This window comes from Lepisma saccharinum, chromosome 5 (assembly GCF_977018435.1).
Source record: "Lepisma saccharinum chromosome 5, izLepSacc3.1, whole genome shotgun sequence".
In the NCBI taxonomy this organism is placed as follows: domain Eukaryota; kingdom Metazoa; phylum Arthropoda; class Insecta; order Zygentoma; family Lepismatidae; genus Lepisma; species Lepisma saccharinum.
In genome coordinates, this window is record NC_139233.1 from 33,873,426 (window position 1) to 34,161,783 (window position 288,358).

The window sequence follows — 288,358 nt, forward strand, 5'->3', positions numbered from 1 at the left end:
TTGATGTTATTGCCAGAGATGGAGTAAGATGACTTTAACAGTTTCTTCTTGAGAGGGATAGTGAGAGTGGTAGGTAGACTTTTCAGGATGTAATGTAAGGTCCCATTTCAGACACCAGGAGGTATATGTTGTTACGTCATTCTGTAGTAAATGAGTATCGTCGAAAGTGAAGATTTCTCTAAAAAATTTACAATCATCTCCGAAAAGAAGGTAATTACTAGAGGATCAACAAGGTCGTCGACGAATAATATGAATAAGAGAGTTCCTAGAACACTACCCTCTGGAACTCAAAGACTCAAAGAACTTACAAGAACCATTGAGGACCTCTCCAAGGATATAGTGCTAATCTTGTATCGCCTTGTAATCAAGGGGTCCGGGTTCAATACCAAGTGGAGGCACATAGTGGTTCGAATCACATTCTAAACTGTAGGTCCAGCCTCGACTGGCTTATCTGTGCATAAAGTGGACTTTACAAATCTCCATAAAGAACCATTGCCACTGGCATTCACACATATAAATAGCAACAAAAACGTTTGATGTCCAATTTATGCTAATCGTAAGTGAACCTACAATTCAAAGTGGAATTCGAATTTATGAAAGTGAATAGAACATGATGGATAGCAACTGGCTAAGAAACGTTCAATTTGCATAGAAAACAAGACTTTGCCATTGGAATCGTAATGCTTGCAAGCAATCGTAATTATCGGACACTTCCGTAAAGTTTCTTATATTAATATCAACGCACAACTTCTATTAGAAAATTGCAGGAGACCAGCCTTGTAATCGCAAAGTTTCTTCCTGGTATGTGAGATTTTCTTCAGGAATTCAGACGACAAGACCAAGGTAGGACGTTGTGGGGAGTTAGGAAGGAAAGGAGGATGCATCTCGTGCATCTGTTTTCTCGCTTTCCCGGCAACCACCGAGCACAGCGACAGCGATTAAACAGAGCATCACCGCCAAATCAGCTGCACAGATGGCTGAAACAGTGATTCCAACGGCAAGAAGAATAAGTTACTTGTGGTACAATAGGTAGCTTTCTGCAGCACTTTTCAGCTAGGTAAATGAGACGTAGATTGCTAACGGATAATTACAAACATCCAATCTAATTATGTTCAATTAAATCCAATCCAAACATTATTCAAATTATTCAATATTATATATCCTTTGGTTCCTGAGCTGACTGATATGGGTCTACAAGAGAAGCAAGACAAATGGTCAAAATATTGCATTTCATGGGCTGGACTTTGTCGACATTGTCTTGGAGTTCCCTATACCTGCTTCACCCAACGGTAAACGGTAGGCTAATCGCGACGATTTGAGAAAAAAAAGGGAACAGAGGAACGACGTGAAGCCATCCCAGTGGTAAGTGCCAAATAGATTCTATCGGATTATCGATCGAGTTAATCTTCAAAAAGGTTTCCAAGTTGGGAAACCTTGCAAGAACTCAGATAGTGGATAACACCATGGTCTTCATGGGTAAAATTTTGCTGACAGGTGCACGCATCAACTCTAGCAGGAAATTCCTAATCTTGAGAGACACGAGAGCAGTTGCCATTTGTCCACCCACCCGTGAAGATGCAGGCGCCTACAGGAGCGTGTAAATCTTCCCGAAGGAAGAGGGCACGCCCCCAAGGACGTTTCGGAAGCTGGCTCCGAAAGCAGAACTCTTCGAAGCACGCCGTAGTTTATAAGCAAAGAGGGCAAATGCCGAGGTGACAGTAGCGCTCTAATATGTCTTGGTGTCATCGTCACCCGCGGTGTTAAGTGCGAACAGTATCCTTCCATCATGGATATGAAGATTCTGGTAGGTTCCTCTGCAGTGGAAGTTGTGGAACATTCTGTGTTGTGAGTCCATCAAGCTGTGCGTCATTAGAAGGAAGTGTCTACGGTTTCTAAGTGTAATTCAACTGTTGGTTCTATTTACTTTGACTGACCCACCTACGCTGATGTGTTGGCGGGTTTAAAGTAGCATCAGTGGCGAAGCGATGTCAGAAATCGAACCCAGAAACTAATAACGACGATTTTCGCTAATACGCTGACTTTATTCTTTCTGTTTTGCTTCTCCCACGTCGCTTTTCTACACATTAGGTTAATCTCGACTGTCAGGATCAATGCTGAACTGATGAAATAGATAGAGGATGGGGGTCCCGGGTTCGATACCTGGTGGAGGCACAAGGGGTTCGGATCCCACTTTAAACTGTAGGTCCAGTCCGGTTAGCCTTACTGTGCATAAAGTGGACTTAAAACACCAAATCAATCAAAGATAGAGGATGGGAACACACACAATACCTTAACCAGGAATTCAAACCTGTGATCTCTGTTTTCGTAGTGAATGAATGAATGAATTAAAATTTTTTGGTGCGTCGGCACTTTGGGTCATTTTGTAACCTCCAATGTATATGGGGAAATATCCCTTTATCTAAAATTCTTACTTCAAAATTTTAAACAAAAGGTGTTAAAAAACCTTTGGAAAAAAAATTAAAGTGCAAAGGTTGTAAAGGTTGTAACAAATATTTAGGAGAATTAAAAGTCTGCCTGAGGAAAGCATATTCGATACATTCGAGAAAAATATGCCGAATACTTAAAATAACGTTCCAAACACGAGTATGTTGCGCTACGAAGGCTAACACACCAAACTTATTGGATGAACATGAGAAAACTTACATGATTTCGCCTACAAGAAACATGAATTGTGATTGCAAGATTCATTTCATTGCTCTACCGCGCTGGTAATGATGTCACATTTCTTTCATAGAGTGGCGGGTTACCCCCTGGAGAGTTATATTGTACAACCGTGGGAATTTTACTGTAAACTAAAGGTTCAGTCTCGATAAGTCTATCTGAGCATGAAATGAACTTAAACGTCGACATTTAGGAACCACTTCAATATCTTCTGAACAGGAATAAAAATCGAGTCTCCGTGAAAGACGTTTTTAGCGCCAAGCCTTTTCCTTTTAGTAGAATCAATTTATGCCAATCAATTCATGGGGTGTGTAAAATCGGAGATCTTAGTAGCACAGTTTGAGTTTCTAAGTCCACTTTATGCGCAGATGGGCATACAGTTTAAAATGGCATCCGAATCACTATGCTCCTCCTCCGGGTATTGAACCTGCCACCCCTTGATTACAAGGCGAGAACGTTACCATGGGAAAGGCCCTCACAGTTTGATACATGGGCTCCTCATGTGTGACACTCATTGAACATACTTACCTGCCCCTGATGCCCACTTCCCCGCCGCCATAAATTTCAGCAACTTGATCCTTAACCCATAACTCATTTTTTTTAAATATTGTCTCTATTGGGTACAGCTACCGTGTAAAGAAGCCTTCTATAGCATTTTCAAGTAAAAGTTTTGACAAATTTTATGTTATGCATTTAAAGTACATATAAGCTCATCAGAACTATTCTTCCTGTTTAGACCTGGACTGCAGACTTCAAACTTAATCAAACAATATTAACCTATTTTGTTCTTTTTTATTATTATATCGATACTTTGAAATTAAGACATTTGCTCTTCCATCTAGTGAGAGCTTTTGAAATTAGTTGAAATGTGATTGGGTGAAAATATCAACAGCGACGTACCCACCTTTCGGTAAGGGACGGTTGCCCAAGCCACCGAGACAAAGAAGGCCTTGAACGAACAAAAGAGGAAAAATTGGATAACGTCACATCTCATGAAAATATTGGCACATTATTAAATTAACATTTCAGTCAGTTTGCAATTAAATAGAAATACAACAGTTTTTGTAAGTCATGTTAAGTTTAATCTTATTGCTCAAAATGTGCCCAAGTGTATTTTTTTAATCCAGTAACATTAGTGTGCATAAATTGCACGTTATTACTATACTGAAAGCTCAAAATGCACAGAGAAATGCATCAAAGGGCACTTTTGCCCACTGCCATAAAAATGCATCAATTTAGAAGATGAGACACAATCATTATGTCAATTAATGCACATCAATCTTGATTTGATGCACTGCAAGTTCTGTATGCAGTTAGGTGATTCCATGTCAAATGCTAGACGGAGCTATTTTCAATATATGTTTTAAAAAGAACTTGCTTTGCAAAGATACAAAATACCAGTATGTGCATGCACATTTGGAAAGGGGTAACATTATCGTATGGGTGAAACGGATTCCTTCAAATTTCCTTCAAATTTACAGGAGAAAGTACTTACGGAAATCATTTTCTTGAGCGTTTTGGAAGTTCCTGAATGTAGATTTGATCCATTTTAATGTGAATGCGTGTTGTTTTCTGCGAAAATCTCTGTCCGACACGCTGTTTCTGCTCCCGCCATTTGCTTTTTGCATGAGAGTGCAATGTTCCGTGTGTTAAGACGATGCAACCCCGTAGCCAGTGTTTCAGCCTCGCCGTGTTTTCACTAGAACCACCTGTCGAGTTCGGAACAAGCCATTTTTCCCGAATGGGTGTCACTTATCGCACAATATTGTAGCAACATTGTGTTCCGACGTCACAGGAGAGAGCTGTTTTTACAATTTTTCTTTGTATTTATGCTAATGGAACCTAACCTAACAGGCCTAACCTAACCACGTAGGCATTCCTCATCTGACGTCAATATTCAAGGTTGCAAGATTGTTGTGCGTAAAGGAAGAGAATTAACGAATTACGAAAGAAAGATGGTTCCGACCCGAATGGGTGTCACTTATCGCACAACACTGTAGTAACATTGTGTTCTGACGTCACAGGAAAGATCTTTTTCATGTTAGGCAATACAAGCTAACGCGTCTCTTAGCGAAAATAATAATTTTTCTTTGTATCTATGCTAATGGAACCTAACCCAACAGGCCTAACCTAACCACGTAGGCATTCCTCGTCTGACGTCAATATTCAAGGTTCGCCGTGTTTTCACTAGCACGAGAGCACATAACCAATTTCGAAAGAAAGATGGTTCCGACCCGAATGGGTGTCACTTATCGCACAACACTCTAGCAACATTGTGTTCTGACGTCACAGGAGAGACCTTTTTCATGTTAGGCAATACAAAGGTAACGCGTCTCTTAGCGAAAATATTATTTTTTCTTTGTATTTATGCTAATGGAACCTAACCTAACAGGCCTAACCTAACCACGTAGGCATTCCTCGTCTGACGTCAATATTCAAGGTTGCAAGAGTGTTGTGCGTAAAGGAAGAGCATTAACGAATTGCGAAAGAAAGATGGTTCCGAATTGCTGTGTATGGACAATGAACGTGGTAAATCGCAAGGTTATTTTACAAGTTCTACACGTAAATGCGACGTATTAGCATAATTTCAAATAGGGGCACGAAAGTAGATATTTTCCGGTGAACGAGGTTGCACCACTGCATAAATCGACAAAACACTCTCAGAACGCCCCCTAAACCAGTATGCTATCACGGCCATAATGTGTTACAGATTCGAAACAACAAGTAACAGTAAGTACTCGTAAATAGAGAAAATAAACATTATCTTAGTTAGAAATGCATTATTTCGCCTTAATAAATGTTCCGCAACACGTTAGCAATGTAAAGAAGTCCGAAATATATGATTCGTAGGTGTTTCACCCATACGATAATAGTACCTTGGAAAGGTAATTATATGTAGTAATAAAGTGGAGGAATGTTGATATTCTCTAGTGAGAAAATAGCCCGATACAATTCTATCTAAATTGTTACTCATAGTTATTGAAGAAATATACTACTTCATAAACCGATTCTTGATTTCTAATAATATCCTCCCTTCTTTACCAGGTGATCTGCATCGCTGTGACTGCAGTTTCATTCTCAGCAGACGCTAGATTTCCTAACCCGTAAGTATTTTCACCATAACCATGCACTTTGTCTACATTTATACTATATTACATTCTATGTCATGCAGATACATATCAGTGTTGCCACAAGCAGAGGGTAAGATTTCCCTCTTGAAAGTTCAGGATTTCCCCTTTTCGTCCAAATTTTCCATTTTCCTAAGAAAAACGAAATCGCAATTACAAAAAACATTGTCATCTATTATTATTATTATTTGCAGTATTTTCATAGAATTATAGTAATATTAGGATTTGGGGTATAATTCCCTGCAATTTCTATATTTTTCATGAAATTTCTCATGTTCCTTTTCACTTAAAAGTCCGCCTCAATTTCTCTGCGCTGAGAGAGATTTTTATCCTCATGTGGCAATACTGCTATCTACATTGTACTAATGTTTAATCAGTCGATGGTGTCCATAGTGTGTCCCCCAATAATATCCTAACATATTCACGTGTTTATACTTCCATTCTGTTTTCATACCAATTATACATATATTATCCTCTTGTTTATCTTTTCTTCCTCTAATGTTTTTTGTACTACCATATGTGGGTCATCAAGCTAATTGAGGACTAAAGATGGTAAACGTTGTAAGTGCCAAAAGCGAAAGTGTTGGGAAATCGCATCGTTCAGCACATCAGTCCGTAAGAACGTTCACACTAGTGCCTTTTTACACGCCCTTTGAACTACTTAGAGGGCTACCAGCCACTTTTCACGTTTAACCCATTATCAAGCGTGGCACATTTCACAGTTTAACGTGGAAAATGGTGTTTGAATTCTTGTGGCACTTACAGCGTTTATCAATTTTAGTCTTTAATTTTTATACAGATTGGTAAGAAGTGGGCATACTCCCTCTTATTTTCGACATTCCGATGGTTAAGGTTAAATTATTGATATGGGCACATACCTGGTGGTTAAGATTCCGAAACATCGGTATGGAGATAGTCATTTTCGTAAAACAGCTGAGTTCTGTGCCATGTTTTGGCACACTTTGTTTTGCAAGTGTGCAAGTGTTCCATTATCTGAATAAGACCTTCCCCGGGAGGTGATTGGAAGAGGTTCTGAAGATTACCCATCTCCCTTTTACTGACCTCCAAGAAGTCCCGACCTCATCTCTGGAGGCTCTTCAAATGCCAGAGTCAGAATTAAAGGGTATCGCACAACGCAAGAGTTACGGGCAGCTGTGGTAGATGCCTTCACGCACGTGACCCCGGATTATCTTCGCTAAACTTCTCCAAGAACATGGCGCAGAATTCGGGTGTGCTACGAAAATGACAGTATCCATACCTATGTTCTGGACTCTTACACAACTAGATATGTTTGCATATCAAGCATTCAATCATAACCACCGTAGCGTAGAAAATAAAGGGGTGTGCACCCACTTTGTGACCACTCTGTATTTACTTATGATTGAAGATTTGGTTTATCTTATTTCGCCTTTCTGCCACGTTTGGCTAATCGCGAAGACGAAGATGAGTGATGATATGATGAAATTGATGAACATCCTTGTCCAGGTCGGGATTCGAACCCGGCACCCTTGGAGTCGTAGCACGCTTTGCTATTCACTGTCATGGAAGCGGGCTTTGTACTTCTTTAAAAATGAATATTGGATGGCTGAACGACCACCCTATTAAGATTGATTAATTGAGTTGGTGATTTAAGTTCACTTTATGTACAGTAAGGCTAATCGGGACTGTATCTGCAATTCAAAGTGGGATCCAAATCACCATATGCCTCCACCTGGTATCGAACCCGGGATCCTTTGATTACTAGGCTACGACGCTAAACCCTATATAATAATAACTTACTTTCTATGCATATTTTGACTCAAAATGCTGCAATTATTTACACTCGATTCAGATAAATATTTAAGATAAAGAGATAAATATTTAATGAGCAATTTGTGGTGTTCAATATGCAACTCTAGAAATTTCTTTTCTCAATTTCAAAGAACGGATAATACGAAATTTGTCTCTCGAATAACTCAGAGATCTATCTCGTTTCAACTAATAATAACTAACTTTTTTTAAATGTAAATATTGCTTCACAAAATTGCTTAATGCGACAGGAATTAAAACATGTCCTTTATTTTTTCAGAGATCCTAACAAATTAGTCATCCACGTACCGTACAAAGTTCACTACGTCCATCACGATGTAGATGAACCACCGAAGGTGATGCATCGACCTAGGCCTCTCTTCCACGGCTTTCCAAGAGGAAGAGGAAGACTGCCTTTTCTGCGCGGTGGAGGCATCCTACACAAGAAACCTAGACTGCCAATGGGCCTCCTGGGAGTAAACACACACGTAAAGCCAGCTGCTCAGTTGACACTTCACACGCAATCCTTGCCAGCGGATCTAGACTTCAGCGATTCGCCAACTAATGTAGAAGGTCAAGGGTACATGGTATCGGCCCCTCAAGCTCAGCCACTTACGATGCCCTCTTCAGCGGTTCACCTTAATTCAGTGAACTCTGGCTTTACAACAGGAGGAGACGGACGTTACTCTCAGGTCAGCAATGTTGTCGTCACAGGTCAACCGTATGGTGCACTGGCTCCTAGTCTGCACGGCATAACAAGTGTTCCAACTGGTTACTTCTCTCCAGGAAGTACCATCAATATCAACGCGCATCACAACACCAACGACCTCTTCGTCACTCCTAGTGTAGGTCAAGGACACTCATCCTTGCAGCAAAATTTCTTCACTCATAATCAGCAAGAGCTTCATCCCCATCTGACTCACGGGTCGCCTCCTGGTCTCCACTACGAAGTCAAAGAGTTGCCAGTTGCACATTCCTCTTCGCCAACTGAAGACCAGAATTCTAACAATGGATTCTTCAAAATTCCGGATATTGACAACGTCATTTTGAAATTCAATACCGAACACAGCACATCCGTAATTAACACTGAACAACATGATCCAACACCTGAAACTATCTCGTCTGGTTTCAAAGAATCTCCACACTTCTCAAGCGAAGAAATATCTAACATATATATCGATAACAGCAATACCCAGAAGAAACCACAAGAGGAGTTACGTATCATCATTGAAGATGAGCCTAAGACAAGTTTACCATCATCTGTGACTACCCATCGCGTCAAGCCAGACATTTCTGATAATAAATACCCCAGTAGCTACAGGACAGAAATTCCACACAGAAGTCGGGAAAGGAAACCGCCATCCAGACCACGGACCAGACCGTCAAAGCCAGATGCATTCCCAGAGGATCCAGGAAAGCCGATAATAGTTCACGACTCGATTAAGAAACCTGAATTTGTCCCGGTAATTTCCGGTTACCGACTAAAATCGAATACTCACCTTGGTTATAGTAAACTGAATCATGTTCAAACAAGCCAACAACAGAAACACAGACAAAGACAGAAAGAGGTAACACATGATGAGTATACGGGTTTCGTGCCAAACAATCAATTGCCTAACATTAAGTACAGTACACATCAACAAAACTCACTTCATCTGCCTGACACTCAAGTGAATCCACTACCGTCGGTTAAATTTGTACCACAGGAACAGCGCACACTTCAGGAACTGAATGAAATTCCGTCAATACAATTACCCACTGTAAATTATGGTTCCCAACAAAACCAAAACTTCAATCATTTGGCGAATGGATATCAAAAACCACAAAGAGTACGTGGAGGTTCTGTGCAGTTTGGTTCAGGTCATTCCCTTACAAGATTTCCAAGTCCTGGGGCTGAAATAGTAGACATTGATGGTCACATTTCCAATATCATGCAAGACCATCTAAGCATCCAAGAGCATGCAAGTGGCTACGGTCAAAAACTGCATCAAAAGCCTGGACAAAATAATTATAACGTAGGAGTTCCACAGGATGTCCTAGAACATACATTCCACCCAACTTCGCTCCCAAGCGACATAAATTACGGACTTCCATCAAACCCAGCCGTGCAACACCAATCACAGTATCCAACCAGTGAAAACACTCAACAAATTTACCATCATGGCGAGCCACATCAGGTACAAGAACAAATAAACATTCACCAGAGTACGAACAACAATGAATTTGTCCATTTAGTGCCACCATTGGTCGAGCAAGAATCGCGCAACAAAGCAGTACCGAGTGGACATCAAGTGAGAAGACCAGATTCGCACAGAAACACAGAATCAACAATACACCAAAGTCCTTCAGGAGGTAGACGCCAACCACACTACATACATGAAAACAGGAGTCCAAACGTTTATACGCCAAGCAAAAGATATCCTCAAGAACATTCAAGTACTAATGAACATCATCCAGGCACGTTTTACGAGAGACCAAATGACGCTGATTATAGGGATACTATACCAATAAAACTACCTGGAAGTGATTACAGGGACGAGAGACGACAATCCTTGCCCGAAATACATAACGAACGGCATAGTCCGGTGAGTTACTCTGAAAGACCGAGGAGAACAGAAAATACCAATGACCATGTAAACACTCAACTTCCACATACAAGAAACAATCACGAAATCAATTCTAACACACAAGGGGGAAGAAATAGGAAGCAACCACAAGAGCGTAGACGGCGTCCTCAAGGAACGAACCAAGGTCAAAGACACATACATTCTAAAGAAATACATCCAAACCACGAAAATGATCAAAGAACATACCGGAACGAGATAAGACACAAACATTTTGAACATTCTGATGACGAGGTGCAAAGACCAAGTAATGTATTGAGAAGACCTAACGAAGAGTTCCCAAGCCGTAACAAGGACCGACTTAGGAATAGTGAAGATTACCATGACACCAACGCAAATTTGAGAAGACCAAAAGAGGAATTGAAGAAATCTAATGTGAGAATACGAAGACCAAGTGGTCAAAGACATAATTTACATATTTTAAAAGGAGGCCTGTTTGAACCACATGAACCTAGTGAGTCAGTACCTAGTCATGAGACAAGAAGTTTCAATCACACAAGCAACAATTATCGTTCATCCGAGAGAAGGAAAAATCGTATCAGAATCAACAGTTCCGAAATAGGTACTCATGAAGCTGACAGCTTTGAACATCAAGAAACTGTAGCCAACGTACCACCACATGCGAGAGAAAGTAACGGAAGACATAGATACAGTGATGAAGATAAGAGAAACAAAGAACCTCACATCATCTACGACGATGATGAACTATTCCCATTGCATCCTCGGAATCAGGCCCTCCTACCCCCTCAACTGAAAGGCAATTCACGGAGATTCCCTTTGCCTTTGGAGCAAAATTCAGCCAATCGAATTCCTCATCATTCGCACAATGGAGAGACGGAAGATGAACCACCAACCAGCCAGAGGACGAGTTCATCAACCAGACCATACAATCGGGCACCTCAGGTAGAAATTCTCTTGGATATAAGGAACAATTTAAAGCAAAGGCGTGACAGTGACGAAGATACGAGCTCACTTCATTTCCATAATTCTTCGTTGGAAGAAAATCCTTTCTTAAGGCGACATGTTGAATCTCAAAAGCGACCGCGTTTAATTCACAAACTCTCAGTGAACGTTAAGAAGGGTATGAAGGGAGACGGCGTGAAGCATAAGCAACCAATAGCTTCAGTGGATCGTGTATTTGACGAGCGACAATCCTCACTGAAGGCAACTGACGACTTCGAACATTCATTGCCATCTCATGTCGAAGAGTGGAGGGATTCTCTAATGCTTGATGACTCTCTTTTTGACGACGAACATGGTTTCGACACCAATCGTGTAAGCACTGAGTTTCGTCCGATTACCCCATCGCCACTAGTCAGTCCTAGGCCAGAAGATGATTACTTGCATAAGCCAGTTTCAAAAATGAGATTGCATAACGACGACGGTTACCAAGTTCGAGAGAGTTACGAAGACTACGACTCATCCGACGAAGAATTCGCAAAACCGAAGCCCGTGCCTAAAATTGCTCAGTCGAGTACTAACTTGCATGTTGCAAGGGACTCAAAACAAAGAAGTAGCGATTTGAGGAGACAAGATGAACAGAGAAGCACGAAGGTCTCAACGAGTTCAATTGGACCAAAGCACGAATTTCTTCCAAGTCCATTAGCCTTATATCAGTCAGACCCTTCACTTGTACACACCATCAGTCCATCAGCATCTAGTAAACACAGCAACCAACACACACAAAAACATAAACCAAAATACAACCAAGGAAATGGCGGGATCCCACCCGAAGAACGATTTGTCACCTTCTACCAGCACGCCAGCGTTGTTGGCGACGAGGATGATGAAGGATCGTCTTCAGGGTACAGAGATTCCGGTAAAGTGCGTCGAAAGCCCAATCACCTCTTTCGATTCGAAGGAGACAAGAAGGGGGAAGTGAAAGTAACGAGCATTTTTCGCCATTCAAAGGACGATAAGTAAAGATCTATGTACTGAACAGGGTTCTAGAAATTTGTGTGGTTTTGGATAATTTTGCGCGAGGTTCCTTCCAATATTCCAGTTGTACGTAATTGCGAATATTTAAGAAGGTAAGTTATGTACATTTTGTAAATTATATGTCATAATACGTAATTGTGTGTACTGTTCTTGCACACACATTTTACAATAATAAAATTAAATCCATGCATTACATTTAAAGAAGCACCATATGGGCAGGGTTTCATCTTGCCATGGTGGTATGTAATCCGGTGCTTAGGTTTTCCAAAAGTACTTTCCACATATAAATTCACTATAGGAACAAGTGTTCTCCGGTTACCAGCCAGATTAAGTCGACTTAACATGGCTACTAACCCGAGAACACTTCTTAAAAGACTGCTGAGAAGTACAAACTTTATTTCACTGAAATATCTCTGTTCATTACAAAGTTATAGTGAATTTATATATAGGAGGGACTTTTGGAAAACCATGTAAAGATGCCTTTTACGCATACAATCATTCTTATCAAAAATTATACTAATAGCATGTGATTGGAGTGCAAAAATAAATCTTGAACCAACATTTTAAAAATGTGAACACAGGTATGTTGTTTTTTCTACTCCTTTTGGTCTGCTGATTCAAACGGAAAGTTTGTCAAACATCACCTGGTAAAATGATGAATGTGCAGTATATAAATATGTTGTTAATAGCAATGTAATGTTAAATAAGATCATTATATTCCTTTGACTGTATTCTAAAATGATGTACTGAATGCTATGTAGCATTTGTAAGAATGGAGTAGACTAACTGACTTGGTCCTCTCACAAATATACTTGCTAAATGCAAGTGAGTGTCAGCTGATGAATTTATCAATATGTACTTTAATAAGCATGACGTCATTCATTTTTTTTCAGCCGGATATAATTTTGCGAAGGTTGCTTTTCCACCTGTGATACCGAAACCTCACATCATCTGTTTAACTTGTAAATATAAAGCAATAAATTATTTATTTGTATCCGTTAAGTTTTATTTTATTACATCGGTGTGCGAGTATAGAGCTTGCACTCTACTACTGTCAGCTAAGTGTTCCTTATGAATAGGGTTAGGATTTTTATGACTTAGCATATTTTTTTTTGGTAAGGGTGATGTGTTCCCTAAATATATAGAAATTCATATTGTGAAGAAAGTAATTGAATTAAGGTGTTTTTAAGGGCATATTTTGGCATATTTGGCCATTTCTACATGATAAAGCAAATTTTGTTGAATTTTCGGTCATATTCAGCATATTTTCGCTTTGTCAAGAAATATACAGTCATTTTCCAAGTGGATTCGTTCTTACTGTCATGTTCACTCGAGGTTTTTTTTTTGTTTGTTTCTTTTTGGACTGCAAAATTTTTTTTCAATTTTTAATTGAAAATTTACAGATAGTATTCATTGTGCATTTGAACTCATCAGGCCCCATAAAGTGAACTAAAAATGGTACGTATATGAAAATATTTCAGCATAAGTTAGATATTAATGTTTGAAACAGTCTATTTATAAGGGCATATTTTTCAAATTATAGTGCATATTTTGTAAAGTTTTAGGTTATAAGAGCATATTTTATTTTGCATATTTTGGTGATTTTTAAGTCATAAAAATCCTAGCCTTACTTATGAATAACAAATTACCTTCCAAATTGAGATGTCGACAGTGTGGAGGTTTGAAATTTATTTTGTCAGAAAGAAAGAAAATGAATTGAAAGCATAGCAAACCATTTCTTAACAATGTAACAAACACAATTGAAAAATCATTGTGGTCCGTTGATGGTTCCAGTCATCAAAGATTTCCCTGCCGAAAAGTAGCAGCTTGTGGAATAAAGGACACCATTCAGCAACTGACCAACCGTAAAGACAACAGTAGGCTGTGTTCCACTAAGTTTTCAACGCATAGTGCTGATATTTTACATGTTACAGTGTTCCCAAGAAACTTTTACGTAGGTTAGATGAACATTAAGCTTGAACATGGCAATAGAAATTAGGTCAAATTTTCGGTGTTATTACATCGATAGCTCCTTTTGTGTATTAGTTTGTGTAATCTGAGACAAGTGAAAGTACACTATAATAGAAGCAAAAAAGTCTCAGTAAACATGGGTCTGCAAACGAGCCGTTTTCGAGATAATCGCCAATGTGTGATTACAAGCCGCCACTGACTTCATTGTTTGTAAACGTCGTCTTAGTTCGTAAAATGCTAATAATATGTGCGATTGTGTGGTTAGAAGCCGTCATTGATTGCATTTTGTAAACACCGAGTGCTTTACTCCTTCCGCGGTCCGAGGTTTGCTCTTTGTTTACAAAACAGAACATTTCCGAGAGGTGGCGTCGTAATCAAACAGATCATTTCGGAGAAATGGCGTTGCAATCAAAACAGAACATTTTAGAGAAGATGAACTGGAACAGAGAACTGTACAGGCTTGTGACACAATTCCGAAATGAACCGGGGGTGTTCGAAAGAATTCAAATGCGCAATCGCGTATAGTATTGCATCCAGATGGAAGAACGACACTTTGAACACCTCCTTTAACAGGTACGAGTATACAGTAATTGTAACGTAGAACATACTAGTAAAGTAGTGATGTATTCCATGATAAAGTAAGTTTTCCTGTTTTTTCGTACTGGTATTTTACCAACTAGGACGACGCTTACAAACACTGATGTCAGTGACGGCTTGTACACACACATTCGCACACTTTATTAGCATTTTACCAACTAGGACGACGTTCACAAGCAATGAAGTCAGTGGCGGCTTGTAATCACATATTCGCGATTATCTCGAAAACGGCTCATTTGCGGACCAATGTTTACAGAGACTTTTTTGCTTCTATTATCGTGTACTTTCACCTGTGTCAGTTTGCGCTATTACTTTTGAGACACCCTGTATACAAATTTGGTAACCTAAAAAGAATCTTCCCAAAATTATATAAGAAATATGCCACTGATTGGGCATCCATCACCCCCACTCGGGCGTAAGTCCAATTTAGACCAAAATGAGTTTTGTCAATTTTTTTTATCACCGAAGTGGCTCGCATAACTGATAAGTAGGATATATATTAAATCTCATCTCTAACCTAATCAAGCTCAAGTGTTTTTCCTTCTCCTGTAAAATATATATATATTATATATTCCAGACCATTAAAGATTTAACACAAACCCACATATTTGAATATTATATATATTTAGCCCAAACAGTACAGATTTGAGACTTTCAAATTTAAGTTTGAATATTTTATCTTGTATAATGTAAGATCATGTTTATAAATTACAGTTGTGTGCACCAATGAAGCCATAAATACATTCTTTCTAAAAAGCTGAATAATAAAAATTACGTTAAGATCAACTATGTAAGAGTTGTTAATATTTTAAAACAGTCATGGAAATATTTTACTGTAGTTGTATGGTAGGGAAACTTGGCGTTTAGAATGTCATTTCTAACCCAACTTTTACAGTGCGTACCGACCCACGAACATAATTCCACATCAACAACATGTGAATCCCGCCTTTCTTACACACGATGAACCACATATATTTTATGTTCTATCGTGCATATTGAGTGGTATATAGTCATTCTTGTTTTTTCCTCCATACATAGATTCTTACTTTTAACAGCAGTCCATACAGCAGTCCATACAATGGACTTGACTTTTGCTTCTTACTTCGTGATATGCTTGTTTGAGTTGAATCCATTGCACTGTAACGAAGTCAAATGCCAAATTTTAAATCCACTTTATGCACAGACAGGCTAATCGAGTCTGGACCTACTGTTCAAACTGGGATCCGAACTACTGTGGAATATGCTTCCACTGCGATTCCAACCCGACACTCTTTAAATGCATGGCAACAGCGTTACCATCGGGTAGATCCTCACCACTACGAATAAGTGGTAATATAAAACCGAGGAATTATTGATGAATAACTACTTAAATACAAAGGAATTGTGGAATGTGTAAAGACTGATCAGTTGATAGGCAACTTGGAGTGCTGTGTGTGTGGAGAAGGGGGAGGTTGAAACATACATAGCGAACAAAAGAGCAGAAACGGCTGCTAGAGTGAAAAGGGGTTAGAATCGAAGCAAACCATTTTAGAACTCAGTTCCCAGAGCTTCCTGGCTGCCGTGTCGTCCCTTGCAGCCGACGAGCAGCGGGACCTTTTGCAGTTTCTGAAAAGAAGATATTGAAATTGTAAAGCTACGGTTTCGAAAAAGAGTGACTACTTTGGATCTTTATTTTCGTTTATGTAATCTACTTATATTTGTTCCATTTCACGTTCCTAAGTCAATTGAGCTGAATGACAAAAGTTATGGAGTAGAGCAGAAAACACACTATGAAATAAATATGTCCCGCCAAAAGGTTCGAACCAGGAACCCATAGCTTCGCAGCGTATTTCAACAGACCACCGAAACTGGTTCGAAGCTTAGTTGAAAAGCGCTCTTGTGAAGAGTAGCAACTGTTTTAATAAATGACTACAAGATATATGCCGATTGTACATCGACATTTCATGTTTCAAGATTTGGTTTCACTTCAATTTATTAGTGTGTGGAGTTCCAAGTAAAGGAGTTTCAAAACCGATAAAGATTGTTCATAAAAACACATTCTAAAACTTCTAACAGTCTCAAGCACATTGTAGGCTAGTAGATTCCACTAGAGTTTAGACCAAACAATAGACCCTTTAATTGACATTAATGGCTTTTTTATTCATTTTCGAGGGTGAAGCTATTGTTATTTAATCTAGCGCCACGTGTCGTGGGTGGAGGAGGAGATGAGTCATCGATGACTCATGCACACGTGTGAGTTTGAAATTAATGGTTTTCCATTAGTGCACAAAAGACACTATTATGTATTCCGTTTTCGGCCTAAGCTAACCTTTTGTTGTATTTTATTAATGCGTTTCTGCCGGATATGAGTCACAGATGATTTATACTGACGTTGGAGTTTGGAATTAATGGTTTCTCCATTAAGGTACAAAAGACACTATTATGGAGTTCGTTTTCGGACTATTCTAACACTATTGTTGTATTTTATTAATGCGTTTCTGCCGGATATGAGTCATGGGTGCTTTAGGCACACGTGGGAACTTGGAATTAATGGTTTTTCCATTAATGTACAAAAGACATTTTCGGCCATTTTGGCGTCGGTGGTGAGTTATATTTGGTATAATTAAGGATCCGGATTTACCCGTATTCAACTGGTGCCGACGCGTTCGATCGGAGGTAGAAGGTATTATAACACATGTTCGCTTTAAAGGCGAAGAAATTGAACGATGTATCCTATATGAAAACGAAGTATGCGAGCAGAATCCATGTTATTAATATTAACCTGTTACGGAAGAACCTGTTATGTGGTTGCATTCATCGGCACCCCCAAACCGCGCGCGTTCATGGACACGTGAGGGGAAAAAAGGTTCTCTATTGTTACGGCCCCCATCGCTTGGTCTTCTTCCGAAGTTGAATGGAAGTCAAGTGTCGCCAAATTTTTACACACGAGTATTGATTTTCTTTTAGGTTCCAATTTTATTTGGTGGAAGTAATCTACGCGGTATTTCTGCCGTTTTTTGTAACATTGCAAAGACTATTTAACCTAAGGCGTAACGAATTTGGCTGAACTAGGAACATTCAGTTCCAGTATCTACAGGTTAAAGTGGATGCGATCCACTATTTGCTCTTATTTCTGGGTTGCGAACCACGGCCCATTTGATTATTGGGTTATAAACATCAGGATTCATGTAAAATTGACCAGATGTGTTTACTGTTAGAGACAATATTTCGCATTTTTTGTGTATTTTTACTCTAATATCACAATTTCTTCTATTCAGGCAACATTTTTTATTAAATTTTGGACTCACAAAGACATTTTTCAACTTTTAACTTGTTATTTTAAAAGTTTATTTCCATTTTTTACTCTAATATCACAATTTCATCTATTCTGGCAGGAGTGTTTATTGCAATTTTGACTTGCAAAGATAATTTTTTCAACTTCTTTTATTAATTTTTCTATTTGTTGCCTTTTGTATCTTATATTTTTTAATTCTTAACTTTGAGTTTTGTTTTTTATTTAAAAAATTTCTCTATCACTAAGGAAGAAGTACTTTTAAGTAAAACTGTACCCACAAAGTTTATTATTACTATTATTATTAGTATTATTATTATTATTATTGTTGTTGTTTTTGTTTTGATGTAGTTGTTGAATCTTGTTGTTGTTGTTAGGGTTTATTGACTTCCACTACGCTATTTTTGGTTTGCTTCGTAGGAAAGTTTGTTTATTTTAGAGTTTCCTCGGTATTTTCTTACTGTTAGGGTAGGTAAAGTTTCCTAAATATATGAGTAGGGTTCCATATATTCTTGTTCTTGCATGTTTTTCATATGATGTGATCACAACAACTCTCCAAGTGCTTTTACTGCATGTTTCCATTTTTATTGAGGCTTAGTGATTCCTAGAGCCACTTTATGCATGAGAGAAAGCTTGAAAATTTCGATCTCAGATAGCCGTCAACCTTATGGCAGAGTATTTTCGAGTATATTTTAGTCTTATTATGGGGCAGTAGAATATCATGGCTTGCTTATTTTTTAAGTATGTTGCGCAGTTATTGTATTTTTGCTTTTGCTTTCTAGATAAACTGTATGAAATGTTTAATATTTGTACTTTTTTTTGCACTTATAAGAGGCCAAACTTTTACTGTAACTAAAATTATTATCTCTCTAAGCACTGAAACCCCTTTACCAAGAGTACTATAACTGAATGTTTATTAATATTGTTTCTTTCATCCCTTAAATATAACTACTTAACAATATAATGACAAATCACAGGACAAGACGATGTTAGCAGATGACTACGTGGCTCTTAAGTCCACCTGCCAAACTTTTCTTACCATGCTATTTACCCTTATAGTCTTTTATTCGGGGTACGTTTCAAGTACTACTTGACTTTTTGAGTGTTTGATTAACACCAGGGGTTATTTGTATCTGTTATGCTGTATTATTTGAGGCTTCTTTTTTTTATTCTACAATCACTATATGTCCCTGAGAACTAAATTTCCACTGACTGAAGCTTAAAGCTTAGGCTCTACAGCATGTTGAATGGTTAAGCACTGGTCAATATGAATTTTACAGAGGCTAGTAGGAGGCATAGGAACACACGCCAGAGCCTTATTAGCGTGCAAGAAGCATTTTCAGGGAGTACTACGAGGAAACGAAGTTGATTTTTTTGAGGGCTTTACCAGTTACACAGCCAATATTTGCTATTTCAAGTAACTACATGTACCAAAACATTTTACAGCCCAACACTAACTAGACTTCAATTTATATTTTATTAGGTGCTAAATGTAGCAAGAACACTGATTGTACATACTTTTGAGAATCCAACTATTTCAGGATTTTTTCTATGTACGCATATTTTTATTGATTACTAACTTTAACAGACCAATCAGGAAGACGCCAAAATTCACTAAACTTAGTACTATAGTGTATGTGATTGCATGAAAAGTAGAAATTATAACAACCACAAGATTTCGCTTTTTTTGCTTTTGGGACTAATCGTGACGCTGAGGATGAATGGATGGCCAAAAATCTTAAGGACTGGATGTATTTTACCATTACAGACGCCTATGTAGAAACACTAGAGTACTGTTAGCTTTCAAAATTGAGGTTATACTGTACTGTTTTTTAAATATTTCGTATTTGGCACGCTTAACAAGTTACATTTATATCCATTTCAGGACAAATATTGCTAAAACTCTCAAATTAATGTGTACAACTTTATATTTCTGCTATCAAAGGAATTAACAATCCTATTTTACAAACAAAGGGTATTGTTTACACTTTATTTACTTCAATCTGAGACTAATATTTTACAGTAATTGAATCATTCAGCCCTAGTCAATATTTTACTGCATCAGAAAGTTTGTTATTAATCTAATAAGTATCCTATTTTGTGCTATTCTAACGCAAACGTTGTTTAATTCACTGGTTATAATGCAAACTTTTGCACAAATTCGATATATTCACTACCTTCAAACCAAACAATTGTACTTATTTAGCGCATTTCATTTATATTTCTTGTAATTAACTTATGTTTCTTATAATTAACAAACTAAACTAATTACTTTGGCATGTTAAAAACCTTATTTTTTACTATTTCCTATTCTATCAGGTTCTATATTGCTGTTTTTATCAATTATGTAAGACCACACTCTGGTAAATGCACATATATTCTCTTTTATACACACGCACGTCACACACACACACACACACACACACACACACACATTTACACACTTATACGAACATACATCTGACGTTTTTCAATATTTTGCTATGAAGTTTGCATCCACGCTATTCAAACAAGGGCAGGCAATGTAGTATTTATGAGTATTAGTAATCCCAAAGTGGTGTTTTTGGTGTCCAAGTTCAGATGAGAGGCTGCTATGTGCCTTTTGCAGGGGATTGCATGTGAAGTGTATGCATATTGAGCATTATTGAGTGTGTAGGCTTCCAAGTTTTGCTGTTATTTTCCTATAATTCTGTGAGACTGTAGAGAGTTCTCCCTTTTCAACCAGTTTTCTTTCATTGATTGGATACTTTTTGGGAACTTAGCAGTTTTTTATGTTATGAAGCAGATTGTTGTAGAATATTTTGCATGGTCTTTTGTGATATTGAGTGCCTGCTGTAACGGAAGTAAGTATCTTTCCTTCTTGTGTTGATGTTCTCGTGTAGGTTTCCTATTTTCGGTCAAGTTGCAGTAGGGAACTTGGCAGTTTTTATGTTATGAAGCAGATTGTTGTAGAATATTTTGCATGGTCTTTTGTGATATTGAGTGGGTGCTGTAATGGTAGTAAGTATCTTTCCTTTTTGTGTTGATGTTCTTGTGTAGGTTTCCTATTTTCTGTCAAGTTGCAGTACTTAGAATAATCGCTACTGTCTTATTGATCTACGAAGCTCCTTTGAATAATCATTTGCATGTGACCCTATACTCCACGTTGTACTTTGTTCTGGGAGCTATCTTTTGAAGCCTTGGCATTCTGCTAGTACAGTATTATTATCGTAGAGGTAAATTAGTTCGTGAAAATATGTATTTTTCTGATTAACTATAGTCGCTTAGTTGTTCTAGCAGGTATAAGTAGTTACTGCTGATGTTGTTAATTTTCTATTCGCAGGGGCTATGTATGATGTAGCGTATTTGTGTTGGCTGTCCCTTTTATTCCTATGTTGTTGAGTTTCTCCATAAGCATGTCCTGTTTTACTCTATTCTATGCCTTGTTGCTGCTAGATATCTGAGGTATGTTGCTGGTTCATATCTGAGGTAGCTTGTTTGACTATCTATTATTTTTGCTATGGCTGTGGCTATTGATGTCCCTTTCTGAATTCCATGTTGGTTTCTGTTTATCCTTGTTGCTGCTTGTTATCTGTGTTAGGTTGTTTGACTTCAGGACTATCCTTTTTTAACTTTATTGTTGATTGCTGTTTTGTTTATTTCCTTATTTGTTTTTATTTGTTTACTGAATCTATTTGTTTTGTGTCTTGTAATATTATTTACTATAGTAACAAAATTATTTTCCTTCCATCCCACATTTATTATTCTGAGCAACAGAACTTCTCCTTCTTTCCTATATATTTGATTATTTCTGGTGTAAAGTACATTTTTTTCAAAGTGAATGTTTTAAAAGTACAATTTTTACAAAGTTAATGTTTTAATAGTACAATTTTTACAAAGTTAATGTTTTAAAAGTACAATTTTTACAAAGTTAATGTTTTAAAAATACTATTTTTTCAAAGTTAATGTTTTAAAAGTACTATTCTTTCAAAGTTAATAATTTAAGAGTACAATTCTTCTGCTATTTGAACTTTTGTACAATTTTGTTATTATTGTTAAAATAAATATGTTAGTTGATATAAAGTTACAGTAAATTTTCAGGAATTTATATATTAAATTTCAAAATAGTGTTACTTGCTAAAGATAGCGGACAAAATAAATTAAAGTTTGACAAATACTGAACAAGAAATATACAAGTATGTTGATAAATATCAATTTTTAAAAATAATTTTGTTACTATAGTAAATAATATTACAAGACACAAAACAAATAGATTCAGTAAACAAATAAAAACAAATAAGGAAATAAACAAAACAGCAATCAACAATAAAGTTAAAAAAGGATAGTCCTGAAGTCAAACAACCTAACACAGATAACAAGCAGCAACAAGGATAAACAGAAACCAACATGGAATTCAGAAAGGGACATCAATAGCCACAGCCATAGCAAAAATAATAGATAGTCAAACAAGCTACCTCAGATATGAACCAGCAACATACCTCAGATATCTAGCAGCAACAAGGCATAGAATAGAGTAAAACAGGACATGCTTATGGAGAAACTCAACAACATAGGAATAAAAGGGACAGCCAACACAAATACGCTACATCATACATAGCCCCTGCGAATAGAAAATTAACAACATCAGCAGTAACTACTTATACCTGCTAGAACAACTAAGCGACTATAGTTAATCAGAAAAATACATATTTTCACGAACTAATTTACCTCTACGATAATAATACTGTACTAGCAGAATGCCAAGGCTTCAAAAGATAGCTCCCAGAACAAAGTACAACGTGGAGTATAGGGTCACATGCAAATGATTATTCAAAGGAGCTTCGTAGATCAATAAGACAGTAGCGATTATTCTAAGTACTGCAACTTGACAGAAAATAGGAAACCTACACAAGAACATCAACACAAAAAGGAAAGATACTTACTACCATTACAGCACCCACTCAATATCACAAAAGACCATGCAAAATATTCTACAACAATCTGCTTCATAACATAAAAACTGCTAAGTTCACTACTGCAACTTGACCGAAAATAGGAAACCTACACGAGAACATCAACACAAGAAGGAAAGATACTTACTTCCGTTACAGCAGGCACTCAATATCACAAAAGACCATGCAAAATATTCTACAACAATCTGCTTCATAACATAAAAAACTGCTAAGTTCCCAAAAAGTATCCAATCAATGAAAGAAAACTGGTTGAAAAGGGAGAACTCTCTACAGTCTCACAGAATTATAGGAAAATAACAGCAAAACTTGGAAGCCTACACACTCAATAATGCTCAATATGCATACACTTCACATGCAATCCCCTGCAAAAGGCACATAGCAGCCTCTCATCTGAACTTGGACACCAAAAACACCACTTTGGGATTACTAATACTCATAAATACTACATTGCCTGCCCTTGTTTGAATAGCGTGGATGCAAACTTCATAGCAAAATATTGAAAAACGTCAGATGTATGTTCGTATAAGTGTGTAAATGTGTGTGTGTGTGTGTGTGTGTGTGTGTGTGTGTGACGTGCGTGTGTATAAAAGAGAATATATGTGCATTTACCAGAGTGTGGTCTTACATAATTGATAAAAACAGCAATATAGAACCTGATAGAATAGGAAATAGTAAAAAATAAGGTTTTTAACATGCCAAAGTAATTAGTTTAGTTTGTTAATTATAAGAAACATAAGTTAATTACAAGAAATATAAATGAAATGCGCTAAATAAGTACAATTGTTTGGTTTGAAGGTAGTGAATATATCGAATTTGTGCAAAAGTTTGCATTATAACCAGTGAATTAAACAACGTTTGCGTTAGAATAGCACAAAATAGGATACTTATTAGATTAATAACAAACTTTCTGATGCAGTAAAATATTGACTAGGGCTGAATGATTCAATTACTGTAAAATATTAGTCTCAGATTGAAGTAAATAAAGTGTAAACAATACCCTTTGTTTGTAAAATAGGATTGTTAATTCCTTTGATAGCAGAAATATAAAGTTGTACACATTAATTTGAGAGTTTTAGCAATATTTGTCCTGAAATGGATATAAATGTAACTTGTTAAGCGTGCCAAATACGAAATATTTAAAAAACAGTACAGTATAACCTCAATTTTGAAAGCTAACAGTACTCTAGTGTTTCTACATAGGCGTCTGTAATGGTAAAATACACCCAGTCCTTAAGATTTTTGGCCATCCATTCATCCTCAGCGTCACGATTAGTCCCAAAAGCAAAAAAAGCGAAATCTTGTGGTTGTTATAATTTCTACTTTTCATGCAATCACATACACTATAGTACTAAGTTTAGTGAATTTTGGCGTCTTCCTGATTGGTCTGTTAAAGTTAGTAATCAATAAAAATATGCGTACATAGAAAAAATCCTGAAATAGTTGGATTCTCAAAAGTATGTACAATCAGTGTTCTTGCTACATTTAGCACCTAATAAAATATAAATTGAAGTCTAGTTAGTGTTGGGCTGTAAAATGTTTTGGTACATGTAGTTACTTGAAATAGCAAATATTGGCTGTGTAACTGGTAAAGCCCTCAAAAAAATCAACTTCGTTTCCTCGTAGTACTCCCTGAAAATGCTTCTTGCACGCTAATAAGGCTCTGGCGTGTGTTCCTATGCCTCCTACTAGCCTCTGTAAAATTCATATTGACCAGTGCTTAACCATTCAACATGCTGTAGAGCCTAAGCTTTAAGCTTCAGTCAGTGGAAATTTAGTTCTCAGGGACATATAGTGATTGTAGAATAAAAAAAAGAAGCCTCAAATAATACAGCATAACAGATACAAATAACCCCTGGTGTTAATCAAACACTCAAAAAGTCAAGTAGTACTTGAAACGTACCCCGAATAAAAGACTATAAGGGTAAATAGCATGGTAAGAAAAGTTTGGCAGGTGGACTTAAGAGCCACGTAGTCATCTGCTAACATCGTCTTGTCCTGTGATTTGTCATTATATTGTTAAGTAGTTATATTTAAGGGATGAAAGAAACAATATTAATAAACATTCAGTTATAGTACTCTTGGTAAAGGGGTTTCAGTGCTTAGAGAGATAATAATTTTAGTTACAGTAAAAGTTTGGCCTCTTATAAGTGCAAAAAAAAGTACAAATATTAAACATTTCATACAGTTTATCTAGAAAGCAAAAGCAAAAATACAATAACTGCGCAACATACTTAAAAAATAAGCAAGCCATGATATTCTACTGCCCCATAATAAGACTAAAATATACTCGAAAATACTCTGCCATAAGGTTGACGGCTATCTGAGATCGAAATTTTCAAGCTTTCTCTCATGCATAAAGTGGCTCTAGGAATCACTAAGCCTCAATAAAAATGGAAACATGCAGTAAAAGCACTTGGAGAGTTGTTGTGATCACATCATATGAAAAACATGCAAGAACAAGAATATATGGAACCCTACTCATATATTTAGGAAACTTTACCTACCCTAACAGTAAGAAAATACCGAGGAAACTCTAAAATAAACAAACTTTCCTACGAAGCAAACCAAAAATAGCGTAGTGGAAGTCAATAAACCCTAACAACAACAACAAGATTCAACAACTACATCAAAACAAAAACAACAACAATAATAATAATAATAATACTAATAATAATAGTAATAATAAACTTTGTGGGTACAGTTTTACTTAAAAGTACTTCTTCCTTAGTGATAGAGAAATTTTTTAAATAAAAAACAAAACTCAAAGTTAAGAATTAAAAAATATAAGATACAAAAGGCAACAAATAGAAAAATTAATAAAAGAAGTTGAAAAAATTATCTTTGCAAGTCAAAATTGCAATAAACACTCCTGCCAGAATAGATGAAATTGTGATATTAGAGTAAAAAATGGAAATAAACTTTTAAAATAACAAGTTAAAAGTTGAAAAATGTCTTTGTGAGTCCAAAATTTAATAAAAAATGTTGCCTGAATAGAAGAAATTGTGATATTAGAGTAAAAATACACAAAAAATGCGAAATATTGTCTCTAACAGTAAACACATCTGGTCAATTTTACATGAATCCTGATGTTTATAACCCAATAATCAAATGGGCCGTGGTTCGCAACCCAGAAATAAGAGCAAATAGTGGATCGCATCCACTTTAACCTGTAGATACTGGAACTGAATGTTCCTAGTTCAGCCAAATTCGTTACGCCTTAGGTTAAATAGTCTTTGCAATGTTACAAAAAACGGCAGAAATACCGCGTAGATTACTTCCACCAAATAAAATTGGAACCTAAAAGAAAATCAATACTCGTGTGTAAAAATTTGGCGACACTTGACTTCCATTCAACTTCGGAAGAAGACCAAGCGATGGGGGCCGTAACAATAGAGAACCTTTTTTCCCCTCACGTGTCCATGAACGCGCGCGGTTTGGGGGTGCCGATGAATGCAACCACATAACAGGTTCTTCCGTAACAGGTTAATATTAATAACATGGATTCTGCTCGCATACTTCGTTTTCATATAGGATACATCGTTCAATTTCTTCGCCTTTAAAGCGAACATGTGTTATAATACCTTCTACCTCCGATCGAACGCGTCGGCACCAGTTGAATACGGGTAAATCCGGATCCTTAATTATACCAAATATAACTCACCACCGACGCCAAAATGGCCGAAAATGTCTTTTGTACATTAATGGAAAAACCATTAATTCCAAGTTCCCACGTGTGCCTAAAGCACCCATGACTCATATCCGGCAGAAACGCATTAATAAAATACAACAATAGTGTTAGAATAGTCCGAAAACGAACTCCATAATAGTGTCTTTTGTACCTTAATGGAGAAACCATTAATTCCAAACTCCAACGTCAGTATAAATCATCTGTGACTCATATCCGGCAGAAACGCATTAATAAAATACAACAAAAGGTTAGCTTAGGCCGAAAACGGAATACATAATAGTGTCTTTTGTGCACTAATGGAAAACCATTAATTTCAAACTCACACGTGTGCATGAGTCATCGATGACTCATCTCGTCCTCCACCCACGACACGTGGCGCTAGATTAAATAACAATAGCTTCACCCTCGAAAATGAATAAAAAAGCCATTAATGTCAATTAAAGGGTCTATTGTTTGGTCTAAACTCTAGTGGAATCTACTTAGGCTATCTCTAGGGAGTCCATCCTCCGGAAAATACACCACAAGGATGAGTTGATGTTATATATACCTCCACACTTGCTGCTGGTTGAACATTTTTTCGTTTTACAAGGTACTAAAGTCAATGTAGTCTAACCTACGTTCTGGATTGTTGGATCACTTGTGTAATTTCAAACACTATTCTCATCATTATTTCATATATCACAATGTTCGTATTGAAACGTACAGTCGGGAGAAAATTGCCATTGCTATGGAATATTTAAAGCATAGACAAAAATGCTTATAATTTATGTTATTTTGTGGTGTAAATTGACTGTACAATAACTAAGTATGCACCTTCACCATTTTCCCACATACCTGTAGTAGAGTCCCGTCTCCTTCCGGACGTCTTCATCCACCGCACAATAGATGGACGTCAATGCGCCTTCCTCGGGGGATTTCGCCAGGTACTTCCCCAATTTACCAGCTAACCATGTGGTGCCAGGAATAAGGGTTTGGCTCCAGTGACGGAATATTCCTGTATCCACCACACCGGGATGAACTGCATATGTCGTCACTCCGGTTCCTGAAACAGTAACACCATGATCACCCTGTAAAAATCCATTTCCGTCAGTACATTATAATGAGAGTTGGAACGAAAGCATTACTCTCACAGTACGAATGATCGCATATTTTGAGAGGAGTTCTTGTCACCGTAAGGATTGACAAAACTATTGATCTTGGTTGTACATACTCTCGGAGCCATAGCTAGAGATTTCTGCATCCAGGTCGACAATTGATTTTGGTGCCTCTGAACCGAATTCAGCACCTCTTCTCCACCGCTTGATGGTCATATTTTTCAGTCATTTTTAACATGGACCTTGATCACTTTTGCACCAGGTGGGAGAGTTCTACAAGAAACCACTTTCGTCTCTAATACTGTAAAAACGATACTTCCACTATTAGTGACAGAGGTTCTTTAGATTGTTGTGCCTATTCTAGACTTACGTTTCGAGGGAGCCTCGTCTTAAATTGAAAGAACCTTTTTGAGCCGATAGTAGGAATCGAACTCCTGCAGACCTGTGATTCTTCAACATATTGGGTGCTCTGATCAACTACTCCATGGTTGTAAAATCTCAGGTCTGTCGTAGGTTCCATTCCTACCGCCAGCAAAGGAAATTATTCACGTGAAGATTAGGAAAGAAGCGCTGTTCTATACGTGATTTACAATATGTAATTAATTGTTGAGAACAATTATTTTGTCATACACATCATATATAACAGTACTTCTAATAGAACAACATTGTAAAAATGTTTCATGTGCTTTAATTATACACAACATAATTCCATGACGAAGTATAATTTATGTGGTATTATTAATAATAATAAGAATATTTTTAAATCTCTTAATTCAGGCATCGTATATACATTCAGAATAACTTAACCAAGAGGACCTATTTTTACCATTTTCGAATTTTTGAATTTCAGAATGCACTTGCACGTGTACAATAGCCATTACTCAGTACCGTGTGTATGACACCATATCGAACTATACAAAAACAGTTCTTAGGCAATGGATATAAATGTGAACGATTGAATTCTGAGCAAAACGAGATAGAAAAATCTTTACACAAATTTCTTTGCAAACTGACAATAATATTAATTTAATATGGATATATGGCACCAATAATTTCACAGGCCCCCGTGAAATTTAATCTTTCCATGCATAACTGTTTCTTCTTGCCGGTCTGCTTATAATTCAAAACAACAAAATATCGTGTGTTACTTAAAAGTATAGTGCTTACGTAAGCAACATATGCGATTTTATTGTTTTGAATTATCTTCTCTTGTGTGGAGTAAAATGCGCATGGAAGAACCTTCCCCTACAATGGAAAACATTGTAAGTGAAATGTTTGTGACAAGGTCTCATTGTTGATATGTTGTGCTAGTTCCTCATTTCTGCTGTCTACGACACACATGTAGAGCTCTTGTTGCAGCCCACTGGCTGTGAAGTGCAGTGTCCAATGCATATCGCAAGCGCTACTGGCCATTGTGTGCAATGGACATCGAACACTCCGGAAAGAACGCATTCTAAATTCAGGAAGAGTAAACAAAAGGGATTTGCATGAAATTTTCCAGTTTGCTTCCAAACAAACATTAAATAACTTCCAGGAAAAGTTGCTTCCTCTTGAAGTTGCATAGAGAATTATGCAGCAAAGGCAATTTCTCTATTGTATTTCCGCTTCTTTTAAACTGCTTTACGATACGAGACAACGGGTAGAATTGTTTCAATAAAATATTTGCTTACCTTCCAACCGCCTTACGAGCTCCCTGGTGAACAGAATGTTGGCCAATTTGCTTTGCGCGTATGCCGCTAGAGGGGAGTACGACTTGTCTCTGTTGATATCCTGGAATTCAATTTTTCCAACTGAAAGAAGAAAGTTTGCAGTACAAGCAACAAGTAAAAATATAATATTAGTATTTTTGTATCATTTATTATTTATTTATTTATTATTTATTTATTAATGCCTTGTTTTAAATGGCGGAGTTAAGGCCGTACAAACCCTTTTCTTCCACTCAACCATACATTTAAAATTATACATTATTATATTATACACAAAGTACACTAAGTCATTTCACATAGGTCCACACACACACATTATACTCATACACACAAGTCTTAAAGCCCTGAATATAACACACAAAATACAAAATATATAATACACAAAAAACTAAATATGGAATGAAAGAATGCAAAATTTAAAATTGTATTTAAGTAACTGCAAGGTATTTTAAGAATTCGTTCACTTGCACATGCTTTTTAGTCTGCTTGACAGGGGAAGATCTAACGACTACTCTGAAGAGAGTGGCGAACACGTCTGCTAGAGGAACCGACGGAGCTTACTGCTCTAGTGCTTTCTGGCAGCTGATTCCATAGTCTTACAGCCGATACGGAGAAAGAGTTGGAGAAGAAGTTTGATCTGTGGACGGGGATAGAGAGAACTGAGGAGCTGCGTGATCTGGTGTCGCGATCGTGAAATTCGTGAAGAAATTGGAAGCGAGAGAGGAGATAGGAAGGTGACTTGAGGTTGAGAACTTTGTAAAGTAAAATCAGTGTGTGCAGCGTTCGTCTTTCTTGCATACGTAGCCACCCCAATTTGAGAAAATAAGGTGATAGGTGGTCCCAATATTTTAAATTAAAAATGTATCGTACGCAGGCATTTTGAACACTCTGCAGACGTCTAGCTGACTCACCTGTTAAGCCGGAATACGCTACGTCACAATAATCTAAATGGCATAAAACTAGGGACTGACATAGTTTGGCCTTGATAGAGGTGGGGAGGAACTTGCCCATGCGTCTTATAGAATACAGAGATGCGAAAGCTTTTCTACACGCCGAACTTGTGTGATGTGACCATGATAAATTTCCGTCTAATACAATTCCCAAATCTTTAACAGTTTGGTTAAATGGAATGTGAGTCGAATCTACAAGAATGGAAGGCAGAATGTTAAGATCTACGTAACGTTTCAGTTTATCGGAAGCAATCAAAATTGCTTGTGTTTTATTAGGGTTAATATACATGCCATTGTCTAGCGATCAGTTAACAATCCTCTCTATATCTTCATTAACCTTGGAAATACCATCGTTTAACATTACTGGGGGTGCAGAATAGTACAACTGGAGGTCATCGGCATACAGGTGATAACGGCAGTGTTTCAAGATATTTGGTAGGTCATTAATGTATAAAGAAAATAATAAAGGGCCGAGTACACTTCCTTGCGGAACGCCACAAGTAATCTCAGATAGCGCCGAGCACTTGCCATCATAAACCACCCTTTGTTTACGTCCAGTTAAGTAGGATTTGACCCAGTCGGTTGCAGAGGTGGTGAAATTAAAAAATGATTTTAGCTTGGAAACGAGAATATCATGGTCGAGTGACTGGAAAGCTTTCGTGTAGTCCAATAAAACTAAAACTGTCGCCTGTCTGCAGTCCATAGCTTGTCTGACGTCGTCGGTTATGTTAGTCATGGCGGTGCTAGTGCCGTGATTAGGTCTAAATCCCGACCGAAACGGAGCCAGAACTTCATTTGTATGTCGGCTGATTTGGTCGTGAGCAATGTATTCTAATGCTTTCGATAGCGCGGGAAGAATACTGATAGGTCGGAAATTGTCAATGGAAGTGGCGGGGTCAGTCTTGGCGAGAGGAAGAACGTGTGCTATTTTCCACTTATCTGGAAAAATACCAGAGCGCAGAGAAAGATTAAAAATGTCAGTGATGTATGGCAATACATGAGGTAAAATCAGCTTTATTAGTCGCAATGGGAGGTTGTCGGCTCCTTCAGAACCAGATTTGATCCGACCGATTGCAGTTGCAACTTGTAACTCATAGACTGGGTTAAAATGGAACTCTATCATTTCTGTTTTGTGGTTTGCTATAGCTCTAATAGTAACATTTTTAGCATCGTTATTCATTGAATTAGAGAGAGAGAGAAATGTGAATTTAATTCATCAAGGGACGAAACACGAGTAGGATCTACGTTACGTTTCTCTCCTAGCCCTAGATTTCTTAAGTTATTCCACAACATTCAGGGGTTGCCTTGCATATTTAATAATTCGTAAGAGAGCCTTCTCTTTGCGTTGCGCACGGCCTGATTACATCGATTTCTCAACACGCGGTAGTTATTAAAATTGTTTAAAGTATTTGGAGATTTGAGGCGCTTGTCAGATTTAAACCTGCGGTGAGCCGAATCGCGCTCCGCCATAAGTGCGAGAATGCTGTAGGTCATCCAGGGGGAAGCAGGCCGCGTGACGCGTTTTTTCTTGAGTGGAGCATGTTTGTCGAAAAGGTGTAAGATTAGACTATTTAATTCATTAAGCTTATCGTTAATATCAGTGAAGCTGTTTATTGAATTCCATGGGGTTCTTGTAGCATCTTCGTTTAGTGAAGCGGGGTTAATTTTCTTTAAATCGCGGTATTCAATTATGTTTGGTTTGGATTTCGGAACATTGAGCGAGTAAGCAATAGTGATGGGTTCAAGCCGTTCATTTGTGCGAGTCGACTCATGAGCGCTCGCTCACTGAGAAGAGTCGTTCAAATGAGTCGTTCAAAAGAGTCGCCAAGCTTCTTTTTCTCGAAACACATGCCTGAAGAGGGGGAAGGGGGTAGGAGGTGTTGAAGCAGATGATTGTATTTAAGTAAACGAACACAACGTACGTCCTTCAAGATTAATAAATTGTATTGCATTTTTGTGTATATGTGTGTGCGTGTAGCCGACTAGATGGCCAAGATTCTGAAGTAATCGACATTTGATCTTGCCACAGAAGTTCCCGGGTTCTAGTCCCGGTCTGGTCAAGGATATTCTTTACGAGTGTCCCTTCATCTATATCATCACGCATCATCCTCATCGTCGCGATTACTTAAAATTTGAAGAAAAGCGGCATAAAATAAGAAAAATACAAATACGATTCTGTATGTGTATGGATATACATATATGTGTAAACAGTAAACACACACACACACAAACAAAATTTATTGCACATACTTGTTTTCATTACTCTGCCTCATGAGTGAGATTTTCTATATTTGTATCTTGTTTCAGTTTACATTTCATGCTGCGGATAATGCAAATTATGCAGTACGATAGCATACACAGAAATGCTATATAATTATATCAACCTTTTATTAGTAATAACGTGCATTTACATATTCTTCCTTTTTTTCATTCGATCACTGGTTTTAATATCGCAACAAATGTGAGAAAGCGAGTCAACAAAATGCACTCCAGATCTGCGCTGCGACACATCATCGCTCGTTCACGACTCTTGAAACAGCACGAAGAGTCACAGCACAGTCCCACGACTCTTTCCCCATCATTCGTTCACGACTCTCGAGACGGCACGAAGAGTCATTAAGCACCTTAACGACTCGCTCGCCTTAGCGACTCTTCTGCTCACTCATCGTTCACGACTCTCGAGACGGCACGAAGAGTCGTGGAGCACCTTAACGACTCGCTCGCCTTAGCGACTCTTCTGCTCACTCATCGTTCGCTCGCGAGTCGCGAGCTCTCTTACACAAGGCGCGGCGGCGGCAGTCTCGCCAGCAGACTGGATCTACAGTTTAAAGTAGGATCCACACGCTCGCTCTCCGCGGATGGCTAACAGCTGTGTTTAAGAAATATATATCGCTCTTGAACATTATCCATGTCCATCCCATATCCATAGCTTTTTGTTGTTCTACAGTCATTCAATATAAGTTTCTGCCAATATCATAATGTATGATCGAATTTCTATAAAGCGGGCCAAATTATACGTATGTATTTTTTTTAATGTTGCTTTCTACTAGTAAAACACCTTAACACGTAGGCTCACCGCAGATGGCCAACAGCTGTTTATATCACTCGTGAACATGACCCATGTCCATCTTACGTAGTTGTTCCTAATTCTGCAGTCATTCAATAAAAGCTTTTTTGCAGTATCATGTACGATGAGATTTATGATTAAACTTCTATATTTATTCTTTAATGCTGTTTTCATTAGTAAAATATTTACACGTTAATGTTAATGAAATATTTCACGTCATATGAAAACGATTTTGTCAGACAATGTTTAAAGTCCACTTTTATGCTCCAATAGGCTAATCGGGTCTCCCCGATGGCGTAGTGATAACGTCGCCGGTAATCAAGGGGTACCGTGTTCAATACAAAGTGGAGGTTCGGATCCTCCTTTAAACTGTAGGTCCAGTCCCGACTATCCTATCTGCACATAAAGGCTAATCGGAATATTGTAATCAAGAGGTCTGTGCCTAACACCTTCTCAAAATGTTTACAAGACTCCCCTAATATTTTTTACTAACATTTAATTTCTTGTAATTTTAGCGCTAATGGTTTGGCCGAACTTGAAACTACAGGACAAATTTGTTGGCTGTTCTTCGCTGCCCGTCATGGGCTGAGGTTGCGCGCTCTCTCTCTGCAAACAACACTCGCGAGTCGACTCTTTCCTTCGTTCAAAGAGTCGCTAAGGTGTGCCACGACTCTTTGAACGAAGGAAAGAGTCGACTCGCGAGCATGCTCCTTCCCCTCTCATCGTACACGGCACGTTTCAGCCAGCTTTACGGGAAAAGGAACAGAGAGGACCCCCCCCTCCCTCTCCTCTCCAGTCCCCATTTGCTGCCCGCAGAATCGACTTGCTTTCTTTCAAAAATTCCGGCCGCCAGGCGAGTATACACTTGCGCATGCGCCTTCCTCGCAAAATTCGTGGAAAGGAGAGGGAATAATGGAATAATAGTTGCTTGGCGGGCGGAGGAGTCGTGGCACACATACGACTCTTTGAACGTGTCGTTCAATTCTGGTGAACGAGTCGTTCACCGCTCACAAGAGAGAGTCGTTACTTTTGAACGACTCGTTCACGAACGACCCATCACTAGTAAGCAACGTAAATAAGATCGTGGAACGAGAGACCGCAGGCGCTCGTTTGTCCATGTTTGGTGATTCGAGAGCAGTCTCCTGTTAAGATGACATCTAGCCAAGAATACGATGTAGCCGTGTGGAAGGTAGGATCGAGCTTCAAGATATTTAGATTGTAAGAAGAGATAGCAGCGCGGAATTTATTTACTTCGGGTTTGTCAGTTTCTAAATGAAAGTTCAGATCGCCCAGTAATAATACATGCGAGTACATGGGAATGAGTTTAGCCAATTCCTCCTCACAACTTACAAAGCACGTTCCAGGTGGACGGTACGCAACAGCCAGCAGTAGCTTCTGTTTGTTGATGGTAAGTTCCAGGAAAAGATATTCTGTCATTCGTGCGTAGTTACCGTCAGATTTAGCCACAACCACCGCGGTAATATCTTCCCTTATCAGTGCCATCACCCCGCCACCTCGTTTCCCCAACCTGTCGTTTCGGAAGACGTTGTAGCCTCTCAAGGAGACCATGCTGGAGGGTGTGAGGGGATTAAGCCACGTCTCCGATACAAGAATGCAGTGGAGATTCAGGGGGGAGAAAATAGCTTTGAAGCTATCGAGGTGCGCTTCGATGCTCTGTGCATTCACGTGTGACACCAACAGTGAGTTCGGACAAGTCTTCAGCTCGTTTCCGAGAATTTCGGCTGTGCTGACCGCGGGGGGCGGAGTGCCAGGGCAATTAGCAGAGCGACGACCCTCTTCAGAATTTCGTCCACTGTCACCGAGATGCGTTGTTGCCAGATTAGCCATTTTTAGAATTGAGGTTTAACGAACAGAAACAAGATGGGAGAAGAAACATTAGCATACCAAAATTAAATTTAGAATTATTACTTACCCTGTCAAGCAGAATAGCATGGAGGAAAGCATCAGGGAATGACACACACACACTCACATTAAAAAACGATAACAAAAGAATTTTCACTTTAGCTGATATGCTGTGTTTGTATACAGTATCCTGGACCTTAGTTATCATAAGTTAGGAACATGAATAAAACTTTAAACTAAAATTACTTAGTTTTAATACTGTTAGTGGTAGTCAATCGGTTTTTATAGACTATGTTCATGTTTATTCACATGCTCTTTTGTATGCATTTTTCAATGCTGGATGGATATTGAAAACTGAATGTAAATTATACACGTATGTGTTATTTACAGGAAATGTCTGTCAAATTGTATTTATTAAACAAATGTAATGCATTCAGAAATTAACGTAAATGAACTATGATTCTAATTATTTCCTACTAATAGGAAAATGTTGCTAGACGTAAGCTTAGAAACCTTGTCTTTCGTTCCCATGCTATTATGGCGTTTGTCGTTCTTTAAATTAATTTAAGAAAAATATGATTGGGTAAGTTACTAATTGGGAAAATTCGAAAGAATTAAATGTCGCGTTTACACATCAAATGAAATTAATGGCATATAAGAATAACTCATTGTGTGGTATTCATTTTGTACAATGTTCTCATCAAGATATTTAAAAAGGTAAGCTGTTCGTTTCATTTCGGTTGAATCTTATCATATTGTTATAAAAATAGGGTAGGGGAAGGCCTTTTCGAAACACACTCTTCCACATAGTACACCCTGGAAAAGGTAAACTTTCAATCCAACAAGTCTGCTGCCTGGAATGAAAACAGTAAGAAAATCTGTGAGGTTCTGTTGTGCTGTGTTTGACCTTATGTGTGATGGGTGCTCCTAAATAGCCTCATATTATATCGTAGATGTAGGGATTTTAGTCGCCAGATACTTTCATTGCCTTTGGCAGTGGTGTCGATTGGGTTCCAAAACCGAAGGGGGCAAGGTGGCAAAACTGGGGTGGGACTGGGGGGGGGCAAAGAGTATATTTTCCTTTGTATATAAGATTTAGCATAGCGTGGGGGCAAAAGTGGCGAGAAGTGGGGGCATCTGCCTCCCCTCGCCCCCCTAATCACCGCCACTGGCTTTTGGTTTTTATAATGAATTTTAGTATGTGGTTCCTTATCGTCAGCCCTGCCGTAGAGTCTAAAAATATGCAACTGAGTTGCCACCCGAATTGATGTAACACAACATCTACTCGAATGTTAAAACACCTCCGTTAAACTTCATGTTGTATGACAGCCGATGGTGTAATGAGACACCCAAGATAGTTCTGAACACGTCACACAACAAAAGAAGAGATGTGTAACACCCAGTCTGAGTTATTTGTAAGAATATTCGCTGATTTGGTATCATATGGCGCATTTGACATTTGCACTAAGTCTGGGGCGGCGTACAGTGTGGTGCATGACCACTTGGATCATGTTAACCAATCAATGAATGTTGAAAGCAACAGGTAGGCATTTGTTTAACATCGCTATTCTTGCATACATGATCTACTTGGTTCGACACAATTTCCTTGCCCCAGTCTGACACTTGGATGCACCTGCACCACACCCATCAAAAAGTACGGTGAACTAGAAAGGGCCAATAAGTTTGATGTGTATATTTAGTAGTTGATAGAATACGCCTACTTATCAACGCATTACATGACAAGCGTTAATACGCTTAATTGTTGTCTCTATTGGATCACTTTTCACGTTACTTGTTCTAAAACTCTGTCGTAGAAATTTTCATCATTGGCATAGTTACATATAGGGCGAGATGAGAATGTGAGGCCCCCATCTGTTCTTTGGTTCAACGCATCATTCTTGGCTTCTGGTGTTATTTATTTTAACATTAAAATATTCTATTCTGAATTCAACATAACATTAAAGTATTCCATATTTTATAATTCTTAATAGATCTTCAGCATTTATTAAAGGCTAAATAGCATTTCCATAGTGAAACATTTCTTTTCTGCGAGCAATGCCAATTTTATTGTGATCATAATATTTTGACCCAAATCAGTTTACCCAATCGCTCTCCTGAAAAATAGGTTAAGCCTATTTATAAAAATATTGTTATTATTAACGTATTGTTATATATTAAAGTATGGATCACATAAATTATACATCACAAACAATAAATTAAATATGATATCCCGTTGGAAAAAGGTATTGATTACTGTAATGTTGGTATAGTGTTTCTGCTCCCTTCTGTTCAACCTTTCATGTTAGTCCTAAGCTGAAGTTTAAGAATGCCAGAAGAATTATCAAAAGAACCTATCTCTTTGAGAGGAGCTTTATTCTTCACCAATTGTTAATTAAACCCCAACTCTATCTAAAGTCCACTCGCACCAACAAGATAGGTTTCATTGTTGAGACGAATGTTGTTGTTGCACTTCATTGTTGAACGGAATCGAGCAGACGATGGAGAAAAAACGCTCAACGGGGATGGATGCACCAGACAAGCATATCACTATTTCCACTTATTTATATCACTTTCAGAAGGACGTCATAATTTATCATACTTTATGTGGTCCACTTCTAACTTACCAAAAACCTGTACCCTTTTATCCGACACACAAACATTTCTTTCCAGTTTTTTTGGAGTTGTGAATTTTTTTGCACATTGCCACTGATCGAAAAGTTGTTTTTTTTTAAGTAGAAAATTTATTAGCATGTACCGTGTAAATCTATAGTAAGGCCTCACTGAGGCCTCACCTTTTACAATAAAAAAACAAACAAAAACCGATATTGAATTGGAAACACTGCAGCGGCCGAAACTCTATCCAAGATAATGATGAGCTGCACACATCTGTCAGTCGTGAACAACACACAGGAGAGCAATGTTAACCATGAGTCATCAAGGAATTAGCACAGCGTTTCTTTCTGTGGTCATTCGGCCTCGGAAGAAATATTTGTTGTCGATTTTGAGCTCTCAAGAAATCAGGTTCTGAGCTGCCGAATTATTTCCTTCATGAATGAAATAGGTTGTTCATTTTTAAGTTTCTTTTCTCTCTCTTGTCATTAGCTCTAAAACAAATATGAAAAGAAAACGAGCAAAGAAGGTCGTTTCTTTCGGAAGGAACAGGCATGGACGTCTGCAGGATTTTTTCCAGGGAGGGGCAAGGAAAATATTTTTTTCCAGGGGATGCAACATGGCATATTTTCCCCAATAATAGTGTTAATCCCTCAAAAAACATTGCTTAAATTTGAATTTATCATGTTCGTGCAATAATTAGCACACATTATTGTGGCTGAAATTAAATTATATGTGTGAAATACGTCATTATTAGTTGACTTTCGGTTTCCAGGGAAGGGCCACGGTCCCCTTGCCCCCCTTCCGGACGCCCATGGTAACAGGCATGTGGTAACTTTGCTATATGTACGACCATATTATATCACTCTTGCTTACTTTCACCATAAGGACGAATGTTGGAGTGACCAGAAAAAATGCACGAACACAATTAGCTCTTAAATATTACCCAAGCTTCGAAAATAGATGCCGGCCCCAGTGGCAGAGTGGTTATCACATAGCGATACGACGCCAGGGGTCCCGTCTTCGAATCCTGGCCTGGGCATGGATTTGTGAGTGTCCATTCATCAATTTCATCATATCGTCACTCATCCCCATATTTGATTGAGTTTGATTGATTGAGTTTGTGTTTGAAGTCCACTTTATGCACAGTAAGGCTAATCCGGACTGGACCTACAGTTTAAACTAGGATCCGAATCACTATGTGCCTCCACCGGGTATCGAACCTGGGAACCCTTGATCGCAAGGCGACGATGCTACCATTGCGCCATCGGGGAGTTCTCCCCCATATTTGCAAATTAGCCAAAAGTGGCACAAGAAGCGAAGTAAAATAAAGCAAATCAATCAATCGAACATAGGGTCTCCGGTTTCATAGAGCAGTATGCAAAGCACTCGGTCATGAAGACCCTCAAAATTGAAATAATAAGTGGAACAAAAAACCTGATATTAGAGTATTTTAAGAGTTTAGGCAGATTAACAATTCACGTCAACCTACAACAATTTCACCTGTATTGTGTGATATATGGTTCTGCCCTAATATAATTGAACGTGCTCTTGCGATAATAGTTACACATTTCCGTCTTGCAACACACAACCTCGACTCGGCACGTATGTGCATTTCCTTGCCCCTTTTCTGTATTTTTTTTTCTATTTAGGATATATTACGTTGCCTTTTTGCCTATTGGTTAATCCGTGGCGATGACAATGATTGACCAATTGATAACATGGATGTGATGGAGCAAACATGCTTTAATCATGGTTCGAACTTAAGACCTCTGTCTTCACAGCACGTTACAATCTGCCACGTGTATCTTTTCATCTCCAGTCACCATTAATTTCAAGAGGTAGAAAACGACGTTACTCAAACAAATTGTATAAATAATTTCCATGACTATAAACATTTGTTGCACTTGTTGAGAGAAATCCATACCTTCGTACCGTTATAAGTAAACGTCGACCTAGTTGATGTCCCAGGAACCCTTCCTTGTGTCCACAGGATTTATGACTGAACGCTTACTAAAGTAATAGAAATGTGCATCCCCATTTCCAGTAATCGTTCGCTCTTCGTATATTTTGAAGTCAGCTAATTTGAACATACGACCCTAAGACAGCTACACACTGCCAAAAAAAACTGCAGTGTCAACAAAGTAATTACTGTATTTTATATATTTTATTTTCTGTAATGGAATATTTTTCCCTTCAGCTTCTTATTTATGTTTGATTTGGTTTATTTTACTTCGCTTTTCTGCCACTTTTGGCTAAACGCGAAGATGAGGATGAGCGATGAAATGATGAAATTGATGAAGGGACAGTCACGATGAACACCGAACAAACACAATGCCAAGGCGGTGTTTAAGCAAGCTCTGTTAACCACTCTACCACTGAGGCCGGAATCCTGTTTAGTTAGGAGAAATCGTTGCTTGACAGCGAACTAAGAACAGTTAATATGCGTCACGTAAGAGTTATAATATTTTAAATTTCTAACAATCAATTGGGATTTACTCTTAACCATTTTTTGCCTACATATAATCTTCCACACAATAAAGATTGTTTACACTAAGGACAACAACGTTGAAGTCTATGCTTTAAGGAATGATTAAGCACACTATATTGACGGAAAATAATAATTCACATGACTATAGTGGTGCATTACATCGGTGAAACATTAATTTCCGATCAGGAAGAAATATTGAAAAACGCAAGGACACAATGACTAATTGATTTATTTATTTTATTTCGTTTTTCTTCCACTTCTGAGTAATCACATAGATAAGGATGAAGGGTGTGTTAAGACGAAATTTGTGAAAGGCAATCACAAACGTAGGACACAGCCCAAACTCCACAGACCATTATACTGGCCTTGTGTCTAGACGCCAGATCCTCGATAGCCTGCAAAATACACTCCATGGCCACAATGACGTAAGCATTCGTAGAATAAATTTATATATCATCCTCCCCCTCCTCTCCCCAAGAAACGTGACCTAAACTATTGCTCATTCTGTGATATGGTCATTACTTCTCAGGAACCACTCGCGGCCTTCAACTAGTTTATCCTGAAAAAAACTGCGGGTTAGGATGTTAACAGATACTTCAGGGACAATATCCAAAGAATACTGTCACATACGCAGAAAGCAAAACATTTCTATTTTCTCATTTCTACTACAACCCTGGCGAAAAAAGGCGGCTGGAGCGTGGTGCTGATCGTATCACCTCCAAAATGGCCGAGCTCGAGAATATGCGGTGCCCTACTACCACATCCCCTAAATGTGCCTTCATGGCACGTTGCTATACGCACGAGGAACTTTACCTAATCTTTACTACTACTAACTATTTTTTTTAACTTTTTTATTTTATTTGCCTATTGCCAATTTCCCAGCCATAACAGCAATTAGTCGATGTAATAAAAATACGCCAAACCTAAAAAATAAACAGGTGTCGGCGTGCGCGCGTGCACACACACACACACAAGGGGAGGATAGGAACACAAAATTTTTCCACAAACTGCCCAGATCATGCCTGACAAGACTCCAACAGAAAGCTTTCCGGAAACAAGTTTACGTGCGCATAGGGTAGTAATGGCCTTGTCTGCAACTGCCTTCCCCACTTTCTTATCCAATGCAGGAGTAATAAAGTGTTTCCAACTACCTTCCAATCTAACTAAGAGGACGGAGACCTTTTTAAAACGTTCGGCAGTGTACTAATTTAAATGCTGTTTTGAATATCAGACCAACTGGATGCATTCTCTAGCAGGTACTAAACAACAGCCCTCGACTGGAGACAACTTAGTAAACTGTTGTCTGCTCGAACGTTCTCGAAGACAATGGCATATGTTGATTGTTATGAAGTGCTTGAAATGCAGTCCAGCTAAGCCGCGCGTCAGGCTAAGTTTGCAGCAGGTTTTATGTATCAATCAGCGAGAGAACTGAGCTCAGAATCTTCCGTGCCAGTCTTGCCTCAACCGCCGAGCTGCTTACATCGCAGACACTGAGAACATCCACAGTATTGCCAACCGCACAACACATCAAAACCCGCATGCATGTCAAGCGGAATATATTTGTGTTTCTTTTTGTATCCTGAAACATAACATTTTAGAAGTACTTTGGGCGCATAAATTATTTAAAAAATGTGTCATTACTTAAAATAAATACGAAATATCTTCGAAACATGAGAGCATGTGCATGGACGTCCGCAGGATTTTTTCCAGGAAGGGGCAAGGAAGGTATTTTTTCCCAGGGGGGCAAACAAGTCACATTTCCCCCCAAAAGAGTGTAGTTCCCTAAAAAAACATTGCTTAAATTTGAATTTATGGTGTTAATGCAATAATTAACACATATTATTGTGGCTAAAATGAAATTACATGTGTGAAATACATAATTTTTGGATGACTTTCATTTTCTAGGGGGACACGGCCCCCTTGTCCCCCCCTTCCGGACGCCCAAGAGCATGTGTGTATATTTCGAGCACGCAAAAATAAAAATAAACAAAGATATAATTAAACAACGACAGGCCCTCTTGAATTTAATGACAAATTATTGTTTTTGGTTTATAAAAAAATACATTTATGAAAGAAAACCTTTGTTACTGTAAGACACACGCACTTTAAGTTATACCAGCAAAAAAAAAAAGCATGATTTGTTATTGTGGATATATACAATCAGGTGCATTGTATGCTGCTATTACTCTGGTTTCAATTTATGAATCACTTCTTGGTCTGTCCATTTCTTGCTAATCATCCGTTCCTTTCTTTGCACGGAACAGTAAATATACACCTTCAACAAAGACGTGATTGCCGCCAGTGGGTGAAACAATAAGCCTCCCCCTTCCCCTCTCCCTTTCTCGTTGGTTTCTTCAGCCCTGGCTGTGGTTTTGCTCGGTGTTATATAAAAAAATCAATGTACGCCCCCGCTCCGCCCCTCTCCTCACCGAGTTAAAGCACGTCTGGTCCAAATAATAAGCATGTTTCTTCTCACGGGGATATCTTTTAATACCGGGGACATTATTTTGTCTTCAAACAACAAACAATCGTTTCCTCTTCCTAAACTCAAACCGCAAATCATTCAACACCCGGGATACAGTTCGTGCGCACATTGACGGCAAATCACCTCGCGCTCTGTTTTACTTTGCTCTTGTTTCCGTAAGGAGGATTATGCATTTTAAACAACTTGCTTGATTTGAAGAGTTTTTCCCTTCGGATGAAGCCCACAATAACACTCGCTGAACAGGAGACCTTGATTCAGCCATTCTCGCCGCTGTATAGCACCATTATTAATCAATCACAATAAACATAGGGTTAAAATAGTGAGATGTGCAACACTGGTATCACCGATTCCACGCGCGCTGCAACGTATTCAGTCTTGCTCGACTTGCTCTTGATCTTCAGCGATTCTTCAGCGCAATACACACTCCAGTTGGCGAATCTGCGGATCCAAGTTCGTCTGCACAGTGATTGCACCCGATCAAGTCCACATTTGCTAATGGATGTATTATTTTGTCTGTATTTTACAAATTAAATAACTGTTTTCTTGCAAGTATGCAGTTGTGTCGGAATAGAACCCGTCTCAGTGGAACTATATTCTGCGCGCACGTTTGGATCTACATATGCGAAAACCTGCTGCAAGGTTAACCTGACGCTTGGCTTAGTTTGCCAGTGCTGCCACGGGGCTAGTTAAAAAAAATTAAAAATCATGAAATCTCTCAAATTTAGACTTCGTTTTGCAAGCCTACTCCTAGACTTTTATAAAGCGGGACAAATAGTGTTTTTTTTAATAACACCACCGGGACGACCGTGACACCCCTCTGAAACGGGACTGTCCCGGTCAAAATTGGACGTATGATCACTCTATGTCAATTGAATATCATAGTTCCTTTTTCTTGCACATACTCAAATCCAGCTGAATTGTGTCATTCCATCTCAGGGGCGTAACTAGGCTGGGGCAGCCGGGGCGGTGCCCCAGGACACCGAGGCAAAGGCCCCGAAAGGCCAAAAGATTGTAATGAAATTTTCTGACTTATCTTTTTGTTAGACTGGCACTGCAATCAGATTATAGTATCGTGTGAGGCCCACGGCTAATAGTTTTGTACAAATGCACGTCTATAATAATTATGCCAGATTTATTACTGTGCTAAGCAAAGAATGATAGCTGGGTAATAAAAGTATGAAAGTTTGACACAGTTAAGATAGGATTGCAACACTGGTCGAAAAATTGGTAAACGTACAAAAAAGTACCCATTATTAGCTTATTACGTACATTGTGCTAGTTATAATTTAAATTTCCTTCTTAAAGATGCAGTGGAAGGTATCCAAGACATTGTATATATCTGTTATTAAAAATAAAAAAGTTTGGATAGTATAATTTTTTGGTATGCGATAGCAATAGTTAAACTAAGCCAAACCCAAAACATGGGCAGGAAGATAAGAAGATTTGTATGTTCTCAAAGAGATATTTGAGATGTTTTGAAACTTTAACTTACATAATATTAACAAGCAGAAAGCTAAATGAACGAAGTGAGACTAGTGGTTTTAAGGGAAAAATTGAATATTTCAGTTTAAGTGTTCATTGTAAAGTCTTATAGCAGATAAATATCACTTCCAAGTCGTTGCAGTTATGGCTGCATGTGATCTCTTTGAAATGACTGAGCTTTGGGGACCATTTGAATCACTTGTTGAAATGATGAAAATATATGGTAAGCAGTGACGGATTATGGTGGGTGCTATTGATGCTGCAGCATTAGGCCCATTCCTGAAATAGGTGCAGATGAAAACAGACGAGAATTTTCCGAAAGCTGAACAGTTTTCTTTTGCTATATTAACCTGAAAATAAATCTTAGAATGAAATTTGGAGCCCCAATTTCGGATGCCTAGACAAGCATTACTTATTATACAGTTACTATACAGAATCAGGCCCAATTTCGTTTTAATCCGGCCCTGACGGTAGGTGTTAAATTTTAAGCGAATTTTATGACAAGATAGTCAAAAAGATAAAGAAGCACTTTGTCGAACTCTGACAGAATTAAAGACCAACCGAGAGAGCTGGTTCAAAGTGTCGAAATGTTTTCCTATTGTAGACACAATTTGCTCACAACTTGATAATCGTTTTAAAACAACTGGAAGCAGTTGTAGACCCATAGAAAGATATTTGATTTGGCTAATCTTGAGGAGAAGGATAAGTTATGATATATGAAAGTTAGTAAGGGACACTCGCAAAAAACATCCATGCCCACTCCTGTCGCTGTAGTGCACTGTGATAGATAAGCAACTCCTTCACGGAGGTCGTCGCATAGAATGTGATACAAACTAGACACTGAGCTTCGCAAAGAACCTGAAATAAATTGCAAAAACATTTCCAAACCTCTATTTCAGTCACAAATATTAGAAATTCTTTCAGTCACAAGATAAAAGACACGAATGAATTGAAGGAGCTTGTTGATACAACATAGTTCATTGACTTGCAGTTTTTCTGGTGTGTGCACGGCTTGTTTCATGTTCCTTATTGACCCAGTCACAGTAGCAAAGGGAGGTAGTTTTCTAAATTGAAAATTAAAATAACCAATTTACGCAGTACTAGGAATACTTTAGTGGACTGGCTTTAATTTCGATTGAAAATGACGGGGCCAAAGAAATCAATTTTAACAGTCATCGATGCTTTTGCACATAAAAAAGAGAAATAACATTTTAATCAAGAGGATTATATTTGTTTACCAACCTAAATCCTAATATGACGCATTTTTTGTATTCGCAGAGATCCGGCCACTATAATAGCAGTAAATTGGAGCCACAGTTGAGTAGTCTGCCCCAGGGCCCCCATGGGTCTCGGTACGCCCCTGTTCAATCCAAGCGCAGAATTCCTGAAGACAAGCTTAGGTATTATGCAAATAAAATTCAGCACTTTGCGAAAGCTTACTCAATGAGAATTTATTTTATTCATAGCAACTTATCTTGTAAAATCAGACGACAAAACAGAATGTTGTAGTTTTATTTCTCACATAATTTGGTACTTTCCATCTATTTTCCCTACTTCTATTTATTAGTTTTTGTAAGCCCCATGGGATTCGAAGCCCCGGGCGGTCGCCCACTGCTACATTTATGTCTATAAGAATTCTTACTGAAATGGAGATCCGAGGCGACATTGACGACCCTTGCTGATCCAGCCCGAAGCCTCGGCACCAGAAGGCATGTGAGGAGGAAGTGACCGAGGTGATTCACTCCGAAGTGCGTTTCAAATCCTTCCTTCGTCGTGGACTTTGGACAGGCCATCACCCCTAACAGAAAGAAGAAACAGTGAGAACGCCAGGATAACAAAAATGATGATGAAATGTTTTGCTGTATTTGTATTTTACGACGCTTTCCTACCTGGTGATGTGTTTTGTTTTAATCTTACATCTACGTTATTCCAAGATATGCTAATCGGGACTGGACCTACAGTTTAAAGAGGGAGCCGCCTACCACTAAATGACTTTCTCCGGGAACCATTGATTACAAGGTGACGATGCCACTACACCATCCAGGAGGCTCTACCTGGTGCTCAGAACCTTCGATAGTGAAGCCAAATCAAGCCCCGTCTAAAGTGAGAATCATAGAACTTAAGACCTTCTGTAAACAAAAGCACGTATGCGCTAACAGTGTTGCAAACTTATGAAAAATAATAATCCACATAGCCTACAAGGTGTAAAAACATTCAATTTGTCAACAGATGTGAAATAAGCAGTGTATCATTGATGACCTCTTGAAAGTTATTGAATGTATGTAAAAAAAAATAATTAAAAATGAACATCTTGCCTGGTGGCCGACTTTCAGACTCATCACCGAAGTTTCCTGGCTCGAATCAAGGCATGGGTGTTATTTGTGAGTATCCCTTCATCAATTTCATCTCACGATCACTCATTCTCATCGTCGGGATTAGCCAAAAGTTGAAGAAAAGGAACGTTAAATTAAAAAAAATCCAATACAAAATTTACATCTTATCCCCCAGGAGTAAGACTGTTCCGTACCAAAGGATTAAATTTTCTCTCATATTTTACTAAAAAAAAACCTTGCTAGAAGAATGTGACACATTGAGATAAATTACGTTTTGAAACCGGGGTTTCTTCATTAAATTTATTTGATGTTTGAAAGTGAGTAGTGTTATTTGACCTATTATAAACCCGAGAAAGTATAAGCCCCCCTCAGGCAGATTTGGCTACACTTAAAACTAGCTCAAGATGTGCATATTAGCTTATTGCTCAAGTGTGGTACTCTGTCTAACCCAAGATGTTTGTAAAAATGCCCTCGGGAATTTCCCGTGAAAGTATGAGCCCCCTCAGATTGATTTGCCTACATTTACAAAAGCCACATCTGTGAGATTGTTGTCCATAAGCTTGTCAAAAATATGCCCCTCTTGATATTTTTTTTGGCCACACTTAAAACTAAGCCAAGATGCTCATAAGAGCCACATACACCCACATACACCCACACCCACCCACACATATTTACTTCCGGCCCACTTCCGGTTTAAGTTCAATTGGGCACCAGGCTCAACTTGCATATCTAATACTAAGACAATGTAATATGCAGAGGCCTTCTAGAATTGCTCTGTGACTCTCTCATTTCTTACATCCTAAACATATGATTTTTCACCTATAAGAATAACACTACATATGGTGTCATCAGGAAGTGTATCATGGAATTCACAGATAATTTTAATGTTTGTCCTGTCATTAACCACAACTTGTTTCCTTTTTGAGGTGTTGATGACAAACATGGGTCTCTGTGCTTTGAATTCATCTGGTGTGTAATACATGTCAGTATTGCCAGTAGTAACCCTTTTGTATGCTGTAAATGCCTCATATAATTTAAGAAAATCATCCTTGGACATGTCTAAATTATAATTTTCTCTAGGAAACACCTCATTTCTGCCATTTTTAAGATATATGTTCTTGATGTTGTAGTTATCAAATTTACTTGAATTTTTTTCCTGATTATTGTGTCTTCCAGTCTGAAACAATACCACCACAAAATCTGGCATGTCATATTGTATACTGGAGAATGAATTTGTAGCATCAAACTCATAATAGCTACCAGTGGCAGGCTTCTGCACACATTGATATGTATAAAATTGTAAAGGCACCTGTGGATTTTTTAGTATATCTGCTTTGTATTTAAGAGCATAACTGGCCTCATATTCAACAACCGGGATTCTTAGCTCCATAGTCTGAATAAGGCACTTACCTTCATCAGGTAGGGTATTAGGCAGAGCTTCCCCTGTAGAGTTTAATGTACTGTACCTCATCAAAGCATTATTATCATTTGCAGCTCTTCTAAATGTGATTCTTAAACCACCCTTCCACATAATATCTTTGTAATCTGAGAAGAATCCTGGCAACAGGCGCATGGGAAACAGCACTGTGTGGCTCTTGGATAATATTTTATCACCAGCCTCAAATCCACCTATTTTGTAGTATGAAGCCTCGGTTTTGGATTATTTTAGTGTGGCCAAAGCTGTAGAGGTAATGCCGGGGTAATCCACTCTGTTTATAACAACACCATGTTTTCTGATCTCAATTTCAGAGAACAGATGTGGCACAAAATTGTCTGATTTTTTCAAAAACATGTATAACAGCCAGGATAGTTCATATCTCAAACCCCCGTGCTTGTCACATGCATCATTTTTGAGTTATTCAAGCACATAGGTAGAATTACAAGTATTTTGAAAAAATTATAGAGGCACAAAACATAGAGAATTGTATATGCATAACATCTGAAAAGATTCCAGGTCTCCATCACTTATAGTTTCTGAGATAATCAAATTCAAAAAATTATCGATTTTTTCAAAAAACATGTATAACAGCCAGGAGAGTTCAAATCTCAAACCCCCGTGCTTGTTACATGCATCATTTTTGAGTTATTCAAGCACATAGCAATTGCATGCACCACATGGCATATGAAAACATTACAGGTCCACATCACTTATAGTTTCTGAGATAATCAGAATTCAACAAATTTTGAGTATGTTGTTCAGTAGGGTACCACAAGTTTATATCTCCCTGCTGGAGTGGCACAGAATGCATAATTCTCAAAATACTGTTAATACTGCACTTTTCATAAAATTATATTTATAGAACAGACATAAATTGGACATTTGCAGCTTAAATATTGCATCTATCAAAAAAATTATAGAGACCTAAAACATAGAGAATCATGCACAGAATTCACCTGAACAAATTCCAGGTCTCTAGCCCCTACAATTTTTGAGAAATCACAAAATCAAAAAATTATCGATTTTTTCAAAAAACTTCTGAACAGCATCCAGAGTTGAAATACACAACTCCTGAGACTGTATCTTGAAAAATAGGCAAGTTATTCATGATCTAGAGAACAACAAGATATTTTGAAAAAATTGTAGAGACCAAAAAGTTGCATTTTAACATGCCCATGAGAAATCACCAAGTCCCATGTCTCTAGCATCAATAGTTTCAGAGATATAAGAGAAACAAAATTATTGATTTTTTTGAAAATTTGAGTATGTTGTTCAGTACCCTATTCTGAATCACCCCCAGTAATATAAGCCACATGTGCTATCACACAAGCAAAACTGTAGGCCCGCACTCAGAATATCCTGTTTCAGGATTAACATAAACAGTGGTGTAAACAGATAGACTTGAATTACACGGCAGGCAGGTTATGTTACTCTGTGGGCCATGTAGGGTTAAGCAACCTGTGCCATAACACAAGCAAAATTGTAAGAAGAATATCCTGTTTCGGGATTGAGATGAACAGTGGTGTAAACAGATAGACTTGAATTACACGGCAGGCAGGTTATGTTACTCTGTGGGTCATGTCAGATCGCACCCATCACACAGGCATAGTCTTAAATTACACAGTGGGCAGGTTATATTTTCAAAGCTCTGCTATAATACATGTTGCCTGATCAATCAATCTAAAAGCCACTCGGATGTATTGGGATGTAATTAATCTACACACACATTAGATTAAAAGCATGCACTTAACCTAAAAGCATATAGAATCAATTAATTGATTCTTCCGAGCTTTCAGATTCTTGTGATCTAAAACAACATGTAGAAAAATTATAAGCAATTTTGCCTGTACAATTGCACGTTTTGCATGTACAATTGTAAGCAGTTTCAACAATACTATGCCTGTACAATTGCAAACAGTTTTGCCTGTACAATTGTAAGCAATGAGCATCACGGCAACACAACACAATAGATTATCAACACTGCTCTGTATGACTGCCTGTACAATTGTAAGCAGTTATGTTTGTACAGGGCAGGGCACTGCCCTATAAACAGTTCTGCTTGTACAGAACAATCTTAGTTGCTTAGTGGGTTTTAACATGCATAGTTCTCAAAAACTGTTAATACTACATTTTCAATAAAATTCTATTTATAGAACAGACATAAATTAAACATTTACAGCCTAAATATTACATGTATGAAAAAAATTATAGAGACCTAAAACATAGAGAATCATGCACAGAATCCACCTGAACAAATTCCAGGTCTCTAGCCCCTACAATTTTTGAGAAATGTCAAAATCAAAAAATTATCGATTTTTTCAAAAAACTTCTAAACAGCATCTAGAGTTGAAATAAACAACTCCCATGCCTCTATCTTGAAAAATAGGCAAGTTATTCAGGATCTAGAGAACAACAAGATATTTTGAAAAACTTGTAGAGACCGAAAAGTTGCTACTTGAGATGCACATGAGAAATCACCAAGTCCCATGTCTCTAGCATCAATAGTTTCAGAGATATCAGAGAAACAAAATTATTGATTTTTTTTTCAAAATTTGAGTATGTTGTTCTGTGAGCCATGCCGGGTCATCCCATCGGCCCAGAATGAAATTATTTGTATATGGGCACCTGTGTTAATTCTGAAATTAAAACTGTAGGCCCTAACTGAGTCTCTGGATTGAACATATGTCAAATTACACAGCAGGCAGGTTATAATATTTTAAGACAGAACTGAGAGTAGAGTATCATGTTTCTGGATTGAACATGTCTCAACATTATTACACAGCAGGCAGGTTATAATATTTTAAGACAGAACTGAGAGTATCGTGTCTCTGGATTGAACATGTCTCAACATTATTACACAGCAGGCAGGTTATAATATTTTAAGACAGAACTGAGAGTATCATGTCTCTGGATTGAACATGTCTCAACATTATTACACAGCAGGCAGGTTATAATATTAGAGAGTATCATGTCTCTGGATTGAACATGGATAAACATTATTACACAGCAGGCAGGTTATAATATTAAAACTATAGGCCCGGACCGAGAGTATCATGTCTCTGGATTGAACATGGATAAACATTATTACACAGCAGACAGGTTATAATATTAAAATTATAGGCCCGGACCGAGAGTATCATGTTTCTGGATTGAACATGTGTAAACATTATGACACAGCAGGCAGGTTATAATATTTTAGAACAAAACTGTTTCTGGATTGAACATGCATCAACATTATTACACAGCAGGCAGGTTATAATATTAAAACTATAGGCCCTAACCGAGAGTATCATGTTTCTGGATTGAACATGTCTCAATATTATTACACAGCAGGCAGGTTATAATATTTTAAGACAGAACTGTTTCTGGATTGAACATGCATCAACATTATTACTCAGCAGGCAGGTTATAATATTTTAAGACAGAACTGTTTCTGGATTGAACGTGCATCAACATTATTACTCAGCAGGCAGGTTATAATATTTTAAAACAAAGCTGAGAGTATCATGTCTCTGGATTGAACATGTCTCTGGACTGAACATGCATCAATATTATTACTCAGCAGGCAGGTTATAATATTTTAAGACAGAGCTGAGAGTATCATGTCTCTGGATTGAACAGGGGTAAACATTATTACACATCAGGCAGGTTATAATATTTTAAGACAGAGCTGAGAGTATCATGTCTCAGGATTGAACATGTCTCTGGACTGAACATGCATCAATATTATTACTCAGCAGGCAGGTTATAATATTTTAAGACAGAGCTGAGAGTATCATGTCTCTGGATTGAACAGGGGTAAACATTATTACACATCAGGCAGGTTATAATATTTTAAACAGAGCTGAGAGTATCATGTTTCTGGATTGAACATGCATCAACATTATTACACAGCAGGCAGGTTATAATATTTTAAGACATTGAACATGCATCAGTATTATTACTCAGCAGGCAGGTTATAAAAACAAAGCTGAGAGTATCACGTCTCTGGATTGACATTATTACTCAGCAGGCAGGTTATAAAAACAAAGCTGAGAGTATCATGTCTCTGGATTGAACATGTCTCAACATTATTACTCAGCAGGCAGGTTATAATATTTTAAGACAGAGCTGAGAGTATCATGTCTCTGGATTGAACATGGGTAAACATTATTACACAGCAGGCAGGTTATAATATTTTAAGACAGAGCTGAGACATGTCTCTGGATTGAACATGTCTCAACATTATTACTCAGCAGGCAGGTTATAATATTTTAAGACAGAGCTGAGAGTATCATGTCTCTGGATTAAACATGTCTCAGCATTATTACTCAGCAAGCATGTTGTTATAATATTTTAAGACAGAGCTGAGAGTATCATGTCTCTGGATTGAACATGGGTAAACATTATTACACAGCAGGCAGGTTATAATATTTTAGGCCCGAGTATTAGGGATTCACACAGCAGGCAGGTTATAATATTTTAGAACAGAACTGAGAATATTATGTTAGGATTTAACAGGTATAAATATTATTACACAGCAGGCAGGTTATAATTATAATATTTTCGAGTATTAGGGATTTACACATCAGGCAGGTTATAATATTTTAGAACAGAACTGAGAATATCATGTTGGGGGATTGAACATGTTACACAGCTGGTAGGTTATAGTACAACAGGCAGGTTAAGAACTGTAGGGCAGCATTGTTTTAGGATGAGCAGTGTTGCATGGCCATGCTTATTACACAGCAGGCAGTTATGCCCGAACATGTGTAAAATTACACAGCAGGCAGGTTATGTTAAGAAGTGGCAGTGGTGTACAGCAAGCAGGTTGTGGGACAGCACTGTTTCAGTGCAGTCAGTTTATATTGTCTTGCATGGCCATGCTTATTACACAGCAGGCAGGTTATATTATTTAGATCTTAAATCAATCTGAGCAGTTTCAAATTGTACAGGCAAAACTGCTTACAGTTGTAAGTACTCAATATTATAAATTTAAGAAATATCAGTATTATAACTATTAGATAATATATCTCTGTAAGTTTTCAATCAAGTAATTCTGCCTGTATATTGCCTGTACAATTGTACAGGCAGAGATGCTTACAATTGTAAGTACTCAATATTATAAATTTAAGAAATATCAGTATTATAACTATTAGATATTATATATAGAGAGAGATATATAATATCTAATAGTTATAATACTGATATTTCTTAAATTTATAATATTGAGTACTTACAATTGTAAGCATCTCTGCCTGTACAATTGTACAGGCAATATACAGGCAGAATTACTTGATTGAAAACTTACAGAGATATATAATATCTAATAGTTATAATACTGATATTTCTTAAATTTATAATATTGAGTACTTACAACTGTAAGCAGTTTTGCCTGTACAATTTGAAACTGCTCAGATTGATTTAAGATCTAAATAATATAACCTGCCTGCTGTGTAATAAGCATGGCCATGCAAAACAATATAAACTGACTGCCCTGAAACAGTGCTGTCCCACAACCTGCTTGCTGTACACCACTGCCACTTCTTAACATAAACTGCCTGCTGTGTAATTTTACACATGTTCGGGCATAACTGCCTGCTGTGTAATAAGCATGGCCATGCAACACTGCCCATCCTAAAACAATGCTGCCCTACAGTTCTTAACCTGCCTGTTGTACTATAACCTACCTGCTGTGTAACATGTTCAATCCCCCAACATGATATTCTCAGTTCTGTTCTAAAATATTATAACCTGCCTGATGTGTAAATCCCTAATACTCGAAAATATTATAATTATAATCTGCCTGCTGTGTAATAATATTTAAACCTGTTAAATCCTAACATAATATTCTCAGTTCTGTTCTAAAATATTATAACCTGCCTGCTGTGTAAATTCTTAATACTCGGGCCTAAAATATTATAACCTGCCTGCTGTGTAATAATGTTTACCCATGTTCAATCCAGAGACATGATACTATCAGCTCTGTCTTAAAATATTATAACAACATGCCTGCTGAGTAATAATGCTGAGACATGTTTAATCCAGAGACATGATACTCTCAGCTCTGTCTTAAAATATTATAACCTGCCTGCTGAGTAATAATGTTGAGACATGTTCAATCCAGAGACATGTCTCAGCTCTGTCTTAAAATATTATAACCTCCCTGCTGTGTAATAATGTTTACCCATGTTCAATCCTGAGACATGATACTCTCAGCTCTGTCTTAAAATATTATAACCTGCCTGATGTGTAATAATGTTTACCCCTGTTCAATCCAGAGACATGATACTCTCAGCTCTGTCTTAAAATATTATAACCTGCCTGCTGAGTAATAATATTGATGCATGTTCAGTCCAGAGACATGTTCAATCCAGAGACATGATACTCTCAGCTTTGTTTTAAAATATTATAACCTGCCTGCTGAGTAATAATGTTGATGCATGTTCAATCCAGAAACAGTTCTGTCTTAAAATATTATAACCTGCCTGCTGAGTAATAATGTTGATGCATGTTCAATCCAGAAACAGTTCTGTCTTAAAATATTATAACCTGCCTGCTGTGTAATAATATTGAGACATGTTCAATCCAGAAACATGATACTCTCGGTTAGGGCCTATAGTTTTAATATTATAACCTGCCTGCTGTGTAATAATGTTGATGCATGTTCAATCCAGAAACAGTTTTGTTCTAAAATATTATAACCTGCCTGCTGTGTCATAATGTTTACACATGTTCAATCCAGAAACATGATACTCTCGGTCCGGGCCTATAATTTTAATATTATAACCTGTCTGCTGTGTAATAATGTTTATCCATGTTCAATCCAGAGACATGATACTCTCGGTCCGGGCCTATAGTTTTAATATTATAACCTGCCTGCTGTGTAATAATGTTTATCCATGTTCAATCCAGAGACATGATACTCTCTAATATTATAACCTGCCTGCTGTGTAATAATGTTGAGACATGTTCAATCCAGAGACATGATACTCTCAGTTCTGTCTTAAAATATTATAACCTGCCTGCTGTGTAATTTGACACATGTTCAATCCAGAGACTCAGTTAGGGCCTACAGTTTTAATTTCAGAATTAACACAGGTGCCCATATACAAATAATTGCATTCTGGGCCGATGGGATGACCCGGCATGGCTCACAGAACAACATACTCAAATTTTGAAAAAAAATCAATAATTTTGTTTCTCTGATATCTCTGAAACTATTGATGCTAGAGACATGGGACTTGGTGATTTCTCATGTGCATCTCAAGATGCAACTTTTCGGTCTCTACAATTTTTTCAAAATATCTTGTTGTTCTCTAGATCCTGAATAACTTGCCTATTTTTCAAGATAGAGGCATGGGAGTTGTTTATTTCAACTCTAGATGCTGTTTAGAAGTTTTTTGAAAAAAATCGATAATTTTTTGATTTTGACATTTCTCAAAAAGTGTAGGGGCTAGAGACCTGGAATTTGTTCAGGTGGATTCTGTGCATTATTCTCTATGTTTTAGGTCTCTATAATTTTTTTCATACATGTAATATTTAGGCTGTAAATGTTTAATTTATATCTGTTCTATAAATAGAATTTTATAGAAAATGTAGTATTAACAGTTTTTGAGAACTATGCATGTTAAAACCCACTAAGCAACTAAGATTGTTCTGTACAAGCAGAACTGTTTATAGGGCAGTGCCCTGCCCTGTACAAACATAACTGCTTACAATTGTACAGGCAGTCATACAGAGCAGTGTTGATAATCTATTGTGTTGTGTTGCCGTGATGCTCATTGCTTACAATTGTACAGGCAAAACTGTTTGCAATTGTACAGGCATAGTATTGTTGAAACTGCTTACAATTGTACATGCAAAACGTGCAATTGTACAGGCAAAATTGCTTATAATTTTTCTACATGTTGTTTTAGATCACAAGAATCTGAAAGCTCGGAAGAATCAATTAATTGATTCTATATGCTTTTAGGTTAAGTGCATGCTTTTAATCTAATGTGTGTGTAGATTAATTACATCCCAATACATCCGAGTGGCTTTTAGATTGATTGATCAGGCAACATGTATTATAGCAGAGCTTTGAAAATATAACCTGCCCACTGTGTAATTTAAGACTATGCCTGTGTGATGGGTGCGATCTGACATGACCCACAGAGTAACATAACCTGCCTGCCGTGTAATTCAAGTCTATCTGTTTACACCACTGTTCATCTCAATCCCGAAACAGGATATTCTTCTTACAATTTTGCTTGTGTTATGGCACAGGTTGCTTAACCCTACATGGCCCACAGAGTAACATAACCTGCCTGCCGTGTAATTCAAGTCTATCTGTTTACACCACTGTTTATGTTAATCCTGAAACAGGATATTCTGAGTGCGGGCCTACAGTTTTGCTTGTGTGCTAGCACATGTGGCTTATATTACTGGGGGTGATTCAGAATAGGGTACTGAACAACATACTCAAATTTTCAAAAAAATCAATAATTTTGTTTCTCTTATATCTCTGAAACTATTGATGCTAGAGACATGGGACTTGGTGATTTCTCATGGGCATGTTAAAATGCAACTTTTTGGTCTCTACAATTTTTTCAAAATATCTTGTTGTTCTCTAGATCATGAATAACTTGCCTATTTTTCAAGATACAGTCTCAGGAGTTGTGTATTTCAACTCTGGATGCTGTTCAGAAGTTTTTTGAAAAAATCGATAATTTTTTGATTTTGTGATTTCTCAAAAATTGTAGGGGCTAGAGACCTGGAATTTGTTCAGGTGAATTCTGTGCATGATTCTCTATGTTTTAGGTCTCTATAATTTTTTTGATAGATGCAATATTTAAGCTGCAAATGTCCAATTTATGTCTGTTCTATAAATATAATTTTATGAAAAGTGCAGTATTAACAGTATTTTGAGAATTATGCATTCTGTGCCACTCCAGCAGGGAGATATAAACTTGTGGTACCCTACTGAACAACATACTCAAAATTTGTTGAATTCTGATTATCTCAGAAACTATAAGTGATGTGGACCTGTAATGTTTTCATATGCCATGTGGTGCATGCAATTGCTATGTGCTTGAATAACTCAAAAATGATGCATGTAACAAGCACGGGGGTTTGAGATTTGAACTCTCCTGGCTGTTATACATGTTTTTTGAAAAAATCGATAATTTTTTGAATTTGATTATCTCAGAAACTAAAAGTGATGGAGACCTGGAATCTTTTCAGATGTTATGCATATACAATTCTCTATGTTTTGTGCCTCTATAATTTTTTCAAAATACTTGTAATTCTACCTATGTGCTTGAATAACTCAAAAATGATGCATGTGACAAGCACGGGGGTTTGAGATATGAACTATCCTGGCTGTTATACATGTTTTTGAAAAAATCAGACAATTTTGTGCCACATCTGTTCTCTGAAATTGAGATCAGAAAACATGGTGTTGTTATAAACAGAGTGGATTACCCCGGCATTACCTCTACAGCTTTGGCCACACTAAAATAATCCAAAACCGAGGCTTCATACTACAAAATAGGTGGATTTGAGGCTGGTGATAAAATATTATCCAAGAGCCACACAGTGCTGTTTCCCATGCGCCTGTTGCCAGGATTCTTCTCAGATTACAAAGATATTATGTGGAAGGGTGGTTTAAGAATCACATTTAGAAGAGCTGCAAATGATAATAATGCTTTGATGAGGTACAGTACATTAAACTCTACAGGGGAAGCTCTGCCTAATACCCTACCTGATGAAGGTAAGTGCCTTATTCAGACTATGGAGCTAAGAATCCCGGTTGTTGAATATGAGGCCAGTTATGCTCTTAAATACAAAGCAGATATACTAAAAAATCCACAGGTGCCTTTACAATTTTATACATATCAATGTGTGCAGAAGCCTGCCACTGGTAGCTATTATGAGTTTGATGCTACAAATTCATTCTCCAGTATACAATATGACATGCCAGATTTTGTGGTGGTATTGTTTCAGACTGGAAGACACAATAATCAGGAAAAAAATTCAAGTAAATTTGATAACTACAACATCAAGAACATATATCTTAAAAATGGCAGAAATGAGGTGTTTCCTAGAGAAAATTATAATTTAGACATGTCCAAGGATGATTTTCTTAAATTATATGAGGCATTTACAGCATACAAAAGGATCACTACTGGCAATACTGACATGCATTACACACCAGATGAATTCAAAGCACAGAGACCCATGTTTGTCATCAACACCTCAAAAAGGAAACAAGTTGTGGTTAATGACAGGACAAACATTAAAATTATCTGTGAATTCCATGATACACTTCCTGATGACACCATATGTAGTGTTATTCTTATAGGTGAAAAATCATATGTTTAGGATGTAAGAAATGAGAGAGTCACAGAGCAATTCTAGAAGGCCTCTGCATATTACATTGTCTTAGTATTAGATATGCAAGTTGAGCCTGGTGCCCAATTGAACTTAAACCGGAAGTGGGCCGGAAGTAAATATGTGTGGGTGGGTGTGGGTGTATGTGGGTGTATGTGGCTCTTATGAGCATCTTGGCTTAGTTTTAAGTGTGGCCAAAAAAAAATATCAAGAGGGATATATTTTTGACAAGCTTATGGACAACAATCTAACAGATGTGGCTTTTGGAAGTGTAGGCAAATCAATCTGAGGGGGCTCATACTTTCACGGGAAATTCCCGAGGGCATTTTTACAAAAATCTTGGGTTAGACAGAGTACCACACTTGAGCAATAAGCTAATATGCACATCTTGAGCTAGTTTTAAGTGTAGCCAAATCTGCCTGAGGGGGGCTCATACTTTCTCGGGTTTATAATAGGTCAAATAACACTACTAAAGTGTTATGATTTATTATTATAGATAATGAATGTAATCTAATACATATGATTTGATTGACTAAATTAATAATTATTAACTAGATAAAAATAATGGAAATAACTCATTTGGTTTGATTGATTTGCTTTATTTTACTTCCCCCTCTTGTGCTACTTATGTCTAATTTGCAAAGATGGGGATGAATGATGATGATATGATGAAATCGATGAATGGATAATTCATAAACATCCATGCCCAGTCCACGATTCGAACCCGGGACCCCTGTCGTCGAAGCGCGATGTGCTAACCACTCCCTCACGGGGGCGGCTAACTAATTTGGAATTCAAATATCACCTATCCCTCATCGTCACGTAACTAATGACAAATGTGCGTGTCACAACGTGGTCGATCTACACCTCAATGTCACGATGTCACGGTATCTTGTGACATGTGAAACGCAGTTCGATATAAATTATTTTTTGTTTATTGATTCATTTTATGCACAAACATGAAAGTGTGAGGTTTGATTTATTTTGCGAATAAACTTGTATCCGAGCCAGACGTCGGGAGTTGGGGACGAGTCTTTCCTGAGTGACAACCGCCGCTTGGAACATGACATATTTGCACCAACGCGAAGATAAGGAAAGATTATTTTCGCCGCTACCGGGCTTGAGTCGCAGCAGGCGTTCGAACCCATGTTCACGGATGACCAGAGATATCAGCTGGACCCCACGCCTGCAAGTATCGAAGACGCCTCGGTGACCGAGTTTCAAGACAATGGACACAGGTCATTCGCATCTCCTCCAAAAGCGAAGCCAAGCTACCTGAGCGTGGGTTTCAACGGACGAATTTGATTCTCTTATAAATATACGGTGCTACCATCCCAGAGACAGTTTTTACCCGGATTTCACCGAGAGAGCATCTCCGCGCTACACTCTCGCGTGATCATTGTTTTGTGTCCGTGAACTTTGTTTCCTTACGTACTGTGAGCCACTTGCAGATAGGGAGTTACCAGTGTGCGCCTTATTTTGGTGAAGATTACGCGGTGATTTGTTTTTGCCAAGCGTGGACTACATAAGGATGGAGGGCTAAAGAAGATTGAGAAGGGAGGCCGTCGCTCCTCCTGACGCCCGCAACGATGCAGAGGCCAGCCAGACGACGCCAAAACCAAACACTGCCCAAAGCCCGAAGGACGCTTTCAGATCGACGTCCCAACCAAAGCCCGAAGGACGTTTCCAGATCGACGTTCCAACCGAAGCTAGTTACCAGAGAAAGAGAGGGAAGGATGATACCAGAACGACGCCCAAACGAAGCCCGGCACCAGAGAGAGATGATTGCAGATCGACGTCCAATTGATGCCCGACACTAGAGATATTCCGAACCGGCGCGTGACCACGTACACCCGACGCTAGTGACAAGAGGAACGCCCGAAGTACTGAGGAGGTGCAAGTACACCATGTCGTCGCAATTATTCCTCGTCGCGATCGACCTCGGAGGACAATTTCGCCACAAAGGAACCGTGTGCAAGTCCCGCGTCCAGGAGAGATGAATAACCACGCCATGTAGCAGAGTCTGGTACAGTATACTTCAGAGGGTCTCATGTACATGTAAACGTGCGTCGTTAGTATCAACACCGTACAGTTAACGCCGAAGTCTCACTTATTCGCAAAGTTACTCAGGAAACCCCGAACCTAATCCCCGCATCTGATAATTTTTGGTATTGTTATAAAAAAGGGTTATTTCATGTTCAGACGTTCTAATTTAATTGCCTGCATTCACCGTTAGAAGCTCCATTTCATTTATTTAATATTTAGTGTAGATTGTCAAAGTGTGCTCCATTTTTTGTGTAACCGACCGCCCCGTCGCGCCATTTAATTTGTCAATAGTTGACTGATGAGTCCTTTTTAATTGTGGAAAGCGTAGTTGTTTTTATTGCAAGGTCGTGTGCGTGAAATAGTATTATTTGTTGCATAGTGGTTTTTAAGGTAATTTTTGCTCGCGCCGACGATTGATTAGTGTATTCCGGCAGCTGGAGCCAATTAAGTTTTTGCATCACTATGTAATTGAGTAGTTGTTCTCATTGGACGAGAGAGGCTTGTGTGTAATACCCCCGTCCGAGAAACTTGTATAAAGTTGTGCTTACGACTCGATGCACACGTTCATTCGAACGAAAGATTTAACCACGCCGACCCAATTGTCTTAGTTAACCGCTTTCCGAGGGCTGGCACTTAAGTTAATTTAAAAGAGCACAGGAGCTGGCAGACAAATAACCTAAATTCACATAAAGGTTTAAAAATTAAAAGGAATGATATGTTAATGAGATCCATGATTTGTATCCATACTTCACCTGTAAAAATACCTCATGTGTGTGAAAGAGAGATAGAGTGAATGTTGTGAGAGTGAGGAGGCTTTGTAAACAGTTGTTGATTGCAATATTTTTTGTTGTTACAATATATATTCACTTTTTACCGTTCGTCAGTGTTGTTATTTGACGTTTTTCAGGTACCGGATATTATACCATTAGTGTTTTATGATTGTTCGAATCTACATACCAAAGGTAAACCAAAACAGTGTAATATTTCAAGGTATCTACCCCCGCCTCGCAATAGTATGACAATAAACGACCGTCTCAGTACCGAACTTGAAAACCTGGACCGTGAGTCACGACCGGTCTCCCGTACACATAACGACGTTTGGCCCCGTGCCGGGGTATGATTGACACGTCATTTCGGGGACCGTGAGTGCATTCGTTACAACACATTCCAGTATCCTCCAGAGTGTACTTCAACATCTCTAAAGTTACTTCATCCAAAAACACACTCGTATGTCCTTTTCATTCCGTTCAAAAATGCTCGATTATGCATCTAAGACACCAAGGGAAACTAAAACGCCAACTTAGAGAAGCATAAAAGTGGGGAAAGAAGACTGTAGAATACAGAAATATTTTGAGGCAGTCACATTTTATTGTACGCTACATATAAAATAATTGGGGGTGAATTTTTAAATATTATCACATTTTTCTTCTCTCTTGTTGAGAGGTGTTCATTTTAAATCAACCTCCCTCACCCTACGGCCTGCCCTCCTTCACCTCCAAAAGTATTCCGGAGTGTGAGGATGTCACCATCCGGATGGTGAACACCTCTGGATTATAGATCGACTCCTGCGTCCCACCCCCTCCCCCATCCCCGGAGGATCGTCACTGACAATGTGAAATCACACTATCATATGCCGACATTCGACATACCACTTCCGTTTCTGTACTTGACTTAGAGAGAAGTATTGAGGTTGGCAACAGCCTAATAACAGATTTCTTCCGCATCATGTAGTCTCTTCTATGAAAGTACGCTAATGGAAGAAAAACATGTAAATTAAATTGGATTATACATTTTAAAGTATCTTTTCATTAATAATTTAATAATAATAATAATAATAATAATAATAATACGTGATTACTGTATAAATTACAATCGATCACGTGAACAGCAAGAAAATAGCGCTAGTTTCGAACATGGCGACTTGCATGCGTGCAGGAAGGTCTCCCGTGTTTTCAGAGTAGTCTTTCGGAAATACAGCCGTTTGAAAAGTGGCAAGAAGCAGGTTGTTCTTAACGTTTATGTGACGTTGTGTCGGTGCTATCCTGAGCAAGCAGTGAGGTTGGTGTCCAAGTGCAATTGTGTGTCTCCGTCTTTGTATTTTCGGTGTGGTGAAAGAAAGGGAAACGACCGGTCAAGTTGTGAGTCCCGCGAAAAAAAACACGTTGTTGCTCGTATAAACAAGTACACCGATTTTGAGATAAGCGCAATACAACGCGAGGTGCTTTCGTATTCTTTCAATCAAAGAGCCGTCCTGTCCACTGTGGGGAAGATGTTGATAGCGATGATTGATGACGATTTCCCGAATTTTAGCAGTCGACGTTAAATCGCCTCTTGTGCCACGTTGAGTTCCTTTTTGGGAAGCAAATTTGACAGACCGTACTCTGACAGGATGATGTCTAGCGCCGAAAATGCCTCAAGTTCAAAAAGGAACTGCTGAATCAAGGTAAGAAAATACATTACTTGCATGAGACGTGCGTAAATAATGTGCTTATTATAGTCTTCTTGTTTTCTAGTGCAGGAGAAACCGAGAGAAATATAAACAATCTCTTTTTATTCCCCGGCTTATCTTTGTTTAGCTTCTGCCAAAACTGGCGGTATATTTGTTGCACAAAGGAGAAAACAATACTCTACATGTCAACAATGTTGGGCAATAATTTGGTGGAAGAGGAAGCAATAAAACCAAAAAGCCTTGAATTTACTGTAATGAATCTCTCACTCTCTTGTATAACTTTGGCACTGTCATACTGAGAGAGGAGGTGGGAAGGGGGATCTGTTAACCCAGTGTTAGATAAATTGAACTTTTGGCGTAGAAAAATATGTTCATTCTTGAACAAGAACACGTATTTAATCACTTGTAGAAAATTTATTATACTTCAATGTGTAGATTATTAGTTAAAATAAGAATACGAGTAGTGGTGTTGACTGTACTACCAGCGCCAGAAAGGAAGAGCTCCCCTCCAGCAGATTTGCTACACTTAAAACAAGCTCAACATGCCTATATGAGCTTTTTGCTCTAGTGTGGTACCCCGTTTAATCCAAGATTTTTGTAAAAATGCCCTCGGGAATTTTTCAGAAAAGAAGAGCTCCCTCAGATTGATTTGTACATACTTACAAAAGTTGCATCAGCCAGATTTTTGTCCATAAATTTGCCAAAAATTGGCCATACCAGAAATTAAGCAAAAACCCATACATACACATACATATTTACTTCTGGTTTAAGTTTAATTGATAAACAAGGGGTTCTGGGTTCGAGTCCTGATAGATTGAAATATGTGTGGCATTCCATACGTGAGATTTTGAATAATTACTGCTAGTTGATAGCTCCCAGATCTGAAAACCTGGTAAAAGTGTTATATAACAGAGCCTAGTTAATAGCTGTTGTCTGGGTATAAAATCATATTAACTGCTGTTATATTTCTATGAGGCAAAACTCCCTGATCAATACAACGGAATAGAGGTCAAGTTTGCATGTTCTTCTAATCTTTTAATCAATCCTATGTTTTGGCCGACAATAAATTATGCTTGCCCGGGAAAATAACATATTATTCATCATCAAAAAGTAATTGCCTTCTTTCTGTATGCCAGCAGATATAATCTATACTGCGTTTTTTCAGAGAGTTATTCATCATCAAAGAGCAATTGCCTTCTTTCTGTATGCCTGGGAGATTTTATCTGTTGGCTTAACCTGCACTATGTTTTTTCAAAGGGAAATTACATGTCATTTATCATGGGACTCAAAGAGAAATTATTATCTATACTGTGCACCCTTTCAGGGAACCATCCATCATATTGAGGAAATTCCTGGATATTGGCTTCATGGATATTCGTCATGCAAACTGAATTGTAGCTTTGGTCTTGTTGCAATAATATAGGCTCAAGTTTTTAACTTACAAAATATTGTATATTTCTGTATTTCAGCTTTTGGCAGATGTGTTGTGTTTTGGGTAGGTATAAAAGCTTTTCTGCCACGAGCAGGGGTACTATAAAATTTGGGTAAGTAATATATTTCCTGACAGCAAAGTGTTGGTATTATTGCTTTGTAATCAAGGGGCCTCTGTGTTTGAATCGGACCTCTAGAATTGCTCCGTGACTCTCTCATTTCTTACATCATAAACATATGATTTTTCCCCTATGAGAATAACACTACATATGGTGTCATCAGGTAATGCCTCGTGGAATTCACAGATAATTTTAATGTTTGTCCTGTCATTCACCACAACTTGTTTTCTTTTTGAAGTGTTGATGACAAACATGGGTCTCCGTGCTTTGAATTCATCTGGTGTGTAATACATGTCAGTATTGCCTGTAGTGACCCTCTTGAAAGCCGAAAATGCCTCATATAATTTGAGGAAATCATCCTTGGAAATGTCTAAATTATAATTTTCTCTAGGGAATACCTCATTTCTGCCATTTTTAAGATATATGTTCTTGATGTTGCAGTTATCAAATCTACTTGAATTTTTTTCCTGATTATTGTGTCTTCCAGTCTGAAACAATACCACCACAAAATCAGGCATGTCGTATTGTATGCTGGAGAATGAATTTGTAGCATCAAACTCATAATAAGAACCAGATGCGGGCTTCTGTACAGATTGATATGTATAAAATTGCAGAGGAACCTGTGGATTTTTTAGGATATCTGCTTTGTATTTAAGAGCATAACTGGCCTCATATTCAACAACTGGGATTCTTAGCTCCATAGTCTGAATAATGCATTTACCTGCATCTGGTAGGGTATTAGGCAGAGCTTCCCCTGTAGAGTTTAATGTGCTGTACCTCATCAAAGCATTATTATCATTGGCAGCTCTTCTAAATGTAATTCTTAACCCACCTTTCCACATGATATCTTTGTAATCTGAGAAGAATCCTGGCAACAGGCGCATAGGGAACAGCACAGTGTGGTTCTTAGATAATATCTTATCACCAGCTTCAAATCCGCCTATTTTGTAGTATGAAGCCTCGGTTTTGGATAATTTTAATGTAGCCAAAGCTGTGGAGGTAATGCCGGGATAATCCACTCTGTTTATAACAACACCATGCTTTCTGATCTCAATTTCAGAGAACAGATGCGGCACAAAATTGTCTACCAATCTTATATTTGAATTTGCCGGATAATCTGTTCCATCGAGTTTTACAACATCAAATTTGATGTATAGATCTGCTCTGTGGGGGTGTATAAAGCCATCCCCTACAACAAGATCAACCTCAATCTCTGTGTTGGGTTGATTTAAATTTGCAAATGTCCTCCTGTTTGGGGGGAATGATTGTAGCTCATAACTCTCAATATTTTCCATTGTATGTATTTTTATTTAAATGTTAATCTCTATGATAGCAGTTGTTGTGGCTCCAGCAAAATCAACTAATTCTTCTTTTTCATTAGTGACCATCAATTCAATATAATCTATTCTATTATGGCACACAGGAAAATATAATGTTGGGGATGGATTGTAGATGATTGGCTCCATAAATTCGGAATTAGGTTTGAATGTTGCAATGATGCCAGTTTGTTTGTGAGTGCCTATGCCATTTGATTTGGTGATCATACCCTCGGCCACATTACAGTGAATATTCAGAGTCTCTATGGCTAAGAATTTAGGTATATTCATAGCAGTGTGTTTGATGGCCGGTTCAAGTTTTGTGTTGTTCTCAAAGCCTAACAGCTCTCCTATAGTACCCAGATGCACTGTCTCCGTAGCAGATACAATCTCTACTCTGTGAGTGACAGAATTTTGAGTTAACACTACACCTCTGGGTAATTGAGCATTTAGAGTGGATAGATTATACTGCCCTGGAGTGATGACAATTTTTTGATCCCCTACTGCAATTTTGTTGTTGTGGTGTGTAATATTAGGGATTAGGTACATGCCATAAAATGCTCTGAGAGCTAATGTTTTGGGATACACTATATCATCATGCAATTTGAGTTTCAATATTGAATTTTGGCTGGTGAGATGGAATACCCCCATGATGTTTCAGATACCACAAGGCTTTTTGAAAATTTTCAATTGATGGTTTATTTATTTGAGACATATATCTGAGAACAGATAAACACAAATGTCCGCAATTAACATCTTTGAAGTTTTGAACACGGGCATTATTGTAATAAAGATTAGGTGATTTTAGATATTTTATTAAATTTTCAGGTGGAACACCTCCAAATGAATCAAACACAAATGCCTCATCGTTTAAATATTTAAGATAACAGATCCAGTGAGTGCCCTGATTTTTGTACTCATCCAAATTAACAATGCCACACTCTTTGTTGAGTGGTTGCTCCGGCAAAGAATCAGACATGTACACACCCCTAAAATGTTTGATGCCCAGTGGCTTGATTAAAGCTTCAATATCTTGGTTTGTAAGCGGCTCCTGTTTTTTTTAAACTTATTCATGGCTCTCTTAACACCTTTGCCTTTTTTCTCCATGGCGAGGTTATGGCGCTTCTGCTCATCTAATTCTGCCCTATTCTTCTTGGCATCTATTACTGTTTTTGCTATGGCAGCTGATCCCCCAGCCAAGCTCCCCACAGCCCCGAGAGCAGCTAAGATGGCCGGGATAGTAAATATGAAACCCCCCACATGTGATTTTTTCCTGGATTGCTGTAATTTTTTTAATTGGGGGGTACTAAGCAACAATTTCATACCATGGCCCTTGGCAATACAAGAGCTTTTTTTCTTCCGCTGCTTTTTGGTTAAAAGACTGTCAATAGTTTTAAGAGATTTGAGACCTGCATAAGGTATTTGATACATAACACCCTTGGCCTTCATTGTAGGTTTATTATATACATATTCACAACCCCCACCCCAGTTTTTGTTTGGTGCTCATAGCTATGGTGGTTCCCAATGCTGCTATTTTTTCACTTAAAGAAGCGTCTTTGCTTACAAATCTACCAAATGCAGCCTCTTCTAATTTCTTGTCTGCAACATGTCTCTTGTCAAGATCAGAATGTGTGTTGTATGCTATGTCATGGTCTCTACAAGCAGCATCTAGGGGATTAACACCAGGATCCCCTCTGTTTAATCTATGGTCCAATTTTGTACCGGGACCACAATACTGATAGCCTGGAATGTGTAGTTCAAATGGCAGCTTGTTTATGATGTCATTAACCAGGCCCCGGCCCTCAGAAACATTCCAAAATTTAGGTGGTAGAGTATTAATAATTTTTATAAGATATCCAATCCCCTTAGTGTCATTCACTATAAAATTAGACAATTTTGTGCTTATCATGTCCATAATTCCAACCTTTTCATTGTAAAAATTGTGGTTGCCAGCATTTTCCTCCCCAGCTATCACCAATAACCTATCTACAAGTTTCCTGACATCATCAACCCAGACAAATTCTTTAGGCAGGGTGTTGTATTGTTTGATTCCACTGCCTGTCTTGATCTGTGACCATATGGGTTTGATTAAGTTGTTGTATTTTGCCCCACTGCTCGACTTGACTCTTTTTTGTGTGGGATCATTGTTCTGGTATAGAGCATCTGATTTTATTAATATTTCTTTGTAATGTTCATAATCTTGATCTGTATAGCTGCCAGGCCTTTTCCTAGTCATCAGTTCCCACAATCCAGGTGTTCCGGGGTACTTAACAAAAGCACCTTTTTCTCCGAGACGAGATTCTGAATAAACAATCAGATCATCCCCCATAAAAGTTACTCTGAAATTGCCAATTCTATGTATGATGCTGCCATCAAGCTCTGTGTCAGCATATAAGCCAAACACCTCATCTTTGTTGTCTTTAGGTGTGGTTAAATATTTTTGTGCAAGAAGACCCAATTCAATAGGATCCTGAGTAGCTTCAATTCTTCTAGGAGCAACAGGACTAGGTGTATGAATACTGGAAAGTGGGGTGAATGGATAATCTAATATGTTCCTAGCAGCTACAGGTACAAGCTCTGTGATCAAATTTTGATTTTGCTCTGTAACAGTTTTGATATTCTTACCTAAATTATTAATAGCATCAATTACAGGCTGTTCTGTTTGTTTGTGTTTTTCATAAATTCCACGGTTCTGTGATTTCCATCCCCTAAATCTTTTTACAAGATAATCTCTTAACTTAAGATCATCAATGATTGGCCTTTTCATGGTTATTTATATACGTCTCAACGTCTAGAAAATCGTTGATTTTATTTCTGTATTTGCCACTATTGGGTGTTCTTGTCATATCAATTGTGACAAACCCATAACTGTCCTGGTTCCAGCACCTGCTGCAAAACTTGGAAAAATCATTGTAGCTCAAGTCCCCACCTACATATTCATCATGTATGTGTTTGAGGTTGGTATGATCTTGATGAAACACACATATAAAATTGCTGTTGTCTCGGATCAGTTGCTTCGGTATTTTAGAAAAAGTCTGTGCCAGGTAGAAGCAATCAATGTTTTTGTGTCGGCCCTGTGTAAAGAAATTTCTAACCTTGTTTTGATTATCCAGTATAATGTCATCAAACACAACAACAGAATTATCGAGACATTCATGAAGTGGCTTAACATCTGGTTCAAAAGTGGCTATATCCAATCCATCATATAGCTTCATCAGCTGCTGATATTTTAATTGTTCCAAGCTCTTAGAGAAGATATACAAGTGCCTGTTTTTCCAGTCTAACCAGTTGGGTGCCAATAAAAAATTATCAACCATTAGTGTAGTTTTACCATAAGCAGATGGCCCAACAATAAGACACCTAATATTATCAGGCAGCAATTTGCCATTTCTCTTATTCTGCTGTTCAGGTTCTGGCAGCCTTTTTATAACATCCCAGGTGCTCATATTATTATTTTGTTTGCATCGATCCAGCTGTGTTCTGGAAGTCCTAGCCATTTGACAAATAACTTGTTGCCTTTTCTGCGGATGATTTTTTCTATGAGATATGTGTCAGGCTGTTTAGTTTTACTGAGTTCTTGTTCATAGAAGCGGCCTTTGAGAATTTCTCCTCTGTGATCTTTTATTATATATGTGTTAAGGGTCCCGGGTTTAACTTGAACCACTGTAAATAATTCAGAGCTCCAGTTTCTTGTAAAGCCTCTTTTGAATAAGTGCTTATATTTGCTGATTCTTACTTGATCACCCACCCTGTATTTGGCCCTTCTTGTTGTTGGCTGGTATCTAGGATAATAAACAGTCCTGATCAATTTTTGCTCATCAGATGAAGTTACTTCAGAGGGTTTCATGTTGATTGTGGAATGGACCGAGTTGTTATATTTATGTAGAAGTTCTGGAAGAATATTAAGCCATTTATAATTACCTTGAAGTGTAAATTGTTTATACATAAGATTTTTTAGGGTTTTGTTGAATCTCTCTACAATTGAGGCCTTGAGATCACTGTAACTCGAATAATGTTTTATTGCCTGGCTTTTAATAAATTGTTGGAATACAGAATTATAAAATTCTTTGCCATTATCTGTTTGCAAATAGCGCGGGGATCTTCCACTCTGATTGATGATTGTCCTGATGGCTTCTGTAACACATTTTCCAGTTTTGGATTTGAGTGGCACAGCCCAGGCAAATTTTGAAAATGTATCTATTACAGTGAGTAGATACTTGTAGCCCTTGTTGATTTTGTCTAAGTTTTTCAACTGTCCACTTGCTATTTCAATCAAGTCGCTCTGCCATAAATCATCTATGCCCTTTGTGACTACTGGCAGTCTCTTATAATTATGTCTGGCTTGTCTGTGTAATTCATCAACAATAATTTGTCTAGACATAATATTAAGACCACTTTATGTAAACTGGTCTTTAAAGAGGTTGTTTTCACTAACGAACTCTAGGGTTAAATATAAGAAGTAGAGATGACGTCAGGCGTGATCTGATTGGTGCTGCACAAGACGAGCTCGAGTGTTCAAGAGCGACCAGGAAGGCTGAAACACTTGAGTTCTGGGTAGCACGCCGATCAGATACACTGCACGTGCACTAGCGTTATTCATATACACTATTTGCAATATAAAGAAAATGGATGGTGTGAATTCTTTATTAACCTTAGATCAGGTGGGAGACTCGGATCTCACGCAATACCGTGAGCCTTTTTCTTCAACTCGTAACAGAGACCAGCGATCTGAAGGTAATGAGAATAATCCTATTAATGTACTCGACCAAAGAAATGTAGAGGTACAACCTAGTTATAGGGTTCCTATCAGGACTTCCTGGGTAAATAGACGCCCTCGTCACAATTTAATACAGTTCTCTGATTCGGACGAAGAAGTTAGGCTTAATATTAATGAAAGAAGTAACAATAGTGTTATTTTTTCTGATGGTGTGTTAAGCAAGTTAACTAGTCATATTGCACAGAATACGTTAGTTCAAGCTATTGCTGATGTTCCGCCCGTGGTATCCGAATCTTCGGATAATATATTTCAATTTTTGCTAGCAATAGAGAAAATTGTGGAAAAGGGGTTGTTTCCCTTGAGAGAAATCATGTTGTCAGTGTTAAATAAAGTGGGACAAAGATTGTATAGTTTATGGTTGACGTGTATATCGAAGAACAGCATGTGGCGAGAAGTTGTAAGGAAAGTGCTGGATACTCATGTGACGTCTTTGGGACGTGAGAAGCTCATTACGAACTATGTATTACGCAGGCAGGATAATTGGGAAGACCCAGTAGAATTTTTAGAAACTAGATTAAGGAGAGCCCGAGTTTTGCAAGTTGCGTGGACAGATGCGGAATTTTGTGCCTTGTTGGTCGAAAGACTGTTGCCTAGATATTCCGAGAAATTTCTTATAATGAGTGAAGTTCCCGACTCTCTTGAAACATTCAAATCGAGTCTAAAAAGAATGCAAAAACATCATGTTATTGCAAGTGAATTTTATGCCGAAAAAAGACAGGAAAAACTTGTTTCCTTCCCCTTGCCTAAAGACAAAGTTCCTATGCAATGCCGATTTTGTACAAACTTTAATCATAAAGAATCAAATTGTCCCCTTAAAAGACAGGCCTATATAATGAAGAGAGATCTTTCGAAAACTATAAATAAACGGGGGCTGCAAGCAGTTTTCATTGACTGTTCTGTGGAAAAGGTACCAGTGTTGGCTTGTATTGATACAGGTTGCTCTGAGAACATTATTAAAGACAGTATTTGGCAATTAATTAAAGATAAAAGAAATTTTCACGAGCATGACGTAGATATCAAAGTTACCGTGGGTAATTCGTCCAGTTTACATCTTAATAAGAGAGTGACAGTTGGAGTTCAAATTAATGAAATGTCGTGGCCAGTTGATATGTACATTGCTAAAAACTTACCTGTAGACTTAGTTCTTGGCCTAAAATTTCAAATTCGAACTGGAATGAATATAAAGTTAAGTGATGGTGTAGTGCAGTTAAAAAGCAGCAATAAGATTGTGCCTATTAAGTGGAATGGTGATAGTTTACTTAAAGGATGTACAATATTTCAGGAAAGAGTTTCTACTCCTCAATATTCAAATGGGCAGACGATTCGTCAAGCAAGTGGATACGACGACCGCCGGGAACAAGTTGGAGTCCGGAAAAGAAGCAGACCAGGAACCCGAGAACACTTTGGCAGGCCTAGAAGACATCAAGGGACACATCTGGGAATGCAGACTGCAAATATAGGCTATTATGAGCAAGAACTAGGTAAGCTGAAAAAGGAATTTTCTGACGTACTTACTGATAATGATATAGGATGTATAAAGGATTATGAATATCATATAAAGTTAAAAGATACAACTCCCGTTAGAATAAATCCATATCCAGTAACTCGTGAGAAAAGATTAGAAATTGAATCAATTGTTCAAGATTTATTAGAAAAGGGAATTATAGAAGAGTGCCAAAGTAACTATTGTTCACCTTGCTTCATAGTGAAAGGTAAAAACAATAAAAGTAGGCTTGTTTGTAACTACTCTGAAGTCAATAAACATATACTATTTGATGCCTTTCCTAACACGGTGTTGGAGGAAAGTTTGATGTCAATTAGCCAAGGAAATGTTTATAGTGTGCTAGACATAAAAAAGGCTTTTCATCACATTAAATTAACTGAGGATTCGAAAGCACTGACTGCCTTCGGGACCTCCTCGGGATTTTACCAGTACACTAGGATCCCATTTGGTCTTAAAATTGGCCCTAGTAGTTTAGCCCGAATTATGTATAAAATTTTGGGTGACTTGAAAGGTAAAATTTTGGAATTCTATGCAGATGATGTAATTGTGTTTAGCCCAGATAAAGACACACATTTGAGACACCTTCGAATTGTATTCGACAGATTTAAGCAATGGGGGGTCACCATCTCCCCTACTAAAAGTCAGTTCATGAAATTAGAAATTCAATATTTGGGATTCATTATTAAATCAGGAAAACTATGCATGGACCCAGATAGAATAGCAGCTATACATAAACTTCCACCTCCTAAAAATATGAGAGGTTTAAATAGACTTTGTGGGTTTCTCTCTTACTTCAGCCGATTTATTCCAAATTTTCATGAAATAATGGCACCTTTGTATGATTTAAAGGTTAAAGGAGTTAAATTTCAGTGGGGACAGTCTCAACAGTCTGCCTTCGACAAACTAAAGCAATGTTTTGAAGATTTTGTAGTTCTGAAACTACCCGACCTCAATAAACCCTTCACAGTACAAGTAGATGGAAGCCTAAAAGGGTTTGGATGCACGTTGTTGCAGGAAAATGAACAAGGTCAACTAAAACCTGTTTATTTTCATTCCAAACGGTTGAAAGAGAAACATAAATCAAAAACTATATATGAAATAGAATTAATGGGTTTAATGTTAGCTATCGAGAAATTTGGTTTCTATTTAAAATTAAGACCATTTACGGTTCAGATGGATTCCCTCAGTGTTACATGGATGATAAGGAGAGCTAAGAAATATCCATTGTATGCTCGCTATTTACAAAAGCTTTCCGAATATCAGTTTGAAATCTCTCACATTTCCACCACGGCTAATGTTATAGCTGATTTTCTCTCACGCATTTACAACAGTCAAGAATTTGATACAGAAAGTTTAGAACTTGAAGAATTGCAACATGTAAATTTGGGAATGTATTTTCATCCATTATTCTCTTTATCATTTGATTTGGAACAGAAAAAGGATAAAGTATTGTCCCGAATCATAGATAAAATAAATAACAAAGAATTGGTTCCAGATTATAAGTTAGTTAATAATATTTTGTACAAGAAAACTCGTGCAATAAATCAAACGTTTAAAATGTGTGTGCCAGAACATTTACAAAATTCGATAATCGATTATTTTCACTCGAATGTAATTGGTGGATCCCATTGTTATTGGGTAAAAACACTCAAGAAAATACAGTCTAGATTTACGTGGGAAGGTATGAAAAATCACATTCAACGATTTGTAAGTAGTTGTGATGTTTGCCAAAAGGCAAAGAAAAGAAATGTACCTGCGTCTAATGCTTTGATGTCAGAAATCATAAAATTACCCTTGCAACGTATCTTTATTGACGTAATAGGTCCGTTACCAATGTCTGGTGGAAATAAGTTTATATTAATAATGGTAGACGCCGCTACTAGGTTTTGTGTATGTCACGCAATGGCTAAGATTAGTTCTAAAATGTGTGTTAAAATACTACATAAAACATTTATGTTACTAGGAGTACCTTATGAATGTGTAACTGATAATGCAGCTTATTTTAAAAGTCAATATTTCACCTCATATTTATACTCCATGGGAATTCGTCATATTACAATTTCGCCATACCATGCGGCGGCAAACTTGAGTGAAAGATACATATCTACTATTAAAAGTTCCATGCGAACTTATATACACAACAGACAAGACAAATGGTCAAGTGTTTTACAAGAAATTGTCTTTAGTATCAATTCAGTATATCATGAAACCTTAAAGATGTCTCCGGCAGAATTATTTTTGGGTAGGAAGTTGTACTCTCCTCTGGAAGTTAAGTGGCAATTTATCTTGTCGGATGAACATCTTGAAAAACAAGATTTAATAAATAAATGGGAACTTGCCATTGAAAATATGGTTAAAATGTGGCATAAGCGAGACAAAATGTATAAAAAAAAAATTTCAGACATAAGATTTTCGGTAGGTGACTTAGTTTTAGTAGAGACGCATGAAATCTCTAGTCTAGCACAAAATATAACAAAATCATTGAGTATGAAATATGCTGGACCTTATAAGATAATGAAATTTCTAAGGGGTAATAGTGTTTTGTTAGAAAAGGTAAATGACTCCCGAAACGTTCGTAGAGCTCATGTTAGTCAATTGAAAAGGTATCTGTCTCGCCTTCACGATTAAAACTCCTCAGGTTTTTTTTTATCGACGTGCTACCCAAAACACGTGTCAGAACTCCTTGTCTTGCGTCTTATCTGTGTAACCATCTGTTACTTGTAGAGGTCTGCTGTATAGGCATGTCTTTATTTCAAGTTGTACCTGTCTAACTGACTCAAGGTCAGACTTTGAAATCCTTTCCGGAAATGTGTGACTAAACGAAGGTTAAAGATTACGTAATCTAAAAATCCAAAAACAATGTTGGAAATCCATTAATGATGTGTCGACACATACATTTGTAAATAATTTGTATACTAATTATTTTTATATGTGAAAGCAATCAAAATAATATACATATGCTTGATTTATAAATGTTATACAGGGTGTTCATACAAGTTACGAAGATACTGTTCTCGATTTTGTATATTTCAGATGGGGTCTGTACACCTAGCTTTATGTCGCGACACACAACATCAGATTTATTGGAATAACGGCGCTGGCTACCCAGAACATACTTAAATTAGAATGGTATCATAACTAAGGTGTAATTTTTGTAAATTACCCCCGAGTGGGGGAGGTTAAGACCACTTTATGTAAACTGGTCTTTAAAGAGGTTGTTTTCACTAACGAACTCTAGGGTTAAATATAAGAAGTAGAGATGACGTCAGGCGTGATCTGATTGGTGCTGCACAAGACGAGCTCGAGTGTTCAAGAGCGACCAGGAAGGCTGAAACACTTGAGTTCTGGGTAGCACGCCGATCAGATACACTGCACGTGCACTAGCGTTATTCATGTAAGGTAGAGTTCGTTAGTTCTAATTGGTATTTGGTATGTGTCTTTAATGTAACTTATATGAGTAATGGAACGATAGAATGGTTCCAAAATATTTTTGTTAACATTATAGTTTTCAATTTGATTTCAATACCGTGCAATAAAACTCATGTTAATATATATAACTTTATCTGGTTTCTTTGAAACATGCTGGTTTTAATTGTAACATCTGTATTTTTCAATGAACATTCTCGAGACGCATAGGACTCTCTATAGCATGCTCCACTGCGCGGTCACATCAGCCTCGTTTCCTCACGGGAGTTTGCTTTTCTCGAAGGAAACGAGGGTGGTGATAATATGAAAACAAGAATATTGCAACTATGGGGTGTTCAGCAGCTGATACTACAGGATTTTCTAAATATAATTTGTCCCCTATTTGTATTTTAAATTCCAGAGAGCCATCATCTTCAGTATAGGCTGTTTCTAATGTATTGGGATCTGTAAAATCCTCTAACTCTACACTGGTGATTTTTGGTTTGTTGTCAGCATTTGTTATTGATAAGGTGGGGTAGTGGTGTGCCTGTGGTTGTAGCCAATATTTGATCTTGATTGGTCTCAATGTGCCCCCAACAAAAAATTGGTAATAAAATTGTGCAGGGGACAGCATATATATTTTGCCACCTGGTGTAAATGGTGAATCATATTCTTTGTTGGGGATGCTGTACAATTCAAGAATTACTGAATGTTTTGGATTCTCGATTATGCCTGTTATTTCTTTTTCTGCTGTAAGCAATCTGCTTGTTACAGATTCAAGGTGCTCATTGATGGTCCTAACAACATCATCATGGCCTGGCTTGATTTTTATGTCCACAACAAGTTTCTTGTATTGTTGCACAATCTCTTGAAGCTGGGTGGCAAAAACAGACAGAGCATTTGCTTGATTGGATTCCATGGTCCCTAGCTGTTGCTTGATATTAGCTACAATTTGTTGCAAATTTTCAACAACTGCCAATTTTGAATTTTGAGCAGTAAGATCATGGACCTGTCTTCTGATATCCTCAAACAGGGCATGCAGTTCATTAATATGTTGATTGGTTGGTAGAGTGGCCACTGTCTGAGTGAGATGTTTGATCTCTGCTTGGATATTCTTGATATCTTCTGATTTCAATATGCGATTCACTGCCCTCTTAATATTTTTAAGTTCCTGTGATGTGGGAAGATTTGTTACAGTATTTTGCAAAAATTCAAGTGCCAATTTTACATTGTTTAATTCAGAAGCATCAGCCACATTTTGCATAGCATTTTGGAGCAGGGCTATATCTGCCTGAGAGGGTGTGGATTGTTGTAAAATTTCAAGTTTTGTTTGGATATCATCGATCAAGTGATGAAAATGAGATAGCTCAGATTCAGTGTTGAGGTTTTCAAGCTTTGTGATTTGTTCCTGGACACTGACAAGTGTGTCTACAATACCAGGCAATCGGGATTCTAGCACATTTGCCAAATCATTTTGCACTGCTGCTATTGTACCTTCAAGATGGGTTATGGTACTTTGAATTTTTCCAAAATCTTCATATGTTTCAAGTTGCAGCTTGATATTTGCAACACTCCGAGTTATTGCATTCAAAGCATCAGAAGATGGCAAATTGTTCATAAAATTTTCAAGTGTCTCAATTTTTTCTTTAACCTCGGCTATGGCATTGTTCAGAGGGTCCAGATTAGGTATTTGGAGTGATTGAATCTGTTCCTTTAGAGTGGAAATCACTAGATCAAAATCTTCTTGTGATTTTATGCTTTTGACAATTGTTTGGAGCTGTGTCTGGACATTATTAATCTGCTCCTCTAATTGCTGTTTCAATTGCTCAGAGTTGTTGGCCTGGGTCTTAAATTTGGCTTGAAGAGCTGCTACAGCTTCTTCTAAACTTTGAAAATTATCCAATGTTGCCAAATCAGTATATTTTTGAAGCAACACTTTGAGTTCAGAATCAATTTTAAGAAGAGGGTCCATGCATTGTGATTGTAAATTTGTAATTTCTAATTGAAGACTGGCATTGAGTGTGGTTTGTAAAGCTTGTAAATCACTTCTTAATTTCTTGACTCTGACATCAAGCATCAGAATCTCATCACTGTGATCTTCATGTCTTGTATGGCCAAATATATCATTAGGCATTTTTGTTTTAGCGGTTATTTATTATAGAGTATCTGATTCTTAATTCTATAAAAAAAGGTATAAGCTTGTCATAGGATCCAGGGACCTCAATATATAAGCAGTCACCAGCAGAAACAGTATATACAGTGCCAGAAATCATGTTTGAGTGCTTCATTCTATAAATATTTCTCCCTACTGAAATCTTGACATCACCCTCAGGGGTTGTAATAAATTGCAATTGACCACCTACAGGTAATTGGTAATGATTTAAATTATTGTTAAATATGTACAATATTTTACCTGTCTCATCATCAACATCTGTAAGTATGCTGTTCAGATGAATAATTAACAAGCCACTCAGTTTAGATATCATATCAGAAGAGGGTTGTGGTGTTGGCAGCTCCATAATAGCCTGTTTTTTGAACCCAAATAAGTTCATAGGCATGTTTATTTATTTCAAATCATGCTCTGTAATTGGGCATTGATTTCCATTTTTCAAATCACAATGCCCCCAAGGTAAAGTATGTATGCCACATGACAAAATGCATATCTTGTCATCATGTGGGTCCAGGGCCACTTTTCTTACAATATTGCTAGTCAATAAGTGATCCTCACTCTGAATTCTATTTTCTGATGTTCTGATTGAACTCTGGGATTTGAGGCAATCTTCATAATTTTCAAATTGGAGGTCTTTTTCAACAGTTACTTTGCCAATGCCCTTGGCCTTTTTGACAACACCACTACATGTTTTAAAACTATACACCTTGGCACTTAACCCAGCAAATTTCACAATAGCATCACCAAGTGTCTCATCTTTTAACTTGCCAGGCACCTTTTTGTTGTGGGGTTGAATTATTGTATGTTCACTGGTATCAAAATATTGAAACAATTCAGACTGTGCAATATCTTGATAAACATCTTCTGTTTGAATATCAAGAACAAAACTATCAGTGTCCATGTACATCAATTTTATATTATCACCATAAAAAGGTTTCAACTTATCATAATACAATGTTAACATATGTAATTTAGACGATTCCAATATTGCAGCCCCTACATAAATAGGTTTATCAAACTTAATTTTTGTTTTCTTCATGTTGAAAAGTGCCATGTGCTCATCATAAATTCTTCTGTAATTGAAATTAGGCTTTGCAACCAATTTTTTGCTCAGGCTGGGGTCAGTAATTATTTTAACATCGGTATGTTTTCTGACATTTTCAATAGTTTTGCCATACACTGAATTCACCATCAATTTAAACAAGCCCTTATCAAATTGGCTCTTTGCAGATGTTCGAAGCTCTGTGTTTGTATCAATGTATGGTTTCAACCATCTTGAGTGCCTGAACCTCAAAACTTTGCCAACTTTGGTCACTTGAACACCATGTTTCATCAGGAACTGGAGGTTTTTGTAATATATGACATATCCCTGTTTCGGCTCCAGAGTCATCATGAGCTTCTTCTGTTTAGAGCCAGGTGAGCACTGAACCTCGGAAATTGGGGGCAGATCAGAAAATTTATTGTGCAAATGATCAGGAATTATCAGATCAGCCTCTAAGAATAGGCCATATTCACTGTCATCAAAATCCTGAAGATCCTCAATATTGAAATCTTCAACCCATTCAAGCCCTGCATATGGCAGTTTTTGCATCATGGCATGACCATAGAGGCTGTTTGCATCTACATACGCTATATAATTTGATGGCCGTGCTGGATCATAATCAGGCATATATTTGTTATTTGCTCTGGCATATCTCTGAGAACATTGCACCATCCCTCCTCTTATACATTTCTCCATAAACAGATATATATCTTGATCGTGGATCAGATCCAATTGCATGTTAGTGTTCAAAAACGTTGCAGCCCATGCTAGGCCCGGGGCACTGTAAAAATATATTGGGTCCAGTTTATAATTTTGCATGGAAGATTTTCTGAATGTCTGCAATATATCAGCTAAGAGGGTGACATCAAGTTTCAAATATGCCATGTGATAATCACCAAATGTCTGGCAATTTAAATTGTCCCACATCAACTGAGCATGGTGATAATCTTCATCAGTGATTCCAGATCCTCTGATTCTGCTGTAAAACTCTTCTTGTGGTGGCAGGGAACACTCATCAAATTTAGAAAAATCTGTAACATAGTCATATGGATATACACCCTTCCGCCTAATTAATTTCAGGTCCTGATTTGGAAACATGGCACGTGTGATTTTGAATTTATCATCAGATAATTGATTTGCCAGTGTAGGCAGGCTAGCCGATAAAAATCTGTAAGAATCAAGAAATCTTATGTGAATAGGAACACCATCAACTTTAATTATCTTGCTAATAGATATATATTTTTCATCATTTTCAGCTAAAATATTTAAATTCTGCTTGTCAAACCCCTCGTACCTGATCAGATGATGGAAATCATAATTGGATGCTCCATGGCAAAATATGGGGATAAATCTTGGTCTCTTGATCTTAATATTACAGCTATTACACAGGGCCATTAAGAATTTACCATCTGTATGAGAATGGTGTTTCACTTTGATATTTGTATCTGAAAATTCAGAATTACATACCGGGCATTTTTCTGCATTGTTGAAATCCTCAATCTGTTTCTCTGTTAAAGGCAACATAGGCTTTGATTTTAATAAGAAATTAGATGCTATGTCACGGCACTCATTTTCTATTCTATGTTTAAATATTTTGATGGCATCTGGTCCCATGTATAAGTATGGCTCACTAGCTACACCATCCCGTATAACCACATGACAAAAGCTGGAAGGTTCATGTAGCTGGTATGGTGTAATTGCAGATTCATCAGGATCTGGATTGCAGAATGCAAGAGGTTTGAGGTTCGATTCGAAATCACAGACAATATATGCTGGGTGTTCCAACAAGGCTTCAAACTTTTTGAATTTGCAATTTTCACTTGGATTGGGCATCACCATATGAACAGGTTTATGATTGCCACAGTATTTCAGATGCTCAATTAGCTTGTTTTTTGCAATTTCTGCATTCTCTTCCCGAACCCCTTTCACCATTTTTTGACCATAAAATACAGATAAACATCTTCTGCACAACTTGAATATTGTATGAGTTTTGTCTAGTTGTGTTCTCACTAAAGCTTCAAGTTTTTTTATCAGAGTATAATGATATGTGCTATCTCCTTCAATTAAGAGCAGATCAATTGGAATAGCAGATTCATCATCAATTGTACTGATTCTGAGAGGATCTATCGGGCAATTGCCATGGCCAGTGGAACAAATAAATACATTAATAGATAATTGTTTGCCATTGATATGCCTGGCCCTTTTTTCAAATTTATCAATATTCTGAACAGACATTGGATATTCCAAACCCTCCATTGCATCTTCAAAATCATGTTCATGCTGTTTGTAATAACTTATTCTCTGAGGATCCCTTGAAACTGGATACAGAGCAGCTAAAATACACCACAAAAAGCATTTCTGGTCATTATTTTTTATATTGACCACGGCTCTTTTGTTTTTGATATTGGCAGGTAATGGCACATAAGTGGAACCTTTTAATGGGCTGAATTCAGAAATATTAACATATAACTTGTGCGGAGAGCCGCATAGGCTCCATCCGGACTCTTTTGCTGCAAATTCAGAGTGTTTAATATTCAATTGATCCATCAATCTGCTTATTATTCTGTCCGAATTTGCGTTTGAATATACAGGTACAGTTTCTGTTATGTGGGGCTGTATAAATTTTGTGCCGTTTGGTTTCTTATATTGTACAAACAATTTGAGGGACAGCTTATAAGAACCATTTTGTGCATTTAGAATTGCCTGGAGATCAGAATTTATACTGTTCAAGAAATTCTCAATGCCGCATCTTGGCTCTGATACAAAACGGTGATCCCTAAGTTGGGCATTAAAACTGCTACGGATAGGTTCATAGCGTGGCTGCTTTGCTGCTCTAGCATTAACAGGTGCTTCATGCTTCCTTTTCAGACCAGATGTGGATGGTTGTGTTGATGATTGTGCAGAGCAAGTATCTTTATGTGTATATGTGAAATATTGCATGTTATATTTTCTATTGCATTTGGGGCAAATTTTTGTGGGAGTTCTGTATTTGTCTGGGTTACAAATCTTTTGGTGTCTGGCCCAATTAGAGCTAAATATATTTTTATTGCACTGATTACAATATTTTTGATTCGGCATTTTTGCTGTTGTTTATTATATACAATTTCCTGGGTTTCAATTCAAAACTTTATACTGAATAAAAAAAATATCAGTTGGGTTCAGCTGTGTGCTTTGTGTGTGTGTATGTGTGTATGTGTGTATGTGTGTTAATATTTTTTGGCTTTGGTATTTATATAAAATTTCTTGGGGTCCAAATCAAAAACTCTATGCTTATTATGACAGGTTGTAAAGCCAATAGCTTACAAGTGGAAAAAAAGAATAAATATTCATTCACACTGACCCAGCGCAAATACCTGTACAGACATGCAGGACATGGGACAAATATAAGCTTGACTCTAAATATGAGTGGATTACAACAAATATCAGATTTTATATTGTTCAATATGAATATTTAAACCAGTAAGTATGAGAAGCACTGTATCAACACATCTATTCTCCTCAATCACTCTAACAATACTGGCTGATGCAATACTCGGGAATTTCTGTAAGTACTGGCGCTGAGGAGAAACATGCAAAACAAAAATCAATACTACCGTCTCGGGAATTACACACACTGACACAGAGGGGGAAACATGCAAGCACGGAGCAATTCTAGAGGGGCTCTGCATATTGCATTGTTTTAATATTAGATAAGCAAATTGAACCTGGTTTCCAATTAAACTTAAACCAGAAGTAAATATGTATGTGTATGTATGGGTTTTTGCTTAATTTCTGGTGTGGCCAATTTTTGACAAGTTTATGGACAAAAATCTGGCTGATGCAACTTTTGTAAGTATGCACAAATCAATCTGAGGGGAGCTCTTCTTTTCTGAAAAATTCCCGAGGGCATTTTTACAAAAATCTTGGATTAAACGGGGTACCACACTAGAGCAAAAAACTCATATAGGCATGTTGAGCTTGTTTTAAGTGTAGCAAATCTGCTGGAGGGGAGCTCTTCCTTTCTGGCGCTGGTAGTACAGTCAACACCACTACTAATACGTTTTTCCATGTTACGTAAAATTAAAGGTTGCGAGCACTGATGTGCGTCTACGCGTAAACAACGATAGTCTACATTCTACACGTAGACTATTTTATACACTTGGATTACGTAATCTATGTAAACAACATGGCGAAAGGTGATAACTTAGCAAAGGGCGCCGTGGAATTAAAATAAAATTATACTGCGTATCAGTTGCTGATGTGTGAGGAGAATTTTCCATACTCTTTCTTCCAAATTCGAACAATTTCTCACCTAAGAAGAAACCTAATATATGAAATATTCTAGTGTTTTATGGGGAAAATACCACTTTTGCCTCACAACTGCCATCTGTTGTTGTTTTTTGTATACTATTTATCTTCTGCCATAGTTGATAATAGATGAGAAGAGAAATTTGTTGTAAATGGGATTCTTTTCATTTCGTTAGGAACCAATATAGTTGAAAATGTCACTTTCCTTTCATAAAACCCTTGAAAATTAATTTTAATGAACTTTAGATTGTCTACGTAGTCTATGTGAACTACAACCTAATGTAATCTACGCGTAGATTACGTGTAGACAACGCATGTAGACGTAAACATATAGTCTACGGCACATCACTGGTTGCGAGTGAGCAGCATATGATGGCCGCACCATTCACGAACAGCTGGCGCGGAGTGATACGTCACTCGAAGTGAGACGGTTGTTTACAGAGGATCGGAAGGTTCGTGATTCTTACTTTAGTTCGCACCACTTTTTGGCACTAGGTGTAGTGCAGACGATCCCGATGTCAAGCTGGTACAAGGAAGTGATGTTCAACCAAGTAAAATAGCGATGTTCAAGTTCTGAAGATTCAACAAATGCCTGTATGCTGCCATCAACGTTCATTTGATTAGTTAGCACGCACCAAGTGACCATATGCCATAGGCGTGCGCACGGAGGGAGGAAGAAGGTTGGGCAATTGCCCCCCATAATCATGGACGTCCGCAGAATTTTTCACGGAGGAACAAGCAAGGTATTTTTCCATGGGGTATATTACCCCGATAATAGTGTTGCCCCCTCAAAAAAACACAACTTGAATTTGAAAGTATCGCATTATGACTGAAATCAAATTACACGTGTGAAATATATACTTTTAGGTTGACATTAGATTTGTAAGGCGGAGGTGTGGCCATCCTTGCCCCTCCCTTCCAGACGTCCCTCCTACATTATTGTACTTTCACCTAGAAATTTAGTGGAGAGGAATCTTATATTATACTCCACGAAAATTAAGTATTTTCAAGCCGATTAAAGTTCAAAGCAACTGCGGGGGAAGGGGGTGCAATGGGCATTCTGTCCCCAACTTTGAACGGAAATCAATTCTAGGGGGACAAGCGGGGCAAACATTGAGGTCAAAGAAAGCAAGACTATATAGGATAATCTAAGAGTAGCAGGTCAAAAGGTTGCTCAAGATGGAATTAGTTTTCGCGTCTTTCTTGCATTATTTCTTCCAGACGGCCAAGAGCACCTGCAGGGGGACACAGAGAGGCAATTTGCCTCCATCGATATCAAATTTTATACAAATAAAAATACACTTCGTAAAATTTTCTTAATATCTTCTATTCTTACAGTCTTGTCAAATTCAGAGCCGTAACTAGGGGGCGGCGGGAGTTGACCCTCGGCGCGGAACGATCTTAATGAAAAAAAAAAATAATGTAAAAGTGGATACCATGGTGCCCCCATGAAATTTTTTGTGCCATACTAAATCAATATTGTTTTCAGTTTGCAAAAAAACAGTGAGATAAAATTAGGTTTAAATCTTTCCCGACTGAATTTTCATCAATGCTTTTGCCCCCCGCCTAATCAGAGGGTCTGCGCACGCCTATGCCATACGCCACAGACTACACTGCTCGAGAGTGTATTGCAAACGGCGCAGACACCAAATACACTACTTGATAGGGAGTAGACGAGTTGGTGTTGCACCGCGTGGCCAACTAGACGCGCGAGTGCAGAGAGAGTCGAAAAGTGCAGAGAACTGGACGGGTCTATTGAACAAGCTTTTGTGCCAAAGTTACAAGGATTGTTGTAAAAGCGTGTATACAAAATGAAACACGATATTAATAACAAAGGTGAAGAATTTACTTATTGGTCACAATAACGGAGAAATAGTCAAATAGTTAAAAGCTTCAAAATAAAAACAACCACATACAATAATAAAAATATATTATAGGATAGTAACAATGAACTGGGAGACTAAAGTACACATAGAATAAGCAAGATCTGCAATGTAAAAAGTTGACTGCAGAAATTATGGTCTAAGACCGAAAATTTTGCTCATCCTATTACCATAAAATATTATCCTGATCGGTTTTAAAGTATTAAGGACTATTATAAAGGTAACTGTAATAAACATGTAATGATTCGGGTCTTAAAAATATTTTCCTGTAGTTTACGGTTATTACAAGCATAAGAAAACAGTTTTTCTTTGTGACGTTTCAGGAGAACACACGCTCCTTTCATCAGACATTTATTTATATTTTGACTAAAGATACAGTTATAACAATGGTTAGTAATTTTTTAAACAAAAAGAATCCGTTATATAATGGATGTTGTCAATGTTACATTGTTGTTTTACAAGCATAAGAAAACAGTTTTTCTTTGTGACGTTTCAGGATGATTCCTACAGTCTACATCAGCGAGAACAGCAGCATCAGTGTAGGAGGTCCTCTCGACAGAGAAAACCGCCTGATAGACTGAAATATAAGTCAAATAAGCAAGAGGAGGAATGTTAAGTGTGCATAATATCTGAATTGATATTCAATTGTTTGTAAAGTTGTTATAGATAGAATCGTGTGTTCAGCCATCTTAGAAATGGTTATTGTAAGTTTAGTATTAAATCGTTATTTTGTATCCTCGTTTTTATCTTTATACTGTGAAGTATCTACGTGTGCGAACCAATTAACCTCTGATGAAGGGAGCGTGTGTTCTCCTGAAACGTCACAAAGAAAAACTGTTTTCTTATGCTTGTAATAACCGTAAACTACAGGAAAATAATTCTACAATGCAAGCAGTGCGTACATACAAGAAAAACTATCTTAAAAATATATTTATGGTTCATACAAGTGCAATTTGTAATTGTTATTTATCTTTATGCAAGACGGGCCACTCCGATATCGTAGTGGTGAGTGACGCTGTCATCTTCTAGGTATCCCGGTTCGATCGGCCAGTGAAAGTACATACTGGTTCGGATCCTAGTTACTAGAAACTCTAGAAAGTCCCGATTAGCCTATCTTATCACAAAGTAGACTTAAAACAGTTTGTGACGTTGAGATTTATGCAAGATAAAATGTTAAAATTTTAATTTAATTGTTTTCTTATGAAACTGAAGGCTGAATTATAGATCTAGACTAGATAGATGTAGTGGTTATAATTAAAGTGACGGTGTTCAGAGTGGTACAGCACGGGCTGTAATGAGAGTAGCAGTCTGAAACTTAGTAGATATGCTAATGAAGCAATGCGCTCGCGAATTATGAAAAAAAAAAAAAATAGTTCCAATTCTCGCCACCAGGGTAAAAAATGGCGCTGTAAGCAGTCGAAACGTGGAATTTTCCGTAACTCTGACGTCAAAGTCGGTGACATTGCCTAACCATTGTGTGAGCTCCCTGGTTGTCATTGGTGACGCTTGTTGCTTTTTCCTTTAGTAATGTTCATGTAATTCGAATAGTGAAATTGTAGCGATATTTTATTACAAAGAGTATTGTTTTCTGCGATTTATAGTGTTTTTCCTGTAACTATACCACGTTTTGACTGCTTACAGCGCCATTTTTTACCCTGGTGGCGAGAATTGGAACTTTTTTTTTTTTTTTTTTTGCATAATTCGCGAGCGCATTGCTTCATTAGCATATCAACGAAGTTTAAGACTGCTACTCTCATTACAGCCCGTGCTGTACTACTCTGAACACCGTCACTTTAATTATAACCACCTGGTATAACATGTCTCTGGGTTCAATATTCTTAGCGGTTGAGCCATATTTCCTCCTCATCCTAGTCACATCACAAACAAGTGACGACGTGAATGTGCCTGCTTCACAAAAATACAGTTGCGTCTGGTGTTCGTAATTAACAGGACAGACTGTTACATTTTAAAGATACAGTAATTGTAAATTTGACGGTCCTTTCTAACTGTTAGAAAGAGACAGTATATGCAAATATATACATCACCCAAGGCCCCACACATAGAAATTTGTATACAGGTTTACGAATTATGTAAGACAGCAATTGTTGATCGCTACCTGCATTGTTTACGAGGATATGCACGGCCTCTTCTGCATCCATGATGCGTGAGGCAAAATCCCTGACGGACGCCAAAGACGCCAAGTCCAGATGCTCCACCCTGACGTCGCCCTGCGTCGCCTGACGGACGTCGTTGGCGGCCTCCCACGCCCTCCTGCGGTCCCTGCAGGCCATGATCACTCGGGCACCTGCAATATAACGTAAATGATTCCTACACATACCCTCGTCGACTGGAAGAGAGGCGTATTCAATGCTGAATTCAAGTGTGAACAGGGAATGCATACTTTGTGTTTGGCATAGTTTTACTTTCCTTGTGAAGAGAATAAATGCACGTTATTATTATTAAAACATTCACAATAACTAGTAAAAACATGAAATAATATAATAACTGCGTAATGAATAATAAATTTACACACATGATTTTGTTTTAGCATTCACTCTTTTACAATTGAAACTATTGAATTTTCATTTTTCATTACTTGCTACAGCAATAAGGCAGCTTCAGAACTGAAGTGGCGTACCAGTGATACGCGACAGAGAGATTGATTGATTGATTGATTTAGTTTATTTTACTTTGCGTTTTGTGCCTCTTGGCTAATTTGCGAAGATGGGGATGAGTGATGAAATGATGAAATTGATGAATGGACATTCACAAACAACCAAGCCTGACCGGGATACGAACCCGGGACCCGCGACAGAGAGAGTTTCACATCGAAGTGAGGAAGTGACAAGCAACAAGTGGCATGCGTCCCTCCAGTCTGTAGAAAAGCATTCACTGCGCATGCGCGACCGACAGACTGAAGCGACACGATAAACGCTACTGAGAAAACGGGCCAGTCCGAACGACACGTGCAGCTTCTCGTGTCACTTCGGTACGAAAGCTTATATTTATTCCTGAAGGTTCGTTGTCCAGTGACAAGCGTTGCTTGTCGCTTCTGTTTGAAAGCTACCTTACTTGTCTAGCTGCTTTTATCGACCAAATATTTAAATTCTTTAAAACCTTTTCCTAATCTCAACTTTAGTTTATAAACTCTACCAATAACAAATATTAAGAATTGATTGTTTATAAAATGGGAGCATACTCTCATTTTCACAATAGCCAGATACGCTGTCAGTTATTGCTCCCATGTCTATTTGAAGCACGCAATTTGCTTCATGAACATGTTTACGTTTGAAAACCTAATGGAAAATATTTGTGTTACAAATATAGGTAGTGCATTACTATGGGAAGATAAAATCATCTCTTGCGAGGATGAAAATTAGTATCATTGTTGGCACTGATAACTTGGCCGACCTATTGTTGGGGAAAGCCCCGGCATCCCTCTAGGTAATTCACATCCTTAGCAGGAGAACGAACACTTCTTTAGAAACTAGGGATCGAGGCCTCAGGATTTTCTCCAGGGAACACATTTTCGCAAACCTTACAGAATAGTTACTCTGAAGTTTTCCTAAGTAATACAACAATACGCCAGAAACTGAACTGCTTACCTCTTTTGGAAAGATCCAAAGCTGTATGCTTTCCAATGCCATTGTTGGCACCTGTAACAATTGCTGTCTTCCCTTCCAAACGAACGTCGCTACTCCATTTTCTTAAAAATACCATTCTGCAACCCCTGACTGAAGTTCCTGTAAAGAATTCATACCGTAAGTGCCTAGAAATAGCATGTAAAGGTCTTGAAAGTACAGTAACGGACACTTCTTGTTTGTAAAGATCATATTTAAAGTAAATGGAGTCGTTACAACCCAGAAGTGTCCCTGACTATACCAAGATTGTACTAAATAAAGAGAGTAGGCCATAGAAACAAAAAGTTTGCGAGGAGTCTATAACAAAAAAAATTATGTGAATTCAATAGAAATGGATATATCGAATCGGAGATCTTTATTTCTCAAACAATAGCTCCAGGTATCCTACACAATCACACTAAAAAGTATAATAATTAAAACATTTTATAATTATTCCGTAACACAAGAACAAAATGCTGAAATTATTACAAATTATATTAAAACATAGAAATAAAAGTTCAAAATTATCTTGTATCTTTCCATTTGCTTAATCAACAAATTTTATTTTTGTGTCTATTAAAATCCCAACGTTTAATTATAATTGGCCACTATGTCTAACATAATTCTCATGTGTTTAAATAGCAGCAATATTTACGTGAGACACTTGAGCAAATTTATGTTCTACGTCTGTAAACTTACATTTTCAGATCATGATGTCTTTTGTTTTTTTATGTACAACTAGCTGATTACCCGGCGTTGCCCGGGTATTCATTTATCTCAATCTTCTATTAGACAGGAATATAATGAATTCTAACCATAGTGTAAAATGTAACTAATTTTATTTACAGATATTTAAAAGTATAAGTACAAATTCACTATATTATTAATTTAACTCAAAACAGGTGCAAGAATAAATAAATTGAAAGGCATTGGGAGTGCCACTATTACGACCCTGAAAGCTATGGATTCCACACTAATATCGGTCGTTTTTGATTATTTTTACATGTCACCCCCTTCCCCCCTAAGGGTACCAGGGGTGTCTTATTCCCACCGTATTTCTTTCCAGATTACAAGTCATATGTGTACCAAGTTTGGTTGGTATCGCTCCAGGCGTTCAATAGCTATGCCGCAACAAACATACATACATCCAATTTTATATACATATATAAGATTGTAAATTAATGAACTACTGTAATTATGATCGAAATAGAAAAATTAGAATGTTTACTTCCTCTATACATGGCCGATGCGGATGAACGATGATTCGATGGAACACTCACAAAATGAACTCCCGTGCCCATGTCAAGACTCGAATCTGGGACCACCGGTCACGAGATTGTGAGTGCATGCTTTACGCGGTCTGCCAGCGTTTCATAACTCTTAATGACTGAATATGTTGTTGTTTGTGTGTAAAAGTTCTTTCATTTACTTTTTGAACTTCGCTGCATAATGCAGAAGCTTGGTCTCGTTCAATTGTAAATATATATTTTAAGTGGTGTTTTCACAGGTTCAGGGCAATGCTATGAGCGTGTTGGGAAAGTGGGAAGAAATCTATAGTATCCATCAAGACAACATGATTTATAAGTAAAGATTTCGCTAAAATAGAGAAAGAAACAATGCACTGGAACAGAGCACTTTTTAATTTGCAGTTCTGTGGTTTTTCCTTTCGTTTCAACCATGGTTCTTTGCAATCAGCGAATTGATCGCTTAATTAAAAAGTTTGGACTAAAATTTCGGCCTGACAGAAATGTCAACAAAGCACTTTCGCATTTTCACCAATGCGCCGTGGACAACGCGTCCGAACGATTGCAGGCGCGTCATTATAACAGCAATTATCGGAAATTAGTGATGACTTTACACGCATCGTGATTCGTGTACTCGAGCACTTTACAACTCCGAAACACGCCGGACCGTCGAAGCAAGGAAGTGCCTCTCCAACGACGCGTTAAAATCTCCCCCCGACATCCTTCACCGGCTGACAGTGAAAAACGGGAAAGTGCTCGCACCTACAAGCACCTAAGCATGTACCTGTGACCAGCTAAGTGTACCGGGGGTCTTCACTCAACCTTCACGTGTATATATGACCATAGATTAGATTAGGCGAGGCCAGTTTCGCACCGTGTCGCTCGCAAGCGGCCGCGATTCGTGGTTCTGAGTTAGCATCAAGTTTACTAGTTCCTACAAGAATGGTCAGGCATTGGGTAAGTAAGCCATAGATCCTAATTTTTTTGTTATGAAAGAATTTCCAACATGAATGCGCTACTTCTTGGTTAGTCCAATGTATTTACAGTGAGTGCTTACCATATGGTAAGATGTGAGTCATTGAGTTTCAGAACAAGCAAAACGCTGAGTTTCAAAACAAGTAAAACGTTGCTGAAGAGTGAAAGAGTGATTTTCTCCTACTTGATGTTGTTAGTGATTCTACCCTGATTCCAATTTCAACTTTAACCTATAAAGAGATTGTAGCAGGGATCTGGATATATACAATCTTGAAATGACATTAAAATCAGCTCTTTTCATAGAAGTTGAATTCGTCGATCACACGTTATTGGATTCGACTTTCGGCAAGTTCAAGAAGACACAATTTTTGGGATGACTATCCTCTAGATTAGCGTTTTTTCTTGGTTTCTTTACAGAATACTTGAACTAAAAGAAAATCTTCATGTTGTTCCAGAACTGGATCTATAATCACTGCACCAAGAGAGTGGTTCTGTTGAAAACTTCTAAGAATTTGTATGCTGATGCGTATAGAATGGCTAATTTGCTTTGAAGACTCTCTTTTCCTTCACAAAGTTTCTGCGATAAATGCTTTTAAACAAAAACTCCAAATAAAACATTATCTTGAACTGAATCATCTGCACAACTGACCAGATATATGGAAGAAAATATCATATGAAAGACAATAAATAGACACAAAATCACTTAATCAAGACATTCCGTTCATGATTATGTACCGATAAACTAAGCACTTGTAGAAAACATATGACTATCTGCAGAAACCTTAATTCATTTTGAGTTCGGGTTTGGATGACGAGGCATACGTATGGAAGAAGTAGTTCAACGTTCAAGATGATGATATGTGTAATCAACATGGTCGAGTTTCTGAGACAATTTCATATATAAGTGAACTTTATGCATAGGAAATGTTCATATTTGTTGTACAATAGGCGTTATAGACTGGATACTCAGATGTAACTCCAGAATTTTATTTTAAATAGGTAGGTATGTAATTCTTAAGCCAAGCTGATTGAGCTGTGATCAAGAGTACTGTGTGCTGCTAAAAACAAATACAGCCTTATCAAAAGAACTTAATCTATTGGATAATCGAATCGAACGTATACCACGTTCATTAGAAAACATATCTAAATACCAAACTTTGGATAAAGCTGACATTTATGAAATGAACATTGTTAATGTTTCACAGCAAGAAATAAACTTAAAATTTCGTAACCAGATTTATCCTATGCAGGAGGAGGCAAACGTCAATGTTATAAATCTCGGTTTCTAACAAAATAGCTGTCGAACCTTCAAGTGATCTTTACATAACGAGTAACATGATAGATATGATCCTGAGCTGTGTTTTATAATGTGGAAATCACGTGGGACGAGGTTGATAGACACATACAGATCCTGAAATTCTTCCTACTTGTGATACAAGCTATTACTTTCGACGGTAAAGAAGATGGTATATGATATAGAAACAAACCTATAAAAATAAGTGGTCCAGTAAGTCATGTGACCAGTAACGCATTACATTTTCTCTCAAGTCCCCCTTTTAATATATATATATATAGGTGTGTATATATATATATATATAGATAGATATAGATAGATAGATAGATAGATAGATAGGTATATATATTGTTGCTGTAAACTTTCCATCTCTAAACATTGTCTTCTTGGTTTCTTTTAATCAAATAGACTAATCTGGACTGGATACACAGCTCATGTATTGTATGTATTGTATCTGAATCACTGAACTCTGCCAGTCAGAACTGGAATCCAATCCTAAAGGCCTTCAGTCTTTGACTTTACACCTTGAATATTTGCCACATAATTATGATAATTTTTAACATAGAAGCCTTCTTATCTGTAACAAATTACGCATTGTGCATAACGTAAATACACGAATCTACAATTCGTCTCCAGTCTATTTACTTGTTTAAGTCGTTTACTGGGCCTTCGACTTAACCAGGTAAGAATTCCATGTTTACAGCCCTTTGGCAATAATTGGATGCCTCATTTACATCGGCGTGAAGCTATTCGCCGAGTGAATTTCCAGAGTAATAACTGTGGGTTAATTAATGAGCAACCGTCATGCATTAGTGGATAAAGTACAAACAGGAAAGATAAGGAATGAATTTTCTGGTGTGGCAACGTTGCAGAAGGGGGGAGAGTGTAGGGGGAGAAGAATGAATGCTTCGTCCAGTCTCAAAGTTAATTACAAAAACCAACGAATATCGCAAGGAGATCGGCGTCGTGGTTTCAAGGTTTGCAGGTTTCTGGAGCTTGCCCGAAGCGTAACGCATGTAGAGCCAGGTGGTTGGAAGTGATAAAAATATAATTGCAAAATATTCACTACCGCAGATTCCACGAATACATGCTCCTGTTATTGGTCAAGAAGTAATATAAAACATATATTGTAAAGGTTTTTTAAAGTTTTATTTTAAGTTAACTTCATGCACAGATAGGCTAACCGGGACTGGACCTACAGTTTAAAGTGGGAACCGAAACACTATGTGCCTCCACAGGGTATCGAACAGGGACCTTTTGTCTACAAGGCGACAATATTACCACAACGCCATCGGGAAAGTCTATTATAAACATGATTAAATCGTTATTAACAAACGATAACTAATGTTATTAAAGGTTACTCTGCAAGCACAAATTATACTGTTACAAATCATGTTATTTCAAGATGCAGAATTACGTATATAATTATATGTATACGATGATTCTGTAACTTCGTAACAGTTTCTAATCGGATAATAATTTGCAGAACATGTCAGAGGTGGCTAATTAAGTGCATGGGGTAAGTCGAATTGTGGCATTTTGAACGTGCGTAGTGTAATTTCTGTCACTCTACAACCCAATTTACCTATAGATTTTTTTATTTACTGCTGGAAAACCCTTCGTATGGAAGAACCAAGTACGTTCAAAATACATCCATTCAATTTACCAGTGCCTTTTGGTAAATTGCCGTTGATATGTTCTGTAATTTATTATTCATTCACAGACTATTTGTCTGTCCAAGCTACAGACTCATACCGTATAGAGTTTCTAAGCATAAAATAATTTTTAAATTAACAACTACGCGTAATATGAGAAATTTAACACAAAGTTGAATCACGCTACAAAATATTAAGATAGAAGAAACATAATAATTACGTTAGGAACAAAATCAGTGTATTTATTGGTCACACCGCTGTCTTGTAACCAAGCTTCTCGGATTCACTGCCCGTTGGAAGCACATAATTAATAGTTCAGACCCAACTATAAAATATAAGTCCAGTCCCGATTAAGCTAACTGTACATGAAGTCGGCTTAAAACCAAACCAAACTCAATATCAGCAGTGTTCGTGGCATACGATTGTATGAAAGGGTTGTTTAGTGTTATGTTTTACAACAATTTAGGTTTACTGGAAGTTCATATTTTTAATGAAAATTAGACACACCACTAAACAATATATACATAGGTTGTTGCATCATCTTGTCAGTAACTGTTCTAAATGTGGAAATCAATGATTTGTGCACACCACGAGATCAACCACCTTTCCAAATCTTTTTAATATCCATAACATATTTCCAACAATGTCTACTTTATTATAATGTTTGTGACAGTTCTATCTGCACAGAAATTGTAATCACTCATATCACATTTAAATATTTGCACATGTACCTACTTACAACCAACAATGTTGTACAATACAATTTTAAATTTAAATTCTACACGAATATCGTACATGTAAATTGGATCCTCACAGTTCTTTCTGTTAGTAATATGATTCATAGTATCATGAATTATGAATTCAAGAATTTATCTGAATTCGAAATAAACTAATAAGATTGTAATTTGTGGATTGAACAAAATTATGACAAATCACTTGTCATTTTTAGGTGTTGTGGCTAGGAGGGTTCCTTTTAATGATATCCACTACATCTCAACTTCAACGGTATGTATTGAATCTGGAATGGTTATTCTTTGCATCTTATTTGTAAATTCGAATTACTTTCTCTGTATATTTTCTTGAAATAATTTTGTATTGTATTTTTGGTATTTGTGTCATGGTTATTTAAATTCACTTCTCTATGAACACACTGAAATAAATCGAACACAGAACGTTCAGCAGCGAAATCGAGAGTTCAGCACTTGGTGTGTTAATTCTTCCAGGCGGCTTTGAAAATGTTTATCAACTACATACATACTCATGAACAGCTAACGTTAAATAAGGATTGATTCTATATCTATTTACAAGCTTTTATTCAGAATGTTATATTTGCAAGGACCACATCGGTCCTTGAGTATTGAACTTACGATCTCCCATCCGACGGATCTGTGTTCGATTCCCGGCCAGAGCGGCACGTTCTGTTATGCTTCTCTCTCATTCATTTAATCTCATCCTCGCGATTTAACTAAAAGAGGTAGAAAAGCGGCGTTAAATAACCAAAATATGCAATTGATAATAGTGTAATATATATTAAAGATAACTACATTATAAATAGTACACTCCATCAGTAAATTTTATACATAATAAGTTAATATACAGCAAAAACATACATTTTTACTTTACATTTTTAATAGCACTGACGGAAATTAATGCATGTTAATAGTTGTTACCATCGAAGAGAACATACATAGAGCATATAACATAAATTAAAGTAGATACCTTAATTTGTATGAAGTAAATATAAATACAATTAACTCCTGAGTTCTTACCTGCATCACCTCATAATCTATTGCATTCTCTTAATAGTTTCTATGAAAATGTTCTGTTTTCCTGTAGTGTCTTGTTCTTATAGACGAAATTTTAAGCTAATTTATTCAGTGAGTATTCGTATACACTTTGAATTTTTACCATTGTTCCAAGTTCGGTTTGTAACATGTATTCTCTATCTTCCAATTTGAAGATATTTAGTTATTGAAATAATTTATTTTCGTAGTCCCAATGAATCTCGTCAATATCGGACAGTGGTGCAAACGAGTCACTCGGTGGTCGACTTTCGATCTCACCATCTAAGTTTCATGGTTCGAATCCCGGTCTGGACAAGGGCGTTCTTCGTGCATGTCCTTTCATCATTCGTCTAATCATCACTCATCTTCCCCGTCGCGATTAGCCAAAAATGGAATAAAAAGGACTCTATACAACACCAAATACAAGCAAGGTACCTGAATTAAAATGTAATTAATTGAGAATAACCTAAAGTTGCCAGCCTATACTCTTAACATTTGAGTCAAAAAATGGTTTAACTGCACTGTATGCACAGATAGACTAACCGGCATTGGACCTACAGTTTAGAGTTTGGTCCGAACCACTGTTTAATGTGCTTCAACCGGGAATTAAACCAATGGCTCCCTTCATTACAAGGCGACAGCATTACCACTGCGCCGTCTGGGAGACCCGGAACATGTGTGGACATATGTAGCTTATTCAAAATACAGGAGCATGTATCTGGAATGGGAGACAATTAAAATAATGGAAGTCTCCATGTACACGCAATGACGCAATTCACCCACTGAAAAGGAGGGGGGAGACTAATGAGACTTGCAAGATACGGAAATTGAATAGTTTAATTTGTCATAGAACTTCTACAGTTCTACAGAACAGCAGCCATTACAAGGACTTTGAAGTTTCTCTCTCTCTGTAGACGAGAGTATTTAATACAAGCCCGCAAGCAGTTCTTAAAGAGATATGTTATGATGTCGAAGCATTACAATTAACATTGCGCGCAAATCCACGATTCTTTCTACGCCATAATTATTTAAAAGGTATTTCAAGAAAGAAAGTACCTTCAAATTCGTAATTTTGAGAGGAACATACAAGACTTTCCTCACAGCTTTTCAAGCTACAATGGCACCACCTGTTGTCCCCAAGATCATTGAAGGAAGCCAAGTCAGTTTTTCACTCTTGTATGCAGGGAATAGTAAATAATCACAAATATTTATCTGCTAAACGCATGTAATAGGGATATTTGCAAATGCTTTGTCCTCTCCATTCAAGGTGGCATTTTGTCGTTCTGCGGTAACAGCAATTGGAGCATAATGACCCTGTTAAGGGATCACTGACAATGATGACAATCCCGAGTGTATTTACTGCAGTGATAACTTCTTACGTTTTGTTGATGACGAAGGTTGGATTATGTGTCAGATGTATAAACTTATAAACAATGGGCTCATGAATAATGATGATGATGATAACTTTGAAATCTCTGTAGGTAATACATGAAAATTCACGGCAAGTCCAACGAACTTAAATGTGTGAAGTGATTTGTTTAAATGTTCATTTGTAAATTAATATTTTACTTTTTGACAAGGCTTTTATATTGTTGTAACATGCCTAAAAAAATGGGATCATTTTGCATTATCTTATATTTGCCTTTACTCTGCGTTAAATTTTTGATTTAAAATTTCCAAACCAATTCTAAGTAATATATAGTTAAGATGTGCACCAAAACATATGTGTATTGCGATATTATTGCGAAAAATGGTTTAATATATCTTAGAGGCATAATTTTGCATTAGTTTCCCATACGCCCTGCATCTTTTGTTGGAATGTCACAATATTCATATATACTTGCCCATAATATTCATTGATATTGTGATATTCCAGAAGAGATGAGGGATGCAGATAGTTTTCGTTCAATTATCACCAAACCATGTTTTCTGATTTACGCCCTTTTTCCAGTTAACCCCTTCAATTATCTACGATTCACCTAGAGTGGACCAACCCTCTCCTCCTCTTCCTAATGCTAGAATTAATACCATTCTTCTCCATCTTCAGTCAACCAACAGAGCGAAATGGTCACAATTTTGCTCTGCTGGGGTTCATAGTGCTGCCCTGTAATGACTCTATGAGCGTCCCACAATTGGTAGGGTTGGTGGACTACTTGTTGTCCTCTCAGCTAGATCCGAGGGATTCGCTGACCAACAACAGGTGCAGTCCTCCATTCATAGAGCCGACAATTCTGCGCTGTGAAAATGTTATGTCAAGGAACAGCAACATGAGGCCATGGATGTTCCCAAGGTAAAATATTCCGGAGGTAAAATAGTCCCCCATTCGGATCTCCGGGCGGGGACTACTTTAAGAGGTCCCTGGACTAATAGGATGTATGTACAGTAGCAATAAGAATATCGGAAAGATTGGATTGATCTTGACTAGAATAGGGACGCAAGGATTGTGTTGCTGCAGCCATAAACCTTCGGGTTTAAGAAGTTTAGAGAGTTATACTCTGTCCCATCTATCTCTGGAGCATAGACGCGCATAGGGTCAGAGAAGGGGAGGAAATCGAATGGGCTGCTCGAAGGCTCCAGAGATGACTGGGACAGGGCATAGTTACTTAGCTAGTTCTTCTCCATATGTTGTATGAGTGCTTGTAACTTGTCCTTCTCGCACCAAGTAAGAAGAAAATCGTTCTCCACGTTCCGAAGCGGGTGCACTTCATCCATCACCACGTGAAGGAGACCGACCAGCAGCATGGTGGCGGCTACGGAGCCCTGCAGGCGGGCAGCAACCCCTATCACTTCTACTACCCTTACTACTATCCTTACGGACACATGCCCGCCCGCTACCCTATGCCGGCCTACGGGGGAGGCTCCTACAGCGACAACGAGGTTTCTTCCACAAAGTAAGTCATGAGTTCGATTCTGGTTATTTTTCTTTTCATGCTTTGAGAGTACATTTTCCTGGAAAAGAGTTCAACAGGGATTTCCACAAACTCCTTACACATAGCTACTTATTATACATACTTAGTTTTTAAAATCCGTTTTAGTAGCAACAATAATCCAATGGCGGCGATTAGGCAGTTGCTCCCTCCACCCACTTTTTCCAGCTTTGCCTCTGCACTATAGCATCTTAATGCTAAGCCTTGCCTAATAAAAGAAAGTAAAATGTCTTTGCCCCCTCCCGGCCATTTTGGCATCCAATCGCCGCTACTGCAGTAATCTGTTGAACTTCATCAATTTACTTATATTGCTATATTATTACATGACTTATATAGACCCTATCCAAATATTGCATAAAAATGTATGCACACATTTTTGTTATTTTATTCTTATTTATTTCTTATTTTAAACGATTCTGTCATTAAATTAGGTTTATAGTAATTTCGCATGATCATCCAGTGTGTATTTAATAAGTAATAAGTAATTTTGTACATTAACTTCATTTTATAGTGATGATGATGATCAGAGTTTTATGGATTGGGGACAATTTCTCTAATTAATTATGTTAACTGTTAATTTCCTAATTGAACAAAAAGTTGTCATATAGTGATTGAAAGTTGTGGTTTTGGTCTCTTTTATGCTAACATGTACAGCCAGCCGCAATAAAAATGTGGCTCCTAGGTTCTGAAATACTCCATTAACTGTTTGGCGCTATGTGCGTTGCCCAACTTCACGGCAATGAGCGAACTTCAATAGCAAGTCTTCAATAGAACATTCACCTATCTGCGTATAGTTAGGCAACATACGTACAATATGCATCCCCCTCCCCCTACTTGGAAAAACCGTTTTCTTGCTCCTTCTTCGAATAAGTCCTGCGGACATCCATGCTGGGGATTTCATATACAGGTGTCGACATGCATCGACGATACATAAGATTGCATCATTCAATTATTACGTTGTAATTTATCTCTATCATTAGTAATTATGTACTAATTACGTGTAGAATCTCAACGTTGAGACAGTACCTTTATCTGGGACATATGTTTTATTGGTTTTTTAAAAAAATGTTTTGTTAACGCCTTCTTATTACAGGTAAATATCACATTTAGAGAGATATTTTGGACGTTCTCGTTAATAATACAATGGGTTGGAACTTATGTTGAAAATTAACAAATCTAAAATGAAATGGGTGAAAGGCAAAGAATGAACAATAAACTATCATGTGGTACTAATTAATGCTCGTTGGTCAGTTATAAGTTAATATCGCATACTACCACCTGTAAGTTAACCGTGCCGGACCCTGTGGCCGAGTGGTTAGCACATCGCGCTGCGACGCCAAGGTTCCCGGGTTCGAATCCCGCTCGGGCTTGGTTGTTTTTGAATGTCCATTCATCAATTTCATCATTTCATCACTCGTCCCCATCTTCGCAAATTAGCCAAGAGGCACAAAACACGAAGTAAAATAAACTAAATCAATTAATGTAAGTTAACCGTGAAAGTGAACATTGGAGTATGGAGAAGACAAGGTACGGCCACGGACATTTCTAGATTCTGACGTCTCCATTCTACGTCAACAGGCTTGTTACAACTCAGAAGTTTGGTTTGATTTGAGGTGTTGTTATAAGTCTACTTTATGCACAGTAAGGCTAATCGGGACTGGACCTACATTTTAAAGTGGGATCCGAACCACTGTGTGCCTCCACAGACAACTCAGAAGTGTTCGTGACACTACAACAAAATGGAAAGATACGGTTAAGGATATGAACCTGGTATTCTTCCAGAAAATTGCGGGTGTGTTTAATGAAATCAGAAAGCAGATCATATTAGATATTAGATCTTCAATAATCCACATAATTCCAATAGTTAATTTAAAAATGAAACACTATGGTTGAAGGTTTATGGTAATTATTGTTCTTTTCTGCAGATACAAGTCGTCGAGTAAGTATCCGTACGACGATAAGTCGTCAACGAAGTATCCCTATGACACGAAGAAGTACCCGTCCGACGATATGTCGTCACTGAAGTATCCCTATGACACGAAGAAGTACCCGTACGACGATAAGTCGTCGACGAAATACTCCCACGACGACAAGGACTGGCTGAAGTACCACTACGACCTGAAGAAGTCAAAGAAGCACACGCACGACTACGATCAATCGAAGTACGGCGACTCTGAGAACGGAAGCTATCGATACAGCTACCCCCGCTACCGGCCTGGTACAGTGGACGACGACCACCACCACCACCACCACTCGCACAAGAGTCGCGGGTACGGACACTGGCCGATGGAGAGGCTCTATGACGTCAGCTCTGGGTCAGGCAGCAACTACCTCCAGGATACAAACGCCTATGGACACTACTGGCAGTGGCCTGCCTACGCAACAAACCACTACGGGCATCCTCTTTACCATTACGAACGATAGAGGTGAGTATTCTGTGCATGTAGATGTTGTTGACTCAGGTACCAGACCGGAAAATTGGGATTTTTAACATGGGTCAACTTGAAGCTCAAACTTTCAAAGCAGAAGGATAGTACGAGCGTATCATCATATTTCCATTTGTAACAACTATTTTGAATATTGTGAGTTACTGTATTACGCTACACAAGATTGCAATTTTCAAGTTTACTGTGAAGAATATAACTCTACATTAGGTTCACATGTTGAAATCCACAATGGTTCATTCTGCGGGTCTTCCTTGTCGCACAACAGTTTTGCTACCTTGTGTTCTGACGTCAGACGAGGAATGCCTACAAGGTTAGGTTAGGCCTGTTATGTCAGGTTCCATTAGCATAAATGCAATGAAAAATTATTATTTAGACTAAGAGAACTAAACATAGCTAGCCTAACCTAACAACGTAGGCATTTAGCCTAAAATTAGAAAGCTCTCTCCCGTGACGTCAGAACACAAGGTTGCACAAGTGTTGTGCGATAAGTGAGACCCTCATTCTGCACTCGATCAGAATGCGCATCTCCGCCATATTTCTATCTCCACGGGCTATGCGCGAAGGAATGCGCGCCTACAAACAAAACAGCCTCACTTTCAGTCTGTAAATAGATGTTCTGTGATTGTTGAAGGTTAAAGAAGCACTAGTTTACCGGTTTCGCGTTGTTCTGGTTCACATGGACGCTGTTTCAGATATATTATTTCTAAAATCTGTTCTAGGAATCTGTGGATTAAGACCACACAGCTAGTTGAGGAGCGAAGCAGTACGGTAGCTGCTGCTGCATTTTCCTCTTTATGCACTCAGGTAACTCTTACGCTTTCATTGGTCGAGCCTTTTCGATTTACTACTTCCGCAGAGACTTGTTTTCGTTCGCTCGCTCCAAAGATACCCGGGATATACCTATAGTGTCAGTGGCGTGCCCAAAAGCTCGGTGGTGGGGGCATGCCCCCAGTGGTCCTGTTTTCCTAGAAAAAAGAACGCCAAAACCAGGAAAACATGGCATAATGAGGGTTGACTAATGTGTTACCACCCTGCTTTCAAAAATCCTGGATACACCACAGACCACCACCATCTGAACGTCAACGAGAAAACCTCCTAGAAGCACTACAAACACTAATACCACAACAAACACAGATACAAACAAACCTTTATGTTTCACACTTATTTTATTTTTAGCCACACAACGCCAATAAGAGGAGAAAGGCATGGCATGCAAAAGCAATTTAACAGGGATGCGGTAAGCACTGGCAGTAGCCGGTTCGACAATGTGGTTGGTTTTCGCTGACACAGACTCCTACTATCCTCTGCTTTTTTGGCGGGAGGCCAGTACAGTTATGCATTTTGCCCTGTAATTTTGATGCAAATGAACTTCGATCCTCAATGGAGCACACTGCACAGTGGTTCATATTTCACTTTAAACGGAAGACCTAGTCCTGATTATAAATAGAACTTGAACATTAAAAAGGAAATCAGCAAACTGAAGTTAATACCGAACCTCAATGTTTTAACTAATATGAATTTTTGGCACATTTGGCATAAAAAAAATGCAAACTCACGAAACATCTGCATTTCCCTTTACAATTGTACCTCAATCTCTCCCCTTACCATACGAAATACATATTGGTGTCATTATCTTAATCTGCCGAAAATATATACACAAGAGACTAATTTCAAAAGTTGATGCATGAAATGTAGCTTCCTGTGTAAAGAAAGTTCAGTGGTGGAGTCACGATCTAGGCATCAAAAGATAGAGTCCCGCCATTACCATACGATCTCATCTGTCGCATTCCATCATGATTCATCGTCATCGTTGCAATTAACCAAAAAGCGGCAGCGTAAACTAAACAAAAATATAAGAAATGTAGAACGGGAAACAGATTTTTAATAAATACTTGAATATGGTCTTATTACGTCTTTTTCTACGTCCTAATCGCGACGATGGATGTAGTAGATGAATTTATGTAATGGAAAGAGAAATCATCCACAAACACTTCTGTGATATACTATTCAGGAATCGAACCTGAAGCTCTAAATTACCAGAGCTTTACGATAGTCACTTTTACGCGGAGGTAGACCACGACTTTTTTATATTTGCAAAGTGTCTAGTAAAATTGGAAAAAAAGTTTATTGTATTTAAAAGGCAACATCAATAAATCAACAAAGGAAAGTTCACACATACACGAAAATAAACACCATATAATTTTGTGAAATACAAAATACACCCAAATGTATTTACAGTAGTGACAGGAATCTCAACTTCGTTAGCTTCCAAAAATACAGTTTCCAGGATGGGGGTGTTACCTTACACGTAGGCGCTCAAAAGTCAACCTCACATCCACGCAGTACATCCTGACTGCATTTTGCAGACGAACGAGGCTCTGGCGACTGCCACTATGGCCAGTATAATTCTGTGTGTTGTCCTGTTTTTTGTCCTTGTGTGTGCTGAGTGCCCGTTTAAATACTCAGCTTTCAACAGAAGTCAGAATATTTTAAGATTTTTAGTTATGCAACGTTAAGAGTTGTTATTTGTAATGGTAAGAGGCTGGCCCCGTATAATGTGACGGGTGCAAAATAGCTTAAATGCTGACACACCCAAAATTTTAAATTCTAATTCAAAAAGTTTCCAGGATGCAATGCAAGGAAGAAACTCTTCTTGACACTTAAACGTCTTCTAGGAATGAGTACTCTTTTTAAATAAAATAAACATTTACACATTTATCAAAAAATGCCTCATTTCACAATATTCTTAAAATAATTCAATTTCGTGGGCCTAGGTAGGTGGATCGAACCGGTCCGTCGACCCCCTAGAAATTGGTTGAGTTCTTTTGAAGTTACAAAAAAGAAAAAATAAGAAAAAACAAGAAAACGTTATTTTTATTGTTAATAACGTGAACAAAGTTCAGTTCCTTCGTATTCTGACAGAATTAACAAAGTTAACCAAATGCGTTAGGGGAAATTTAAATTTAGTGTAAACTACAGGAACATGGTTATGTTTTTTTTATATATATACTACGATCTAATTAATGGTTGCACAGTTATCAAAATTTTAAAATAAAATATTTTTATATGAGAAACCTTAATGAATAAAATTTCCACCAACTTTCAAAGCTTTTCTTGAAAAAATATGTGTAAAAATTAATAACATAATAGTACACTAAATGTATTAAATGTAAAAAACAAATAACTGAAACAGTTGGTTGGATTTTTACTCATCTGATGGGTAGAGTAGAAAAGTATCCGAATGATATGCTACCACTTCTACTACTGATAATAATAATAATAATAATAATAATAATTGAAATTGAAATTGGTTTATTTTTATTTGTTTATAAGTTATTACTGTGTAATGAGCTTAGCAATGATAAGTATTATTATTATTATTATTTCTACTATTCAAGTTTTATCAATAGCATAACCCACCCCTTTAAAAATTTCTGGAGACGCCCATGTTTACTATTTATTTTTCTAAAGTTATTTTGACAAAGTTTAGCCCCAATTTCTTAAAATAAGTAATGTTAATATGTATTTCCTTGTCTCTTTTCAGAAAAATTTCCCATTCATTTCCTGAGGAATGGATAACCATTATATTTAATTGTTCTTTTAATAGTTGTTATTGTTGTACAGTTTGTTGTCCTTTTGTATTATTTACATATTTTTCTAATAAAAATGAAATATTTAAACAAGAAAATTGGTTTAGTGCATTTCTTATTTAAAATTTTAATGCACAGAACAAAAGAAGCACTGCACGAAGTTTGGTATTTTAGCTTTTTCAACTTGAATTTTACAGGTATTGTAGTAGTTTAGAGACTGCGGATAACACGCTACTGTGCTTCATAGACAGCGTTGTGGAAAATAAAATTTCTTAATTTAAATGAGACATGTTTTAGCGCCGATCACTATTCTGTTCTGGGAATATATGCATACAAATTTTCGTTGTTCCTTAATTATAATTGTACAGAAATATCGAGTAATAAAGTCGACGAACCCAGCAGTATTATGCAGTGTATTATCGATTGTTTTAACTGGATGAAAACATATTTGAAATGCAAAGCTTGCTACACTATACACTAGTCAAACCTAAACTCCTGTACGCCTCTTTTGTTTTGAACCCAAAAGTCAAGCAAAAGATTGGAAAATTTAAGAACTTCAAGATAAATTTCTGATATATCTGCTAACACAGTATCCGAAATCTTGAGAGTTTCGTCATTCGATGGTAGGAAGCAAATAAGTAACTTTCCCCTCTAAACTTGATAATGGTAAAATTGATTCTCATCTGCTCTCGCATTTCTGTTGTCTATGTTCGATATTGTACGTCACGGCACAGAAATGAGCTTTTTCTATCGACATCGGAAGAACAAAGATGGCAGAAGTTGAACCGATCTGGAAAATGTGCAAGTTTTTTAACTGGGTGCATAAAAACAATCCCAGCAAGGATCCTTTTATGTGCTTAAATGAATGTTTGTACGCAATTAAGTTCTGAGGTTACATTTCACTCATGAGTATCATTTTAACTCTATTACATCTACAAACTTGTAATTACAGTCCGGCTTTCACTATTGTTATTAAATATAAATTGTCACTTATCGTTCAGACGCCGAGATACTGTGAAGACGAGTTTTCAATTGGATGAAAGTGAAGTGACTGAACTACATACGTTTATGTAAATATGTGTCCATATAACACATACGTGCGCATAATCGTGTATGTATATGTATCAGGAGCGTATATTCTGGGCTAGTTAGGCTATCTGCGAAGCCTGGAGTCTAGAGAATAAAATACAGGAGGAAAATCGATCAGAAATTGTAAATAACATTATTCATATCAGTGAAATGATGATGGCGTTTCTCGAGTTGGCAACCTGATTTCTTGTGAGTTGGCAAACTGATTTCTTGTAAATTGACAACCTGATTTTCTACGAATTGGCAACCTTCTTTCCTGAGAGTTGGCAACCTGATTTCCTGAGAGTTGGCAATCTGATTTCCTATGAGTTGGCAACCTGATTTCCTATGAGTTGGCAGCCTTATTTCTTAGGAGTTGGTAAACTTATTTCTATTCATAGCTTAGGACTACGTGACATAGTGAGATAGTCCAGATCTTGGACTCACTTTATATATATATATAGGGATATGAAGGATACGTCTTTGAGACCTGATCAAAAAGAGAACCGATCTATTGACAATTTGATAATATAATCTTTTGAAAATAATTTTCACTATCTTAGCATCAATATAATAAAGATGTGTTTCTTCTTTCAAATAATAAAGCAATTTAATATTTTATAAATTTCAATGACTTTTATTTACAGAAATCAAATTGAGATGTATATAAATTGTATATCTCTTTAAAATGCTATGGAAGGTAAATTCAAGAATGATTAAGACTTTTGAATTGCAGCAATTAACATAAAATTTTTACAAATAGAGAGTTTTTCTTCACACTACTGTTCTTTATTTTTAAAAATAGAAATATGGAATTATTATGAAAAGTTCACACTATTTCGAGCATTTCTACCACCGTTCCGGAGATTTATCAAATCAAAAAGTATCCCATACGGCGGACTCCTTGCAAGATGGAGGCTGTGAGCACGAAGATGGCGATTAGCTAATCGACTGAAAATACCATAAATGATACAACAATTATTCTTACCTTCCAATGATTCCGGACTTAACCGCCGGACTGTGATAAAGACACACTTTTTTTTGGTACTATCCTCAATTTCGAGAAACAATTATATGGTGCATCTCTCATTAAAATACATTAAAACTTATATCGTATTGAAACTTATAAATTAGGCTACAACTTTTATTCCAAACCACTTCCTGTCATTTAATTTATTCAAAAGTTGCAAGGCAAGAACTAAAAAGTTCTAGAAAAATTTCACTTATTAAGATTATATTTTAAAATTACGGCAAAACTGCTGACATTATGGAAAATTAAACGGAAACTTTTTTGCAACCCATCTAATGAGGATGAAGACTAAGAAAATAGTTTCTGCCTACGATCATTGTTTACGAAGAAATAGGTTAGGAACTAAGAAACCGATGTTTGACGGGGGAAGGGGGGCGGTGTGGGAGAAGCATCCCGGAAACTTTTGGGATTTTGCACTACAATTTTTTTAGTAGTGTTCTAAAACTCCCCAAAATTCATCTATTACGGAATTATTCCCGACATTCGTTTCATTGATTTGGCTAATTAATATGTAAAGATGGATCTAATTACCTAGGCAGTATCCGATCTTTCTCCTTTGTTTTTCTAAACCGTTTTACATTACTTCACTACAAGAGTACATATCTCGTATATTTTAATATTAATATTTGTATGTATCTTTGTCCTTATTTACTATTTTTTTATGTTAACTGCAATTATTTTCTTACCTTCTTATTCACACTCCTCTATTTAATCATTATTTGTCTTGTGGTCAATTAATTATCCCTTTTCTCCTAGTGCTGACATCTATCCTTCACATTTGAAAACTTACTTTTTTTTGCCCTTACACATTTGGTGTGTGACAAGGTGGGATCCGAACCACTCTGTGTCTCCACCGGTTGTCGAACATGTCGACCCCTTGATAACAGGGCGACGACGTTATCTCTGCGCCATCGGGGAGGCCTCGAATCATATTTCATGGTATTATATTAATTATGTTCTTATTACTTACGCAATCGGGTAATTGCAAAATTATACACCGTAATTGTGCACGCTCTTGTTGTGTTCCACATAAATAAACAAATAAATGCAGACAAAAATATTGCGAAACAACAACTGTTTTTCTTAAATTTTAATTTTAACGGAGTGCTCAGAACAGATTTGTTAGTGTAGTCATTACTTGAGCATTGTTCAGCTGGAATTTAGTAAGTAAGCCTGTTTTATTTGCATTGTAGTGATAATACTAAACTATGTATACCGAGAATAAATACTTTAGCGGGAGGGGCACGGGGGCACATGCCCCTCCTAAAAGGAATGAGTAAGGATCATAGATAATATTGTTAGCATTATACGTATTACAACGAACAAACAATGTTCGATCAACCCTTTGCCAGAAGATAAAATAATAAAACAAAGTCTAGCACAACTGCATTATCGGGACTACATTTACTACGCTGTTAAATAAGTTGACAACGGAAATCGGACTCAGGACTCGTTGGTTACAAGACAATAACGTTTTTTAATAGACACAAAGCAAGAATGATCTTTATCATGTTTGTGACGGTTTTCTCTGAAGGAATTAAATCTCAAGCTTGTCTATCCCCTTCTTTCAGTAATCATTGTTAATACAAATAAGATGTAGAACGACGTCTTTCGCAAGTATCTTACAAACAAAGGGCCCTGGCTTCGTTCCCTGTTGGATGTACAGTGGTTCGGTTTAAACACACACACACACACACACACACACTCACGCGCACACATGTATAAAAATTGCAAATCGCTCTCTCCCTTACAATGCTTGATACCGTGAAGGAAATGAGGAAACATTCTCCTCCAATGTCAACCTATCTTTTGAATGGAGGTCACAGGACATGAGAAACGCCATTGGCGGCGTTCAACTCTAGTTCACGTAGTTAACTTTGCATAAAAGCAAGACTTTTCGTCTCCATAATAGTTTTTAAATGTATATTTAATGTATTTGTATACAGTATTTTTTTTTAAAGGTTGCTTTTTCTGCCGCTTTTGACTAATCATGATGATGAGAATGTCCCCTATACCTTATAGACCTCCTCTTACCTTTCCTCTATTGGAGTCTTACAGTAAAATACAGTAAGTTCCAAACGGGTCCTCTAGATATTTATAAATACTCAGAAATTACGAACACTTTCTTTCTGCACTCAATGAGCACGGAATTCTTTCCATGGCACGACGGAGAAAATTACACATGTTTCACACTCTCTGCATCGTCATTGCTAGAAACACCTCAAAGTATCTGTTTTCGAAATGAAACCTGAGAAGTCACGGTCAACCAGAATCGCTGCTAGTCTCAGTTTGCCCAGTTGCAGATCTTCAGTTTATCAGTCAGGTCAGGAAGGCACTTACCGAACTTGGAAACAACAATACTCCAAACGTGAATCACTGATCAACTATCAGATGGAAGATAAATCCTCATAGGAATAATCAAAAATCCCCGTGGGTTGCTAGACATCACTTTTAATTTTACTTTTTTTATTTTAATGCCTATACTACTTCTATTGTCTTGTGATTTTATTTTTATTATATTGTCATGTTGTTTAATTTCATGGTAATCTGTAATTTTGCCATGATTTTAATCTGCACTTTTAGGGGTCAGGTGGTAGATCAGCAACAGACGAACCTCCTCGGCAATGAAGTTGATTCGGTATATTTCAATTCAGTTCAAAAGCACGCGAGGACCTTGATCTAATACGCCAGTAAGCTGCTCAAAATCCAGGTTTCTTATGTGTACGTATTTTATTCAACCGGGAATCATTTTGGCTATTTCTTTCAGTATAACTTACGTTCATTTACATAATGCATGTAAATTTACGATCTCCTCGTATCGCAAATTATAGTGCACCAAAAAAGAATAGCCCTCAATTGGCCTGAAGTATTTAGTAAAATATTTCAACATCCAAGATCCGATGTTTCCTTATACTCCTTCAAATTTGGTGTCAAAATTGTTGTTACAGCTAGTGGCATCTAGTGACTAATGACCGTACTTTGGTACAAAATAACTAAGCTAGGCAACTTCATAAACATAGAACTGTAAAAAAATGTTCCGTGGCGTGACAATTAATTGCCATTTTCCGATTCCGCTAGTGTTCCTGTTCACACAAAACACTCGATACATTTTAACAACTTGAACCAAGCAGAGAACGTTGCAATGTATACAATATTTGTTTTGATTCTTCAGACGTAAATCTCTGATCTCATTACTATTTGGATTTTTAAAAAAGAGGAAAGCATAATGCAAACTTTAACAAATATGACTAACCTGTACAAAAAAATAGTTATTCTTGCAAACAATGTTGAATTTTGACGAACAAAGTAAAAATTTCTTTCGTTTAAGATTCGTCTCCACCAAAAGTCACGCAGGATAGCTGTAAGCATTTTTCTCACTACGAAAGAATCCGTTCAAGTGTTATTGAGGTGTCATCGGTTACCTTTTGTGGCTTCCCGGCTTTATTTCTTCTCAAATATCTTCTTCTTTTCACAGGATTCCGTTCCCCGTCAACCATTCTGGCAGTGCCTCTTTTAGCAGGCAGCTTCTTCTTACCAGTATCCCAGCCAATTTGTTTTCTTGATCACCTCCAGCACTGCCGTTCTTTTACCAACTCTCACGAACACAGTTTTGTTTCTTACCTTGTCTGTCCATTTAGCACGACCCATTCCTTGTTAGAGCCACGTTTCTAAAGCGTCTAGTCTGTTTTCCTCACTTCAGGTTTCTGCGCCATACAACGCTACATTCGACACAAAACACCTCATTACTGTCTGTCTGTCTTAATGTTAGTTGTTTGTTCAGAGGACCACACAACACATTTCTTCTATTCAAGACTTATTTTCTTATTGCCATTCTTGCTGCACTTTTTAACACTAGGTGAATTGCAGGTGTATCCCGGTGTCAGGCTGGTGAAAGGAAATGGCGTTCAATCAAATAGACGAATAGTGGTGTTCAGAAGATTCAACAACTGTCTGCAGTGAGGGATCTAAAAGCCGCAAAACCCCGCGGTGCGGGGGGCCCGGAGACAAGTAAGAATTTAGGGGGCCCTCAGCGGGGGTAGAGGGTTCGTACATGCGTATGTAAAAAATAAACGCAGTTACTCAGGGGTACAGAAACAAATACAATAAATACAGGTAAAGGTAAAGTTCCCTGTGCATGGCACCGTTCCATCAAGGCACATTTAGCATATGGGGGGGGGGGGTAGGGCCCCACATATTTTCGATTTCAACCACCTCGGAGGAGACATGATCAGCACCACACTGCGGCCGCATTTAGCCCCCCCTTCTCGCGGATACCATTTTAGGCTGGTTGGGCCATTGAGCGTTATTTTGCGAGGAAAAAGCAGGGTTTCCCGCGTGTCAGTCAGACTAGAATAAAATCAGTCTAGAATTTCACGATAAATACAGTGGTGAAAGATTCTTCAACATATTTTTAATCAGGAAAAAGTTATGACTGCATGATTGTAAGAAATATATAATTTTCCAGGTGTGAGAAAACAGTGTCATATCACATGAATATAAAAAAATTGAATTCAATTCAATATGGCGGACGTCCGCTTGGAACACACTTGTGGTTTCCTCTAAGCCTAACCTGTTTCTATTATGACCAATTGTACCCAGCCTAACTCCTTTACTTTTTATAGGGGTGTTAAGGGACGTTTCGATTACCCTCTAGTCCATTATATGTGACTTTGTCAACATGAGATCAAGAATTACAAACAAACACACATATATAATGTAAAGGTGTGTGTAAAGATAGGTAGGTAGAGGGGGGGCCTTTGGTAATATTTTGCGGGGGTGTCCAAGATGTGTAGATCCAGCACTGCCTGTCTGCTATTTCAAAACGTTCATTTGTTTAGTTAGGATGCACCGCGTGACCATACACCACAAATTACACCGCTCCAGAACGTAGTGCGAAACGGTGCAGACACCAAATGCATTACTTGACATCAAATCAACGAAGTAGGCGTGTCGGTATTGCACCGTGTAACCAACTAGACACGCAAGTACAGAGAGAGTCGAAAAGTGCAAAGAACTAGACGGAGCTACTTTGAGTTTTGAGTCCACTTTATAAACAGATCATCTAATAGGAACTGGACCTACAGTTTAAAGTGGGATCCGAACCACTTGTGCCTCCACCGGATATCGAAGCCCGGACCCCTTGATTAACTCTCGTTTTGCTTTCCTGATTGCAGTTCATGCCACTGCTTACGGTGCCGTACATCTCAGATATCTGAAGCTGTCGATTTGTTCAATATGTTAGATCAGAATTTTGACGTCAATAATATTCCTTTGCTTCTATTCAGTAACCAATGCCTTTGTCTTGTTGCCATTCATTTTCATGGGGCTTTAAGCCTAAAGTACTTACTGAAACTGACCAATCGACGAAATGTACACAATCTTAGCACACTCTACAAATCAATGAGCTTAAAAGAACACTGTCGTGGAGCGTATCCCCGTTCCAGTTTGTAATCCATACTTTCGGTGGTTGGGCAGGTTCGAAACTGGAGAAAAACTGATCTCGTGAAGAGTACATGTTTAATAACACAAACGTATACCTATGTACATAAGAAACATTCCCTGTTGCACAGATAACAAGGGATAAATATGCACGAACAATTATCGTTTGGCAATTATTATTCACAAAAAAAGATCTCAACAAACGCTTGAAACAGGATTAGCGACGAAGCGACCCAACATACGTCAAAAATACAGTCCATTTTTAGTATTCGATACAAAAGTACTTGTGAAACACCAGAAGTCTGTAAAAATACCGAATACATGGTAAAAGAGATACAGCCAAAGGCGACAACTTTCAAAAACATTGGGTGGGCTCAGAGACTTGAATTAAAAGTTGACAAAAATTACTGGATGGTCCCCCACGGGCCCATATAAATTGGCGCCACTGTACACCGTCGCCATAAATTGCGTAACAAAATTTTTGTACGTAGCGATGGTGCAGTAAACTTTATTGATTTAAAAGGGAACACCATAAGTATATACGCAGTTTACAAGTGGGTTGAAAATAATGGTTCCTGGTTGAGATGTGTCATTCACGTGCCAGAGATTTGGTTCCCACTTTAAACTTAGGTCCAGTCCCAATGCCTTACTGTGCATAAATTTGAATTAAAACATCAACTCAATCAATCAATCAATCATTCAATAACCAGAGATTTGATGGTTCAAAACGCCTCTTATCGTCACTTCAAATCCCACACTGCATTAAAATGAACATATGCATGTTTGTTCGGTACTTTCAATTGACAACTTTCTGATTTTCTGTTCCATTACATTGGTCTAGAAATTTAAATGTTTCAGAATTATTTGTTTTTAAAATAACCATAAATTCTAAAAAAATAAAGAAATAAAATATATTGATGTAAACTTTCGATTGAAAACCAGAAAATCCGTGTGTGCTCTTCTAAAACGTATGTATGTATGTATGTATACGCGTATATATGGAGGACGAATTTTATACCCTCCAGATTACAAATGTCCCTGCGCCACTGAACACACCTATGCATCTGCCAAGTTTACAAGTTCACCCCCCTCGAGAAAAATCCTGCTCACGCCAGTGTGACAGTTTTCATCGGAGGAATCAGGCAACAGTGAAAACCTCACTAAGATTCACTTGAACGTTCCAGAAGGAATTCAAAGCAAATGTGATATTTTTCAGAATCGGAATATCATAGAGGTTTTTCGAAAAGAGATAATTTTTTGAAAAACTCACTGCCGACACAGATTAGATGTCCACTAACTTCTTAAGAATGAAATTCTTGGTGTCATATAGTAGTACTGACATGGCAGAATGTACGGGAAAACGTACAGTAGGTCTCTTAGTTGCCTGCAGAACAAAAACCACAAGGATCTAATAGCCAAATTTTACGCAGAAGACATCAACAACAACAAAAAAATTGGTACTGTGATCTATTACCATGTCTACATAACTACTTATTACAATTTTTAAAAATAGTGAATCTGTACAGTCAACGGCAAAGATAATGGTAGGCAAATTGTCCACCACTATTGTCATTACTTTTTATTCTACGTCCTGTGTTGTTTTAAGGAATGGAACTATGTTGGTTCGAATCAGGCATTGTTCTCTGCTTTTTGACGTTATTATGTCAATTCATTGTAATCACTAGAGCCCGGAAGTTTGGCAAAATGCCTCTTTTTATCTACTGCATATATTGATAAAATTTTTCCGGATATACGTTTTTTATGTTGTTTCGAATGTTTTAGAAGCCTTTTCATTTTGCCTATTTTGCCTATTTGGGACCCCACTGCCTATTTTTAATTATAATGCCTTTTTTGCCTTTTTCAATGAAATTTGAACATTTTTTTAAAAAAAAATGTGTAAATAAATTATTTTTCTCCCAAAAAACGTTGTTGGCATTTATTTTTCTTCCGTTTATTATGTGAATAATTTTCGCCTTATTTAAGTAATATTGAACTCACGTATGTTTCAACATTGCTGAAGGAGAAAAGTGTGTTAAAAAATAGTATTTCATGCTGAGTTAAGATATTGCCTTTCCGTTAACATGTCCTTGTGAATGATTGACTGCTGAAAACCTGTTGCAGAACACCTGCACAATTACGTCATCACGTCCAGCGTCCGTGTCAGGAGGCTATTGACAAGAAACAGCACTAATGCCCAAGGGCGTTTGCATGGATTCCAAAATCAAGTTCTCTATCTTTAGTTTAGTTCTGCACTTTGGAAGGAAAGGATCGTGTAGTTGTCATCATGCCGAAATTTAGTGTGCTATTAAGTGGTAAGTTCCATAGTTACGTGCATGAATTTGGTGAAAGCACATTTTGGACAGATGGTACTATTCTTCTCTGCAAGATATGTGAAAAAACATTCAACCATGAGAAAAAATACTTTATATCTCAGCATGTGTCAACAGCAAAACATAAATCTGCAGTTGCCAAAAAGGTTGGACAGAAGAAGATATCCCTAATTTCAATAGTGGGCACTTCATCCAACAGGCAATCTCAGTTTTCTCTTGAACTGTGCAAAGCTTTCATGGAAGCAGGGATACCTTTCTGGAAAGTGGAAAACAAGTCACTGAGGAAATTCCTGGAGAAATACACTAAAGAAACGGTGCCGTCGGAATCTACGCTGCGGAAAACATATTTAAGCATCTGCTACGAAGAAGCTCTGCAAAGAATTCGTGCTGAAGTTGGTGGAAAGAAGGTTTGGATTTAAACAGATGAAAGTACTGACGCTATGGGACGCTGAATAGCCAACGTCATCATATGAACTATGGAACCAACATGCGGAGAATCCTCGTCATTTCTTTTCACGTCAGAACAACTAGAGAGAGCCAATGGTTCGTCAATAGCTCAGTTATTCTGAAATCCCCTACTTCTGCTCTGGCCAGATGGTGTACATCATGATGACATGTTACTTTTTATCAGTGATGCAGCTCCCTATATAAAGAAGGTTGCCATAGCATTGAAAATTCTCTTCCCGAACATGCTTCATATCACATGTGTAGCCCACGCAATGCACAGAATCGCCGAAAAAGTTAGTGTGTTGCACCCAGAAGTGGACAGGTTGATTTCGAACACAAAGAAGATATTTCTGAAATCTCCCTCTCGAACCCGAACATTTCAGGAAGTTGCACCTGAGCTTAGTTTACCTCCGCAACCAGTCTTGACGAGATGGAGAACCTGGATATCAGCAGCTATATATTATGCTAACAACCTTGAAAAAATCAGTGAGGTGATCGATGCTCTTCCAGAAAATGAAGCGGCTTCAATTCGTGAAGTGAAAAAACTCCTGTGCTATTCAGAACTGAAGAATGAACTGTCGTTTATTTTTGCACATTATGGTGCATTGCCAGAGACAATTACAAAGCTAGAAAAAAGAGGTGAGACTCTTGTAGCATCCATGAAAATCTTCGAGGAATCTATGCAGCAGATGATGGAAGTGTCAGGAGAAAAGGGGTCAGCTGTTGTAGAAAAGTGCAAATGGGTAGTGAGTGCAAATGATGACTTGAAACAATTGAAAACAATTTGTGATATTCTAAAAGGTGAAAATGCTGTTATCGAAATGAGTCCAGCTACATTTGCTTGTTTTATGTATGCTTCATTAACATTTTGCCAGAAATTATAGATAAAAGTAAGTGACTTTCAAATGTGCCATTTTCAGTTTATTTTGCCTTTTTTCCCATTTTTAGTGCCTATTTTCCACATTATAAATGCCTTTTTGCCTGCCTATTTTAACGAAAATAAATGCCTGAACTTCCGGCACATTGTGTAATACGTACAGACCGAATGAAAATGGTGGTGGACAATTCGCCTACTGTTTCTTTCGCCGTTAGGTGTACCACAAGATTGTGTGCCAAAACTGCGGGAAAAGGAAGGGGGGGGGGGGTCAAGGGCAGTTTACTGTACTTTCTCTTGTATACAAGGCTTAACATTCAGAGGCCATAGTGCAGGAGCAAAAAGCGGAAAAAGTGCACCACTGATCCTAAATGAGCGTAATATTTATATATGTGCAATACTCACTGTCTTTCTCTTATCTTCTTAACTACAACTAATAGTCACACTTTGTGATTTTACTATAGCCTAAGTAGGCATACACAGTCCGACAGTTAAATAATAAAACTGGTTTTATGTTGTCCCACGTGTGCATTCTATATGTGAAGTAAAGTGTTCATGGTGTAGTGTGGTCCATAATCTAAAAGCTGACAACAGGTCCTGAACTTGCGATGGGCTTGCTGGGAATTATGCTGCGATGTTGTGAGAGAGATGTAAGGATGTCGTTCAGTAATCGCTATGGAGCAGCGAGTGAAGACATTCGGAAAACTGCTTGCAGAAACAAACATTTCTTGAATTCCATTGTTGTGAAGGATCAAATAGAGCATTTTCGCTACGGTCCTCCTACGAAACAACAAATTGAAGAATGGAAGTCGTTTACCAAGAGGCAAGAAAATGCAGCTTCAAAGATCAAAAGTGAAGAAATGTTGTAATTTTTTACAAGTAAGGCATTATTCATCATGTATTTGTTCCAAAGGGTGAAACTGTAATTTGTTGTTGTTAGTTGTAACTATCGAACTCACCGTGTCCGACGACCTCAGTATCCAGACCCGGGCTGTTGAGTCCTGTTCCACGATAATGCACGGTTGTCTAGACAAGCAGTTGTTGTCTAAGTATTCCTAGTCCAAAAACAAGCGAGTGTGTTGAATCATCCTCTCTACTCCCAAGATTTGTTCCCGTGTGATTATTTCCTCCTCCCAAAAGTGAAGCTGCTGCTGAAATTACGCACATTTGATGAATGCAGGAACATACAACAGTCTGTGACGTCCATTCTTCAAGTCATACCACATGAAGATTTGCAGTTGCAGATGTTTAAATCGTTTTCCAACCGTGTCAGTTGTTGTACATGCAAGAGGAATGTACTTTGGGTAATAAGCAGGCAATGTTAAAATATTTTGTTTCGTTTTCATTTGAGAACGAGAGTGTCATTATTTAATTGTCGGACTGTGTATGCAAAGTGTAAATGGAAATTAATAGATGCCAAGAAATACACTCATAAAAACATTTTATACCTCCACTCAGGGTGCGAGTATGGAAGATTTGGCGGTAGCTAAAAGAGTCAGGGGTTGAAGCCCTCTTTCTTACCTTTAATACACTGCGCCCACATTCCAGAACCATAGACAAACCTTGCTTTGTCCTTGTAGGAGAAATCTGTTCGTACCGAAGTACAAAACTGGCTTCTGTTTACATTTAATTCAGTGAAGCATGAGGATGTTCTCAAAATCATTCACCAATGCCTCAACAGAAGCTAAAAACAAGCCGAGCACGCACAACGACCATTGTTGCGATTCTTTCGTAACAACACATACAAAGACATTTTGTCCTAACGATCTACTACAGTGTTGTAATGTTAGTATTTGAGTGGCATTTATTTCCGTCAACCCAAACACACTCCGCACGCATATGTTGTTGACATGGGCGGTCTCGCCGTATGAGCAATGCTTACAAAAGGCTTCGACACTGAAGAGAAAAGTATTTTCTTTTCAAATAGAGCAAAATGGTAGCGAAATTCTAACAAGGGAAAGTGAGGGAAGAAAACAATCTTGCTATTTTGTCCTTATAAATTTCAGAGAGGCGAAAGCAAGAAACATTTTGTCGTGTGTTGCTTTTTGGAGCTCATGGATTCAGTGGTGATCAGTGCTTCGGCTCAACAAGAGGCGAAATGACGGAGCTTAAAATTACGGTAAGATTTGTTGTAATTTTCTAATTCTCTTAATGTGAATGTATAGCCTCACTACCGTAGGCAGGATAATTTTTCCGGGAGGGTCTAGAATTGTAAAGGTATATACTTCCTATCTAGGGGAGACGGAATACACAACAAGATATTTCTTATTTTTAGAATTTTACACTCCAAAAATTACATCTTAAGTGGGGGTTGAATTTAACACTTTGGTTTCTTCCTGAGTTCTTCATTGCTTTTATTTGAAAATATTGATTTTCTCCAAATTTCAGAGTGGGCTGTAGCCCCATCAGTTCCCCCTCTTCTGTGTACGCTAGTGTGTACCCTATATATCGACAGTGTAATATTATGTTAAAATTTATTTTACATGAACGAGAGAAAAGTTCGCCAAACTTTGTTTTAAATTCACTTTATGCTCGGATACTTTAAAGTGAGATCCGAACCGTACGTTCCTGACCGTACGAACTTAACTGTCCAAGGTCATATATATGGTCTTCAAGAGATTTCTTAGAAATATCAAAAACAAAATTAGTAACGTTATTCCGCATATTGAACTGCAATATGAAAGTGGTGATTATGGATGAACACAAAACTTACCGCTAACGAAAAAAAATACGTAAGTTCTTTGAATACAAATAAACTTTTTAGAAAAGAATTGAATAGTTTGAGTTGGTGTTTTAAGTCCACTTTATGCACAGTAAGGCTAATCAGGACTGGACCTACAGTTTAAAGTGGGATCCGAACCACTATGTGCCTCCACCGGGTATCGAACCCGGGACCACTTGATTACAAGGCGACGACGAGAATTGAATAGTATCACTCTAAATAACAAGAAATAATTTTCATCCTATGCACACAAACTAAAAATGCAACAACCAGCAAAGAAGAAAGCTTTCAAAATATATCGAACTACACCCTACAATTTAAAGTTACTGGTATTCTTACAGCAATTGAAATTTATAAGGTAATTCATTCAGCTTACATTATACATATATATATATATATACACACACACACCTATCTGTATATATTGGCACAAGGGGATCTAGAATATTTTCTTTGAGGGCATAGAATATGCTGTAAGCATATGATAAGTTGTAAGACAGGAAATATAAATTTGGGGAATCTCGACAAATTAAAGGAGCCTTAATATTATGTACAAGTGTAAATTATATACATACATATATATATATATATATATATATGAGACAATTACAAGCGTTCGTTTTAGATTGAATTTGCAGTTAGATAATCTTACTGTACATTGTACAATGTTCCTCCAACAGGAAACGAACCCAGGATCCTTTGAATATAAGGTGATAGTATTAGTATACTTTTGTGAAATAGAAAGTTATTTGTAATCGGAAGGGTTAAGCTTCAAAATTCATTATCTCCGGGGAAACCGTCTGAAACATGGGAAATATTTGTCCCGGACTCGATTTCCGGTGTCGACTCATTTAAATATCTAGTAAATCTATTCCTGATTATAATGTATTTGTTCTCAACTCTTGAATTGTTATTTCATTATATATCCCTTTTGGAAGGGGCACGTGCCCCCTTGCCCCTCCCGCTAAATCCGCCAATGTAGTGGCGTACTGAAGGCCCTACACAGTTGCATTATTATGCTTACTTCTGACAGATAGACTTTCGGGACTGGGCCTACATTTGAAAGTGCGATCAGAACCACTATGTGCCTCCACCTGGTACCAAACCCTGGTCCCCTTGATTTCAAAGCGACCACGTTACAACTACGCCATCGGCGGGGGGGGGGGGGGGGCATGCACATCTACAATTACCTTAAAAATTCAAGTGTAGGGGACGGTCTACGATTTTACAGGCTGAGAGGTCGGCAGTAGCTGGATCCGAACCATTGTTCAATAAGCTCCTTCACAGGGTAGGGAATACGGGACGGCTTGATTACAAGCTAAGAGCTTCACCACTATGGATGAGAGAAAGTCTATATGCAATCAACGCCAATAGGATATGTATTCACAATTTCAAAAGATGGATGAAAGTGTGTGAAATAGCAGTCTGGCTGCAAGGAAGTGGCTTGGTTTTCCTTTACAAAGTATCTCGACGATAAGATTACACGAACCAATTATATTATCAGTTTTTTATGTACCTTTTGAATCTGTTTAGGAATTCTCCCTAAAAAGACTCTGGTAATCTCTAATGGTGGTAAACAAAACATCCTGTTCTACCAAAATAAAATGGTTTATTCTTTGTTAATGCTCTTAACAACAGTTTAGAAATTAAATTCATACACCGCCAATTGTTCTAGATATTTCCATATTACAATTTTCTCGTTACTGTGTTATAATTTTTGGTTGTTGATAAATCTCTCAGTGTGTTCGATTATGTTTGCCAGGTTGACATATTTAGGTTGGTCTATAGTCTATTTGTCCATCTGATACTAATTGCCTATGACATCTTAAATTTTTGACAAATACACAAAATTCCAACTAAATAACAAGGAACTATAGTGTAATGTCCGAGCCATTACAAGTTATAACGTTGAATTTTCCCCGCTTTCAGCTTTAGTCGTAAAATACTTCATAGTCAGAGAGCGAGGAAGTTAGCTTTGTTAATCTCTCCATTGGTGTCAGAGTGTAAGACTAACACAACGACAGGCTGAAACAAGAATCTTGATAATTTTGCTATGAAACTGCATTGACTTCAAAAAGCAATTGACGAAACTTCTCATTCCCTTATTTGTCTAATCTAAATATTATTATGAATAGACCTATACATTATATTAACGTATTAATTTGAACATTTGTATTATTGTTATTGTTAATAATAATAGTAATAATATGTTCTGTGACATCTGGTTCGGATACCCCCAAAAATATATTTCGAGATGGGTAGGTGCCTCTTCGTAGGTATAAAGTTGTGAGTATAATCTAACGTGTTATATCACGTGACATATTGGATACATTAACTTAACCCTATGTGATTTTATTTCAGGTATTATTTCTTGTGATGATGATTGCCCTGGCTACAACCGAGGCAGGTAAAAAACAGTAAGTAAGATTTTATTACTTAACTATGTACACAGGCATTTTCATTGTAATGTTTACACGAATTGGTACGAAACGATCTGCGACCAGCATGTTGGGAAAAGTAAAATCAGAAGAAGGAAAAAACTCCTTGGTTTCATTTGACTATTCCGCGACTTCAGCAGAAAGAGAGCCAGGAGAATGCGTCAGACATGTCGAAAACGGCGGGGGGAAGAGGCGGGGGAGTCAACACGCTGCGGGATCTCTCGGAGAGCTGAAACCCCCCTCAACCCCCCAACCCCCGAAATCCTACAAATATTTCGTTTGTTTATAAACCTTTTCAACACCCTCTGAAGTGAAATTCTGCCTACGCAGAGCATATTTTTTTTACAACGGTTCAAAACATTCAATCCACAAAACATCTACACCCCCCCCCCTTTTCGCCTTTGGATGGCGAATTAACGGGGAGATGTCTGTGATCCCCCCTCCAAAAAAAATTATCCCCGGTAGAAGGCTTTGTTTTTCATCCCTGCCAGGGATGTTTTTATCCCCCTCAAAGATGATGGGATTGAAAGCATACAGCACATAATTTCTTAACTATGGAAAAAGCACCACTTAAAAACCATTCCAGAACAGTTATTTAATCTTTAAAATAATTATATCTACTTCTCGTCTGATGTTCTAATTTAAAATAGCCCATTGTTTACTTGTTCGTTTTGTCGTCGGGTGCAGAGGTTTTGGGAAAATCTCCCAGACTAGAACCGCTGCTCTAGTGTTCCCCACGGGACGGGACGGGCTTTTAAAAATTCGAGACGAGATTGACCAAGTGTCATAAGACAAACGAATATTTTCGAGACGAGAAAGCATTTCCACGAGACTCCACGAGACGAGACAGGCCAAAGTCTCGTCTCGTGGGCAACACTACGCTGATCTGACTATTGTTTCATGAACTTTGAATAATGGCCTAGGTTAGAAACACTGTTCTAAGATGCTTACAACTGCAAGGCTATTGTTTAGTTCACTAACTGGTAACATATACAAATTCCCCCCCCCCAAAGCAGAAAGCTTAATTCGCAAACTGGATGAGCCCCTCCCAGAAATAAAATTATGGCTAAGGGCCTGTCCCGTTCACATCTCTAATGAAAATGCTTTTACCGTCCATCTGCAAGCTATATGAAACAAGTTCCTCCTTTAAAATCCATGCTTCTTCTTCAGTTGAAAAATTCAACTACCAGTTTGAACTTCATTTGTCAACTAGAGATTCGTGTATATTGAAACGAGTTAACTCTCCAGTCTGAGTAAATTGGACACAGAAGTAGGTATGGTGTACTGGTGGTTAATTGCTATAGCTATGTTGTTACCGATATTAATTAATGGTTAAATGTATGCTGCAGCATAATCAATGCGTTTGTGTGAGTGCATGAATCCAAGCAAAGTATGAGTTTGTGACAATATGATTCTCGTTGTTATACATGCAAATGACGTTATTTAAAAATACTTTATATTGCATACGTAAATACAATATTTTAAATTTTATGTGACTAGCATGTATTTCGTTTGTAAACAAAGTTGTAAGTTAATAAATACTTCACTCGATTTAATTTAATTTTTTAATTTTTTAATTCAATTTAATTCTAAATTGTCCTGTAAAGTAAATGAGACATAGTGAAATTATTTAAATATTAACAATAGAATTTACATTTTACGAGTAGTTTGACCAGACTCTTAGGGGGATTTCACACCGAAGCTACAAGCGAGGATTTCACCAATCGGACGCAGGCTTGTGCGGCCTATCATATGTAACGCTGATGCTGATTGGCTCGTTCCAAATTGATATTTGTCGCGTGTCGCTTCGGTCTGAAATATCCCTTGCACTACACAAGTAATGCCCTCTGTATTCTCCCTCAGCAAGAAGATCCGAATCCACGTAAAACACAAGATCCATCATGTTCACCACCACCACGTGAAATTCATCCCCATCCCCATAAAGGCAGGGTGGTTCTCCCACTACAGCAAGGAAGGGTGGCACGACCGCGGGTGGAAGGGCGGTAAGAGGTGGATGGACTACGGTATCTATGACTTTTGATGCTGTGCTGATCAATAACAGAGTAGTCCATTAGGTTCAATTGGTTCTTCCCGCCAAAACATTTTACTTATAAGCGTACGTGAGTTAATTCACCAATCGATTTTCATTATTCGTTGCTGAGGCGCTATCTGATTGGTTCTTACATGTGGAGTGTATTCGTAGCAGGAAGGGAAACTGTTATATCTTTCTAAATGTACAAAAGTAATATTTTGTTCTGTTTGCGTTGTAAACTATACTAGTAGAAAGGACAAAGAGCCAGTATTCAGAAACTTACATAAAAATAACACATTTCGAATTCCAGAATTGTGAAGGTAACTATGTTATGCTTCATTACAAACTTCACACTCACAAAAAGTCAAAATAAAGCTCTAATTTTCATAGATAGCTCTTACATTTTAAAATAATTCTGTTACGTAATATTATTAGTTTATGGCTGAAGAAAGCTATATAAGATCACGCAAATAAAAGTTAAAAAGTATAATAATTATGAGATGAACAATAATATACCTGTATGTCAATTCATAAAATAAACTTTCAAAGGCAACTATTTCTCAAACCTAGTTAAGAAACTGTTACAAGTTTATTAAGTGATATTAACGAATTATATAACTCATAAAAATTTAATATGCTGACCAATTTGTACCTGATACAGAGTCTGAAGAAGACCTTGCTATAAGGTTGAAACGTTACGTTTAGTTTATGTTTTATTATAAAATTAAATTACTGCCATTGGTCAGCATATTGAATTTTTATATCATGGAAACAAGGCTTAATGGTGTTATATAACTAGTGATAAATTCCAATGTACAATCTTCCTTTCTTTACAAACAAAATTTTGGAAATTGTAACAGTATAAAAAAGAAAAATGCAACAGGAGCATTTTAAATTCAAGCATATATGTGCTGAAAGAAGGTGGCGTAACATAACTGAAAGTTTCTTCTCAAGTAAGTTGAAGTCTTATCTTGAAACGTAACTCAATAAAACTTTTAATGGAGTTGTACTTTCAAGTAATTTGATAGTTCCGAAAAAACTATAAACCAAAAATTGGATAAAATGCTAGATCTTGGTGTCCAATAAGGAATACAGTTTGAAATGTTACGTAATCAAATTATTTATTTCATTCCTTCTTGATTATACGACTTCCGTCATTACTCATACTAACATAATTAAATATTTAAATATCGTACTTGTGTTTCCTTTTTTCTGATTGGGAAGGATTGAGTATATGTTCTTCAGTTTGGTATTGTATCATTAGCAGTTCAAAATACTTATGAAACTGTTTTGCATGTCTGTTATTATGTTTTTCATTGTGTCCTTTGCAAATTGACTTGTTGTAATTTCAATTTCAACTTTTAAAGGTCATTGAAACTAATCAAACCATTCATTTTGTTAAAAACGAAGCTGAAATGCTTTTGACGTACAATGTTTACTCTTTATGTAGGAGCCTGTATGCGCACTGTAATTTAAATTAAAATATTATGGAAATTTGTTAGTTCTTTATGTTGTTTCAGATATTTTTGTTAAATTTGTATTTATATTAATTTTATTGTATGTATATATTATATTATCTAAATATTGTTAAGAATAATAAAACATAATTAACTTAATGGATACTTTTGATTAAGAGAGTTCCTTTTCTAAGTCACTGAGACGCAATTATAACACAGATTAAAAAATAAATAATTTAGAGTAATTGGTGTTGTTGATGTTCGTACATAGGGTTGTAATAATTACAGTCCGAGAAACGGATAACGATGGACGATTTACCAAAATATCAACTTTCTTTATCAATCTTCAGGTATAAAATTTAGCGTGAACTGAAACATTCTAAAGATTAAGAAAGCTAACACCACAGTAACTTACATCACACTATTAAATAATATTTTTAACATTTCCTTTACCGAAACTTTAGAATTATTTCATCGCTGTCGGTCAGTAGCACTCCAAACTACCAGTGTGCATTTTTTTGCCTATATTTAAATTATTTTTAAGAAGGGATATTTTTCTAAAATTTGTTTGTATTTAGTTCCTTAAGGTCTGTTTCCTATCTTCTTATATTAACAGCAAAGGTGAAGATGAATGGTGAATATACGAAATTGACCAAAGAAAAATACAACGAATAATATATGCTTGAACTGAGCTTCAAACAAAGAAACTTAATTCTACAGGATGTCCCAAAATGCAATCCTGCCATTAAATTTATTCAGGTGGAAGCGCTCGGCATAAGACAGTGGCGCTTTGGCGTCTCACTTGCAAAGAAATAATGTTGTTCCCATGTATGGAGACTTTTGGGACACCTTGTAGAGATGGCGATTGGAACGCAAAGGCTGCATTTGCAATTTTTGGTACAAAGTGCACTTTTCCGGTGATATTTTTATTTCCTATTAAAAGTAAACCTTTGGAGATGTTCGCTCTAGGCGCAGGGGATACACAATAAAGTATTTTTCGTAATTAACATTTTTAACTTTCGTAAAATTATTCAAAGAAAAAATTGTAATCGGGGGCCATTTTAGGGGAGTCTGATTTACCACTTGGGATTTTCTCCGAGTTCTTTACTGCATTCATTCCAAAATTTTGATTTTCTCAAATTCCGGAGGGGCTGTAGCCCCGTCAGCTCCCTCTCGCTTACGCAACTTACATTGATAATTTTAAATGCTGACTAATCCAATAACATCTTCAACGTTGCCACCAATCTGATAAGGTCGTATGGAGTGGCGGCGATTAGGGGGGCGAGGGGGGCAGTTGCCCCCTACTTTTCACCACTTTTGCCCTCGAACTATGCTAAATCTTATGTGCAAAGGGTAATATACTGTTTTTGCCACCCCATTTTTGGTATCTTGCCCACCCCCCGTTTTGGAACCCAGTCACCGCCACTGGTCGTATGTGATTAAAGAAGATTCGATGAATGATTTATTGTTTCTTGAAGTACCTTGAGCGATCACGGTAAACTCCATGGAACATGTACAGATGGGGGACAAAATAATACGAACACCTGTGAAAAAGTATGCCACATTTCACACCGGCAGTACAGCAGCACCACCTGGCACTGAAGTCTGCCACCTAGTGGCTGTGAAGGGGAAGGTATTAGTTTGCCAACAGCAGTCATTGGTGGTGCATTCGTCTATCATACGCTCTCAAGAGACACTGTAATGTTAGACCTGACAGAGTTCCAAAGAGGCATGATTGTTGGAGCACGTTCAGCTGGAGCCACGGTGACTGAAACCTCAAAGCTTGTTGGGTGTGCAAGGAGCACAGTATCAGCCGTTATGACAGCGTACACAACACAAGGTAAGATGGCGTCTTCAAAGCACAACAGTGGATGAAAGACAAAGCTTGCTGCTCGGGATAGGAGGGTGTTGAAGCGCATAGTGGCCCAAAAGCACAAGCAATCGTTATCCGAGGTAACATCTGAAATGAACAGGCATCTCCAGGACCCCATTTCAACCAAAACTGTCAAAAGGGAACTCCATGCTGCAAACATTCATGGCCGAGTGGCAATTCGTAAGCCATTGGTGACATCACGTAATGCTGTCAAGCTACGCCAATGGTGCAGAGCTCACAGAAGTTGGTCCCCACAGCAGTGGCAACAAGTCATCTGGTCTGATGAATCAACATTCACGTTATTTCAGACCACGGGGCGCGATTATGTGTGGAGAACGCCTCGAGATGCATTTCATCCTGACTGCCTCTTGCCGACTGTGAAGCATGGAGGTGGGTCCATTATGGTATGGGGCGCGATATCTAGCCATGGTGTGGGACCACTTGTTTTCCTGCATGGGAAGATCAATGCCAGTCACTATCGCAGCATTCTGGGGGATCATCTCCATCCTTTTGTCCAGACTTTATTTCCTGGGGACCGACCACTTTTTCAAGACGACAACGCTCCTATCCACACTGCTGGGTCTGTCCAAACATGGTTTGAAGAACATGACGATGAAGTAGGACATCTTGAATTGCCCCCACAGTCTCCTGACCTGAACATTATGGAACATTTGTGGGGATATTTGGAGTCCAAACTTCGTGCTCGAAGTCCGCCTCCAGCCACACTTTCGGAATTGGAGACTGCTCTGGAGGAAGAATGGCTCCATATTCCCTTAAACATTGTGCATGACCTCTATCCGTCCATCCCACGTCGCATACAAAGTGTACTTCAGTCACAGGGTGGTCCAACCCCCTATTAATAAAGATTTTCTCTACATTCACAGGTGTTCGTATTATTTTGTCCCCCATCTGTACTTCTTGTTAGTAAAGTGAGAATGAAATTATTACATCCAACCGACACTACATGGGCATGGGCGTCCGGATTGAGGGGCAAGGGGGGCATAACCCCCCTGGAAAATGAAATTCAACCAAAAATTATGTATTTCATACATATAATTTAATTTTAGTCACAATAACATGTGTTAATTATTGTATGACCAGCATGAATTTAAAAAAGGGAACAACACTATTTTTGGAGAAAATATGCCTTGTTTGCCCACCCCCGGAAAAAAATACCTTCCTTGCCCCTCTCTGGAAAAAAAACCTGAGGACGTCCATGTACATGAGGCTTTGAGGATATTAGGTGAGAATTCGCAAAATACAAGTTGCGGGAATCCAAACACATGTTCTATTCTAAAGCTCGTGCACTTTCCTAATCTAAAGGAAATTTCATACTATTGGGGGCTAGGCAGACTCCTGCCAAACGTCCCTTACAGTCTTCACGCCTCGCATATTCCCAGCTGAACCGTTAGAGTTCAGGATAGTGCCGTAAGATGTCACTACCATGCAATAAGCCATAAGAGCCATCTCGAGAATTTAGAGTGTACTACTTCAATTAAATTGAAGATGTGCATGACGTAAGCTGACGTTTTTTTTAAAACTTCCAAAATGTACCTGTGTATTCTAGAATCTAGGTATGCATTTCTTCCTTTATTGCAACACAATATCAAATCTCAGTTAGACCTGTTCAAAATTCATATATATGGACAACGTTTTGGAGGTCAAACTGCTTCCTTGTATGCTTCTGCATAGACGATCTCACTCTTTCGGAAGCGGGAGGAAGAGCGACAGGAAATTCATTTTTTCGCTTAAAGTTTGTTTCTGTCCTATATATATATATATATATATATATATATATATATATATATTACTAAAATATTGTGTAGGACTGTAGGTCCTACATCAGAGATTATGTGGCTACTTCACTACAGATATTTCTAGTCTCTTGCTTCTTTTCTGATGCCGGCCCCTGTGGCGGAGTGGTTAGCACATCGCTCTACGACGCCAGGGGTCCCGGGTTAGAATCCTGTCCTGGGCATGGATGTTTGTGAGTGTCCATTCATCAATTTTCCATCATATCATCACTCATCCCCATCTTCGGAAATTAGCCAGAAGTGGCACAAAAGGCGAAGTAAAATAAAGCAAATGAAATAAAATAAAATTATTTTCTGATATCTTAGTATACCTCCCTTCGCCTCCGAAATCTTTCCTACAATATTTCCCGCTTTTGAACCTACGGTACGTAATATATTCTCTTACATTTCTCCTAATCAGTAGGGCGTCTGACTGCCACGTGGGAAACTCGAGTTCGATCCCCGGAATGAGTGATCTCAAGTCGGAATTTTCCACTGCATAAAGCGGCTCTGAGGGTCACCCATTCTCAAAGCAATGGGGCAACCCTGGGAGGTAAAGGCCACCGGAGCGTGGCGCTGACCACTTCATCTCCCAAATGACGAAGATCGAGATCGTGTGGGGCACCACTCTCACATACCCTATGGCATGGAGCTATATGCACGGGGAACGTCAACTTTACTTTTACATCTAATCTTTCTTTATAGTTACACAGTCGATTCAAACCAGGGACGTTCTTAAGAGGGACGAGGAGCACTAACCCGCAGAAACTTCCCCGTGTCCCCCCAACAAAAAATGTTCTGTGGCTTAGAATAAATTTTAATTTAAAACGTAAATAAACTTCCAAAATATTTATTTAGAACAATTTCCATGTAGGTAACAATCGTTTTTTTTTGTTAATGTGCTTGTAGACTTATAGTTGAAATTATATTTAAATATAATATACAGGGTGTATTTAAATTCCCGTCCTCCTCCGAGGCCGTGCGGTGTAAGGCACCATGCTTTGGACGGCGGCTTCGGGACGGCATAGGTTCAATCCAGGGTTCAGTCTCCGGGAATTTTCGGCCTGTGTATAGGGTCGGTGGCAACCCACCATCGTGAGGAAATTGGGGAGCTCCGAGTGAGTGAGCGTAATCCGGTCGCGAAGCTGGGGGTTGGTCAGTTCGACCACCCATCCCCTAAGTCTGGTTGCAGATCTCCACACCCCTTGGTGTCCCGCGTGGGAGGGAGTCCAGCAGTCGGTAAGTAAACCTTGGCCCAATTTTGGGCTGTAGCGCTATAGGGTTACTATTCAAATTCCCATTACAGGCTTTGAAGGCTCGTAGTGGGGACCAGAAAGGTGAAATTTTGCAAAGGAACCCATGTCCGGGAACGTACCATTTCCCAGCTACCAGTAAAACACCACCACAACACACGTTGAACCCTCCCACTTCTGCTGCTTACTGTACGTTGTTTTTGCATAGCTGCAGCGTCCACTTACAAGAAGAGCTCGATGTGACGACCATTAACTTCAACACAAACACCGTACCTACGTATCATGTTCTGGTACACATGATCACCAACACCTGCTAGTCCAACATCCGCCGCTGCCATAATCCGCACCAGCAGGTCTTCCTCTGATTCCAATGGGGTCTCGTAAATCAGGGCTCATCATGTGGTCCCACAGAAAATAATCTAGCGGAGTCAAGTCCGACGAACGTGCAGGCCAAGGATTTAGGCCACCACGACCTATCCACTTGCGCCCAAATTTGTGGTGGTGTTTTTCTTGTAGCGGGGAAACGGTACGTTTCCGGACATGAGTTCCTATGCAAAAACTTAAACGTTTTGGTCCCTACTACAAGCCCTCAAATTCTGTAATAGGAATTTAGATACAACCTATATATATATATATATATTTGTGTGTGTGTGTACATATAATATACGAGGGCTATTTTTTTATCAAGGTCCGATCGGTTGCGAAATAAAAACCACATTGAAAATCCGATGAAGCTGTGCGCGGATGTGTTGTGCAGTGTCTCTAGTATGCCCGTTGATCGCGTCACGTCGCACGTGTCAGTTCGGAGCGCACAGTGAGCACGGAAACATGCCTAGTGTGAAGTCATTCGATGATTTCTTCATTCAGAACAAGCGTAGAGGAATGTTGTCATCAGGCGTTGTCCTTCTTCATGACAATGCTCAGCCCACACTGCAGCTGCAACACAGACGCTCCTGCAGCGTTTTCGATGAGAGGTGTTTGATCACCCACCTTACAGCCCGGACTTTGTTCCCTCAGATTTTCTTCTCTTTACGCACATGAAACGCTGTCTAAGAGGACAGCATTTTGGCACAGACAACGAGCTGCAGACCAGCGTAGAGAATTGGCTGAAAGCAAAGGCGGCTGCCTTCTATGACGAGGGTATTGGAAAGTTGACGCTATGACAAATGTCTAAATCTGGGAGGCGACTATGTAGAGAAGTAGCTGGAAGGTGTAGCTAAATGTTGCAAATAAAAACATTTTTGATTTCACTGTGGTTTTTATTTCGCGACCGATCGGACCTTGAAAAAAAATAGCCCTCGTATTTATGTCTTGTGTGGGTGGGTACATTCATATGTATCATATTCAAGTCTTCCCCCCTTTCCCCCACTCATATATATACACATCAGCATATCTACGTCTCTGATTGAAACGGTTTAACTAGGCAGAAAATCACCAGAAGCTGCGAAAAAACCTTTGATTTCCTCGAACACAATTTATGGTTACGGCACCCATACAATTAAAGCAGGAATAATACAATCTACTGGAAGAAGGGACACGAATATCCCCTCCCCTTCCCACAGCATTAATTAAATGCTTTATTTATTTAAGCATCGATTAAAACAATATAAAAGCATTAAAGTATTTTCATATGTTAAAAGTAGATTTTGTCCCCGGCACCCAAAAATCTAGGAAGTTGACATTTTTAAGCAATTTCAGACGGTGCCTGAGTAACATATTTGCTTGTTTTTAGTTGTATTGTTCATTCAGGAATGGGCGAGGAGAGAAGACTTTACACGAGTCTTATTGGGAAACTTGATGGTAAGAGACCTATAGGAAGGTTCGAGACGAAGATGGAAGTATGGCGTTGAGATGGACCTAAAGGAAATCGTTAAGAATGGAAAAGATTGGATTGGTCTAGCCCAATATAGGATCAGATGGAAGTCTTGTGTTGCTGTAGCCTTCGGGTTTACGAATGCTAGAGAGTGAGTTAGTTATTGTTCATTCATAAGTTATTCAATCAAGCATTCAGTTAAGCCAATGGTAAACATGTTTTCTTGTTCTTTTAATATAACGTATTAACTGTGGTGAAACGGTTAATAATAGAGGAAAAGTTTAGTTACAACTCTTTGTTATTTTATTGTGAACATTTTAGAAAAAGAAATATCTTGCGTCTACAACAGGAGAGAAGTTATCAGTATTTCATTGTATCGGAACGAGTGATCTGATAATCATATTGAATCCAACATTTTCACATTAAGGTAGTCCCAAGACGCTACTAGCCAGTGGCGGCGATTTGGGGGCGAGGGGAGCAGTTGGCCCCCACTTTTAGCCACTTTTGCCCCCTCACTATGCTAACTAAACTTTATCTAACACGGGAAAGTAAACTGTCCTAGCCCCCATCAAATTACGGTACCTTGCCCCCCTAGTTTTGGAACCCATTCGCCGCCACTGCTGCTAGCACATGAACGCTACCAGAAAAAAAACTGTCATATTTTGCCACCCAACTCGTTCGAAAAAAATGATTGTCTCGTGAATTAATAACAGCATTCTCCTGAAGTGACTTGAGAAGAAATCACTGAAGTTCATAATCTTTGTCCTTCAAATTGTTTTTGTATGTACAGTCACTGGCAATATAAATTGAACATCTAGATCCTCAAATACTCCCTTCCCGGATTGGCAGTATACTGCCCTTAATAGAAACTTTGGTCATCGCCGTAAGTTAGGCCACACACATAACACCAGGCAGAGTAATGAACATTTCAGCACTTAGATGACTGTACAATTTCTCTTGACTTTTTGGGGACAGTGCAATTAGCCTCATCATTCATTGGAACGAACGACTTAACTGTAACTGAATTACAAGTTACAACGTTTACTTTTTCGACTAACGATAATTGTAACTAGATACTTTCTGAAATGATTAACTTAGTTATGTTCTTCAGGTAACGATTAATAAAATCGATAGGTACCTTTACAGTTATTTTTCTACACATTCACATAGTGTGTTGTTTGTTAAAGAGAAAAAGAAAACTACAAATTCTAATAATGATTGTTACGAGCAAAGGTTTTGGGTTACAGAGGGGAAATTACGTTTAAGCAAAATTTTAATTAACAGAATCGCGATATTGAAGTGAATTCATTACCTATTGGCATATTTTGTACATGAGAAATAATCTATTTGAATTCTTTTTGATAGTACTACTGTCTATTACAATTTATGCTTTAGTGATTTAAGGGCATAAGAAATTACAAATAAAAATGTTTATTGTGTGTCTCGGAAAATCCTATATTTATCTTACTATCGTACAGTTTATTAAAAATTTAAGATGTAGTGACATCTGGTGTGAATCTTCACAACGTGCCTGTGCCAGTGACTACTGCCCTCATGCGGGATATTAGTGAACTTCTTGATGTTAAGAAGTGCCTTTCGTCGCCACCAGCAAATGTAATGTTCACATTATTCTTTGCAAAAAATATGTGAACAATTGATATTTCCTTCCGCCATCTTGAAACTCTATCGACTATTTCGCTCAATACAATACCAGAACAGTGATCTGGCATAGAAGCTATTTTAATTTCATACTAAAACCTCTAAATTTGATTCAGTTATCAAAGTTTAAGTCCACTTACGCTCAGATAGGCTAATGGAGACTTCTCCAGTTATTATGGACAGAATATTGGTCTCACGTGCACCCCTTCGACACCCCCCCAATTTCTATCTAATCACGTTCCTTGCGTACAGAATTTATAAACTGAGTGTAAAAACTTTATTAATACAAAAATATGATGAAAACCTTTGGTACCACTCTTCATTTGACTATCACGCTATTGATTAACAATTGTTAAAGTACCAAAATAATCTTGTAATTTTTCTTAAATTCTTCATTAAAATTAAAACGACTTTCAACAAAACATTATATTAAACATAAAAGGCCTTATTTTTTGTATCTTTTGAAAGAAATCATGTTATATTGTTAACCCAAGTCAACAAGCAGCTAGTCGCAGATTGTTGGTTCGGTACGAGACAATTATTCGCCAATTATATACAATCAAATGATAGCATTTGCAATTTTTCCCAAATCTTTAGAAGTTAGTAAAACATTTCGTTACAAGTTCCCTCAAGTTCTCCATCTTTTGGCGATCATATAAATGAGAAATACAATATCATTTCATTGCCAAAAATATGTGAATATTTGTTAAATACAAATACTACAATCACTACTTAATTGCATTCATTCAGTGTTTGGTAAGTGAAATTTGTTATATAAAAATAAACATACAGTGAGTGGGAACTTCCAACACATATTAATCTCTTTTGGAACTTTGCTACATATTTATGCCTATATTTCTAAAGATGTCAAATGTCCTCCTTGTAGTTATGACTGTGGGCAAACCAACAAACGCATCGAGAATGAAAATAGTGAACCTCTATGTCCGTTAAACGTGACAGTTTTGTACATTTTTGTCGGGAGAGAGAAGAACCGATCTGTCGACACCCTCCGGAAATTGGCATCATTTATTTCAAGTTACAAAAAAACTGAAAACTTGCTAATTTTATTGTTAAGAACATAAATAAAGTTCAGATAGTGGATATTCGAACAGAATTACCGAAGTAAGAAACTGCCTTAGTTCAAAAAATTGTACAGTAATCAGTTTTTTAATGTTCTACCATTAAATCCAAAGAATAGGCGCTTCCCATACATTTCAGAATTCAAAAAATTAGAAAGTTATGTGAGACATCAAACAACATAAACATTATGACTAAAATTCCCCCTCAAAAATTTCGATTTTTTTCCTTTACATTATGATTTATTTCGTATATTTTACTTCGCTTTTCTGCCACTTGTGGCTAATTGCAATGAAAGGATGAGCGCACTCACGAAGAATACTTATGCCTACGCCGGTGAATCAAACCCTGGGCCCCTAGCACCATAGCGCGCTGTGCTAACCACTACGCCACGGAGGTTAGTTATAAAATTTGACAGTTATTATTGTACGTGTATGATACAGTATTTCACAGCATAATCGTTGCAGATTTTATTCCATTTTTTCTCTTTTGCAAAAAAGTGGGATACTATCATCACGTGAATCTTTTTTATTTATAAGAACAGTGTCAATATTACTGGTACTTTAGAATAATTTATTACTAGGTAAACTCTCTTTGAGCAAGATTAGGATGCACGGAACACCAGTGAACATACGTTAAAATTGAATAGTCCAAATCAAAGAACATCATTTCTTCGTGACAGTGTGTAGTAAGGTGGATTGAAAATATAGGGCAATTTTTTTTATTTAAAAAAATGAAGATGCCTGTAGTGGGAAAAGCTGTGTTATTATACAGTCAATTAACCCTAATTATTTCAGAAAAAGGAATTGATTTTTAGTGGTGCCCCAGAGTCACTGAAGATTTCATATTGAAAATCAGCATTTACTCACAGAAAATTATAACTTTTCATTTATTTTCCTGAACTGAAACACAGAATACCCTGTTTCCTAAGTAAACAAGTGCAAAAAATAGATATTTGAATACAACCATAAAGTTGTGCTACCGAAATACATAAAATAAACTACCCAAGTACCCATTAGTACCCAAAATATGTAACAATGTTAAACTTTTACATTTACATATAGCCCGATATCGTATTACTAATTACTTTTACAACTTATATTCTTTCTTAGTGTGAAATGTTTTCATCAATGCTCTTGACTTGATAGTTGAAAAGATAAATCCATCTCTTTGCACTGGAGTATATACCATCACCACAAAGGTCACAAGAGTTGTCAAATGATTTGAGGGTTTATCAGTCGATACATACAACCTTAGCAGTCTTGCAGCTGTTGTTAGCCACCTGGAATGGTTTAATGGGCCTGGTTTGCGATTCGCTAATTCTTCACTGCAGTGTTCATTTGTTACACTAATACACCAATTATAGAGATACCTCTGATCAGTACTTAAGTCTTCAAAGTCAACATTCCCAACAAGCTGAAAGAACATTTATTGAATCGAATTGCACAAGAGGTTGTTTTTCGCAAGTTTGTAGAGCTTTTCCTATTTCCACAGAAAAATCTTTTGGACCAGTTGTGAATCCATCAATTTTCTGAAAGAGATGGCGCAGTGGGAGTTCATTTATATGCAGAAAACAAATAAGCCACTGGAGGGGTTTACCAAGTTCTTTTTTGAGTAAAACAATAACTCCTCCTTTGTTTCCTGTATTCACATTTGTACCATCACATCCAACTGCTAAAAGATCGTCCATACTTATTTCCTTCCTGGCACAGAAGCTCAAGATCTCATTTTTTATAGTGATACAGTGACGTGTCCTATATACTTGGAATTTGGATCCTGGACTAAATTCACATGCTCTGCTGTTACGACGCGACCATAATTCTTCACTCCTCTCTTCTCATTAATTCTCTGGTCCTTCCTGCCATCAAAATACAATCCAGTCAGAGTATACAAACTATCAGCAGCTGTTTTCCTGACTTTACTTCTTTCCCTTCTAACCTTACTCCCATCTATCACTTTAGAAACGTCTGCATCACCAATAACACCTACATCTTGAAGAACTGCACTAGCAATTTTAGCTGCACTTCTGTCAGATATGCGATGTCTGTCACACTCTCTAGCAAAATTCTTAAGAGGCAACCGCATTTGAGTTTCGTTTGAGGTTAATGAGGAATTCGCTGAAGTGGAGGGCATTTCCGATTTGGTTTTAAGTACTTTACTCGTGTCGCTGTCAGTATCTCAACCTTCTTCCTCCAGTTCACTTGATGGACTTGATTGAGGACTACTAGTAGCAGCATTGACACTACAGCTTGACAAATGTTTCTGAAGTCTTGCTTCTTCCATAGCTTTTCTTGCTTGCTTCTTCTGCAATTCTTTGGATTTTTTTAAATCAGTTTTTCCAATGATCATTTGTCTCGTTGTTCTTTGATCCAAAAGAAATTCTTTTTCTTAAATAGGTACTTTCTTCTCTCTAGAACAAACACAGGTTGAAAAGTCTTTACACTTGCAACACGATATATCAAATAATGTAGAGTTAGCATGTGAGCAATACAATGCAATTTTTTTCTTCTAGTTTTCTTCATTTTGTCTACGCTTAAAGGGCTTTAAGAGATTTCGATAGTATTCGTGAAGTTTTTTCACTTTTGCAACTTGCTGATGTGACACTAATGGCAATGAAGCTTTCATCAAAATTCCTACCACTTGGTGAGAAACACTTTCACTAATTTCTGAAACATGAGGTTCCGGAGTTTTTCTCATTTTGCTTTTAAAGGCGGATATGAAGATATAATTTCATCACATCCAGAATTCTCCATGTATCTTTCAATACGCTAAAATAAGTGGAAATATGAAAACTTCGGAGGCCTTGGGGCACCAGAAGAAATTGACTTAGAGAGCTGATTTTTTTTATTTGACTATCTGATACCAAAATGCAACTTTTCTGATTACAGGCATTTCGAAATTCAAGAAAAAAAATTTTCACTCCACCCTAGTGTGTAGTGAACATTTATCCGGTCTGAAAAAAGTTAACACATTAGTTGTTATTGATTTGTGCATTATAGTCGAAATATCATACTTGAGAAAATTTACTACAGTGTTACGACGTACAAAACTTTTATCTTCTGCATCCGAAGATTTTGTGCTGCGATCAAAGGTTATAAAACAATTTTTGGACTGAAAAAGCAGGGTCCGAACAATATGTGACGATTATGGGGTAAAACACGGTAATGAAAAACCATAATAATAACTAACTAACTAACTAACCCTAAAAAGGTAAAAAGGTAAAGTGTTCCCCTGTGCATAGCACCACGCCATGAAGGCGTATAGGGGGTGTGGGGGTAACGCCCCACACTTTCTAACCCTAGCATTCTTAAACCCTAAAGTTTATTGTTGCAGCAACACAAGCCTTCCATCTGTCCCTATCCTGGGCAAAATCAATCCAATATTTTCCATCATTACCGATTTGAATTTGAATTTAAAATTTTGGGTGCGTCAGCACTAAGGCTATTTTGCACCCGTCACATTATACGGGGTCCAGCCCCTAAAAATTTCCTTTAGGTTCATCTGAACGTTATCTTTGCCCTCCTACAGGTCTCTTACCATCAGCTTTCCCAAACAAGAATCCCGAAAATTCTTCTTTCCTCTCCCATTCGTGACACATGGCCTGCCCACCTAAGTCCTCTTGATCTAATAATTCTAATAATATCTGGAGATTAATACAAATTATGCAGTTCTAAATTATGTAACCTTCTCCACTCACCTGTCTCCTCATCCCTTTTAGGTCCGAATATTTTCCTAAGGATCTTATAGTCAAATACTCTTAATTTGTGTTCCTCTTTTAATGTAAGGGACCCAAGTTTCGCATCCATGCAAAAATACTATTTTCTACATTTGAACTTTTAGTTTCTTAGATATTATACGGAAAGATAAAAGTTTATGAAGAGAAAAGTAACACGCATTTTCTGATTTAATTCTGCTTTTTATTTGCTCTTTAGCTATTATTTTCATTTGTTACTATTACTCCTAAGTACTTGAATTTGGAAACTGCTTCAAACTAGTTGTTATCAATAATAGTATTTTTTCTTATTGTAATTATTTCCACTATTCAGGTCCTGACCCGCCAATAAAATTTCTGACGATGCTCATGGTTGTATAGTCTCCAAAAGCGGAGATTTGAACATTTTCCATAGGCGCAAAATCAAAATTTTTAGTCAAAATTTACGACTCTAATTTCGAACACCGGCAGGAGAGATGTACCGAGGTCCTCGAACTCTGCATCCGCTCCCAGAAGGACACAATGCGTGGACAAAGAGGAGTTTCTGTGGCGACACTAGCTCCGGGGGGCACTTTCTCCACTTTCTCCAGCCCCGACGCCCTCGCAGCTAATTACCAGCCAACTTGATACGCGGCTTCCTCCGGGCCTGGCATATATCTCGGGCGTCCAGGGCTCAATGAACCAGCACCAACACATTACTCATTCCGTTCTTTACCAGACACGGCTGGGCTTGGCCTCTCCGTCATGTTTGGAGATGCTAAAATTAACGCGTGCCTCTCGTATGGGTGCAAAGAGTACATCAATGTGTAGGCCCTTCCTCCATTTGTAGAAGAGACAACATACTGAAGATTCACTACGTGTAAAAACAACGTCGCACTCATGTGTCTCTCTCTCTTGTGGTAAATAACTTTGTGTATTTGTTATGAGATTCTAATAATATTAATTACCATTCAAGGGGTCCGCCCCCGCGAAAGACTTACGAAGTCCAAAATTATGTAAGCAAAATGCTGTATATATGAAGGTACTTCCGCAGAACTTACAATAAAGATCAGGAGTAGATTGTGATTACATGCACGTTTCATTAACAGTGACTGGTAAAATTCTTGCTTAGCAGCAATAGCGTATAAAAATAATGAACAGGACTTTACTTTTCACGGACTGGACCTAACAACCATTTTGGTATTCAACAAATAATCCATTTTTTGTACATTAATTTATTTGCTAGGACAGATGTATTTTCTTCTTACATTTTTTTTTCAGATTTTAAGTAGACGTAAGCTAGATAACGTCCTCCTCCGTGATCGTGCGGTCTAAGATGCTGTGCTTTGGGCTTCGACTGCGGGACGGCATGGATACGAGTCCGCCCGCCTGGGATCAGTCTCTGGGTTTTCGGCCTGTGTATAGGATTGGTGGTAACTCACCATCGTGAGGGAATTGGCGAGCTTCGAGTGAGTAGCGTAACCAATTCTGGAATATCTCCTGTAACAGCCAAGGGTTCGACGTGCTGACTCCACGTCACCCCATTACCGGTTGAAGATCTCCACACCTCTAGCTAGGATTGTGGGAGGGTGACTGGCAGTCGGGAGATAGGCCAAGGCCCTTCCAGGGCTGTCGAGCCACGGATTACTATTATTTTTTTTTATTAACCTAGATAACAAATGCATGCTGTTATATCCCTATTCTTGAATCATCTTATACATGTTCATGTAATAAAAACAATAATTATTATTACTATTAGCTTACCTATTTTATTATTATTTAAATATTATTATTTTATTATTATTAGTAGTAGTAGCAGTCGTACATGTGAAACACTCCGCTCGGTTCATTCCCGATATACAGCTCTATAGATACGTGCCTGTTACCATTATATACTGCTGACTCATGTCAACAGCTATAGCCTTCTCGATAGTTTAGTGGTTAACGGTGTTGCCTTGTAAGCAAGGGATCCCGGGATCAATTCCACGTCGGAACACAGCCTACTGCAGTTTCTATCCACTTTAAACTTTGAGTTCAGTCCCGATTAGCCTATCTGAGCAATGCAATGGAACAGAAAAAGAAGCTTTGCCAAAACGTTTACTTATTTTAATATTTGTTCTTTGGCGTCGCTCTTCTTCCACTTTTTGACTAATCGCGACGACGGGGATAGTTGATGAAATTAATGAAGGGACACTCACAAAGATTTGTTTGGTTGATTTAGTGTTTTGAGTCCACTTTATGCACAGTAAGGCTAATCGGGACTGGACCTACAGTTTAAAATGGGATTAGAACCACTACGAGTATGTGTCTCCACCAGGGGACACTCACAAACAGCATCAATGCCCAAGTCGGGACTCAAACCCGGGAACTTCAGTGGCGAGATCCAAAGTCGATCACTTAACGCACCTTTTTTTTAAAAAAAATCACTTTTTATTACAGAACTTTATGCTAATGCATTCATAATGAATACTGACAATTGGCGCAATTTACAATTCATTAAGAACAGTTAGGTAATTTGAATTCAATGGTTTGTGCTTGTCCGTATTTATTACATTGTATTTGACCGTAAGTAAGTTAAAAGTTCCTGGGCCACCGAGCCGGCTGAAAAGTGTTTGACATTCAACGTCCCATATAATTCCTGTTTCGAGATGTCGACACGGTACATGCATTCTTTTGTCCCTGTTCCTTCGTTGCTTGGTTGTTTATCTTTATTGCTGCTGGCCACCGTGGCAGAGTGGTTAGTACATCGCGCTACGACGCCAGGGATCGTGGGTTCGAATCCCGGCACTGGCATGAATGTTTGTAAGTGTTCAATCATCAATTTCATCATATCATCACTCATCCTCATCTTCGCAAATTAGCCAAAAGTGGCACAAAAGCGAAGTAAAATAAAGAAAATCAATCAATCTTTATCAAAAGTTCAAGGTTCGAGTCCCATCTCAGGTAGGAGTGTTCCTTTGTCCGTCCCTTCAGCAGCTTCTTGTAATCATCACTCGTTCCAATCATTGTGTTTAGCAAAACGTGACATAAAAGAGAAGCAAGGTGATGCGGCAGTGGCTGATGCTGTGTCACGGAGAAGAATAGGAGGCCACCGAGGATGCGGTGACGAAGGAAGATCCAGACTCCCGTTGTCACAGATCAGCTGGCGTTCTCTCTCTACTTATTCAAGCGAATCTCAGCCCTCCTTTTTGAAAATTAGCTGCTTTCTCAAAATTCGCCACTTGTAAGCAGAAATGATGTAGCCATTTATGATACTTGAGGCTCCCGTGTCATGGTGTCTAACAAAAGAAGGATGTACAGTTGGAAAAGTTTAAATGTTAACTAGGGATTTAGAAGGGTAATTTTTTTTTAAAAAAATATTAGCATGTTTTAAAAAAATCAATCAGGTAACATATGATCGCAGATTGTCAGGTAGCAATAATTCAATATGGTAACAACAAATTGGTGAACACAAGCTTTATTACACTGACCTCCGTGGCGAAGATGTTAGTACCACTGGTCTGGACGCCTGGGTCCCAGGTTCGAATCCATGCGTATAGGTGTTCTTTTTTACATCATATTATTACCACTCATATTCGTGATTTGCCAAAAGTGGCCGATATGAGAAGTAAAATATACTGAATCAATCTTGATTGATTGATTGATTTGATTGATTTGCTTTATTTTACTTCGCCTTTTGTGCCACTTTTCGCTAATTTGCGATGATGGGGATGAGTGATGACATGATGTGCTAACCACTCCGCCACGAGAGCCGGCTTACTGAATCAATCAATCAACATATTAATTATATTTAGTGTTTCGAGATATTTCTTTACTTCAGGCGTGGTCAACCAGCTGTATTTTTTAAAGTGCGCTCTCCTATGAACGTGTGGACTGAAGAGCAAGCAGCGTTACTGTAGCGTTGTAAGATGGGCGCAAAGCAGGTGTGAACGAGGCAATAGGCTTCGTCGGTCTCGTCCGGATTTAAAGATTAAACCTCAAGGTTGCAACACTGATCAAATGAACTTAAAAATTCCATATTTAAGATGGCGCCTCATTCACACAGTTGACCAGTGAAGAGCAGTTTCTTGCCCTATGGAAACCTAGTACGAATATAAATTCTGCCGGAAATGTAAATTCAATATATCTATGCATGCATACCACACCATCAAGTTTAGAGTTGGTGGGAAGAAATTGGACAATGGCCTCAGTTCACAAGGTAGATGAGTGGAAAGACCTTCCCAGTGGCTCATGCGTCTGCAAGCCCATCTCAAAGGTTCTTCTTCATGAGGTATACGCACACTAACTCGGACTTGAAATTACATGTAGATCAGCAATTGGTTTATATTAAAATGCAGGAAACTTGTGCAACTGTACATGAAGAAATATGCTAGATAAAAAACAAAGACGAATTATGTTTTTACATTTGACTCTCCTTTGTATTAATTAGAATAGAAAGTCAGCTCGAACTCAAAGAGTGAAAGATGCGATACAAAAACAGATAATTATTTTTTTCTTCTCCAATTGACCTTAGCCCTTTCTCATTGAATTTCCATAGATATAATTATGGACACTAAAGCCTAAATGGGACCGTGTCGTTATCCATTTCAGGGCAATTATCTGCGTTAATAGAAACCTGGCGACGAGAAGCAGAGGAAGAAATGGACGCGGTGGGTATCTGGAACAATCGCCATTGTGCTCTGGCTAATTACTGCTTCGGGAAACAGTTGATGGTCCCAGGGTCAGAAGAAAACGAAAATTATTATCCTTTCTCCTGCTCTGGAGAATGATGGAGACTGATGCATGAAATGGAGAAGCTCAAGGAAGGTTAGCTGAAGGTCAAATGAGTCCAAGTGCATCATTGAGTTTTGCAGTTGTTTTGCAAATGGTGTCACTTTTCATTTTTTAATATTCGGAGGACGTATTTAGAGGGGGTCCAGGGGCCCGGACCCTCAGCCGAAAGCTTTTCAAGTACACAAATTAAATAATGAAAATAAATAGCTTTTGTTGAATAATATAATTAACTTTCTCTGAAATTATTGGAAGGCAAGGATTATATTGGGATCACACGGTTTTGAAGGACAGTACTAAATATTTATGCTTGAACACTAATGTTTATAATAATATGCATAATATATTAACCAAGAAGCCTACCCCAACTGGATGCAACACTAATATTGATTGATTTGGTTTAATTTACTTCGCTTTTCTTCCACACTTTGGCTGATCGCGAAGTTGAGAATGAGTATATGCATATGCATAAATATGTATAATGAAATATCAAGGGGTCCCGGGTTCGATACCCGGTGGAAGCACATAGTGGTTCGGATTCCACTTTAAACTGTAGGTCCAGTCTCGATTAGCCTTACTGGGCACAAAGTGAACTTAAAACACCAACTCAAACCAACGTAGAATGAAATATTATGAATGATCATTGAAGCAAAACTAACTCCTTATTCCAACATTTACTTGTTGTAAGAATATATGTGAAGACTTTATATTATGTACCAAAAACATATATAATACAACTGTAAGTCTTCATATATCTAAGTTATTTTATTACAATTAATTATTATTGATGTTTGTGTGTAACTTGCTTGCGAGAAAATTTCCAGCAGAAAGTAACTGGGAAAGAAACTTACAGTTATTTTTCAAGTACTAGATGTAACCGAGTTACATTTTAAAATGAGGAACAATAACTGTAACTCGGTTACTTCTAATAAGTAACTTTGTGAAAGCTGACTTCTAAACATTGATTTTAGAATAGCAATATGTGAAGACTCATTCGGAATTGTTGTCCTGAAATCTTTTGGAGTGGGTCATAGAGCTGCGTCTTTTTATGGAGAAGAAAGTGAATATAAGCTAGGACTCAAGGCCGTCAGGAGAAGGCAAGTCCTCTTTCCATTCGAAACCTTGTAGGACAGATCCTACGTTAGCACCTGCCAATTAGCATGGAATATCGAAACGACACTCACAGAGAATCTATTCCACTCTCTCGACCCAACGACCACTAAATTCTCTCCAGTCACTCGCATTCTTGACCTTTCTGTACTTGTCAGTCCACCTGTTAGCAGAAGAAATCCTTTCGGTTTGCCGATAGTGACACATATTTACCAATCTCCTTGCACAGAACATGCAGTTGTTCGTCACCTTTTAGCACAAATATAATTCCTTACGTCTACTTTGTTCTTGGTGCATGTTGCAGTAGATGTTAAGTTCGACAAGTGAGATACGCCTTTCCAAACAATCTTATCTACACGTTGTCAGCTTGTTTCTCATTATTATTATTTCTGTGAGAAAGCAGTATAAGGCAGAGGGGGCACTAAGTCAGTAATCACACTTTTATCACAGCTATATTGTTCTTCTTTTGGTCTTTGTTACGGTAATTACTTTGCTTTAGGTGACACAAAGATTTTATAAATATGCATCACATTCACTAACCAAGTTGTGTAGAGATAGGATGGTTGGTGGTTCAAACTGCCTTCGAAATTATACAAAAATGTAAAACCTCCCTTATTTTGATGCATTATTTCAGACAGAATTGAAGACTACAGGGGAAAAGGGAGGCAAGTCAGTTATTCATAATATGACAGAATAGCAAATTTAAAGTTTGAAACCAAACAATCTTTATTCTTATTGATGAATGTTCTTTATTACATTCATTATGAAGCAAGCGTATATTTCTCTGTATGAAAATGAAATATGAAAGAAATTGATTCAAGAAGAGTACACAAGTTTTGACAAAAACTTTCTTAATGTAACAGTTTATATCATTATGAAGTGGTGCACAAATTCACTTGTTCAGGTTTAGGCAGTGTTGTCCTTAATGTTTCTGCCCCTTAGGTCCATGTGGCAGGTTTGTGTAGTAAACCTGAGTCTCTCTTGTGCAGAACACTTTCAATTCCTGAAGATCTTTGAACTTTTCGTCTGGTAGTTGTAGAAGTCCCTCATGAGATCTACCAGGGTGTAGATATTCGTTAGAGTCCAGATGAGGTGCAAGGCTTTTGTTTTTTGCTTCCGCGAACGATTGTGGAAATCCATGCTGCATTGTAGTGTTCCGATGCATGATCAGACGGGGATGGTCTCCTTCAACTTTCAGCTCATTTATTGGTCTGGTTGGAATGGGGCATTTACGGATGTAATAGTTTTCAAGGAATTCACTCCAGTCTCTGATCATTCCATCATCCACTTCTACAACTCTGAACGGTTCTGGTTTAACTCGTGCACTTTGGAACACTGCAACCCAGTCCTTACGAACTTCAGTTACAGTCTTTGTTTTCATTCATCCCATATCCTTGTTACATTCCATTTATGATTGTCCTCGTAATGAAAATGTGACAATAACTGACTGCAGACGTTTCTTCTCGTGAACAACATAGTGTAAATATCGGAGAACAGTGTAATTTTTATTTTGGCCTCCTGCAGAGTCACAGAAAATATGTAAATTTTGAACGTCTGAGCTAGGAATGTTTGTAATTCAAAAACGATGTTACCTCATTTGGCCCTTTCTGCCAATAGTTTCAGGATAAACGTAGAAAATTGCCTTGTTGTCAGACAATTGGTGGATGTTGAAAGAAAAAACACTTAATTGTCGTTTGTAGTAAACGATGTTGGTAGTAATGTTTAGACAAGGAAGATTTTTTTGAAAATCAATGGAAATTGATTCCATCCGATGATCCTTCCTACTTCTTATTCTTGCCTGCCTTTTGCACTCATAGAAAGTTTCTGCTTTCCTAATATGAACCTCATGCTGGGTTTCCATATCTTTGATTCTCTTCTCTAAGTCATGCTTCAACCCTTCGTCTGCAGAAACTAATTGGGCCGTGAGTGATTTCTTATGTGCAGAAAATTCATCACAGGTACTACATGAATCGCTTCTTGGGTAACCAAAGGAAATGTTAAACCACAGAACCACTTATCTGTCGTTAAACTTTGTATTAAAGATGGTACGGTATGTTTCATATTACACCATGTTGTGAGGATTCTTTTCTGCGTACATATTAAACAGTTTAGAAATGTTTATCTCTTCTGGTAATTATATTTTCTTTGTTCTCTTTCTACTGTAATGGCTTTCACGGCCTTTAAATGAGGATATGTGATCCATAACAAGCTTGTCAGTTTCTGAGGACAATTTATTGTGCCTATCACTATGCTTGCCTCGCATGTCGTTACCCATTTCTTTATGCAGCGCGATTACGACAGTGGTGAAGTTACTTTCGTAAAATGACTTGCCTCCTTGTTCCCCTGTATTTAACTGACTTACCTCCTTCTTCCCCTGTAGGTGAAATCTTTAAGATTAAATTTCTCAGTGACTAACCTCCCTGTTGCTCTGACATTGAGTCCACATAAAATACATCATTCAAGCTACATGAATCTGCCGTTAACTCATTTTCGACCATTTACTGACTTGCCTCCTTTTCCCCCTGTAGTCTTCAATTGTCTTCACATCTTCAAAAATTGAGATAAAGTATAAATTGCCTTAATGAACCCATGTATTGAGCTGATTTTGCAACTTCAGTCTTATGGAAATATTAACTCGCATGTTATCAGTACATTTCTTCCATAGCTGCTCTGGGATTAAATTCAATGTGCACAGGAAACAAATAAAATAAAAAAATATAAAAACCCTTCTCATAACGTAATTATTTTACTTTAAGTTTATAATTTGCCACATTCTATTTACACTTATTCTTGCCATTTGAGAAATAGTTTTCCGAAGTACAATTATAATTTTCTAATATAAGGTTAAGTAAAATGTCAAAGGAAACTTTACTATGTGCTAATTTGTATATTTCGTAGTCTACCTGAAATGTATGAGGGGAGAAAGAGGATGATGCAAAACAGAACTCAAATTTCGAAATTTGTTTACTGGTATGCTTCCTTCCGTTTGAGATGTCCTGAAAATTTGAAATCTTCAGTTAGTGTCCGAATTGAAAAGATAAGAGCCACGGAATGCTTCCACCTCCCGCCCCCATCAACGAATTTTATTCTCCAGGTTCTCTATTTGGAAATTGATTTCCAAAAAGAAAAGAATTTTTTTTTTGATAACACCGTATAAACACTATGGTAGTATCCAGTAATTATTTTCAGTATTCAAACTTAACATTAAAGTGGTAATCTGACAATTGTACTACTGGCATCGCAAATCAATTTTTTAGTTTGTATTTTGTATTCGTGTTATTGCGTATTTTCTGGGCGTAACAGGTGACCTTCTGGGAAGGCACCTAAATGAAAACCAACCTGCCACACAGTTCACCTCGTAACTTTTGCAGCTCAACGAGGATCTAGCACCTTGGTCCACAGCCAGTATAATCCAATGTGGGTTTCCGTATTGTCTTGTGGGTTAACGTACGTGTGCCGAGTGATCCTTTACAATCTCAGCTTTTATCTATGACATGATAATCTTGTACACGGAGACAACGTAATGCTATTGAGTAATTTGGTTTATGATACTTCGCTTTTCATCCACTTTTGGCTAGTCGCGAAGATGAAGATGAGTGATGGAAGGATGAAATTGATGAAGGGATACTCACAAAGAACACCTTGCCCAGGCCAGGATTCACACTCGAAGCGTGGCGCGCTAACCACTCCGCCACGGAGATCGACATAACGTAGTTTTAGTTGTTGGTAAGGAGTTCATGACATTATTAATTTTAGAAATTGAGTGAGGACGTTTTTATAAGACATTCATTATTTTCATGTTAGGGGCCTGTCCTAGATTTGTTCCAGTTAAGGGACGTAGCTTCGTATTGATTACTCAATCAATCACTGCTGTTTACTTGCAAATATTTTACCATGTCTATTGGGCGAACCTCCGCGGTGGAATTGTTATCACAGCGCGCTACGACGTAAGGGGTAATGGTGTTCTTTGAGAATTCCATCATCACTCATCCTCATCGTCGCGATTAGCCAAGATCGACAGGAAAGGGACGATAAATAACAAAAATAAAATAAAAGCCGTAGCTATTGAGTGGCACAATTTGAATTCGTTTCTAATATTAAGTGATTGAAAGATGAACATAAATTGAGAGTACTTGAAAATAAAATCCTTGGGAAAATGTTTTGGCTTAAAAGGGATTAGGAGACAGGTGAGTGGAGAAGGTTACATCCTACATCATTTATATTCATGTCCAGATATTATTAGAATGATTGAATCATGAAGACTTAGGTGGGCAGGCCATGTTGCACGAATGGGAGAAGGTTGGGTAACCTGATGGTAAGAGACCAGTAGGAAGATCAAGACGAAGATGGAGGGATAATGTTGAGATGGACGTAAAGGAAATTGGTATAGATGGAAAAGAGTATATACTGTAGCTCTTACTCGGGATAGGGACGGATGGAAGGTCTGTGTTACTGCAGCCATGAACCTTCGGGTTGAAGAAGGCTAGAGAGTTAGTTCAAATATCAAGTAAGAAGAGAAACTTATGAAGTTTCGTCCGTTCAACTCGAACTTTGAAAGACTCGGTTTTCGATTATTTCAACCAAATGCCCAAAGGGGAAAAATCGCCTCGTCCCGGATTGTCTTTAACCTGCCCGGAGAAGATCTGTTTCGTGAAGGCGACGACTCACTCTTCCGCTTCCCCCCTTGGTGACACAGCGTGCTGCTTCTTCACCTTTCGGTTTCACTCGGCCATGCTCCACGGTCACGATCTTTAGGAGAAAAGCCGCCAGAAAATTGCTTCCTTCGCTAACAAGATAACGAGACCATGGGAGCAGAAGTCAGCCACGGTTCGCTGCTGTTCTGAGGAGAGCGGCGATTTATAACCCTTGGTTACCTTCGATTGATGCTTATTGGAAGTGTTGGGAACTTTCAGTCAGGAGGGACTCAGTAGTCTTCTCTCAGACAATGTGGCCAAGTCACACGGGTAACGGCTATCAGTGCAGTGTCCCCGGTCATGGGAGAATTGAATATGGTTTCTAAAAGTGACAACAGTTTTGTGTGCTGATTTCGCTTTTACAGTTGCTTATATGCAGCTCAACCAAGATGAGAAGAACCCCGGTAGACTGGCGAAGTAAGGGTCACAGACATTTTTCCTGTGGATGGCCATAAAATCCGGATAATGGATAATTCGGATATCCGCATAATTCTGATATCCGGATAATTCAGATATCCGGATAATTAGAATATCCGTATATTCTGATATCCGGATAATTCGGATATTCTGATATCCGGATATTTAGGATATCCGCATATTATGATATCCGGATAGTACAGATTTGATGAAAATATGACTAGAATATATGGATAGCCCGTAAAGCGGATAAAGTTTAAAACTGTCCGAATAATGCAAACATTCAGATATCCGGACAGTTAAGGAAATCAGAATATCCGGATATTTAATATCCCGAAAATACAGACAATTTGGATATCCGGATAATTTGGACAACCCGTATATCCGAATATAAGAATATACGATATCGGGATATTCGATATCCGGATAGAAAATTATCCGACATACGGATAAAATTTTATCTGGATTTAGCATCCCTAGTTTCTTCCTCTCGCTTGCTTTTTGCTTATGTCCCTTATAATTCCCATCCTTTATTCGATGTCAAAGCTACGAGAACGTTAAGTAGTATTAAGTCACTGACGATGTGCTGAAGAACGTCGCACATTTTGGCAACGCAGAGTCAGGATTGCATGGCAAGCTGCTGATTGCTTCACTCATACTACTCGTTCGAAATTAATCCAAGGGTTAGTCATCTCTCACCGACTTACTTTAGCAAAATGTAAACAGAGAAACCCTCCGTGCACGATTAAAGTATCTCGAAGAACGCGTTGAACGAACAGTTTTCAGGAAGTGACGTCATTGTCATGGCGTATATGTTGTTTACCTATCAAGAATTCTTATTTATAACCGGTTCTAATAAAACCATGCAAGCCAAATTATTGACGAATCAGAGAAAAATGATGTAGCGATTGATTTATTGAACAATGAAAGCATCGAACTAGATTATTTCGTTTTATTATTATTATTCTGTGGTGATGAGTTGAGGAGGAAAGTATAAACATCTTTGTGAAAGACAGAAAGAAATAGAGAAAGAGAAAGAAGTACAAACAGATAAAAATTGAAGGTTCGAGAGAAATAGAGAGCTGAAAGATAGGATAAGAAAGGAAAGTTGAGAATTATTCATAGAAGCTATGATAACCAAAGCAGACAACAGTTGAAAATATTTATTTCACGATTGAGACATCACACAAAATTTTCCTTTCTACACCATTGATTACAAGGTAATGATTGAATATTGCTTTCTCTTACATTAGTAACCATTTATGTATGTAATCTTGTAAAAATGTGACGGGTTTTTCTGCTACTTATTTTTAAACATTTTTTTAAATGCATCCAGATCTTGCAAGAATCAATTTGCTGGATGCTCGTTTTGGGGTGCGTCTTATCTTAATTTAAAGGACTGGAGAAAGTGATCTTTCATTAAGAGATGCCAAGCTCCAATCAACCACCTGGGTTTCTTCAGTTGCTATCAACTGATTACCTCTGGAAAATAAATTACAGTATCAAAAGATACCTTCATGTGACGTTTTAATGACGTTATTACCGTTCGTAAAATCGCTCGTGTTCGTCGCATCAATCAGCGATGACAGGATGAGCGATGCGATGACAGACGAGAAGAAGATTGTCAGGGCCATTTCAAGAGAAAGCTGCACAGCCATTGTCAAGGGTTATTGATGTGATTCCTATGAGGATAATTCTTGCTTCGAGGAGTTAAGATGAGTAACTGCAGTGCATGCTTGTAGCAGTGGCGTGCCCAGGATTTTTGAAGGGGGTGTTACGTAGTCTATACTCTTTTTAGAAGTCATATCTCATTTTGCGTTTCCCTGCCTGTTCTTTTAGAATACTGGGCCAAAGTCCCCCTCCCCTCTTGTCCACGCCACTGGCTTGTAGTAATTGGAGATAAACTTAGCAATTTCCGTTACCACCTCTTAAATATATTCCCTGAAATTCTAAATTAGTTTCAATGCAACTTTAAGTTAAAAAAACAATCAAGGTATGGCAAGTTATAGTTATATAAAAACATTTTATTTAAGAATATAATTAAACTTTTTGTGTAGAAATTCATATCAAAAGTGTTTCTTTATTCACTTAAAAATGTATAGGGTTACTGGCCTTAAACAACCAAATGTAAAGCTGTGAAGTCCAATAAAATTTGTTGTTGATGAATAATTTTTCCTTCTTGTACAGAGCTTTGTTAATGGTGAAATAAACGTTATTTGATTTTAATATTTATTGTGATAAAATGAGAGGAAATAATGGGAAAAGGCCGGACCGAAAAATCATAGCGAATATTTTGAGTTAATCATATTTTGTACCTCAGTTGTATCCCAACTAAATTCTGAAAAGTCAACTTTTTTCAGAGATTATTTTCGGAGTTTGAATTTCTTCAGCCCTACCATGAGATGGCATCAGTGTAGGCTAGGGTGTATCGAAAAAAAACAACTTTTTTTCGAAATGTTAAGGTGGCTAGTGCGGAAAAGTGGCCATTTGTGACCAAAAACACGTCTGATTTTTTTCAGATTTTTTGGAGGTCGTTTAGGTGGCGCGCATCGACCTTGAAGTTTTGATAGTGATTTGGTTATGCAACACGCACAACATTTTCACAGAAATGTCATTATTTGGCTATTTCATGTCTTATTTTCTGCATTATGGTCATTTATTGTTTTGTTTATGGCAAATATGTTACATTCGTGCCTTAGGGGTGGTTTCCTATGCTGTTAACGTATGCTTTTGCTCAAAAATTGTCAATTTGAGGCTAAAAACTCCATTTTTTTTATTGATCGTTTCCAATTGGTTTCGACTGTGTTTTATTCGAAAGTTTTCCGATATAAAAGACTAAATAAAATATTTTGACTTTCTAATTGCTAACAGTTCCTCAATTACTGTCCAGCGCTTCGCTTATTTTCATAGCTAATTATGCTTTGAAAATAACCCAGAGCTCACCACGAGGAGGTGGCTGGACTGCGAGCTCCACCCATGTTGGCAAACATAATTTTACTAAGGGGCAGGCCAAGATTTTCTTCTAGTTTTCTCCTTGAACTTTATAGTCACTTTTTGTTCGAAATGTCGGCATATGTTCTCTAGATTCCAATTTCGCTTTGATGTAGCCATCACGTGCGCTGGCGCCGAAAACGGAAGAAGCAGCCTCTGTGATAATTTTCACAAGTCGCTCCACTCCTTGTGTGTGGCCGGGGAAGTCTTGAATTTCCGCTATTTTTTGTTTTTAATGTAGTCATCTGCTTCTTCATTTGTAATATTATTGGTCAACGGAGGCTCGTGGAGGGAGCACGAAGCCCAATCAACCATGTCATAGTATTGGTCTGCATTAAAATTGATGGTTGGTAAAACAAAAGTGCGAATTCTTTTGCCTTTTTTCAATCCTCTTGCTTTCTTAATTCTTTGCCAACCAAGACTTCTTATTTCTGGGTTTTGGTCGGTTATTAAAGCCAGCAGGAGATTTTCAGGATGGGCGAAGAATGCGTTTTGTTGAATGACCCTATGAATCAGATCTCTCAAGTGGTGTGGGAGAAATCGGGACAAGTAGATCAAATTCTAGAGGTGTCGGGCTCCGTCAGTTATCGATGGTTCCTTCTTGATCCCAAACCACACATACTACATAATGAAGGTGTACGCACCGGTGTAATAAGTTATGGATAATAAGCTATGAAAATAAGCGAAGCGCTGGACAGTAATTGAGGAACTGTTAGCAATTAGAAAGTCAAAATATTTTATTTAGTCTTTTATATCGGAAAACTTTCGAATAAAACACAGTCGAAACCAATTGGAAACCATCAATAGAAAAAATGGAGTTTTTAGCCTCAAATTGACAATTTTTGAGCAAAAGCATACGTAAACAGCATAGGAAACCACCCCTAAGGCACGAATTTAACATTCGTTCTCTACATATAATGTAAGCATTTCATCAAATATCAGTGGATACGAAAATGAACTTGGAACACTTGTTTTAAGATAAGAAACGAACGTATTTTTATTAATTATGAGAATCATTGTGATTTCGTACAATTTGTGAACCAGTTTCAAGGTTCTGATTACCATCCTGACAGATAACTTTTAGATTCTCACTGGAATTCTAATTTTTTCTCGAAAGGAGAAAGTCTCGACAATGTTTGCATTAGTACACATAGTGTATGTTGACCATCATTACGCAGCAGTTATTGTCGATGTTAATGTTATGCTGCGAAGATGTCCTTTCCACCCCCAAAGGCATGTGGAGCTAATGAAAGGAAAAGTTACTTGTTAGCGCAAGGAGCGAGAGAGGAAGATGCAATTGGTTGACTTCAAGTGACCTCTTCGCTGCCCACTCAGCTCTCACTTGGAACTCGTCGCCTGACCCTGGGACCACTTTCCAAAATTCTCTGGGCCAGACAGTGTGTTATTAAGCCTTGTTCACACTTTGCAATCTTAGGGATAACACAGTGAAAAATGAGTGCAAAGCATCGTTCCATTAAATAGTCGTTTTCGACTTGTATTGCAGGGAGAGGTTGGTGAACATTTCAAGCGGAATCAGATAAAAAAAAAAAGCACTTGAAGTTTTTTCTCGCTTCGAGCTTTCCAAATCCAAAGGTCATGAGAAATCTCATTGCATACTTATTAACTGGTTCCTTACGGAATGTTCGTAAGTTGGTAAATGGCGAATTTGGCGCTGGAAACCTACCTGGAGGCAAAACACGATAGGAAGAGTTCAGACGTATGAGCATGCTAATTAGTGTCACATTTCTCGCACCAAACGGCAATAATAATGTAATTGAGGCGAAGTTTACGGAAACAAAAACCGTGAAACAAAACACGGCAGAAGTAGAAGCCGCATGTGAGTGTAAAGGTGGCGCAAGAGTCTTCACCTGATTTTCTTAGCCTACAGCTTCGGTTTTAAATTGAACAAAGTAGTTTTTTTGTGTTAAACTTTTATTGATACTTGTAAGTTTTATGTTCTCAATATTTAAAGATAATATCCAATAAATTACCACCATTCGAATTGATGCAAATTTGGGCTCCTTTTATTGCGTTGGTGCTGTTGGAAAGAATCTGCTGGGAAATGTTTTCAATTTCATGCTGAAAATTGTCCTTTAGTTATATCCACAAAGGAAAAAATCTAGAGGGGTCAAATCGGGGGACCTGGCCGGCCATGGCAAATCACCAAAACAGGATTTTACTCTGCCCGGAACAATGTCACGAAAAAGAGATGTTTCGCGGGCTGTATTTGGGGTATACTTATTCATTTTCGCACACAATAAATTTCGTGAGTATCTTCTATTTAACTGACGAAACTCAACAACTCAACAAGGTTTATTGGACTTACAGCTTTACAGTTGGCTGTTTATGCCCAGTTTATGCCCAGTACTACTGACGAAACGCTACTGATATAAACAACAAGATGTCAAAATAAAGATCAGTTCAAATAGGATGATGACTTTTGCGCCACCTGTTATTTAGTTTATTTAGCTAAATGAAAAATGTACATTCCACACAAAAATTTAAAAAAAAATAATTGAAGGGCGCGGGTGTAAAACATGGTAAGTGACATTCTGTTTATTTTTTAGTTAAAAAGTAAAATGTACCATCCTTCAATTTTCGAGTGAAATTTGACATGTCATACAATTTGCATTGGACTCAGTGAAGCCTTCTGATATTGGTAAACACAACACGAAAACAATTTATATACTCTATAGCTTCTAATAACCTTTCTTCTTAATAAACTCAGAAATGACCAGAATGTCACTTACCATGTTTTACACCCGACCCCTTCAATTGTCAGTGCCAAATTTGAACCTGTTGCGCGCTGTTTCATGCATGTACACTCACCGGCAATAAAAATAGGACACCTATATCCCCAAATACCTAACTCTAAGGCTGTGGCAGAAGTTGCAATTGAAATTTTTGCGGTTAGAATTCACTTTTCGCCCTAGAGGTAGGCAACACACATAACGTTTTGTAGGATATATGTGTCCTATTTTCATTGCTGGTGACTGTACAGTCAAGACAATGTTGTCGTTGTTATCCATGGTTGCTATTCAGGGTAGGCTGTAAATTGGTAGAATTCAGTTTGTTTTTCAGTAAGTCCCTAGGAACGTCAATTTACTTGTGACTGTACAATAAAAATTAGAGTTCGGAGCGTCCTAGCAGTCAACAAGCAAAACGTTAGTAAGAAATAGTGTTAAACTTCATGTTCTCTACATGCTGTGTGTGGGGGAAGGGGTTATTTATGTAGGACACACACAAGTTTTGATCTTCAAATATATCCATAACCTTCGTTATACTGCACCAAAAACCAAGGCTTTATTTGAAGTGATACATTTATTTGCACCCAAGATGTAATACACAAGTTCTTACTAAAGTAAAATATTGGTCAGGTTCCTGTACTGAAAACAAATGTCCTCCTTAACAAGTATACTGAGGCTGTAAAAAGGCGATCAGCACATGTGAGGACAAAACATGCAACAGCGACGATGATTTATCCTTGACATCTGCGGCATGCATGAATGCAGTTTCCACTGTGTACTGGAAATATAATTTGATACCAGAGCCTCCTCAAAGAAAGGCTACAGCCGGAATGCCCACACTTTTCCGGTTTTATCAGTGGTATCTGATAAGCAATTGACAAGCTGTCACAATGTACAGGATTGCGCACAATAAAATGAAGCAATGTTGTCAGATGTAAAATGTTCTCAAGCCGTTTTCACTTCTGTTGTGTTTGTTTGTGTGTGTGTGTGTAGACTTACCCGTGTTTTTGCTGGAAGGGTAGCATTAAATAGGCATAGAGGATGAACCTGATTGGTGGACTAGAATGTAAAGGGCGGTTTGTTGTGCAGTCATTACCCTCATCTAACCTAACCTAACCTAACTTTTGAGTTTGAGTTTTATTTCTAATTTCTCTCTCTCTTCTTGTCTAAAGAAAAAAACAGTTTTGCGCACAGACTTTAAAGCTATCAAAGTGGCAACGTTCGATCAAAATCTGTGCCCAAAACAGGTCAGACATTTGTGCGCAATTCTGGATCTAAAGTGTGAGCAATTCGGTTGCGGCGGAAAGACATTTTGTAGATGTTATTTTTTCACATACACATGTAGTTGACACTTGAGGACGTGTAGAAATGCAATGGCTTTTACGAGAGGAAGATGTGCACCAAAATGTGCATGAAGAGAAATGTAGCCCTTGTAATCCTGACAATCCACGCTGTATTGTGCCCGCAGGACTCGAATCTAACAGCTCCTGTCAACAACTCTATCCACTTGAAGATTCTTCACACTTGCTGTCTAGTTGGACAAGGAAGTCTTCATCCGGATCCTCATTTGCCTAGAGAACAATAGACCCTTTCTACTTTCAACACCCTCCATGTGAAAGGGGAACACATTAAATGTGGCAGTTAAGCTGTCTTCCATCACGCCATCCGACTTTCCTAGTGCCTATAACCCGGTTTCGTAACTACATGTTGAACAAAATATATTTTAGGCATTATCATGGTTTAATATTTGCGAGTAACCGTTCAAAAAGATGGCACCAAGTGCAACGTGGAAGATCCAGTAGCCTTAATGACAAAAAAAAAAACAACATAAATGAGAGAATATAGACCGATTGCCTAATGCCGAAATGAGGCTAAGTGACGATATGATTAAACTAATGTGAAGGACATGCCCAGGACGGAATTCGTATCTGGGGCCCCTGGTGGGTGCGGTGTCCTAAAAGAATTTGAACAGGAGTAAGATAGGAAGACCAAATCTAAATTGAATAGGAAAGATAACGGAGATTTGAAGGAGTGAAGGACTGAAGGTGAGGATTAGGGTCTGATTGTGAAGGAGACCAAAGTTCAAGGGCGTGCGGTTGAGGAGGCTTTTGGGTTAATGATGTTACCTCAACCTGAATCTTTCTAACGAACGTTAAAATTAATCTAATGCAGTGTCAAACAGAGAGAGCAAGGCACAGTATCCACTTTCAAATTCCTAATCGTTAGAAATTCTAATCAGCTAAAAAGGTCGTTAAAATCATGTAGAGCATCCAGTAGAAGTCCGAATCTTCCAATAATGAATTTTACATTCCTGCATAATACATCCCTTAACATTCAATGCATGCCTTACCATAATCAACATTGTACTCGTACTATCAAGCCATGGTGAATATCTGAAGCCAAGCAATAAAAACTGGAAATAATTGAGTAGTAAATAATTATATACCACTCAAAAATGGGTCATCACAAATTGTGGGATATCATGATATTTCCCAAAATGCATAAAAATACGTCAATTTTTCCATAAGGTATTAATTTTCAATTATTGGTTTAAAATATTAACCTATTCCATAATTGCCGCTTTAAAGATAGATTTGACGACATGCTTACATTTCAAAATGCATTATAATATTTACAATAGCACAACGGTCTGTGGCTTTATCGACATTAAGTGTACAAGTTCTAAGTAGATTTTACAATTCTTTCACGACTTTTAAATACTGTAACATTCCAAATTGAATGAATGTCATAAATACCAGGTGCAGCAAGAACATATGTCTTGATTAGATTTATCAAGTTATGCCATCTGCAGGGAAAATTCAGAAGTTTCTTGTTCATCACGTACTTGACCAGGAAGGTACTTATCTGGAATTTTTAGTGGTCTTGTCAGACGGGAGCGCCTATTTCAGAAGCTACTGTTGCGAGTGCCTACACGAAGCTCTTGTCCCATCTGTCTTACACCAAGGTCGAACAGTTTCCTGTTCTTCAGATTACCTCTGGTTCATGGCCATATGTCGTTCGCGTTACATTTGTCTACACGTCGTCACGTGCCAAGAGCGGTTTCAGGAACCGTAGCTGGCAGTGGCGAATATAGTTCTGTTTACTTTACCCCGGAAGCTGTACAACCTTGAGCTGTTGTGTAGCAGGTTCCAGAGAGAAGGACGAAAAGATAAATACAAAGTTACTATACTCTCTCCAGGGTATCTCTGGAGCACCAGGGTATCTCTGGAGCAAGCAAACGAAAACAAGGATATGCGCAAGTAGTGACGCGAGTCGGCTCCACCAATGAACACGTGATGGGGAAAAAGCGACTGTAGTTACCAGCCTTCACACCAGGGTGTACTGCTTCGTTCTGCCCACTCGATTCCCCTCCTCTTCTCTGCTGCTATTGGCGGCCTTGCTCCAGATATTCGGTGGACAGAGTATACACACATTCTCAGTTTCAACATAGCAACCTTGTTGCATTGCTTTATGTACTTATTTACCGCCTACAGTGGCACGCAGCGATCAGCTAGTTCTTTAAGATTAAACAGGCACACACCGTTAGGTTATTCAAATTTTGATCATTCATTTGTTTTTTGATTATGTATTTCCACGTTGAGATGACAGTAATATTTTTTGAGTCCACTTTATGCACAGATAGGATAATCGGGACTAGACCTACGGTTTAAAATGGGATCTGAACCAATGTGCTTCCATCGGGTATCGAACCCAGGATCGCTTGATCACTACCACGCAATCAAGGAAACCAATTACAATAATACGTATATATTTCAAAGTGGGATCTGAACCATTGTGCAGTGTCTCTCCACTGGATCGAACCCGAGACCTCTTGAATTCCAGGCGACACCCTTACCACAACGCCATCGACGGGGAATTTACCCTCCACTACACAGAATATGCGTATAAACTTCATAATTAGAAGTGCAACCCTAAATACGCATTTTTAATGTGACCAATATTTCTGATTATCAACTTACTCGTTGCACCTGGCAACGCTCCTGTGTAAATCAGGCAAGTAACTTCTCGAAATTAATCAGAATTATACATAAGACCGTCCTTAATTGACTTGTAGGTTAATGTTCAGATAATATAATTTGCTCTAGCAGATATTCGCTCGTTCTTGGCTGCTAATGCTAATATTGACAAAGATCCAAGCAAATTTACATTAAAGCGACATACGAGTATGTACCATTATTTGATTTTCTGAGATTTTGCATTCAAAATTTCATGAGCGCATGGACAACCTTGCGGAGTCTACTGTGGGAGTGGCTACTATTGTGAGAGAAGCATGAGCGTCGCCAATTTTTTTTTGTAGCGGGGGTGGGGTTATTGATACCACTTTAACAGTAGGAAATAATAATAACAATAATTTCAATAGCATTGCAAATTTGTCTAGGTCTCATGCAATCAAGCAATGGAGAGAAGAGAAACACCTTTAAGTCACAGGTCGATTTAATTAACAATAAAATTCCTCCTTAAATCATGTGAAAACCATCCTCATCCACTTAATAAATTGTTTGAAATACAAAAACAATGGACCAAAGCCAATCTTATAAATCCCCAAACAACAACATAATATTTTGTATACTGCCATTGCATGCACCCAGAAGCTCGTACTAAGACCTTTACACTCCTTCATTCATTGATTCAACTTAATATACCATTATACACACAATGTACAATACAGTGACTTAGAACCACAAGCAATGTACAGAGAAAATTGACCAACACATGTATACACAGATGGTTCAAAGGACAACGAAGGTGTATAGGGTGTGCCTATTACATTCCAGAGAAAAATATCTACCAGCAATATCGACTACCAATAGATTTATCCATTTTCACGCCAGAAAGTTATGCATTATACAGAGCTCCACAATATGGAATTTTTGAAGGTTACAAAAAAATACTTCTAATCAGAGATCCTTTGAGTGTATTGCAGGCTCTGTCTACTGCTTATCCCAAACTATGCCATCAGTCTATTTTCAATATTTTAATAATACAGCAGGTCCAAACCGCTTATAAAGAAACATAGATGTACAGTCAATTATGTTAAAGCACATAATATTAACGTTGGAAATGAACGAGTGGGCATATATGCTAAGAAACCAGAGATTTAGAACACAAGTTTCAACAAATTACAGTTCACAGATTTATTACCTGGAAAAAAAAACTCATGAATCATTGGAATGACTAGTGAAAGGAACAATTTATGGTAGTAGGTAATACATATTGATGGATAGCAGATTTTACAAATAAAAATCCATGGTTTTATTCATATAAGCTTCCATGGAAAGTCATAGTTTTCATCAACAGATTAAGAACAAGACACGTACGCACACCAGCACACTTATCAAAAATCAATATTGTAACTCAACAAAATTGCAAATGTGGTAATGAAAACCCCGATGCACAAAATTTATTCTTAGAATGTCCAATTTTCTAACAACAACGAAACATACTCTACAAAGGATTACAACAATTGAAAACTCCATTCACTGTGTCACACTCTTTCCTTGTATCAGAATTATCTATTATACTTGTCTGGCTTCTATACGGATATGCACGAAAATGTAGACTTGAAATGTAAAAAGTAATCACAATGAAACAGTGCAAAGATAAAAGTGACTTACTTATATACTTGATTTCAATCTGTGTTACGGTGAAATGAGACAATCTAATCTACAATAACAGAAACGCCGACCAAAATCAACAGGATATAAACGTTGATAGGTTGATATAAAAGAAGAAGAAGAATTTCAATTAATATTATTGTCATTTTTGTGATTAGTCTTATTCAATAACAACTATTATAATCTAATAAAAATAGAACATTTTTTCCCAATTTATTATTATTATATTTTTGGGAAGACTTTTCTACTTGATCCACGAAATGAGTGAATTTCCAGCACAGCTTTTCAATTTTTTATACATTTTTTTATACATGAAAGGGTTCATGTATCTCATAATCTGTTTTGTATTTAATACATTTTTAATTCGTTATTCTGTTCGAATAAAAAGTAGCTGAACTTCGTTTCTGTTAGCAACAATAAAAAAAAAGTATAAAGCTTTCTGATATTTTGAAATATGGAATGAACGATCCCAATTTTCAGATCCCCTCTCCTCCCGACGTCAAAGAAAGACCAAATTTTTTGATGATTCGTCCAAAGCATGTCAAATGTTTAATTTTCTACTACACTTGAAACAATTGAATATGGAATTTAGAAAAAAGGCAACAGTTTATGCTTATTGGAGATTTATTGTTAGTTTGAAAAGTTTCGTTTTAGGTAGCGGCCCACGGGCAGCTACCTAATCCTCTTAAGACTTAGTAATGATGTATTTCATTATTTTAAAAATAATTTTGGGAAACGGTGCAATTCCAGAATATAACTCTTTGGTTTAATCCGTCTTTCACCCTCAAGGCTAAGATTTTCCAATCAAGTTTGCAAATACTTGATGGATAGCGAAAACAATAGATTACATCTCGAGGACATTTTTGTTGCAAGTTCAATGAAACCGAGATGTTAATGATATTCGGAGGCCGAAAGACATATTTTTTTTAGAAACTTGCTACCTGATCCGATCTCTGGGTCAAGAGGTGAGTCGTGGCTTGAGAAGTGAAAGTGCAACGAGAACTCTTGGTCTGAAGGAACTTTCCACCGAGGTCGCGGCATGCAGGAGGTAAACACGCGAGACCCACTCCTTCGTCCCGATGTTCCTACAGCCTTTTTCCTTTTCCATTTTTGTTACCTGCTCATGATCTCATAACCACTTTCCTTCCATTCCCACAAGATTCGTACAGAAGGGACAATCATGGCTGACAACTAGTTCATCCCTTCTTGAAATGAACTACTTGTTAGAATTAAACTAGTTCCAGCTGGAGTGGTGTTCGTTCGGCTGAAATCAAAGAGGAACTCTGCTTTGGTGGCCATAGATTCTCTCTCTCTCTCTCTCTCTCTCTCTCTCTCTCTCTCTTTCATTCTACGTACCTCTTTTCAACTTTCATTCTATCATTCTCCTTATTTTTCTTCCTCTGATTCTCTTCATTTTTCTTCCTCTCATTCAATTTATTTTTCTTCCTCCGATTGTCTTAATTTTTCTTCCTCTCATTCTATTTATTTTCTTCCTTTCATTCTATTAATTTTTCTTCCTCTCACTCTATTTATTCTTCTTCCTTTAATTTCTTTATTTTTTCGCATTATCTTTATTTTTCTTCCTCTCTAATTCCATCTATTTTTCTTTCTCTGTTTCTCTTCCCTCTCTCTTTTTTTGTCTATTTTTACTCTTAATTCTGACCCTTACCATCTCTCCATCACTTTCTCCACTGTATTGATTACAAAAATGTCTCATTGTAGATTCTTTTGGGTAGGCAGCAGATTGAGGTATTACATTTTCACCGAGCTGAGGGAGATTTAGCCCACCCTCACCTACCCCGTGGCGACGTCTCTGAGTTGAAGTTTCTTCCAAAGATCCCTAGGTTACCTGTCATCGCTGATGGCTAGAGAACATGTTCAACGTTGTGGAGTTTCATTGTTAAGAATTTTGCGTTGCAGAAGTTGTATGGAGCAGAAACCACACTTCGCAATCTCTCGTCTTCTCTCCTGTGCGAGGAGGTCTGTCTACTTCTCGGTCGACCCTTCTCGTTCTCTGTTTCGTCTGCATTTGTAAACACACACAGTACTTTTCCACTACGGTGTTATCTTCTTCAGTACTACTACACTTCACTTTGGCATGAGATGATAGTATTAGTAGATTTGTGTCAACTTATAGCATTAACAATGATTACGAAAGAAATAGATAAGCTTGAGAATTAATTTTCCCAGGAGAAACTTTGTCACAAACATCAGAAATATTTGACAAAGAAAAACCTGTCATCAGTTAACCTTGTAATCAAGTCCCGGATTCAATTTCCGGTATTTTCCCAGTTAAATGTTTAGAAAATCTAGCCCCAATTAATGTATTGGTGCTAAAATTTGCTTTACTCTGTTGCTATCTGGAAAATAATTGCTCGAATGCCGTTGTTCGTTGTACTACTGTATAATTCTATGTATTATTTTTTTTTATATACAACTTAACCGTTTTGGGAGAGGCATGTGTCCATATGCGTTTGTGATTGTCCCTTCAACCATTTCATCTTATCATTATTCATCCTCATGACAGAATAGTGAGAGAAGGGCGAAGTTAAATCAATCAATCAATCAACTAACGTCATCACTAGAAAGTATTTATACTTTTCCTTCCTTGTCTACTCTTCAAGTTCGTTTTGCATCTATTAAATTATCGACTGCACGTTCGCATAAAATCTGCAATCTTCATTCGCTCTCATCGTTCTTGCACTGTACGATCAGAGCACACAAACAAAGTCTCTATTGTGAATCGCCAAGAACTCTGCAGTTCCGCGTATACTTCCTTACATCAATCCATGATCCTTTCTCCGTTCGGTCATCTCTTAATTTACTTTCGTTTCGAAATCTCGGAATTACTTCATAAGAGAGAAACAGTAACGATCACCAGCAAGAGAGAGAGAGAGAGAGAGAGAGAGTAAAGAGATGACTTCCGTTATGCAAGAAGAGGAGTTTGTAAACAGGGAGAGGAATTTTCCAGGCCTCCACTTGAAATAAAAGAAATGTCAGCGTTAATGAATGGATCACGTCTCCTCTCATCTATGTGAAAGTTATTTCATCCCGTGGACTTTCCCCGGTCGAATGGCTTTTTTCTCTCCCCCTCAAGTGGAGATTCTCAAGTGGCCACATAGAAAGTAAATCTCCGAGATGCGGTTCCTCACTTTCTCCTCCACAGGACCCTCCTCGTGATTTACTGCGGAGGTCGAATGACCGCCGTGCACATTCATTGGCAGGGTTGAGAATTATACCGTAATTATCGCAGGTCAAGTGAACTAAAAATTGGTTTAAAGTCTGCTTTATGCTTAGATAGGCTGATCGCCACCATGTGGATGAATTGTGTTCAGATCCGTGCGGTATGTGTGTGTGTGTGTGTGTGTGTGGGTTTCCACGGATAGAAACTGTATTAGAATAGAATAGAATTTATTTCAAGTATGAGCCTTTACAGCTGTATCTACCATACAAGTGAAAACCTTTTAGTACACTTTCCCTACACCTTTCCTCCTTTTAGTCAACTTGCACATTCACACTATTTCATTTCAACTCTTTCCCTATACTTGCACTGTTACCTGAGTGATTCCTAAATTTTCTCACATTTATTCCCTAATGTATTTATTTAGTAACCCTCCCCCTTTCACACATGTTCGCTATCCCCACTGAGCTTCTTTGCTCTATTTACCCAGGCGTAATGTAGGAAAGTTCCCAGATTCCTTATTTGCGCCTCCCCACCCCCCTCTCGGTCTCTCCCTCCTAATAACGCTTGTCATTATATTCTCAATGTTATCTTCATTTATTTCCCTGATATATTTTTGTCTTGCCTCCCCTGTTTCTTTGCACTGGAGGAGAATGTGAAATTTCGTCTCGTCTTCGCCGCATAGCGGGCATTCTACGCTCCCGTCCTCCCGTTTTAGTTTAATTGTGCTCATCCCCCCCAGTCTGAACCAGGCCAAACCTGTTCTTTCTTTTGCCCCACACAAATCCACGTAGTTCCTCCTTCCCCATTCTCGATCTGTATCAACTATTTTCGCTGATGTCAACGATATTTTTGCGTCGCATTCTGCCAAAATTTTCTGTTTGTTAATGTCTTCCAGTCTGGCACGAATGGACCCTAGCATCTGCATATCAATTCTCCCCTCTATTCCCTTACTTTCATTTTTAATTTGACTCTTCAATTATGTTTTTCATTATATTAGTAAAGAATAATGATCACTGTAATTAATGGTATGCCTCATCGTATACAAACTCTATTACTTTAATTCTATACTTTATTTTTCTTTTATCACTGTATTTTTAATTTATTTTTCCATTTTTATTGTACATAATTAATTGTAAAGAAACACAATGACCACTGTAATTAATGGTTAAGTGGAAGAGATAGCATTAATGACTTAACTTCGCCATGTAAATAGAGTCGTAAATAAAAAAAAATAAAATTAATTATGGACCCAGCTAGAATGTAGCTTCCAGAGCGGAAGAGGGGAGGTTATTTGAGTGTCTAATAGAGTGCATAATTATGCACTCCTACCAGGTTGATCGGGACCGGACCTACAGTTTAATGTGAGATCTGAACCACTAAATGCAGGGTTGTTGTAGGTCCAGGAATTGCAAATAAATTCAATTCTGGTTCGGGAGAGAAAATCAGCAAACGTAAATAGGTTATGCAAGCGTAAATGGGTTTTGGACCGTAAAGAACGTTTTTATCTTTAAAATATTTCAATTCGGCTACGGAACTTTTACTTCCGATCCTTTAAACATGGTTCAAGTTTGGTATTGAAATTAAACAATAGGCAACTTGGACCGAATATAGTCCAATTTCGGTATTAAAATGAAAAATACGTAACTTGGACCGAATTTAAATTATGCGTTTGAAAAAAGGTTTCCGGTCCTGTTCGGAAGCCAATAGAACCCATTAGAATTTATGGGTTCTTGGACCTTTAAAAACCCTGCTAAAATGTGCTCCGACCGGAAATTTAACCAAGAACCTCTTGAATACATCGTTAGCTACTAGGCTAGTAGGGAGGCCCAGGTAAAAACGGCAAGTGCTACTATCATATGGACATGGTAGACACATACAGAAAAGTTATCCAAAGGATGCCCAATACCACTAGCCTACGCAGGATTTTTTCGGAGAGTGCTAGTGTACTATTACATGGCTGCGTTCTATGAGACGGACCTTATGCACTACAAAATATTTCGTAATTACCATTTTCAGCTTTCGTTTTAAAAGTTGTTCGTAGACAAAAATGGTAAACGGGTTCATTTAAAGATGGCCTTGCACTTACCACTGCAGGTTTTCCATGAGTTCTTTACCGCTTTCATTTGAAACTTTAGATTTTCTCAACATTTCGAGAGGGGGTGCAGCCCTCAGCTCCTCCCTGCGTACGCCAGTGCACACTACATCCTAAAAATGTGGATATATAACAGATACGCATCGATAATATCTCTCTGGTATCCGTTGAACTATCCAGGGAATGCAGTATGCATATCCATAACAGGTCTGCAACAGACATTATCTGAACCACATTTGCATGATTGCAACAACGTAAAAGTTTCCAACCCTCCCATTTCGGAAACTGTATCTTCTGAGGAAACGCGAGCGAATGGCTTGTTTACGGCTTCCGCTTCGCAAGCGCCAAGAAGTTCAATTTCTCCTTCGAAACCTCGGCTGCAGCCATTAATCTCTGGTATTGCTCGTTGAGGAAGTGCAGCGGGTGTTTCTCGTAGGAAGACACGAGGTTTCGTGTTCACATTTCCAATGACTCCCCATGGGGTTGCACTTGGTGCAGGAAGTAAAAGAATAGAGCGCCCACAAATAAAGGTTCGACAATGCTCGAAGACAACCGCGGAAGTATATGATGATATTCCTTTCGCCGTAACCGATCTAAGCTACTGGTAATAAAGCGATGTTTATGTTACTGTTGAAACGCGGACAAGAATAGGCGTGAACACCGCTGGTGTATACACAACAGACTTGATTGCTGAGGCGAAGGTGCACTCCACTATTCAATCCCACAGTCTTACTTGTGGTATGAAGGCTTTCCAGTCAGCTCCTGAAAATTTGATCTAAGCCCCGCGACAAGTTAAGTTTGCAGCAACATTTCGCCCATGTAGACTCAAACGTGCGCGCAGGATATAGTTCCGCTGCAATACTGCCGATTTTCTCAATGTCTGTGATATGAACGGCTCGGCGGTTGAGGCAAAACTCGCATGGGAGATGCTGAGCGCCGTTCTAGCGCGGTTTAATACATAAAACCTGCTGCAAACTTAACCTGTCGCGGGGTATAGAAGGCTGTGTTTATTACAACAAGTGTAAAGATCTGAATTGATGCTTTTTCATTTTATGTACCGTATTTCTCGGCGTATAAGACGCACTTTTTTCTTTAAAAATAGGTCTGAAAAACAGGGTCCGATATTCAGGTTACACCATCAGGAAGAAGGAAGAGATTGTGAATGGGTCAAAGCTTCATGGGATGCTGGGAAAAACTAAGATGGTGGTTGAATCATTAAGTGGGATTAGTAATGCACTGGATGGTACAGAGGTCAATTTGTTGTATGAGGACTCAGTTTCTGATTTCGAAGAGGTTTCAAATGACTCTTCAATTAGCTCTGGAGGTGAATGTCTGGGTTTTGACGAAGAAGATGAAAATGTATTCTTTCTTAGTTAGATTAGGTAAAATATTTGTTGAAAGTAGACCTGCATATTACTTTGTATTTGAAATGCTGTAAATTAATTATAATATTCAGTGATAAAACGTTTTACTAAAAAATGTGTGCAAAAAGGGGCAAATACGGTAATTCATTTAAAAAGATAAAGTTCCACGTGCACTTGCACAATGCCATAAAGCATAAGGGAAGGGGGGACACCAAAGTAAGCCCGCCTCCACCCTCATACATTCGAGGGTATGCGCTTATTGTCCTGGTTCCCAAAAAGCCATAAGGCATATATAGCGGGGTGTGGAGCTTGGGCAAGTCCCACACATTATATCGATCTAGGCCATTTTGGAGGTGTCATCAGCACCATGCTCGGGCCGCTTTTACCGCCTTTCCCCCAAGGTACCCATTTAATAGAGGCTTGGTGAGCCCCAGAGCCGCATTATGCGAGGACAAGGCAGGAAAAATTCCGACCTAAGATCGATCACCCACCTCGGGAATCGAACTCCCGGTTTAACTAATATGTTTTATATGTGAACACAAATATGTGTATATGCTCTTATTGGATTTTGCATTGCTGAATATTAGATTTCCATCTGCTGAGCTGACAGTTCGGACGCTCTCTTTCAAAAAATAAAAAGATCGTTGGAATGGAAAAATCCAGGTTTGCGAAAGGCAATTTCCGTAGCCAACCATGTTCCTATAGAGCGTCTGTTTTGTGTAACCGAGGGAGTAGATCAGACCTGATTTTGCGAGGACAAAGAGAATCCTCGTGGCGAAAGCAATAGCTGCTCAACGGCCAAAGTTCGTGTATCAACTTTCGGTGTTTAGATCGTTAATTGCGGACTAAACTGATTTTTATGGAGAAAGAAGAATTTGGTGTAATCTAAGCGCCGTTGACTTTCCAAAATACCTATTAGAAAGGGTTTTTGCATGTATGGAATATTCCGAGAACGGGTCGTATGGAAAGAGGATACTGCGTAAGTAAACGCGCTCGAACGCTTCCCCCTATTTCTGCTAGAAGTTTGCTATTTGTTTCCGAATATCTTAAATTCTTCAGGATAGGGCCGAAGAGATATTTACGCTAATTCTGCATTAATGCAAGTAACAGTACAAACCATTCGAGTTAACCATTCATATTCTGTGCTTTTTTTAACCTCCCCTATATAATAGAATAGAATGGTCTTTATTTAAGCAGGCGTTTTTCGACCTCATGGTCCGTTCTTACAACCGACCCTTGTCAGAGATACAATAATTGAATAAAAACAAAGAGGAAAAGACATGATGATTATATATGTGATAATATAAAGATAATACAATGTTAAAATAATACATTGAATAGATTAGTATATATACTGTGGAGTAGTAAAGATAAGTAATAAGTCTTCAGTAGTTCATTGTGTGCGCGGGGGGGGTTAGGTTAGGTATGCATGATATGATGTATAAGTGCAGGTGAAATTGTTAACATATGAAGGTTAATCTAGTTGTTGGGACAGTAGTAAGTTATTTAGATTTTTTTTCTTTTAAACTTTGATGGCAAATAATGTTAGTCAATGGAGTTATCCCATTCCCTAATCCCTGTAACAATGAAGGACTTGTTATATTTGGCGGTTTTATGTTTGGGGATTTTTAGATGGTGTTTCTTGCGGATATTATGTTCGACCGATGTTCTACGAGAACAGATCTTATAGGATAAGTATTTTGGGGAGCCACTCTTAAGTATTTTGTGCATCAATGTGAGTATTAAGTATTTTCTTCTATTGTTAAATGGTTAATCAAGAATCCTTCCATTTTAGGTTAGAAAACCTAATGTTAAGGCGATGTTAATCTGCTCTCAAGGCACCGTGGAATATGTGTGAAAGTAGAGAGATTAGAGGTAAAGGGGAATAAAAAGCCGGTGGAGAAGGTGGAAGGAGGGGTCAATACATGCATGTCGAAGGAAGACTTAGCCAGCCTGTACGACATTCAAAATTTTCTGTAGTCAAACTCTTTATTACATTGTTCAAAATTTTTGGGTGGCAAGAGTACTTCCTTTACTGAATCTGGCGCTTATTTTCGCTTATTTTATTATTGCTTCGTCTTATTTTCATGAATAGTTGTATAAGCGATGAGTTTACTTTTCTTCCAGTGTGAAAATGACATGGCTAGGCCAACAGTATCAGTGGAAACGGTTATGTTTTGCTATTAATGAAACTCATTATGGCTTTAATGAAACTGATTTATTTTATTTCGCTTTTGTGCCACCTTTGGTTAATCCCAAGGATGGGAATGAGAAGTGATAAGTTGAAGAGATGATGAAAGGACAATCATAAACACAGACGGACAGAACTCAACGAGAGCCCCAAAGAGGATTATACTGGTTGTGAGTCCAGACGCCAGAGACTTGTCGGTCTCAATGAATGAAGTTCAGGGTGTTCTACGTGAATGGCATCAAATGCTTTACCGTTACATTCTGTCCTCGGAATTTCTGGAGCCAGCGTTTTAAAATAAGTCTCTGCAAGAGACTCGAGAGGGCTCGATCAATGAACGTGTTAGAGCAAGTGAGTGCCTGGAGGGGAAAATGCAGCTGAAGCAGTGTGCACTGCTTTGTTCCGCCCAGTTGTTCTCTATCCTTCTCAACAGTTATTTGCGGCCTTACTCCACATATTCCCGAAACAAAGTTTAAGTACGTTTATCGAAAATCTGTGTTTGAGAAAGAGACATTTCATAAATTCACATTGTTGGTTTTAGTCCGTCTTATAGAACCAATTAGAATCATAGTAGTTTGCCGTCGTCTCCGCCGCCCCACGCTCTTATTTATATTTTGGAGGCCTCAAAATGAGCCTTAGGAGAATTTTGGGCTACCGGCGCTTGTTTCGAGCCATATGAAAATTCTGAGTCGTAGGAAATTGAATCCAAAGATGAGTCTCCCTCACTAATCTACACTGGATGGCGAATTTTAGTGTTTTCCTTCAGTTTCTCCAGGCAATTTCCACCACGAAACATTTAACGGTGGCGATGACTTGTCCATTTCCTTCCAATCAGTACATTGCCCACTCATAGTTACACCAAATGTACAAATAAGCTAGACTAAAACAACTCCGTGGCGCAACAGCCCTCGAAGGGCCAGAGGAGCTTTTCATTGGGTGACGCGTGGTCAGCGAATCGGATCCCATCGCCGCTGTTTTTTGGCTTTCGAGACCGGAGATCGCTACATCTTCTTTTCAAGTAGCTTCCCAATTGTCCTTATGACGCTGGGTCAACGCCGAAATTTTGGGAACTCCCACCGGGAATCGAATCCGGAACCGCTAGCAACAAAGGCAAGATGATAACCACTTTCTTTTTTATTAAAGGAATACCCCTAAGCGGTAGTATCCCCCGTTTTTCACTCTTTTCTCAATTTTTACATATCTCAATTTTCAGTTTTTTCGTATTAGGGAAACACAAATATCCATGTCTTACCCGAGATTCGAACCCGGGACCCCTAGCGTCGCAGCGCGCTGTGATAACCACTCCGCCACGGAGGTCGACAGAACTTGGCTAAATTAGACACTGTTTTATTTTTTAGTAATCAACAGTAACCCAATTCACAAAATATTCACAAACTGGGAGAGGCGGCCACATTTCGAACCCGGTCTAATAATGATACTTCGAGTACTATACGGCGTATATTGCAAACAGAATATTTTATCTAAAAATTAGGCACAACTCTGAACAGCCGCTTTTCTTCTGCAGGAAGGGGCTTTACCCAGTATGTCCCCTTTTAGCGTCGCCAGTGACATTCAGGTTCAAAAGTGACATTTTACCACTGAATTTGTCATTTTCTTCGTTCGTCAATGAAAACTTGGTAGACTTAAGAGGAATATTTATAGTCTACGTCCATAATAAACTCGACTCCCACAGCTCCAGGGTGGAAAGCCCAAAAGACCGCATTCCAACTCACGAAGGCAATAAAGCATTCATACGTGGATATTTCGTACGAAATGAAGGAGAAAGTGGCCGTAAACAGTCGTCGATCGCCCATCGGGACGCCTCCGCACATTGTTTTCACCTCACCACACCCTCTGCCCCAGATCCAGGGCAGAGCGGTCCTCAATGTCAGTGTCGTCGTGGACGTGAGTTCGCCGGCTTTCACTAGTAAACCTTTTTTGTCTATTCTTGCACCCATCTGGTGCGGGAGACGATAAATATTCCTAGGACAAGACGTTGAATTGTTTGCTGCTATAGAGCTAGCAACATGAGCATGAACGTGTCAAATTACAATCCTGCAAGGAGTCTAAGAGGCAACATTCTTAGAGGGCACTTATATCAATCTCCCTTCCGCATAGTACACCCTGCATTTCTTGCAGGGTGACGAGGCTCTGGGGCGTGGAACCACAGGCAGGATAATCCTCTGCAGGGTATGTGTTGTGTCCTCCATATGTGTTTGTGATTGTCTCCTCGCCCATCTTATATTATAACTAGACCTCGGATTATTAGGTTCCATAAAGTGTGCTGTAGGTTCCTAAAATAGGCTCTAAAGATCCTAAAATAGGTCCTAAAAATATTTAATTAGGCTCGAAAAATCCTGAAGTAGGTTAAAAAAAACTTAAAATAGTTCAAAATTCCTGAAAAATGCTGATTAGGTATAGTCACCGGCAATGAAAATGTGACACCTAAATCCTAAAATACGCACTATGCTGCATAACGTTATTTGTGTTGCCTAACCCTACGGCGTTGGCAGAAGTTACCATTTGAAATTTGCTATTAAAATCTACTCTTCTCCGTATAGTTAGCCAACAATCTTTTTTCATGTTATCCACAGTCAAACTCCGCAATTTTGTCTGTGAGGATCATCTTACCTATATGCTGAAAATAATTTTTCAACAAAAACATAGTCAATGGTGCAAACTTCAATGCTTAAATTTTAGTTTCCAAGGCGTGGATGCCACAAAGCACCGAAGTAACGTGAAAGTGAGCAAGACCACACATATCAGACCACTTTTGATTGTACAGGTGACAGTGCACCAGTGACATTTTGCTTTCTTTAGAGCTTTGAAAAATCACCATGGACTTGGAGGAAGGGAAATCGACAGAGAGTACGTTTCAAACACGTTCGTCATTGAATTTTTTCGTGGCTAAACGAAGCAAATATCTCTGTGTGACATACAAATCCCGTAAAACCTTTAAAAATACTGAAAACCTAAAAGAAGATTTGATTTAGGGTCATAAACCCGAAATAGGTTCTAACAAGTAAAATAGGATTTTTAAGGCACTTCATCAGTAATTGCGTTTTTTAACGAGACGCTGACATAACATATTATTCTTATATACCAGGTGGTTATAATTAAAGTGACGGTGTTCAGAGTGGTACAGCACGGGCTGTAATGAGAGTAGCAGTCTGAAACTTCGTAGATATGCTAATGAAGCAATGCGCTCGCGAATTATGCAAAAAAAAAATAGTTCCAATTCTCGCCACCAGGGTAAAAAACGGCGCTGTAAGCAGTCAAAACGTGGAATTTTCCATAACTCTGACGTCAAAGTCGGTGAAATTGCCTAACCATTGTGTGAGCTCCCTGGTTGTTGTTGGTGACGCTTGTTGCTTTTTCCTTTAGTAATGTTCATGTAATTCGAATAGTGAAATTGTAGCGATATTTTATTACAAAGAGTATTGTTTTCTGCGATTTATAGTGTTTTTCCTGTAACTATACCAAGGTTTGACTGCTTACAGCGCCATTTTTTACCCTGGTGGCGAGAATTGGAACAATTTTTTTTTTTTTTTCATAATTCGCGAGCGCATTGCTTCATTAGCATATCTACGAAGTTTCAGACTGCTACTCTCATTACAGCCCGTGCTGTACCACTCTGAACACCGGCACTTTAATTATAACCACCTGATACCTGTAAAGGAAAAATTTTTTTTAAAAACCTAAAGCCCTTAGTGCTCGAAATGAAAGGGAAGACGGAGAGTATCATCCCCTCAGCAAAGACAATTTCATAAAGCATCTAGCAGTTAGGATAAATTGCATATCCATCCTCTCATCAGCTTCATAGCCTCCACGTAGATCTCTACAATCTTCTCCCCTCCTATCTTTAAACTCGACAAAGCATGTAGAAAGGTCACAAATTGGAGAAAATTTTCTGAGTCTAGCTTTCACACTCTGCTTTCACACTCTGGGTCACAAAGGTGGTATATTAGTTATTGTAACTGAACTGAACTACATAAAGCAACAAGGCATAAACAACAAGAAACAAACGACACGCGACACGGGGATTTCACACCGAAGTGATAAGCAACACGGGTCCCCTCCAGTCCGTAAAAAAAGCATTCACGGCGCATGTGCGAAAAACAGATGAGGCAACACGATGCACGCTGTTGAGAGAACAGTAGTGTTGAGCGATATATCGTCCAGACGATATATCGCGATATTGAAAAACTATCGTCCAGGCGAAATCAACTAGACTACATATCTTCCCGATATTTTGGCGATATATATCGCCGATATCACGATACGGAAAAGAACTCGTATCGTATTGTGTGACAATATTTTCTTCACGATATATCGCGATATCAAATTTACGATATCGTCCATCCATAGAGAACAGCGCAATCCGAATGCACGCGTGTAGCTCGTCGTCTCACTTTGGGACGAAAGGTTGCATTTATTTCTGTAGGTTCGTTTCCAAGCGACAAGTGTCGTTTGCGGCTTCTCAATTCTGAAAGGTTCCTAAGATTTTACGTTTAATGTGAGATAATTATATAGGAAAGCTATAAAAGTAATGAAAAATTAAAATTTTGAAAAGCACAGGAAAAGCTGACCAATATAACTTTCAGCCTGTGGAGGGTCCAATGATGGTTTGTAGTGGTGTTCTTCGTGAATGGCGTATCAGAGACAGCCCGAGACTTTGGTTGCTGACGCCCGTTGCTTTTCTGCAGTTGCGGAAAATTCGTGAGCGACACATCATTTACGCAGACAAAATTCCCATTTTCTCTCCCTTTTGCACTTTCCCTAGGTACTGCAACTCGTACATAAACCTATTCTGTGGTCGCGTGGCTTGCGGAAATTCGACAGGGAAAGGGTGGGAAGCGGAGGCAGCGGTGACCCGCAATCGATGCGGTCGGCTTTCCTCTTCGCCCTGCGACCACGTCACACACCATGCGATGCCATTTCACGAAGGCACCTTCGAACAACTTCTTTCCTTCTTCCGTCGCCATTGTGGTAATTCATCCTTTCGTGGCGGTTAAACTCGTAACCGTTGGAGGTAAATAAGTGATAGAAAGGATCATTTCTTTTGTCGTATTTTGAATTTCTGTACAAAATTACTAAAAGAAAAATAAATTCCCTAGACTCAGTTCCAGGAATCTGTGGAGGAAGGCCGCGCATAACAGTAGACAAGTGTGTGGGCGGAACGAAGCAGTTCACAGCTGGTAACTGCAGTCGCGTTGCCCGCTCCTTTCTTTCTCACGCGTTGATTGGTCGAGTCTTTTGTAGTTGTTACTTGCGCAGAGACTTGTTTTTGTTCCCTTGCTCTAGAAATTCCCGGGACACAGTATAATATTGCACTGTTTGTTTTCCGCTCCTTCTGCTCATCAAATTAATCAGTTTACTGTATTTGTATTTTAATCTATTTTTGCTAATTTTACATCAACCACAAAGATGAAGATGAATTATGATTAGATATTATTGATGAACGGGTACTCACAAAGGAACATCCGTTCCAAGGTTGAGATTGATTGATTTGAGTTTGATTTCTTTAAGTCCACTTTATGCACGGTGATGTTAATCGGGGAGGCTCTCCAAGATCGAGAGCCTTGAACACACAACGCTCTTAGACACCCAAGCGACTCATCCTCCAGTCTTCTATGTAATTAACTCAGGGTAATAGACAAATAAAGTAACTTAATTGCAAATACACGAAAGAGGAATATACAATTAATAATGATTTCTATTAAAGGTAGTTTTATAATGACGTTTCGTAGAATTATAAATTAAAATACGTATATTTTTTAGCTTTATGTCCACTTTATGCATAGATAACTTAGGTTAAAGAGGACTTCATGTACAGTTTAATGTGGGTTCCGAACCACTCTGTGTTTCCTCCATGTATCGAACCCGTGATCCCTTGATTACAAGGTGACAACGCTAGCACAATGCGACCGGGGAAACCCATGGAAGACAAATATTGATCAAACAGACCAAAGGTCATTGTGACTGCAACCAAAGCATTAAATGGATCCTTACAATAGTGGAATTTTTCTCCGTTAGATCGTGAAGCAATTCGTAAGCACAAGCAACAACGATGAAATGCGAGAGCGAAGAACAAGAGTAGCCATGGAAAAACCGATAACGTGATTGAAAATTATTTGTACTACTTATTATGTTATAGTACATCAGAATTACAATATTTCTTCACAAATAGCACGCAAGAAAAGCATCTTAACTTGACGCATAAAAAAGCGCAGCATAAAACGTGGCAATATGATATAAGCCCATGAGCATATAGAATTGAAAACAACATACGCATTACAAGACTTAAAGATCTCTTGAGTACGTATACTTTAAGGAAGCTGTCAGACCTAAGCAACAAGCGACTCGTGACACTTGGAAACGAACCTTCACTTTCGTACCAAAGTAACACGACAAGTTGCACATGTAGCTTACCGCTTACTTGTCGCCTGAACTGGACCATTTTCTCAATAACGTGAACCCTGTCGACTCGGCTTGTTATTCACCTATGCGCGGTGCGTGTAGTTTTTTCACTCTTGGAATGCCTGTGTCAACGCTTTCGTCTGCAACTTGAGGGAGCTTTCAGACAGACGCGACAAGCAATAGGCGACACGAAGAATTCACACCGAAGAGACAAGCGACACGAGACCATTCAATTTAAGAGAAATTGCAGATGTAAGCAACAAGCTGTGAGTGACACATGCCGCTTGGGAACGAGCCAATCAGCAGCACACAAGCCTGCGTTCGATTGGTGAAATCCTCAAGTGGTATGTGTCGCCAGTTGCTGTTGCTTGGGTGTGAATTCTCCCTAAAGCAAGACATTCACACGAACGCACGAAAACCAGGTATTGATTGGTTGGTCGATTTGGTGTTTTATGTCCACTTTATGCACAGTAAGGCTAATCGCGATTGGACCTACAGTTTAAAATGGGATCCGAACCACTATGTGTCTCCAACGGGTATCGAATCCGGGATCCCTTAATTACAAGGCAAGGACGCTACAACTGCGCCATCGGGGAGCTCACGGTAGTGAGTAAACGGCCAAGTCCGAACAACACAAGCGACACGTGGAGCTTGCTGTGTCTCTTTAGTTCGAAAGATTGATTACTAAGGGTTCGTTTCCAAGCAACACGTGTCGTTTGTCGCTTAGGTCTGAAGTCTCCCTGAATCCGCCGTGTCGCTTCGGTCTGCAGAGCTCACTCAGTCTTTCATTAATGAGGTTACCCATCTCATAATATATACATAAAATTACTTGAGTTTCTACCTTGGCTGTAACCTTGCAATGCTATATTTTCTTTTCCAGATAGAAAACATTATCTCAGTTTTTGTCACTCTTAATGCTACACTGTTCGCTTGCCAGCGCTCATCAAAGTCGTGATCTCGGCTCTCTTGTGATTACAGATTCTGGAACGGTGCCCGCCGTCGGCTGCATCGGTGGATGCTGAGCCTCTCTTTACGTGACCACGTGACTCTCACTCTCTCCCTGGCCGTGACACTGATTGGCGGTCGTCGTGGCTTACTTTCTCCCCTACCGGCCTCCAGCCAAAGCTCATGACCGCGGAAGGTCGTTCGTCAAAGAAGATTTCAGAGACTTCGGTAAGAAAAAGTGACAGGACGAAGAGGTTGTATCTTGTTCCCGTTTCATTTCGACCAGCATAAAAGATCGATTGTTTCTTCTCCGTCGGGGAAAGGGGGGGCGTTCTTCGACGGATCGATTTTCTAAACAAGTGAGCATCTGTTTAGGTCAACTTTTTTATTGGGCCCACATCTTCATTGCAACAGATTAACCCTCCCAATAAATCGAAGGAAATAATTGAAGGGATCGAGGCATAGACGTAACTTGGTGGGGACAAGGGGGACACTTCCACCTAACCAAAAAAATCAGGTTTCATAAACTTTACTTTCATTCATGTCCAGATTTTAATCGAATAACTAAATCAAGAAGGCTTAGATGGGCAGGCCATGTACATACGTAGCACAAATGTGAGAGGAAATAAGAGTTTACAGGATTCTGGATGGGAAACCTGATGGTAAGAGACCTGTAGGAAGGCCAAGACGAAGATGGAGGGATAACGTTGAGATCGACTTAAAGGAAATCGGTAAGGATGGAAAAGATTGGATTGATCTTTCCCAAGATAGGAACAGATGGAAGGCTTGTTTTGCTAAAACCATAATTGTCAATTGTGAGATAAAAATCCGTTAGATGCCATTCGGAAACATTTGAAGACTAAGATCGGTAAACGCTGTAAGTGCCACAAGAATCCAAACACCGATTTCCACGTTAAACTGTGAAATGTGCCATGCTTGATAATGTGGTAAACGTGATAAGTGGCTGGTAGCCTTCGAAGTAGTTCAAAGGGCGTGTAAAAAGGCACTAGTGTGAACGTTCGTACGGGCTGATGTGCTGAACGATGCGATTTCCCAACACTTTCGCTTTTGGCACTTACAACGTTTACCAATTTTAGTCCTAATTTATTCAGTTACTTAATAGATTTCCATGATTTTTCAAATATATCGTTTTCCTTGGATTTCAAAACACCATCGAATGTAAGCTCTTGAGCGAAAAAAATGCTTCCAATTTAAGGCGCATAGATGTTACATACAGGTAACACCTGTATTTTATTGGAACAATACCGGTTATTACATTGTTAAATTTACCGTGAACAAGAGAAATTTTGGAAAAAAAATTAGAAAAGAAATTCAACTTAAGTATCATAACATAATTTCAAAACCGGCTCCTTCACTTGGTAGCGAATGTTTGTCAACATGATAAAACTAGAATAAGTTCTTCACAAATGAGATTTTGCTGTTTTTAAGTGGAGTATAACCTTACGAGACAAAATTAGGAGGGTAGAAATCGAATGGTGGAAGAAATTTAAAAAAAAAAGATTTGTTAAAGTGGACTCAACATGTTCTGAGGATGACAGGTAGCAGCCGTTTGCCTCGAACATTATAATATTACAGGCCTAAAGCAAAAATAAATTGAAAAAGACCATATGGTCGATGGAGTGATCAATTATTGTATACTCTGTACCGCCTATCTTTGAAGCATGGCGGCAGAGAAGGGGGAATATCGAGTGGGCAAATCGAATCAGAACACGCTGCTGGAAAGCTGGTAACTTCATTCGTATCCCCCTCCACGCAATCCCGTTCCCTCTCACTTGTTCATTGGTGGAGGCGTCTACACTTGTTTTCGTGCGCTTGTTCCAGAGGTAGCCGGGCAGAGTATAGTTGCCTAGCAGACTTTGGTTACCCAGTACAGCAAGACGCGCTACGACTCCAGCGCTCCCGGGTGCAAATCCCGGCTTGAGCATGTGAGTATCCATTCATCAATTTCATCATATCATCGCTCATTCCCATCTTCGCAAATTAGCCAAAAGTGGCACAAAAGCGAAGTAAAAAAAAACACAATCAATCAAGAAGTACAGCAAGCGGAAGAAGAATACCATGTGAAAATTGCTTAAGGGTGATTTTTATCAATACCGATATTTCAGTACACCGAGAGAAAAACTTCATTATTGAAATTGGCAAATACTTCATTTATATTACACTAATGCCGTGAGCTACTAGAATTAAAGACGCTATCGAATCCAATGCGCACCTAGATATCCAACATTCAAATTTCGAGAAAAGGTTGCCTTCTAACCTTCCCACAATAGCATCCTACTGAAGTCAGGTTCTCTTTAGTGTTGCCCACGAGACGAGACTTTGGCCTGTCTCGTCTCGTGGAAATGCTGTGAAATGCTGTCCCGTCTCGAAAATATTAGTTTGTCTCGGGACACATGATCAATCTCGTCTCGAATTTTTAAAAGCCTGTCCCGTCTCGTCCCGTGGGCAACACTAGTTCTCTTTCAGAGTGTTCGAGTTTCAGCAGCCTACCAACATTTCTTGTCTTTGTTTCAGTGTATTGAAACATTGGTCTGAAGTATTTGTTACAAGTATATCGCATTGCAAAACATATAAAACAAGTAGCAAGTAAATATGAAATAATTTTGTTGCAATTTTTTGTTACAAAAATAATTTTCAAATTGAAAAACATTTGTACAGTTTTTTAATTTGTGTAGCATATTTTGACATGCCTTAGAAGCAATGCCATCTAATATTCTTTCCTGCAGTTTCTTGTAGAGTATATTCCCTCAAAATAAAAATACTACAAAAGGCAGCGGCGCAGGAAGGGGGGGGGGTACAGGCGTACAATTTACCCCCCAAAAATTTTCAAGTGCAGTTTAGTAATTTCCCTAAATCTCTGATCCAAGCTGTGCCCCTTGTAATACACCCCCCCTCAAGTTATCTGACAGGAGCAGAAACTGTTTTTTAGTAGCTAAACACAAAATAATGTGTATTTTGTTTAAACACATTATCTTCCTTTCGAAAAGAATTAGAACCACTGTAATCCTATTGTACTATACATTGTGGGACGCAGTTCTCTTGATCTGCACTCTGGGAAAACTTTTCCAAGGGTATGAAAATGAGTGTAAAATGGTTGATTATGATAAAGTTTGGATTTAGGAAATTAAAAAACATAAGTTTGTCTGTGTAGGGAAATGCACAATTCTAAAGAGATAGTAAATTGGGAGATAAGATATAAATATGCTTCAGAAGAGTGGCGCTGAACGTCACTTTCGAATTTTTCAAATGAAATTTTCAGAAATTATGTATTTTTACTATAAAACATTACTTACATTTTATCAAAACTATACGGTAAAGTTTGAATATGATTTTTTGTGCAATAAGTTTCAGGAAATAAATTTTACATCGCAATGAGTAAATGGGAAAGCTTGTTCTGAGCTCATTTTTAACGGAAAGAATTTAGGAAATCAGGGCAAATTTTGTTATCAAGTCATTTTAGTATTCAACATTCAAAACTGAACAACTAAATATACCTCTTCCTATGCTTCTTGCAGGCCAACGAGGCTCTGGCGCCTGAATCCAAGGCCAGAATAATCTGTGGAATCGTGTTGTTCTGTGTCTGTGCTTGTGCGCCCCTTTACAGTCTCAGCTTTTAATAGCTAAGGAGATTTTATCCTTGAGTGAGCAAGTTTATAATATACAGGGTGTTTCAAAAAGAATCATCCGATTTCAAAAGGCTATATTTAGGAAACCAATGAACATATAATTTTGCAGTAAGTTCTAAAGTACATATTGGAACATCAAGTTTTACTTACAGTAGGTTTTACTTTGTTACAGGTAGATCTCTTCCTGGTACAGCTCACTCTTTAGTCCGCCTTCAAAAAGGCAACCCAGCAACATGAACCATTCTGCATGCTCTGCTTCAAGAAATGTGAGTTCGTTACAACTGTGCAACGCCTAATACTGTGAGCAGTAGGTGGTGTAGCACCGTATTTACGACAAAACTCACGCTGCACAGCTGTAACGGACTCACATTTGTTGTGGAAAACGCAGAAAGGTTTCCGTGGTTGGGTTGCCTCCTTGATGCGAACTAAAGAGTGAGCTGTACCAGGAAGGAATATACCTGCAACAAAGTAAAACCTACTGTAAGTAAAACGTGATGTTTCAACATGTACTTTACAACTTACCGCAAGATTATATGTTCATTGGTTTCCTAAATATACTTTTTTCAATTCTTTTTGAAACACCCTGTACATCTTTTATTTTCTTGCTAGGGGCCTGTTCTGAATTTTGTTTTAGGTAAGGGGCTTACGCCCGTATATTGTGACAGGCAAAAATAGCCTGTGCGCTCAAATGCCCATAATATCAAAACCAATCAATCAATACAAACGCCGAATGTCAAAAAAGGCAAGACGTAACTGAATGCCATATTTAATTAAAACTGCTTTCTGAAATATTTCATTTTTTTATTAAATCTATCGCCTGACAAAAACAAGAGTCCGTACAGAATTTTAAGATCACCCTACTTATCCAATCAATACATATTGAGGGCTACATCTCCAATAACTCCTCTTGTTTGCGCCTCCGACGTCACTGAGCTTTCTCCCACACTTAAATCCACTCTCGTTTCCTCGCACTTGCAATTGTACAGAAGCGATTCCGCTTTCTCGAGAAATATTATTTTTTTATGAGCGAACAAAATGACAAGGAAACGGCTGCCTGATGAAAGACCGGATAACATCAATAACTGTTTGGATAGGTTTGCTCCTCTGCTTGCTCGACTAATAAAAAAATATGTCCACCTTTAAACTGCGCCTAAAGTTGCTCGCCCACAAATATGACCGGATTTCCTATTGTAAAGAAAGAAGGCAGAAAGAAATCTTCCCGGCTGCAGCAGTAAACAATCAATTTTCAACAATGGTGAAGAACCAATAAAAGCCGGTGCTACCATTGTATTATTTTGAGATGCTTGCATGCTATCATTATTTTGATGGTGTAATGGGACTAAACTTTACGAAAGATCAATAAAAAGTGTTTTTTGTTGTTGTTTTTTTTTTAAGAAAGGGGAGAATTAACGGAAGATGCTCGCTCACCTCGTGATGGTTAAGAAATTCCTGAACATATAACAACATAACATTCTAATTTCTGTATTCACTTTTTGGCTAATCACGATGAGTGAAAATTATATGCAATTGTTGAGGGGCATTCACAAAGAGCACCCATGTCCAGGACTCGAACTCGGAAACTTTGGTGGAAAGCTCAAAGTTCACCACATATAATTCTATTAAATTTTAAAGAGTTTCAACTGCAAATCTTTTATGTTAGGCAATTAACTTTTTCTGCTTTCAGTTTATAGTAAAGGACATCTTAAGGTTGTCTTTGTAAGTATATTTTTATTACTTAGCGTCGCTTTTCTTCTACATTTGGCTAACCGCAACGATGCAGACGAGTGATAATATGATGAAATTGATTAACAGACATTCACAAAGAACAGCCATGCCTAGACCGACATTCGATCCCGGGCTCCTGGCGTCGTATCACGCTTAACTCACCATGGCACTGTTAAATAATATCACATCTAAAAATCGTGATATGATAATAAACTGAATGCGCGGAATTATTAAAAGGGGTAAAACTCGCAGAACACAGTTATCAATACGAGGATTTTGTTGATAAATACTTTGCAGAGGATATTATAATAAAACTGTAATAATTCTTGATTTGAATCAAAATCTTGTGAGTCCACATAAACACCTAACTCACCCTTACAAGAAAATATTAGCATTTATGCTAATGAATTCGGTGTAATAACACGGAATTGAAATTACGCATTCTTAATAACAATGTGTGTAAAATTATAGTTTGGTTGAAGTAGTTATAATAGAATGGTGAATGCTTGGGAATTTGACATGTGTTGTGATTGGCTCGATGCAGTTATATACGAGCTTGTGCAGTTTGTAACTCCCACCTTACAACAAATACAAGCTTTAAATTATACACTGGTAGGATGTAGAATTTTCATTCTTCCTCGATGGTGATTTCAACTGTTGGTTAGAACTGTCGCTTCTGGTTTAACCGTTTTAGTACTTTTTGAGATGAGTAACCGAAATTATTAGCTCATTTTTTTTTCAGTAAGACGTAACGGAATTATTACCTATGTATTTGGTATCTGTACTTTGTCCTACAACGCTAGCGACCATTGGTTCGAATAGAACTTTTGACGTACAGTCAGCGGCAATAAAAATGGGACACGTAGATCCTAAAGTGCTCGCTTCTCTGCAATGTTGTGTTGCCTAACTATACGGCGATAAGTGGATTATAATAGTAAATTATCAATGGCAGCTTCTACCACCGCCTTAGAGTTAGGCAATATACATAACGCCTTGCAGTGAAATGAGTATTTCAGGATCTAGGTGTCCCATTTTTATTGCCGGTGATCGTACCACCTCATCATGCGTTCTCGTCGTCGCTATAGGTGTAAAAGCAACTTAAAATAGTGTAACCGAAATTCGAATAGAAGTGCAGTTACATTTAAATACATTTCAGATAAATGAGCCACCTATATAAATGTTGTTATTTTTGTTGAAACTCTCCTCTTGTTGCGTTTGTAAAAGTCTGAATCGCTTTGGCACAACAATTAGTAATATTTAGATGTGTGGTAAAAATCTGAATCCATAAACCCCTCTTTTCTGGATAATGTTTCAAATCAACAAACTACTTTCTGTTATATTTAAAAAAAATAGACCAATAAAATACTACACTCAATCTAACGGTTATAGTCTGTTTAGGGTTGGCAGATTTCTAAAATAAAAGAAAACGAGACATGCAGATTATATAGACATGGATATAGTTAAATTTATTTCTTATAACATTTTCAAACGTTACAAAATCAATTGCTGTTTAAAGCACTGTTAATCCCTAATTTTTAACATTTTGACAAAATATATTAATATTTGAGTGAACTCTTGGCGTCCTTTAATAGGGTTTTTGTTTAGAATAATCACTACTATTACAACACTTTCTTTTTGGCATGACGAAATAAAGGAAACCTTTTTACATCACCTAAGCCTTGAATATTATCCACTACACTCTGATTCCATTGACCAAGAAAAGAAACAAGTGATAGCTGTATTGGAACCAGAACTACCTTTGCCAGTCGTGAGTGGCTTCTTATTCGACAAATCGACAATCGGCAGTTCTACGCCAATGTTAATATGAGGTTTGAGTGGTATATGGTAATTGGTATCCAATTAGGTTAGTTATAAATTGTTATTAATTTCTTGTTGTATAAAATGATTTTGAAATTTGAATTCGTTATTTCCGTAGCTAAAAACGGACAAATGCGCGTCCCGAGAACATTTTCCGGGATACCGGGACATTTCTTTAGAAAAGGGGACAATCCCGTATATACGGGACGCCTGGCAACCCTAAGTCTGTTGCTTTCAATTGCTGACGTCTTCGTTTTTTAAAAAAAATGCGTCTCCATTGCAACGTCATTGAAGATTGTAACTCAGCCGGTGTACAAATATAATCATTAATGATGGAACCAGTTGTTTTCTCGTCATGAAGAACAAACACGAGTAACTATCACCGCAGGGACTTACTCCAAGGCTTGCGATTGCATCTCTGCGAGCTAATTGGCCGACACAATTGAACTGAAGAGAGTAATCTAAAGGATAATGGAGGAGAATGAGGCACTTTCGATTCCATTGTTAGCTGGTCGACAAAGAAAGGACTCTTGATGGTCGTGTTTGCAGAGAAGAACGTGCAAAACACAAATAAACGAATTTCAAATTGGAAGGTCACGCGCAACCTGAGCTGGAACCACAGTGGATTCCGATTTCTCACGCCCGGTTTGCACAGCAGAGCGGAAAGATTTTTGCAGCCTGCAGGTGATCAGGTAGTGGTGCTTCTGGGCCAGCGGTAAAAGTGCTCGACAGGCGTGAAAGATCCAGATATGACGGAAACTTCCGAGGAAATTGGAAATTACCAACATCCACAACCTTTCTCCGTACCACTAAATTTGCAATTTTGTTATTTGGCGTTGCCTTTCTGCCACTCTTTGGCTAATTGCGACGATGAGGATGAATGATGATTAGCTGACATTGATGAATTGACACCCGAACCCGGGAGATTTGGTGACGAGTGTAAAGCGATTGTCGAAATATGTTCAGTTAGTAACTGCGGAATGCATCAAGGATCAAACCCAAATTTGCATCAATAATAAAGCATGGTATATTTGTATTGTACATTTTTTGCGCCGCAACTCCGACTCTTGTGGATAGTCGTGGCGATGATGACGAAGAAAATGATGAAGGGACACCCACAAAGGTAAACTCATTCCCAGACCAGTATACCCGGGACCATCAATGAGTAGATCGATCATCCAACCCACTCGAGCACCCAGCGGAAGCGTGCTATATGTTGGCACCAAAATATAGAGAACACAATGTGGAAAGCTTCAGCATTAAGGTCTCCATGGTAAACTGAACGTAAACTTCCTATAGTGCAGGAGGCTTTAGAAAGAGCGTTTCGCGGGCTAACAGCAGACGTCACTCGCACACTATTGCCGATACTCTCGTGTCGTCTGCTCCTCAGCCGAACAAACAGGCCGAGGTAGCAAGAGGCAGAGGTCACTCACCCTTCCAGAAGGGTGCAGCGAGCTAGCTGTGGCAACCGGGCTCGCTCATTCGCGGACCTGATTGGTTCTCGCAGACACACACCCATATTGTCGTCTGCTGTAAGCCCCGCGAAGCGATCTTTCTAAGGCCTCCTGCCCTATACCTCTATTTGATTCTCGTTATTTAGCGTCTCTATTCTTCCACTTTTGGCAAATAGCGACGATGAGGATGAGTGATGACATGATGAAATTGATGAAGGAACAATCACAAAGAACACCCATGCCCAGGCCAGGATTCGAACTCGGGACCCGTGGTGTTCCAGCGCTCTGTGCTGACCAGTCCGCCACTTAGGTGAGCTCATGATCCGAATCTTCATATTTCAAAACTATATTGTTAGATAGTGAAAACATAATTCTTATATTAGCCAGACGTTTTCGCGTGTAGATAAGTTGAAGATGGATTAAAATCAGAAGAATCCTTCTTTCAACGTACTGTCATAGCATGCAGAAGCGAATATGCTGATCCCCACGGATATTGCCATTTGCGAAAAGTCCACAGAGCAGGATCGTCGTGTGAGATGCTCCGAGCATGGAACTCTTCCACATACCATTTGCCACTTTCTCGTCCATTACGAACAGAGAGTACGTGAAGATATTTTGATTTCCTTTTCTCGCTACATACGAGATCATGACCTAACGACAGCAGGAAGAACTAGCCGAGAAGGAAGCTCATATGGTACGCGCCACTTTCTCCGTCTTCTGGTAAAGAAGATGACACAGAAACTAAGATAGCTAAATATTTCTCAAACATCTAAAGGTAATGTTCCGGGTACCAGTCGTAAAAAAAGTTTCCTTAATCGTAAAGTGACTCATGTCACGTAAGCAAAGTTTTAGCTGCGTTTGCTTCGTAAATGCTGACTCACATACAAGGGTATTGTCAGGGATACACACGGTGGGATTATGACATACACGTATATTACACCATCGAATTTTTTAAAGGGGATTTCTTTCTAAAAATAATATAAAATTCAACAGTTATAGATTTTTATAAAATATACGTAAAACAGTTTACATCTTAGGCGCAACATATTTAATCCATTAGATGAATAGAATAATTTATTTATTTAGGGGGGAAGGCAGATCAAGTATAGTGTTAAGTTACGCTTTAAAAAAGTTACTCTCAATAGACGCGATGTCGTAATAAAATACTTTATGGGAATTATGATATGACTTGGGGGACGCATCATTTGCCTTGGGGGGGGGGGGGATGCGCACCCCTGCCTATGTTTACCAATACCATATAAAAGATACATACATCACCGCTGAGCATATAAGCGAGGACAAAGGGGATATTTTAAATATTTTGAAACCAAATTTACAGTGTGTATATCATAAATAAAGTTCCAAATTTAATAAAATTAAAATTTATAAAATTATACATCTTAAAAGATTTATATTAATTAGGCTACATTACATCTTTCTGACAATATATTTAAAAAGTGATTCTTACTGCTAAAACATTATGTCAAGTCTCAAGTTTAATATTTTTACTGTTCCATGTTATTTATACTATCATTTCGGTATTCTAAAAATTAACATAATGATCTCTGTAAGGAAGGGTGAAGGGTTAATTATTTTCAACGAGCTCTTCAATTATTATCACGATTCCAGGTCAACAAGGAAATTGCAGCTCTCCCATCAAGAATCGAACCAGCGACTTCACGCTAAAGTCGAGAGTGCTAATAATCATTTGTTCGGCCTATGTATGGTGTCAGGTGTCTACCCACCATCGTGAGGAAATTGGAGAGCTACGAATGAGTAGATTAACCCGGTCACGGAAACCTACAGAACCAACTGGAGGTTTGTTGTGCTGACCACACGTCACCCCGTAACTGGTTCGATGATCTCCAACGTCGGCAGGTAGGTAGGTAGGCCCTGGTTCTAACGGGCAGTTGCGCCACGGTTTATATTTAATAAATCATTTGACTACATGCGAGCCTTCGGAGTGCAGACATCAGAGGGGGGAAGGAGGGATGCTTCCACCACCCATCGATCATCTCCACCCCGGGAAAAACAAGAAGGACTAGTTAAATAAACTCCCTTTCAACCCAAATATTGTAAGGTATATTGACGTGCCCCCCCCCCCCCACTCGTTTCCTTTCTGGCTCCCAGGCAAAATTATTCGGTACAAAACTCAACTCTATTTTTCACTCTCCAAACGTTGATATCAAATCGATTCGCTTCGACCTATCGAATTGTTTGCCTTGAAGAAGACGGAGAACGTAAAACCGGCTTCATTAGCAAGACAAAAGATTTTGAGCGTAGTTTGTGAAAAGCGGTGAAAGGGTTTCCTTTATGTTTACCCCGGCCGTTAAAGGTGTTGCCTGTAAGGAAGCAGAAATCCTTCCTCCAACTATAGAGCTCTAGCCTCTTGAACGCACTTTCATTCTGTTAAATCCTCTACGTTCGCTCTCTGCGAATTTTGATGGAAAGTCCACGCTCTTTAAACAGAGATCGGAAGACATGTTAGGAAATAATTTCCATAATGTGTACTCGTATCTTGCAAGTCAGCCTTCGTAACATGTTTATGTACTTTGCAATAACAATACTTTTCTTCGTTTTTTAATAGAATTTGAAGATATTCCTGTTGAACTATCATATATATTTGTGGCGTTAATGTTAAATAATATATTTTCACAAAATTAACAACTTAATATTTGTTACGAGTTGTATTTTCTACTAAATTTTACAAAGTAACTGCTACTTGTGTAAGTAAAAGTTACTATTTTGACAAATACGAACTGTAACTAAACTTCTTTTCTACTTTTACGGCGGCCGATCCCAATGCTGGCAAGGAAAGTGGGGAGCGGGGAAGCGACCAACCCAGCACGATAGGGAACGTAGCAGCCAGTAGAACGAGGTTCACGTAGTACTTCTTCCCGCCTCGTCGTAGCTGTTGTCTGGCTGGTCTGTGGCGTAATCTCCACTCCCCAATTCCCTTGCCAGAACTAGGACCGGCCGCCGTAAAAATAGAAAAGAGCTATAGCTAATTTTAAAAGTAAGTATCTGAAACTGTAACAGAATTACTTTTTGCAATAGAAGTAACGTTATCAAGAATTTCTTTACAGTTACTTCACGTGACTTCAATTGTTAACTTCACAATTTCTAACGTGGGAGAAGAGTTAAATATGACAACTATGCTTCCAACAATATCAATATGTCTTCTCTGGATGCTAAAGTGAAATAACTTTTTGTGGAATTGCCTAAGGGTGTCCCGCCAGAACGTACCAGCGACAAAACGTACCACTAGGGTTTTCGCGACGAAACGTACCACTCAGATAAACACCTACCCTCAAAATATTTACTCCGCGACAAAACGTACCACTTCAAGGAAAACGCTTGAACATGTCAGACATTCCAATACTGTGCGCTATCTGCCACACGTTTGTGGAGTCCCGAATGGTGCTCAGTTAGATGTGAAGAGGCGTATGCAAGAGGCAAAGAAAAGGGTTCGAGAGAAAGACAAAAGATTTACAACGATAATCTAGGCAACCTACACGACAAAGGTGAGGTTAGGTTAGGTTAGGTTGGGCTAGGTTAGTTTAGGCTAGGATAGGTTAGGTTAGGCTAGGATAGGTTAGGTTAGGCTAGGTTACGCTAGGATAGGTTAGGTTAGGCTAGGTTAGGTTAGGTTAGGCTAGGATAGGTTAGTTTAGGCTAGGTTAGGTTAAGCTAGGATAGGTTAGGTTAGGCTAGGTTAGGTTAGGTTAGGTTAGGATAGGTTAGTTTAGGATAGGATAGGTTAGGTTAGGCTAGGTTAGGCTAGGATAGGTTAGTTTAGGCTAGGATAGGTTAGGTTAGGCTAGGTTAGGCTAGGATAGGTTAGGCTAGGATAGATTAGGTTAGGCTAGGATAGGTTAGGTTAGGCTAGGTTAGGCTAGGATAGGTTAGTTTAGGCTAGGTTAGGTTAGGTTAGGTTAGGCTAGGTTAGGTTAGGTTAAGCTAGGATAGGTTAGGTTAGGATAGGTTATTTAGGCTAGGATAGGTTAGGTTAGGCTAGGTTAGGTTAGGTTAGGCTAGGCTAGTTTAGGCTAGGTTAGGTTAGGATAGGTTAGAACTGACATAACTAAAATAAAGATCGAAAAAAGAGACGAAAAGATAAAAGATAAGAAAAAAATGTGGACGACAGCTTAACCACAGCTGATTTTAAACACGCCAAAATAGCTATATATACATTATATAGTAATTTTGCCAGTCCAAAGCCTGCATAAGTGTGATGGAAATCAGCAAAACTAGAAAAAATCGTAATTTCGGTAAATGATTTTTGTTGCCGTCCCATCAAGTGGTACGTTTTGTCGCATCGCAAATATTTTAAGACTCATTAGAAGACCCTTCGCAGGTAGTAGGTACATTTTGTCGCTGGTACGTTTTATCGGTGGTACGTTCGGTCGCTATATCCGCCTAAGGCATGGAAGCTTAGTTTCTTTGCATGATAAATTTAGAACATTCACGCTTGTAATCATTAATTTCTAATTGTGCACTAAGACTTCAGTGTCTTGGGTGGATTACTGCATTCATTTGGAATGTGGTAACCGAGCTAGAGATAATTCATTGTCGAGGGAGTGGATAAAAACAGGTGCAAGTGAAATCGATGCCACCACATGTTAATACGTGGACGGCATACAACGATTTTTCGAATTAAAATCGTTTAAGCAAAGCTGACGCTTCCTTCCATAATTTTGTCAAATTTGTTGTAGCTAATAAAATAAATGTATAAATTGATTGATTTGGTTATTTTTCTGCCACTTTTGGCTGTTGCGACGATGAGCTTGAGTGATGATATGATGAAACTTATTAAGAGACACTCACAAAGAACACCCCTGCCCAGGTCTGGATTCGAACCCGTGACTACGGACTTCGTAGCACTCTATGTTAACCACTCCGCCACGAAGGTTGGCATAAATGTATAAAGACTTGTATTATGTACCAGAAACATATATAGATGATACACACATATATATATCTATTTTATTAAAATTAATGACCATTTATTTGTGTATAATGTTTACAAAAAAATTCCAGCAGAACGTACAGTACTTTTCAAGTACCAGAAGCTGTATCTGAGTTACTTTTTAAAATGAGTTACTGCAAACTGTACTTTTTAAACAAAGTAACTCTAGCTGTAAATCAGTTACTTTTAAATACTTACTTTCCGAAAACTGCATTTTGTATTCTCTTGTTTTGAATAATATAAGGTTCAAGGGGGTCCAAAAATGTTATCAGTTCAACCATGAAACTGCAGCAATTTCGTTTCCGGTTTAACGAAGAAGTAACATTCAGAAATTTAACCAAACAACCATATGTGGTGGAGCTTCCTCCTTTCTACGATCCCTTCATCTTTGTCTTCAAACAGTCGCCTTCTTTTTCTTTGTTGGCAGGTTAGTAGGCATGTGAAGATATCGTGGGTGGAGAAAGCAAGGAGACATTAAGTACTCGTTGGGAGAAATGGGGAGATAATTCCCGATTATCATGTGCAAGCATCCGAACCAGTATGTGCCTCCAACGAGTATCCAACCCGAGACCCTTTGATTGCAATGCGACGACGTTACCACTGCGCCACTGGGGAGTACCAGCAAGAATTCTCGACATTTCCTTTCCTACACTCTGGCATAATATAAAAATTACAATTCGAAAGCTCTCAGCTATCTGTTACTATTGAAGAAAGATAAAGGAATCCGAATTGCAGTCTTGTCCATTTTTCACAATGAGACTTTGTAACTTATATCACTACCGAACATATTTTTTTTACAATATGCCAGGCAACGTTGAATATAATGTATAATGCACAAATCTTCGCGGCAAATAATGTATTTTAATATGTCTTGTTTGACATGTGACATCATGTTTCGATGCTACGAAGCCTCGAGAAACGAAACGTTATTCTGAATATATGCAACACTACAGCACAGGCTCGAATTAGCTAATATTGAGTTCCCTTTACAATTACTATTTGTATCTATGTTATTTTGCGGAAAAGTCTTGAATGTATTGCCCATTTTTCACAATGGAACTTTGCAACTTATGTCCCTATCAAACATATTTTTTTCAATGTCTTAGACACACATGCACAAATCTTCACAACGTTAGAAGTCGTTAGGGAAAACCATTTATTTTAATATGGTTTGTTTGACGCCCAGTTTCAACGCTACGAATCCTCGAAAAACGAAACTTCATCCTGGAAATATGCAACACTTAGCATCAAAGGCTCACGTTTAAATGGTTTGAGTTTGCAATTACTATTTGTATTTTTGTTATTTGGCGTTGCTCTTCTGCCACTTTTGTTTAATCGCGATGATGAAGATGAGGAACGATGTGATGAAATTGATGAAGGGGCACTCACAAAGAACGCCAATGCCCAGGCCGGGTCTCGAACTAAGGAATTTCGGTGCCGAATCCGAATCAGTGACTCGAGAGGGCTTGAGCAATGAACGCGTGAGAGGGAAAGGGATATCTTAAAGGGGCAGCCCGGCTGCAGCTACCAGCAGTTTGCAGCAGCTCGCACTGTTTCGCTCCATCCACTCGCTTTCTCCCCTTCTCTACCGTTATGACTGGCGTTGCTCCTCAGACTCCTGAAAGAGGCCGAATCTTTACAGAATCAGGTAGATATGCACTTTGTAAGTCTGAATAAGTGAAAGAGTAACGAAAATTTGTTCTAGGTATTTTTTTTTTCAAAGTCTCGAAAGAAACCAAGATTATCGGACCCTAAGTCTCGATTTCGTGGCGTCTTCATAAGTTCCCAAGGATATTGTCTCTAATTTTACAATACGGGTACTCTAAAATTCTCTGAAAATATGATGATTCCTTTCAGAAACAGGAAAAATGCAAATTTATCCTTTAATTTGCAACGCGAACATCGCTTCTTATTGGAAGATGAAACACGAGATAAATAATGCAAATAAAGAAAAGCTACGCGGAAGTTTTCGGAGCTGAAACCAACAATAGTCGATATGCATACATTTCCCCTAGAGTACTTTCCTAGATATATCAGAGCAAGTAATCAAATATCTAATTGTGTTCTTCCTTCTTCACACGTTCGACTCTCACGAAGGTCCTTTCCTGATTTTTGATGAACGTTTATAACTCCGCAGATTGAAGTGGGCCAAGGGGTCTCTCGTAAAGTGCCTCCTCAATCGCACTTCCTTCCTTCCTCGTTGGCTTTCCTCGGAGTCACGAAGCCACGAGGGTCAGCAAACCTTTGTCTAATCCTCACGCACTTTCCCCCCAAATAACAACAGCCGCTTTTCTCTCCCACACAATTTTCAATTGCGTTGTCTCCTCCGCTTTTATTTCAGAGAAATCACTGACCACTTCCCGCAGCTGAGCGAGGGAGAGATTGTGCGAAGCGAAGGAATCTTTCCATACGTCATAACTCTCCTTTTCTTTTCGCATGCCATCCGAGGGCGCTCGCTCATAGGGCCTTCCCGGTGTAAGAGAAGAATGGTGGCTTAGTCTTTCCTTTTTTTTTCATTTGCATCCATTACTCTTTTATTATCTTCATTACTTGTTTCTAGAGTTGCTCTCTCTCTCTCTCTCTCTCTCTCTTTAATGTTGATTATTCCTTTTACTGCCTCTTTCTTTCGGTCTTTGTCTCTTTTTATCCTTTACTCTCTCGTTTCATTACTTATGTTTCTTTGTCACTCTCTTCTTCTCCATACCTTGCTCACTGATTGTTTTCTTACTTTTTTCCACACGTCTTTCTCTCTCCGGTCTTAACTTATCATTATTACTTTCACTCTCTTTCGCTTCTTTATTTCTCTCTCTCTCTCTCTCTCTCTTTTTCTCTTTCTCTTTTTCTCTCTCTCTCAGTTTCTTATTTTTTCACTTCTATAATTATCTCTCTCTCTCTCTCTCTCTCTCTCTCTCTCTCTCTCTCTCTCTCTCTGTGTCAATTTCTTATTTTTTTCTCAGTTCTTTAATTATCTCTCTCTCTCTCTCTCTCCCTCTCAATTTCTTATTTTTTCTCAGTTCTTCAATTCTCTCTCTCTCTGTCGCTTATTTATTTTCCCTTCATTTCTCAAACCAAATCTCTTTTAAAACATTTCTATTTTACTTTCCTATTTTGTGTTCATGTTATTTCGCGCCGCTTTGTGCCATATTTGGTTAACCACAATGTTGAGGATAAGAGATAATTACATGAATTCATAAAAGGACACTCACGATGAACACTCAAGCCCAGGCCGGTATTTGAACCCGGAAACTTTGGTGGCGGGTCAGAAAGTCGAATACCCTTCCACTATAACTTCCAGGATAACTTGTTGATTTTCAAATGCAATAAAAAAAAAAATCTGTTCGCGCCTATTATGCCAGGCGTTTAGATGCTTGTATGCTGTACGTCGATTAATTTTTAATGGCAGCTTCGAAAAGTTGAAATATATTTATGAGAACACTACTGTGATTTAAAAAAATATTCACTTTGCCAGAGTAAAGCAGGCGACAATAAAACTTTCTTGATAAATAAATTTTAAAAATATATTCGCTTCTCCACTCATTTCTAGAGGTACGTCTGCTCCTCCTCTGGCACATCTCATTTCTTATCCTTTAACTGTTCAGAACCGATACTCAATTTTTGTTTGAGAACTGCGTTTGGATCAGTTTACCATTTTCAATTAGCTGCGTGTAATAAAAATATATCAGATAAATGGTTTCCGTGCTATGTTACCAATCCGACGGATCTCTTTCATAATTTCTCATCTTTGGGGCACAAAACAACAATGAAGGGCTACAAAATACCTTAATCATATTCCTTATTTGTACTATGCTGTGCCAGGCAAGTTTGATGAGATGCCTAGGCGTCTTCTTTCTATGCTACCAAAAATTAAAATTTTGACAGATATCCAACTTTCGAGGCTCTGTAACTCGCATGGGGAGAGAGAAAAAATATGAAATTCGTACTTCAGTGAGACCTTTTAAAAATAAAAATCTTATGAAAATTTTATGAAGTTGTTCTTTTAAATAAAAAAGATAGTTCTGATTAAATTTAACCAAAATGAGTACCTTTACAATACTCAACAAAACGTACATGGAACTAGGACATGAAGAAATTGCAAGATAACAAACTCGGAACATTATGCACCTGAAAGTTGTTCAATGTCAAAATTGAATCGAAACTCAACGAATCTCTTTTTTGTTCCCGTTAAGAAGCGGTCATCCTTTGAGCAATCTATTAGTTAGGATACGTGAAAGTAAAATTAATTAGATGCTCGCTCTGTTGCTTTCGTTCGCATCGAGCAGACCCCTACACCTTGCACCCACGTCGGTCGCAAAAGGGGTTTGATTGAGTTTTCAGCTTTCGCTAACGCCAGAGGAAAAATCGCAACAGGACACGTGGATCACCAACTCGCAATTTCGGCGGGAACCTTTCACTCCAAAGTATCACGTTTCAATCTCGTCGTGCGTACCACTTACAAGAGGTTTCCAAAAAATAAAAGTGCATTTGTGCGTGTTCCCATCAGAGTACTCGAACGTTCCTTGCTTACAGACCTTGAGCAGATCTGCAGTAATGGCATACATATTTAGTTCTTGTTAGTTAATTAGGGACAAGAGAAAGGTTCTGTAATCCAAGAAAGCAATTGGCGAATTTTGCTTAAATTTACTGTATCAACAGAGTTTATCCTTGTTATTGCACTTTTCTTGAATGATGCTTATGGGCAAACACAATATGTAACACCCACGAGAATATTGAAATAATCAACATTCAGAACCAAAAGGGTCCTTGAAATATTTTCAGTTAATTGCTCTGCTTAAACAGCAAATATCATTCCCAAATTTACATCAATAACAAATCATTGTATATTTATATATTTCTTACTTTGCGTCATTCGTCTGCCTCTTCTGGCTAACGTACCGTATGAGGATGAATGATGGCAAACAAAGTTATAAAGAGGCTAATTCCCAGGCCAGGACTCGAATTTAGAACGTTGGATGCGTAATCCCGCTTCGAACGCTCAACGTGCCCAACCACTCTTGTGGAAAATGGCGTGGAGGTTTCATAAAAATACCTTATAGGCCATCCACAGATCGTCCCGAGAAGCACGTATCCAGGAATTCCTTTCGGGGGGAGGCTGAACACCATTTTTTAAGGGGTATAGATAGAACCTCACAATTGTATGTTTCAGGTCAGTGGTGGGAATTTAGTTCCAAAAAGGGGGGGGGGGGGTGAGTTGCAAGGTTAATTTACTTTCTCTTGATAGACAAGGCTTATCATTAAGAGGCCATAGTGTGGAGGCAAAAAAATTGAGAGCAACTATCCCCAAAATCGTCGCCAGTGTTTAAAGCTGTCATTTTAATCAGAACGTGAAATCGGAACATTTTATACCACTCGACTCCTCTTTTTCCATACACTAACTTTGTGTGCAGGAACAATCTCAGTATGTGTGTTTCTCCAGTTCTTCTCATCAGGCATCAAACCATCTGTGTACCAGAAGTGTTTTTATGAAGTTGTTACATATGCACGGGATGGACAATCCACTCGACAACGGGAGATTCACACTGTGGGCTACGAACTGGACGCAGACAGTTCTCCAATATTTCTCTCGGATTCGAGCCTCAACACCACTGTGTCTTGTCCTCCCATGTTTGCAGTTCTTATAAAGAAACGAAACCCACCAAATTGTTCATATTCAGCCTTAAGCTCACTTGCAAGTGTTCAAAATTGTCTGTCACAGCTTCCGCAGTCTTGTCATATAATCGGCACGAGACAAAGGAAAATTTCTCGAATACTGTTGAATCGCGAAACAATTGGTAAAAATTTACTATCCTTCGGACACCTCTAATTTTTTCGTTTCGTCAATTTTTGACATTCGTACTTACGTATCTGCTTCGCGGAACATTCCTGAAGGTGTAGCACATCTAGAAATTGCAAACTAAGCGAAAATAAGGCGTTAGTTTTCGGAATGGAAACTGTCGATTTTCGCGATTTTTTTTGTTTCACAACCAAATATATATATTCCTGATACTACCACGACACCAAATTTTAACTATGTTTGCCTAACCTAACCACGTGCCAATGGTTCGTGGGGCTAGTGTCAATGGTTCGTGGGGCTAGCGCCAATGGTTCGTGGGGCTAGCGCCAATGGTTCGCAATAATTTCCAATTTCTAGATCCTGATACTAACACGACACCAAATTTTAACTATGTTTCCTAACCTAACAGAACTAACTTATCCACGCGCCAATGGTTCGTGGGGCTAGCTATTCTCCGTCGGAGAATTAATTTTCAACAAACAACATGAATTTCAGCTATGAAACATTCCCACATCACACAAAACACCTTCTCGATGTTCGACAATGCTACAGGAACTTATTACGGTAAGTAGTTTCTTCTGTAAAAATAAATAAATGTGTCCGAAGGATAGTAAACTAGTACCAACAAAAAACCTCATTTTATCTAGTGTAAACCGAAAACTTTCGGGGGAGGGGGCTCGAGCTACTTACACCCCCCTTGAATACGTGCCTGCGTCCAGAGATTTGAATCCAGGACTTCCTACATCCATGGCTTAAGACGCTAATTGCTAGACCCAGGTAGGAAAAGGAATACTGTCTAATAATACCAAAACTTTCGTCAAAATGCTAACAAGATACCATCTAAAGAGTAGCACGAACGATATTACGTAAATGGAAGTGTAACTTACACGTGGAACGGCCATCCAATGGCATTAAAATTGGCTGCATGCAGGTTCAACTTGATTACCCGTTTGCTGCCTTCATCACACTCGATGGCGACGCAGGACATGCAACTCCATCTGGGGATAGGCATCGGTATCACGCAGCAGGCAGCACGGAAGCGGGGTTAAAACACGGGCGTCGTGTCCTACAGTGATTCATGAACTCGGCTTCCCCTTCCCCAATATTTTGCCAAATGGCGAACCGAGGGATAGGCTACATTGGCGTGAGTGAAAACACGATCCAGTCTACGATATATGTTTTACAAAGTAATTTAAACATCCATAACTTATTACTGTACTGAATTCGTGAAAGAGTATTGAATTCTACTGGCCACTGCACCGGCATATGTTAAATTCACACTGGAACGCAGTAAACGGGATTTCGTGTCTTCTTTCAGCACAGGGCCAAAGTACCGCTTACTATAAATATGTAAAATATATGCAAAAGACACGAAGTTAAAATAAATAATTAATAAAACTGGTTCAAATTTTTCAAATTTAAAATTTCTTCAAGTCCACTTTTATGCACAGATAAGCTAATCGGGACTGTACCTGTAGTTAAGAATAATATCACTGTGTGTCTCCACCGGATATCGAACCTGGAACCCCTTCATTACAAGGCGACCACGTTACCAAAAGTATTGGTGTATTACAATATAGTCTAGGAGTCGGTAGACCGCCACACGGGAGACTCAGGTTGAATTCCCAGTGTGGGTGATTTAAGGTTGGAATTTTTCCAGCGGCTCTTGGGTTCACCCAGCTTCAAATATGGGTACCTGGGGGCAACCATGATGGTAAAGACGGGCGGAAAGTGGTGCTGATCACATCACCTCCAAATATTGCCGAGATCGAAAATGTGCACGGGAAACTTTACCTTTGCTTATAAAGAGAACTCAGCATTGGCTGCAAACTAATTCAACCCAAAATGACCATTTTAACAAAATGTGGTTCCAAAGTACATTGCATGTAAAAAAAACATAACCTCTCCAACTCGTTAAAATATTACTGTATTCTTACAAATTATCATCATAAATGGAACATTTCTGTGCACAATAAAGCTATAGAACGATGTTTTATGTACTCATTTGTGACGTAAAGATTCCAAGAAGACATTTTCACAAAATGGATGCCGCCAGGAATTACGACAGTGGCACAAATTTTCTAATGATCTGATTAGCTTTGCTTGAGACAAGAAATAAATGCAAGGTGGCTTCACCTTCAAGACATGAAAGCAGAAGCAAGGGAAAGGCCCATCCTGCTCTTGGAGGCATAAGGAGGAGGTCTTGCCGGAATGTACGTGGGTTGATCAGCACCATGCTCCACGCCCTTACAAGCTTATCTCTCTCTCTCCCTGGTGTAAGATTCAATTGTAATGGAGATGAACTTTCTCTGCACTACCGAATGATCTCAAGGGACAATCTAAAAACATTCTCGTAATCAGTTTCACTAATGTCACACGTTCTCAGTCGTGTAACTGATCAATCGATACTATTTGAATTTCGATGACGTCGCCTCCTCCTTGAACTAGTTCACTACTTATATACCGAGTGCTATTTCTACTACTACTGGGTGGCCAGAATTAAAGTTACCCAACTCAGAGCCCTCTGTAGCCTGTTTGAGGCATCGTAGAACTCTGAAATTTGGTGAATCCACTATGCAGACCATGGGGAAGAGTTCAGGTGGAAATGTGGCGCTGTACTTCCATGATGGGTTGTACAAATAATCATGTTAAGAGATTTAGCTGTGTTATTAATTAGAAAGACATTTGTTAGTGGCTGGAAGTTGCGAGAAAATAATATCTCGTTTATTGCAAGATTGCAAGTTAAAGGCAAATCCATAACCAATTAGAGCCGTTTACGTCATTATTACAACCCATCATGGAAGTACAGCGCCACATTTCAACCTGGTGGCGGAAAATTTAACTATTTTTTTTATCGCCATCTTTTTCCCCATGGTCTGCATAGTGGATTCAACAAATTTCAGAGTTCTACGATGCCTCAAACAGGCTATAGAGGGCTCTGAGTTGGGTAACTTTAATTCTGTCCAGCCGGTATGTTGGTATGTTGTACTACTACTCTTGTCCACATTCTATAATCGATATATTATTTGAAATTGCCAAATGTGTGTCCTCTACACAGAAACATGATCTTCTCGTCTCTGAACTGGATAATGGGGTTGTTTTTAATTTTTGCCTATAAAGCCAAAAAACATAATAAAACTCAAATATATGGCAAAATAACTTGAGAAGAAACGGGTTCGCTCCATGTATACGCTATTGTTTCAAATCGTTGTGCTCGTAATGCCATTTTTTGCCCGTTAACTGGCAAAGCAGAGAGTAACTTTCCCTGTTATCAGTCTTTTGTTTCATTTCACAAACACCGCTTCGTATCATAGCTATTATTTGTTGAGGGAATGAGGTGTTACTGACCTGCCTAAAACAGTTTCCAGTTTCCGTTTGTATTCTTCCTTTTTCACGGGAGGATAACTTTTCCTGGCCGCTCGGAAACGTGCTCAGGTGCATGTAATCGGAGGAAGAGATCTCCCGTAACAGAGCAACCGAAGATACTCATTAACCTTCACTCAGAAATCTCTCCTTGTCTAATTTTGTTCTTGAGACTAGGCCGCTCCAAGGCTGGGTAATGATTCACATCATGCTCGGTTAGGTAAAGACGAAGAACAAGACAAACGGAGAAATTCTTAAATCGTTTTTACCATTTCACATTCACGTAGACACACTCTCACTCCTGCTCCTTTGTTATTGGTACAGTACCATTATTTTGATACCATCCCCGGCTGTTCTGCATTTGTAGCTGGGGATCGAGTCATAACTCCCGCAGCCACAAATCAACAAGCGACCCGCTGACGTCATATCAACGCAGCACCTATTGCTAACCCTCTCGCTCTATTCGCGATTAAAATTATCCGATATGCCATCTGGTGAGATTTTCAGGAACCACTCCACGTAGGACACCTCGCTGCGCTTCGCCGTGTTGAAGCCGTTCAAAGCATGGGGAACATGCGAAAAAGTAGCGTATACTGTTCAGTTTCTTGCTCTAAATCGTTTTCTGGGTCAGGACAAGTGAAAAGCTTACATGTGTTTTCCACCCCGTGGAACCAACAAAATGAAATGCTTAAATAAATCACGGAAAACAGAACTGATTGACAAGATTGGCATAACTGAAATGCGGCAAGGAAATTAGGAAGAATATACGAGTATCTTCACTCTATTTTCCGAAATAATCTTTCGGAAAGATGATTTTATTGCCATAAGATTTAAATTGTTCTTTATGAATATAACATTTTTTTTCGAAAACAATGTATACAGTGTGTCCGGATGAAAATATACCAATAAGAAATTTTAATAATTCGGCAACCGTTGGTGATAGAAATGTCCGGTTACGTTTATTTGGAAGAGGGAATCATAGGATTTTATGATGAGCAAAGGAAAATTGCAGTACTCGCCTCAGTAGATCTCAATGTGAGATCCTTTGGTGGCTCGACAAATATCAAGTCGGTACTCAACTTCAATCCATACGTTGCGCAACGTTTGACGTGTCACAGACGCACATGCATTGATAATTCTTTCTCATAGATCGTCCAACCCTTGCACAGGTGCTCGGTAGACAATAGTCTTGACATTTCCCCACAGAAAAAATTCCAGAGGAGTCAAGTCGGGCGACCTTGGAGGCCATTTAAGAGAACCCCCTTCCAATCCAATTGTCAGGGAAATGGTTATGAAGGAAGTTCTTGACACAACGGGCATAATGCGGGGGGGAGGGGGGAGTCTTGTTGGAACATGTACCCATGAGGTATACAAGGTAGAGCATACTGTTCTAACATTTCAAGGTAACTTGCTTCCGTAACTGTAGCCCTTTCAAAGAAGAAAGGCCCAATTACAGAATCTCGTGTCAAAGCACACCACTCATTTAACTTTGGGCTGTCGCGTTCATGTTCAATAACTGCATGTGGATTTTGGGTATGTCAAGACTATTGTCTACCGAACACCTGTGCAAAGGTTGGACGATCTATGAGAAAGACTTATCAATGCATGTGCGTCTGTGACAAGTCAAGCGTTGCACAACGTATGGATTGAGGTTGAGTACAGACTTGATATTTGTCGAGCCACCAAAGGATCTCACATTGAGATCTACTGAGGCGAGTGCTTCAATTTTCCTTTGCTTATCATAAAATTCTATGATTCCCTCTTACAAATAAACGTAACCGGACATTTCTATCACCAACGGTTGCCGAATTATTCAAATTTCTTATTGGTATATTTTCAACCGGAACAGATGCAAGTCGATTAAGTGCAAAGATGAAAATAGTTTGAGAATTAATTAATGTCCGTAATCATAAAGGTAAGTCAGAAGAACATAATTGACATGCTAATGTTGCTGTTTCATTCAGTATGTCAATTTTCAATGAAGACTGAAAATAGCCTCAATGAAATTGTTGTTATTGTTATTATTATTATCATTATCCGGTGTTGTTATTAAACCAGCCTGCCTCTTTGGGGAAAAAACTGCAACAGCATGTTTTCATTTATTTCCTCCCAAGCTTTGCAGTTACAACCGAGGTGCAGTGCAGATGAAACAGCACCGCTTTGAAAAACCAGTGCGTATACATTAGTTTCGTGTGCGTTTCCGTGTTATTTTTATTATCATAATTGAATGCTTCGCTCTCAGCACAGCTTCACCTTCTTTATAGTTCCTGGAATTCACATCGCATTCGCAATATTTAAATATAACGTGTAATTTAATCGTTTCCTCCATACCAGCAATGACAACACGCTGCTGTTACGTACTACTACTGAATGTAAATCAGTAAATAGCGGCCATATTTGCAGCAACACTAGCGCTCAGGTGGTAATTTAAATCGCGAATAGCACTACGCTGTTGGTAGGCTCGCTAGCTAGACCAACGAATTCAGCTGGAGATGTTGCGGAAGTAATCTGACTCTACATAGCTCGTTAAAGTAAGGCATTAGGTAACCATTGTAAATTTTGCCGCTTGTTCATTGTTAGGGATTTGTCATGATCCAGAGAGAGCACTGCGTAAGGGGAGAAAAGTGCCATCAATTTAAAAGAAAAATACTAACTTTCCAATTTCTTCTCTCTTTGATTCCATGTGGTGCATCTGTATACATGGGCGAATTAAGAATGGGTGAACCTAAAATTTGCAAAAAAAGGCTATTAACACAAGATTGATTGATTGATTGATTTAGTTTATTTTACTTCGCGTTTTGTGCCTCTTGGCTAATTTGCGAAGATGAGGATGAGTGATGAAAGGATGAAATTGATGAATGGACATTCACAAACAACCAAGCCCGACCAGGATTCGAACCCGGGACCCTTGGTATTAACACAAGAGTAAGGAGCAATCAACCCCTTGATGTGTAATATTCAACGAACCCCCAAGTACTGAAACTAGTTCTAAATCTTTAACAAGCATTGAAGAGAGATCTAAAAATAACTAGGGCTGATCCGATACCACTTTGAACTGAAACCGATAGTCTCACCGATTCCCACAGATACCGATGCTTAGAAATTCTAATAATTAAAAGTTGTTCAAAATATTTATTAGTATTAGTGTGTATGTATTTTACTTTAATAATATGCATCAATTTACCAAAAATTGTGCTTTAAAACATTCAAGAATTAAATCAGAACATAAAATTACATGTTATTTTATCACAATTTTAGTTTTTTCCTCACAAAACTGGTGTAAAATAAAAATTAACTTGGAATTTTGCATAATTTTCAGGATAATTAGCCTCCGTGAAAGTGTCGTTTGGCATTTTTTGCGCGGCCGGTGAAAGACCAAAATGCCAGAAAAGTGTCGACCGGTATCAGTAAATAAATTCCAACCGATATTTTCTGATACCGATACATCAGCATCGGCTCAACTCTAGAATTAACCATCCTGTTCCGAAAGTGCGTCAGAAAGTGCTCACGTGAGCTAATTAAGTCTGGATCGATAGTTTAAATGATTTGATTTGATTTGATTTGAATTTAAAATTTTGGGTGCGTCAGCACTAAGGCTATTTTGCACCCGTCACATTATACGGGGTTCAGCGCCTTATCGTTACACATAACAACTCCAACGTTGCATAACTAAAATCATAAAATATTAAATCTTCTGACTTTCGTTAAAAGCTGAGGCTGTAAAGGAGCACTCAGCACGAATAAGGACAAAACACAGGACAACACGAACAAAATTATACTGGCCATGGGGCCAGTCGCCTGAGCCTCGTTAGTCTGCAGTCCAGGGTGTACTACGTGGAAGTGAGGTTGACTATTGGGTGCACTACGTGGAAGGAGCACCCCTTACACCCAGATAGTTTAAATGAAATGATCGAGGCGAGATAGTGCCAAGCCATGTTTATTTCCACCATGTACTTGAAAAATATTTCAAACAGAACGACTTGGAAGTCCGTTACAGACATTATTAAGACAAGTTTATTTCTCAATGGGTTAGACTACACATTACGAGTTGCAGAAAAAGTTGTCAGTGTACACGTACTTAAATGGATTTAGTTGAACTTTAAAGTCTGTGCTTCTCTCAAGAATGAAACCGTAGTTTGTCCCTATTTCGCCCCAAACTAAATTAGAATCCTAACCACTGTGCAACGTGTCTTCATTGGGAATTGAACTGGAGTCCCCCTTATTACAAAGTGACAGTGTCAGCTGCTACGCTATTGGGAAGACTCACTATGTATCGTGAAGAAAGTCATTAAGCTGCAACTATCTGAGATGTACACTAACGAATTAGTAATCGTGAAGTACGAAAACTCTTTATCATGTTTCTTATCGCAGCATGTGGCTAGTAACTGGTAATCAATGAAAAAACATCCCGAGGTAACTCTTACTTTCGTCTTCCCAACCCTCCGGAAACAATCTAACCGTGTCAGATATACAAATTACACTTCATGACTGTTATTTGCTGAAATTGAAAGAAAAAGAGCTACCAAAACCCACATCGCCCGTGGAAACTTGTCATTTAAGTAAAAGGAAAAAAATTGTTAAAAGAAGCCCTAACATTAGTTTTTGATGTCATCATCCAGCCACATGCAAGATTTGCAAACTCTCTTCGAACCTCAGGCTAGTGGACGTTGTACGAGAAGATTGCAGTCGCCCAAAGGGAAGTACGGTTTTCCATCATTGCCAAAGCCACGGTTACAAAGGGTAGAACAATTTGTGTTCGACTTTCACCGAAGTATACCTCAGCGGACGAAGCAATGAAAAAAGTGAGAGCCTCGAAGAGAGTGTCAGACCGTCTTCTATTTATCACTTCTTCGCCTCTTCTGAAAAGCAACGATTGAAAATTGCCCAAAGGAAGTGAATTGTTGGATCCTCCTATTCGACACGTTGGGAAAGTTCTGATTTCACGTCCGAATTCCAGAATCAATGATGGATAGACATTTAATACGCTCACTCGGAGCTGAGAATTTTCTCTGCCTGTTAAATCAGCCCAACGTGAGTGATAAACACTTCACGTGTAACTCTCCGGGGTCGTATTTCGAGAATTATGGCCCCTATCCCTTTACGTAATACGACTCCAAATGTTTCTCTTCGTACACGCATCATTCAGGTAAATACTTCCGCACTGCTTTTTTAGGAAGAGTCACGAATTTTCCCACTGATTTCTTCCGATTAAGCAATTGCCCAGTTCTCATCCAAGTCGTGCCAAGGTGGGTGGACGAAAGGTCGGTTAATTGTGGGGAGTGGACACGCAGTTAAATCTCTATCAGTTTTTGTGTGTGTGTTCACGTGCATGTATGTACAATCACAGACACTTCTGGCTTGTAACGTTCCCATTGAAAGTCAAATATATCGTTACAACACAGAAGTGTCCGTGACTGTACATGTATACATGCACACATGGTTCACAATACAGAACCAATAAAGGTTCATGGCAGGTGTAGGAGATAGAAGTAAACAACTTCTGTTGATAAGGTTTTTGCTCGTTAGGAATTCATTTCGACGTTAAGATCCCTCAAAAAACGGCATTTTCCATCCTGTTTGTATTCAGCCATGCATATTTTAATTGTTATGTGGGAAAACGACAAAACGTTTAGTACTCTATTGACAGACTCCACAACCAATAAAGATAAAAGCCAAGGTACCAGGTCCTGCTTGTGCCTGGTTTTTTTCCATACTGAGTTTTCCTTCTTCAATTTCATCTAATGGTCATTCATTTTCTTAGAACAGATTAGCCAAAGCTGACAGAAAAGTGCCAGAAACAGAAGAAAATTCAAATATATTAATTAGTGCTGAGCCGATACCATTGGCGATGTATCGGTATCGATCGATACCTGTGTATCGGTATCGGAAAGTATCGGTTGGAATTCATCTACCGATACCAGCCGATACTTCTCCGGCATATTAGTCTTTAACGGGGTCCGCAAAAATGCCGCTGGACATTTTCGCGGAATCTAATTATACTGGAAATTATGCAAACTTTCCTTTATATTTTTCACAAATTATGAAAAAGAAACTGTATTTTTGATTATGTAACATCTATTTTAGTATTCTGATGTAATTCTTGAATATTCGAAAGCAAATATATTGGTAAATCCATGCATATAATTGGAGAAGATTATTCACACACCATCAAATTTTAATTATTGAAATTTTCAAGTATCGGTATCGGTTATGGTTCAAAGGGTATGGGCTCAGCCCTAATATTAATAACATATGATATATGTATTTTTGCATGTACTCGTAGTATTGTCACTTGTTGAGCGAGTATGTTGAGTACTCGATTTCCGATCTCGCTGCCTAAAATTTTGACTTCCAGTCTGCCTCAGGGCAGGAAGAAAAACAATATTAAAAACAATATAAAGTGGACAAATTTATAAACAAGCGAAAGTAGAGTGGGAAATTTCTTCGTCGTTGAGATAGACGCTGATGCAAGTACAAAAGTCAGTGAAGAAATACGTACGTACAATCGAAAAATAAAAACAGCGTATTTTTATTAACAGAGAGGAGACACATCAGCCGGTGTCTCTCAACTGACAGTCATGCACAGCACAGTCATCTCCATATGCACATATGTGCTTTCTTGAGTCGCCCTATGATTAGGGTCTTCCTAGAGATCAACATAACAAAATAAAATCAATGTTGGCAACCTCAAAATATTAAAGCTAGTGTTGTAAATTTGGGCTCACGTGTGCCCAAACATTATGGTCACGCTTCGCCATTGCTAATATTTATTTTGTATCATTTGATGATTGATTGATTGATTTGCTTTATTTTACTTCGCTTTTTGTGCCACTTTTGGCTAATTTGCAAAAATGGAGATGAGTGATGATATGATGAAAGTGATGAATGGACATTCACAAACATCCATGCCCAGGCCGGGATTCGAACCCGGGACTAACCACTACGCCACGGGGGCCGGCTGTATCATTTAATGGCATTGGCGTGAAACTCATGCACATCTTTGTGGGATCCGCCCAGTCGCAGTTGCGTGAAGCAGCAGGGCATATTCTGCATGCAAAAAAGAGTTTCTGAATTCATTATTTTTAAAAAAAGCATGTTTCAGTGATGTATATTCCCATCTCAAATCTACTTACAACTCCACTCTATCTTTTAGTTTATACGAAACTGACTATAAAGTATTTCAGCAAACCTCGCCAAACCACGGTCCTAGTCCAAGTCAATCCCATACTGGCTTCCGCGATGGCGCAGTGGTAGCGTCGTCGCCTTGTAATCCTGATACCCGGTGGAGGCACAAGTGGTTCGGATCCCACTTTAAACTGTAGGTCCAGTCCCGATTAGCCTTACTGTGCACAAAGTGGACTTAAAACACCAAATCAATCAATCAATCCCATACTGATTTCAACATTTCAATATTTTAATTTTAATTGGAAAGTTCAAATAGTGATATTTTGTATTATTTAATTGGAAAGTACAAAAAGTTATATTTTGTATTATTTTATTTGAAAATAAAAAAGTGATATTTTTTATTATTGATCTAGTACTTAATATACCATTACTGTTACATAGTATTTTCGTACACACCATTGCCACCTTGGTGCCGAAGTTATTGACTATCTGGCCAACGAAGGATGTAGGTTCGAGTCCAGGCTAGGCATGGCTGTTCGAGTGAACAACCTCATCGTTTTGATACGCATAAAGGAACTAAGTTAAGTAAGAAACATATACTTGGAAATTATGCGCACCACATTACATATATTAAGTTATGTTTCAATTTTGAGCACGAAAATGTACTAGTGGAGGTGCTCATTTGACTATTTATCTTTATTCTGGATTTGTGGAATTGTCAAAAGCGTTGGAATTTGAACCAGTTCGGTTGCTGAGCATGTTAATTTGTCGACATGCGATCTCGTCACCGAAGTTCTCGTGTTCGAGTCCCGGCCTATTCATGGCGGTTCATAGTTACCATCTTTCATCAATTTCATCTAATTCTAATCCTCATCGTCGCGATTAGTCAAAAGTAGCATAAAAAACCGGCCCTCGTGGCGAAGTGGTTAGCACTTCCTGGCCTGGGCATGGTTGTTTGTGAGTGTGAATTAATCAGTTTCATCATATCATCACTCATCCTCATCTTCGCAAATTAGCCAAAAGTGTTACAAAAAGCGAAATAAAACCAATCAATCAAAAGTAACATAAAATCGACGCTACTTACCAGAAATAACAATACAAATGGCTTGAAATTTATAACAGAGAAAATCCTTACAAGTATCTTACAAAATAGTACCCTCATCTCTCACTTGAGAATATCCTCATGCATAAAGCAGATTTTTTAAAAAATGAAAAATAAAGGATGACCATGAAAATATGAGAAAAGATAGCACTGACTCGGAAGTATATTTTTTGCCTGTGTTATATCTAATTAGTAAATGAATATTTGCCTCAGCAATAATTTATTATGGTGCAAGGAACTAATACGTACAGGTATAATAAAATCACTTTTGTCATAACATTGGCTCGGGAACAAAAGCAAAAACTCATAAGATAAATGTTCCATAAAAGAGCTCATGAATGTAGCTCAGAAGCACTTTGACGAAAGAAAAAAAAAAAGAATTACGTCCATACATTTCCTGCTTCACAGTCCCCTGGATAATAAGTGATAGCGTTCCCTTGCATGGTAATTACAAGTCTTGAGTGTGAAAGAAATGCTTGCAACAATTGTTTAGAAATGCAAATTCTGCTTCTTTACCAGGTCGTTTTCGCGTTTCTTCCTTGGAGAGGGAAACTGCAATTTTTTTGCAAAACGATATTCGTGCTGCCTTTTACAAACTATAAATTAATGGCGTTTGGTTCGAAGAAATGCCATAAGGAAGTCATTATTTATAGTTGATATGGAACACACACGCGCGCTACCTAGACGATGAAAGAAGTTGAATTGTAAATCGTTTTAAAACGATAATTCTTCAGCAGTTATAATTTACTCCATACGTTTCCATTGGCAAACAAATGACTGGGAATGAGTGGAAATGTTTTATATTTCCTGTTTCGTTTACGTGCTTTTGTTTTGAAATGTGCTTCGATTTTCTTGCTACATTTAAGGAAGTTAACTCAACAGAAATTACGATGGCTCATACACAGACGCGTCTAATCAAAAAATGTGATCAGAACCAACTATGGTGGCGCAGAACATGAACCTAGGGTTCCAGGATCTTAGAAAAATACCGTTAACATGTGAATTTTAATAAACCTGGAAATTTGTTGCTGCATTACCAACCACGGTAGTATAATAACTTATGTGGGTTTGATTTTATATAAAATAACAATTTAATCCATAACTCAGAATATTACAACATGGCTTCACAAACAATCCACGAAACAATTGAATATCTAGATACAAAGATATAATAACATCGCAGATGTTTCACAATCTATCTACTGCATTTGTGGGGGCAAGTGCCCCTTGCCCCAGTCAAGTTACGCCTATAAAAGAAGTCTATGATTAATTAAATTATATCCAAAGATCATGGGAGAGAGGGGTGGAGTGTTCAAGTCCAGACATACGTGTTTTTGTGCGAAAGTCTCAATACCAATTAAATATAATCATCATTCATCGTCAAAGGTGGTCTTCTACATTAGCATACATTCTGCTCCCATGTGTTCATTGTTTATCATCTAGTTAGTGTCCCGTCATAAATCCTGAGTTATCATTCATTTTTAAAAATACATTAAAAATTAAATTAAAAAAGTAAAAATATATTTTAAAAATTTTTATGGTGTACTCAACTGCAATTTATAATCAGTATCTATCTTAAAGCATGGTAAAATATTCAAATTTGAAATAAAAACTATTTTGAACGGTATAATATTTTATATTTTACGGTAACGTCTAACCATGAAGACAAGGACCAGCAATCCTATACAGGGACTGTGGCAGAACAATAACTTAATAGAAGAAAAGCGACATCTCATCAAGAAATTTTACAATTACACTTTTATAATTGTAATTATGATGATAATATGTGTGTCAATTCGTAACGAACCTTAAAGTTCGTGGGATCTTAAGAGTATCTAGCAGGTTAACCAGTTAATCGATGGGGTGATGTAAACTACTCATCATTAATCCTCTTGATGAGACCACTCGTCATTAGCATGACGATTTATTGCTTGGCATGCGAAAGGTACAAATTACACAAAGGAATTAAACTACTGAAAAGACAATGGTCACTCGTTGGGTTTTGCGAACCGTTGAACCTGTATCATGGCTGGGTGTAGGATAATTACCTGTCTATCTGAAGTCTTTAGCTGAATGAAAAGAGCGAAGTCCTCTGTGAGCTTCTCTCCTATTTGTCGACCAGAGCGTGCTTCCACTATCGACCTCCTGCCTTGCTGACCACCTCTCTCTACCAACTCAATGCCCAAAGTCCAGTCACCCCCCAGCTTGTCTCACCTCTATATTCCCTGGCCATCGAGCTCTTCCTCAATGCCGAATCGCCGAATCGTGTTTTTAATATAATTGCTACCATGCAAACCGCTGACACCATAACCAGAAGTATTACCTGTTCCTGAATGCTCAGGAGGTTTGCATGGCACAACACAATGCATTGTAAACATGCCTAAGAGGCTTGAGACAGCTGAGAAAAACAAGTGAATGCCCTGGTCAACATGAAGCGTTCAGAGAGACTTAATAAAATAAACATACAATCTTAGGGATTGATACGAATTTATCACGCTGAACACTTAAGCTGAAATTCTATATTTGCTTTCTTACTTTTGTCTTGGTTGTTATTTTCTGTATGCCTTTGTGTGGTGTAAGGGGCTACCCTTTCCGAAGACACAAATGTCAATCTTCCTTTCACGTAGTACACCCTGGGACTGCACCAGCGAGGCTCTGATGTTTGGACGTTCAGCCAGCATAATCCTCTGTAGGAAGTACATTGTGTCGTCCCTATGTGTTTTTTAATTGTCATTTCATCCATTTCATCTTATTACCATTCATTCTCATCTTCGCAATTAGCCAAAAGTAGCAGACATGAGAAGCAAAATAAATAAAATCAATCAATCTATAGGGTCTACCAATTTGAACGTCAGATCTTTAAAATTAGATAGAATGAAAACCACAAGTGATTAAGACATATATTTTTTTCTGTTTTGAAGAGTCAACAATGGCATTATGTTTTGAACAATATGTCGTTGAAATGTTCTCCTCTGCTTCGGTGGGTGGAATGGATTCTGAATGTCCAATTTTCCAGCACGTCTGCACACATATTGAGCGGTATAGCCTCAATGGTTTGTTCGATGTTCCGTTTCAGGTAACGAACTGTGCGTGGTTTCGTCTCATAGACCTTAGATTTGCCATAACCCCATAGAAAATAGTCGAGAGGGGTTAGGTCACATGATCTTGGTGGCCAGTTCACATCACCCTTTCTGGTCAGAACTCATCCGGGGAACTTTTCCTGCGATAATTCCATTGCTTGGCGAGCTGTGTGGCAATTTGCACCGTCCTGTTGGAAAAACACATTGTTGATGTCAAGATTTGCCAGCTTAGGCCACAAAAACTGCAACACCATATTCCTGTATCGCTCCCCTTTGACAGTCACTTGATTAAAAAAAATAAGGCCCGACCACGCCATTAGCCCAAACACCACACCATACAGTCACTTTCTTACGATGAAGGGGTACGTCGAGAATCACTTGCGGATTTTCATCTGACCACATCCTACAGTTTTGTTTGTTAACGTAGCTATCAAGATAAAAATGTGCTTCATCGGAAAAGATGATGAAATTCCTCTCAATGCGCGAAATTTCTGTCGAACTGGACACGAATTTTGAATAAAAATTCGAATAATTTATATGCGTTGTTGTATTGTGTCTCTCTCCATGATAACTTGCCACAGACTACTGCACACAGATGTAACAGTTCCATCTCGTCTTTCCAGTCAGTGTTGCCATAACACTCTTTCAAAGTTCTGAAGTTCAAATTGGGAGACCCTTTATATGTACATAATAAACATGTGGGTGAACCTCAGTCACAAAGTAAATAATATTATTTTAAATATCAATGTAGGCATTTTCGCATGTAGTCCATGGGCATAGATGCAAATCGGTGTCATTTCTTATTCGTCATTCTCCTCTTTACGTAAGACCTTCAAGTCGCAAATGTTGCTGTTATTACATATTCAACATTTATCTTACGTATGTTTACATTCGTTGTGTAGTATGCTCATCCCAAAGAAGACATCGTTTAGTAACCAGGAGTATGTTGAGATTACACCCATCGCACAAGACAGCTACAAATTATGGATTTTTTTGTTCCGACATTATTGCGTGAATGAAGTGAACTAACCGGCCCCGCGGAAGGGAGAGCAGGTTCTCGACCCACGTAACTGACCAGGTGCACTATGGGAAAATTTTCTCCCGAGAAGTGGTCAAGGCTAGAGTTGCGAAACAATGAATACTCATCCCATGACCCGTGGTCAGCATCAGAATCCACGCTTTCCCCCGGAAAGGCGGGCGTCCGTCAGAAACAATATTTCGCCGCGAGTGGGGTGGACGTCGAAAAGGAAGAAGATAGAATGGTAAAGAGTGAAAGCCGACAAGGAACGTTTTTTTCCTTTCTTTGAATATCCTTCCGCCATATTTCGTTCGTTTCAAAACCGGAATACGCTGTGATGATCCCGCCCGCCCGTGGTCGAGTTTTTCCTATTTTGCCTTCGAAGAAAGAAAGTTGAACTCAAGTGTTGCAATCTGACCCGTGTTAACAAGTTGTTGCTAAACGGTCTGCGAATAGCCATCTTGGGCAGCTGGGGTGCGCTATCGCTCGCAGAATTTGCCCCCTTCACCCTCTCACAATGTTTGTACCCACCCCGATTTTTTCATTTTAACCCCACTTTATGCACAGATAGTTTAATCTGGGATTGGGCCTACAGTTTAAAGTAGGATTCAAATTACTATGGTCTGCAAAGGGTATCGAACCCGAAACCTCTTGATTACAAGGCGACGACGTTACTATGACACCATCGGAGAAGCCCTTATACCTGACGAACTTAATATTATTGTGCATATACGCTTGTGCCCGCTAAATCTTCCATAGTACACTGTGAGGAACACAGTTCATTGGACCTTATTCAATTAGGATAACAAGAGTCGATATTCGTTGTTTTCAATTGTTGCTTGTTGGGTTATTGACGAATATAATGTTACTTGTGGCATGTAAGGAGTACTATAGTTTTATCCTTAAAGGGTCTCTTCATGTTTACTAAACTCCTTCAACGCAGCGGCGGCTGGTGGTTCTGAATTAGATGAAGGGCTAGTAGATAAGAAAATGGGCATTAGAGAAATAATTCAGAGCCTGATTCAGAACCACCAACCTTAACGTCAATTCGACATAATCCATTGTCTAATACTTCTATTAATTACATCTATGTTTCGAGAGAGCCTCTTCTCTCGTCTTTCCTGTGGGTGGAACTACAATGGACCAGTGATTCACCTATCAAAAGTCGGTGTGCTATCCAACGACTCGACGGGGTCCACCGGAATGCTATATTAGTAGATTTTGCTCCATTACTAAATGCTCCTGAAGATAATTGATCACCTAAAGATCAGGGAAGAGATTCTCTCTCGAAATATAATGTTAGGATATGTGTAAGCGACAGAAGCATAGACAATTGATACTGCCCAATTAATCGCGTGATAGTATAGAACCATTATCATTAAACTTGAGACAATCCTTGCTTCAAGATCCTTCCCTTCCTTTGTTCTTTCTACTCCAACTTCTCTAAGACATGACATGTCCACTATACCTTCTTTAGTGTTATTGTCTGATTTACTCTCCATTTCTCTACGCCTACTCTATCCCTTAAATTTTTGACATCATTTGTAGTACTCAAATTCTTATCCTCAAGGTCTGTTTCTGATCCGCACCAACAGGAACTCATTTCGAGAGGAGTCCATGAACTTCTACGCCTCCGATAATGCAGGCAAGTTCTGAGATGAAATATGTTTTTAAGCTGTTTATTTTACAGCAAGCACTTTATTTATGCAGTACTAGCTTGAATATGTGGATTGAGTTGAATTCGTTCAAGAATCAGTTATTTGTCGATATTTGCAGTCGTTATCCTTAGATTTGTGGATTTCTGCTCCGAAAATTCATTTCACATATAGACAAGTGGATATGTCAGTTTGGTTGTTTACTACAAAGTCCGCCAGAAACAACCTTTTTGTGTTTGTCAACAATTTGCATTTTTCTATTTTGTTTCACATTGGTATCCTTCATAAAACAGCTGATTGTTATAAATTTTTAGTCATATTAACGTATGTCTCTCTCTCTCTCTCTCTCTCTGCCCACATATACAAATGCCCGTCGCACCCTGCTCAATCATACATACATACATATGGCCTATTTATAGTCATTGTATATTTTAAGACACCTTGTCTTATTGCTTCAAGTATTACAATAGTAGTAACTGCGATGACTCCTCCCATATTCTAGACAAGCGAAAGTGTTCCATCTTACACATAAAGTGCCGTGCTACACTTTACCAAACATGAACATGCTCTTTATTTTAAGTTTAGTGAATTCTTATTTCTATGACTTCGTTATTGTATGAATACGACATGCACTTCAAGCGTCAGTCGCATACAAGTAAGATGGATGATTTTTAACTTTGATTCTTGGAATCAACCCCCAAAGTATAATCAACACACCCTCGGCCTCCCCGATGTCGTAAACGTCAAGAGGTCCTGGGTGCGATATCTGATGGAGGCACATTGCACAGTGGGTCCAAGTCCTACTTAAAACTGTAGTCCAGTTCCGATTAACTTATCTGCGCATAAAGTGGATTTCAAACAAAAATATTGAAAATATCTTCAACAAACCCCTCAATTATAAACAAAGACTCAGTTTATGGTCAACTTGGTTCTGAAAATACCCTGACATGTCCCAAAATACGAACTTACACCCCCTCCCCTCGTTGATGGAATATTGGTTGATAAACCTTTATCTCCAAACGCCATCAACAGGGGACCCTGGAACATATGCAGTATATTCTGTAACCTAAAAGTATGATTCCAAAGTGCCAGGACAATGGTTTCTTTCTTGCCAGTTTCCTTAGAGTTTTTACTTCTTTCGGAAAGGCATTTGCCTACACGTTAGGGCGCAAATAAGGAAACCTTAAAATATAAATTTTTCAAGCATCTTCCTCGCCGCGGGTTACTTAAAACCAGAATCACTACACGTTAAATGTCGCTAATAAGGAAATAAATTGTAATCTTCCGTCCAGGTGCTCATCTCTTATGTAGTCGTGGCTATTGTGAAACGTCGACGAAGAACAAACGAGGAAACTAGTTTCAAACGTGACCGGTTTGCAACACTAACCTGCCCGTCCATTCACTAACCCACGACCCCCCGGTGATCGTACTGTGCGGCGGCGAGGGAAAGTTTAATGTGGGAGGGGCGCTCTCTACTGGTCAACCCGGATAAGTATATAACAACGAGTGCAAGACCCAATTTCCCGAACACATCTTCCACTCCCGCTGAGAGACAGAGGCACACTGCAGCAGCCGTCATGAACGCGGGGAGCCTTCTGGTTAGTGTACTTTTGTTCTTTCTCGTGTCGTGTGTGGAAAGTGGTGATCGCACATGTGTAGGAAAGCCCCAGTGGTCGCCGAAGATCATGTGAAATGCGTGCAGAGAACATTGGGTCACGCGAATAGTGATGTGCCCGGCGACCTCAAGTTCTCATGTGTGATTTTGTGATGTACGCGTGCGATTTTCACAAATATGGCGCCAAAAATGTCTAGATAATAATATTTGTAATCTGGCCAACATCTCAGTGACTCCATCGGATTCTTCTGTAAAGAAAATTGCAGAATGTTATTAATGGCGCCAGAAATTCGAATGGGAGAAGTTCTCACTAGTCGCACAATTCTCAAACACCTTTTTTCGTCAAGCCCCGCCCTTCGTCTTCTGACGTAAGCGCGAATTGCTTTCGTTGTTAGGTTAAGAGTTCTTAGCATAAATACACGGCAATTCTTCGATGCTTGACCAAAAAGGTATTATTTTTGCTAAGAGACCTAAACCTAACAACAAGAGCATTTGGACTGACGTGAGAAGATGAAGGGCAGGACTTGACGAAAAAGGTGTTTGAGAATTGTGCGATTAGTGAAACCTACAATGGGAATTCTTCTACGGGTCTCCCTTATCGCACAACGCGAGAACAACCTTGCGGAATGTTGTCATTGTCAGGCTAAATGTCTAAGTCGTTAGGTTAAACTTTTTAGGTTTGGTTCTCTTAGTGTAAATAATGCATTAGACATTCCTCGTCTGGCATCAGAACGCAAGGTTGTTCTCGCGTTGAGATAAGGCAGACCCTTCTTCTACAGTGTGGCCAGGTTGTGTTACTTCAGTTTGGCTCCTGGTTCCACATATTCCAATCTACAGTTTTACAATGCCATCCTTGTGAAAATGCTCTGTGTATGTTAGCAAATCACAACAAAATGATTTGAGGTCGTTGGGCTTAATATAATAGTATCAAGATAATACTTCCTCAGTGTTACGGTTTCGTTACTCGTTAATTAAACACTGTGTGGAAAAGTTTACTTTAAATTTGCAAAGCACTTATAATCATGCAAAAGCCTTCAATTGGTGTGAAATCCTAACAACTAAAGTGTTCCCCCATCTGAAGTTTATCCCTGGCTGTAATTTCAAGACAATAAGTTGACCAATCTGTATATTGTTCTACACTGCGACTTCGTAATTGATTTGTTCAAATCTGCGTCTTGAAAAAAAAAAAAACACTTATTCAAAAGTGAATCTAGAAAAAACTCAAATTTGTCGATATTGGTCGAAAGAAGGTTTTTGAAACAAAATATTCAATTATTAATTGAATAATTAATAGTTATTGAACTATAATCTTCATAGCAAGTAGTTCTTGACTATGCATATTGCGAAATTATCTAACTTGTTTGAAGATGGCGGACTTTATATCTACCGTAACAAAACTTTCGAGAATGAATGGTATATTTTAAAAAGACGTATGTTACATTAAATTTTATTTGTGCAATACAATAAACATGTTTTGATGTTTATATTTCAATGCCATCTGTAAACTGGCATCATACCAAAAATGTTTGATGTGAAACCCACATTTCATTGTTAATGAATTACCTTTATGAAATTGCATTCCATTACAGTTATATGATATACAACAGCCTTTGAAAATTTTGGTTTAGGGAGATTTGGTGATACTCGAAAGAGATTTTGAATTGTACCAGAAGAGAAGAAAAATAATTAAGTAATGTATAAAATAAACACGTACAGACATCAACATATTACTCTCCCAAACCAGTATTTTCTCGTTTAATTATTAATCCTCCTCAAACGGGGACATAAAAACATAATCTTTTACTTACATACAGAGACATAGAATTGTACATTTTACAAAAATCTAGACACCTATATCCTGAAATACTGGCTTTCCTGCATGTCATGTGTGTTGCTTCCAGTGCAGATTTGGCCGAACTTGCTATTGAAGTTAGCTCATTGCTGTTGAGTTAAGCAACACGCACAATGTCATGTAGGAAATCGAGTATTTCAAGATATAGATGTCTCTTTTTTTCTGCGGATGCCTGTAGATCTAAGGCGTAAATACCATAGTAGTTAGTTGTTCTAAAACCACATTTATGTAGAGTGGGGTGCACAATGAGAGTTTCAAGAATTGAAATAAAACTTCTGACGGCCACATACATAAAAATCCACTCATTAAAAGCACGTCGGATGCAGGAGAAAAATTAATGGAAATAGTCATGGACAATTTGCCTAGCAATACTTGTGCATCCCACTGTACCTCCTCTTTGATATTCCAGAACTATTCGCAAATGATTATGTGGATAAGTGGGAGGATTGGTCTTTTGAAAAACTTGCAATTTTACTTAATTCTCATTTATATTTTCGGTTTGCTATTGATAACGAACATGATTACTTTTTTGGCTACAATTTACAATTCGTGTTGATTTTCATGAATTGTGAGCAAAACATCTATTTATAATGTTGTCACATTTATTTTAAAAAATTCAGAAAAGTTAATTATTTTTCTTGAAAAGTTGTGATTCTATTAGGAACAATTTCGATTAGAGCAAATGTAATCGAAGTCTGAGAATTTTGTTCTAAAATTTGAACATTTTGATGAAGATATTTACAACGTACGTAAAGCGTACAATTTTGTACATTGCATATACCCTGTCCCAGCTAACTGTGGAGCAGGGCCACTCATAGCGGCAGAGGAGGAGGAGGGAAATCTAGTGGTGAAAGCGCAGCGTTACCAACCGTACGGTCCTGACTGTACATGTAAGGAAAATTCATGGCATGTTTGAACGTACGGTCCAGACCTTAGTCCGTACGCTAAATGTACGGTTTATAAAAATTTGCACTTATTGTTTTATCCCTAATATTTCCCTAAGAAATTCTTGAACCAAGCGTATGGACCTGGAGGCAAGAATACGGCCCGTTAGCCATGTGCGTACGGCATTGTGGCTTTTAAAAGTTTGCAACGCTTTCAGAGCGAAGCAGGGAAATCGGGTAACTCCAGTCGCCCATTACGCAATTCCGTTTCTTTCACTGTTCATTGGTGGAGCCGTCTCGCATCACTACTTGCGCAGAGACTTGTTCTCGTTCGCCTGGTCTACAGATACCTGTTACTGGGTATAGTAACATGCATGTGTAAGATTTTGTAGTATCTTCTTGTATTATCGTGATTTAATTTTGGAAATGTTCTAAAAATTTGAAACACGTCGAATTCAATCTTGTAATTGCTTTATTTCAAATTAAAATTTAGGTGACAGAATATACACAACTTCGCAAATAATTAAATCAAGGAGTTATTAAACCTTCTTTTAGGTAAGTCTTTTGAAAAACTTTTAATTATGCTTAATTGTAGTTTACTTTTTCTGAACGTGCACATGATTGTAGGGCAAAAGACATAACTGCACCGACTTCCCGCCAGTCCGTGCTGACTCACGTGGACGCTGTTGTCGATTCAACATCACCTCAGAAGCAAGAAAGAATGTTCTGGTGTGTCATCAAGGAATAAGCGAGTAAAAACTGCCTCTATTAGAGCTACCAGGCAATCACGTGATCCATTTGTTGATTATTTTAAATGCTTACATTTCATAACCTTAGCAGTTTATGACCCCCACTCTCCATATAAGCAAGTTTCGCACATATTTCTCTACCGGCTTCAATGACTTTTGTCTTTCTTTCATATTTCTAGTCATTTTAACTTTGCCCTCCATTTCTTAATAGCGCAACACTCTGTACTTTCAGGGGCAACGCTACTCACTGTGAAAACAGCCGTAAAAAGCTCTTTCAGAGTGTTGTACTCTATTTAGAAATGACTTGCAGAAGCTCGTGCTACTTTTGGATTGTTTCGCAGAAGGGTTTTCCGGTCGACCGGTGACTTCAGGGTGTCTTGTGACCGTCGGTGGAAAAGAAAGGAGAGATTTGAAGAAAATGTTCTTCTAAACTTAATTAAAATACCTTTACAACTTAACTTCATGTGCCTGAGTGACAGATCTCAAGGTCATTCGAGTTTTCATTTCTGACAGGTTTGACACTTTTTGCGTTGACAGAAATGCAGAGGAAATGATCTGAACAAATATTACAATGCGTGTTAGTTCTCAAAAATTGTCAAAATAAGCTTACTTTATTTATATATATATTTTTAAAAAAAATTACCCAAAAGTAACAATTTTCTTGACACATCATGATTCTAGGAAGAATAACCTCAATTAAAGCAAAATTTAATTGACATCTGAGGATTATCTTCTAAAACATGAACGATTTTGTGAAACATTTACATTCAGTTTTGTGCATCGCACAATTTTGTGATATTATCTTGTTGCATCGTGATTTATTACTAAAGTAACTTGCATTCGGAAACTAATGTTTAATTCTTCTTACGAAAACTCTGCCTATTCTTGTAAAAATATTTTGTTAATTAGCGAACGTCCGTAATGATGTTCTAGCTTCCATCTATGATTTTTCGTGAAAACCCCAGTCGTACAATATTACAAGTCTTCTATAGAAGTTCTACAGAAACTCTTAGTTCCGCTTCAACATATGCTTTTATTTTCCAACGAACACTTTCCAGAGAAAAGCATTACATAATATGAAAAAGAAGAAAAAGTTATTTTATGTACTTTACAATAATCTTTGATGACTTTTATGTGGCCAACGTTAAAATTCTGATACAATTCGGATCCAATTAATTTTCTGAGCATCTTTCAGGATGTAGAAGGTTTTTATTCCATAAAATGGAATGGGACCTCCCCGATGGTGATCAAGTCGTCGCCTTGCAATCAAGGTGTTACGGGTTCGATATCCGGTTCAAATCCCACTTTAAACTGTAGGTCCAGTCCCAATTAGCCTTTCTCTTGCATATGTGTGACGCTACATTGAGTGACATGGTCTTCTAGCCAAAGGATCAAAGTATGTTCACCTAAAATTTCATCATCATATTGCAACTAATAAAAATATTATAACCATCTGTGCAAAACTTATTGAACACCCTTTGTACAATGCCCAAGGTAAAAACTAACGTGGGTGATAAAACCCTGAGACCGCCAAATACATTTTCAGTGACCCGCAATATGTTGACTAGATGTGTAACGATCTTGTGCAACGTCACGTCTTCATATTAATTGCAACCCAATCATAGGCGGCATACAGTCCGGTCGAATATTTCTACAATAATAATAACAATAACCTTCCAATATATTAGAATTATTCTTAGTCTCACACACAACTAAACCTATAAACTGGCCATCACTCACTCACGTGCCAATAAATAAAATAATTTGTATTAATCAACAAAACTGAAAAAAGACCCTTATGCTCCAGGCCATGTTCACCCGTGTCAACTTTCTGAATCTTAGCAACTCCTAGAGGTAAAAAGATTGATAATCGTGCCGAATAGTAGCTGAGCGAAACTTAAATTAAGTTCATTGACTTGTCTCAATAGTAATTTGACAGACAATAGCGATTTGTCGAGATCACAAAAACTACTAAATATGAGGATCTAAAATTTTCTAAAGTTAAAGATCTTCCAACGCGACTTAATAGTTTTATTGTCCCCTCAATCTTCCTATTAAAAAGAATAATTTTATTAGAGTTTAAAGTTTGTATGAACCAAGAAATTTTTACAAAAGTTTCAATCCACCGTTCGTAGCTTGATATGTATTGTCAAATGTAAGAAGTACGCGTATGTCCATGGCTCAGAGTGTTTTGTAATCTCTCTAAGGTCTAAGCCATTGACAACTATTGTCTTTACTTGTGAGGAAGAAACAGCACCGGGTGGGCCCGTACGTAGAGGAGGGGCTATGGGGGTCATGCACTCCCTCGAACTCTGAAATATTATAATGTTAACCTATAAAAACCTACAAAAATAACATCAACGATTTTTCAAATTTGTATAAATTTCGATTTTGTCCTTGCATAAATGAATAGGTTTTGGTTGTGGAGAGAATCAGGTTCCACAAGTCTGCAGTCTGTTTTGGATCATAACATTGCAAATCTACAATTGTACAGGCAACGCAAAGATAATAGTAGGTAAATTGTCCATTTCTATTTTCATTCTTTTTTACTCTGCATCTTATGTTATATTAAGGTATGGAAGTCTGTTGATTGATTGATTGATTTGGTGTTTTAAGTTCACTTCATGCACAGTAAGGCTAATCGGGACTGGACCTACAGTTTAAAGTGGGATCCGAACCACTTGTGCCTCCACCGGGAATTCTGTTGAGACGAAGCAGATGTTGATATCTGCTTAGTGGCGTTTTAATTTCAATCTATGATCATCACCCTGTGGAAAACAGACTGAGTGAAAATAGTAAAGGAGAATTCACCTATATTACTTTTACCATTCGGTGTAGGCTTGGCTCTAACTGCAATACTACCTTAACATTGGTGGGCACATCTAATACTCTTAACAGTATTTCGCCGACCACCGTGACGAAGCGGTTATCACAACGCGCTACGGCGCCATTGGTTCCGGGTTCGAATATTGGCCTGCGCAAGGGTGTTCTTTGTGAATATCAATTTCATCGTCGCGATTAGCCACAAACTTCAGAAAATGACGTAGAATAATCTAAATCAATCCAACTCATTTCGGATCTTCTCTTCGCTCCATACTCTTTGGTACGAGTCTGGGCGGGAGGGGGTGTCTGCAGACGTTTACTTCTCTTGTTATGGATTCTTCCCCCCACCACTGTGTACGCGGTTGTTTTCGCTTGTTATTCAACTTGTGTAAGTTATGGTTGAATGCAAGATGTTTGCGTAAGAAGCGATCTTCCTCTACTTTTAACACTTCCTCCCGACTCTCAAAATATGCATCTGAAAGTGAAGCTTCTTTGGTCGTCTCTAACGACTTCCTCCATTGCAGAATTCACATTTCCAGTTCTTTTTTGGAAAAAAGGAAATCCCGAACAGTTTCTAAGCCAAACATTACTTCTCTCTTTTTTCTTCTTTCCTTTAGTTCCGACTTTCTCATGCAAGCTGGTGATGTTAGCATACGTAAAACTGGAAGTTAGAAAGTGAAAGCAGTAACTTGCTAATTAGCAGATCATTCCTACAGATGTCTGATCCTTCTTTTTTATTTGGTTGTCGCTCGTGTGCTCTTCTCCATGTAGACAACTTGCCACCTTGTTTGCCGAGCGTATCAAGTGTTCGTCTCGAATTTCTATTTTTATTACTGAATGAGGATGGCTAATACTTACTTCTTAGATGCTTTTTTTTTTTGTATTTTGAATATTCATCATCGCTTCTCTGCAAGGTTTGGATAATTATGACTAACACTGTTAGATGAAACTGATCAACGGAGTCACAAGGAATCCATGCCGAGACTCGAATCCAGGAACTTCGGTGGCGAGAGCCACAGAGCAGGGATACTTTTTGAATATTGTAATCTATATGATTGTACTTATTTGAAAGTTCGAGCAATTCATTATGCCTCAGCAATCATTTTATTATTATTCATTATGTTCACGCAGAGTGTCAAGTCCATTATGCTATTACTATGCTCTCAATGTAATCCCACTACAACTAATAATAATACTTCCGAACAATTGAGAAAACATATTGAGTGAACCAAACATGCTATTTAGGCTTGATTCAATGTAAAGAGATTGGTGGAGAGTCATATACAGGTACTTCCGATTTTCATGGGAAATAACATTGTGCATATGAAAGATATAAATAGTAACATAATACTACAGATAACTAAAAAGGGAAGCTCTATGTTTCTACTGGTCATTCATCACTCTTATGAATTACTAGATGCATTAATGATTTTATACCCCTTCAGTGTCTCAGGTTTATACTTCCCATTGTCCTATCTTTGAAATGCTATATGAAGGATAATACTGTAAATGTATTGTGTGCATTCGTTGTTTGTGTAATTGCTTGTGGCTTAATGCTATCGTTTTCCTGTTTCTAGGTGACCCTCGTGGTGCTGCTGGTAGCATTCTCCATATCAGAAGGAGGTTATCCTGACCATGGGTGAGTAGATAGGGTCTCCAATTTACACGAATACTGTATCATCTAATATTCTTAATAGAATGAATCATAGTTGTGCTATGGTAGCTACATGAGACTTCTTTTTAAAACTGTGACATTATAATTGTCTTAACTAGATAAAAATATTGTATTTATTTCTCTGAGATAAAATTATTTAGCAGCTTGAATTTGAATAGTAATCGAGTAGGCTCGAGTTCAATACTTTGGGGATAAAGTTCAATAATTTGAACATTATAACTAACGAGTAGATGCAGTCTAAATTATAACATTTAATAAAAGGTCTGTAATTACATATCATTCTTATTATTATATCCCGTAAATACAATATACAATATATATATATATATATATATATATATAAATATATATATTGTTATTTTTATTATTTGGAAATACTTCTTTACACTATTCGAGCATATCGACAGCTCTGAGCCATTTAGGAATTGTCTTTTGTGTATGTTTGTACGACGTATTTTCTACATTATATCAATTTCATATTTTCGGAATATAATATTTACTCTATGATTTTGCATTTAGAACAGCAATAGTTTTCTTACGTACACAAATATTAAAATTAATATTAGTACTAGAATCAGGCTAATGATATCATCGTCAAAGTATGATCATTTAGGAGATATTTATGCTGTGGAGTGTTTTCTGCAAATTGTTCTCCGATGGAAATAAATAAAAAAACACAGTAGATTGATTGGTTGATTTAACTAACGTTCCTTAATTAGACTATTTTTTAGTGTAAAAGCTAAGATAATTTGAAAGAACAATTAATAGAAAGTAGCATTTGCAAAAATAACTGTAGAAATGAAAAATGTTTTCATTATAGTTATCGCAGTAGTGTTAGAAGTTCTACCGTTAAATTTAACAGTCTGTCTGTTATTTTGCAAAAAACGGGACGGGACAAAATTCTCATTTTTTAAAAAAAAATCTAATATTTTATGGTGCACAAAGATTGGTTATAATTATAAATTATAGTTTCCATAAATACATCAAAATTACAATAATGAATATAACTAGGTAGTGGCAGGTAATTCTTTAAAAATGGTTATGGCTTGTTTTACGGTGGTTGAATGACAGTGGAAACTGACGATCTTGGATCGTCCAGTGTAGTACATGCGTTAGAGTTACAGTTGCTTGAAAAGAATCTGGAAATATGGTTGCAACAATTTCTTCTTAGCAAACACTGAGCTATTATTTGTAAACAGAAACCTTGTCCCCTTGACCACTTTTATAGTCCAAACCACAACAGTTCACCATGTGGTGAAACTCCGTTTGGGTATATGGCTTTGGTATCAGTGATAAAAACGTCTCCGTAATCATTCTGCTTTACTTCTGGGTTGGAAGAGCGCGTATTCACTTGGGGAGAATGGCCAGAGATCCTCCCTATAACGCCCAAATATGCCTGGCAACAGGGGTTGATATTCATTCCTTCCAGGGAGATTTTATTCCACTTAATAATGTAAGAGTCCCACATTTATAGATGTAAACCTAATCCTGAAACATTATTATCAAGAATTTTTTTTTTTAAAAAAACAATATTTTAGCATTTGTTTTCGTTAACTAAAAAAATATCAATTCATTAGTAAGTTTAGTGCTAGAAGTTCACAGGACGAGATCCGTCACAAAGCTTCTCGTTTCAGCACTTATTGAAATCTTTGCGAACAACATGAATGCATTATTCACACAAAAACACCTAACAAATGTTATTTTATTTTTTATATTGGTTCTCTAAATAATAAATATGCAGTAGATCGAGAAAACTACTAATATACACGACAATGACATTTCAGATGAGCCGATAGTAGAACAACGAATGCTTGAGGAATATATTTGTGTGAAGAAATGTTAGATGTGTTACGTAGTTTTGACATTATTTCAATGATTTCTTCTATAGCTATTGTTAATAAAAATACTAACTTACCCCAAAGTAGATTATTGCAAATGTGAGAAATGCATTTCATATCCACATCTGAATCCAAAGTCCTATGGTATACCCTCAAAGCAGATGGTTTAATTTCACACTGTGTCAAAGGCTTGGAAATCAAACATCAAAAACTCTTTGTCATATAGGCGTCAGTAAAACAAGCTCAGGTACCTTGGAGTACGTATGCCTATTTTAGCTATTACCTGCCTCGGGAGAACTGGTGTCCCTAGTTTAGACGTCAAAAAGTGAAAAATGCGATTACTATTATTTTAGCTGATGATTTACAGTGAGATATAAACGTCTTAGAGAGACAGGGTGGTCGCAACTTGTAATCAAGGTGTCTTTTTATCAAACACCCACATTTCTCTGATTTGATATGAAAATGTCAACAGAAAAGCATATAATTACATAATTATTCGAGCCATAGTCATGAAAGTACTATATTTTAGATAACGAGTCTATTTATTAATGGTATATTCGGGGGGATGGCATTCCCTATTTTTTTTTATTAAGTGAAAACTTTCTGAAAATTAATTCCATCCTTCACATGATTATTTTTACTGTCTTTTCAGTCTGGATGAACACCATGACGATCATCATGATCATCACGATCATCACGATCATCACGAGCCTAAAGGGTACTGGAAGAAGAAGCTAATCTGGAAACCAGACTGGAAGAAGGTTTGGAAAGAGCACTCGAAAGAGATTTGGAAACCAGAGTGGAAGCAGATATGGGTCCCTGCTTGGAAACAGATCTGGGTTCCAGAATGGAAGGAGGTTTGGAAACCAGAATGGAAGGAGATTTGGAAACCCGCATGGAAGCAGGTCTGGAAGCCAGTGTGGAAGGAAATCTGGAAGCCCGCATGGAAGCAGATCTGGAAGCCAGTGTGGACGAAGGTGTGGGTGCCTTTGCCCAAGCACGGATGGGACGAACATGGTCACGACGACTGGCACGAACCCAAGGGAGTCTGGAAGAAGAAGCTGATCTGGAAACCAGACTGGAAGAAAATCTGGAAGCCGGACAAGAAGCTGATCTGGAAGTCCGAGTGGAAGCAGATCTGGAACAAAGATAAGAAGCTGATCTGGAAGCCACACAAAAAGCAGGTGTGGAAATCCGCCCAGAAAATGATCTGGAAGTCGGCGTGGAAGAAGATATGGAAGAAGGATTGGAAGAAAGTGTGGAAAGTAGAATGGAAGAAAATCTGGAAGCCAGTGTGGACCAAGGAGTGGGTGCAAATCCACCACCACGAGGAACACCACCATGAGGAACACCACGACCACCATGGATGGGACAGGAAGGACGACGGAAACTCAAACAACCAGCTGCAACAACAGCAGCAGCAAGTATGGCAACCTCCTTTGCAGCAGCAACAGCAAGTGTGGCAGCAACCACAGCAACAGCAAGTATGGCAGCAACCACAGCAACAGTGGCAATAAATAAACTCTCGTCTCAATCCTATGCTTCCACCACCGAATGGAAATGTTTTGTTACTGTGGTAGTGGCAACGGCAATATAAGCTAAGTAAGAATGATCATGAGGTAAGTATTATTGAACGGTTCCAAATTACTTTCAACCGTACCTATCATTGAAGAAGGCCATTTTGACGTTCAGATGCAGTGTTTACCTGCTATACATCTGAATTGTACTTCTTCCTTTCTACTTTAAGAACAACCGTATTAACGAATTTACCAATACCGGTGACTATTGTTGAATATAGATGATTACCAATTTAAATTGCTTACACCGTTCCCAGTGCTTCTACCATATCATTTTATCAGCAACAATTAACATAACAATGGGATCTGGATTATCGCGTTCCGTTGCCACGCTTCTACCAGTGATAAAAAACTTCTTCAAATGAAGCTGAAGTTTCATCTTCCAATGTGAAAATTATAGTCTCGTAAAGTATACAAATCTACGCTTCTTCGGCCTATGGTGTCTGTGGTCTCGTAAATCGGGCAATCAAGTGATAGTCTTGTGAGGTGATTAAAAAACCAGCAGGTTTGTTCTTGTGCGCCTGGCTCCAAGGTAACTCCCCTTGTGTGGATGCTGGACATCGGTTGCCTATGTTCACTATCAGAGCTTCAAGTAAACGGAACTACTTGTTAGAGAATTGCTCAGAAAGGATCGCAACAATTTCAAGTGCGAAAGGGTATATTTTTTCTGTTATTGCCATGCAGTCAAGTACAAAGTTCATGTTTATTTTTTGTACGTTTTTTTGTATGATTGTTACTATGTCTTTTTCTAGTAAATATTTGTACATAGTTGTTAGTATTTTATTTAATTAATATCTGAAACGATATGATCTTTTGGTAATTATTGCTACTTCATAATGTGTTAAAGTTTCCGTAGTCCTTACAAGCTTCTTGTCGAGGGAACGAAGGGTGGGTCAGAAGGAGAAGGAGAAGACGTTTTTCTATTTGGACAATTTTATAAGTATAACAAGAAAAACGTTGTTATAGTATTACAACTTTAGTCAGCCATTTATATTAGTCATTTATCTAATAGTTTCCTTTTGTATATCTCTTCTACGACAAAATATGTTTTTCTGCAAATATCTTGGCCCTTACTTGAGATAAAACACACGCACACGAATATATATATATTACGAAATTCTGCACTTGATGTTCAGAATGGAGTGTGACTAATCTCCTAACACTTTAGATATTACAGAGCCTTAATTGTTGAGATAGCACACAAAATGCGGTGACCTCAAAGAAAAATCTAATATTCCGTGAGATCGTCTTCTGGTGTCATCGTTATAATAAATGTGTTCATTTTTACAATTACTACTACACGTTAATGAATATCGTAAAAGTTAGAAATGCACGGAATATACACCAACAAAGACATAGATGTGTATTATTGAATATCACAATAGTTGAGCTTACACGTGAGACTATTACTAGCAAAACCATCATAACAATATCAGCTCGAGCAACATATTGATAAGAAATTTCCTGGCCTATTGAATTCGCCCCGGTAATATCTTTGATATGTGGAAACTTCACACGTTTAAATCATCGATAGGTTTTCAATCGTTCAGTGTTTCTGGAATTCTTGATGAAATAATAGACCTACATATGCATATACAAGCATTCAAGGGTACATGCATAGGTAGCCTCCGTTTTAAAATATTTATTAATTATGCATTTGAATACCGAAATTTTATGATCGAATTTTGCTTTCCCGTTGCAATTTGGAGCATTAATCCTAGTAGGAAATACTACCAAAATATACCGCTATACGACATTAGTATTGAAAATTTCATTTTGTGTCTATCTCTGTGAGTGTTGGTCGACAACAGTTATCTATAAATCAATTAACTTACCTTTGTAAGTTGTGTTTTTGTTCCGGTGCTTCCACCTCAATTTGAAGCCAATACTGCTCACTATAAGAAAAATGAAAGAGTGGTAATGCTTATTAATCGGTATTACTAATATCATTAATATTAATAATGAAGGCGAAACAAACCTATAAATAGGCATACATACATGTACGTTGCAATGTTCAAGTTTACATTTATTATACTTTCTAGGGCAAAATGCTAAATCAGTGTCGCGAATAATTGCAAATAATTATCTACGTTTTATTTTATTTTGTTGAATAAAAAATTTTTTACGTTTTACTTCTCTCTCCGCAACGACCGTGTATTAATAATGCATGTAAATACAACAAAAGAGTTTTTCCTATTTCACGAGATTAATGCAGAACATAGTTTGCAGAGAAAAATATTTCAAAAGTGTACTATAACCACAATAAATGAGTTATATAAAAAATCTTATTACATTAGCATGCAACGTAAAGAAAGAAAGTAAATTAAAAATAAGCAGTTTTTGAAAGAATCCAGATGATCAACTGTGAAAGAGGACGTCTCGCTTATACGTAGTACACCTATGGAACACGTTGCACCAGTTATATCCAGTATAAAGTAACTAAAAAGTAACTTAAAGGTACTTTTCAAAGTCATTGTAAGTGACTTACTTTTCAAAATTAGTTACTGTAACTACTAAATTACTATTCTAAATGAATAACTGTAAGTACAACTGAGTTGCTTTACAAGCGAAGTAACTTAGTTACTTTTAAAAAGTAACTTTCCCAACTCAGAAAATAAGAATATAATACATATATAAGTTAGTAACATTAGGTTCATTTATTGCTCAAACCATACACTATTCTTGTCGATTTACTTCCAGAAAACTTTCATTAGGACTGGTTGCTAGTATTTACAGAAATTATCGTGTTTTACATTGCTACAAACACCTGTCACATTTCTCACACAACAATGATGTATTACGAGTAAAACAGCTGTTAATAACTTCCAAACTTATTCCGCAAAAGCCGTCATATTTTATGGGGTAGAGTAGATGCTTGATATATGTACAGTGGGATCCATGAGTATTATCGTGCAAATTGTCCATGACTATTTTCATTAAAATTTCTCTTACATCCTATATGTTTTTAAGCGATGGATTTTTATGTATGATGTTGCAGAAGTTGTCAACAGCTTGTTTTGAGTTTTCTTTTAATTCTTGAAGCTCTTATTAGGTCAAATAAAGTGCGTGAACATAGTGATGGACAATTTGCAGGGTAATACTCATGGATCCCACTGTACAGTGGGATCCATGAGTATTACCACCGTGCAAATTGTCCGTCACCATGTTCATGCACTTTATTTTACCAAATAAGAGCTTTAAGAATTAAAAGAAAACTGAAAACAAGCTGCAGACAACATCTGCACCAGCATACATAAAAATCCTTCGCTTTAAAAGACACAGGATGTAAGAAAAAATTAATGAAAATAGTCATGGACAATTTGCACGGTAATACTCATGGTTGATCCCGAGTGTTCAATAACGGTTTGGGATCCCTGTAAACTGTAGACGTGTACCTTTTGCAACCCAGTGAATGAATATACTTCATCTATCCTCTTAGTTCATGTAAATCATTCTTAATCGCAATACCTAGGTAGTAAGTCTAAAATAACACACTCTATATTGAACACCAGAATTTAGCATATTCATGGAGAGAGCTGCTCGTTTTTGGCTTGACCTATTTACAATTTTTTTCAAATCATAGAATAATAGTGCATTTTTTTAATGGGAAGCAATAACCCGAGATGAGTCCCTTCATAAATGTTATTGTAAACGTTAATATACGGTAAGACAATTCAGCTCTCCAGCGTGAAATGTTCATAGCTCTTAGTCTTTACATTTTAGCAACCATTTCTAAGTGGAGATTCTTAGTTAAAAGTTTGGTGCATTTCTTGAGATTCCTCTCCATGTACTGAGATTAATTAGTTCTTTCTACAACTCCGCTTTACATTGGATCTCAACTAAGTGTATCCCACCCAGATTCTAATTTCAAGCTATTTTCACGTCTAGATCGGCTACGGTGGACTCCATATTATTGTCCATCTACAGAATTACTACTGGTTTCCCGTGAAATAATGGTTTCGAGTTCGAATCTCTGTGGGATCACAATTCAGTAGTTTCGATCCACTTTAAGCTGTAGGTCCCATACACAATGTTCGCATGGAAGAATATAAAGGGGAGGAATGTCTAAACATTATCCCTTCATAAAGCAATACTAGTATTTCACTAGAAATAGCCACAAACGTGTGATTCTGAAGATATTTTTATTTTCTGAAATAGTACACTTACTCGAAGTTATAGTTTCAAAATTGCAATGTTTTCAAGAAATATTTGCTCTAACTCAGAAAAGACATTTTCAAAAATATCTTCCACATGGATATTGAAAATACCTGTACAACAGTAAACGTTGTCGCCTTGTAATGGAGTAATCCCGCAAAAAAAGTTTCTCGTCTCATTTTCAACTGTAGGTCCAGTCCCGATTAGCCTATCTGAACTTCAAGTGGACTTGCAAAGAACTTTGGCTCTTGATATCGGCTTAGATGGTATCTTCGCTGAAGGCACTCAATTGTCAACCACTCCTCCATCTTGCGTTGCATATTTGCAGACTAGCGAGGCTCTGGCAGCTGGAATTACAGTCACTATAATCCTCTGTGTAGTTGATTTTATTGATTTTACTTTGCTTTTCTGCCTCTTTTGGCAGATGAAATTGATGAAGGGGCACTCACAAAGAACACTCATGCCCAGGTCGGGATTCGAACCCGGGACCCCTGGCGTCGTAGTACCCTGTGATAACAACTTCGTCATGGAGGTCGACCATGTGTGTTTTGTTACGTTTTATTAGATTTTTAAGTCTACTTTATGCACAGATAGGCTAATCGGGGCTAGACATACAGTTTCAAGTGGGGGCCAAACCAATATGTGCCTCCACCGAGAACTGAACTCGGGTCTCATTGATTACAAAGCGACGACCAAGTTAATGTATGTGTTTTGTAGTCCATTTCATATCATCACTATTCATCTACATCGTCGAGATTAGCCAAAAATGAAAAAAGCGACGTAAAACAAACTCGATCAATTGGTATCGAGATATGCATGCTTCTATCAATGGGCCTTAATGGTATGAGTCAGAAGGCTCCGTGGCCTACTTTCCCACACCCACAAGAACCTGCTCAATCTTCGTTTTCCTCCTTCAAGAAAGTACACATCTGCCGCTGGAGAAAAGGACCCGATCAAAATCTTCAAATCTGAAAAGAAAAGTTCACGTTTGCATATGGGGGAATTCTTCAGCGGCAGAGGAGAGATGCAGGCAGGATCGGCAATGTACGCACAAAAGTCGTTCTCCGAGCGACCGGGGGGAAAGTGGCTCCTTTCACCGAAAAGCGGGCCTTGAATAATAATGGAGGAGAAATGTTACATGCTGCGTAATTGGCCTTCCTCGGCCAATCGTAGCAAGGCAATGAAAGAAGCGTGGTTCTCCACTCAGGGTCATTAGCTCCGTGCACAAGAGAGAAATTGTGGTTCACAGGGGAACAGGTTCCTCCAGGAATCAACCATTTATCACCTTCCGACCGCAGGAACGGTGGCATATTAGTTCAAGCCGCAATTCATTAGCACGGTGTACCTAAATTACGGCATTCCACACATAATTTTATGTGTTTACTTATTTCTTCTTCTTATTTAATGACGAAGTTAAGGGTTTAAAGCATTTTATGACTTAACCATCAGCATTTACCTTGCATTCAGGGTGGAAATGTACAACAATATAATAAAACACGTGGGAATAAAAATAAGAAAAAAACAATTGAAGAAGAGAATAAACATATACTATGACATGTAGTTGAGATAAAAGAGTGAGCCAATTATTTGAAACAAGATCAAGATGAAACTCAAGACTTATCGTGGCAGGTTATGTTACTTCGATGTTTCGACAACTTTGTTGCCCTGCCTTCTAGTTCGTATTGTGTCATCTTCATGACTTGGTTGCAATTCTCATTCTTGTATCTTATATTCCTGTTCGCACGGCTGTCATGTTACTAGGGTATGTGAATCTTGAAACATTGTATAGTTATATCCCTATTGCCACGTATTGCCTTAGGACCAGGTAGTAGGAGCAAGAGTCCTAATTTAATTTAATCCGAGAATGACGAGTTTTATGTAGAAAACTTTTAATTAACACTAACTGAAATGTTTTGATTCGGTAGACTAGACTGTCACTCATCCAAGAGCTTTCCAAACATAACACTGCTTGATTTTCCTTTTCATTAGATTACATTATAAACTGGCATATTGGATTTGTTTCTTAATTAAGTCTAGGCATTTTGTGAATGCGTCTTCTTGGATCTCGTTCGCCTATGGTATTTATGGTTGGATTATGGTGGTGAGGTTATTGTGCCCAGAATTTCAACCTTTCGCGTTGCATGAATTCAAAGAGCGTTTCTTGGTCTAATGCTTCTCTCTTTTGAATGTTAGGTATGTATATCGATCTGCGCCAGAGATTATTATTAGTGCCTTGTTCTGGATACTTTGTAGTGGCCTTTGATAGGTTGGGGCCCTGTGCTGCCACACAACGCACTCATAAGTTAACATTGTTCTTAGTAGAACGTTAAACATAAAATCAGTTTTTGTTTTAAGTGCATTTATAGGCTAATCAAGACTGGACCTACAGTTTAAAGTGTAATCCGAACCACTGTGTACTCCAACGGGTATCGAACCGGGATCCCTTGATTACATTGCGACGATGTTACCACTACGCCATCGGGTAGGTCCCTATAAATGAAAAGTGGAAGATCCTGTACTAACGCACCTACAAACGCACCTACACTACATCATACAATTTTAACATATTAACTAAGAAATGTCTGTGTTATTAGAACTAACTCATTTCTGTCTGTTAGAGCGTAGTATAATTATTTACTTGATTCTTGAGAACACGTTGACAATGGATTTCAAATTTTAGGTAGAGAGGTAATGCAATAAGTATAAATAAATTATAAAGAAGGAAAATTTATTTATTAATCTTAATATCATATACTTTCAAATATTTGTTATTTGTTATTTGTTATAAGGCATAATTTATTTTTAAATATATTTATGTATGGTGATTGCTTTTCGAGAATTTACTTTCTGGTGAGTTGGAGTTTTTCTACTTTTATGCACAGATAGGCTAATTGGACTGGACCTACAGTTTAAACCGAACACTATATGCCGCCCCTGGGTATTGAACCCGGGGTCCGTTGATTACAAGGCAACAACGCTTCCACTGCGCTATCGGGGAAGCCCTTTCTGGTGAGAGATTAGTGTTTGTACAACAGCCCTTGGCCTTTTTGAACTTAGGTCAAACCTACTAGTTGTAATTGCATGTATTGCAGTGTTTTTACAGTTCTAGAAAAGAAAATAGATCTTAAGATAATGTCATCTACTTGGTCTTTTTAGGTTAATCACGACGTTGATAATGAAGGAATGGTGGTTAGATGAAATTGATGAAGGGACACTGACAAAGGAACATCTTTGTCCATCTCGAGACTGTAACCCGAACATTCGGTTTCGAACTCGACAATGACCACTCAAATGCATCACTGAGGTGATGAAAAGATACATTTCTGCTCTATAAGTTTATTGATACACAATTCACTATGTTTGCAGTGTAATATTAGGTTTCTATCAAAGGATGTAGATTCAGGGAGTGTTTTTTTTTTTAACATTTCATGGACCACTTTTGAGATTGTCTGCACCAATACACAACGTGGCTCAAAAGTATATTTTCACACTTGGTAAGAACATAATAAAGTATGAAGCTCTTTCTGTGTAATTATTTTCCTGTAGTTTACGGTTATTACAAGCATAAGAAAACAGTTTTTCGTTGTGACGTTTCAGGAGAACACATGTTCCCTTCATCATTGGGATTCATAATTTTAAATAAAAAATAATGTGATCATTTTTTTTATCTGAAATAAAAATAAAACCGACTGCTTCTTTTCACAGTTAAGTTGCTATATTACAACAATGTAACATTGACAACATGTTTAAAAAATTGCTAACCATTGTTATAACTGTATCTTTAGTCAAAATGAAAATAAATGTCTGATGATGGGAGCGTGTGTTCTCCTGAAACGCCACAACGAAAAACTGTTTTCTTATGCTTGTAATAACCGTAAACTACAGGAAAATAATTCTACAATGCAAGCAATGCGTACGTACAAGAAAAACTATATTTCTGTGTAACTCCATGAATCCTTACATAGATTGTTCAATATCTATTTCTTCACTAATAAATGTTATGAATTAATAATTTAATTTCTATTGATTGAAATTACCGTTATGAAAATATTATTTTATAATCAAACATGATGGGTGGAGGGTGTGTAAGATGTGAAAATAATGAATTAAACTCAACGAAGATAAATTCTGTATTACACCCGTTTATGACGAATATCTAATGTAAAACTAGAAATCGCGATGCGAGAAAATGAAGATGTGTGTATAAAGTTTTAGAAAAAAAACTTTACAACGATGTGTGAAAGAGCGAGCAATGAGCTCGTCCGGGTGCGTGTGCTTGAGTTAGCGAGTACGTTCCATTCGGTGCATTATCTGTGTTTTATTGGACTGTTTGGTTTTCACAGCCAATATATCGAAGTGCTAAAACCCGGAATGGCCTTTCCCTGGCGCGTCTTTCCCTGACAGTCTTTCTCGAGAACCAGAGGTTGTAAAGAATACTTGACATGTAACGATGGCATCGAAAAGAGAAACTTCTCCTTAGTACACGTCATCTCATTTCCATCTTTCTCAGCTGAGAGATATGCTTTTCGAGAAGAGTCTGTGATCGTTCTGGGCAAGTAAGGATCCAGAAATACAGGTGGGGCACGCTGACTACATTCTTGAAATTAAAGGTACTATTTTACTGATAGTTAAGCAACATTTTTCCTACAGTTTCTGTGCAATGAAATTTGAAACTTAACACTGTTGATTAAACATGACTACCCTGAAAATACTTTCCCAGATTTATAGCTATAGGTGAAGAAATTTGTGTGACGGGTGGGACAGACGAAACACTGCCTCTTCACTTGAAAAGCAGTTTATTTTAATTTCTGTGGATTGTCAAATGATGAAAAATAAATTATTTAAGACAAAGAGAGAAGGTAATTGACCTTTGAATATTCTATTGGAGTTCAAGAGGATATTAAACAGTTAAAGTAGAAATTTATTGTTCATTAGTGTCAAGGGTGGGATAATATATGAGTACAAACCAAATGCCAGTCAAAAAGTTAATATAAACGAATAATATGTAAAATACGTTCAACTTTCGAACTTAACTTGTTAATATTCGAAATTTTATTAAAAAGAAAATTTTAGATTTTTCATTCCCAAGATAGGATAAAGTTACAGCATTGCATTTAATTTAAAAAAATCAGGTTCAGGTGCACTTTTACATGAAATACGCTAGTCATACAGGGTGTCGCAAAACTCTTTCAACAACGCTTGGGTGCTGGTAGATATCATAAAAACAAGTAACTTTTCCCTATAAAGTTTACCTCGAAAGCGCATAGTTTCTGCGCTATAAGAGCTTAAAATCTATCCTGTACGTATGCAACCCAACACAACAAACGCTTGCTCTGACATAGCTACCAGAGGCGCGTAGCAGGATTTGCCACTAGCGTTCCTCGGTAAGAGAGACGACTTGAAAACAACAACTTGGGAGTCTTGCCAGAGCAAAATCCAAAACATTAATAATACTTACGATGTTGTAAGAAGCATTGACAGTATTTATAAACTGACCAGACAAATAATGAGCAGACTGAAATTCAAGATTACTCATTATAAAATATCTCCATAATTGGTTTATTTTAATTCGCTTTTCTGCAACCTTTGGCTAATCGCGAAGATAAGGATGATATGATGAAATAACAAATGACACCAATATCTAGGCCAGGATTTAAACCCGAGACAAATGGCGCCGTAGCGAGCTGTGATAACCACATCACCACGGAGTGTTTCGTGTATCATGTAATATCAACAATTGCAAGAGACACGTGAGGTAGGGGAAATCCACGAACGAACAAATGTAAATAACACGCAAATGTGCAATACGAGTGCCCTTTACAGTTCAACGCTTGATTGATACAAGTATGCAATTCTTGGCTTTGGTTTCCAAGAAGCACAAGTTTTAATGTTTGAATTTATTCATGTCTAAACGACGTTTTTCATTAAATTGATAGTCGGGGTCCATGGCGGAGTGGTTAGAACATTCGTGATAGGATTCCAGGGGTCTTGGATTCGAAACCCGGCTTGGGTATGGATGTTTGTGAGTGTCCATTTATTAATTTCATCATATCATCACTCATCCCCATCTTCGGAAATTAGCCAAAAGTTGCACAAAGAGCGAAGTAAAATAAATCAAATCAATCAATCAATGAATTAATCAATCATTAAATTAAAAGAACTTTGCAATTATTTCCTTATGAGATGAACACGATAACGCTAGCACAGATAGGAATAATTTTCAAATAAATTGTAATAAAAATACAGTCTGCGTGTTTGAAACGAGGCAGCAAACACATCATGTTTACATTTGTACATTCGTGGATTTCCCCTACCTCACGTGCCCCTTGCAATTGTTGATATTGCATGATACACGAAACACTCCGTAGTGATGTGGTTAGCACAGCTCGCTACGGCGCCAGGTGTCTCGGGTTTAAATCCTGGCCTAGATATTGGTGCCATTTGTTATTTCATCATATCATCCTTATCTTCGCGATTAGCCAAAGGTTGCAGAAAAGCGAATTAAAATAAACCAATTATTTATTTATTTATTTAATTGTAGTTGTCTCCAACAGAGAAAGCTTCTCCAATTATGGGAGACTTGCATACAGTTTAAATATACATACATAATTAATAATATATAAAAACACACATACACACAAATAAAGAGATACTTCACACAAATAGATATTTACAAGACAAAACAATACAAAGCCATACCTACACTCATAGTAAATGGTAACAATATACCTATCACCCATGATATATATACATGTTTAGAAATCCCTAAATGTCTGCACTTACAAGACAATAATTTATATAATTTCTTGCGCAAACCATAATGATTGAAATTTTGTCTTGCAAACATTCAGGGAATACAAAACAATACAAAGCCCTACGTACACTCATAGTAAATGATAACAAATAAATATCTCACCTATAACATATATTTATATTCAGAAGTCCTAAATATTTGCACTTATAAGACAATAATTTCTATAATTTCTTGTGTAAAACATAATGATTGCAACTTTGTTCTATAAATATTCAGGGAATACGAAAAGTCTAACTCATTATCTATCATTGATAACTTATTGTACAAATCTAACATTTGCTGTAACGGAGAGTTTTGATACTTCTTAGTTTTAGCCATTTGACAATTCAGCAAGTTTCTATTTCGAAGATGACAACATGTAGTATTAAAAGATATTTTGCTTAAAATTTGAGCATTATCAATAAGGCCATTAATTATTTTATACAAAAATAGCTGTTGCATAAAAATTCTCCTTGACCTTAATGATGGCATGTCGATTTCTCGTTGAAGTGTATTGGTAGATAACATTTTAACATTACAATTCTTACCATGTTTTTTTGGAATACAAATAACGTTGAAAGCGTTTTTGTATTTGTTCTATTTTTTCTATATATATTTTAGCTATTGGTGACCAGATTATAGATGCATATTCCAAGGTACTCCTAACCATTGCATTGTATAATAACGTAATTGCATCCAAATCCTTTAAATATTTTGATATTCTAATTACAAAACCTAATTTTTTGTATGCAATATTTACCATTTGTATTATATGAGTGGAGTACGAGAGATCCTTGTCAATTATTATACCAAGATCCTTCATAGTATTGACTCTTTCCAATTTTTGGTTGTTTATGAAGTATTCACATTGCACGTTCGATTTATTTGCAGATAATACCATGTAATAACATTTTTTTTATATTGAGATCAAGTTTATTTTGAATACTCCATTGATAAACACGCTTTAAATCTTCCTGCAATTGACAAGTATCTTGCAACTTTGTAATTTCTTTATATATTTTGATGTCATCTGCATACATTAGACAACTAGATTTATTAATACTTAATGGTAGGTCATTCACATACAGTACAAAAAAAAGAGGCCCTAAGTTTGATCCTTGCGGTACTCCAGAGTTTACATCATATTTAAAAGATTTTGTCAACCTAAAATCTACATATTGTCTTCTATCTTTCAAATATGATTCAATCAGTGATATCCAGTCATCTGATAATCCATACCATGTTAGTTTATGAAGAAGCACTTTATGATTGATTTTATCAAATGCTTTAGTAAAATCTAAATAAATAGTATGTACTGTGGATCTATTATGTAACATTAAATGAACTTCTTGTGTATAATTTAATAGATTCGTGATGGTCGATCTTTTTGCTGTAAAACCATGTTGACAATCTGTTATCCAACATTTGACATGATTATATATTCTAGTGTAAAGAATTTGCTCAAGTACCTTCACAGGGGAGCATAAAATTGAGATTGGTCTATAATTTTCTATTTCGGATATTTTATTCGTTTTTGGTATAGGACACACCTTGGTTAGTTTCCAAATACTAGGAAATGTTTGCGTCTTCAATATTAAATTGTAAATTGTGCACAAAGGATATTCTAATATTTCCGAACACGCCTTAACGATATACGGCGGAATCCCATCTGGTCCACATGACTTCTTTGCTTTAAGATTCTTTACTGCATTATAATATTCGTCTTTATGAATTTTATTCAATGATAATGTTAGAAGTGTATTAGCTTTTGTATTTACAACTACACTAGAATTATCTTCATTTTGTTCATTTTGTCTATATACAGTGCTAAAAAAATTCGCAAATTCATCTGCGATACTTTTATTTGAATCTAATATATTCTTACCTGATTTCATTTTCTGATTATTAATTTTTTTAGTGTTCCTCTTACTTTTTGCAAATCGCCAAAAACCTTTCATATCAATCTTAATATCTTCCTCTAATTTTTTAATATAATTATTATAAGCATTTGTAATTAAAGTTTTCGATCGCTTCCGTAATTCTTTATATCTATGTTCACTATTGCTATCATGTTTCTTGCGTTTCCTATAGTATTCTTTCTCCTTTATAATATTAATAATTTCTGCATTAAACCAGTAAGGATATTTACTATTGAAGGTGCGTTCTTTTCTTGGTATGGTACTATTCAATACTACATTAAACTTATCGTAAAACCATTTTACTGCATCATCTACATTATTGTAATTCTTTAATTCTGTCCAATCTATTAAGTTGAGTATTTGATATAGTTTTAAAAAGTCAGCTTTTTGAAAATTATAAACATTCACTTTCTCCTTTGAAACTCTATCATGAATAGAACCCAGATGAAGTGTGATGTTTAAAGCTGGGTGATGTAAATCTTCCTTTACAAAGGGATATTCTTCTCTATGTATTAATATGTTATTATTGCTATTAGTAAGTACCAAGTCAAGGGTTTTATTATTCTGATTTTTAATATTATTAATGGAACATAAGTCATAGAGATTTATAAAGTTAGCTAGATTGATGCATGTGTTATCCCCATTTAATAGGTTATATGACGCATCACTTATTAAAGATAAATTGAAATCTCCTATAATGAGAATATTACTATTTTGAAGATATGTATATTGTTCGAATATATTGTAAAAAGACCGATATGTTTCCAAATTTGCTTGGGGAGTAAAATATACTGAAAAAATATAATATATATTGATACCCAGTGTCACCTTTACACATATAAACTCTACCTGGCTACATATGTCTATAATACAGGAATCTATGTTGTGATGAACAGCTATTATTACTCCTCCCCCTCTTTTATTATTATCCCTATCTTTTCTATATACCACATAATTGTCATTAAACAATTCTTGATTATACACTCCATTCTGTAGCCAAGTTTCTGTCAATACCACTATATCATATTCGCATTGAATACTATTAGTATAGAATTCATGAGTTTTAGTATTCAAACCACGTACATTTTGGTAATAAATAGATAGTGTTTTTAATCTCTCCATGAAAAATCATAACCAACAAGAATTTCCAGTTTTACTGGATAGCTATTACATCATCCATGGATTTTAAATGTATTACTGTACTATCCTTACTTTTCCTCAGTAGAATTCTACCCGAATTGTCTATCCACAAAAACGCATATCTTTTTTCAGTTTTTATCTTACGTGCTTCATTAAATATCTTTCTCCTACTGTATGTTATACTATGATTTACATAAATTGTACCATTATGAGTAAAACCTATTTGATTTATATTTAGATTTATTTTAACTTTCCTTTTCTCTACAAATTTATCTTTACACTTCTCCTAACAAATTTCACAATGATGCCACTATCATGTTGATGAGGAGATTTTTTTAGTCTATGACATATATCAATATCTTCATTCTTAATTTCAACATCCAAGGCTCTACCAATATCTTTTACAATATCATACACATTTTCATTCTGTGTTTCAGGAATACCATATATTTCTACCATATTCCTCCTACCGTACTGTTCTAGTTCTTCAATTTGAGTTTGCGTTTCTTTAAGCTGCTTCTTTAATCGAAAATTATCATCATTAAGTTTTTCGATTTGCACTTTACATTCTCTTATTACTTCATTTTGTTTTTTTAACATGTCATTATTTTCATCTAACTTTTCATGTACAAGATCTAAAGATTTACCAAGTTCTTTTTCAATATTTCGATTACTTCTTTTCAAATCCTCGAAGTCTTTCTGTAAGTTTATCAACATCTTATAAACATCTTGCATAGAAATACTTCCCTCACTGCTACCAGCTGGTAAATTGTCTTCATAAAGACTGTTTCTTCTTTCCCTTTCACAAGTATTACAACGCCATTTCTTGTTTTGTTTATTCATATATTCAATATCAGGTTCTGTCAGATTTACACATTGTGTGTGATAGTATTTTAAGCATTGGAGACATTGTATTTTTGATTCTACGTCTTGTCTGGCAACCGAATTCTTACACACCGGGCACTGACTCATTATTGCTCATTAAGAGTAAACCACTCACTTTAGACACTCACTTTAAACACTTCGATTTATCGTTGAATCGACCCGGCGCTCCGCAGATTGATCTGGCAATACTGGTGCTTCAACTGTTGACAATTGATGGTTTGTTTATGTTCTTGAAAGCCGATTTACCATTAATATATTTCATTATTTATAATGTTCATACAATTTTAGAGTTCACATTATATACTATTCTAAGCACTAAGTACTTACGTTCTATTTCACCATCACACTTTGCATATCCACTTAAAAACACCAATAAAAAACCTTAATTCTGCGGAGCACCTCGTTGATCAGTTCTCACCCGTCGGCCATCTTCGGAAAAAAAAAAAAAGAGAGAGAGAGATTTTAGAATGAGTAATCTTGAATTTCAGCCTGCTCATTATTTGTCTTGGTCAGTTTATAAATACTGTCAATGCTTCTTACAACATCGTAAGTATCATTAATGTTTTGGATTTTGCTCAGGCAAGACTCCCAAGTTGTTGTTTTCAAGTCGTCTCTCTTACCGAGGAAAGCTAGTGGCAACCCTGCCATGCGCCCCTGGTAGTTATGTCAGAGCAAGCGTTTGCTGTGTTGGGTTGCATACGTACAGGATAGATTTTAAGCTCTTATAGCGCAGAAACTATGCGCTTTCGAGGTAAACTTTATAGGGAAGAGTTACTTGTTTTTATGATATCCACCAGCACCCAAGCGTTGTTGAAAGAGTTTTGCAACACCCTGTATTTCAAGAGGGTTAATCCCAGACAAGTCATCGGCTTCTGAAGCAGTGTTGGCGAAATTTATGTTCTTCTTTAAGAAACAAATAGAGCAGTTTTTTCTGTTACAAACATGTTTTAAATGCTTAGGGTTTGAGTTTTGGCTTTGAGTTATTTTTATACACAGGAAGAATAATCAGGACTGGACCTACAGTTTAAAGTGGGATCCGAACCAATTGTGCCTCCAACGGGTATCGAACCTGGGACCTCTTGATTACAAGGCGACGACGTTACCACTAAACAGTAATGTTTAAATATTTCAAACAGTGTTTTAATCAAGAACAAATAAAACGTTTAAAACATAAAACGAAGAAGACTTATTTTCTAAGAATAATGGTTGATAAGGTTGTTGGTTGTTAAACATCGAAGGAAGGACTTAAGTCAACACTTTTCCCCATCTAGTTCCAATATATTTTCGACCATTTTCGTCTCCAATCCAAATAAGATGAATGATAACGTCGAAATGAAAGTCCAATCAAATAATTAGAAGACATCGAAATCAATAATCAAAAACAAAATCGTGAAATTCAAGGCATATTGTCAAGATAGAATGAATGAGTAGCGCATAATTATTAACCATTTAGTTCAGCGAGTGGTTAGCACAGCGCTGTATGACACCAGGGGTCTCCGGGTGTTCTTGTTAGTCTTCAATTTCATATTATAATTTATCCTCATCATCGCGATTAGGCAAAAGAAAAGCGACGCTAAATAAGAAAAATAAAAAATAAGAACATCAATTTCCATTCATGAGAGGGTTGTTCAAGAAATGACGTATGGAAGGAATGTGAATAGAGTTTACAATTGGCGTGACATTCAATTTATTGTGACTGTGACAAAAACACTTGCGATAGAAAATTGAAGTTTCTCACAAAACAAATATTTTTTTATATAATAATTACATATACCCTCATGTTTCATACGTCACTTTTAACGATACAAGAGGTTTCTACTGAACGTATGCAAGAAGGTGACTAGTTATTTAAAATGATATGTTGATAGCAATTTTGATTAACACTCTCACACTTGTTATATTTGATTATACGCAGTAATAAGCCTCATGATCGAATTTCTCTTCATCGCTTACAATGGTTTTAGACAAATATTCATTTGAACGGATCTTGAGACTTGTTTGTAGGAAGAAGAATTCGTGTATGAAGAAACATGGTCACTCCTTCGTTTCTGGCTAAACCAGATACTTTGGATAACCCAGGAGGAATTCTGCAAATTGAGGGAACTCTTATCCTTGGGCGTTCCTTAAAGCCAGAAAATAATGGCAAGGATTGGGTGCCAGGGGTGGAGGGTTGCTTTGGTAATTTGAAATTTAACATATCTGCAGATGGAAAATGAGTTATTCCACTTTTTATTCGCGGCGAATCTTTTCTTTCATGGATCTCGTTGCTAGGTGCAATTTCACGCTTCACTTTATGTTCGCTTGGTGCTACTTTGTTGATTGTTATTGATACAACTTTCATTTTTGTGGTTGGAACAGCTTTCATCGTTGACTTAGCTGTCGTATTCGTCTTCTTTGATGCAGTGTTCCGCTGCTGAACTTCTTGTTCCTGGAATTTAGGAAGCTGATGTATTTGAATGAGTTCTTCCACTTCAGAACCTTCTGCTTCGTTCCTACCACCTGTTGTTGTGCCACCCCTTTCTTTTATAGCTTTAGCTTTTATTGTAGATACTGATCTCGAATCAGGTGTGCTAGGAATCGTAACTGCGCGGGGACTTCCAAGATAATGTGGTGTTGATTTAGTTGTTCCCATCGGAGGACGGCTGTGACGTTTTGTAGATGCAGAACTTCTCAATGTATGTGATAGATCGGCCATTGATGTAGGTGACTTGTGTATCTTAGGAATTTCTTCGAAGCGTCTAACCGTATCTATTTCTTGCGTAGCCATACTTCCGCCAGGTCTTCTCAGAGTTGGTAGGTTAATCATAGCAGGGCTGTGTTTCGCTACATCACTTCCGTCGTTGGGGGTTTCTGGGATCAGCCTTTCTACAGGAGTAAAGTCATCACACTCTGGGCTTGCAGGAACGATGGTATCTACATTAGGCCACACCTTTCGAGGTGCTAAGGTGCGTAGTTTTGAAGTTGCGTTGCTCTGTAAGAGTACGCGGTCTCTTATGTTCTTAATCTCAGTTGGAAACGTGTATTTTGCCTTTGAGGAAGTGTGTCTGAATCCAGGTTCCTCTTTCTGAACTTCCGACGCAGATAACCTGGACACAGGGGCAAGTCTGCTGGAACTTCTATTATGACAAGACACACTGCTTGCGACACGACCATCGCTTGAATTGTTGGTTCCCGACATCCTAGAAGAACATGTTAACATCCATATTATGTTCTAGAAAAAATACTTTGTCATTCTAGGCAACTTGAGCTCCTCTCAAAACTCCACTACCTGGTATTTTCAATTATTACGACTTTAGGTTTGAAAATTTGCAGAGACCATATCGTTGAGAGGTATCGTGCGTTGAACAATTTCTAGGTTTTCTGTTTTGTTTGTTGGAGTTTTCAACGGTACTTTTTTTTATTTGTTACTCAGATATGAATGATGAGTACCGTACGTATTATGAAAGACAACATATTATCTCCTTATTTGTCGTTACACGAGTTATTCACATCCACACGAAGTAAATGGTGGTGATATATGAGGTTTTAGGTAAGGACCCATTCGGTAAATATAGATAGAAATGAGAATTTCCTTAGAATGTTGTTCATGTGAGACACTGTGGAGCCATGGAAATTTGTGACAATGTGCAATGATACTGAGGGTGCGACAATTGTTAGACAGTAATGTACTGTAGCTGGTAAATAAAATTATCTGAATCAGCAACCAAAATGTGTGATCCGAATTTCCTTTAAGGGTAAAAGGAGGGCGTTCTCGGAACTGAGAAGATACTGTAATAAAGAAATATAGGCAATGGATAATGCTCAACTCAGTTCCTGGCCAGCGCTCACAAGCTTCAAATAAATGAAGTAAGGGTTCAGAACTGTGGACTATTGGTCATAGAAAACGTGGAAGATGTTTTGTAGGAACTGAAAATACATAACTTGTATTTTCTTCCTCATATAAAGGATTTTCCAATAAGAATGATATGATTCTGAAATGAACTGGCAACTATGCTTCAAATGTTATAACTATTCTTGTTATAACTGCCACTAGTTGTCATTTGTGTTTAGTATACTGTGACAATTTATCATGGCTAAATACACGCTTCAAGAACGTTTGGTTGTTGGGCTTTAGAGCAACTTGAAACGGATCATAATTTTGGGCAAAAAATTATCTTCTCAGATGAACCTCATTTCTGGTTAAATGGATATGTTAACAAACAAAATTGTCGTTTTTGATGTGAAAACAATCCACAAGAGATTCACGAGAAGCCTTTGCATCCGAAAAAGGTCACTGCATGGTTTGGTTTATGGCATGGTGGCATCACCTGACCATTTTTTTTTTCAAAACAGGTAGGAGATGCAGTTACAATGACTCGTGAGCGGTACCGATTGATGTTAACATCTTTCTTGTGGCCAAGTTTAGATTAAATTGATTTGGAGGACATGTAGTTCCAACAATTCGATGCCACATGTCACACTGCTAATACCACTATCGACGTATTGCAAGAACAGTTTGGTGAAAGGATAATTTCAAGAAATGCAACTGTTAGTTGGCCTCCAAGAAGTTGTGATTTAACTCATTTAGAGTGCTTTTTTGAGGTTATTTGAAATATATACGTAGTCTATGCAAACAGACCACGAACCCTTGATGCATTAAGATTGAACATCGAACGCTGCATTCGTGACATTAGGCCAGAGTTATTGCACAAAGTCATCGAAAATTGGCTTCATCGAATTCACTCGTGTGCAGGAAGTCGAGGTGAACACTTAAATGATGAGTTATTCAAAACATAATGTAATAAACTATGCTTCAAAATAATATAAAAAGTTTGGTTGTATCTGAAATAGTTTTTAATTTATTTCATTGTAAAATCATATCGTTCTTATTGGAAAACCCTACATGTATACACATATATGACTGTGATTCCCAAACATTTTGTGTCGCCACTCTCTTATTTATTACACCAATTCCTCACACCTCCTCGCTTGCAATCTAATTGTCTCATTTAGGAAAGCTAATCTTGACATTCGGCTTACCTTCGGTAGTCCCGAAATACCGGGATTACAACATTCATAGTACCAGATATTATTTGCATTACTCATTCCAAACATAATTCCCGTCTATATCCACCCATGCTTAGCTTAACTGGCTTAAGTTACCATGGCCAGTTATTGTTTACCATAATGTTTTTTTACAATATGTCTTGTAATTCCAATAAAAAGGAAATAAACCACATGGATCTATTTGTAATAATGCTCATGTGGAGCAGTGTCAAGACTCAACCTTTTGCAGAACTTGCTTTCTTTTCATTCTTCCTATTATATTCAGTAGCCACCTATACCTACATCCGTTTTTCGGCAAATATGAACTCTATTTTGAAGCCGCGTGGAATAATCGAATGGGAAGAAGAAGAGAGGAAGAGATAAATGATTTGTCAGTATCGTAGGTCGGGATCCCGGAATTTAGTCCCTAATCCCAAATTCCCGGGATTATTCAATGTAGGCCTACTCGGAATTGCATTCATAGCTTCATTTCTTTCAAGAAGAATAATCGTTTTCAAACATTTGGTTCCACATTGTAAAGTTCTTATTGAGCTTTTATTCTCCTTTAAACCTAACAATTGGTATAAACGAACAGTTCAATAAGTTCAACCCAAGGGCACCTCTTTGGAAGTCTGAGGTAACTCCACGCATTCAAGGGAACGATGTCGCCTACTTTGAAAATCGTGCCTCTAAACGGGAATCGACGAAAGTGCCACGCAAAATTAATTCCACTGACATAGCTCTACCACGCCCCCCCCCCCCCCGACCCGCTCCCCTTCAAATTATCTCTGACATCCAATTATAAGAAAGGACCTCCAGCGTCATCGGCGTATTTCTATCCCTTTTAAACAGGCGAGAGATTATCTGAAGTGGGCTAATGATAGCCCGTGTGATCGGAAGCAGAAGAATTAATGACCCTGGACATCTCATAAGGTAAAGAAGCAGCCATGGGCGGAGAGGACCATTATCTTTTTGAAGGATTAACAGAAAGAACCTGTCCTAAAAACAGTATTGCCAGATCACAAACAAGCACAGAACAGAAACGGAATAAATATTTTATTTTTTGTACTAAGTAACAAACGCTGAAAAATTATGCGCTGGTCGTTTCCGTCTGTCTGTGTATCTGACTTACCGTTAGTCCGTCTCAACTTCCCTATTTCGGAATCTACCAGACCTACACAGAAAAAATGAGTCACCCTAGTGGACTACACACTTTGAAACCAAGATTAAATCCTCTGGAAATCATCTGTGATCATTTCCATTGCTTGAAATATTTACTTATTATTATCGTAAATTTAATGATTTCTCTGGTTGATATCCTGCTTTAAAAATAACAGAAAAAGTGTTGGTATTTTAAGAACTACTAAAACTTTATAAATATTATACAATTCATATAACTGTGTAAATATTCAAACTTCCCTTGGAGAAGTAAACAAACATTAGTGTTGTCCAGGTTATATGTGAACAAGTGAACAAGTACAGCATTTTTTGTAATGTCAGGGAACATTTTTCTGATTGCTGCAAGTCTGGATAATTCAGAAGAGCAACTCTAGGCTGTTCGGGAAAAGCATATAAGTCAAAACATGCAATTTAACAGTATACAGTTATATATTTTTATTATTTTAACAACAAACATTACAGACATGATATACGTACATATTGGTTCATCACTGTTTAGAATCTTTATACATGCCCAATATAAATAATACTTATAATATTGCAGAAAATTGCAGTTTGTAACTTACGTGCCCTTTTCCAAACACCCTAGAACCGGTTACTCTTAGGAGAGGATTTGGTGCAAACCAAGGCTGGCACTTTAACCAGCTGCCGAAAGATTGGGTACTCTGCATTGTCTAGGATTTAAAAAAAAAAAAATTAGATGTAATTAATAGATCTCGAATGAATCATTGAATGAAACTTGAATAGTAGAAATAATTATAATAATAATAATAATAATATTTATTATTATATAGTAATTACTATTATAAAGTAATCAATCAAATTTAATTTCACTATTATAATTGTTGTTGTTGTTGTTGTTGTTGTACGTACCATTGGGGAGACTTTTCTAACTCGATGTACCAAATGAGTGAATATCCAGCAACAACTATTTTTTGTTATGTACTTTTTACATTTCTCACAGTAATTGTACCTAAGTGCATTGCTATTCTATTTCGTTATTAACTTTTAAAGACTGTTCAAAAAAGCTTTAAAGCTAGGAGGAAATTTCAGCCACACTGTTAATTGTGTGCCATCTTTGATAAAGTCTATTTCTTGGAAGTTTCAAAAACTGTGATACCGTTTTATTCTATTGTTAAAATAGCAGGATGAAAAATATACTGGTTCCCTTATTTTACTTCCATGTTTTTCGATTTAACGCATATTTTTGCTCCGTTAATCTACTCTAATAAGAACTAAGTGAACTTTATTTCGGTTATTAATAATAAAAGTAACAACAGTTGATTCAAAGTGATTTGTACATATCTGGAAAGAAGTAAACGCGAAGAATTACTATTTTCTATTATTTAAGACATGGCAAATTTAGTTTAACCTGCCATGGTCAAATAACTGAACACGATAGAAACATCTCTTGTTCACCTTGCACTGGCAACAGTGTTTACAAAGCCTTCCAGACAAGAAAAGTGGAACTTTCGCTGCTGCTACCATTACCGCATGTGTGTGTGTTTCAGAATGAACTGACAACAGCACTCAACTAATATCTGTATTATTGATGCACCACTTTCCGCCCAAAGAGCATTTCTCCCATCATCGTCGCCAAGAATTATGGAAATCAACGTAGAAAGTTGATGGATCTGGTTTACCGCAAGCATGTCGGATGCGTATCATTTCTGGTAACTAGATTATGCGAGTTCCAGGTACGTGCTACAGTGAAATAAGCCCCTGTCCCCCTTGTTCATAAAACGTCATTAAGGGCGTGATTGGGCAGCCGCCCCGGGCGCAAAACAAATTCATATTTTACAGCTTGCTCATGTACTACAACGTCGAAGGCTGTTTGGAAAGTTTGACAATGACATTGGAAAAATGTATTTCGTACTTTCAGCTATCACGCCCTTCGGATGCTTTCAGTAATGATAGTAATACTTTTTCGAAAGCTGATTGGTTTTATTCTAAAGCAACACGCACTCTTCTGAATCACCTTCAAACCGGCTGAAAGAACTCTGATGTAGAGTATATATGCAGAGGCGTAGCAAGGGGTGGGCGTATTGGAGGGAATTGCCTAGTAGTGTTTTGCAGAAAGAGCGTTAAATAGTTCGCACGGACAACGCTAGATAGCGTACGGAATTCGCTCGAGGGAAAAACCCCCGAACAGGCAAAACGAGCAGTGTACGATCGAAATCCAGTAGTACACAAATACCTATAATTGGGCCCTCAAATATAGGTCGTGAGGTCAAAGACGCAGTGAACTGAAACTTAAGTACACATAATCACTGCCTCCTTGTTCAAATGTATTTTAGTCTATCTTACCAATACAGTGACATGAGAAATGAACTATATGATTGTTGCTGAAACTGCCAGGACAGATATTGTTAAATGTAAGTTTGTGTCTACTATCACATTAAAATGATATTCCATTGTAAAGCGTGGGAGACTGTAAAGAGTAATAATGAGCGATAATGGTCCATGCAATACTCTAGTGCCTAGTTATAATTTGATTATGCACGTTCAAGTAAAAAAATCGATGTATAAACTTCCGTCTTGATATTTCTGAGGACTAAGTCCAGAGTGGGGGGAATTATTTAACACGTTACCAATCACTTTGCACGAAAAAGTTACATGAATCCTTTATCTTATCAAATAAACAATGCTTTACTGACGCGTTAAATTGATACACAATATTCACAGAAAGGAAGGCAACCGAACTGTATATGTGTACACTACAGACACATGTGAATATTCGGAAATTTGGTAAGACGTTTTAGTTTTACTGAATAGTTGTGAACACAACAAAGCTCTGGTGTAACGTAGGGTTACAGCCCCCACTCCGAAATTTTGAGAAAATCATCTTCAAATAAAAGCAGTGAAGAACTCGGGAAAGAAAGATGCAAAGCTCCCCGATTGCAAATTTTGATAGTGGAAAGTTCTAAATGCACAAAATATCTTATTGCGTATACCACCCCCTTCCAAATATCAGCTATGAATTATTCACCTATACAATTCCCTCCCCTCGTGAAAATAAAATCCTGCGTACACCTGTGCAACAAAGGTAACGTAAGTCAAGTACCGTTAAGTAACTATACCGTTAGAGTTACTTATAAATTGAGTAACACTGTTCTAACGCAATTACTGAAGTAGTAATGCCTTACTTGCATCACACTCCACATTTATATACAGCTTCCCATTCCCCTTCAGTAAACAAACATTATGACGTGAAAGAGTGGAATACAAATTGTCGGCATAAGGAATGAAACATTAAGTAATGTGCTTCACGCTCGACATGCAACGTTAAATGCAGATATAATTTATGCTGTTTCGCATCATAAATTGCAAGCACCAAGGGCTGTATATTGTTCTTTAATTGCGTGAACTGGTGGCACTGCTAAGGGGTTCCCTGCGTCTGCGAAGGCTTGCTGGGGAAAACAATAAATGTCAGGAGGCTTCCTGCGTGTAGCTCAATGGGCAATTACACGTCTGGAAGGGAAACACGTGGAAGAAGTTGGTCTGCGAATTGGCGATGATACATCGACGAAACAAGACTCGGTCTTACCTAAGTCAGTCTCGTCCTCATATTCCAGATGAGACTGATACCACCGTCTAAAACTCAACACTATACCAAGATTTACTGAGAATTCGGTGAAATTGTCTTAAGATCAAAGAAAAAAATTACTTCAGTATTTTTTTAATGACGTATAAAATTACTTTAAAAGTTATTTTTTCAATTTTAATTTTTCATAAATATCAAGAGTCATGTATAGTTGCGAAAGTCCGTGAATGGTACGATACGATAAGTTAATTGTTAAAGTTAAGGATGGGGTAATTTATATGTTATTGCACTATCAATGTGCAGCTACCTGCAATTTTAAGGCTCGGCTGGGGGTCTAGCCAACGCCAGAGTATCTGTTTTCGAATTTTCCTTTTCTTTCAAAAAACCCTTCGATATTTCAAAATCTCAAAAATTGCATATGCTTGAAATTCCTTCAAGACCATTCACGTGAATATTTATGCGTCTTGCTTTTGCTGTTGCCTAGATATTATCAAGAGTTTCGTGGCTACGTAAGCCTATTAATTAAACCGTTGATAATACGACAATATGTAGACAATAGCGAAAGCAAGTCACACGATGATTCATGTGAGTGCTCTAGAAGGCATTCCAAGCATAATCCTAGGTGATTTTCAGATTTTCAAATATTATAGCAGCTTTTAGGAAGTAGAGGAAAATTCGAAAGAGAAGAAAGACCTGGCGTTGGGCAAAGCGTTACCTGTGACCAGCAGAGGTGTTTAAACCAGCCTCCCCCGCCCTTGCGACTTGCCCTCGCCCCCGCTCTATCTCACCCTCACAAGTCTTCCGGGGAGTGACTGTGAGGTCTGCCCTCATGAGTGTCGCCCTCCTCTGCGACGTGTTTCGGTATTCCAGGAAAAATTAACGCAAAATTTTGTACCCAATCTGTTCATTTCTCATGATGCCTGGGCTGTTCCAAGTGCAACAACGAAACTTTTGATTGATTTTTGTTACTTGGCGTCGCTTTTCTGAAATTTTGGCTAATCGCGACGATTAGGATGCGTCATGATATGATGAAATTGACACTCGTAAAGAACACCCAAGCCAGAATTCGAATTCAGGACACCTGGCGTCATAGTGCGTTGTGTTAACTCGGCTAACAACTGAAGCTGTAGCTGATGAAGGGGTGGCAGCGTTGCTGGCCAAATGTGTTTCAGTGTCCTCCGATGAAGATTTTATTTTGTTATCTTTAGCTATAGTATACCTCATCCACAAGATTCGCCCTAACCTTCACATGCCCTCATCCTCACGAATCAATCTTGCCCTCTCCCGCCGTCAGACTCACGACTCGCCCAAGCCGTTGCTCTCCCTCACCCTCACTGGTCTTCCGGAGGGTGAGGGTGAAGATGAGGTCTGCCCTTGCACGGGTTGTCCTCCGGTTAGTGAACACCTCTGGTGACTAGACAAAAAAAAGACTCGCTCTCTCTCTCTCTCTCTCTCTCTCTCTCTCTCTCTCTCTCTCTCCCTCCCTCCCTCTCTCTCTCTCTCTCTCTCTCTCTCTGAACTGGAGCTGGCATATAGGATGAATTTTTCCATGAAGGAACATGAAAGAAGTTAATAAGACTAAAATAATTTTCAAGCCGAAGAGATGGTCGACAAGCAACGCGGGATATGGATATTTCACACCAAGTGTCAGGGGCCTCGGGTCCCTACAATGTATAAGAAATATTTCGCCGCACAACCAACCGAGACGACACGATACACGATATTGAGATTCCTGAAGGTTTGGTTTTTTAAGTGATATGTTTCGCTTGTCACTTCGTTCTGAAAGCAATAAACAACTGCAGATGAACAAAACGCAGTTAAGAAATCTCACAAACATTATATTGTAATAAAAACCTGCAAAAATGCCGTAAACGACCAATAACCTCAACAGATCAATAAATGCAAAAATAGTAACAAATTGTGTCTGGTTCTATCTGAAGGGAACTAGCCTAGTATTGTTTTTAACATAGTGATCAAGTATCGGAAAATGACTTTTGTTTCCTCTCGCTGGATTTAGATATGCCTAAGCAAATTAACACTGCAACTGCCTTAGTCTACAAAGCCCACATGGAAAAACTTCCGGCCTGCAGTACAGGACAGGGTTCTTGTCAATAGATGCCACAGAGATATTTTATTAGATTCAACAAAAGCAACGAAAGGAAATTAGAATTTATATCTAGCAAGATTACACTTGACACGGTAATCAATAGCTGTTTTCCATATCATCCTTTTTCACCCTCACGTAGAAGGTTCATTGCGAGTCCTTTCACAGCTATCACATTCAAATCCTCAATTTCTTTTCACTTTTACCAGTTTCACTAATTTATTGCTAAGAGTTTAGGTAAACCGTCGTCACACTTTAAATTACTCTCATTTAATTTATTCTTGCTGTACAGATGTAATGCAAAAGTTTCTATTTTTTATTATTATTATTTGTGCTTCATTTCTCCCCAGGTAATTTCCACGTTCATTATCTTCTCACGTTTTAGTTGCACCTCTAGTAAACTTTTGTCTTGCATCCCCTGTTATTTTGCACTGAAGGAGAATTCGAAAATGATGCTGCATATTCTAAAACATTCAACAAATCTTCCGCTAGACCCATTTCCGAGAAATGGGTGGTATACGATTATTTATATTTTCCAGTTATTGTTTACTATAATTTATATTGTAATCCCAATAAAACGAGAAGAAGGCGCGATGGCGTTACTTGTGTTAAGAATATTGAGTACCGTCCAGACTGTCAATCTTCTACAGCACTTGTTTCCACTGTTCATTCCATTATTATTTATGATATTTTGATCAGTTACGCATTTCGACTTATACCAACTCTATTTTGTAGCAGTGTGGAATGATCGAATGGAAGAAGGAGAAGGGAGATGGTAAATTACTTGCCAGCATCAAAGATCGGAATCACAAAATTAGAATCCACAGTCCCGAAATCTGGTGTTTGCAATTCCCATATTCTACTATACTGTTGTTACCACTTCGAGCCGTGAACGAAATTCCTGGAAGAATTGTGCAACTGGAAAGAAGGAAAACATTGTCGTGGACACCTAAGTCGCTACATTTCCCTTCATTTTTACAGAAAAACGCAGTAAAGGACGATAAAACTCAAGAGCATTGTCCGAATATAAATAATGATATCAATATACTTATGACAATGTCGTGCTAAATATTAAAAAAAAACGTTGGTATTAAGAGCTTTATGCCACTTACTTCCACTACAAGGTTAACCGTGATCAACAAAATAAGAGAGTTAGTTGGATAATCAATAATAATAAATCAATGTTTCCTCGGTTCGAGTGTACTGTACGGAGTCATAATAACTTCTTCAGATGAAGTCAAGATACGTGTGTTTATGAAACATAATACTCGACTACTTTCAGACTAGTTTCACTCAAACTACCATATCACTGTATCACGAACTCCCGATAGTCGATTTCCGCACGGGAGTGGTTAGCACAGGCCGTTTCGTTACCAGCGGTCTCGAATTCCAATCTTGTGCAGGACACAGACATTTGTGTTTGTCTGTCCTGGTAAAAATTGAAGCATAAAAGTTCATAGAGAGTGAGACATTGATGTTTGTGTTTGTCCTGAATGAAAACTAGAGCATTAAGTCAGAGTCACATCTAAAAGATGAGTGATTAGTTTATTGGACCTTGCTTTTGTGCCGAAAGAGACTAATCGCGAAGATGAGGATGATATGATGAATCTGATGAAAGGACACCCACAAAAAACACCCATGCCCAGGCCGGGATTTGAACCCGGGTCCCCTGGCCTCGTAAAGCGCCGTGCTAACTACTCTGCCATGACGGTCGACGTGTAAAAGATGAGAAAGGCGACAGGCGAAACTACCGCTTAGGGATTCAAAAGCCAAAGGTACCGGTTTCGCATTCCGGTCTAGACACGGGTGTTCCTTTTGTCCCTTCATATCTTCACTCATCCTCATCATTGCGATTAGTAGAAACTGCCTGAGAATCAACGCTAAATAACAAATATCAAAATAAAAGATGGCATATTGATAACCCTATTACCTTATAATAAAGGGGCCCATAGATCGATCCTCGATGGAAGCACATTGTACAGTGGTTCGGATTCCGCTTTAAACTGTAGGTCCAGTCGCATTATGCTGTCTGAGCTGTGAACTTAAACTTTGTGAAACTTTTTTTCTTTACGACCAACATTCAGAACTACTAACCGTCATTGCCATCGAAGCACCGTAAGTCTATTTTCTATATTGAGTAGCTAGACAACAGAGCTTGCGATACGAACGAGGATTCAGCTGATCGTTTAAAATAGAGCAATTTTTCAGAATGTACAGCTGTCCATGCTTTTGCAGCTTCCGAGCTTGGTTTTCCTTCCCGAGACGGACAGAAGTCCGTCGGAACTACCTCCGGATACTGGAAATCCAACAAGCAAGTGAACCTTACCGATGTTTGTGGTGAAGCGCGTGCTAACAGCCTCTAAATGAAGACCTCCTTCCGAACCTTACCGAAACATTGCGTTGCGTGAAAGTGGAGGCGGAGATGGGGGGAGGGAAGGCTTCGTTCCCGAAGGAAAGTCCCCCCCTCCCCCGCCTCGAACGCAATGGAAGAGAAGGGAGAAGAAAGCAGCTGGGAATGGTTGTCCCGCCGAGGTCCCACATTTCGGAATATAAAGAGGAGACCCCGGACAAGGATTTTGCAAAAGCATTCTCACCTCCCGCAACGGGACATCAGCGCTCGGCCGCAACCATGAGGACTTGGACCATCCTGGTTAGTTTCTGTGTTTCTTGTCTTAGATAAGTTTTGGTGAGAGAGTGTTTGCACAACTGTGTCGTTCTGTGTGGTTTTCGTGTGCCGCGTAGCAGTTGGAACCCATGAGGTGAATTTATGGTGGCTCTTTTGGAAAGAAGACTCTTGGTGAGATGCAATCTGTAAGGAAGTGACCCCTGGTTCTGCACCGAGAGAACTAAGGAAGACAACTTATTTCGTGTAATTCGTTGTGTGGCAACCAGAGGAACGTAACTCCAAAAATGCTGTTTTCGGCTCCCTTGAGGAGCTCTATTCTATGTATCTCCACTTATAATCCTTTGCGCTAAAATAGTGTCACTATCTACAATTTACTGTTTTTTTAAAACACTCAGGCATATTCGTAAGAATTTTCCTCTCTCCTGTATATTTGGAGCTACGTCCCTCTGGTTCTCACGCGATGATTGATGATGAGGGAGTGAAGGTTCCGTTGAACATTCCTTAGCAACGTTTTCGTATCGTTCTTCTGTAGCCTACTTAGGCTAATCGCGACTATGAGGGTGAATGATGATTAGATCAAAATAATGAAGGTGCGAATAGATCAAGGACTCAAACTCGAAACCTCTCGGTGGCGAGACCGTGAGCAGACCATTCAATAGCCTCGGTTACCGAAGGTTTTGTAATGTCACGTGTGGGAAAAGTACTCCGATGTGAGAAATTGTGAAACATTATATGAAGTGCTTAGTGCGAAAGCCTATTTACTATCATAAGCATTTAAAGAACAGCAAATACAATCCAATGGAAATTTCCCAAATTGGATTAAGAGAAATTCCAAACTCTTATATTTTAGTTAACTATCGTGTTTCTTCAAAGAGACCTTTAAGAAATGGTGATAGCCTTAAGTATATTCAGGCTAATGACTATTGGACATACATGATTGATAGTGGAAAAAGAACCACTGAAATATGTCCGAACAGAGAATCGATCGCGTACCATTTGATTGAAAGATGATGACGCTGAGGACTATTGAGCATTTTCTGAGTTTTCATTTCACATTGTCGATAATCTCTTCATTATAGACATCTTTATTAAGTTAGCGACATTTCAATGAGTGAAAAGTTGGCAAAATTAGTTTGAAGTCCATCAGATAGGTTAATGGCACTGAATTTTGAGTTTAAAATGGGAAACCCAGAAAATATGCCTCCACCAGAAATCTAACCCGGAATTCATTGATTACCTGATGGTAACATAACGTTATAGGTAGAAATGTGATGATCGAATTGGAAATGGAGGATCGTACTCGGAATCAATTTGTGTGAATGCCAGTCTACTGATATTCGAAATTAACTGAATTCGTCGCGATAAATATCTCTGCTTTCCAAATAATAATAGAATTAACAGTTTCGGGATTTGACGCAATGGTAATTTAATCGTCATATTTCTTGTTTCATGGAATATCAACATGCTAAAGTGTTCTTGAAACTGAAGTAGCTACCAATAATACTAGTCAAATTAATGCACCATATGTATCAATATGTATTAAAATGTGTATTGCGCGCATGTGAACCATGCATGAATTTATTTTAGTTTATATCAATTTTAGAAAAGTGGATTAGATAACTGTTGCGCTGAATCCCTCAATTAGAAATAGTAGTTAAAGCAATTGGAAAGTATTTTTATTAAAATGACAATGACAAAAAATCAGTAGGACGTAAGACCAATTAATAATAAAAACAAATTTTTAGAAGCAGATATGAAGCTCAGTGTTTACTTAATATTATGGACTTGTATTAATAATATTAAATACATATAACATTTTATCTACATGCATGCAGATAACAACAATTTTCTTATTAATTAAATTTAAAATGTAACCCAACTAGCGTTGGAAGTACTGTATGTAAGTATTATCTAATAGTCACTGAGCTTCATATTTTTGATCTATGAATAAAGTTCATATGGAAAAATATATCTTGCAAAAGAATGTTACAACTCCATAACATTTCCCTATGATAAAACTTGAAAAGGTTTATAAGTTCGTTTCTTGTACACAGAGTCTAGTCAGGACTGGATCTTGTTTATCACTAGGTAGCTTTGTGAGTTTTAGACATTCTTTATTGTTTACTCTAAAAGTCCTGGTAAAATAACGGAGTCATTGGAATGTGTCTCAGGCCAGCGCCGTAACAACTGAACCTTGAGGTTACATCTTTAAAAGGTTTAAAAAGAATATATGAAAATCTTCACCACACTGACTTTAACTGCGCTACTAGTGAATGGTAGAAGGAATTCAAACGTTCTCTTCTGCTTCTGACATAAACAACAGAATGAACTGGAGAGAAGAAAACACAGAGTTGTTGAATTGGGACAACTATTCAAATGCTTCACTTACTCCCAGATGTTAATTCAAAATTCGAATATAAGGTTGCTGGAAATTCATGACAAATTTTTAATTCCCTAATTTTACAATCATTGCTTGTTCTTCTATTTGTATCTAAATTAGCTGGGACTGTTGTATTGATCTGCTGGAAGAAGTAAACAGCACATTTATTTCTAGTTCAGGCAGGTCCTGATTTAGGGGGGAGTACTTCGGAGGGTTATAACTACGGGGCTTCCATCTAATGGGGTCAAAATGCTGTGAAAAGGGCCACAAAGTTTAAAAAAAGAAGATTAGTATGTGATAAAAATGTCTAAAGGATTTTCACGAATTATCTGACATAACCTGGTCTGAAAAATATAACTGAAATTGTATATTGAGGGCCTCACGATGATTGCTAGTACGTAAAAACAGGCCTGAGTTCAAGTTAAAAATAGGGATAACTTAAGATTTGGATCCGTCGGTAACTGGAAACACATGCAGTACAGTAATTCAAGAATTAATAAATAATATATTTTGCAAATCAAGTTACAAGGTTACCACACCTAAAATTATAATTGGAAAGTAGAAATTGGAGTAGTGTACCGATTTCATGCCAGAGAGAACGTTACTGCAAAGAGATTCTGCAGTAAAAAACTGGTTGCTTTAGAATCACAAAGTTTGGCAGGATGAAAGAAGTTGCTTGTATTTAATCCATTAATTATCTTTTCAACTTACTTTCCATACCACCTACATTTCAACAACTTTATACTTAAAAATCAGTTCACAAGAAAATGGTGTTATCTGTGCACAAACAAATTTCATTGTATGCTCAGGCTAATCGTCAGAAGTCATTCAAATCTTTTCGAAAGTCAAGAAATATCTGATAATGGATCACGTGAAAATATTTCTTCTTTATTGTAACTGATACAAAAGAAGAAATATTGTGTTTGCAAAAGATAATTTACAATTTTTATATTCCTTTCAAGTGAAAATATTTTAGTTCACATACTTAACATTTGTGTAAATTGCAAGGAATTTATATTAATATATTACCAGTGTTTATTGATCGTGTTGGTGATCTCAGGTGGGAATTTTCCCGCTGCTATCCCTGTATATGGCGTCTTAGAATTCGTCCAGCCTCTCATCAAAAAACACTAAGGAGCAATTTAATTGGGTAAAAGTAGCCAGAGCGAAATGCTGTTAACATCACCCCCAATGTAACCGACACCGAGAATGGATAAAGCCCTATCTCCAAGACTTCCTGCATGCATTCATGGCACTGTTCACTGCACAGGTAGAGCTTATTCTTTTTATTTTAACGTTATAGTGATCACACACACACGAAGAGAGAGAGAGAGAGAGAGGGGAGGGGGGAGTGAAAGTATTTGAACATAGGCGCCACTTGTAATTCAATTAATTTACATTAGAACGTTATGTAATATTAGAATCTATATGCCCACAAGAAGGAGAAAGATTATTACATTATTTGAACATATGGATTCATACACACACAAACACACATACATATACATACATATGTTTTTTCAGAAATATATTTTTAAATGTTACCATTTTCTCGAAATAATTAATTATGTTCTCTTTCATACATTGGCTTCCCCGATGGCGCAGTGGTTGCGTCGTCGCATTGTAATCAAGGGATGCCGGATTCGATACCTAGTGGAGGCACATAGTAGTTCGGATCCCACTTTAAACTGTAGGTCCAGTCTCGATTAGCCTTATTGTGCATAAAGTTAAATTAAAACATCAATCAATCAATCAATCAGTCAATCAATCTTTCTAATATTTTTCTTCATATTTCGGCTAATGACGACTATGAAGATGAAAAGTGATAACTCGACTATGATAAAGACAAACGTGCACTAGCCAGGGCTCGAACAAAATGTGGTAAGTTCGCGAGTCGACCACTGAACACTCTCGATCACCGAGGAGACTTATTTCGTTTCTACGATGGCCCACAGTTTTTGATGTAAAATATCAAAAACTAATTTAGTTTATGTGAATTCGTGATGTATCCAATCAATGGGAAACACCACATACGTTAATAATACTTGCAGCTTTCTTGGTGGTGAAAGACGAAGAGATATCATCAAAGTTGAAGAGATATCAGCCCGACCGCGGATCTCTTCACCACAAGAGAAGAGTAGTTTATTTATTATTTTATTTATTGTCTCATAAAGCACCGTTAATGGAAAGCTAATGTAGTGAGGTGTCTACAAGATGATGTAGAGAAAATCAGGTTCAGCACTTCACCACCCACAAAATGGCACCTGTGCTGTGATGAGAAAGCGGAAAGTGGCTCGCATAGTAGAAGAGCAAAATCAGGAGGTCAAAGATGAATGGATTCAGGTGACCTTCTGCGGTTGAACAGGTTGAGGTAGAGAGGGTCGTCAGTTGGTCAACGTGCCATTTCAGCAGCCGCTAAGAAGTAAGACTAATATTTGAAGGCGCCAGTCATCACGTCACGACGCTGCACCATGCAATTACAAGGTGCTCAACAATGACTCTCTTCGTACCGCATGTTAGAGGTTTCCTTTCACAACAATTCTGGGTCAGAGTGTTGAATCTCTCTCTCTCTTCATCGCGGAGGGTAATCGTGCATGGGAAATCGCGGGGTCCATGGGAGAATTTCACAGCCCTCTTCCTTGCAAAACAAAACGATGAAAGAGTCTTCTCTCGCTCAGGGAGGTTGCTATTGTTGCCAGTTGCTGGTAATCACGACGGATGTCTTCTCCTTTGTTCACGGTTTCTTTGATTATGAAAAGAATCATGAATGTCAATGCTGAGGTCTCGAGCTAACCTTTTGAATTGTGGAAATGACTCGTTTCATTATATCCACTTATTGCACTTGGCCTAGAAAACTAATGAGTCTGTCAAGGAAGCTGTTATTTCCTCAGAATTATGGCTTGAGAGCATTGACTTCTTTTCATTAGCTAAGGTTAGCAATCAAATCAATGTAGAAAATTTATGAAACTGTTCTCAGACGAGAGAATGAGAGACTTACGACTCAGGTTCTTGGTTTGAGTTCAGACCTTAATCTAATCACAATCCTCATCGTCACGATTAGCCAGATGTCAACTTCCGTGGCAGAGTGGTTTACACAGGGCGCTACAATGTCAGGGATTCCGGTTCGAATCTCGACTTGGCCATCACTGTTCTTTGTCTCATCAATTTCATCATATCATCACTCATCCTCATCGTGCCGATTACCCAAAAGTGGCAGAAAAGTGACACTAAAGAATAAATATCCAGTCAAACGATTAGTCAGAATTTTAAGAAAATAAAATGCATTCCCATAATTTGATTTGATTTGATTTAGTTTCTTTTACTTCGCGTTTTGTGCCTCTTGGCTAATTTGCGAAGATGGGGATGAGTGATGAAATGATGAAATTGATGAATGGACATTTACAAACAACCAAGCCCGACCGGGATTCGAACCCGGGACCCTTGCATTCCCATAATGTTTAACGCCCACTCCCCCAATACCTACCTTTATCATATTTGTAGAATTTGAAGTTATTGAAATTTGTTTTAAGTCCACTTTATGCACATGTAGTCTAATCGGGACTGAACCCGCTGTTTCTAGTGGGATTTGAACCACTATGTGCCTCCACTTGGTATCGAACGCCAGGACACCATGATTTCAAGGCGACTGTACCATCGGAGAAGCCCATAATCGCAGAAACACTGACTACGGAACAAAAGGATTAAATTTTGATTTGAGCTTCCTGTAAGAAATCTAAAGGAGACAATTTCCATTATAAAATTTCATCTTTTTGCCTTTATTTTTCTTTCACGTGGATGCAAATACACATTTACTCTTTAAATCCCTTTCTCATATCGGTATTTGTGACTCTACAGACGTGAGGGAAGTAGTATACTATTGAAACAACAGTTGATTAATTAGGGCTCCTGCGTAGCCAAATGGAGCTCTTGTTGCAATGCTTGGTTCGATTTCCGCTGGGAGCCACACAATTTCCGAGTCGACCCAGAATCTTGAGGACAATTGGGAAGGTAATTGAAAAGAAGTAGCGGCTTCCGATGTTAAGTACCAGAAAATGGCGGCAAGGGGGCTCGATGTGCTGACCAGGCGTCACCCAATTAGTTGCTTGACAAACCCTGGCCCTCAGAAGACTGTTGGACCATGGAGTTATTGGGTTGATATGGCAGCATGGATTACAAGTAAAAGACACAGCGATGCAATCTAATTTTATTTTTTGCCTTAAAGAAACCTGATTCTAGAGCTGAAACTCAAAGCTCAGAAACTATAAAATGTTATTCAATTGTTTAACTTTGTATTAACCCTAAGAAGTATATAATTACACAAATATTTATTGGAATGTAAATGTATTAACTTGCATTGACCATTTTTGAAACTATCCGGTCTATTCTAAGATAGAAACATAAGAAAGATTGATTTGAATTTCAATTATTACAATTTATTATATACAATTGAATTGCAGCTAAAACAAGTTAATGCAGAATTCCGAAAGTCTTTCTGTATTACGAAATTGATACCTTCAGTTGATTCTATGATAATTATTAGGATTGCATAGTCACTGTCACTTAAATTTCGAAGTTCCGAGCAACATGAACATTAGTTTGCTATAATTGAATCGGATTGATTTGAATTGTTGCTTTAAGTCCACTTTATGCACATATAGGCTAATGACTAGACCTACAGTTTAAAGTGGAATCAGAATCACTGTGCAATGTGCCTTCGCCAGGTATCGAACCCGGGAGCCCTTGATTACAAACCGAGTTTGATTCAACATCCATTAATAAACACCGAATATTAGTAAGACACAATTATGATTGACAAAGTTTTAAAAATATACGAAACACCGAATATTAGCAAGACACAATTATGACCAATTTTTTTTCCGAAATATACGAAATTATACAACTCAGAATGTTGAAACAACTTCATTCGTAGGTTTTTCTTTTTAAGCCCTTTCCAATATTTCGACTGGACTTTACTTTCTCTAAGTGTTGATAGGCATTGGGTCTCCTTTTAGGGACATTAGAAGCTTTTCTTTTGGACATGACAGGTAACTTTCCACCCCGGTTTCTCTGTGTACTTGTTTTAATATTACGAGACGCATATGGTTTACGCATCTCGTCGTTATGAACTCTCTCCTCTTTTCTTATTCATTTGTGCACATATACATATTCTGAATAAGTCGGTCAGACCAGCTTTTCAAGTGACTTTAGACGTTTACAAAGTTGTGCAGCACCATTACAGGCATTTTTAGCAGCTTTCCGTGTGTCATGGAACACACAAGGGAGAGTGGTCCAGCTAGAGTTTTGAGAACTCAGTTGGCTTGACAGTGAGTTAAGGCATGGAAAGTTATGGTCCCATGTTTACATCCTAATGAAATATCATTTATTTAAATTCAAACACTTGATGGGTTTCTCTCTTTAGATAATTAATTACATAAGCATGAGTTTGGCTAAATGTGCTCTTTTTAACAAAATCATTCAATTTTCTTAACAAGGAATATTTAGGAAGAAATTCCAGATCTGCAATAAGTCTTCTTCATCATCTTCAAATAACTTCCTATTGCCATGACAACCAAAAGGCTTGTAACAGAAGGATCCTATGTAAACACGAACTACTTCTGGAGTTACCAACACTCTACTTAGGGACCACATTAGCGAACCATTCACCCTCAGTAACTCTCTGTCTTCAAGAGTGTCAGATTTGTTAAGCGCAAAGCGAATCTTTTCTTCATGACGTGTAAGAACCATATTGAATCTCTTGAATTCCCTTGCAATATCTAATTTATGAACATCGAAGAAAAGGATAATTCTATCTACCCTTTCTGCGAACCCCACCAGTACACTTATAAAATCATATCCACAGTCAAAGAGCTCTTTGCCACTTGACAATATCCCACGTTATACTGTTTTTGGTATGATTAAGATGCTAAAGCAAAATCCGTAGAACCATTATCTGGTATAATATGTGATGTTTTGTATGTCTGCTATATCTGCTATTGCATTAATATGCAATGCGCACGTGGCAATGAATACAAGGCACACGCTGAGAGGCCTTTGTTTGCCTTGAGTCCACATTTTTCTGTAATCGAGAGGAAGACTCCAGCAGTTCCTGACGTCTTCCGAGGATTGTTCACTTATCAATACACGAAGACGACTTCCTTTAATGTCCTAGTGACAACATCGCATCTAAATAGGAAACAAAATAGAAAGCAAGTTTACACAGAAGCTGAGAAAGTACGCAGACAGTGTTTTCTCCTGCTGTGCGATGGAATTGTCCAGTGATATTGAAGTATCTTCCGTCGAAAGAGTAAAGTTAGGCCTGCTAGGTATTTCACTAGATATCAGGTTATTGGAGTTGTGTTGCCAGTGGACAAGTTGCACTTTCTCCAAAGCATTCATATTGTAAACTCTTCCTCTCTTCCTAAATAAGCATGTTCTAGAAAACTTAGCTAGGCGATAACTTTCTGCATATCATTTCAATCGTGTATTTTAACTTTACACGTTCACATTTACTCATCTAGCTTATAAAGATATGCTTTGAAATGTGATATACAATAAACATAATTAAGCTAACATTTGACTCGAATAACTTTTAGTAAAACGCTACTAATGTAAATGTAGTGTCCGTCTACGAAAAGTTAGTTTTAATCTGTCAAATTTATATCACAAAGCTAGTCTCTTTTATGGCTCACCCTTGGCTCAATACATTTAATTTAAAGGAATACAACTTCGAACTCTATCCACGTTACGCTATTTGTCGTATCTTTAGTATATCCTGAAAGATCATTGGGTGGGACTGACAGGTTGCAAGAGTTACTATTCCATAAAACACACATTCAAGAGTAAAATTGTATGTTCTAGAAGAAACATTCAGGTATGTACAGTGGGATGCTCAAGTATTGTTCGGAAAATTGTCAATCACTACTTTCATTACTTTTTCTCATACATCCTACGTGATTTCAAGATTTGAATTTCCTATGTATGCTGGTGCAGAAGTTGTCAGCAGGGTTTGACATTTTAATTTTTGAAGCTTTGATTGCGCAGTACAGAGAAAATAAACCTACTGATAGACAATTTTCTTAGTACTACTTATGCATTCCACTGTACAGTACTATGAACAAAGGCTTGTTATGGACAAGTAGGTTTTAATAACTAAAAATTTTTTGGAGTTGACTATCTTCTCAAAAACCGTTTTTAGGTCAAATTTTAATATAGGACAATCGTTACTTGATCCACAGTTAAAAGTAGGATCTTAAGTGGCCAACGGGTTGAAATGTAAACACACCGAAATCTTGCAAAACCCTGTATTCGCGATATATCTACAGAGCTGTTGATTGATTTTGATTGATTATAGCATCTTTTGTCTGCCACTTTTTACTAATTGCAACGATACGGATGAGTGATGATGTGATGAAATTGAAGAAGAGACACTTACAAATAGGGCTGAACCGATACCGAAGTATCGGCTGATACCAGTGGTAGCGTTAGCGGAACGTATCGGTTGGAATTCATCTATCAATACCAGCCGATACTATTCCGGCATATTGGTCTTTCAGGGGGTTCGAAAAAATGCCACGGGACACTTTCGCAGAGCCTAATTAGCCTTTAAATTATGCAAAAATCAAACTTTCTTCTTACTTTCACCAATTTTGCACAAAGAACTGTATTTTTTTAAATTACATAATATCTATTATAATATTCTGATGTAATTCTTGAATATTCTACAGCAAATGTCTTGGTAAATGGATACATCTAATTGGATAAGAATATTTACACACCAACATTGATCAATATCTTAAAGAAATTTTAATTATTACAATTTTCAAGTATCGGTATTGGTTCAAGGTGTATCCTCAGCCCTACTTACAAAGAACATCCATTTCCAGGCCGAGATTCGAACCTTGGACCCCTGGCGTCATAGCGTGTTGTGCTAACTAGTCCGCCACGCTGGTTGGCTATAGACGCATTCCAGCTGAGGAGAAGCGAATCCATATTACAAAAGAATGAAATGACGTGCATTTAATTTCTTTATCCAAGAGCGATGAGTTCTCTTTGAAGGAGTCTTTAACCTGGTATTAACCAATATTCTAGAATGATAAGGGAGAGAGTGCAAGGAGCGAGTGAGATCAATCGCTGCAGGGCTTAATTAAAGCAGTTAAATTCTACTTCGAAACCGATAAAAGAAATTGTTCCGATGTGCAAGATAAGACGATGGGTAGAAAGTTGAAGTATCTGTTGAAAATCGACAATTTGTACAACGACAATGGAGTTAGATAAAGAAACAAGATTCTACTGCACGTAATCATTAGTTCATATGCAAATACCGCTTAAGATAGCTGCCTCAGGTGCATACTCTACATCCTCGAGTAGTGAGAAAATTTCACACCTGCCAATTCGATGCATTAAACGTGACAGTGAAATGTGAAAATTCACAAGAAATATTTTCCCAAGAAATGTATCATATAAATAAAAGGTTCATTTATTACAAAAGTAAGTGGGAAAGTTTTCATTCGTGTCTCGCAGCAAGAACTACTTACCTGAATTCCAAATTCTTACAATTTTACGATGTTCTAAGAGCAGGTTGATTGAAATATGACATTTTAAGTCCGCTGCCTGTGTTGATATGAAAAGTAATATACCTTTCCTTTCAAGTTCTCAGACAGAGATAGTTAATTACGTTCTTTCTCAAAGATATAAAACGGTTGCTTTAATTTACTTCAGCAGAGATATACTGAAAGTATGAAACACTCTTTTTTTATAATCTGAAATGATGAAAATACTATATCATCAATATGTTACATTCTACAACAAACATTGCGGTGAGCTCAACTGAAGTCCATGTAGTAATCAGGAAATTATGTACCGCACATTTTGGTTTCTCCTATGTTCAGATTAAGTGTTTCGATTGGAGTGTTCTACGCGTATGTAGAAGTGAAGTTGACATTTGAGTGTATTGAGAAAGGTCACACTGTACCCTTCTATAAATAACTGTGTGGTATACTTACAGTATATAGGAATGTTAAGGTAATAAATATGATTGAATGAATAATTTAAAAAAATATTATGTGTGTGTCGGCCCATATGGCCCTTTTTCACCCTTCACACCGGACTAGTATTAAGGTAACATCAAAAACAAACCTGGGCAAGACATCAATTTTAGAAAACCTAACTACACTTTAGGGGACGCTATATTTGTGTATAGAGCATGAAATAGTATGGATTAATGTTATATAATGTAATCAAATTGCTTGCTACAAAACAATCAATGATTTTGCTGAAAATTTTACATACTATAAGTAATGCATTGTGTTCGTACATGAGTATGTGAACGACCTCTCACAAAATAATTTTACATATTTTCTTTTAAAATATAAAGTCCACTGCATGTATGAGCACGCGTAGAATTTAAAAAAAATTATATATTAAATTTAAATATAGGAGTAAATAATTCATATTAATTGTGGATGTGAATCACTTTACATAGAAATACATGATACTTTTGTTTACGATTCATTTATGTTCATAAAAATATATTGTATAAATAAGACATTAATTTAAATTTGAACACAAAGCAGTAGAAATATGCAAGAGTTAGCGAACACTTTTCGTTTAGTGATAGAATGTCAACAGGGAACCGCAGACGAAAGTGAATTTACGTGAATTTCGTGTCTACATCGACACAAAGTCCCTTTTATGTGAGAACAGAAAGTTTTCAGCTCGATTGCTGGAAGGAGAAAGTGAAAAAGTGCGTGCGAAAAGTGTAAATTTCGTTTCTCTTTTTCTTCCAACACTATTACGTTTAATTTCGCAGTTATACTGACTCTGAGAGGGAATGATCTTCAACTGCAGTAGTACCTCTCGCTGCACTTAGGAATATTCAACATTACTCAAATTTCTCTTAGCACCCTGTATATTCGACATTGACTGTGAGGACAGTTTCACGTGGGAACCGGATATGTCCCGCTTAGGTGGAATTTTTCTGTTCAAACATAACTTTAAGCGTTGAGACTACGTCAGCAAAGGCTCATTTCATTGACGTTCCGACAGTTGATGACAAATCATATTTTTTTCGGAACCTTGAAGACATACTGAGCTTAGCAAAGGCCACATACAGCACAACGTCCAATATTTCTACAATTAGTTCACAATAAATCATCGGCTAAATTATCCAAAGAGTATATATCAGTCCAGCACCATCATTACTATTTACTGGTATAAGAAAATTTGGTCTAGTCCTCTATTTAGGAGCCTTGTAAGCAATAGCTCTAAAAAAAAAGTCACTATCAATCTTTCATGAGAGCGTTTTACATGGTACAAACACACACTTTTTTTCTTTTACCCCCTCTTACATTCAGAGTTTGTAAATTAAAACACTCCAACCACTCTTCGTATTTAAATGTTACATAAATATTTTGAGTTTTCATACACAGTAATCTGACAAATAGTTTCTAAACATTGAGTTGCTGATCTCCTCCACCATATTCAAGTATTGGACGTGCAATTGTGACATAAAAATTTTAAAGTTTCCAATTTATTAATAGATACATAAACACAATTGTAATTCGTTTCCTTCCTGTTAGAACGAAAAAGAGTTTTCATTTTGTTCTAATTTTGGGTGGTCAATCATCATTTTTCATTTTTTTTCTTTTTGTTTTCTGTTGCACTTTAAACCTCGTTTTGGTTTTCTAACTGCATTTTTCCTCTTGAAAAAGCCCATTGTTATTATTTTCAAATCCTTTGGTTCTTTTTAAAATTGACCTATAAAATTACTTTAGATATTAATATGGATTATTGGAAGTTTAAGCAACTGAAGCTAAGTAAAAGGATAAAAAATAAGTCATAAATTATTTTTTTCTGTCGTTATCTGCTACTAGGCCCAAGAAAACTTTCTCCCTCCCTTTTCGTCCTCTCTCTGTACATTTTAACCGAAATAAAGTCAGCTAAGTGGTCGAATTCGTTAAGTGGTTAATTAAGGGGCAAAATGTAATTAGTTAAACTAAACAAAATGATACAAAATACAATAAAACGTTGAAAAATGCTGAATATAGCCAATAACCTGAACAGGTCAATAAATTGAAATGTATGTAAAATGTTTCCCGTTCTGTCGGAAAGGACAACTATACTACTACTACTACTACTATTACTACTAGTACTACTACTACTATAGCCCTAGTCATTCCGAGTGTAGAAACAAATAAATATAAACGACATTCATTCCAACGGGATATTATAGTAATCACATAATCGTTACACTTTCTATTCTCTAAACAATCAGTCAGTAAGTAGACTGACGAGCTACGAACCCAAATTTATGGCATTTTTGTTTGTATAAACACTTCTTTATTCGAAATAAAGAACATTTCTGTTTATTCTTTCAGGTTGCCCTTGGCGTGCTGCTAGCGCTACTGGCGGTCGCAGAAGGACACCCACCGCCAAAGCCCAAGTGAGTATCTTCAGATTGTCGCTGATTGTTATCAGGGAGCAACATATGAAAATTAATTATTTATTAGCGATCATGCTGTTCATTGTGGCTATACCAGGCACCTGTGCTGTAGACCGGGAAACTAACATTTTTCGATTTTCCCAGACATTTGTGATTTATGCGAGCAAGTTTACCATGTTGATAGGGCAAGAATATTTTCGTAATATCTCTGGCTGTTTACATTTGCAGCTTGGGAACGCAAGTCCCAAAGCCTCCAATCAGCAACGAGCCGCTGACGTCGTCTTAGCTAACTCTCTTGCTGAAGCTTTGGGCTCTCTCGACAGACTCGCGCAGTCAGTTGGAGAAGTTCCGAAAACAATCTGACATTACCTCGTACATTATTGCGCCCGACTCAGCACCCATTTAGGCCTCTTTGGTCTTTAGTGGGAAGCGCATCGTAAAAATAAGTGTGAACTCACACTACAAATCTATCCCAGGTCCTTTTGATGAAAGGGTTAGGAGAAATCTCAACCTTTTGCGAAAGGTACGAAGGACGTACAGTTTAAAGAAAATGTCTTAATCGAACCCGGAATCACTTAATTACAATGCGAAAAAGGTGCCGAGTCCCAACGGGATTTGAATCCTTTGAAAAGTATAAATATTTCCCACTCTTCCTGCCTACTGAAGCTCTTGTCTCATTGTGTGTCCCGTAAAAGTTAATTTTACCCGGCCTTATGTAGAAAGGTGTCAGCACGCGAAAGGACTTGCTTCCTGTGCGGAAGCTGAAGGTGGACGTTAAGTAGCGGTAATTAACGTTAACAGCTAATCACGTAAAGAAGACTCGCTTTCTAGCTGCGTCGTTTTCCCTTGACTTTCACATAAACAACTATAGAAATAACCAACATTGCCAATACAAAAACGTTCCTCTAAACACCAGTAAGATATAATCTGTTCTTGCAATAGTTCTAACTAGGTTCTTTGTTTTTATACGCGTGAAACTTACTTTTATAATTTAAAGTGCATGCTGACACGACATTTGTTTTCTAATTTTGTTCAGTTGTTTTTCATATCATTACTATTGGTTCATTTAACTATATTTCTGTGTAAACATTTCAACAATAAAACTCAAACAGATATTCTATAACTTTGGTAACTCTGCTGCATCGTGTTTAGAAATGAGTTCTTGCTTTCTGACTATAACTAACTACATTGCTGGTTTTTTTAAATAATTTCTTTCAGTCGCTGTCTAACATATGCAAATATCTAAATATGAACCAATATTTATAGTACCTACGCTCTCAGAATATTAAGACAGAAAACTTTCTCAATAATTTTGAACCAACAAACACATAGAGGACATTTCTAAGCATAAAACGCCTACAATACTTCCAAGCGTAAAATGTATAATTAACAAGATTACCGACAACGGTGATTTACATATGAATGTAGTTATTAAGTTATCTCTTAATTGCAATAATTAATACCATGTATTAATATTTTGTGTGTTTTTTATTTATATTTCTGGTCTATATTTTTACACAATGTTTCAAGTCTATCAAGCAGTTGTCATCCTATTAAGCTGATGTCTGATACACTTGAAAAATTGTGTAAGAAGAGATAATATCTGACAGGAATATAAATGATATACACGTAAGTGTTGGTGTCTCGAAGAAGCTAGATGATGATATAACGGAGGTTATATTTATTACTCAGATATTTATCTGGCTGTATAAATTGGTGACGTTAAATGTTCGAACACTACTTGTAATAATATATTTCTTCATCGGCGTAAATGCTTTCTTAATTGCTCATTATTGATCATCGTTCTATTTGATGAAAGGAGTAAAAAGTATGATTTACAAAAGCCTTCCTTTTACATGGAATTACGAAACAAATATTCATTCACTTTCAAGCAGCTTGTTCCCGTGTTCCCCATCCTCACTTTCACTTGTCTGCCATGTCGCCGCGACATAAAAACCTTGCTCATCCCACGATTCACACCGGTGAGTGAAATCAAGCAACAGACTGTGTTTAGGGTTTCCTCTGTGAGAAGAATCGTCAACTTTTTCCCACTTTCTTCGACTTTTGCCGCCGTGTGTTTCGATAACACCTCACCGCAGGTGACATCAGAACTCAACCTTTCTTCTTTTGTCAAAGGTCATTGTCACCTTTGTGTGTTTGCTTCGACTTTTGACGATTTGGTCGACAGAAAGAAAAACGATCGAACCAATTTAACTAAACCTCCGAATAGTCTCACGTCCTTACCTACATTGTAGGAACATGATTTGCTTTCTTTTACTTCGCTTTTGTGCCATCTTTGGCTAATTGATGGTATGATGAAATTGATGAATGGACACTCACAAACATCCATGCCCAGGCCGGGATTCGAACCCGGGACCCCTGGTGTCGTAGCACGATGTGGTAACCACTCCTCCACGGGGGTTGGCGCACTGTGGGAACATTCTAATACTTAAGAAATAGATTGAAAATTGTGTGTGTTAAATATTTTAGTAAATTTTGTGCACTTTTATGAAAAAGTAAATTACAAATTTTATCTCAAGAATGTAACTATTAAGAGTAGTGATTATTTTCCATTAAAAAAAGGTTCTGATAATCTTCAAAATATGTTACAGCTTACTCCCAGAAAAGTACTAATTTAGGGTATAAATAAGCAAACCTTTTATACTCATTCAGTTATAATTACATATACAAGTAACTCATCGCTGTAATAATCGTCTTTTTATTTTAGAAAAAATAAGATTCCAGTTTAACAAGAGTTTTTCTAGTGAATATTAAATCGTAAATGTGCATTAGGAAAACTCATCTGAATAAGTTACAAAGATAGTTAAAGGAAACTCAAGTATGTGTGTTTTTCAAGTGAACTAATCAAGTTCTTATTCTTTCAGAGGAGTTTGGAAAAAGAAACTGATCTGGAAGCCCGCGTGGAAAAAGGTCTGGAAAGAAGAAACGAAGACAGTTTGGAAGCCAATATGGAAAGAAGTGTGGAAACCAGTGTGGAAGGACATAAAAGTCCCAGAATGGAAGAAAATATGGAAACCTGAGTGGGAGAAGATATGGAAGAAGGAACAGAAACAAATCTGGAAACCTGCATGGAAGGAAGTGTGGAAACCAGAATGGAAGAAAATTTGGAAGCCGGTGTGGATCAAGATATGGATCGAGATTCCCAAGGATGACTGGGAATCTGGCGGTGGTCATGGCGGTGGTGGAGGTGGCGGTGGTCATGGCGACTGGGATTCTGGCGGTGGCCACGGCGGTGGTGGTGGTCATGACGACTGGCACCAGCCTAAGGGAGTCTGGAAGAAGAAGATGATCTGGAAGCCTGCATGGAAGAAGGTATGGAAGAAGGACAAGAAGATGATTTGGGTGCCGGAGTGGAAAACCGTTTGGAAGCAAGGAAAGAAGATGGTATGGAAAGAGGGGAAGAAACTGATTTGGAAACCGGCGAAGAAGATGGTGTGGAAGCCAGAGTGGAAGAAATTCTGGAAGAAGGACATGAAGAAGATATGGAAACCTGAATGGAAGAAGATCTGGAAGCCAGAGTGGATCAAGATCTGGGTGCAAGTCCACCACCACGAGGAGCACCACGAGGAACATCACGAGGAGGAGGAGCACCATGGGCCACCACAGCAGCACCACGGCGGGTGGGACAGGAACGCCGACCAGCAGCAGAGCTGGCACCCTCCGCAGGAACAACCACAGCAGGGTTGGAAGCCAGTGCAACAGCAGCAGCAAGGTTGGCAGCCCTCGCAGCAACAGGGCTGGCATTAGCCGCGAACAAGACTGCTCCCTGATGAATACTCAGAGTACTTTCTCGTGTGATTGCGTCACAGTACAAATGTTGCAGCCTCGGACGAGCAGCGTCGGCTGAGTCGTCCAGCGAGGCTGAGGTTCTTGTATGATTTCGGTCGACGGGTCTAGACAATCAGTTCAGCTAAATGGCATTCGGCTGCTTGTGCAAGTGGGTCACTAAACGCGTATTGCACATTAAACTGAACCATCAGTTTTGTACGAAAATAATCGTTCACCCGAGTGACGACGAATACGCCAAATTGTACACAAATCCCCCATGGTTATAAGTTTTTTATATTTTACCTATTGTTTCTAGTAGTGGACGATGCATAGCATGTTAAAATGTTTGAGGGTAAGTTTCAGATTACCATTACAAGCATCAACCAGAAACTTTAACAGCACCAATTATAGAATTAAAAATTGTACACGCAATTAGTTTAAAAGTTACAGAAATGATTCCAGCAACCTATACATAATACTGCTTGTTATTTATTAACAGGAAATAGTATTATATCACCTAGTATTCAGTTCTGGTAATGTTTGCAGTAGTAATCCTAAACCCATCATTGCATTTTGAAATACTGTGAAATTTCTCTCTTGTATAAATCAAATGTGAAACAGTGTTGATACTAAACGTCGTTAATTGTTACTTTTTCAATAAGTTGTTTTCAATTTGTCGTTTACCGTGCCATTGTTCCGGCACTGTGTTTTAGCTTTTACGAGTTGAAATTTTAAAAAAGTATACAATATAATCTATTTTATATACTCCTTTCAAGTGCCAGAAGTTATGTGAGGGTTGAATGCTGTCTACTTGATGCTGTCCAGTATACCAAATCAAAAACACAATAGGTCTACGTAGAGTGCTTTTTGCATTTTAATTTGTTACAGTTACTTCATGTTATGAATGTAAGTAATAAACTTGCATCAAAATAATGCTTGATATAAAAGACTTTGTTTTGTGCTGTACGTTGTTTGTACACTTTACATATGAATATTTTTGTTGACATGTATTATTTTTCTAGATAAAACGTTATTTTGTACGAAATTTGGATGTTTCTATACCCCACCCTACAATATTTGGTGTATATTACATATAAGTTTATACATAAACTCTCGTATTATCATGGTCCTAGCCAAATTGATCCTATTGACACTTCATTTTTAAAATAACAATTTCTTACAACTGTACAACATGTACAAAATTGCTTCAAAAATCATATCAACGAAGTCACAGAATATAAATATGTTAGTCCAAATTCTTCCGCTTCTTAAAACGTTTAGCCATCTTTAATTCTGACAGGTGCGAGACCTGAGGTGTGTAATGTACATAGGATCAATAAAGCAACTATGAATTCAAAGATATGATAAAAATAGAAAATTGCAGTTGCTCAATTTGAAGTACAGTTATAAACAGTACTATAATTTGAGCACAATTATTTTTTATCTGGATTAGGACTTTATAACGAGCGTGCCTAGGGTAATTGCCCCTGTTGCTCATATTAGAGTTGATTCTGTGGTGTGATATTTATAAGATCGTTGCGGCTGGAAGGGTATCGAATGGGAAATTTCTCGCATGTATGCTGTAATTATCTGCAATATGAATCTACAATTGTTGTTTTAAAGGCGTCAATTTCTTAACTTTTCCATACATTATCATTGTTGTAGTTAAGCTAGGTATTGTTGCAGAAGGAGGGGGTAGGACTCTGATAGCATGCAAAATTAAATATGTTGATTTAATATCTAAACGATTACTTGTATGCTGAACAACAGCATTGAAATTGTATCAGTGTTATGTAGAATACGTCTACTCAATAAGGATCCTTGGGGAAATTAGAATTTCCTAACCTCGCTGGAAATATTTCAAATGCCACAAAGTGGTTATTTACTTTTTTTGGGGGGGGGATTGTTTAGAGAACGACCAATGATTCTCTCCAAGCAGGATTGTTCGTCCAATGAGTGAGTGAGGACTGAAGAAACGTCGCACAATAAATGTAAATTTGTTGTATAAGTTCCTTTAATTGTATTTTTTCGTATCTGTTGAAATGGCAGTATATGGGGTGGAAGAGCTAACTGGATTGCTTCAGCATCCTTGTCTCCTTTATGTTAAAAGTATTGAGAGGTTAAAAAGCTCAGTCATCGCTTGATTGATTGATTTGGTGTTTTAAGTCTATTTTATACACAGTAAGGCTAATCGGGACTGAACCTACAGTTTAAAGTGGGATCTGAACAACTATGTGCCTCCTCCGGGTATCGAACCTAGGACCCCTTGATTACAAGGCGACGACGTTACCACTGCGTCATCGGGAAGGTTCAAAGCTCAGTGAGCATGACTGGAATCGGTCAAATAAATGTTGCAAAATAACGAGGCTGAAGCCACGAGGTAAGAAAGTTGGAACTGTGTTTGTTGTTTGTAAGAGCAATATGTCACATATCTTCTTATTAGTTGCTAAGGGGGAGAGGTGAAACAGCTGGTTGCTATTGTGAAAATCACCGCATTGTGCTGATGTAACTAAACATCATTTGAGAAAGACAGAACTTGTGTTCAACAATTAAATTTCAAGAAAAGTGTAGTTCTAAGGAGAAGACACCTTGGCAATGTGGCAATGTCAGCTACGACCTAGCCCATCAAAATAGACGGAAATTTTATAGCACATCAACTAGGCAACCATTGGTGTAGAGATGGTTTGTTTTTAGTTATTTCGTAGATTGATTGGTTGATTTGGTGTTTTAAGTCAGCTTCATGCACAGTAAGGCTAATTGGGACTGGGCCTGCAGTTTAAAGTCGGACCCAAACCACTATGCGTCTCCACCGGGAATCGAACCCGGGATCCCTTGATTACAAGCCGACAACACTACCACTGCGCCATCGAGGAGGCCTTATTTCGTAGATATCAATTAACATATTTGTTATGTATTTAAATCCAGTAAACTGTGTCCTGTGCACCTTAATAATATCTACAATAGCATTTGCTTTTGAATGTTGTCTCAGTGCAGAAAGGCGATCCGATTGAAATAATTTGCGTTTATTCAAGGTCAATCAGTTTAACTTTTCTCTCTGTAGCTCTGATAGTTTTTTCGATCTAACACGAACGAACAGTCGAACACGTATTTCAGTATTTCTAATTAGTAAACTAAGAATTATTGGTTTTCTTCTTCTCAGAAATTACTACGTTCACTATAAGCTCACAAATTTCCTAGATGGCCAGTGGGTTTAGCAGCTACCGTGCGTCCATTTCGATCTTCAGCCGAGAGATCGGGAGAAGCGTGGCGGGCGGCGCTGACGGAGATGCCGATATTTGCGGCCTGTAATGCCCGCTTATTTTTATGGACATATGCAGACATTTATATAAATATTGCAAAACGAGCACTAACCTGTGTTATAAGAGTTGTTCAAACTGATATCCACCACGAGCCGAGTGAGTAGACTTTCGGGGAGAATACGTTGAATAGCCTGAAACTTTCGTGCCTGTAGCTAAAGTCCTTCTGGGTCGGGCCGAGAACTTATCAGCCCCCCTCGTAACGTGAACCTTGCAGCTGACATTACAATCCTCTTACTGCCACAACACACATACACACTGCAATAACACAAACAAGTAACGGCAAGTAACCAATAATAACACTCTTGCGCACAGTACGAAATTAACACGCTCTTGGTTTACATCTGCTCGCCACTATATTCACAGCTCTGTCGCGAAGAAACAAAAAACTCGAGCTCGGAGATTTCGGATTGTAAGGAAGCTCACGAACACCATTGACTTTTAACGGTTTCGTCTACAGCGTAATCTTGATACAGTGTTGAACATTCGAAACCTCCAAACGATCCCCATCGACACAAAACTCTTTCAAGGATACAAACGTAAGCAGGACGTTACTGGTCAAAACTATGATTAAAATGTTTTATTATCTGTGGCTCTTAACATCGTTTATAAAGCGTATTTTTTATGTAGGCTATATAAGGGCAGAACTTGGATGAATTACAGATGATAAATTATAACACAGGTTAGTGCTCGTTTTGCAATATTTATATTTAATGTCTGCATATGTCCATAAAAATAAGCGGGCGTTACAGGCCGCAAATGTCGGCATCTCCGCCAGCGCCGCCCGCCACGCTTCTCCCGATCTCTCGGCTGAAGATCGAAATGGACGCACTGTATAATCATTGGCAATTCCCAAATCACAAATTAGTATAAAATAATTCATAATAACCTGTAACATATAGCCTACATAAATATGCGAATGAAAGCAAAATATAAAATCAGGTAACTGCGATATTGCATTGTTATTGTGTATCCTCGTGTTAATCTTTATATTATGAAGTAACGTGTGTGAATCATTTAACGTCTGCGTACATACATGACAATATGAAGTCCTGGATATGAACTGACAAGCCTGTTCGTTTACTGTAGTAAATGTCAAGAAACAAGTAAAAGTTGTGGAAAGGTTAATGAAAGCTTTCCATGGTAAAAGTGATATCTGACATTACTATCATCATCTTGTGAAAACCCATACCCAGCAAGACAAAACGAATGTGTTTGAAATAATTTAGAATATTCGCTGTAAATTATTTAAGTGGATGGCCACTTACTACTCACTTAAACAATGAGACAATGTTGCTAATTAATAACGTGGGTAAAATTGATTAAAAACTCCATATCGACAACACGAAATTATCCGTCACGCTGTCCCACGCTTGGATACACAGAAATCTTCAGCTTTCACCTATTGTTCAATTCTACACTTCGACTGGCCGATTTCTCCGTGGCGGAGTGGTTAGCACATCGCGCTACGACGCCAGGGGTCGCGGGTTCGAATCCTGGCCTGGGCATGGATGTTTGTGACTGTCCATTCATCAATTTCATCATATCATCCCCATCTTCGCAAATTAGCCAAAAGTGGCAGAAAAAGCGAAGTAAAAAAAAAGCAAATCAATCCACTGGCTGATTTGCTTGTATAAAACCTAAATCGCTAACTAGCTGAAGACGACTAAAAGCCTATAGCGCCAACTTGACGTTTAACCTGACCCCGAGACAACTAAAAGAAAAACAATAAGTGCAATGGTGAAAGACTCCCTGTAAATTTTAGCAGTCATCCACTTAAACGTATGAAAGTGACAGTAAACCTTCTTGATATTTCAAGAAAGCTTTAGATCTGTTCCCTTATATGAATTGATGAGTATTTTGCTTATATATTATATGTAATTCCTGCCAGCCGAAAATAATGATGTGGCTTTGTTCATAAAGAAGCGGAGTAGAGTTTTCCATAGCGTACCAGTTCTATTTTATTTTTTTTATGTTTTTTTAAGAACGAAATTACAAAATGACAATTTACTTGGCTCAAGAACATTTGCAGGCGAGATAAAGAGAGGGAGAGGAAAGGAAGTAGAGCGAAAAATGAATCTGATTTGATTCTTCTGGTTTATTTTACTTGGCATTTCTGTCACTTTTGGCTAATTGCGAAGATGGGGATGAATGATGATATGATGAAATTGATGAACGAACACTCACAAAGAACAGCCATGCCCAGGTTGGAATTCGAACCCTGGACCGCTGGCGTAGTAGCGCGGTGTGCTAACCACTCCGCCACGGAGGCCAGCAGAGAGAAACGGAGGGAGAGCGAGAGAGGAAATGAGATGAAAGTAGAGAGCGTTTGTGTGTGAGAGATAGATACATATGAATCCTACAGTTTTCCCTGATACATATGCCTCACTGCTTCATATGGAAATTGTATGCTTCACCTTAGCATCCAGAGAAGGCATATAGGTGGAAAGAGAGTTGCCAAATTTCTTTGCCCCTACGTTACAAATTTTTAAATTAACAATTTAAGTGTCGTGACTTGAAAAGTAACCACTGATAACGTTGGTTTTGTTGTAAAAAAGTTACTCTTATACAGTCATAGTTACTTGCCTTTAGAAGGAGCTATTTTTTTTCTTAAGCCTCGCGACAAGTTAAGTTTGCAGCAAGTTTTATGTATTAATCCACGCGAGAACGGCTCTCAGCATCTCCCGTGCCAATCTTACCTCAACCGTCGAGCTGTTCATGTCACAGGCAGCGAGTAAATCGGTAGTATTGCACCGGAACTATATTCTGCGCGCACGCTTTGGTCTACATGTGTGAAATGTTGCTGCAAAGTTAACCTGTCGCGGGGCTTAGTTACAGTCAGAATTCCTGTAACTGTTACTTCAAAACACTGCTGCTTGGTGTTGAAAGCCAGAAACGTGATCATGTAAACGATAAACATTTTTGGACAATAGGGTATGAACATGGGCGTATAAAGGGGGAAGGTCGAACCGATCCATCGCCCCCCTCCCTTGGAAATTATCATCGTTCATTTCGAGTTACAGATAAGCAGAAACATTGTTATTTTTATGGTTAATGACAGAAATAGGGTTTAGTTAGTTAGTATAAGAAAATTGAAAACTATGTGTAAAATACGGGAACCAGATACTTTTTTCATATTCTACATTTTAATCCAAAAAAAATAAATGCTTCCACAGTTTTCAAAATTCCAAAAATTAGAGTTTTATATGAGATGTCACATTCCACACTCTTTGTGACTAGAATTTACTCCTAACTTTTAGAACTTTTCTTGAACGAGTTAATAACAAAATTTAATAATTAGGCATTTCAGTACACCAACTGTATAAAGTGTAAACAGATAATAAAGAACAGTTATGCTGGACATTTTCTCATCTGGTAGATGAGGTAGAAGCAGTAGAAGAGTCTCCCCAAGATAATAATAATATTAATAATAATAAATTTGGAGTAAAATTGGTTTATTTTCATTAGTTTGTAATAGTTATTATTTTGTATTAACAATCTTAACCATATTAATTATTGTTATTGTTATTATTTGTGCTATTCAAGTTTAAGCAATGGCCTGACCCCCCCCCCCCAACAAAAATCTCTGGCGACGCCCATGGGTATGGAATATCATGGGGAAATCAACACCAATAGTATGAAAATTCGAAAACTCAAAATAGAAAGTTCAAGTCTTTTTTTCTCCTCGTGTTGAGCGTCCTCCGTATTCTCGCTCGGTTTTCATTTTTTTCTTTGTAGTCTCACCTGCGCAAGGAGGTCGAAGTGTCATGAAGGTCGTGACCTCTTCACTTTCCGACCACGGGTCTTACCATAATCCTCGATGGATGCATCGCCAAATAACCCTTGCAGCCGGTTTGGCATCACGATTCGCGCACCTACCCCTCCAAATAGGGCAAGGGAAAGTTAAGGTAGCGGAGATAAGGACTTTCTGCTTTTGGGAGGATTACGCTTGCTGATGGACTCATGTTCAAATGGGAAATGCTACGAATGCAGTGGTCGTACGTGGGAGTAGGTCAGGCATGGACGTTCCATGTGGATAGGATTCGATAAAAGCCACACTAAAAAAAACACTACAGCTACACAAACAGTGTCTCCAGAAGTTTTACACTGCAGTCAACGTCTCACCTCCGTGGTGTTAAAATACTGTTGTTTACAATCGTTCTTCGTATGAAATCGAGAGGAACGTAACCACAAAAATGCTGTTTTCAGCTTCGTTTAACGTATCGCCTCTGGAGAGCTCTATTGGGAGTCCACTTCTAACCCTTAGCAGTAAGGTGGAGTCACGTATGTCCAGTTGACTGGCTCCTTTTAAGAGTCAGACATATTTCTAAGAATACATTACTTCCTTACATTATTATTACATTTGATAAATTGGAGTCACGTCCCTCTGGTTCTCACAAGACGCATATATCAGTGTTATTTTAACTAGGGCTTGTGTCGCCCCTGTCAACACATGCCTTTTAAGCACTAAACTATTCAGTCTATGTTATAAAAATCTATGTTGTTAAGAATTAGTGTTGAACATTTTCTCTAAAGATTGTTAGATTTCTTTCCATAAAAATGTTATTGTTAATGTTACAATAGGTAATGAATTGTTTAACTTAAATCAAGAAAAAATGCTGAAACTATGGAAATATAAAACAACTATGTAGTAACCTTGGTAAATTGTAAACAAAATTATTGATATATAAGAGCTAGACTTTTGTAACCCTACGGGACATTCTCCTGGTTGCCGAAAGGCTAATGGTTCAGAGGACGTTGGGTAATCTTGCTTCAATCTTCGGATTGGCTGGTGTACTTGTGCTCCATTTGGCAGATATTCCACAAACCCAACTCTGAATAAGGCGTTCTCTTGCATCATCAAAAAGACCAGTGTTATAAACTTCGGTACAACTAATAGGTTTAGGCCTACAAGTTGTATCGGGTCAATTGTCTGTTTGAAAAAGTGTTTGTATATCATCGGAAGTTTAAATAAATCTTCGAGTAAAAGATCTTAATGATCTTTCATTTCAAACCTACATAGGCGATAATTAAAAATAAATCCTGCACCACAGACCTCGCAAGGGCTTGGTCCCACTAACCCTTAGAAGCCTTTGAGAATTCCGATAAAAGGGTTGTAACCGATTAACACAAAACCCTAAGGGCAGAAGGTGCGTGTCAGGCTGAGCCGATACCTATGCCGATGTGGTATCGGTATAGGAAAGTATCGGTTGGAATTTATTTGCCAATACTTTTCCAGCATTTTAGTCTTTGTTGAGATCCGCAAAAATGTTGCACACTTTCGTGAAGTCTTCTAACTATCCTGGAAATTTTGCAAAATTCGAACTTGCTTTATATTTTGCTCCAATTTTGGGGTAAAGAATGGATTTTGCCATTAACATGTATTTTAATATTCTCATGTAATTTTCGAATATTTTAAAGGAAAATTCTTGGTAAATTGTTGCATGAAATTGGAATAAAACACTTACACAGTAATATTGATAAATATTGTGCACAGCTTTAAATTATTACAATTTCCAAGTATCGGTACGGTTTCAAGTGGTATCTGCCTAGCCCTAATTTTAAAACAACTGAAGTCAAACGTTGACTAAAATGTGGTGTGCACCTGCTGGAACCACTTGTCTGTGATCCAAATATAGCCCACTCCAGTGGCAGATCCATAAATGTATCAAGGGAGGGATTCTTACACTTGCACTCAATAGAAACACTGTAACGTATTGCGAATTAACCTTAGAACAGATGACAGATACTGTGCAGGTGGTATAGAAAAAAATGTTATCATAGTAATGCAGTATAATGGCCCCGATCCGATGCCACACTGTTTCCTTCCTGCTTTCTTGTTGATTCTTGAGGCTGCTGGTCTAAACCTGCAGTAACTTGTTGAAGCTTTCTACCAACAGATCCTCAATGGTCAAAAAATTTGTTTCGTGTTCTTAAATTTTGTTCACAGAACCCCTATCTACGAACTCGCCGTAGTTAGAGATGGTACCGAAAAGAGAACATCTAACTTTGGGTTGTTCATATATTTTTGATAAAACCATACCGTTTATTCACGCGAGAGCAGTTTAACAAGACCTACAGTGCTAATGATACGCCTATTGTTTATTCAGTTTGTGTGGTGCAAAAATTCATTACTATTTTAGAAGAAAGAAGTGGCTGATTCTGGAACATTTATTTTTTATTTATTTATTTTACCCTGTTTTCATGCTAATCTCCAAAGCGAAAAATATCCAAAAAAACCCAAATTTTACCATTTTTATAGTGTGAAAAATAATTATTTTTTTAATAAAGGCCAAAACACCTGAATTTTATCAATTTTTTTAATAGTGTGAATTTCACAATTTCTATAGTCTATAGGGCAAAATCACCATATTTCAAGCAAGCATTTACAATTATCACATTTTTAAAAAGAAAATAGATGTGTACAGTACTTACTGTACAGTGCAGTGCAGTGAATGTGTGTGTGTATATATATTTAAATATATATTGTAGCGTGACGTCGGGTAAGGTACGGGATCGAGTCACGCCGGGACGTAGCTCAGATAAATACAATAGGTCTTAAGTTTGACTTGGCTAACCACCTCTACCCTTAAGGAGGCTGATGAAGGATTGTTGGGAGCCTGTGTTGTTGAACGCTACTCACCCCTTGCTGTTGGTCTGGCCCTCGGCTTCTGGCGTCGGCGACGGTGACAGGTGTCCGCTGGAGAGATCGAAGATGACGATAAGAGACGGCAGGCAATTCGGCGACTTGTTTTATTCTTGCAGATTCTTCGGTTGGCTTAATCCGGACTGCTTATGGACTTCTCGCTTGTTGCCGCCTCGTAGTGTCGCGATCTCTCAGCAGGCCGTCGTCCTCTTCTCGTCCATCAGTTTGGTGGTGATATTGGAGCGAAGTGAGAGATCGATTTACTGTCTCCAGCGGTTTTATACATTGGATTTGAGTCATAGGTTGGTGGACTTTGCACCTCCACTGTGCATCTGGGGTATCCCTGGATGCAGATGGAAATTTACATTGGAGGTGCACTCACCGCTGGCGAGGGCCGTTGCCTTGTGAAAACTATAAAGGGTGTGTTGATTAAGAAGAATTTGAATGATTGTAGGACATAAAAGTCAGCTGCAATTTCAAGAGAAAAGACATCTGCTTTTTTCTCAGTGTCTGTAAGGTGTCTGCTGCAGAAGGCTATCGGATGTAGTACTCCATCAGTATCCCTCTGCATAAGACAACCTCCCATTCCCTGGTAGGATGCATCGATGTATACTCATGAAGTTTGCTTTGGGTCATAAGGTCTAAGAATGGGTGCGGAAATAATTTTGTCTTTTAATGCCTCAAAGCTTTTCTGATGCTCTTCATGCCAATGAAAGTTTACTTTCTTTTTGAGTAATTTGAACAAACATTCTGCGGGTTCCGCAAACCCTTGTACATAGCGTCTGATGAAATTGCATATGCCTAGGAAGGATTTCAAATTCTTCTTAGATTTAGGTGGAGGGAATTCTTTGATTGCACGCAGGATGTGATCAGAAATTTTAAATCCCTTTTGCGACACAAGATGGCCTAAGACTGGAATTTCCTCAAAGCAAAATTTACATTTATTTGGCCCTAGTTTCAAATTGGCTGCACGTAATTTAGCAAAGACTTTATGTAAAACTTGTAGCATTGCGTCAACTGAGTTTGTGTAGCAAATTATGTCATCCGTATATGCAGATATCTCGGAACTATCTATGCCAGATAGAGCCATAGACATTACATTGTTCATGACCTGACTACTTGTCTTCAATCCCATTGGTAATACTTCATACTCGTAATTTCCACAATTACTAATTGCAAATGAGGTCATTTTCTTTGACCTTTCTGTTAATTTTACCTGAAAAAATGCCGATTTAAGGTCAAGGGTTGTGTAATATTTCTTGCCTGCCATATCTGCTAAAATGTTATCAATGTTAGGTGTTGGGAGAGAAGAGGGCTGAATAATTTTATTCAGTGCCCGAAGGTCAGACACCACGCGGAACGAATTGTCTCGCTTGCGCACTAAGAGAACTGGGTGTCGGAATGGACTACCTTCTGACCTGCGAATGATGCCATCTTGTAAGAGCTTGTTAAGCTCAATTTTCATTTGCTCTCTAAGATTCAAAGGAATGGGGTATTGTCTCATATAGGGAGGTTGATTGTCGCCAATGTCAATGTCGTACTCATAAATTGGGGTTGTGGTGAGTTTATCGCCTTTCCAGGCTAAAAGATCAGCATAATCAAATACTAACTGTATAATTTTTTGTTTGTCTGCCTCTGATAAGTCAGGGTTAATACTGATGCAAGATGGGTCAAATTTTTGCTGACTTTCCTTCAGTCTTGTGTTGTCTGTATTGTCTTCTGTGCATGCGTATGTAGTGGTAGTCATATCAGTGTTGGATGTGTCTGTCATGTCTACTAGAATGTCACATGGGGTTGCTTGGCCAAGTGGGGTGTTGGATTTGAGTGTGACTGCTTTCTCTGAGGGGTTATGAATTAGTAACATAGGGGAAGAAGTGTTAAGGAGAGCATGGGGTATGAGGATATTGTATGTAAGGAGTGTTTCCTGAGAGGGTGTGAGTAGGATATTGTGGGGGAGTGGGGGAGTGATGGAAACTGAAACATATGTTCGGGTTCTAGGTTGTAGGGTTACATTTTCTGGGATTGTTACTAAACTGTGTTGGTTGCTAGTAGGGTGTAGTTTAGAAAAAATTACATCAGGGATGGTATAGGTGTGTGATTTTGTGGGAAGGTTATAGTTCGGAATATGGCCTAAGCGTCTAAGAGTTAACAGGTTAGTACTAAGTGAAATGTCACAATTTTGTGTCTTCAAGAAGTCATTGCCAGGGAGAGGAGGTAATTCTTTGGATTGCACAACTCTAAAAGGGTGGGAGTACCTATATCTTCCTATGTGAAGGGGGAGTATTACAATTTCTGAGATAGGAAGTCTGTTACCAGTGACGCCTTTAATAATGCTGTGCATTTGAATTTTCTTTGCATTGGGTGGAATTAAATGCTGAGGACAAATACTAATCTGGCTTGCGTTGTCAATCATAATTTCTAGGGGGTTATTATTTACATGAGCTTGAATGAAGAATAGGTTGTTTTTTTCAAGGATAGGAACTGTGTCAAATTTTGTCTTGCGTGTGGATCCGTCCCATCGATTCACACGGTTTTTCAGTTTAAATCGTCCTTGTTTTCATTGTTTGGGTTATAAAAACAGTCCCTGGTAGAGTGATTTGAACGGAAACAGATCTGGCATTGCGAAAACTGTGAATTTTGTCGCCCCCCGGCTGAATTATTATTTCCACCTCGAGATCTGAAATTACGTCGCATGCCGCGAGTAGAACCTCTGCGATTGCCATTCCCCTGGCCGTAAAAAGTAGGCCGGGTCTGAAATTGATTACTGTTATTTGATTGTATTTGATCTGCCAGGTTCTTGACAGTGTGACACAACGCTTCAACTTTATTTTCTAATGTTAAGGTTTGCAATTGGTTCGTGACTGAATCTAGTTGGTTCGCTGTTGAACCGCCAGATGGCAAAATTGCGTTGCAAGACTGGGAAACGGCCGCGCTGGTAGAACTAGCGGACTGCGTGTGTGGAGCTTGACTGGAGGGGAGGGAAGGAGGGGCTGTGGGCGTGGTTTGGACCTGCCAGGAGTTGGTCGGGAGAGCTGGTGTTGCTTGATACGATTGCTGCGGAAGAAAGTTGTATGGAGCTTGAGAGATCTGCAGGAGGGGGTTAGGGGGGGAATACGTCACGAATGACGAAGCAGGCTGAGGTGTGGGGAAAGGATGCGTGTTGCTGACCTGTCGGTGAACTCTTTGTCTCCTATCGCAGCGATGTGTTTAGATCGAAGTCCCGACACAACATAGGAAAGGATTTGAGGGTTCGTCGCTTGCGGGAAGAATTGAAGGACGAGATTTTTCTTACGAATAACATAATCATGAATGGGCTGGTTAATTTCCTGCTTTGTCTCTAATAAAATTTGGATGGGCATGCTGACTAAGTGACTGCCTTTAAATAATGAAATTAATTCTTATTTGATTTGCGGAAAGGTGAGGGTGTTGAAGTTTGGCTGCTTCTTGAGATCGTTCAAAAATGTGAGCGTTATGTCTGCGAGGAACAATGGCAACATTTCGCGTTTTTTATTTTCCTCCCACGCCAAAGCGCCCGCAATACTATCGAACTTTTCAAAAAACTGCTCAACTTCTTGAGGGTTTTTTCCTGTGAAGGGGGCGGGGTATAAGCCATGGGGTATATTTACGGACATTATTGACGGGGATGGATTGATGGTGGTAGGGGTGTTAGTTTTAGGTGTACTGGTTTGGGGTTCTGGGTGATTCTTTTTTCGTTTGGGTGTTTCTAGACCACCTAGAAACTGGGGATAATCGGGATGTTGAGCCTTGGATCTGGTTATTCGGGGGGAAGGAGCGGGGGAATTAATAGCGGAGGCTAAGGAGAGAATCTGGTCAAGAGAACGGTCTAGCTCTTCGTGAAGAATAATTTGGGATTCGTTCATGCGAATTTAGGGAGGGGGAATTTTTTTATGCACTTATTCACAAGAAATGAAAAATAGTGAGCGGAAGAGAAAATTTACAAGTGGGGAGTTTATAATACGAAGTGTATTATCGAAAAAGAAGAATTTCTAGGGTTGCTGCTGTGTGCGGCGGGGATTTTAGATTATGGGGTTTTGAGTGACGTAAAAAAAAATTAAAATTTTATGGAAATCCACGGAGTGGAGCCGGCTATCTCCACCATGTAGCGTGACGTCGGGTAAGGTACGGGATCGAGTCACGCCGGGACGTAGCTCAGATAAATACAATAGGTCTTAAGTTTGACTTGGCTAACCACCTCTACCCTTAAGGAGGCTGATGAAGGATTGTTGGGAGCCTGTGTTGTTGAACGCTACTCACCCCTTGCTGTTGGTCTGGCCCTCGGCTTCTGGCGTCGGCGACGGTGACAGGTGTCCGCTGGAGAGATCGAAGATGACGATAAGAGACGGCAGGCAATTCGGCGACTTGTTTTATTCTTGCAGATTCTTCGGTTGGCTTAATCCGGACTGCTTATGGACTTCTCGCTTGTTGCCGCCTCGTAGTGTCGCGATCTCTCAGCAGGCCGTCGTCCTCTTCTCGTCCATCAGTTTGGTGGTGATATTGGAGCGAAGTGAGAGATCGATTTACTGTCTCCAGCGGTTTTATACATTGGATTTGAGTCATAGGTTGGTGGACTTTGCACCTCCACTGTGCATCTGGGGTATCCCTGGATGCAGATGGAAATTTACATTGGAGGTGCACTCACCGCTGGCGAGGGCCGTTGCCTTGCTGACTGTGCAGAGCCGGGTGGAAAATTCTTGTTGCTCGGCTCTGCATCCGGTGGAATGTGGGGTGAATGAGCGTTCAACTTGCGAGCTTCTGAGCGATGTTTGAGGCAAATTAATGTTTCGACTTTTATGCTCCCAATTCCTTCATCAATATATATATATATATATATATATATATATATATATATATATATATATATATATATATTATTCAAAAGTGTATCTACAATTGAAAATGTAGATACTGATAAAAAGTTATTACCAGTGGCAGTATATATATAATTATTTCTTCCAAATATATATATTCTGAAATCATGTACCTCTGAAGAAATTGTACATGTCTGTATTTCTTTTAAAGAAAAGCAAAATGCCATATTTATAAAAATATATATGCTTGCACCTGGGGATGTGAAGCATCCAAAATTGAGCATAGTAAATGAAGTTAATTTTTATAACTATATATATATATATATATATATATGTGTGTGTGTGTGTGTGTGTGTGTGTGTGTGTGTGTGTGTGTGTGTGTGTGTGTGTGTGTACTGAATAATAGCCAAATTGGAAAGGCAATCAAAAGTATTTCTCTTTGAAATAACATTTTTTTTAAGTACCAGTAATATATCAAAGCTACCTTGAAGAAGTTTTTAAGATTAAGATAATCTTGTAACAATTTACAAGTCAAGAGAGTGTATCATTTTCTCTTTAAAAATAACGAATTTAAGTAACAGTGAAAAGATTAAGAATGAAATTATTTACATATTAAAAGCTACTGGCACGAAAAAACTACTAAAAGAGAAAATTTTTCACAAGTCAAAAGTTATTTAACTATTAGCTTTATGCTTTGCTAAACTCATTTGCTTTTGACGAAAGCCAAAATTGCCCTTCCTCTGATGGAGGGACCTAAGTGCTGAAGCCTTGGACAGCAGCTATCTATGTATAATGTT

The 288,358-nt window shown here is 38.0% G+C and overlaps 5 protein-coding genes and 1 long non-coding RNA gene across 9 annotated transcripts; 5 read left to right on the forward strand and 1 right to left on the reverse strand.

Annotated features, from left to right (window-relative positions):
* Positions 1-1,730: 1,730 nt before the first annotated feature.
* LOC145988313 (uncharacterized) lies at positions 1,731-12,367 on the forward strand. Its single transcript, XM_083123175.1, has 3 exons — positions 1,731-1,804; positions 5,728-5,786; positions 7,879-12,367. Exons 1-3 carry the CDS (start codon positions 1,787-1,789, stop codon positions 12,143-12,145), a joined length of 4,344 nt encoding a protein of 1,447 aa, XP_082979301.1. The 5' UTR covers positions 1,731-1,786; the 3' UTR covers positions 12,146-12,367.
* A 2,996-nt stretch (positions 12,368-15,363) lies between these two features.
* On the reverse strand, positions 15,364-227,681 carry LOC145987752 (retinol dehydrogenase 12-like). Of its 4 annotated transcripts, none has more exons than XM_083122421.1 (7): positions 227,626-227,681; positions 88,546-88,683; positions 87,057-87,245; positions 46,030-46,185; positions 29,404-29,523; positions 27,474-27,681; positions 15,364-16,333 (listed from the first exon to the last, which is right to left on the reverse strand). In XM_083122421.1, the coding sequence occupies exons 2-7, from the start codon at positions 88,658-88,660 to the stop codon at positions 16,219-16,221; spliced, it is 903 nt and encodes a 300-aa protein (XP_082978547.1). In that variant the 5' UTR covers positions 88,661-88,683; positions 227,626-227,681; the 3' UTR covers positions 15,364-16,218. The 4 variants fall into 4 exon arrangements, with proteins under 4 accessions (XP_082978547.1, XP_082978548.1, XP_082978546.1 ...); XM_083122422.1 differs by lacking the exon at positions 227,626-227,681 and adding an exon at positions 196,322-196,393; XM_083122420.1 differs by lacking the exon at positions 227,626-227,681 and adding an exon at positions 95,096-95,189.
* On the forward strand, positions 90,657-104,564 carry LOC145987754 (uncharacterized). Its single transcript, XM_083122424.1, has 5 exons — positions 90,657-90,761; positions 94,678-94,733; positions 98,176-98,403; positions 100,365-100,865; positions 104,431-104,564. The coding sequence occupies exons 1-4, from the start codon at positions 90,747-90,749 to the stop codon at positions 100,861-100,863; spliced, it is 798 nt and encodes a 265-aa protein (XP_082978550.1). The 5' UTR covers positions 90,657-90,746; the 3' UTR covers positions 100,864-100,865; positions 104,431-104,564.
* Positions 117,724-124,326, forward strand: LOC145988315 (uncharacterized). The gene is made up of 3 exons (XR_014441738.1): positions 117,724-117,783; positions 120,748-120,803; positions 122,688-124,326. It is a non-coding gene; the product is annotated as an uncharacterized LOC145988315 (long non-coding RNA).
* Positions 214,298-226,558, forward strand: LOC145988316 (uncharacterized). The gene is made up of 3 exons (XM_083123176.1): positions 214,298-214,375; positions 222,278-222,339; positions 224,866-226,558. The coding sequence occupies exons 1-3, from the start codon at positions 214,355-214,357 to the stop codon at positions 225,728-225,730; spliced, it is 948 nt and encodes a 315-aa protein (XP_082979302.1). The 5' UTR covers positions 214,298-214,354; the 3' UTR covers positions 225,731-226,558.
* A 27,361-nt stretch (positions 227,682-255,042) lies between the features above and the next one.
* On the forward strand, positions 255,043-273,814 carry LOC145988317 (uncharacterized). Its single transcript, XM_083123177.1, has 3 exons — positions 255,043-255,184; positions 268,916-268,980; positions 271,866-273,814. The coding sequence occupies exons 1-3, from the start codon at positions 255,050-255,052 to the stop codon at positions 272,746-272,748; spliced, it is 1,083 nt and encodes a 360-aa protein (XP_082979303.1). The 5' UTR covers positions 255,043-255,049; the 3' UTR covers positions 272,749-273,814.
* Positions 273,815-288,358: the final 14,544 nt, after the last annotated feature.

Coding starts and splice junctions, on each gene's coding strand:
- LOC145988313 (XM_083123175.1), top strand. Junction 5,787..7,878: donor GACGCTAGATTTCCTAACCC/GTAAGTATTTTC, acceptor TTATTTTTTCAG/AGATCCTAACAAATTAGTCA.
- LOC145987754 (XM_083122424.1), top strand. Junction 94,734..98,175: donor ACTACATCTCAACTTCAACG/GTATGTATTGAA, acceptor TCTCGCACCAAG/TAAGAAGAAAATCGTTCTCC. Junction 98,404..100,364: donor AACGAGGTTTCTTCCACAAA/GTAAGTCATGAG, acceptor TCTTTTCTGCAG/ATACAAGTCGTCGAGTAAGT.
- LOC145987752 (XM_083122420.1), bottom strand. Junction 29,524..46,029: donor CGCCTCGGATCTCCATTTCA/GTAAGAATTCTT, acceptor TTCTTCTTTCAG/TTGGAAAAATTGAATTCCAG. Junction 16,334..27,473: donor GAGACGGGACTCTACTACAG/GTATGTGGGAAA, acceptor TCTTCTTTTCAG/AAACTGCAAAAGGTCCCGCT.
- LOC145988316 (XM_083123176.1), top strand. CDS start 214,355: ATGAACGCGGGGAGCCTTCTG. Junction 214,376..222,277: donor TGAACGCGGGGAGCCTTCTG/GTTAGTGTACTT, acceptor TCCTGTTTCTAG/GTGACCCTCGTGGTGCTGCT. Junction 222,340..224,865: donor GGAGGTTATCCTGACCATGG/GTGAGTAGATAG, acceptor CTGTCTTTTCAG/TCTGGATGAACACCATGACG.
- LOC145988317 (XM_083123177.1), top strand. CDS start 255,050: ATGGTTGTCCCGCCGAGGTCCCACATTTCGGAATATAAAGAGGAGACC. Junction 255,185..268,915: donor TGAGGACTTGGACCATCCTG/GTTAGTTTCTGT, acceptor TTATTCTTTCAG/GTTGCCCTTGGCGTGCTGCT. Junction 268,981..271,865: donor CACCCACCGCCAAAGCCCAA/GTGAGTATCTTC, acceptor TTATTCTTTCAG/AGGAGTTTGGAAAAAGAAAC.